This window comes from Stegodyphus dumicola, chromosome X2 (assembly GCF_044657685.1).
Source record: "Stegodyphus dumicola isolate Sdum_Otavi_A_Nest chromosome X2, ASM4465768v1".
NCBI lineage: Eukaryota > Metazoa > Arthropoda > Arachnida > Araneae > Eresidae > Stegodyphus > Stegodyphus dumicola.
The window spans coordinates 193,092,215-193,318,142 of NC_140781.1; the positions used below are offsets into that span (position 1 = coordinate 193,092,215).

General features: G+C 33.0%; 1 protein-coding gene across 1 annotated transcript; it reads left to right on the forward strand.

The window, feature by feature from the left end:
- The first annotated feature begins 3,810 nt into the window (after positions 1 to 3,810).
- LOC118181527 (uncharacterized) lies at positions 3,811 to 222,645 on the forward strand. The gene is made up of 32 exons (XM_085809773.1): positions 3,811 to 4,212; positions 5,938 to 6,035; positions 20,388 to 20,462; positions 29,490 to 29,600; positions 41,318 to 41,532; positions 41,717 to 41,856; positions 42,239 to 42,330; positions 54,475 to 54,547; positions 56,677 to 56,835; positions 57,096 to 57,180; positions 60,938 to 61,072; positions 70,033 to 70,092; positions 80,964 to 81,028; positions 117,596 to 117,636; positions 119,502 to 119,551; positions 121,094 to 121,189; positions 121,353 to 121,425; positions 128,022 to 128,103; positions 129,768 to 130,244; positions 133,252 to 133,977; positions 149,939 to 149,990; positions 150,221 to 150,338; positions 152,252 to 152,343; positions 152,474 to 152,578; positions 160,676 to 160,896; positions 162,978 to 163,008; positions 163,113 to 163,253; positions 173,085 to 173,216; positions 181,100 to 181,312; positions 199,451 to 199,728; positions 209,631 to 209,714; positions 212,416 to 222,645. The coding sequence occupies exons 2-32, from the start codon at positions 5,981 to 5,983 to the stop codon at positions 212,546 to 212,548; spliced, it is 4,410 nt and encodes a 1,469-aa protein (XP_085665899.1). The 5' UTR covers positions 3,811 to 4,212; positions 5,938 to 5,980; the 3' UTR covers positions 212,549 to 222,645.
- Positions 222,646 to 225,928: the final 3,283 nt, after the last annotated feature.

Here is a 225,928-nt window from a genome sequence, read left to right on the forward strand (position 1 = left end):
ACTAAACTTGAATTGGAGAATGTTCTTTACTGTAATTTTGACTTCAAAATCCCGACAAATGAAGTAAAGGGAAACTGAAATATGTGCATTTATAAATAACTCCCATCCTTAATAAGTATTAAAAGTTATTAATTTATTCAGCTAGCTTGGTATTTCTGTCTTCGATATACTACTCGTATTTAAAAAAACGGTAAGACTTTAAACAGTAAAGCTTTCCAATTCTATTCTTGGTAGACGGTATTTTCATTTTAATTGACGGTTATTTAATTAAATTAAATTTTAAAGAAAAAAATATAAATATTGATTCCTTGATATGTGTTATGACTTATTATTATTTAAAATTAAATGAAGCAACAGTGTAACATGGATGACTAATGGCTGCATTCTGACTTTTTAGTTCAATCTCGTATTTGATACATTAGCAATTAGCATCAATGTAAAGCTTTAAAGACTCTGAAAATAGTTTTTTAAAGAAAAAAAAAAAAAAAAAAGATTTCTAAAACTGAACTTTGGAAGATTGATTCGAACTCATCTATCTCGGGAAAAGGAAATTATACATGAAAAGTAAGGATATATATAAAAGGTCGTTTAATTAATTAGTGTAAAGCATTCTAATAAGAATGAGAAAGTTACTCAAACGACTGAGTAGTAAAGTTAATAAAAATATTTTTCTAAGGGATAAAATCGACTTATCTTTGTACACATTTTGCAAAAGCAATGTTTCTAAAACTCAATTCCAGTTTATTAAAATTTTCACCATTAAGAAAATGCGAAGCTCTCGAATTAGCTGATTTGTATGGGAGTTTTCTTACTTTGCTGCATGCGTAACGTGAATGGGAGCCAGTTTGCCTTAAAAGAGCCCCCCCCCCATGGCATCATCCCTTTAGGCAAATACTGCTTTGCCATAAGCTGTTAAACAAACGAACTGAAAATACGAAAATTGTTGCGGTGTGGTGGAAAATTTTATAATTCATCAAAATTTGTTCCAGCAGTCTAGAGCGCTGCGTGCGGCTTGCTTTGTAATAAGTAGTAGTTTTATTTACGAAATTCAAAATTAAAATTGAATGAAAATATCTTCGCGCTAAGACGCTTGTTTATATGTACAGTAGCTTAATTTTTGATAACATTATTATGCACATAATAATTTCAAAATGCGTACAGCGTATGAAATTGTCGAAGTAATAAACAAAAGATAGAAAATTTTGTTTCTGGACTTTAGACAAATTATTTTTAGAATATACATTAACTATCGGTACAGCATAAAAGACATATACGTTAGGAATACATTCTAACAATGTATCTTATTTAATTAAATAGTTACAGATAACAGTGACCGAAACAAACTATATATGATAATGAAATTTTTTTGCGACCTAACCCTCTGCATTTTGGTCACCCTGTCGTTATTTTCTCCCTTTTTTCCTAATGCCTTGTGGCCTACTCGATGCGCCTTCGAGAGGTCCAGTGTTCGAGTACCGGAGAGAGAACTGCACATTTTTCACGTCTCCTGCTTGAAAAACCTTAATGACTCTACAAGCTAATAGCATTTTAAACGTATTTTCAGTAAGTAATTTGGAATTCACGCTGTCGTTGTCCCCTTGTTTTTATTCTTTCTCTAGAATTGAGTATGAATTGACAGTAGAACAAATTCTACTGTTTTACTTTTCAAAACACAGCAAAATTATTAACTTGAGCTAAAAGCCATTTTTGTTATAATAAAGATTATAACATCATTTTCTAAATTGCGTATACTAGTTTTAAAATCAGTTGTCAGTTATGCAATTATAAACAGATAAAAATGAGAATTCATTAAAAATACTTGATTTTCTAACTGAATAAAATATTTTCAGTGCAGAGTAGAACAGTTTAATTGTATAGCGTAGAAATGGACTTCTCTCATTGCGGGATAACAGCATTGAAAATGATTTATTTTTGTTTATAAAAAATAACATTAATTAATTAAAAAAAAACTAGGAAATCTTTGTCAGTTAATTTGAAATTTTTCTTTTTAACCACAAACTCTTATTTTACTTTTGAAATTCATCTAGTTGCGGCAATATACAATTATTTAACATTAAACGGTACAGTTCTTTGCTACAGAGAAATGACTGTGAGAAATTATTAAAGGCCAAAGAAACATCTGCAGATATTGATATTGAAATTTTTAGACAATAAGATGTGAATTACGATAAACGTGCATTTTTAAAAAATATTCATAATAAAGACATTTGAATTTATAAATTGTGTTTTATTTATTGAAAAACTGAAGAAAAAAAGATATATTTTTTTGGGGGGGGGAGAGGAATTTATTACCATTTTTTTTAATGCATTCATTTTTCAGTTAATCCAATTTCAAACAGTGTGAGATAATGGCGGAACTGGTTAGCCAGGCTATGCAAGGTATTGCTTGCTGTATCTCAGTTTTAAGTGAATCTGCGTGAAAGATCTTTGTTTTTAATCAGTCTTAAATACATGATTAAGTATAAATGATTAACAGTTTATTGTTAATCAGTCATAAATCCATGTGAATTTTTGCGCTACAATAGTTGGATAATTTCGTGCTTGAAAGAGTGTAACAAAACTAATTTGTATCTTTTATTTTAATTTTAAATTACAATTAATTCTAAACATGATTAAATTTATATGAACTGTATTTCACTGTTGTTCGATTGCTCTAACGAAGAAAGATGTGCTGTTTATTAATACGCCAAGTTTAATCATTAATACGTCATTTATTAATACGTCATTAATCGCCAGGTGTGAAACAAACTAAGGAAATCCAGGTTTATCTTACACACACGCACACATATATATATAATCCTTATATTTGAAACTGAAATACGATTTAACGCAAAAGAAATGAATTAGCAGAAAAGTAGGCGAAATGCAATGTCTCTTTCGTTTTCAAAATTCTTATGATATACCAAGTAGTAAGTTATCAAATGAAATGCTTTGATGTTAAATTTCTTTAAAAGGCAGTAAGGTGAAAAAGGTGCCCAGGGCCCAAAGAACTACAAAAATGATTTGGTTTATGTCATTACGGCAAAGCTTCGAGGGCTATCTGCCAAAGAGGAGGGATGCCTTCGTGGAGGACTCTCTAAGTGGAACTGGCTCGTGTCTACGTTATACATGGGGAAAACCACGAAACCGCCCATGCAGCCAGCCCATTCGCGGGATTCGAACCTCGCACCGAACTACCACCGTTCAACGACTTTTTACCGCTCGGCCGCTGGTGGGCCTCTAAAAATGACAGTAGTTTTTCTGGTTCTAAACATCGCATGAGTATGAAATGAAGACCCTTCCCTTTTACCAAGATAAAATTTTTTGGAAGTGTAAGAGTTGTTTCATATCTAGTTTTTGTAGCTTCTACTACAAGCATTCGGCTTTTTACAAAGCTAAGAGAAAGCTGTTGAGCTTTACGTTTAATGCTAGTTTAATAATTTATACCAGTACCGGAAATCAGTATATCAAAACTTTAAAACTGCCTCTATAAAACTATTTTTGTAATTTTTATTCATTTGAAGTTCTCAAAATTGCTCTTTTTTGTTAATAGACGGGTGACGTAGGGGGGGAGAGGGGTGCGCACGAGCACTCCCCGTGACTACGCGCTTGTTCCAAACTTGTTCCCCGCGAATCCAAAACCGAATAGCTTATTCTTCTCACCTCACGCCATCTACCTCAGCGCGCTTATTCCTGTCCGACTCGTTTTGTTTTGATGGCGCTTTTCAGGGGCTGTATACGCATTACAAATCAGGTAAGAGCTGGGCGAGAGACTTCCTGTACTAATGGATATAGTTCAGTCCAGTCTCCCTTTGTAAGTAATGGTCTATGAATTGCGAAATACAAAAGGAAAACCAGCTGTTGCCTTTCACCACGTTTCTAAACGATACTTGAAAGGATGCCAAACATCATGCCTAGAGGGCGGTAGTGGTAAATAGACACAATGTGTGTGAATAAAAAACGCGCAATGTTTGATTTGTTCAGTACTTGTGAAATTTACAAAAATATTCATTTTTGCCATGTTTACATTTGAAGTTATTTATTTTGCGTATATAACTGACCTTTTTATATCATTTATAGGGCGCCATTAACTGTTTCAATTTTATCGTTTTATATAATGAAGGATATATAATTCGTGATGTGTTGTATTACTAAGGAGGTTGTTTAATGAGTGACAGCAGCTTATTCTTTTATTATTGACGTCAGCAAACAGTAATTATTAGTTCCATGTTTTATTATTTAAGATAAATGTTTAGCATTAATTGTAATGAAATTTGCATTTTATTTATATCGTATGTGATTTCATTAATTTTGCTGAGAGAAATTTTAATTTCTTAGCTATTAATATAATGCATAATGTGATGCATAACGTGAATGTTTATCAACTGACAGTTTTCCGTAAAAGAAAAAATAATAAAATTGAAATAATGCCAGTCTTATGGCATGGTACTAATGGTTCACATACTCACATAATCAATGACTAGAGAAATAACAGCTAGGTCTCCTGTGCTACATCATAATCAAAATAACTTATCAATGTTAATTTTAAAAAAAACGCTCGAAAATCGCTCAAAATTGATGCACTTGGATAGGGTGCGAAAACTGAACATTTGTTAAATGGAGGAACACATATTAATTCTTCAAGGAAACTTTAGGAAAAATTGATTCCTTTTTCATTCTGTAATATATTGTTAGTTCATTAATCAGCTTTTATATAAATTTAGATGACTGATTGAATTTCAGTTTTCTAGTTGCAGTGTTTCTGAACTAGTATAACCTTGTAACAAAGTCAAGGCTTGAGAATCGAACACACCTGCAAGTTAATTTACAGAAAGACTGGATCTTGTGCTAATATACTGTGATTTATTTTAAAATCTTTATATTATGTATCTGCTGCTTTAAAATGTAATCATAAGCAGTATTTATATATCAGTAGTATATAATCATAAACACGTTTCTGAAGTATTAGATGCAAGAAACCTAGGGGAAAGTGCAGAATCGCCCACTGCTTGGCGCGTTTCTAAGAATTGCACATGCTCAGTATCCATGTACACATCAACCTATTTTCACTTAAAAAAAAATCCCAGAATTCTACAAAAATGGCATTGCGCACTCTCTTGACTTTATCCATGTACATATTGACCTATTTTCACTTAAAAAGGTCAAAGAAAATGTACAAAAATTCAATTCTTCTTACTCTTGTAAAAAGCGCCAAACACCAATGAAATAAGTGGCCGATTTTGCACTTTAGCCAAATCCTAAACCATAAAAATATATTTCTGTATATATTATGAAATGTAAATAAATTTTGGCAGTCCTCTCCAGTCTTTGTTTTACACATTAGACTTGCCAGCTTTCCATCTTTATTTAGATTGCTCTAAATAAAAAAGTATGTTCTATAAAGTAAATGAGAATAAAAATGAAAAATTCTTTGTGAAATGTATCTTGGATTTATCCTAAGTAATTTATGGTACTGTTCTGTTATCGGGACCAGATTCAGAAATGTATGAACGTATGTTTATATGTATACACACACATACATTTGTGCTTACATATGTATATGCATATATTTCTGAACCTGGTCATGATAACAGAACAGTACCTAATTTATTTCTAATACTAAAAAAACACAGGAAGTTTTATGATTTTCAAGGGTTAAACATTATTTTAGAACTTGAGGATTCCTAGCTGGGTTACATATACTTGAAAAAAAATATTGAAATTGGATATTAATTTATTTAAAAAAATGGGGTGTGCTAGTAATCATTTACTTTATTAATATTAAACTTTCTCAAAATTTATCTTGTATATTTTCAATTAATATTGTTGCAGTCTGATACTAATTCTCTTCCTCTTAAATGAATGAGTAATATCTGTTCATGTTGAAATGTATTACTGAGAAACATTTTGAATAATTTTCTGTGAATGTTTTCATAGATTAAATTACAGGACTTACAAGAATTGGAATCTTTCAAATAGCATGGAAAAGACAGAGACCAAGCCAGATCCAAAGATATCTTTGACACTAAAAGTTGGTAAGTGTTTTAGTATCATGAAGTAAATGCTTTATATATCTTATCTATATATATTTATGGATATTGTATGAAACAAATTATGTGAAATAATATTTTTTTAACTATCTTAGATGTTTCAGAGCCAAAGTATAAGCATAAGTTATTAATTAAAAAATATAAGAAATACCGGTGAATCTTCGGATTATGGTAACTTGGCGAAAATTTGGTGACCAACCCTGCTACAGCAACCAGCTAGTTTTTTTTTTTTTTTTTTTTTGATGCCATTTTGTTTTCATAAAGTAAAGGCATGTTTTTTTTTTTTTTTTTACTCAACATTTTTTCCAACACTCTGCTAGCCGAATTACGCTTACTCAAACGACTTTCAGCAAACCAGGTACTCTTCCTTTCACTCCATTTCACAAAATGTCCATTTTCACCAGATTTCTTGCACTGCCATTCAAACTTATCTGTAATATCCTTCCTTTCACACAATCTCATTTCATTCCCATGTGTTGGACATTCGTACTTATCTGCGATTAATCCTACACTCATACATCATTCAAGTAACTCTTTTGGATGATCACATAAATGCAATAAAAATTTGGAATTTACTTTAGAGAGGGCCATGGGATCCAAATATTAAGCAACATTGTTTCACACAAGATACAAGATGGAATGAAGCTGAACATACAAAATGGTATGAAGTACTGCAGATATTTTTGCAAATTTCCCCTCTTTTTGAATTAAAGAACTCTGATTTGTCCATAAATGTCACATGATCTCTCATTTCTCTGAGACAAAATAATCTGTGATTGGAACTGTGTACTTCTCAGATTATTGCTAAAGTCCTAGCTAGTAACCTTTATCGCCTTACCAAAATGTCGCCAAACTACCTGTTACCATATTCCAAAGATTAGCCGAAATACCTTTGAGGACTATATATGGTGTTCTTTGCTTGTAAATTATCAAAATTTTATATAATTCGGTTGAAATTTAATAATTCTGTTTTTGTATTTAGTGTGTATAAAAATTACAAAATGTAGCTGCCTGCATGAAAATTTATTCACCTTTATTTATTTTTAAAATTATGAGTATTCCTATTACTTATGAATAATGTTTAGTATGTTTAACTGCATTTTATTATCAAATATTTTAATAAATAATAAAATTAACGGAGGTTATACTTTTTAATCTAAAATATCTATATTTGGTACAACCCTGATATACGCTCTAATTTCACCAAATGTGGCGATATGTGTTCTGCGCTGGTTTTTGGCACGATTGCGTGTTGTATGTCAACCCTGTTGACATTGAAAAATCTTTCACTGGAGCTCGTTGGTTCGCGAAGATAGAGTGAAAAGATAAAATGATAGAAGTTGTTGAATTGAAGTTCGGCAAAAGGAAATATCATCGTGGCCATCCTGTTGAGGGGCAGTGGGTATTTGGAGGTGTGGAAAGAGGGTCTGGGAGATTATTTTTAGTGGCTGTGCATGATAGAAGTAGGGATTTGTGATTTTATTTATTTGTGAACCATAGTATGAATTTTCTGGATAGTATGCCTGGCTGTCATATAAATACGATAGTGATTACATGGCAGCATGTTAAAGGCGGTATGAAATTGGTATTTCTGTTGTTCAAAAAAGCATTAATTCATGGCAGGTGCATTTTGTTGAATAGTTCATAGATTTGTTCGTTGCCTAGATTGTGCATTCATAGATTTTTTGGAACTACTCTGATATGCGCCCTCAAGTCGCCAAATATTTTTGGCGAGAAACTTCACGCTGCCATATTACTATCTAAATTTTTTGTCTACATTTTGAACTTTTAGCCTAAAATGTCTCCAGAAACGCGGTTTTCGCGCATGCAAAAACTACGTTATTTAGCTAAAAATCTGAAACAAAAACAAAAAATTTAGATAGCAAAAACGTAAAGTTTCTAACCAAAAATATTTGACGAGAAACCATGTACGCAGCAACATGTTTTAACTTAAAAAAACATATGCGAATGGCATAATGTAGGCAACGAACGAATCTACAAACTACGCACACCTCGCTTTAATAAATTAACATAACAACAATAAATTTCAAAGAATACCATGTACACAGCATCCTGTTTAAACTTTAAAAAAATTCTACGAATTGCACAATTTAGGCAAGGAAGGAATCTACGATCTACGCACTCCTCGCTTTAATAAGATAACATAACAACAATAAATTTCAAATAATACCATGTACACAGTGTTCTGTTTCAACTTTAAAAAACATCTACGAATTGCACAGTCTAGATACTAAACAACAAAATAAACTAAAATAAATTTCAAACAATTAAAAAAAAAACAATAACGACAGAAATACATACTAAAGAACCGATGAACATAACATTCTACAAAATAAGAACAAGGATAAAATAAAATGCACTTACCATGAATTAATGCGTTTTCGAATACCAGAAATATAAATTTCATACCGCCTTTAACATGCCGCCACGTAATCACTATCGTATTTACATGACAGCCAGACACGCTATCCAGAAAATTTATACTATGGTTCACAAATAAATAAAATCACAAATCCCTACTTCTATCATGCACTGCCATTAAAAATAATCTCCCAGACCCTTTTTCCACACTTCCAAATACCCACTACCCCTCAACAGGATAGCCACAATGATACAGTCAAAAGTCGTTAATTCGGACACCCATAATCCGGACCTCAAAGCTACAAACTTTCTGCGCATGCGTCCCGTTGCGCGTAAGACTTTATGGCTGCGAATTTGCGTGTGCGCATGCGCGTAATACATTCACGCTTGCACGTTTAATGTATAACGGACGGTATAAGCTAAGCTAAAATTATCTAATTCAGTTAATGTTGCAGATTGCGTTGTTCCTTAATCTTCGAATTGGATTCGGCTTATTATTTTTTGCAGACTGCTAGAGCAATTTTGTAAAAGTAAGCTTGAACTTTCGATTATGTTAAATAGAATTTCCGAATATGTAAAGGATCTACAAAGCGAAAGTATGTTTAGAAGTCCATTAAACAAAAGTGGAATTGCTGCAAAAAATGGATAAAGGCATATCCTTCGTTTCTCAAACCATTCCGAAATCTGTTTATCAGTTTCACGCTGCTCTGCGGCCCAGGGGGGGGGAATGCCGAAACACCGCGGCGCGCAATGAATTGAAAGGTAATCTGTCAGCACTATCCTTATCTTCAGGACAGATGTTTTTATTTTATTTGCCTTATAATTCCTTACTAAATGTAGTATTTCATCTCGATGTACTCCATCTTTGATATGATTTAAATCAAATTCCTCGTCATTATAATTCGCTTCCGATAAAGTAAAGAGAAAGTATTATCACATAAAACGAAGCAACTTAAACAACTTGCATTGAAAGAAATGTTTAATAAAGTAAATAAATAAATATTAAGCTTTTTTTTTTTTTTTTTTTTTTTTTTGTAAATTTTGATACCCTTTATGTTTTTTCATAATTGTTCTTTATTTCATAAATTACGGTTTAATATTTTTAATTTTATAATTTCTGCATGCCATCTTACCAGATTTAAACTGATGATCTATACTCCGGAAAAATCGATAATCCGGAATCGCCGAAGTCCCGACGAATCCGGATTAACGACTTTTGACTGTATTTCCTTTTGCCGAACTTCAATTCAACAACTACCATTTTATCTTTCCCTCCCATCTTCTCAGACACAGAGGCGAACCAACGAGCTCCAGCGAAAGATTTTTCAACGTCAACAGGGTTGCCATAGAACACGCAATCGTGCCAAAAACCAGTGCATATCGCCACATTTGGTGAAATTAGGGTGTATAATAGAGTTGTACCGATTTTTTTTTTTTTTTAAGTTAAAACATATCGCTGTGTACATGGATTCGGGTAGAGTTGACTTTAAGGTACCCCTTGTATTATCGCGAAGTTGTTTCGTTTATCGCCAAGTTGTTGTTCTGTTTTTCACCAAGTTGTATCATTTATTGTAACCTCAGTAGTTGAACGTTATGGAAACCCTATTATGACGTAATCGTTTGCATTATTCTGGGGAAATTTTGAATCATGGGATGTTTTGCAAAGGCTTTTGTGGTGTGTGTTGCTTAGGAAGTACATTGCTTGTTTCATTGTTTAGACAGTACAATGGCTGAATGTAGTAGAATTAATTTGAAGTTTCTGTACGATTTGGGATGAAAGGGGAAAAGAATTGTGTAAATGAAGGTTTACTTAGTAGCCATAGTCTGGAACTACGTAGTATATTTTTTACTCTTATTTTTGTTAATTTCTGTGGCGACACAGATATACGGATTGTAGTTCAGATAATTTTAGGAAGTTTTTGGATGCTGTTAAGGAATTTTGTGTGCCACAGACTGAAGATGAACGAATTTCTAAATAAGGTAAGGGGATTTATGCTTTGTGTAGTGCTAAAATACATAACAGGTTTTTCCTTTTTTGTGTTATTTTATTCTTTGGTTTAAAATGTAGCTTATTGAGATTATGTATTTTTTGTTTGCCTCTACTGTAGAATTGGGTGCTCCTTTGACTTTTTAAGTGAAAATATATCGATGTGTACATGGACAAACTCAAAAGAGTGTGTAAAGCATAGTTTGTGGAATTCGGGTATTTTTTTAAGTGAAAATAGGTCGATGTGTACATGGATAAAGTCAAGGGAGTGCACAATGTTATTTTTGTGCAAGTTGGAGATTTTTTTTAAGTGGAAATAGGTTGATGAGTACATGGATACCGAGTTTGTGCACTTGTTATTTTGGCTTGCGTAGCGGCAATTTTTTCGCCAAAAATCGCCACTACATAGGCCAAAATAACAAGTCGAAGCATTGCACAAACTCGGTATCCATGTACCGCCAAAAATCGCCAAGTTTCGCCAAGGGGTACCCTAAAATATACTTTTACCCATGGATTCTTATCAAATATTTTTGGTTAGAAACATTACGTTTTTGCTATCTAAATTTTTTGTTCTTGTTTTAGATTTTTAGCTTAAAATGTATGTTCAAAATGTGTTTTTTGCATGTGCGAAAACCGCGTTTTTGGAGACATTTTAGGCTTAAAGTTCTAAATGTAGACAAAAAATTTAGATAGTAATATGGCAGCATGGAGTTTCTCACCGAAAATGTTTCGCGACTGGAGGGCGCATATCAGAGTAGTTCCGTATATTTTTCTAACCTTTTTTTACAAAGTACCAAATATATATATTTTAAAAGGGATCATTTTTCTGAAGCTACATTATTACAGCTGCTTATTAAATTAATTTAAATAAAAAATTAAATTATGAGGAATAAAAGATTACATAATAAGGGCATTTTATGAAATTAAGCATTATTTTATGTATAAAAAATGGAATTTTTTCCCGTTATCAGTTTCAAAATTGAAATTCAAAACATATTGAACAAATGTATACTTTTTGAAATTTTATTTGCTGAAAAATAAATAAATTCTATATAATTTGAATATTTTTATATACCTCGTGAACTTAGCTGTTCTCTTTTTATATCTTTACAACAGCAAGAATATTTTATAGAGTACAGCAAACTATATAATAATGTAAATATTTAGATATTACTTAGCAAATAGATTTTAAGTATTTGATCAAAAAGATGCTATCAGTTTTTTAATATACAATTTCAAAAGATGTTTTATAAATAAATATGTCATTATTATGGTAAATTTTTAGAATGTGCAAAACTATGTGATATATGTATTTTGTGACCTCAAAGTTTTGTCTTAAAATACTGAGATGCCTTGAACCTAAAATATTTGTGGATTATTTCACTGTACATAAACATAAATTCAAATTAAATTAAATTTCTGATGCATGAGGCTGGCTGTATTAGGTTTTATTTGTCATAATTGAAATTAGACCAAGCTATCTTAACTCTCCGAGCATTACGGGTTTAGCCCTGAAATTTCAAAGTTCCTCAAAATGTCATGAATAAGTGGTATTTTCTTGATTATAATTAATAAATGACTCTCTCATTTTTTACTTTGATTCCTTTCCTTACAATATACATCCAAACCGAAATCAGATACATTAAAAACTAGCAGAAATTTTCATCTATAATGAATATAGAAGGCAGCCTTCTATGCGGAATTTTTCGGCTGTAACGCTGGGAGGGTTAAAGTAATTTTTCCCAGATAAAATAGTTTAATGACCCAGATAGCCAGATAGGTTGCTTAACTCTTTCAGGGGCAGGAAAAGGCAATTAATGTTTTCAACAAAACTCTTGTTTTATTTACTATATCAGGTGTTACAATGAAATTATTTGCGACAATTACACATATTTCGTTGAAGACGCGGGGAAAAAATGACCAATTCTGGCGGTTAGTGTTGGTGATCACCACTCACAGAACAATCCCTGCAAATCAGTCTCTATAGTACTCATGGAAACAGTTTTTCTTTTCAAGCAGAGTACGACTTTGCATGTACTGCATCCCCACACTGTTCTTACAGGCTTTTTCTTGGTGCTGCGGAGTGCACATCATCGTGATGTTGTCTTTGATGGCCGATGCTTATTTTCTTAAAGACGAATTGCTACATCAACTACTTGCTTGTGTTTCTTGATTGCCATCTAGGGAGCTACAAGGGAACTTCAGAAACGGTTAGTTTTGAAAACCACTCGCACGAGTGAGTAAGATATTCAATAGAAAAGGTGGTCACTGTAGGTAACCACCACCTTTCAAAGAGTTAATGACAAGATAAGAAATACCTTGCTTATCTTACCATTAAGCTACCTATCTAATCTTCCATTAAGCCTACATTCATTAAGAATTTTTGCAAGAATTTCTAAGGCCAGAAGTGGTGGCCATTTTATTGTGGAGGCACCTAAATAGGCAGCCACTGCTATGTTCCTATGAAGGGACAGACAATTTTACATCCATGCCTTCTTCGGGATTTGAACCCAGACCCTTCAGTATCGCAGTCAGGCTACCCTAACCACTATACCATCTGGGAGATAACTTTTCGGAAATTGAATAGCTGCTTGCATATTTTTCTGGTTGGAAAGTTGTCACTTGATGTATTTGATAGAGATCCCATGAAACATGTGCCAATCTTTCTGCTGGGAGTGTAAAGGAACAAATCATTTTTTATTTAATTAGATAATCAACAAGTTCAAGTTACAAATGTAGCATATAGAAAACTTGAATAAATTTGAACTAAAGTTTTGAGATTATCTGACGAGTTATGAAAACTAGCACCAATCATTTTAGCAGTTTCAGTGGAGTTTAAAATAGGATCACAATTGTTATCTTTACGAATTTAGTCTCATAAATTCACTTGAATAGAAAATGAGGGTTTTGCTGTGCCTTTTATTGCACCGTGTTGTTGAATTCCACAGCGTTTAAATGTTTTGAGTGTGCTCCTCAGTATATGAATATAGGTAACCAGTTCCATAATATCAAAAGTACTCCTCTGTTTCTTGTTTATGTAGAAGGTAGGTTCCAAATTTGAAAAAAAAAATTTTTTTTTCAAAATGAAAATAGAGAAGTAGCAGTTAACTCTTATCCTTCTTTACAAAAACTGAGCTGGCTTATTGATAATCAAGGTTAAATGAAACCAAAGTGAAGATATTTTCTGTGTTGTGATGTCATGCTTATCCACTACTGGCACTAAATTGCCCTGTCTAATGATAGTTTTTATTTGCAGAAAACATTAAATGGCAAAATATGTAAATACCATTGGAAATTTTTATACAACACACTTCTACACTGCCTAATAGTAAGGCCTACCAATGGCCAAATAGATAAAGCCACTGAATACTAGTAGTTCAAATTCTGGTGAAAATGCTGGTTGCATAGGTTATTTTCTTGGCTTATTTCTCTATGAATGTATTCATAAGACAATCAGTTTTCCTTTAAAAGCCCTCCACAAAGGCATTCCTTCCATCACACAGATAACCCCGTGTGTGCTTTGATGTGCCTGTCTTTGCTTAATTGCCTGTGGGCATAAACGATTAAACAATATAAAAATAGCTGATTATGCCTAGCCTTTTTCGTATATGTATTATTATAGTTAATAATACCTATAAACTTATTTTAATGCAGGATTCCTAATTTTTGTATCTTATTTGGTAATTCCTTATTATCCTTATTTTTATTGACCATTGTCAGGAAAAACAAATTACTAAAATTGATATTTTACTCAATAGTTTTTTTATTCCTTTAACACTAAAGCCTTGCCTAGTTCCTTGTTATTTGCACATTTTTTTTGTGTTTCTTTGTATATATTTGTTTAACTTCACTTTAGAACACATGACAAGCTCTTGGGGACACTTTTGAGTGTAATGAGGCATGCCAATAACAAATGCAGGAGGCTACAGACCTCACTGTAACACCTAGTGTCGTCTCTAATTTGTGGAAATAGTTTCAGAACACTGGATCCATATAAAAAAAAAAATCTGGACAAGATTTGACCAAGATCACAGTGACAAATGAGGATCATTATTTGGCACTTTCAGCATGGCAGCACAGGGCTGTCATATGAGCTGTATGCTGGAAGTGGAACCGTAGTTTTATGGTCTACAGTTGCTCAAAGGCTTCATGTGCTAGAACTGTATGCTAGAAGACCCACTATTTGTGTCCCTCTCCCTGCAGCACATAAGACAGCATGTTTAGCATAGGGCAGACAACATGTGCCTTGGACCTGACTTTAGTGGAGCACAGTGCTTTTAAGAGATGGATCAAGATACAGCATAGACACTGGTTCTTTGATGTACCTGTTTCTGGATGGAGCCTGGAACACGATACTATTCATCTCTCAGCGGAGAAAAGTATTTTTATGGTGGTGGAGGTGTAATGGTTTGGGTAGGCATTATGTTGGATGGCTACATACCCCTGCATATGTTTGACAAAGGCTGCCAGCTGCTATGAGGGGCAGAGAGAAGATCTTAAAGCTCTGTGTTCGACTTTTCATGGGCACAGTTGGTTCTGGGTTCCTATTAATGGATGACAGCTCTCCTCCACATAGGGCTCAGTTGGTTGATGATTACTTGGAAGGGTGAGAATATACATCGCATGTATTGGCTACTAGATCTCCTTACCTTAACCCTAGAGAGCATGTCTGGGATGCTCATGGAAGGGCAATTTCTTCTTGGCATCACCCTCTGAGAACTATCCTGAAGTTTAAACTGCCTTGCTGCAGGAATGGGATTGACTGCTACAAAGACTCTTCAGCTACTTCCTGTGCAGTATGCTGTCATGCTGTTTGACACGTCAGGCTGTGAGAGGGGACCATACTCCATATTAGACCCGTTTTCAGCTTAGTATTAAAACATGGATTTTGGACATCTTGCACTATGAACTTTACAGATAATCATGCATACATAAAATGACTTTTGTTTGGTACATCTCTTTCTCTGTTATAAATGTATATTCGTAAAAAATTTCATTAAAATGTCTATTAGTTTTTCAAAAATTCAACATAATGAGCAAATTCTCTTAATTTTGCACATGAGTGTAGATATTTTCCCTCATAACCTGCAAAAGAATGGTTATAAATGTGATAAACAATCTCACTAAAAGACATGTCCATCACGAAAAAGCAGTTTGTGTGAATGTGAATCTGTGGTATACTAGCTGAATTTTATTGATTTTCAGTGAAATTTTTAAAACACAGTGCTCTGACCTCCCAGAAAATAATGAATACATTCTCCTAAAGTCAAATAGCATGCTCGTGTTATGAAAATTAAGTATCATTATAAATATACTGAAGTATTCTTTTCTTAAAGAAGGTGCATAATATTTAGTTTTTTTACTTCCAGATATTTGTTCATTTGATAAGTTTAACTAATATCATATTCAGAAGGCAGTCAAAAATTTCAGATATGTTGTGTGAGGATTATCAAATCAAAATTCAGAAACAGACAAATTTATTTTATATTATGTTTATTGATCAGCCAGATGCTAAAGTTTTAAAAAATCTTAAGACTATCAGATTTTTGCACAACTTATGCCACACTGTCGAATATGCTTAACACCAAAAATAGATGTGAACATTAAATCATTAATAAGAAATTTTGACAAACCCCACTATTCACATTGTCATCTAAAACCATTTTTAAAACTATATCATTGCAAATTATAGATTTAAGGTATGGTCTGATACATGAATATTATAATCGGCTAATAGCATCAATACTTTTAATACTGAATTTTAAAATAATTATGAAAACATTTATAAATCTTGCTCTCTGATTGATGGCCTTTATTGATTTATGGTTCTTGATCAGTGCTTTTTGACCATCACAGGACTTCAAACAGGAAGACCTCAAATAAAAATTCTGCAGTTAGAAATTGGTCACAGAATTGCATTTTCTGTAACTGAAGATCAAACCACTGCAACTTTTTTTGAAAAATATTTTTCAAATTAATTCAGGACAAGTCCTAATTATTACCTAGGCCAACAATGCTTGGATCAAGGGTCTCAGATTTTAAGGGTGATCCTGGATCTCTTTCTAGCCCTGTTCTTCTAACAAGATTAATGCAAGTTTTGAAAATTAACGCAAAATTTGAATTTGCCACAATTCGTGCAGTAAGGTGTTGGCAACCCTATTAGAAAAATCATTTGACAGCTGATAGTTTAGGGCTAATAGAAATGAAACGTTACATGATAGAATGGGTTTTCATTGTTGAATAATATTTAAAAAATAATGAAAGTCTGGTAGCCACAGTTCGAAATTTTCGTACAAAATATGGTCCAAATAGTGATTTAACTTCGTAAGCTATGAAGAAAGTAATTGAAAAATTCAGGCAGACTGGATCAGTTGGTGATCCTAAATACACTGGTCACTCAGAAACAAGCCATTCAAACGTCAGTATCGAAACATTGCGTGACAGTGTGGGCGAAAGTGCAGGAACATCAGTTCGGCGTCGTGGACAACAACTGCAAATTTCAGGAAGCTCTTTACAGTGTATACTCACTGAAGATCTATATCTCCATACTTACAAAGTTAAACTGACACAAGAACTGAAGTCTAAGGACAATGCGGAACGAAGTGAGCTCGTGGATGCCAATTTTTCAAACAAAATCATTTTCAGCAATGAAGCACATTTTCATTTTGATAGCTTTGTTAATTGTGAAAACTGTCGCATTTGGGATTCCAAAAACCTACCTGTGATTGTCGAAAAACAAATGCATCCTCAATGTGTTGCTGTTTGGTTCTTTGGGGCTGGAGGCATCATTGGACCGTACTTTTTCGAAAATGAAGCTGGTCAAGCAATATCGTGCTCAATATTGTGACATAATAACGAAATGGTTTCTGCCTAATTGGATGATATTGATCTGGATGACATGTGATTTCAACAAGATGATGCCACATGCCATAAAGCCCTTGAAACAATTCAATTACAGCATGAGACATTTCCTGGTCATGTACTCTCTCATTTTGGTGATGAGAATTGGCCCTCTAGATCAAGAATGGGTAAACTTTTTTGGTCGCGGGCCAAAAATTTAAAAAAAAAAAAGTTTGGCGGGCCAAGATAAGTTTTTCTAAAAATTTAAAAATTATATGCAAGTATTACAATTTAAATATATTAATGAGATGAATGAAATTGAGATTTCATTTTTAAAAGTTCCTTATATTGATGTTCCAAGTGAGATGAACTGATTCTAAGGAACAAGGCTAAATGCTCATCTGTCAGTCTACTTGTGAAATAATTCTTTCTAAAGTTAATATTTGAAAACACTTTAACACTGGTTTTCTGAGTGGGAGATATTAAATTTGGGAGACTTACTTTTGATAATAATTTTTAATTCTCTAACTTTGGCATATTTAGAAACAACTGCTTGAGATGATTGTTAGATTGCAACTCAATTAATTCAAGCTGCATGTCTGACCTCACTGCTTCACAATTTACATTGAAAGGCATGATAAAAATATCCAATTCAGTTTGAATGGCACTGAAATCTTGAAATCTCCATTCGAACTAAAAATGCAATTTTTTCGAGCCATCTTCATAATTCTTAAACTTCTCTTCATTTACTGAGAGTATTGAATTTAACCTTGGGAAATGAGACAAGTCGTTCTTAGCTAGCCACCCAGCTAACAGATTACTTTTTAGTTTAAAAGCTTTGAGATGGGCCAAGATATCATCGATAAATTAATTTTTCCCTTGCATCTTGACATTCAGGTTGCTCATATGACAAAGAATATCTGTGAAAAATGCAAAATCCGAAAGCTATTCTGTGTCTTCTAACATTTCGCACTGTACAGAACATGGAAGAACAACACAGTGTCGTCTTTCAGCTGCTAAACTGGCTCGAAAACACATCCTGCACCAAGCCACTTAATTTTGTGTAATACAGTACATCAAAGTATTCAGATTGCACTGACTGAAGAAAATATCGAAATTGCCTGTGAGTAAGCCCACAAGATTGAATAGTATTTACAAGCTTCACGACTGCAGCAAGCACGGGTTTCATATTTAATGCAGATTTACACAGAACATCTTGATGTAAAACACAATGTAGAAAAACATTGTTCCCGGGAAAGTTTTTATTAAAGCCTCCAAGAAATCCTGAATTTTTCCCCCTGTCGCATTTAGTGCTCCAGCAATCGTTCTAATAATGATGATGTGGAGGTTATTGCATTAATTTGCAAAGGTACTCCGTAACATAATGCCTTGGTCCAGCAATTGTAATATTGCATATATGTATTTGTTATAGGCACTTTCAAAGTTAAAAACCCTTCCTGAAATTCATGAAAAATATTGCGTCCCATTCTAGTTCCTTTCAAAGAACGCATGCATGCCACTTCCTTGGTAATTTCAAAGTTCTCATTAACACTCTTGTAAATAATACTAATTGAGCAGTATCATTTATATCAGTACTTTCATCCATAACTATGGAACAAAGTTTAAACAGGCTAGTCTTTGACTCTAATTGTAATGTCAAATTTTTATCGGTGTCTTCGATTCTTGAAGTCGCCGTTTTTTGAGATAAGCTTACAGTCTCAAAATTATTTTTCTTATCTGGACACAAAACATGAAATACTCGACAAGGACAGGAATATCAGGCCCTACACAGCATTTCTTCATGAAAGTCAGGAAATGCAGAGCCAAGACATCAGCAGCAGACAGCATTCTGCCAGCCCACATACTAGGAGTATTTCACTCAAATTTACTGTGTTGAAAAGCATACTCAGGACTTTACTAACTTTGACGTTTATGTAGCAGGATTCAAAAGACTATTTTCTCGCTTCTGATTGGACTTCAGCTCATAACACTCTCACCGCCAGTGAGTCTGCAGAGACAGTGTGCCTCATTTTATTATTCCCAAGTGTTCACATCTTTATGGTGAAACAATTATGAAGAGCCGTTATGTGTGAGGCCCCTTGTGGGATTCATGCTAAGCTCTGGTTAGAGCAGGATAAATTCCTGCTAAACGCCAGAATATGCAACTAAAGCATCAAAGGCTATAGAACATCACAAACTTGGAGCATGCATTGTTTAACGAACTCCCCATCATTGAGAGCTTTATTATTTTTAGCAATATTGTATGCTACAATGTAACTTGCATGTGTAGCTGCTTCTTGGATACTGTTTACCTCTTCGAAAAAATTTGTTGGCCTGGTATATTTTTAATAAATAATATTTAAACAAAGTAGAAAAGGAGATGGATACATAATATATAAATATATATTTCTTTTAATTTGCCTTCGGACCGGCAAATTAAAATTCTTACCTTGGGCCGGATAAAATCTTCTGGCGGGCCATAGTTTGACCATCCCTGCTCTAGATTGTGTGATTTAACACCATTGGATTTCTTTTTATGGGGTTATTTGAAGTCAAAGGTCTATGCCCACAAGCTTGCATACATTGAAGGAGGAAATTCAGTACTGCATCAAGGAAGTTTACTTGCATTTATGCAAAATGATCATGGAACATTTCGACAAAAAGTATGTATATGCCAGCAAAAACATGGAGGCCGTTTGACCGATGTGTTATTCCGTACATAACCCTAACATAACCCTATCCTGTGTACTTTATAATTCAATAAAAAAATAACAATTTAAAGAAAATAACTGTGTTTTTTATTTAATTCAAATCTTGCATTAATTTTAGGATATTTATAATAAATACAATAATAAATAATATATAAAATATAATAAAAACAAGGAAACTGAGCAATGATGGACAGAAAGAATGATGTGCAAACAACCCAAATCTATCTTAACTGGGTTTTAATTCAGAAGTTTTTCATTTACTTCATAATATAAGTTTACTGCTTCATATATTTTCTTTAAAATTTTATTAAAGGTAAATTTGCTGAGTTGCATTCTTTAACATTGCTTTCTTCTGCAGTGTCTGATGTATTGGATAATGGAGCTGTTTACATATATTTTTAAATTTTCTTTACATAGATATAAATTCTGAAGCTGAGTTCAATTCTTCGATATTACCAAGAAGAGCTGCAGAGGAATCTCATTCTTCAGAAGGTAATTTTAGTTATTTTGATGATGAAATCATAAAAATGTGTTAAGCAAGAAATGTTTCTAACTTTTTAATGATTTAAACTTTTTACAAAGTTCTTACTTCTGCATAATAATTGTACTCTTTCAAGATCTTGATCATGCCAAGTGCATTAGGAAGTGATCCATATTGAGAAGCATTTGGAACATAAGTTTCCTAAGCCTGTGAACTACGTGGTATTTGGCAGTTTGTTCTATTGTAGTCTCAGTATGAGATAAGCTCATTTCCATCCAACCAAAATATTTTTATCTGTTCCATAATCTAGCTTTGAAACTACATTTGAACTTTACTTCTCTTAGGCCTATAAATGAAATATTTAAAACTTATTGAACTGATTTTGTTTTGAATTGATAATTGCATATGGGGCAGGAGCCCAAAGACATTGGTTATTAACACAAGAATCAGTTACTTTAAATTGAATGGGTTTTCTATGTTAGATTCCATAATTATTCTTGAATGAAATATAAATGTTTGTACTTTCCTTTAGAAAATCAGTTATGAAAACATTTTTTCCGAATAGCCTAGTGTGCTTTGTCTTAAACAGATTGTCCCAGATCATTTTACTATGTATTAAGGAGGCTAAAATTTTTTTAAATAATTATTATCAACTCTTCTGTACATATTTAGTTTTAAAAATCATTTATTATAATCAGATGATTGTATATTCTGTTGTTCTGATGATTATTATATATCTGTTGAAACAAATACTGTATTCCTCAGCGCCCTGTGAGTAATATAGATCGACTCTCATACACTGTATTAGTCACCACTGAGTATAAGTGTTAGGTTTTGTTTTGAAGGTATGCTTATTTATAGCATTTAAGAAAATACTAGAAAACTTATAAATGAGCTTGTTTTGCTAATCCCCTTTTCATACTACTTGCACACAATGCTGAAACAATTTTTTTTTCTTATGGTAAGAATGTGTATTGTTTTTCATTAATATGCTTTCCTTCATTAATGCATAAATTGTAAATAGGTGTTTAAATTTGCTTGTTTTACGAGTATTAAAATGATATCATCTAGTTATTCAGTATTCTTCTACTGTATATATGCACTTTTATGTGAAATTCTTTTAAGATTTCTATTACACAGAATTTTCAATTTTTTATTTAATATTGTTATGGATTTTGTATTTAGTTAAATATTTTTAGTAGAATTATAATTAAAATAGTTTTATTTTCCCGTGCAATGCAGCGTGTGACGAGTTTTAAGCTACACCGAAAAGTAAAAATGCAGGAGCACGCACATTTAATAAATAGATGTCTCATAATTTATATTTAAACTAAATAAATGTAATTGACTACTGTGTTAGCTGTGACCGTAATTCTACCCTTTTGCTTTCTGGAAATCTCGAGAAAGAAATTACCAGAACATTCTCGTATTTTAAATAACTGGAGAGAAACATCTCAGTTCAGTTGTTTACTTAGTTATTGTTACTGATTGTAGCGAATTCGTGGTGAGATCGGATTAGCTTTTTCTGCACTTTGAATTGCATTCTATTTAACATTTTAGTAGTTTAAAATATAACTACAGTGTGATATTTTACGAATATCTCTGAGGAAAAATTTCAGCATTTTGTTTTATTTCTTTATAAGAATAAAGTATATGAACTTTTTATCAGTTTATGTGTTCAACTTTAAGACTAAATTATATTAATTTATTATGAACCGTATGCGTGCAACACTTTTCGGCCAATCACAAGAGCAATGGAAGAACAACTAAAGCAATTACTGGCAGCCTTTGCTGCATTCAAAGAACAGGTGAAAGCTGGCCAAAAATCTGTTAAAAAAGAGATGAAAACTGGCCAAGAATCTGTTCAAGAGGAAATAAAAGCTGGCCAAGTAACTTTTAAGGAAGAGATGGAAGTTGTTCAGGAATCTGTTTAAGTAGAGATGAAAGCTGTACAAGAAAAGATTGAAGCAGCTGAAGAGGAAATGAAAAGAGAAATTACCTGTGTAATAGAAAACAAATTCAAGGCTATGGAAGGCAGAATAGACTCGATCAAAAATAGGGTTGGAGAAATTGAAGAAAAAGTTTCTTCTGTCACAGATAGAAGGGAGTGTTACTTCTGTGGAGCAATGAATCAAAGGAAGGGTTTTTGTAGTCCAACATCAGATCGAACAACAAATTGATGAAAGGGTTTCTATGGCTGCCAAACAAATTGATACCGTAAGGAAATTTGTAGTGGTGGCAGGTAGCAATAGTGATGGTTTTAAATTTTTACACATGTTAAAAAGTATTTCTCCCGCCTTCTTGGTGTGCTATCGTGGTGGGGTAGTCTGCACACTGGACGCATATTCCAGAGGTCCGTGGTTCAATTCCCAGCAAAGGCGTTGCATATTTTTCATCTTTCCTGCTTCCAAAATTACCTAATGTCAGTGGCGCCAAAACTAAAAGGGTATTGGATGATGATTCTCCTCACCTAGGATTTTATCCCCTAAAATCCCCAGTCACCCTTTAAAAGCGGGAGTATATAAGGTATTTCTCTCACCTTCTTAGCAAGCCTTCATGGTGCAGTGGTCTGCACGCACAGCGCGTAATTAAGAGATCCGTGGTTTGATTCCTGGCAAAGTATCCCTAATTTTTCATCTTGCATGCTTCCGAAAGTAACTAATGTCTCTACAATGTCTACCAGTCCCTTTCTGAAATTAACCACGTATGAGGGTAAGACTTCCTGAAAAGTATATAAGGCATGATTTTCTATAGTGGTGGAAGCAAATGGATGGGATTCCCAAGCTAAGGCCTGTTATCTTGCCACTTCTCTAAGAGCAGATGCTGTGGATATCCTTCAGATTCTTCTGGAAAACCAAAGACTAGATTTCTAAGCTTTATCTGGTGCGTTGGAGCTGTGCTTTAGCGATAAATGTGTAAAAGATTACTACAGGCTTCAATTAAAATCCCATCAACAGAAGCCTGTGGAAGCACTCCAGGAACTTGTCACTGATGTCGAAAGGCTATCTCATCTCGCTTTTTGGGAATACCTACAGAAAGAAGAGAAATCCTGTCCCTGCAATACTTTATTGATGCCATACGGGATTCTGAAATACAGAAAGCTTTACAAATGATGGGCGTTAAAGATTTGAAAAGTGCTCTGTTGTATGCCGTGAAATTCAAGGCAGCTCAGCAAGCAACTTGTAGAGATAGCTACCCAATCAGAGCTGTGCGAGCCCACGAGCCAGTGGATCAATTGATGGCTCATTTAGATGATTTATTCAGACAAGTTGATGCTTTGGTATGGAGTAGGAGTGAGAACAAAGGGGCTCTAAGGTGTTGGAGATGTGGTAGTGAAGGTTACATAAGACAAAATTGCAGAACACCCCAGGGTATGGAAAATAAAATAGATGATTTTACCAGACAAGTCAGTGAACAGAAGTGAAAAGAAACCAGTTCTGAAGGGCTGAAACTACGGTGTGGAAGGCCACGTGTGAAGGAATTGCAGAATACCTCAGAGCACGGAAAATAAGGCAAACAATTTAAACAGACGATTAAATGTCATGAGACTGAAAAGGAGTGACAAGAAAGCAAAGTGCTAGAACTGTGGAGCTGAAGGCAATGTATGAAGGAACTGGAGAACACCACAGGGCACACAAAAAAAGACTATTTCACAGCAGTGACGCAGGAAACAAATTAATGATGATATCACGAAGTGAATTTTGAATGATAGTGAAAAATCCCATTTTAAAGCACTCAAGATTTCTGCAGTGAGTGGCAATAGTAATGGACTTTTTATCAATGGGCAAATCGATGAAGTTCCTTGCAATAGGATCATTGACACAGGAGCTAATGTTACCATTATTTGGAAAGATTTAGCTCAACATTTTAAAGGTAAACTGATTTGGATGCCATCCTGTATTAAGACTGCATCTGGTGATAAAATTGATAGATGGGAAGTTAAATGTGAACATCATGTTTGGAAGTGCCGCCTGCTATCATAGGGCATATGTGTCAGATATTACAAATCCTTGCATACTCGAATTGGACTTTTTAAGGAAGTTTAATTTTTCCTTGTACTCCAAAAACAACAAACTGCTTTCAGCATCAGAGGACACCACTAATCATCATCAGAAGGGATCCTCATCTGGAAACGCTGATGTCTTGTCGGAAAGACTCTGCTCAGAACGCTGCTGAAATCATACTAGGGTTGAAGAAAAACACCAGACTACCAGCTATTCCTCATCTCAGGTGCTCTTTGGTCGTCATCTTCGTCTGCCTTGTGATCTCTTGTTTGGTTGCCCTCCGGATGCGCCTTCATCGCTTGAGGAATACATCCAAGATCTTCAGGCCCGTTTTGAAGTGATGCACAATTTTGCACGAGAGCGAGTCAACTTGGCGACGGAAAAGATGAAGACCCAATACGACACAAGAGCTACTGGACATCGATTCAATGATGGAGACAAGGTGTGGTTGTGGAATCTGGCTCGACGGAAAGGACTCTGTCTTTAACTACACTCACCTTGGGGTGGTCCGTACACAGTCCTAAACAGGCTGAACGACGTTGTAGTTTGGATTCGTAAGTCGTTGAATTCTAAGCCCAAAGTCTTTCATTATGACAGCCTAACTCCTTACTATGGCCATAGTCCATAGTGTATATAATGTAAATAATATAAGACCATTCTCTTTTTTGTTTCTAAATTTGTATTTGATTAGTATTTAGTATTTGATTTGTTTTAAGTTACTTATTGCAATTATTGTTTAGGTTGTTTGTTGTTGTAATATAATGTTTATTATTGCAATTTTTTGCCTTCATTTGGCTTCCTGTCCAGGGATTTTACTGCCTGGGACGTGCACTTCATTGGACTTTGGGAAGGGAGCAGTGTTACGTATTTTGTATTTAGTTAGCTATTTTTAGTAGAATTATAATTAAAATTGTTTTATTTTCTGTGCTATGCCGTGCATGACGAGTTTTAAGAGAAAGCTATGAAGAAAAAATAAAAATACAGGAGTACGTGCATTTAAGAAATAAATATCTCATAATTTATATTTAAACTGAATAAATGTAATTGACTACTGTGTTAGCTGTAACTGTAATTCTACTCTTTTGCTTTCCAGAAATCTCGAGAAAACGGAAATTACCAGAACATTCTCGTGCCCGATTAAAAAGTTTTAAAAAACTGGAGAGAAACATACCAGTTCAATTATTTGCTTAGTTATTGTTACTGAATATAGAAAATTCACGGCGAGATAGGACTAGCTTTCTCTGCGCGTTGGATTGCATTCCATTTAACGCTTTAGTAGTTTAAAATATAACTAATGTGAGATATTGTACTAATATCTCTGAGGAGAAATTTCAGCATTTTATTTCTTTTGATAAGAATAAATTTTATTAACTTTTTATCAGACTTTTGTATTCAATCTATTATGAACCCATATGCACGTGACAATATCAATCATTTGACCCTTATATAAGTACATACACCCTTATCCCCTTCGAGCCGGGTAGCGCAAACGCGTGCTTATCGCGGAGGCCGGCAGTGTCTTACGCGAGCGTCTGGTCCAGGGCCGGGGGCTTTTTTGCTACTAAGCCTAAATCCATGAAATTTCCGAAGTATCAACGCATTGTTTAGTAATGCTCTATAGAGTATTTAAACGGCTTATGCTTTATAGATATTTTTATACTATATACTTTAATTACCTTATTTCTTGTTTAAATGCATATTTTACACATTTTATTTTCATTACTCACCATTTTATGACTTTTAACAGTATACATCTGAAAACTAAATATATTACTTAAAATTCTCTTTTCGTATGAAAAATTTGAAAACAGGGATCTACACACAGTCCTACGTTACATTCCTTGCACTCGTAATAACTCATTTGCTGTTTTGGAGGATTTTTCTGGGAATGTGAACAAACGAAGCATCGTCATCTCCTTTTTTTATCAGTCTCTTCTGAACAAAGTTTTGGAAAATGTCTTTCAGTTAATCTTTCAGAATCAATATCAGAACATCAGAATTTCAGAATCAATATCTGAAATATTTTGCATCATTTCTGCTATTTCATGCTCTGTTAAACATTTTCGATGCTTCGACATTGCAACGGTAGAAACAGAAAGAATTCACGTCTAACAAGATCTAATTATTTTCTAAAAACTGAACTGCAAACCGAAATACCCAACACTTTAGCGCAAATAAAACATATCTACTTGCAATAAACAACTACCACGTGCGAATAAAGTGCGATTTAAAGAGACGTCATAAATCACGCCATTCGGAAACATTTATTTCCCCTTTTGTTTATATAATCAAAAACACATGTATGCGAGTCATGCTTCTCTCATTTCGAGTAGAAGGTCTAATGTACATGTATTTGAAACCATATGGACATACAGCGCCATCTTGTGGCAGAAATTATAGTTTTTAAAATGTTCCAGGACACTGGCACAAATATGTGACAGTCGGTAGTGAACGGGAAAATGCTCTGGCACGCCTGCGTGTCGGCCGGGAAGTGAGTGTGTTCGTTGCTGGCACGTAGACGTGACAGTCGGCGCGAAGGGGTTAAACATTGTGAATCTGAACAAGGGAGCAAAACTTTAGGTGTTGATAGAAGGCAGCTATACTATATACAATATTTGTCATAGAATGTATGGTTGGAATGCAAACGGCAAGCTGCTAGGTGGCATTGTGAATAAATGGAATAAAAAGCGTCGATCCTCGCATTCAGCAGCATTTTCTACCATGGATTACCAAGAGGATTGCTGGTTTCATGAACCATGAAATTTTCAGACAATAGATTGGTCAAGGTGGCCCTATAGCTTGGCCACCAAGATAACCGGATCTCTCATGTTTGCACTTTTTCATGTGGGGCTATATAAAAAGCCTAATCTATGGGTGTCCCATTGAAAGCAATATGGATCTAGTCACCATGATTGCTGTTGTTGCTGCCAATATTCGGGAAATGCCTGGTGTCTTAGCAAATGTCTGTCATTCCTATCCTGAAGGTGTGAAGTGTGCATTACAGCTGGTGGAAGGTCTTTTGAGCAATTTCTATGAGCATGTTCTGTTAATAAAATGTTTTCTGAAATAGGTTTTCTCATTCTTGTGTTAATTCTTTAAATGTTACCGTGGAAAACCCTTTCTCGTCACTTGCGTTTTGACCATACATTCTGTGACGAATATTGCTTGTATAGCTGCCCAGTGTTGCCAGATCGTGCGGGTTTTTGTAAATTTGCGACTTATGATAAACTTGTGCTTGCGATTTTGCGACATCCATCATTTTCTTATGCTACTTTTTGTGACTTCAAAGATATTTTTAATATATCTTAAAATGCTTTCGTATTAAAAGATTTATATTAAAAAAAAAAGTTTATTTACAGTTAAATAGAAAATGGCATTTGGCAATCTTGCTGTACAGTGGGCTTTCCTTTCCAAGGCTGCACAGCCTGATGCTGTATAATGAGAAAGGTGAAGGAAGAAAAAAAACTGCTTTGAGACCTTTCACCCTCCTCTCCCTTTGTTCCCAGTGAATTTTGTTTTTATTCCCTGGAGTTCTGTGGTGATAACGAATCGAACAAAAGAACTTGCAGCTTGTGCGCTAGTTACCCAGATAAATAAAGAAATGAAATTCATTCTCTTTATTATAATATTACTGAGAACTAAGCAATGGAAATGACTTTAAAATCAAAGCAATGGCATGTTTCTAAAGAACAACTCGAATAAATTTAACAGTGAAAGACTAAGGCTTTCTTATGTAATCAGAATCTGAAATAAATCCACCACGCAAAACTGAAATCTCGCTGTAAAGCATTCCTCAATTAAAATGTTCACAATTAAGTAAAAAAAAAAAAATTTTTTTTAATTAACTGCAAACTCAAAAAATTTATTACAAAAGTGCCAACAGTCTAAACGTGAGGAATCTCGTAAGATTGGATATTCACAAATTAATTTTAATATGGAAACCTAAATTAAATTAGAACTAATTAAAGAAATTGTTATTTAAACAATTGAAAATGAGCAATATAGTTTTAAAATTTTCGTTAAAGCTAAGATAATTAACGCATTTGACTGCGGTGTGGGGTCACCGGTGGCCGGCACTCGACTTGGCTACAGCGCCTTGGGGGCCATCGGTTATGCGACCAACAGTAAAAATATATAATTAGAGTAAATATCGATAGAGATAAATTTTTAAATAATAACCTTGCTACTGTAATGTTTTGAAGAGTAATAGATCATAAAAATGGTCTGCAGCTCCTATGGGGTGAGCGGTGACTCCTCATCAGGAAAAATGCATTAAGCATGATTACATAACTCACCTTATCTTCTGTAGATAATATTTCAACATAGTATGCGTGGAATAATAAAAAATTCATGTTGGCGCCATGGGCAAATCACGTAAAATGCGCGTGCCATTCAACGGGTTAAAAAGACTAAGAACTGAATGCAGTCTGTAACTTACGGAACCAATAGACAGTAAATTTGTGATGACATCAGAAGTCATGTGAGCATGCATAGCCTTTTGCTCTTCTGTTTGCTGATAGAGTACAAATACCATGCAGTGCTTTTTCAAGTCTGTTAAACCTGTCTGTAGTGATTTGACAATTTCTGATACATAATTGCTTGCCTACTACAGCACTTTCAGATACTATGCTATCACTGTATTTAGCTGGAGATTAATCATCTTATATTGTTTGCATCAATTGTATGATGTAGCATCAAGAGATTGATCATCTGGCATCAAATGAAGTTATACACTTCTTTGTATCACTTTTGCTAGTATAGTGAAAATTACTAAAAGTTTTTTCGAATTTGTGATAATGTTAAAGATACCATAATAAAAAGTTTATCTGCTAAAACTCATAAATGTGGAAATCTTTTGTTTTGGGGTTTCCTAATCTGATGTCACTTACATGAAATTTTGTGCAGTATTACCCATAAAGATTGCCTAGATTTAATGACTTGTGTTAACTGAAATTATCTCCTGGTAGACCATTCCGAAAAATATTTAAATATTGTATAATAATATAGTACATTAACTGATATTCATTTGCTTAGGAAATTACATCTTTGGATTGGATAATTCTGTGATATGTCAGTTAACAACTGTGTTTTTGCCACGAGGTGGGCAAGAAGGTGATGCTGCAGAGGAATCACATTCTTCAGCAGGTAATTTTATATTAATGTTTTGATATTGTTCCCATAACTAAAAATTTCTTAGAGGTTCAGAGAGTAATATTTCATCTTACTGAACTGAGCTGACATATAGACTCATTGTAAACAAAACAAACAAAAACAAAAAAGCGCCGAATGATAAAACTCGAGAAATTTATTGTTATACAAACTGTAGATACTAAATTTGGGCATAGATTTTGTGCCTGTTCCAAATTCAGCTACTAGTTTTCCTGCCTTAATATATCCGATTGACTTTTTCCAAGAAATATTATTATTTTGTCAGTTTTGCTGGCAGCATTCATGCAGACTATTTCTTCTGGAATGATGGAGGCATATTTGGAATCAAGCTAGCCTATATGACCTACCTGTAATTCCAAACCATTGGTGTGAATGCTTGCAGTGGTGTTGCATTAGATTTATGTGTGAGGGAAAATGAGTGTTTTAGTATTCATCTGTATTCTGTCCCTATACTGCTGGTCAACAGTTCAAAGTAGATGACAGCTGAGCTGATCTTTATTCTGTTGTTCAATATCATACAACTCGTACATGATTTAAGATACCATCAGCATTAGCAGCTGATTACCTCTAATATGTCTATTGTGCACAGTTAGTGGTACCTTGGTTGTGTCATTAATCTGTTCCAGATTCTTAGACATATATCAAACTGGATGTGTACCAAACAAAATTTTCCAATCAGAAATAAAAGGAAAATAATTAAGCAGATCTTATAAAAGGGTCCTATTATTATTATTATTAAAACACTGTTTAATGCTAAGATACCAATATAGTGGTTGAAATATATACTGTACATAAATGTTTTTCTTTTATGCAGATCAAAAGCAATTTCACAACATGCTATAAAGCCCTCTGATCATTATTTGGTAATTGATTTGAGCCATTTTGCAATATTAGTGTCGATTAATTAGTATCTTTGTTTTTGACAGTCATATACAACTTTGTATACTTTGCTACAATCTCTTTTTTCACCTCCATGGTGATCCTAACAATTTGCTTTGTTTCCCAATTTTGATCATTAACTTTCTTAAAACTTATTGTTAATGAATTTTAAAAAAATTGCCCTCCTTCCCAAAATAGGTATAAAATCACTTGAAAATTCAGAGTTATAGCACAGGTTGTTTATCAAATAGTAACAGGCATACATACAGGCTCATGGGCAATTGTTATATTGTCTCAAAAGAGGTAAACAAAAGTAATGTGTGCAGTTGTGACTCAACTAAAGTGATATTCAATACAAATGTAGTATATGAAACAAAAACCGAGCTTTACCGAGTTTTACATGTTTCAAAGTGAATGCATTCTGAAGTAACACTGTACTTTCCTTCTGCTTTAGCTTTACAAAAATTTCCTTTACCTTTGAACTTTTATAGATTCTAGTGTTTACATATTAATGCAACCACCTTGATGCAATTTAGCGATTTTTTTACAAAATGAAAAGGTAAAAGTTACTTATCGAGTGGAAGTTGACAATTTTTGCAACTTTAAAAAGAAGATATTTATAAGTTGACAAACACTATCAACATATCAAAATACTTTAGCATACTTTATCAATTCAAAATATAAATTATAATTATTAAATGAGTATTATGTGAGATATTTAAAAATAAAACAGATTTTCATTGCACATGTAAAAGTGCAGATCGGTGAATGTTATAGGTAAAAGAGAAATCTTATTATCGAAGATGCTTTAAAAAATTGCATTATACTGACAAATGACCTTTTGTGGGGTAGCATGATAAGCAAACTTTTGCTTCGATGCTTTTATGAAAGTCAAGGATATTTGAAAAGAGGCTATTAAAAATCTCGTATATGCACTGTTTTTCTGTTTTCAGAGGTTTTGTTTCTGAAGTTATTTTCTGATGCTTCTTCATGTTATCATACATCACTGGCCCATTTTTTAAAAAATAAAATTAGAATGACGTAATTGTAAAACAATGAGAATTGTAAATTTCTGAATTTTTTCAGAGCTAACTTATATCAGTTTATAGAGAATTATTGTTTGTTGAAAAGATTTTTATGCAACATGGAGTATCATTTCATACTGTATAAGTTGTAAATGGCTTTACTTGCTACAAAAATTATAGGAACAGCTAAGAAAAAGTGCTTTATACTACTTTCATTAAGTGCAGTGAAAGGTGGTTGGTAGCTGAATGTCATTATTGTCACGTAGTCCTTTGGGATTTCAGTCTCTAGCATTGGAATTTAAAGCTATTATAAATAGTACATAGTCTGAAATCTGCATATATAGTATTGAGAACTATCTAATATCTGGACCTCTAGTACCAACATTTTTTTTTTACGGGGGGGGAGAATTTTTTATAAAGTCTATGAATGAAGAATATTATATAGAAAACAGGAAAAATATGCTGTAAAAGCGAATTTTTGATCAACTGAGATTCCTATACCTCACAAACATCTGCTGGATAGAGAATCATACTTTGCTTATGATAGTACAATGATTGCTGTTAGCCATGATCATGCTTTCAGCATTAAAGTGGTTATGGCAAGGGTAACATTTTCTATCTGACCTAAATGGTAAGTTAAACTTGAAAACATGTCTTTGGAGCACAATGTTGCTTATGTTTGTTTTCTTTTATTTGCATAGCTTCCAAGGAAGAAGGAATTAAATTCGGAAGAGCTTCAGTTAACGTAGCATTTACTCATACTGGTTATCTTTTGTTGACATGATAGTGGGGAAAACCTGCTTATTACATTCAGATTTCTGGAAAACAAAACATAACTGTACTAATCAGCAGAAAAAACACTTGAATTCATCTCCACCAGTTATAAAATTCAGATTGGTAAAAGCCTAATTTTTACCACCCAATTAATTTACGTATGCTCATCAAAGATGTTTATAATTCAGTCATTTCACTTTTGCAAACTGTTGGCTTATTTATTATTCAGGTTATGTGGTGCTACCTTCCCTGGTATTTGTCCTATGATACATTTTTAAACCTCTTTGTTTGCACTGGAGCTCAGAGAGGAAGCATTTCCTTATCTTATGATTAACAAATACAGTCCTCTAGAAGCATTGTAAATAAGTTAGTGTTCTTTCTTGAATAGCAGCTAATAAGAATTGCAACTTCTACATTCTACAATTTTTAAGTTTTACACATTCAAAATCTTCCTTTTGTGATACATACATTATGTTCACACAGAGTTCTCAAAAAAGTTCTTGAAATGCTTGCTAGCATTACCATACATTAACAGTTTTAAATGAAAAAAAAAAAGTAATAAAATCAGGCTGAAGGGGAAAACAAAGAAAGCTTTGGTCATGCCTGTAATTGTGAAGTGGCAGACCAACTTAACAGACAAAGTGCAGACTTTCTTCTAGTTAAAAATATGAGTTTTAAAATTCAGCTAATCACTGGAAGAAGCATTTTTAAAATTTGCTATGTGCTTAATTTGTAACATATTAAAAATGCCTAAGTGAAAAGACTTAAAGAAAAGGGTAAGTTATTAAAATACATCTTTTTGCAAAGTTCAGCCATAGAAAAATTGCATTTAAGCTGGGAATATCCCAAACAAGGAATTTACTAAAAGAATTATGATTGGTAAAGAAATACACACACGCACAAAAGGCAGAAAATCGAGAGATGTTCAAGCTACATTTTTCGAATGGTTTTGGACTGTGAAACTGAGAAGTGTTTCACTAACTTTCATTTTAGCTCTGGAATTTGCTAAAATGCTGGGAGAGAATTTTGTGTTAACTGAGAGATGGATCACTGATTGGAAAGAGTATTCCAACATTGTTCAGTGGAAACTGCATAGTGAGAAGGAAGACAGATAATCATGTAGGTGGTAACTGAATAAAAGACATTTAACCTGGGTTGCTAAATGAATACAAGCCACATGAAATTTATAATACATACAAAACTGGATTGTATTCAAAGCATTGTCAGAATACACATCAATATTTAAAAATGAAGCAAGAAATGGTTGAAGAAACTCAAAGAGTGAGTTACTTGTTAAGTTGTAATATGGACCCAGCAGTTAAGAAGGCAATACTGAAATGCAGAAAACCTTGATGTTTGGGAAAAAAAAAAAAAATCAAGAATTTGCCTCTAACTTAGCACAACAAAAACTTGTAGATGGCAAGTAGAATGTTTACTTTTTTTTCTTTTAAGTTGGACAGTGAACTGTAAAATTAGCTTTACTAATTAAATAATTCTTCAGTTCACACACCATTGACCTTTTTCTAAAAGACATTAGACAAGTAGAATGTTTACTTTTTTTTTAAGTTGGACAGTGAACTGTAAAATTAGCTTTAATAATTAAATAATTCTTCAGTTTGACCACCTTTGACCTTTTTCTAAAAGACATTAGTGTCTCTTCCTGCAAATACCGCCCACCAGCGGCCAAGCGGTAAAGTCGCTGAACACTGGTAGTTCGGTCCGAGGTTCGAATCCCACGAACGGGCTGGCTGCATGGGTGTTTTCGTGGTTTTCCCCCATGTGTGACGTGTATATGAGCTAGTTTCCCTTAGAAAGTCCTCCACGAAGGCATCCCCCCCTTAGGCAGATAGCCCTAGGGTGCTTTGTCATAATTAAATACACCACACCACACCACCTTCCTGCAAATACCACTTCTGACATTCGGATGTTAGACGAGAGCATTATAAAAGCTTATAAATATCATTGCAGGAAAGATATTCTGAGAATAATAGATGAGACTGAATCTTGTGTAAATGAATTGAAGAAAATATCATTCAATGGTGGTAACATTTCCAAATAGGTCGTGGCTTGGTAAAGAGAAAATTGTGCTTTTGTTGTAGAGCAGTTTATTCACAATGGTGAAGTTCCTATAGCAACACAGCTTGCCTTTTGCATCCACTTCACGTTCAGTCAACCTGATCCTGTTCTTGACTAAAAAAAATTATCTACCATTGGGTGTCCAATTTTAATAGCTTTGAAGGCAGTGATACAGAGGAAGTAGATACAATTATGCTCAAAATGACTCTCAAAATCTTGGACAACTATCGAGAAAGGCTCATTCAGTGCATAAGCCACCTCTTGAATGTTTTGTATTAAAAAAAAAATTGTTCTAAAATGGCATTATGTGTACTTTCAAGGAATAAAAATTAAATTTTCATATCTTATTTGATTCGTATTCTATTAGCTTCTTATAATGGGCAGTTTGTTTTGCCACACCCTGTAGAAGTTCAGAACTGCGAGCTATAGATGATGTTTCAGACAATCGATGAAAGTTATGAAGATTCTGTCAGAACTTAAGTCAATCTCTTATGACAAAACTCATTGTGAAATTGATAGAGAAAAAAATGATGACATGCCAATATGATTTTAATCTAGAAAAATGTGGCAAATTGCAAGAATAATCATTGAACTGAAGATGCTGATCAGAAAAACCTACCAGTTTTACGAAAGTGAGTCCAGTAGAAAAGCTATTGATGAACAATGTGCAAGAAACTCTCATAGAACATTCAGTTAAAAATTTCTTCAAGCACTTAATTATAAAAATAGTTTTATAAAAAATTTTAAAAATTAAACTTCAAATTTGCATAAATAGTTTAATTTAAGCATTAATTTGTAAAAATTGTTTTAAGATTAATTATTGGATTTAGACGTTAATTGCTATTTTACTAGAGAAGTTAAAAATGTTATTGCAATTTCCAATACACAAATCACCATCTATTAAAATCAGCCACTTAATGTACTCAAATATGTTTGGAAAAAAAAGTGATTTTAAAAAGTGCTGGGTACTATACTTAAGTTTGGTAAACATAGCAAACAGTACTTTTCCTTAGCTTCCTAATTTTGTTCATCTTGATATTTTTACAACTATCTTATCAAAATTAAATTCTTGATTTTTGATCATGTCAAAAATAGTTTTTAACTCTGGAGTTGTGGCAGAATCTGGAAATTGAAACATATTTGGTACTTGCCTTCTATGATGGCAGTGTCGAGAGAAAATGGCATTGCCACAATTTGAGCTTACGAAAGTTCGATTTTAAGATTAGAACAAAATTTAACCTTATTTTCATAGAACCTTCATAGATTTTGAATGCTGCAGAAGGCAAAATTTTCCAATTAATTAAAGAAAGAAGAAATGTGGAGAAATGGTGTAACAGAAGTTTTCCATTATAATGGCAATGTCCCAATCAGCAGTCAACTAATGGCCAGCGTATTCTGTACTAATCCAGAAACTATTGCACCCGATAGTCAAGAAAATGGCAAAGACGTTTCTGAGATTGCTAAGATTTCATTTAACAGATTAATAGGAATTCTGAACATGGCAATTACAGGAAATGGAATGTAATAAAACTTTGTAACTGAACAAGAAATCATGTCTGTATAAAATTAAAGTATTAACACAAAAAATGAAACAGCTTAAACAACTTACAATGAAAGAAATGTTTAACAATGAATACTAAGCTTTTTTTTGCAAGTTTTGATTTCCTTAAGACCATAAATGCTTCATTATTTCATAAATAACTATTTCATATTTTTAATTTTATAATTTCTATATGTCATCTTACTAGATTTAAACTGATGATCTAAAATCTGGAAATTTTCAAAATACGAATTTGCTGAAGCTCAGCGTTTCTAAATTTCAAACCTTATACTGCATTGTATTTAAGTGTCTATCCCTTCCTAGAGGTTTTTTATGCTTTTAAGCAGCCTGTGTTAAGACTTTCTCATTGTTTTATTAACCCTCTGAGCATTACAGGTTTAGCCCTGAAATTTCAAAGTTCCTCAAAATGTCATGAATAAGTGATATTTTCTTGATTTTAATTAAAAAATGACTCTTTCATTTTGTACCTTGATTCCTTTTCTTCCAATATACATCCAAACTGAAATCCGATACATTAAAAGCTAGCAGAAATTTTCATGTATAATGAATGTGGAAGGCAACCTTCTGTACGGAATTTTCCGGTCGTAACGCTGAGAGGGTTAATATTTATAATTTTAACCCTCTCAGCATTATAATCTCAGGGTTATAATTTTGTACCTTGATTCTTTTTCTTCCAATATACATCCAAACTGAAATCCGATACATTAATAAAAGATAGCAGAAATTTTCATGTATAATGAATGTGGAAGGCAACCTTCTGTATGGAATTTTCCGGTCGTAACGCTGAGAGAGTTAATATGAATGTATATCCTTCCAACTTTGGATTTTTATGCTAAATTACACAGGTGTATAAAATTAAGGCACCAGACGCACTGTATACCTAAGAGAGTACAGCATAAATGTGAATGAAACTTGGAAAAAATACACTTTATATCATAGATGAACATAACAGTATGAAATAGAAAACTGAGGTTTACGTGTCTGCTTGATGCAACTTTAGGAAAGGTATCAAAAGAAGACATAACATATCCTCCAAAAAGAGGAAGCTAATTGAGAGACCAGAGAGCCATATAATTCTCAACCCTTGTGCAAGTATTTGATTTTTCCACAAGAACAGTTTTTAACTCATGGACAGCCCAGAACTCTACTTATGTACTTCATAGAATTCTATGCTCTGTATGTTTGAGGTCCCAAAACTCAGATGGCTATGCCATTTGACCAATATTCATTTTACAAAAATCCTGGACGTTCTTTAAGTTGTAATGTTGTCATATATGAAAATGATGTGAATCCCAGTAACACCTCTGAAGAATTTTATGTTGGTTATATCATACAACGTTATCTATTAAAAAAGTGTAGAGGTGTATAACCATACATCCCACATGATACTATTCTATGCTAAGATGCCTGCTGTACTGTTTCCATTATCATAGAGAAATGAAAGCATGTCTCACATTCTGTATATGAAAAATCATCAGTTAGTTTATAGTATATTTCAATATATCAAGCAACACCACAGGGGCATTCTTTATTATATCAAGAAATAATGTGCATGGCACCATGAAAGACTGGCCGCTCTTTTAGAAAAGAAATACACTGTTGGTCATTGAGTATAGAGCCCTTTCTGTGCTGACCATCAACATTCAGTTTATCTGCATGTCATTATTTCAGCAATAATGTATCATTAGAACTCCACTTTTCTCTTGAGCATAGAGTTCAAGAGGCAGCTGTCTGGCTAATAGGTATGCAGCACGTAATATCAGTTAATGGTCTTTTTTAGAATATCGTTACCCTTGGGTGACCTAGGCTTGGATTAGCAATGTTACCAGTACAGTCACTTTGCTGATTATAAATTAACATGTTCACACCAGCATGCATCAACAGTAGGTCATGCTCAAATCTTCCATTAGGTGGTGTGCATCACTTGTGGAACATGCTCGAGTCTCCCATCAAATGGCATGCATTACCAGTGGGTCACGCTTGAATCTTGCATCAGGCATCATGCATCATTGCTGGATCCCTTATATATGAATATTCTATCAGACACTGTGTACCATTAGCAAAACCCTTGTCTTAAGAGATAGAGACTGTTCTTAATCTTGATGTATTTCTCTTGCTTTCATTTACAGATTTAGCAGACAAATCACTTATATCCGTATCCATGTTATCTCTATTTATACGGACAAAAATTAAAAAAGAAAAAAATGCTAACTACTTTTCCAGTTGCACTTACTGGAAGAAATGTGTAGTCAGGATGGAAAAAAGGGCATGAGTTATAACAATTTGCAAAGTAAGTGCATAAGCATTGTTTCCGGCAAAACATTTGCACATACAGCATCTGAATAAGTAACAGTACTGTGCTGCCAGCTCTATCACTCAGAAGTACTATGAGAAGCATGAATTCCAGTGCTACCTCATAGCAAAAAACATGAATATTGTTTCCGGCATGGATGGGCTAAGTGCAATAGTGTGGATGAGGTATACTGAAGAAGTGATAAAAACCATAACATACTTTACTCTAGCTACATGTGCCAAATTAAATAAAAAGTGCCAAGGTTCAGTTTGCATTCCAAATATGAATTAATTGCAGCAACAGTGTGCTAAGCAACCAATAAGCATTCTTTAACCTAAGTGAAGTATAAATAGTTTATAAGGTTCTGGTTTATAAGACTTCTAGATGAACTATCATCCCATTTTTACTTTATAATTTCAAAACAATAATTACGATATTATAAAGCATAAAAAATTTTGTTTTGTTCTTCATTGTGAAGATACAGAAACTAAAACTTATTAAAATTAACATTTGCTTCTTGCGGCTGGACACGCAACGATTTGCATTATTTATAAGTCAAAATTGAAATTTAAAGCTTAACAGTATGACTCAGCAGTCTCACAACTACAAAAGTAATTCATTTTATTTTAAGATAAATTCACCAGCTTGTAACAACAGCACTAAAGGCAAACATAATATAACAGTTTCACCACTGAGATTGTCAATCAATTTTTTAACTTGCCTCATTTGCATGTTCTGGTTCAGAGTAAAAGTGCAGGAAAAGTTCAGCATAAGAAATAACATATTTATAAAATTTTATAAATCTGGTGGCTTAATTTCAAAGTGTACGGTAGCTGTGTGTTGAATCATTAAGGAATCACCTTTGACAAAGCAATATTTGTAAAATTTAAAAAAATTTAAACTGGATGAATATAAATACAGTGCACAGAAAAACTGCAGCTGATTCTATTGATTTAAAAGTATGCATTGTTAAAAAATGGCTACAAAATCAGTGTTAATAGTTAAAAATATGTATAACTCTTTTTGATGATACGAGTGGTGACTTTACAAAATTTTGAAACGTCATATTTTGTCACATAGTTTACCTGTAATGAGCAAAACTTCATTATTGATATAGTTTTCTCTATTTTTCCATTGGTAATATATAGTTGTTGATGATGTTCATTTTGAATGTACAGTATCAACTGCATTTCTTTTTCAAGTCAGTGTTGACCTCAAGTTTTGACTTGGGAATTTTTGGTGATGTGTGACCCATGTTCCTCAGATGTTAGATGATCTCAGTCAAAGTTGATATTTGTTTGCACAAAATGAACATTTGAAAATGATAAACATTATAACTCAAAAACATTTTATAAAAGTAACAGTAATCTACAGTTTAAAGAATTCTGAAATTAGAAGAATATCTTCAAACTTATGCAGAAAAATTAATACTTGGGAAAAAGTCCCTTGTTATCTATAATAGAGCATGTTGTCTGCTTGGCATAGACTCAACAAGTGTGTTGGATCACATGAAAGATTTTTACATTTATTAAAAAGAATTCTGTTAAATTCATTTTTACCTCAAAACTTATACTGCCTCATTTTTTTATCTAAAGAGTGCACTCAAATCCTTTGTTGAGCTCAGATCAGGAGACTGGAGAGGTGTTTCTTAATCTATAAGGAACTTTTTACAACAAACATTCTTCAGCCACATTTACTGCATGCTTGTAGTTGTCTTTCTGGACTAAGACATCATTTTGTAGACTTGATTTTAATACACTGTCAAATTTCGTTACCTCTCAAAATGTCAACATATTTATGTGCATTCAGGGTGCCTTCAATGAAAGCGTATTTACCAGGTCCATTCCAAGACATGCATCACCTAATTGTAATACATCCTACTGCATGTTTTATGATCAGAACCACATTATGAGGAAGCTAAGCCTTTTTACTTTACCTAAAAAAGAACTTTTTTGCCATCAGATACAAATGCATTTATCATTGAATATTAGTTTTCTAAAACTCCCAAGTCTTTTTTTTTAAACACATATCTGCAAACTGCAGCCTTCTTTTTAATGTTTGCTTCACTAATGAAGGGCTTCTTCACTCCTGTCCTCCCATATAACTAAGACTTTGTGTACAAGTTCTTACGGTATGTGGTGTTACAAAAGCATTAGAGCATGATAAATGTGATCTGCAATTTCATTGCTACAAATAAATGAATTTCTTTTAACAGACCTTTCAGTGAGCCTATAGCTTCTTGCTGAAAGGAATTTATATTTACCAGATCGCTTGCACTTTTCCACCTGATTCGGGCTTCTTAACTACGTAGAACACAGTTGATATGCTTGAATAAAAATTTTTAGATATTTGTTTATGGGTTAATTTATTTCTCCTTAAGTTGACTATTTTGTCACAATCATGTAAAGACAATTCTTGTTTCTTTTCAGACACTGCATAAATCATCCAAGTATTTAACTGAGAATTTTTTTAAAAAATAAATGTACAAATCGCTTTCTTGCAACTTTCACTCGTTTATTTTAATGAACCAAATTTTAGTATATGTTGTCAGTGAATGTTGCGTTACTTTTTTCATCATCAAAATTTGCAATATCTCTGCTTTGAATACTGTAATAAATAGCTTGGTGGATTTTTTTTTTCATTTCTTATGTCAATTGAAGTGTTGCACCCCATCGACATTTATTTTTATGTAACTTATTAACAAAAGTTACCGCTTAATCAAGCTGTGTTCAGATACCTTTGTCTATAACTGTACATACATAAAGTGCACCTTTCCCCTACCTTACAGTATTCTCCATCATTTTCTTCAGTGCTTTGCTGATGTTATAAATGTCGCTTAGTATAAATGATTTTAAAGAAGTATATTACTAGTGAATATTTTTTTCAGTAAGTCTTGTGGGAGTACTTTTATCTGCACATAAATTAATGTGTGTTTTAAATGTTTACAGAAGTACATCTGCAGCAGTTTTTTTTTCTTTTTAAATTTGATTGAAATGAAACACTACTATCTAAAAATTATTTATATATAAATATATTATTTTAATACTCATAAGTTAGCTTTAGTATATTATGTATTTCATTTTAGATTTTTGGTGTGAATCTAGTGAGCAGTATGCTGGAATAGGTGAAGGAAGAGATATGTGTATTTCTGAGTCAACTAAATCGCTAGCTGCTTGTTTGAAAGCTGAAAGCAAGTTTTGTGATGCTGTTAAAGATATATTTTTAAGTAACAAATTTCAAAATTTGAATGGAGAAGAGATTTTCAACTATTTAATAATGAATGCAAGTCATGTATATGGAGTAAGCTGTACATGTTTATTACTTTATTTTTGGTATATTTATATCATTAATTTACACATATAAGTTAAAATCTTGATAATTACAATTTTTATTTAAATTTCTAAAATTGAATAAACTTTTTCCAATTCTTTTAAGCCAATGAAAATTGCCTAAGAATATTCATTTGCATGTTATCTTTTCTTAGAAAGATTTGTGGCAAATGTTTATAGATGCACTTGGAAGGAGACGAGCTGCTATTCCTCCAGATAAACGATTTATCAAAACAGAATGGCTTAAGGATCCTGTAGCTCGTTTGGTTCGATTCTTACTGCATTTGTCCCTGAAGTAAGTTTAAATTTTTATTACTGTATTATTACTTTTGTTACTGTATTATTACACCACTATGTCAAGTCACCTGTTTAATATGGAAACTTTCTGCTTAATTTGAACGCTTTCATGATTTTTTTTAGAAATGTCTTTATGGAACTAAATAATTTGTTTCAAAATAAAATACATATACTATCTTTTTATTAAATGAGATAATGTTCTTAACAATTAATTAATTTTCTTAACAATTTAAATAGAACTGCTATCAGTATTAAATTGCAGTACTATAAAGCAAATGATTGCTTTCCATCAATTCTGATAATATTTGAAGGAAGTTCGGAATGACAAAACAGCCTTTATGTTCATTTCTTGTTTTACATTGCATTTTTGTACTTTATAGACAGAAAGAAGGAAATTCTTTTGGCATTGAGTCATCAGATTCATTAAAAGATAGTTTAAGGACAGGCAGTATATCTTCAGATTCATCTTTAGGTATTATTTTATTTATTTTAATGTGTATTTTGGAGTATTAATTTAGTATTATTTGAGTTACAGATGAAGCATTTTATTTATATTAGTATCCATAATTTAAATAATGAGCACAGACTACATATCTTAAATTAAGCACAGAAATATGTAGAGTCATGATGGATCAGCATAGCCTTATAAAATTAAAACTAAAGTATTAATGTCTTGAAATATGCTCATTTCAGAAAAAGTCCATAATTAGATGTAAATAGATTAGATGTGTCCATAATTAGACCAGAAAGAGAAGGACAATACAACGTGAGTTATTCTTGAATAGCCATACAACCCAGAACAATTATTTGGGAAGTTGCTAAACTCTGTCTGTGGTGATAAACCTATTTTTTCACAAAAATGAATGGTTTGCAGAGGGTTGTTTTGTAGTAGCCTTCTTTAGAGGTATATATATGAGAATAATGCCAAGTAGCAGATATGGCCATAACTTTATCACAAAACAGTTTTTAGTCAATACTAGTCATCAAATAATCTGGTAAAAAAAATCTGTTCACCCATAAAAGAATTGAGCTAACCTCAGGGTGTATGGCATTTGAGTATATATGGAAATAATTATAATTTTGGAATAAAAACTTATTTTATTAAGAAATAAATTTAACATGAAAAATGAATTTTACGAAGAGGTAAATCCTTCCTTGTCAGCTAATATATGGTATGCGAGTTGAAATTTGGTACAGCATAGTGTTATTTATATTCTTTGCTGAAGGTTCTACCTGAAACTTTGTAATTATTTTAATTTACTAATATTCTCAGAAGGCTGCAGTTACATTCCCTAGATTTGTTATACTGATGATTGGCTCAAGACCATAGATGAATATTAAATCAATTTAAGTTATTGCTAAGGCTTTTTCTAGTGTGTAATCTAATCTTGTATGTGTCTGTAAGTGGCACCTAAGTACTTTGACAAGTAGTCATATTCAGAAGCTGTAATATTACTTATATGTTATTAGTAAGTGGATAATAAGGATTATGCAAGATCAGCTGGACAATGGTATTTTACGCTGATACTATTCTATACAATTATGGTTACATATATTATGTTACAATTATATATGTAATTTATCTTTTTAACAGAAATAAGTTTATATATACTCTTTTTAAACAATAAAGTTTATACATACTCATATAAATAATAACAGTCCTCCCAATTCTAGTGGCATAGTTATATCCATTTACAGAGTCTGGTGATTCCTATCTTAGAATCAAGAATCTGTGATGTATAGGAGAATTTACTGGCATTTCTCTTGAGATAGTCTTACTAATCTCAGGTTCATTCACATCTTCAGTTTCATTGCTTTCATTCCGATAATTATTTTGAGGTGTGAAATCTATCCAATTAGTTCCTCTAATGTTGTTTCTTCTGTTCCCTTCTATAATCTGCCATCTGTTTTTATAATCCTGTATGAATAATGTCTTTATGCTTCTCCTATGATTTCCTCCATTTTAGTTTTTCCCTTTCTCATTTATATATACTTGATGTCCCACCTTCAGTGTTTTTAATGGTCTTCCAAAAGTATAACTTTTTTTACAATGCTCTTCTGTTCAGTAAATGTTACTTTCCTTCTTCATTTTGTGTAGTTTGGATGAAATTGTCTTTTATACGCACCAGTTTATTTACTTTTCTTCCAAACATAAATTTTCAATGTCACTTAATTTCTATTTATCTATCAAAGTTAACGATATTCCAGTGACACTAAATATGGATCCTTATTGTCAACTGTGGCTTTTTCTAACATTCGCTTGACATTTGAATATGCCTTTTAACCATTCCATTTGATTGTGGATATTACGGAGTTAAAGATTTGCTTTCAAAATTCCATTTCTTTGCAAATTCTTTCAGATTTCTGGAATTATATTGTGGACAATTATCTGAATATTCTGCATCTGAATATATCTTGCAAAAAATGATTTCAACAGTTTTATGACTGCTATGTTTGAAAAAAACTTTCAAATGTTCAGTATAAACGTATTTGCTGGAGTAGTCTATAGTTAATAGGTAATCTCTTTCTTGAAAGTGAAAGAAATTATTTCCCAGTGCTTTCCATAGATCATTAGGTATTTCTATAAATATCATCAGTTCTTTACTATCAGCTTTGGAAACTCAAACATGCTGGACAATTTAGAAACAAATCTTCAGTTTCTTTTGACTTACTTCTGAATGACTGGTCAGTATATCTTTTCATAAACTTTGCAAGAGTACAACTATGAGTTAAAACTATGCAAGAATTTTTAAATATTAATATATTTAGTTCTGATAGTTCTTTAACCCTTTCTGTCACATCCAAAAAATTTCCTCTCCACATGCAGAAAAACTGAACGTAAACTGAACTGAACTGAACACCAGGGATAACTGAAACACCAGGACCAGACTAACTAAGTTTCACTGCAGTATTTTTTCCGTGAGCTCATTCGCAATAAAAAGTTGGGTGCACATCTGTGTTTCTTTTTTTGTTTTGTTGTTGTTTGTTTGTTTATTTTTTGTTTCTTATAGAAGAGGTTTGTTATCAACTAAGAAATTGTTGGGGTATTTTTCTGAAGGTAAGCGGTAATTATATTAGTTAGCTCTTTGATTCATTAGAGTAGTTCTCTTCACCAGAGACCTTGACAGATGTCGACAAAATATTTTACATTGCATTTGCCAGAAAAGACCTCTTTCATGAGCTTTATAAGTTTGTTTTAGAGATAAGGTTTTGCTGTTAATGAGTTTGAGGGATTCATCTGAAAATTGTTCATCTCAACAGTTTTTACCTGATACTTTTAACTGCATTATACAGAGGAATTTTACTATTTTTAGAACGATTTCAGGGCAATTTATGTTTAAAATTTAGAATCTATTTTTTTAATGTTCGATCTGGCCTTTTTTCTAGACTATAAGTCTGCAACCTATAAGTCTTCCATGATAGAAGGGCTTTTCATAAAGTTTCTAGGAGTACTGATTTCCATTCTTCTACTGCTTTCCAGAATCCATCAATCTTGATGAATCCTGTCCTGGTGCCTTTGCACTTATAAAGAGCTGTTTTCAAGAGACTAAAGGAGACTCCATAGGTGAAATGTTAGAGGGCTTCACAGGAATACATTGGAAAAGTTATATATGCAATACCTGTACAAATCTGCACTTTTTCGAGGAATGCAGTGATACTTTTTTGGAGTATGACTTGTTGCTTTGTCTTGATGCAATTTCTTTCTTTGAAAGTCACTGGGATAAAGAAATGGAATTTGTTCTGTAAATATTGGACATAAAACTTTCTATTGATTGTACGTTGAGTTGGATTTTAATATTTTTTCCCACTCTTAGCTTTAATTTCCCAATGTAAGAAAATCCTGTGACAATCGTAAACCCCTTACCGAAACATTCTTTACATTGAATTAACCAGATTTGTACATTTTTTCTTCTTCTTTTCGATAATAAATAGACTCTTTTTTGTTGCAGCCTTCAGGTAAATCCATGCTTCATTCAAGGGTCACGATGTATTTCCATTGCTGTCCTGCTAAATAATTTTCGTACAGAGTTCTTCAAAATGTTCTGCATTGAGCAACATGCCTTGATAAAAAAAGCTGATAAACATTATGTTAATGCTGCTGCTTATTTTTGCACTTTATAATTTAATTTTAATACCGTGCATTTCACAACATTTTTTAATTATGGAATACTAATATTTCTGTTCAGAAAACGGAAAAACATGCCCTTCAAACCACACTAGACCGTCAATCTCGGAACGCCTGCTATTGTTAGCTGGGCGAGTTCAATATACGCAGGTGAGAGGAATAGAAAGGAAAGGTGTTCCGCAATGGTTTCCAACGGAAATAATTAGATCGTGGAATGGCTTTCAGTGGGTACCAGGGGAAAAAGGTATATGCTCGCTGACTTATTCCCGAACCGTGGAAGGAGTTTCACTGCTTATTTTTATGCTCCATTTTTATTGAACATTTTGTTTAAAGACAGATTAATTTTTATCAATTTGTGAAACAAAGAAACAAAAAATTTCGTAGAGAAATACGTGTTTGCAATGTAAAATTGTATGCTTATTTAAAATTTGCTTAAAGGCATAACGTTTTGGCGAAATTACGCAATTTTGTTTATTCCAATGAAATTTAATATTTATTAGAACTCTTATGACGGTAAAGTAACAGATTATTACGTGAAGTTACAATACGTAAGTGTAAAGTTTTATTTACTTTAGCTATTGTAGAAAATTGTAACTGTGAAAAAAAGGGCAGACAATCAATAAGAATAATAAATAATGCACTTACTAATGAAACCCTAGCTACCCTCACAAAGCAGGAGCCCATTCATAGTAGGCGCTCAATCCTGGAACGACTGAAATTCCGTATACTCAAAATCCCTTTTCCTTTCTTCTCTTAGCTCATCCCTACTTTCACGTACCCTACCTACAAATCTTGGACTCTTCCAGCAAACAAGAGAATTCGTCCGGGATTGAGCGCCTACTTTCAAACCCCACCTTTTTTGTATGTGACAGTTTGAAAGAATAAGTTTAGAAGTAGCAGACTATATTTTACATTTCAAATAATAAGCTGTGGCCAGAAATTTTTATTCCAAAACATTTGCCCTTTTTTTTTTAATGTTTTATCAAAATCATTCAAAAAATGTGCAAACACCTTCTGTAACATAGTGATTTTTTAATTTAATTAGCCAACCTGTCAAAGTTGTGCATTCAGATTTTAAGTTCATTTTCTCTTGAAATATTTTGTCTTGAACCATGAATATTGGGCCTGTCAGTGGCATGTCCTCCCTGCAATGCTGATTCATGCATTCAATCATCCTTTTGAGGTGATTGCCAGTTTAGCATAATGAGTGATTTTTCTGTTATTCATTGGGAATGTCATGTCAGAACCAAAGAAGTTCCTTTTTTTAGTCATATACTGATGGCTTCCCAATGTCATACTTCTCACATAATTTTCAGGAAGTTATGCCTTGGCATATTTATTTTTTGCAACAATTCCATTTTTTGCTTTTTTGAAAATGAAATATGCTTTTGTTTAGCATATCCTGAATTCGAAAATCTTTTCAACATAATCAAAAATTCAGGCTTATTTTAGACTTACAATTTTTATAAGATAGTTGTAATAGTCTGCAAAGAATAATAAGCTGGATGAAATTAAAAAGTTCAGAAAGAGCGAAATTTGCTAGGTTAGCTGAATTTAAGTTCCTCAGAATCTCTCTTGCTTTGCTGCCAACAGAAGAAAACCAGTATGAACAACATCCTACTCCAAACAAATTGTATTGAAGCTTCACTTCTTGTTTAACTCATATAGAAACATCCTACAACCACTCAAGATCCAATAGTGTGGTTGTGTCTGATGTTAATACTATAGCAATCAATGTATTATCCTTGGCCATAGTGTGGTTTCCTAGCAAGCTGCTGTTAGAGAGTGATGTCCAGAAATCTCAGTTAGTCGGAAGAAAAATCACTTGTATAGCTCATCTGCTTTTTCTGGAGCATTATTTTTCTTATTCTTAAACTATAAAATATTTTTTTTTCTTTCTTTTTTGCTAGTGGTCCAAACATTATTTCTCTGGATATTTATTGGACATATGGATTTCAGACTTTGTACTGCATCATTTGAAATTTCAGTTGCAGTTATTCATGGGAGATTGTTCTCCAGATATAGGAGGAATTCCAGATTTGTGATGTGTAGACTTACTACCTTTCTCAAATTTTTTAGAACGAATATATTGTCCAGAGATTACAGCTAAAACTTTTAGATGTAATAAAGTTAAATGAAGGGCCAAACATCTTATTTGAGCAAATGACTTTGCTCATAGAAGTCGCTTAATATTATGCAGAAAAGTTTATTTTATTCCCTATTTTTACTATGCAAGTATAGAATATCAGCTGTTTTCTAAAAGCTGATATTTCGAAGTTTTATGCTGAAGTATTTAGGCTAAAAGAAGATAGAAAACTGAAATATATAGCATGGGCAAAACTGACTGAATCTGTTATAATTTGTCTCTGTGGACCTGTTATTGAAAGTTTACTTAATTATATGAATGAAGATATGTTTGAATGTAGAACATCCTTGAACACTGATAGCTTAGATCCTGCATAGATTGTAAAATATTTATTGCTTTCATACAAAAATGCCTGTGATGCTTTTTGGTCAGAAAAGTCTTCTGAAAGATTTTTTGATGAAAATTTTACGGATAATTTTTGAATAAGTGAATAGCTTACAAAAATTCTTTACATTCCATCAATTATTATCCTCCTCCTAGCAATTTCTCATCCCAAACACTTGTTAATTTGTATACTTAAAATTCTAATCTAGTCCTTGTAGAATTAAGCAAAAAGCCATTACCTACATCAAAGTTATTACTGATCGTACTGAACACGGATTTCTTAGTAAAGAAAAATATAAATGCAGCATTCCTGTCCCCTCTCTCCCCCCAAAAAAGCAAGTTAGCAATTATTTTTTAAAAGCTTAGGGAATTATAAATCTAGTCTACTGTGTGCAATGCTGTAGTAAAATATGAATTCATTTTTAATAAATTAAAAAAAATGCTAAGGAAATTGTTTGAAAATATGAGTATGTGTTTATTTCACATTAATATTCTGAATTATTTGAAAGTATGTCAGATTTTTACTCTGTGATAGTTTTCAAGATTTTTGGAATTGGCTGGCTGTTGAGGCATTTTTTTCTGTCTGATTTTAGACTTTGTACCTTAGAAGGTTCTAGCAGAATTTGAAGGCAAGATTTAAAGATCTATTGTTAATAGCTAAATATCCTGAAGGAAAAAAAAAGTGCTCATGGTATTAACACAGAATGAACATGTTTTGTGGGAAGATTGTGAGGAATTTCTCTTATCTTTTTCTTTCTTTCTTTTTCTTTTTTTTTAAAAGAAAAAACAATGAAACAAAGTTATTTAGTTATTTGAATATTCTGTTGGTGAACTCAGAAGTCTGTCTCTTAGCATGTTTATTTCTCTATCTTTTGTTTAGCACTTTTCACTATTCACAAGCATGAAAAACTGAAAAAGTGATTCTGATCTTGTCACATGGATCTGTAGAAAGGAAATTCTGTGTTAATTAAGATATTGAAAATCGACAGTTTAAAAAGGTACAGTCTTATGTATCTATCTCAGTGCACCACATATCATTTCATGAAAGTTTTTTTAGATGTATGCTCATTATTGATATTACTAAAGAAATACAATTATCAGTTTCTTCTGCACTTCCTAAATACATGCAATTTTTTAGAACTACAAGAATCTTTAAGTCAAAATTCAAAGATGAAGAGAAACTAACTGCAGAAGAAATTGATTATGTAAAGAGAAAGAATGGGATAGTGGAATAGTGTTAAAAATATTAAGAAATTAGCAGGTGAAGTAAATGCTTGCAAAATATTGATTTGCTTTTTAAAGTAAAACAACTTCAAAAAGATGCTAAAGGGAATAGAGTAAATAAAAATTAGTTAAAATATTCATAAAAATTTAATGTTAGCAAAATACATAAGTATTTTGTTGTTATGTATCTTTTCTAGTTTTTAATGTATAATTGTTTTGATAGCCATTTAAATTAGTGTAATAAATTATATGTATCTGTTATTTTAAATTGTAAAATTTCTTTAGATTGTCATTTTTAGTATAATAATTTTAATGCACATTAAAAAAAACTAAGAATATTTTAATAGTGACTATGTAAATCATATTTAAAATATGTGGCTATCATAAGCATAAAATATAAATGTTTCAGGAAATTTTCTAATTTACAACTATTTCCTTAATAATTTTTAGGAAATTGATTTTATTTTCGAATTATTTTTACAGTAATGTTAAATGTTGGACTATATTTACTAATAATGCATTCTGTGTGTACTTTTGTTTTATTCTTAAAATGATGTTACAAGAAAGAAGTCAATTGTATATAAGTAATTTATTCCATTTGCTGATAAATCTTTAATTCTTTTCGTTGATGGTTCTTAAAAGTACTTAATTTCCATGTACAAAAAATATGTACAAACCCTGTGTTAGCTTTAAAAACTTTCTGCTTGGTGCAGAGATGAGTTTTCCCCTCCAAGTGGAAAAGTTTTTATGACTGAGCATCACTTCATAACTTTCTTATGAAAAAGTTGTTAAAGCATTGAAAGATACCTTCCCAGATGTCTGTGAACCTAACAACGCAATACTTTTCTACTTAAAACTGATTTTGAGAAATTGGAAGGGTTCACCATTAGAAATGATTTCTGCATTCTCATATCATAAATTTGATTGCGGTGCGAGTTTTCTCACATTCTTTGTTGGTAACTACAATATTTTATTGCCGACTTTGTCCATTTTTTTCTGAACTCGGAAGAAAGAAGTGGCCTTTTTGATTCTTATATTATAAGGAAATCTAAGAGATTTCTAATTATATATTAATGGTAGAATATAACTTTTTACGACTTATTCCACCAAATAGTAAATATGTTTTTCAAACACTATGAATATTAACGTCATTAAAGATCGTTATAACCAAAGGAAAGGTAATTTCTAACTTTCACCAGTTTTTCTTATCCAAATCTAAAATTGGCCAGCCAGATTCCGAAGTAATGGTAAATTGTATAACAGCTTTAAATGCCAGACTTGGCCAGTTTTGCACTTTGGTTGTAGCAAATACTGTGTCTCCCCCAAAAAATATTTATATATAAATGTTAAGATAAACGAGCTGTAACATCATCTTCACATGTTTGAAAAATCTGTATGTCACATTTTGAGAATATAGAAATACCATTCTTTCACCCTGGCCACTTAACAATGGGCAAATCCTCATTATCATTATCTTCATTATTTTTTCCTAATCCTCCACTCCAAAAACTAATCAAATTTTTCAATGAGTAAAAGTTATCAAGTCTTGACTTTTCCCTATAGTACCAGTTACAGATTCAAATAAAATGTATTTCCAGCAGTTATCAGTTTTGCTACATCCATCATATAGTTTTCAAATAATGCCCACCTTATCTTCAGTGCAGGATGCATTTTGTTTACAACTCTTTATGCCGTGCTGATGAATTTTTGACTATAAAAGTTTCACCAATACCGAATTAAAAGAGTTCAGTCTATGAATTTGTGAAGTTTTGTCCTTCTGGGAAAGATTTTTTTTAAAAAAGATTATTTTATTACTAATCTGCCTTATTCAATGTCTACTAAGAACACATTCATTTCCCCCAAAATATTTATTGTTGCATAGCAGAGGTGCAGTAGCTTTTATAAAGAATATCACAAATCTTGGAAAAGATTTAAGGAATGCAAAACCCTCCCATTCAAAAGAGAGAAGCTGAAAAGTGTTTCTAGAACAGAAATAAAACAAACTGGTAAGGATAAAAAATTTCCATACCTAATAGGTGAATTACATGTATAGAGCAAAGCTCATAAGAATTTATTCACTACTTACTCATTTTTTAGTTGTGAAAAATTTCCATTGTTTCTTAAGCTTTGAACAGAGCTCTGTCTGACCAGTTACAAAACTTGAAGGGAATTAGAGAACCCATTCAAGTTTATTGTCTCAGTTGTCATGTACAGAATTATCCAAATTAAACTTCCCAAACTCAGAGGCCTGTGCAGAGTGTTGTATGGGTCATAATGTGATGAAATTTTAAAAACAGACACTTCAGATCATGCGCTCGAGATTTATTACACAAAAAAATTAGTACAAGAAGTTGCCGATAGTTGGCGCTGTAACACTAGTAATGTGCATATTGCAGCAACGTGATTTGCAGAAATAAAGCTTCTGCGCAACGTATCCAGAAGATGAGCCCTACAAAAGTGGAAGACAGGCCTTGCACAGGCAGTTGTTTCCAGCTTGCTGATGCACAATGACGACTTTGAAAGACAAAGCTCTGTTAGTGAAACTTTTCTACCAGAATGACGAGAACTCCTATGCTGCGATAAGAGCATTCCGTCAGCTGAAGATCTTACGCCGAGGACCAATGACACCACGTGCTCTACGAGACATGATGAAGAAGTTCAAAAGAACGGGACAGCTGGAAATTTTACCAGGTAGAGGACGACAGGTTGTGGAATCTGCACGCGTAGAAGACGTTGCTTTGGTGGTCGTGGACCCCACTAGCCAATCGCCACATGGTGTCAGTGTGCCAACTGTTTCTCGTGCTGTTGATATGCCATCTGGCGTGTGATGCATCGAATCCTCGGTTATTTTCCTTACAAAATCCATAGTCATCATCAGCTGTCCGATGGGGATCCTGTAGTTCGGGAAACATTTGTGTTGCAGTTCCTTGCCAGAATGGAAGTCGATGCTGCTTGGCCGTGGAACATCCTTTGAACGGATGAGGCCCATTTTCACCTGAATAGTCAAGTGAATACGCACAACTGTTGCATATGGGCAAGTGAAAACCCACGGGCAATCCATCGGATTGCCTTGAAGGGCCCATTAACCCTCCAAAGGTTACTGTATCGTGCGGTTTCACTGCAACATTCGTCATTGGGTCTTATTTTTTTGAAGAGGTGACTCCAACAGGGTTCAAAACCTGCTCTGTGACAGGAAAACTGTATCAGGACATGTTGACAATGTTTTTGATCCCTGAACTGCAACAACGTGGCCGCCTCCAGGACACGATATTTATGCAGGATGGTGCACCTACCCATATTCTTCGTGGCGTTCAACAGGTGTTATGGGCAACTTTTACCAATGCACGTGTGATCAGCCGCTGTTTCCCTACAGCTTGGCCTCCCTGCTCGCCTGATCTCACGCCATGCGACTTTTGGTTATGGGGATTCTTAAAGGATCGGGTCTACCGAGAACACCCAGCAACCTTGGCACATCCTGAAAGACGCAATTATTCAACATGTTCATGGAATTAATGTGGACTTGCTGCGTTCCGCTGTGGAACACACTGCTTTGCGAATGGAAAGAGTTGTGGAGAACCACGGCACACATATAGAACATCTGTAGAATGTCTTGTTGATCTGCAATGCCACCTATCGGCAACTTGTTGTACTAATTTTTCTTGTTTAATAAATCTCGAGCGCATGATCTCAAGTATCTGTTTTTAAAATTTCATCACATTATGACCCATACAACACTCTGCACAGGCCTCTGAGTTGGGGAAGTTTAATTTGGATAACCCTGTACATCATATGGTGCCCTAAGATGTAGTTATTATGTGCCCTGGTTCTTCAAGAATTGTGTGTTATACCTGACTCATATAGTCTTTGATTAGAAAACAGAAAGTGGGAGTGAGAGTAAAAAACAGTAATTTGAAGGTGGTTTCCATTGTCTTTTTTCTAACCACAGATTATTTTAAAGGTTTGTACTTTTTTAGTTAAAGCTTACCAAAATTCTGGAAAATTATGAAAATGCAAAAAAAGTTATGATTGATAATATCATAAAGTTATTTATATTTGATTTCCATACAACTATAGGTTTAGTACGACTGCATTAAATAACATTAATTATGTAGAAAACTGGACATTACTAAAACATTCATTCATTGTGTCCAGGGCTTTGTTAAATATGAAATTTGCTATAGCAAAGTTTAACTGTATTTTTATTTAACAAGGTATGATTTAAATGCAGCAAATGACCTTTAAAATAAGAAACTTAAATCTTAGAACACTTGCTCATTTAAAAATATACAGACGTACTGCTGTAATTTAACATATGTGCTATCGACATGTAAAAGGGCACCATCTTCCTCAGACTGATAATGTATTTCTGTATAATCATACCAATACTTATTTCAGTATGAGAATTTAGGGTTTTCTTAGTTAAAAATGTTTTCAATATTTTAACAATTTTAATATTATATATTAATTGTAATATTATTTAAACAAGTCATAACCTGAGACTATATGTCACAAATATTAGTAATAGCTTCTCATATACTACTTAATAGGAGTGAAGTTGCAATGGACTTGCACTATAAAGGGGCTATGCCTCTACCACTGTCCCACATACAAGTCTTTGGTCTGTTTGAGAAAACCACATGACTCATATATGAGCTGGTAGGTAGAGAACACGTAAGGCTTTTGTTGGCCATGAAAAGTTTGGTACAAGAATCAGTTATTTTCTTTTGGAAATGTAGTGAAATTTTGTAACCATTATTAACAAACTATTCATTACTTATATTAAGATTTTCTTTTAGGCTTTGCTGGTCCCTCAGATGCCACTAGTTTAAATACAAATGAAAGCATTGATGGATTTAGAGATGAAGCACAGTATGTGAACATTTTAATTTTTCATTATTTATTGTTCAGAAACTTACCTGGGACATTTTCTATCATGATACTTGTTTATATGATTTTAATTTTTATATGTTACTGAGGAACATTTTTGTAATTTTAACATTTTTTTAAACATATAAATATTTTTTTCATTTAGTTATATTACTAAAGATATAGCTGTTTTCTTTTAAGTTAAAATGTGCACATTTGTTAAAACAAAACTGATCAAAAGGAGAAATCAGTTTTTCTCTCCCTTTTAAGCATTTTATTGGTTACATGCATTGCTGTTCATTATTTGTGATAGAGATAAATAAATGCTGTATTTCATTAACTGGTTAAATTACTAGTATAAGAAGCTAATAAATAAGTTGAACCAAGAAAATAATTAATACTTTAAATAACAATGATAGTTATGCAAAATGTCCATAAACTGTCATTGCAATTTTAAAAATTCTCAAGAAATTAATTTTTTGAAGTATTTTAGTTTAGCGTACCGATAAATAAAAACAATAAAAATTTTGATCTAATTATTGTATTGTCTATGAAATGAAATAAAATGAAATTTGAAAACATGCTGAGTTTGGTTGGTTGCTCAAAATGTATGAAGTATTTATAAATCTAAATTTTGATAGTCCAATAATCTGCTATCATGTCACAGCTTGTGTATGCTAAATCAAAGCAAATCTGGCAACAAGTGTAACTAAGTAATTTTCTTGATGCAATTGGTAGCACTGTTTATGTTTAGAATTAAATTTGATTTTAAAGAATAAGTTTGTAATAAAAATTCTAAGGAGAATGTTGATTAGTATCCTATTCATTCTCAATAGTTGTTCTTAAATCTTATACTTAACTATTCATTGATTGCAAACTCAACTATTCATTGCTATTTTAAACATCAGTTTCTGTTATTTTTAAACCTTAAGGCAAATTAATGGACATGATGAATTCAAAGAAATAAAAGTAACTATAAAAGAGAAACATAATTTAAGTTAGACCATGTTTCACAATAAAGTATGTTTGTTTTGTTACTGTATTTAAAATAGAGGTTTCTTTCAAAAAAATAATGAATGTTAACATATTGTTTTAATTAATGATGCAAATCATATTGTCAAATAAAACTACACAAAAAAGATTTCCATTAAAAATTACAGTGCAAATTCAGTATTCATGAGATAGGTTCTGTATAATTACTTTACTGGACATTTGTAAAGTTTCATGCAAATAATATGTGAAAATGAAATAGAAAATTTTGTTTGTGTGTAAAACAAGAAACAAATTGTGGTGAATTTTTTAGTTCATTTGCTTTTTTCTGCCATTCCTCACATCATCAGGTGTATTATTTGTGTCTTACATTTCCACCTTCTCAACTGCCAGTGGAGTTATCAGTGCAAGTTTGTCCTCTTATTTTCCTAGGTTGCTCTCAGCAGTTGTGCATTTGATCAATATTACTTTCTTTTTAAATAAAGATAGTAGATTGTTTGCATTTGCTTTTTAGGAAATATACAATACACTGTTCTGTCTTCTAAATGCAATTTTAAAATAGCTAAGAAATGTGCGTGGGGGAGGGTAAAACCCTACACTATTAATAATAATCTAAAAACCCCGAAACTGAAAATATATGTTAGGACTTTCTCAAGAATTGAAACCTATCAGGTGCCTTTGTAAAAGACAAAGTTTATTTATTAGTGCAAATTAACATGTGGCTTAGGGTACATTAGGCGTCACTAACTTAAAATGAGAGGTAGACAAGGTTCAAATCCATGTTTTGAAAATGCCAACACTGATGTAAAAGTTAGAAAAAATGATGAAACCAGCAATACTGGAGCTTTTGACGCAGTGAAATGGGTTTTTGGAAACAGCAATGTTCAGGGTCTTTAAAATTTTCCTCCCCAGTGTTATTCCCAAAGTCATTATGAAGCTTTAGTTTTATTCACTTTAAAATCCTGATGCTTGATATTAAAATTTATTTATCATATCTTGAGATACCTTAATTGCTTTAAAACTCAGAGGTTTCTGAAATAAGTAAGAAGTTGGATATTTTTGCATTGATGCTCTTTTTATATATCTGCAGCTCTCTCTCATTTTGATGCATTTCTTTTTCAATTACACAATTTTATTTCTAGAAATACCAAAACACTGATGTCTGAAATTAAGCATCTTGAACATATTATAGCAATGCTAAGAGATCAAAATACTGGTCTTCAAAATATGCTATCAGATGCTGATGATGAACACAAAAAGCTGGTTGAAGAAAATAAAGTCTTGAAGGAGAACTTAAATAGGTAATAAACATGGCCATGAATATAATTTCATGGGTGTGAAATGTATTTATTATCTGCATATGCAATTTTAAGATTTAAGACTGCATGTTTTGAGAACTTACTAATATTCAATTTTGATTTCTTTCATAGACATGCATTTAGATGGATCCTCTACATTAACAAAACTGTATTTAAATATTAAACTTGTATAATTTTTCTTCTAAACTTTTAAATAAGTATTTTATCATAATATAAATTTATCTTTGAATTTTCCTACTTAGTATTCAATATGAGATTGAAGACACCAAATTAGAACTTCATAATTCTATGAAGCTGATGAAAAGGGTAGATATCATTAGTGAACAGGTAATACTTTTGTCTGATTGAACTTCTCTATTTTCCATTCCAAGCTTACTAATAGCTTTCTAGTTAAGAATGTTTACTGTTTCTTGATAACATTACTTACTTTTAATAACTTTACTTGTTTACTGTTAAACAATGTTACTGAACAGATACTGTTTTTTTATTGGATTTGTTTCCTCTGTAATACAAATGTATTACTTTGTTATGATTTTTGTGATATGTACTCTAAATCCATGCAAACTGGCATTAATTTTTAAATAGGGCAACTCTCTCCAACTCTTCAAGCAGATCTTTTATATTTACCCCATTCCCATTCACCTCCTATATTATGCTATGTGCTCATGATGTGCATATAAAATAACATTGTCCTTTTTATTATATTTTGGATAAAAACTCTTTTCCTTCCAAAATTTTATAATGTGTTATTATTTGTAAAACATTGCTTTATAGAGGACTGCCTTAAGCGGATGGAATATTTTTTTAACAAACTAAAGAGCAAGCCTATTTTGCTTGGTCTTAGGCCAGTCCCTAGGAACCAATGCAGCATTTAACATATGGAAATGTATTTAGTTGCTTTTAAATAATAAAAACAAGTTTAATGTTGCACACTTTTTTTTTCTTTTCCCCAGTTTAAACAATGCATACCTTTCACTGGTGATTTACCTATCACATCAGTGCTCTATCTTCATGAATTAATATAACGTTTTTAATGTAATGTTAAGATAGATTAAATGTCCTTGACACTCCCACATATATACAATTGATGTTCAATGGATTTGTTTCAGTTTAAAATTGCCACTGATAGCTAATCGGTTTTGCATGTAAGATAGTTATTATTGTTCACTGTAGCAGAAATGTTCTTTTTTTGCTGTAATTTATTATTGAGAACTGAAAATGCTGCTTTCATAAGCAAGCCAGGAACTTTTGAAATGCTGATCAGATGCTGTGCCAATGAATTACTATTGATTAACTAAGTATTGCTTAGTTAACACTCAATTTTCTGCCAACAAATTACTGCCTTCAATTTCATTAATATAATTAAGTGTGAATCTTATAAATGAAATAATGCTAAATGTTTCCATGAAGAAACAAACATGCACAAAAACTACAATGATAAATTATCTGAATAAAATAATGATGCAGAGAGGATTTAATAGAAAGTAAAAAGTATAAACAACAAAGACAAAATCATGGATTGAGAAACAGAAGAAAAATTGTAATAGTAAGAGTAATACTGATACATTAAAACAAAATGTAATGGAAATCTTTAGTATGTAAAATATTATAGATATTCTTTTACATTTGGTTTACTCAACGGGACTAAGTTCAAGATATCTAGATGATTAGTCTTGTTAGGATAGGGGAATGGTAGAGTAACAATGAGGTTATTGCTCTACCATCCTAATTTTATGGAGGGAGCGTTAGTGTCTTCTAAGAGAAATGACCTTTACTGCATTTGCAGGTCCACTAGAGGTGGCTAAGGGCATAGAATAATAATAATTTATTTGCATTTAACTGCTGTTGGTTAAGCATGCTGACTGCATATTTCTTTTCTTTTTTGGGGGGGGGGGTCTTGTATAAGATGCAATGTAAATAAATCCCATCTTCCCTTAGAAAATCTTACATATTGTCATCTGTTCCATAAACAAATACATGTTGAATGCTTTGCTGGGGAAAGGCGGAGGGGGGGAACAGCTCTTGCATGGAGGCAGATGTGAGCTTCCAGGATTTCATTCTGGTTTACACTGTATTCATGCTTTATATTTATTGTTTTCTTTTTTGTATGAAGCATGCATAGCTCTGTCTGTGTGTCAGAATTTATGTCCAGTTGAATTGCCTCATGAGCAAACATAGGTGCATAAGTGCAATTATTGGCCAAATGCCTGGGGCACCTGTGGGTAGCACAATGATTTTACAAAAATTTCTATTTCGGTTTTGATGAAAAATCCTGAAGAATGAAATCCGAGAACCCTCTCTTTCTACTATAGTCTATTTTAAAATAGGCACTTCAAGGATATTGGCAGCCATCCTCATTTGTGACTGTAATACATTTGATCATTACTGCACAGAACTTATTTTCTTCACTTCATTTGAGACTTATAGTTCAAGTCAGCTTTCATTCATGCACTTTTAAGGAAGCTAAATAGGTTAAATGAAAATGAAGTAGGGGGAAAATTAATGAAACAAATTGTCTGCTGCAGCTATCATTACTAGGCAAGCCAGGCAGGAGAAAATGAACTGGAATTCCTACTTTAAAATAACGGACTATGCCATTGTTTTGAGAGGACTTTCGAATAATCAGATTTTTATATATACCCATTTCATAAAGGCACTATTAAGCAATGCGTCACCAAGATGGTATAGTGGTTAGGGGAGCCTGACTGCAATACAGAAGAGCCTGGGTTTGAATCCTGGAGAAGGCATAGTTGTAACTGTCCATCCCTTCATAGCAGGCAATGGTGGGTCACCTATTAGGTGTCTCCATAATAAAGAGACCACCACATCTGGTCTTAGTATAGATTAATGGACTCTGTTACAAAAACTGTGACTGTTCACAATCTGCCATTGAAAAAAAAAACTATTAAGCAATGCGAACATATTTATAAACACTAGATTTCGACCACCTTTTAGTTCAAGTTGCCCATTCAACCAGTCATTTGTTTGCAAGGGATTGAGAGGTAGAAATGCTGTAGATATCTGATAAAGATCTTTATTAAGTTTCCTGTGCATTGGGAAAACTTGATACCGATAGGCCTGCAACTGCATAAGGAGTAAATCTTAGCTACTTCAAAGGCCCACCAGTAACTGCACCCTGATAGAGTGAATACCAGCAAACAGGCTAGCTGTATAGTTTTTCCATGGCTTTTCACACATGTACCATAAATACAAACCAGTTTTTCTTGGAACGTCCTCCACATATACATCCTCTCAATTTCGCAAATAGCTCTCATGTTACATTGTCATTTTTAATTACATAAACTAAACTAGTTTGTAATATCTACAGGTTTCACTACATAAATAATTTAAGATACCTTTTTTTCTTCATGTAATTCTTACTCTTTCTTCATTGCAAGCTGGTTTATTGTTTGAAGGTTAAGTACTGGTTCAGGGTTTGTGAAACACAGTGTCTCATGTTGAATCATCTAATTAGTTTTATTTCACTTTGGCTAAATTTTAATTCTCATTAATCTTGTACTCAGTTATCAAACCACTTCTTGCAGCTGTATTATGCAATTTCTGTGCATTAAAATGACTTTCACACAATTCATTTCAAATCTTATAACAATGTTTTGAGGACTGCTTTTGTAATGAAGTTATTTATTTGCATGTATGAAAGTGTATCTTAGATATGGTATGGCTTCACTAGAAGCTGAGCAGCTAAAGATTAATGAATACTTGTAGTTTGTCCAGGGTTCAAACTCAGATGAATGAGTTGGGTGCTTGTTTGGTTTTCCCTGTGTGTAAAGTGAATATGAGCCAGTTACCTTAGAAAAGTCCTCCAAGAAGGCATACCTTAGAGAGGTTGTCTTCGTGTGCTTTGCCATACTCAAATAAATAACTTACTTGCATATGGTATACACATTTTGAAGTTTCCCCTTCTTTTTTTCCTTCAAGTTTATGAAAATTAATTTCATTTAACCAGACAATTTTAGGTTTCCTATTTGCTCTAAATATTTTAAAACTAGATTTAATTATGAATATAAAGAGAAGCTTGAATTTTTTTTAATATTTTAATTCATATTTCTATGTTCTTGAAAAGGTGGCGTTTGCTGATATCCAAATGGATAATGCCATAAAAAAGCAGTTTGACTTAATGATGTCAGTTAATAGCCTGAGGGAGAAAGTTAAATTAATTAAAGAAGATGAAATACATATTCAGTCTGAGATCAAAAAGGTAAAAAGATATTTTTATTTCTTAGATTTATTTCCTTATGCATATATATTTTTGTTGCTTTATATTGTTTTCAGTAAAAACCTGCCTTCAAGCATGGTATGAATTGTTCGAAAGTTTTTCAATAATAATTTTTTCAGTACCATGTTCTCTTTTGAATATTTCTTACATGCTACCGATTTTCTCAAGAAATTTGCTAAATAATTGTAGCAACAACTAATTTAGCAACTTTAAGATGGAAAACTAACTATTAATAAATAAACTTTCAGTTGTTTTGTGTGGGAATTTTGAACTTTCCGAGATAATTATTTTAATAATCATAATTGTTAAAAGCTGTTGTTTATCTCTTATGTATTGGACCATATGAAAAGATCTGCAGTTTTTTAAATTTCACATTTTCTTCTAATTATCTTGTTGCTGATGATAGGTGTGACCTCGATTGAAGTGATCTTTAAATACAGTTTTTTTCTGCTCGCACTGGGGTATTCTACTATGTTATGTCATACTCTTTGTTTCTGTGCATTGCTAAGAATGGGAAATGCAAAGGTTCATTGTTCTTTCTTTTTGAAGCCAAAAAACATTTGTTATCAAACCAGTCCTTCCTTTTCATTCTCTTAACCTTTTCCGCAACTAGGTTACTTGTTTCAATAACTTTGCGCCATTTAGAGTTAATACTTTCTTTATCATATGAATCATTAACCTTTTCAAGTTAATTTTCTATTTATTTCTGGAATTTTAACTTAGTCATAGTAACTAATGGTAGTCGGACTGCTCATAACATATGCGCTATATGTGAACAAAGTGCTATTTCTGATGATAGAGTCTGAAGGTGGATTGAGAAGTTTAAGCATCGAAATCTAAGCCCCAAAGATGGTGTAGGCTCTGCATAGCCATCCTTTGTAAACAAGGACCTATTAATAGAAACATTTGCTGAAAATCCACATTGTACAGTTCAGGAACTATCAGAAAGACTAAATATTCCAAAAAGTACAGTATACAGTCATCTGAAGAAGCCTGAGTATGCAAGTGTCAATGAGGTATGGACATTCCTTATTTTAACACAGCAGAATATACTTGCCAGAATTCGTATCATTTCAGCTTTTACTGTCAAGATATAAACATCTTTTTGGAAATGGTTTTAGTAACATTTGAGAGGAGACTAAAATGCCAAAAAAGCAATGTTTTGTGTATGATGGGACTACAAAATAATTGTATGTTGTGAATTGTTACCACCAAATTGGATAATAACTGTTTCCAAGAAACAGTTTTAAAAGATTAAATTGAAGCAAAGTGCCTAAACTCACTAATCATGGAGCTATTGTCATCTATCATGACTGTGCTAAGACCCATATTTTGATGAATATCAGACAAACACTTGTTGACTACAACTGGCATGTTTTCTGTCACTCCCCTTATTCACTAGAAATTGCCCTCTTTATATTTTCATCTGTTCAGATCACTTCAAATTTTTGTGATTGACCTGTAGTTCGCTTCTTTGGAAACTGTCAAACAGCACCTCGGTAGTTTCTTCTTGAAGGACCTATTGATTTTCTCAAAAAAGAAATTTTCCAGCTACCAGAGGAATGGCAAAAAGTCATAGAACAAAATGGCACTTATGTTATTTAGTTATATTTCTTATGTTGCTGTAGTGCTTCATTTGTGTTTATCTTAAAAAACCCACAGAACTTTCTGGATGACCTAATATGTTACCTTCGACTGGTATGCCTCCACATCCCTAGCACTTGAACATCCTATTTCACCTAATGATGTTTTTGTTTACTTGAGGAATTATCATACATTTCAGCAATTTTGTCATCTTAAATAAAAATATTGGAAGTATTTTACCTTAAAATGAAGTCTAATCAATTATTTTATTAGCTGACTTTGCATTTGAAAGTTTGCAGAATATATCATTTTTGTGTGTCTGTATAATCTGTTTGTGCTGGTTATATGCTTGTTTGACAGCGTATGGTTTATTGTTTAAATATCTGTGTATGATAACTGTAGTTTTTATACATACAGTATAATATCATTTATACCAGTGTTTCTTAAACTGTGGGTCACTACTCCAATTGGTGTCGCGGAACCTGCAGTAGGTCAGTTCACCAAAAATTTTAGCAATTTTGATATTTCTTTAACTTATTATAATAATTTTACAATTACCAAATACTTTTACGTAATATATCTGAAAATAGATAAAGATAAGAAAATACAGACAAAGAAAAAACAAAAACGTTTTGATGCATTTTTTTATAATAAAAACGTTCATTTTACTTTAAAAATTAAAGTTAATGACCTAAAACTGCTGTACTATATTACAGTACAAGTGAAAAAATGGATAGTTTCACTCATGCGTGCCAGATTTGCGCTATGCTTATGGGGGGGGCCTCAAAATTTTTGTAAATTATGGGACCCGTACACCAAAAAGCTTAAGGAACACTGATTTACACTACTTGCTCTATATTATCTCTACTATACATTTTCCACAGATATACATAAGTTATCAAACCACCAAAATGCTTCAGTTGAAAATAATAATAATGCTTAAATTTAAGAATGCTCACCATTTCTGTTTTAGAAAGTAAGTTGTTTGTCTTTGAGCTTAGATGATCATTATATATGAAGAAACCCCCCCCCCCCCCACTTAACAGTTATAGAAATATAGTTATAACTTAACAGTTATAGAAAGTATCTTTTAAGAACACAAAAATGGAGTTCAGTGGAAGTTACAAAACTTTCCATGCCTGAATTGTTCCTCAAACTAAGGTCAAGTTTGGCTTTAGAAAAATCTGTCAAGGTGTTCTTTTGAAGTTGTCAAATTCTTCTGTTTTACTCCTTATTCTGTGGACACTCTTTTAAATCCTGAATCTGATCAAGCAAGTTCTTGTAATTATATGTCATAAAAATTGCAACTCTGTATTATTGAGTATTTGTGGGACATGCTTCTATTGGTTTTAAGGCATATATGAAGTAAGTACAAAGCAAGCTGATTCCTCTGTTGTTAGAACGTTCAAAATATTGGAATCTCCTATCTTGTGTATTACATAAGTTATACTCAATTTTCATAACTCATCTATCATTTCCTGATCCCATCTATTATTAACCATATAATTTTTAGTAACTTCTATTCCACCATTTTACAGTAACTCAGCCAGAATATCATCAAGACCAGGGGCCTTATTATTTTTTAACTTGTTAATTTCTTCAACAACTTCCTTCAGTGATGGTCGAGGAACCTCTTCTTGGCTGTAGATTAGTGAGCTTTCTGTAAGAGCCTCATACTCTCCATTATCACTTCAGCAAGCCATGGAAATGTTCATCCCATCTCTTCAGCACCTCCATTCTATCTCTCAAAATAATTCTCTCCTTATTGCTACATGAGAAGGTTCTTGGTTTGAATTCTGTACATCCGAGTTTAATTTCTCGAAAGAAAGCTCTGCTTTCATTGGATCCCCTCAAATGTTCATCATTTTTAAAAAGATCTTTGAAGAAATTCCTCTTTTTCATCCTGTGAATCCTTTTCCCCTCTCTCCTAGCATCTTTATATGCAATCACAGCATTCCTTGAATGCCCCTTGCTCAGAATTTTGCAATATGCTTTGTTCTTTCTTTTTGAAGTCAAAAACATTCGTTATCAAACCAGTCCTTCCTTTTCATTCTCTTAACCTTTTCGCAACTTGGTTACTTGTTTCAATAATAACTTCCCACCATTTAGAGTTAATACTTTCTTTATGGTATGAATCATTAACCTTTTCAAGTTTATTTTCTATCTGTTTCTTCAATTTTAACTTATTCGTCTCGCATTTGAGCTGATTGATTACAAGTGTATTTGTCCAGACATACTCCAAGAATTTTGTAAAAGTTTGAAATTCGTGCTCTAACCTTTGCCATGACCAAAAATGATCGGAATCCAGATTGGCGCCATGATATGTTCTCACGTCTAGTATATCTGACATATACCTTGACTGAATAAAAAAATGATCTATTTAATTGGAAATGCCTCCCTCAGGAGAGCTTTATGTCATTTTATGCATCTTTTTGTGTTAGAACATAAAACTTATTTTCATATTATGATCTGCCGCAAAATTAACAAGTCACTTGCCATTGTCGTTTAAAAAATCGTGGAGACTAATTTTACCGATTATAGGTAAATTTACTCTAAAAGGTCTATAAATTTACCGATTATAGTACATTTAATCTATAATTAAGTTTATTTGAAATCCTCTTTACCGATTTTTGCATTTGCATCGTCCAATAAAATTTTTGTATCATTTCCTGTATAGGAAACGTAATGCTTGCAAATCATCACAGAAAAGCTCCTTCTCCATGCAGTGTTTGTCCTTTGTTGGGCCATGAAAATTAATGAAACTGCAATTTAAAAAGGATCCTTTTATTCTTATTTTACAAGGTGTAGGTGACTTTATTTTACAAAGTGTAGGTGACTTGGTCACAAAATCAATTAATAATGGTCTAACTAGCTTACTCACTATAAAACCGGTACCAAACATGTGGTTCTATTTATCTCAGCTACAATTCATTGTATGATTCTTCTTTTAAATTAATCCTCCTATCCCTCTAACTTCCTTGTATAGCTACAATATCGATTCTATAATCATCAAACTGTTCAATAAGCATTTGTAGTCCTTTATTTCTATACATTCACATCACTATGGCTTGATTTTATCCAACTCAGGCATCAGTTTCTCGGAAGAATAATCGACACTTCTTCCTCTGTCAAACTCAAGAACTTGCTCGAATGACTACACCTCCTTTTTTTTTTTTTTTTTTTTTTTTTTTTTTTTTTTTTTTTTCTTTTTGGAAAATGCATGTTGAAGCTTCCCATAGAAAAGAATGGTAGGAAATGCAAAATTCCATTATTTAAAATAGCTTACCATATTAAATGCTTCCAGGTGGCATTACTGGTAGACATGAAATTGCATATGTACTATAATGCTAAACATTTGCATGTCATATCAAGGTCTGTACATGGTGCAAATTTCAAGTTTATTGCTTCATTCATTGTGTTACATTTTTTATTTGCCATCAGTGTGTTATTTTAGGTAAGGGAAAAAATTACACTTAATTGCAATTAAAAGCTGTTTTTCATTTCAGGATTTTTGTCAAATGCTGCATTTTTTCAAGCCTGTCTTTTTTTTTGGGGGGGGGGGGTTCTTCATTTTCCAACTTTTGCGTAATTGAAAGGAAAATATGTGTATTAAATGTATAGCTAAGTAGTTAAGCAGATTGAAGTAAGAATAATGACTGTATAATATAGTTTATAATGCCTACTCAAGGTACACTGCGAAAAAAAAAGGGACAGTTCTATATCTCCCGTTCTACTTGGCCAATTGACAAAATTCAAATTGTGTTTTTGATGTCTCGAAAGTGCAACTTAAGTTATATATTAGATTTATATATAGCACTATTCTAACATAGGTAACATAGGTATTTTGACACAAAACCAGACTTTTTCTGAAATAACATACCAATTGTTTTACATATTTCGATTCTACGACTCAAATTATGCCAGACTGCCACGTTTTGTAAAAATCGTACGAGTAGTTTTTAAAAAATTAGCTCTAAAAATTTTAGCTCCTCAATGTTAATTGAATTTGGCATATATTGATTAATATCTCTTTTTATTAAACTGTTTTGATTTTTTTCATTTCACATTTCAAAGTTTAGGTTCATTCCAGATAAAATTCACTGTTTTTTGTGTTTTATTTTTTAAATTTCTATTTTTAAATAATTTTTATAAATTTTTCGAAAAAGTTTTGAATTATAACCTATAAAATTATTACCATCATCTTAAAGTAGGTGGTGTAGTTCTAAGCATACCTGCAAAAAAATTTTTCTATTCGAAATTTTCTAAGATCTACACGAGTTTACATATTTTCGCGTTTTGAAATTTGGCATCTTTTTTTTAGCAATAATAACGCCAAATGTGGTTTATGGATTTTTGTTAGCGAATTGCCACAGCTATTTTTAACCTTAAATTTCAAATAAGTTGTTAGGGAGAATTATGTGAAATTTTTCCCTCAATGATGCATAATAAATATTTATTAATACTATATGAAAAGTTATTTTTTAAATTATAGATGATATTATTCAATTTGTAAACTTTTTTTAAAATTTCTTTTTTTTTTCTTCCTTTAAAAAAAAAAGAATATTTGTAAGAGTAAATTTTTACCTTCGCCGTGTTATTGTCTGCTACTTTACTTTGACTGCATTTAAACTGAATTGTCTAAAACTGAGAAAATTTGATGTTTATTTTCACAATGTTTTTAAGCAAACAGGACATTGATAGTTTGGGTCATGTCCCAGCTTTAAAAATTATATATATTAGTATAAATTTTTACATTAATCCTCTTTGAAAGAATGTTTTAAGTAGCTAATTTTATCTCATGTCATAGATTGTCATAAAAACATAATCTTTAATATGATTTAGATTGTTTGTAGCCGATATAATAATCAGGTCACTCAGTGGTACAGAGTAAACATTGCTGGACTGTTTTATTTCTTTGTCATTTAACAAAAAACCTTTAATTAAAATATTTATCCTTTGGACTTTGCTTTAAACTTTATTTATAGTTAAAATGCCTAGAAAATGAAAAGCTGTCTTTAACTGAAATGCAATTGATATTTAAAAAAAAATGACAAGAATGCAAAATTTATTGAAGTGTAACAATCGAAAAATCTTAATTTTCTTGTGGTGAGCACTGAAAATAAATGTAGAATGAAAGAAGAAAATTAGGGAGAAAAGTAAGGAAAAATTTGAAGGGGAATTTGGCTGTCAGAAATACCAAGGTGTTTCGAAAAGTTGGATGCTTTTGAATATACTTTCAGAATACTTCAAGGAATTTGGGTGTTCAAAGAGAAAACACTAGACGTGTACACCAGCAAATACCATCAATTGAGCTTCTGCTAACAGAAAAGACAAAAACGTTATCATTGCAGATTAAAGTGAAGAGTGACTGGTTTTCGACTATATGTTTGTATAAATTTAAATTACGTTATAGAACATCATATCATCATAAACGGAGATTTCTTAGTCAAATTATTTAAATATTCAGGAATTTATCCAGTGATGAATGTGGATGTCACTTAAAGACATTTTCCCTCTTGATGAAACCAGTCTTTGCTTTCATCTCATGCCTTAAAATGCTTAGCCTCTAAAGACTGATAAAGGCTCAGACCAAGTACTGATGAAATGGACTGAATTGGATTGTTAAGTTACGGCAAGGCAGGGCTATCTACCCTAAAAGGAGGGATGCCTTCATGAAGAACTTTCTAAGGGAAACCAGTTGGCATACACATTACAATGAGAAAAAACACGAAAACACCCATGCAACCAGCCTGTTTGCCGGGATTCATACCCCGGAGCGAACTACCAGTATTCAGCGACTTTACCGCTCGGCCATTTGTGGGCCTTTATGAAATGAAAGGTGATAACTTTATTTAAAATGAATGTCAGAAATATCAAGATGTTTCAAAAGGTTGGATGCTTTTTAATATACTTGCAGAATGCCTGAAGAAAAAGAGCAAGCCATTAAGAAGAAAAAAATAAATTTTTACATAAAATTTAGTAATTTTTTTAAATTTAAAACATATTAATCTTATGATATTTGATTCTTGCAATTTCAAAAATAAAGTATTTGACTAAGATATTAATAGCATTTAAAGAAACTAAATGTAGGATGATAAAATTGTATAAAGCAATGAGCTCAATGTTGAAGCTATTTAAAGCCATTTATCCCAAGTTAAAATATCAGTTATACACCCTTCTCATTTATATATCTTTTCTGAATGGAACATTGAAAGTCGTGTTAACTGTCCTTTACTGTATTTTCTCTTCTAATATATTCAGTTTTCAGATGCATCGTAGTCTGGGAGACAAAATATTCTTCCGAAAGAAATGCAATTCAAATAAATAAAATAAAATCCTGGAAAATTTATGTTAATAAATATATTTAAAATGCTCAGTTCGAATAAATAAACAGAAAATTTGAAGTGACAATGCAACACAAACAATTAAAAATAAAAGTCTAAAAATTTAAATATTACCTAAAATAATAATTGTGACAAAAAAAATTATAAAGAAAACTATTTGAAAAAAATAAACAATGCACGTTATATTTAAACTACGCAGTTTGAATGGGTAAATAGAAATTTTTAAAACAGTTATTTGAAAAAAACCATGCAACTTAAACAATTAAAATGAAGTTCAAAAAAGAAAAAAAAATAAATAATAACATAAAAATATAATATAAAGAACATTATTTGAAAGAAAGAACATTGTGATTTTTTTCCACTCATGGGAAAGAAAAATTATTTTTCATATATTAAGAAGTTTGTAAGAAGCTTTGCAAGTGGCCAAGTTCACAAGTTATCAAATCCTTCGTGCAAACTGAAAAAATGTGGCAACATAAATTTGTGAATTTCTCCATAAATTTCGCACCAAATTTTACAAAATTTCATATTTGGACATAATTTGAGTTGTAGAATCGAAATATGGAAAAAAATTGGTATGTTATTTCAGAAAAGTCTGATTTTGTGTCAAAATAACTATGTTAGAATAGTGCTATATATAAATCTGATATATATCCTAAATCTTGCTTTCGAGACATGAAGAATGCAATATGAATTTCGTCAATCGGTTCAGTAGAATGGGAGATATAAAGATGTCCCATTTTGGGGGGGGGGGGCGCAGTGTACATGAAATTTTTGGAATTAGTATTTCTTATTTATACTGTTCCAGAATGCTAAGCAAAATATGGGCTAAAAGTATTTATCCCTTCGCTTAGCTGTATTTTATTGAATGAGAGCTGGTGATTGGAACTGTTATTTTTTCAAAATATTATTTATTTTGTTTATGTCTAGCCTGATATTTATATCCCATTTATGTGTTATAGTTACTATTTTTTAATACTATGAGAATAAGGTTTGGTAAAATTGAATTTGCAGGTTTTGTTGCAGAATGAGGATCTTCAAAATTTTTGTGTGGAACTTGTCAAAACCAATGATGTAAGTTTTCTTACTGCTTTATTTTCAACAATAATGCTTCCATTATTTCGAAAATATTTCGTAATTATGAAAATATTTATTGTAAATATTAAGTTTACCTGGTGTAACTAGGTGTAAAACCTGTATATGTATCTTGTGTTTCTTGTAGATGTTCTTAATCAGTTTTTTAGTTTTCCATGAAAACCTTAATTCTGAACAAGACTACATTTTGAAAGATTGGTATTTGGTATATTAGATTACGGCAAAGCACTCGAGGGCTATCTGCCTTAAGGGAGGGATGCCTTCATGGAGGACTTTTTAAGGGAAACTGGCTCATATACACGTTACACATCATTTTGAAAGAAATGGTCAAGTTCATTGTTATAATATGAAAGCTGACTTTTGTGATATTAATTAGAAGTGCATTGAGTTATTTTTCATAGAAGTTTAAATAATGCAGAATAATTTATTTATGGTTCTGAATATACATAATGCATATTATATGAGAAAAAGTATCCAGACACTTTGACATGTTTGTTTTTGCTGTAAATAAATAAATAAGAAAATAATGTGGTGCAGGCTGACATTTTGCTACATTAAGAGCTGCTAATTTATCAAGAGAACTATTCACTAATTTGGAATCTTACAATTGGAATTAAATGCTTTTCTTGGAGAAGAGTAGTGGTCAGCTCTCCCATCACTCTGAGTTGGTGTTGCTTAGCTCAAAAGTGGCATCTCTTTACTAGTGGCCTAATGGTTAAACTGCTAAACACTAGTACTTTGACCTAAAACCATGTGAGTATGAGCGACTTTTCCCTTGTAAGTGCTCCATGAAGGCATCCTTCTCTTTTGGCAGATAAAACTGTAATATCAACTAGACTGACAAATGAGGATAATATAATAGACATTTTTACAGGAAGAATGCTAAAAGTCTATACATATTATAATTGTTTCTGAATTAAGCACTGTTTGAGAAATGTATGGTTGTATTATGGGTTATCTACTTGGAATTTTTTAACAGACTTGTGTATAGTTCCTTTCAAATATTCAAAGAATTCCTTTATATATGCTGGGCCCCATTTTGGATAATTGTTTATTTACCATAATTTCTGGAAGAAAGGCCGCATCAGCGTAAACGTTGCACTTGAGAAAAATGGCGGGGGAAAAATTAAAATTACACAGAAACGCCGCAATAGATTAGATTGTGCGTGACATCGTCATGGGCCGTATAGATGCAAAATCTCAACCTATGTCCTGATATATGACATATCAGTTAAGAGAAATGCATGAAATGAAACCATAACTCAAAAATAAATTAAAGGTAAGAAATGTTGAAAATATATTTACATTCACGAATATACTTATATTTACCCACTAAAGAAGTCCATATTTGTAATACTCAGACTATATTAAAAAATGTTGCAACAACGAAATATTAAATTTGGATTACAAAAGGAAATTTTAAATTTTACTTACAAAAGGAATTACAGCAAACTATATATCATATGAAGCCATCAAAATCTGATTCTTCACTTTCTGAATTAAAAAGATTTAGTAAATCCTGATCTAAGTCCAAGTCTTCCAGATCGTCACATTCATCCTCTTTTTTAACAGTCTCTTTATCTACAGATATAATTTCAGCTTCTTTGAATCCTGCTATTATTGACAATGTTTTTACCGATTTCCATGCACTTCCTACCCATATTGCAACTTCTTCATAAGATGCTCTACGAATTTTACCGCTTTTGATATATGTATGCAATCCTTCACTCATCCAACACTCCCACCGCTTTCGGACTTCAGCTTTGAAGGATTTATTATCTGACAAATCTAATGGTTGTAAGATTTTTGTCAAACCACCAGGAATTATTGCTACGGTCGTAGACAATTTTTGACATCTAGTTTTCACTGACTCAAGTAAATGAGCATGCATGGAATCCATTATCAATAACCCTTTTGGTTGGAAAAAAGATCCCTTACGACACTGCCAAACTTTTTGTAGCCACTCATGCATGATTGTTTCCCACATCCAGTCGTTCTCGTTTGCACAAATAATTATGTCATTAGGAAAATCTCCCTTCGGAATAGTTTTCCGTTTAAAAATGATCAGCGGCTTTAGCTTGTCACCGTTTGCGGCACAATTTAACACACATGTAAATGATGTTCCTTCATGCCCCGTCGTAAGCACAGATACAGTTTTTGCACCAGTTTCATCAACAGTTCTGTTTGCAGGAGAGTCGAAAGCTAACAGCGGAGCAACTGAACTGGGAACAACTGAGTGGTCTATGTACAATGACAAGGCCATCCAAACTATGTAGAATGACAAAGTTATTCAAACTATGTACAGTGACAAAATTATTCAAACTATGCACAGTGACTATCAAAGGAAATATTTTATTTTTAGTGCACCTAAACGCTGCACCTGCTAAAAATGTAAGTTTTAAACACGTAAATGCCACAGCGTTTCTTCCGGAAATTACGGTATTTATTTATCTGTTTTTCTTTTTTGGCACATATACTGGCATTAATTACACCCACGTAAAATTAAGAGAATTTGAAAATTATGCACGATTTCACAAAAAGTATTGAACCAAAGGTACTAATTATGCACCCAAAGAATTATGCAGATATTCAGAGTCGAATATGTAAGCATACACATGCATCTCTACAGAGCTGTGATTGTGGACGTATTGGCGCATGAGGAATTTCCACTGATTGTACTCCTTTACTATGTTCGCCAAGTTTCTCGCAGGAGTTAAGTAAATTTTTTAAGGTGGCAGGTAAAATGAGTAACCATGGATGTATAGATGACAGAATGAGGTGGAGAATTGTCAGTAGATTGGAGGCAGGCCAGTCACAAGCACAGGCAGTTACAGAGCTCAGTGTAATGTGCAGTGTCATCTGCAGTTTTTAGAACAGTTTCATATTGCAGGATCCATATTGAGAAAACTTGGAGAATGTCAACCAAGATCCACAATGACAAATGAGGATCATTATTTGGCACTTTCATCATGGCCACATAGGACTGCTACAACTTCACAACTCTCACATGAGCTGTATACTACCACTGGAACCCGATGGCTTCACGAGATAGGGCTGTATGCTAAAAGATCCCTCACTGTAGCCCATAAGAGAGTGTGTTTAGCAGCATGTGCCTTAGACTACACTTCAGTGGAGCATCGTGCATTTTACAGATGAGTATAGATTCCTCATAGATACTGATTTTCAGTGTATCTGTATCTGTATCTGTATAGTCTGGAATATACCATCCCTTCCTAATCTGGGAAAAGGATCATTACAGCAGTGGAGATGTAATGCTTTGGGCAGGCATTACATTGGATAGCCGAACACCTCTGCATATATTTGACAAAAGCACCCTGACTGCTTTTGAGGTATAAAGAGTAAATCTTAGAGCCATATGTTTGACTTTTCTGTTGTGCAGTTGGTTCTGAGTTCCTGTTAATGGAAGACAACATTTGTCCATTTAGGTCTCGGCTGGTTGGCAATTGCCTTGAATGTGATGATATATGCTGCATGGTTTTGCCAGTCAGATCTGATCTTAACCCTATATACAACATGTCTAGGACGTACCCTGTATCAGCATATCTAGCACTTAGGAAGCCCTGTATCAGCATGTCTAGCATGTAAGAAGGCAGTTTTTTCTCGCCATCCCCCTCTGAGAACCATCCCAAAGTTTAAAACTGTGTTGCTGCAGCAACAGAATCGTGTGCCATTGGGACTCCTCAAGTGCCTCCTGTCCAGTTTGCTGTCACACTGTGTGATCTGTCTGGCACTGAGAAAGGACCATATTCCATATTAGATTCAGTTTCAGTTTTATATCACAAGGTGGATTTTGGACATCCTTGGGATATGAACTTTACTGATACTCATGTGTATATAAAATGACTTTTGAATGATACATATCTTTCTCTGTTATAGATGTATATTCATACCAAATTACAATTAAAATCTGCATAATAGTTCTTCAGAAATTTGATATAATGTATGAATTTTCACAGTTTTCCACAGAATTGGAGCTGTAACACTCAGAGTTTAGTTTGTACTTTTCTATAAAAGGTCTCACAATGGTGTCTTAATCTAGGTCAGTGTTAAACTTTAGTAAAGCAGATTTCATGATGTCAACAACATTGTGTAAATGAGAATTTTGTTTGTTAACATGATGATTCTTAATCTGATAACTTTATTAAATAGAGGGTGAAATAAAATCACAAGACACAATCAGTTGCCTTTTATATCATTTTCAGACAGTGCCATTGTGTAACATTTGATACATGGGTGTGTTTTCATACAAAGTGATACTGTGGCTATTAATATTAGACTGTGGTTTAGAGGACATCCCTTAGTATTTATTTTTTTTTTAATTACTGTCTTTAGCCAACAGTATTTTTTAAAGTGTTAAAAGTATTTTTAATATACTGTCATGGATATCATCTCTTGTATGCACTCTTGCTTTGCAGATAATAAAGTTATTTCTATTCGGGAAGAAATATCAGCAAGTGTTGTGCCCTCAATCTACACATTTAGAATCCATGGTTTCATTTTTCTGTGATTTATTAAAAATTTGCCACTTAAATTTCAGAGTTGAAGCCAAGAGAGAACAAGACATTACATTTTGAAATATAGCAACTCGGAATGCTCTCTCCATAGCAGTTGTGACCACGAGCAAGTGAAATTCAACTAATGTAAGCAAATAGCGAAGATGGGATTGGTCTATGTGTAACACTGAGGATCTTCTCATGTTACAGTTCATCCTTTAAATGTTTTTCTTAGTTCACAAATATGCTGAATGTTAAAAGATATAAATGTGATGACAAGAGGCCATGGGCCATAGTTATCCATTGTCAGAAAGCATTAGACTGTTCTGTCTTTACTTGTACAGGCATGTATGTTAAGAGAAGAATGGTTTTTAATTTATTATTTCTTGAAACAGTGCACTATACAGAACAGATACTACATTTCTTTACTGCTCTTTTGCATTTTAAGAATTAGGCCACAGTATAAAAATAACTCATCTCCAAATATGTAAGGAAGAGTCTAAACATAAAATCTGTATGAATTAGATATTGTAAACTGGCTAATGAATGTAAAGGCGAAAGATTTCATAAAGTAACTTCACAGCCCCAATACTTTTTGTAATCTTATATGCTGTAATTATTTGAATTATTTAAAAAAAATTAAATAAATTTCCGTGCCCAAGAATTTTAAAATGGCCTAAACATAGTCATCTGGCATATTCATAAAAGAATATATGAATAAATTTTATAAAATGATACGCAAAATCACATTCTTTTTCAGCTACTTTGGTAATATTGTTACGAATTGTACAGGCATGGGGAGATAGCTTCTCTGCAAAGCAGTTTTAGGGTTGCCATAAAATGGCAAGGGAATGCAGGGTTGCCATATTTGGTGAGAAATCGTCCATTTGGCGACAAAATTGGCAATATGCCATGGACGGATGGAGAACCTTCTGGAACGAATTCTTACCGGTTTAGCCCAGAATATTTTTGAACATCATTCAAAAGCTGATATGCAAAGAGTTATATCCTGCTGGTATGCGGAGAGTTAGTATCGATTTGGTGTCTCATCTAGCGAGTCAATCCGTGCGGAGTCGATCGAGTTGACAGCCGGGCAGAGAGTGCCGAGTGGGTCATTGAGTGCACTGAAAGAGTTTCTTAATGTATCGCGGTTAGTGCATCATCAAGAGAGCGTGTTGAGCTCTGGGAATGACTGAACCGAAGAGTCGGGAGCCGTGCTCTGTGTGTCGTCGAGTGCATTGCGAGTTGTGGCATGGAGAGTTTTAAGAGTACGTGGAGTTTTGAGAACGACCAAGCAGAGTCAGGAGCTGTACTCTGGTGCTTTGACGTGAAGCTGTTTCCACTGTGATAGCCTGATAACCTGGAGGCTGTGTCACTGAACGTGTCAGCGTGCTTATAGTAGTTCATCGACAACTGTAAAAACGTGTTTTGGAGCTGTCCTGATAATATTGGCCAATAAAGTGTGTTTCGATACTTCATTAAATGTCATCGTTATTCACTCCAAATCTATGAACCCCGTACGAACATGAAGGAAGAAAATAACGCAACAACTGGTGTCAGAAGAATAAAAAAATGCAACAATATAGAATGGCTGGTGTGGTTATTAAAAACAGCTTTTTCATGATACTTCTAGAATCATAATCCAATGCAGTGCAAGTGCAATGATTTGCTTTGATGGGTATTGTGATTTTATTTCATCCTCTGCTTATATATTAATGAAATTAGCAAAGTGATCCCCTATTTTTGTAATGATTTAGGCATGTTTTTATGAAGGTTGCTGATTCCTGTTTAAATACTGACCTTCATGGAAATTCTAGCACTGAAAGAGGCTCCCCATGAAAAAAATCTTTGATAGTAATTTTATGTCTCCAAACCTGAACTTGGGTGTTGAAATACCTACATTTTCCAGGTGTTGTTCCTGGTGGTAGTGTTTTTCCACTTAGCTGCTACTTTTTATTGTTAAGAATGATGATTTAACAAATATTTTTTCATTTACAAAATCCATTAATATCATTATTTAACTCATTCTTGAATCTGTCATCTCTCTTCCTTTTCCTCAACTTCAGCATGCAGTTTATCAAAAAAATATTGTTTTACCTGTTTTCTAATGTGAAATCTTATTTTTCTCTTAGCAAGGGTAGCTCTTACATTTTTTGTGCATTTTATATTTGTTCTTCATAATCTCTTACTGTGAATTTAATTATTTAAGAGGTTTTGTTACTGACAAAAATCTTTCTCCTTTTTTATAGGTAAACCTTTTGAAATAATTTTTCCATCTCATTTTCATCGAGTTTTCTCTTCTAATAGTTACAAATTTTACTCTTTGCTTCATAAGCCCAATTTTCAAATTATTTTGCCTTCTGTTTTAAAAATTTGAATTTCATTTGTTAAATAGTATATATGTCTTTTAATCCATGTGTAAATTTTAACTTTCCTTTTTAGAATGATTCATTGTATATCACTGAAGAATCGGAACATTTTGAAATTTCGCATTAAGAAAATAAACTTTGAAATGGGAGAAATTAATAATTTTTTCTTCCCTAATGATTGTCATTATTTCAGTTATTCTTTCAGTTTTACTTCTGCTAAAATTTTAGAAACATTGAAAGGATGACTTGCATTTCTCTGAAGTCTTCAACAGTCATCACAATCTGTGAAGTTTAATTAGGACTTTTGGTTCTGATTTTAACTTTTCATGAGTGTTTAGATTGCTTCTGTCTTGACCTGTTTTGGCTATTCTTTAAATATTCACTAAGTGTCTGTGTTATGTGTGTTTTAAATTGATTGGCTTAAATTACTGTAGTGATCTTGAGAACAACTCAGTGCTTGCACATTCAAAAGAATTGGAATTCTTGAACCTGGTGCATGGGAGCTCTTTTGCGCTAGTGGTAGAGAATTTGACTCGCATTAAACAGAACCAGGATCAAATCCCAAGGTCATTACCATCTTCAAGACATGTGGAACTCGTGCATTGCAGCACTTCTTACTGGTGTTAATAGCTGGCAACACAAGCAAAGCAACTACTCACTCGAAACCTCTGAGGTCTTTCGCACCATGCGATCACTACATTCTATTTGCAATTAACCATAAAATTAGTTTATTAATAAAAGCAATCCATAGATGAAAAAAATTTGGTTTGCTTATGTATATATATTATATTTTATTGTAGATATGTAATAGCAATGTCTCTCTGAAGACAGTTATAATTTAGTTGAACTTCTGTAATGATAGAACTACCTATGAATAAGCTCATAATTTTTGTTGAACAGCATTTTCAATAGACTATCAGTTTGTGATTTTCTTAAGATATTCAGTGGAAGCAGCCATTGTCAGGGTGAGTTTTCATTGTGAGGTAGAGTATTTTACTTAAAACTGAGCTGGAAATTCATTTATAGAATTGAATAATTGTACAAGTTACTGCATTGTGAGTTGCTAATGCTTCATGGCATTCAAGGTATTCAGTACTTTGTGTAATGATATTTTATTAATTGTATTAAATATTTCCATAAGGTTAGAACTGCACCACCTTGTTGATACTTACAAAAACTTTTACTCATCTTCTCTGATGTTTTTGTCTGTTGTGTTGCTTGCAGTCAAACAAGCCAAAGTAAAATTTCTCTCCATTGCTTCAAAGAACTTTATCCTGTTAGAGTCAGTGATATGTGATAGTTTGTCTAATGTAATACTTTTTTTTTTTTTTTTTTTTTTGTTGGGGAAGAGGCGATAAGTGATAATGGCATTTTATTTCCTGATTTTTCATGTATTTATAGCCTTTCAATATGTAAGGAGCTATAAATTTTTTGTCTTAAGTGTGTGTGTTTATGGCAAAGCCTCGAATGCTATCTGCCTAAGGGGAGGGATGCCTTCATGGAGGACTTTCTAAGGGGAACTGGCTCGTATACATGTTACACATGGGGAAAACCACAAAAATGCCCATGCCGCCAGCCCGTTCGCGGGTTTCTAACCTCGGACTAAACTACCAGTGTTCAGCAACTTTACCACTCGGTCGCTGGTGGGCCCTTTTTTGTCTGAAGAAGCTGCATCTTGATTAGTACACTGGCCATAAAAATTAAAGAATAATGAGAAACAATACGCTCGCCAAGTTAATGTAGCAGCTGATGCCTAATTCTGTAATTATTTATATTAATTAAATGCAATTGAACAGAAAATTGCACTTCTGCACAGCACCAGAAACATGCAAATTCGGTGATTGACAATGTAGTGCTCAGTGGATGTGTGTTAGAATTCTGGTTAGTAGTACTGTTTAAAGTGAATGTGGTTGCTCAGTAATCAGTATTCAGTAGTTATGGCTCAAAGGCATCATTTAAGTGAAGGTCAAAAGTGCCAAATAAATTTGTTGAATTGATGGAGGTGTAATATAAATGGAGGTTGCCAAAGATTTGAATATCCCTCAGAGTGCCGTATCAAGAGTTTGGAGCCTCTTTTTTAGCATCAGATCAGTTGATAGACAGCCTGGTCAAAGGGGACATTTGCATCAGAAGACCGTTTTCTGTCATTGCCGGCTCAAAGAACCTGAAAGCAACTACAAGAGATTTTATTTTAGACCTTCAGGCTGCCATAGGAACTTGAATTAGCCATTTTACTGCTACACGAAGGCTTAACAAGGTTGAAATGTAGGGAAAAAAAAAAAAAACAATAGTTTGTGTCCCACTCACTCCGGCTTCCAAAGGCGCGCCTTTAAACTGGTGATGTCTTCATGTTCAATGGAGCCAAGACGGCTGGGCCCAAATATTGTTTAGAGATATAGTCTTAACAGTTATTCTAGACCTGTTTTGATCTTGAATAGAAGAAGGAACATACAACTTACCTTCCCTTGTCCATGAAATATCCTGTTTCCATGACTGCGGTTTTAAGGTTTAGGGAGGAATCCTGACAAATGGTCTTATCAAGCAACATACTTTTCTAGGAGCTTCTGTAATGACTCGGAGATATGTATCCGAGGTATTGAAACCCCATGTTAGACTCTTTAGGGGTGCTATTGGCCCAGAGTTTTTGCTAATGGACAACAGTGCTTGACCTTATCAAGCACATGTGGTATCAGTATACTTGCTAACAGAAAATATAACTCAAATGGGTTGCCCACCTTATTCACCTAACTTAAATCTGAATGAACATGTGTGGTTATACCTCCGAATTTCAGTGCACCAAATTTCTTCCCAAACCCTCCAGGACTTAAGAGTACACTTTTAGAAGAATTGCTTGCTGTTCCACCAGACTTGATCAACACTTTCTTAAAGTCTATGAAATCAGTATGTGAGGTAAGCATATTCTACCAAGATAGCTACACGCCTTATTAAAGAAAAATTGTTTCCATAAGAAGTGACTTAATTTTTCCATTATTTTCTATTTTCCCATAAATAGAGTTTTAATTTCAATATTTTGAGAATAATCAACTGATAAACATTTAGTTTATGTTAACTAAAGCTTCTGTACTAATTTCTATTAATAATTTTTCATGAAGTACCACAGATGTTTTATTTCTGTCATTATCCTTTAATTTTGATAACCAGTATATTTGCAGAAGAGTTGCTTATGAGGAGTAGAATTTCTCTCCTTCATGGTAAAATCAGCTTCAAAATCAGTATGTTTGTCATGAGTATTGCTGTATGACAATTAAAATTTAAGTCGTTAGACACAGCACGGTTGAAATGATTCAGAAACTGTGAAATGCCTTAAACTAAACTGTTATATTTCTATACTTCCCTCAGTTATTTGTTGTTGCTATGTTCACTAAACTTTTTCCAGATCCCATATTGGTAAAAATATGAATTCACATTTACATGTATGCAGTCACAATTTAGCAAAACAAGGTACTTTGTTCAGTTTAGTCTTTTACGGGAAATTAGGAACTCCAAGTACAGATGATACAGTAAATTTTGTAAAGTATGAGCATAATGCTGAAGATGTCCTAACATTTTCCAGAGCATGTTGTACTCAATTTTTTTTAAAGATGTTATTTTCATTCAATTTCAAATTTATTCAAAATATTTATATGAAATGCTCTAGAACCAATCTAGAAGTTATTTGAATTTCATATTTCTTTATTAGAAATTTTAATCTGAAAGCTAATTTTAGAACTGCTTTATAATTTTTGCGTGCATCTTTCATTTAAGGGAATGCAATGAATTTTCAGATGCATACTATCTTTTCATTTGAAATTCGGAATTTGGCTTTTTTCCAATTATACGGCAATGGTTTAACAATTAACAAATTCTTCTTTACTTACAAACTCACTTAGGGTGCAAAATTGCGTTTTTAATTTTGAAATCAATGTTATGAAATAATTGAATTACTAAATTTGGGCTTTCAATTTAGATTCTGAGAGCAGACAATTTGGATTTGATGAAAACAGTAAGAGAAGCAAGTGCTGAACTATCCAGGTAGATTTTACCTATTTCTATTTGCTTTGAATATTTTCGTAATCCATTTGTCAATCACATCTACTGCATTTTATGTTTCTGTAGAATGTTTGATGAACCGAGTTAAGCTATATTAGGGTACTTTGCATTTGAAATTGTAAATGGCAATATTATTTGGTTTCTTCTTAGTTTAATTAAATGTAATACTGAAAAAGTCATTTTAAGAATAAGATACTGGGTTTTATTTAACTTCATTTTTTACTAAATATGTGTAATTTACTGAAGGAAGCTAAGTGAAAATTTTTTATTTAATGAGAGAAATTTTGTTTGTTGGTATGACACATGAGTATATTTTTATATGCTAAATAGCTTGGTGTACTATGTTGTTCCCCAACTAGAGATTCCACTAAAATTTGCTTGGATAATTCCATCTTCAATGCTAGTTCTATATGATGTCAATAAATATTTTATTATGTAGATCTAACAGAAACGGATTTTGGCACTTCTGATTAGACTGTTCTAATTCAAACAAGACTCCTAACAATAGTATTTCCCTGATGAATAGACCAAATAAACCTAAATTTTCTGACAGGCTCAATGTTTTGATGAAAAACTTACAATATAGCTCAAATTTTCTACTGTCTTTGCTAACCTGTATGAAGTATTTAATGAAGTCAAGGAATTATTCAATGATTTTTTCTATTTTGGATGTTATACAAACCATTACAAGTAGACTAGATGAAACTGAAAAAATTCCCACCCTAAATTCTGCTGCCCAGTGTTGCTTCTAAATTGTAAAGTTTTGTTGCCTACTGTACCAGATCTGTTGTAGGCTGTACCAGATCTGTTGGTGGGTTACTATTCTTCTATCTGACTTAAACAATAAATAAAACAACAATGTTGCCATGTCTTCATGTCATCTTACTAGATTTAAAATGTTAATCTGAATTTCAGAAATCCTCGATCTTTGAAGTTTGGGCGTTTTCTTTGAAGTTTACATTCAAAGCAAATAATTGACTTTGTACTAAGAAACTGATGCTATTTTAAAATTGCATAAAATTAAAAGTTGAGACTACACCTATTTGAGTCATTAATCTTGTGATGTATTTTCTTAGCAAATGAAATTTAATTTCATTAAAAAGCCATTAAGTTCATGCACGATTCTTGAGCTGTAACATTCTGCTACTGTAAACGAGCCTTTAACGTAGGAAAGGACATTACAAATTCAGTCTTAAAAAATAAAGGTTCAATGCAGTTGAAATTCACAACTTCAGAATTAGAAACACATTAAATTACAATGGATTCCATTGGAAGTTGGTAAAATCATAAGTTATAATAAAGCCAAAATAATAAGATGACTGAGTTATTTAAATAAAAACTTATAGAATCAGCCCCCTATTTATGTTGTTGCACAAAGATGGCCAGCAATGAGAATGAATATTTGGAAAAACCAGTCTTAAGTCCTTGAAAGTGTGTTTCTAGAAATTTTGAAATTAACCAGAAATTTCAAAATGTCACCATAATCTGACAGACTTTAACAGCCTGTATTCAATTTCCTGAATACTTTTAAATAGTTGCAAAGTGATCATCTACAGATACTATAATAATAACAATTTACAAATTACTAAAATAATAACAATTAATTAAAAAATAATAACAATTTAATTAGACACATAAAACTTAAATTAAGCATCTATAAATTAGAAGTTGTATACACTGTAAGCAAAACAGTACAGGTAGAAACTAAGCCAGCACGTCAGTACTATCACAGGTTATTGAGGTATTCCTGAGCTTAGATAACTATTAAACTCCCACCTCAGTTTTGACGGAGAATGACCCAGGGGGGTGGTCAGTGTCTCCCAACTCTCTTTTCCTATCACCAAACTCTCAAGAAAGCTTTCGGCTTGCCATATATTTTGAGTCTCCCCTTGCTTCGTAGACACTACATGCATACAAACATTCATGCCATCCCGTCATCAGAAACCATGCAACAGCATGTTTCTTTATTAATTTAATTTCTTAATTTGCTTTATGTGTGCAATAATTTAATCGATTTCAAACTGTCCTTTGCTCTCTAATCATCAGAGTAAGTAACACAGTAGCAAATAATTCTGTTTCTCTGAATTACTCTAATGATCTTGTAATTTTTAGAGCATGTAATAGCCATCAGGACAGCACAGAAAATGCAGACGTGATTTAAGAAATAAAGCATTCTAATTGTTTCTCTTCTCTCTGGTTATATTTTGTTTCAAGCATGTTCTCCATGTAGTCTTCTGTCTCAGAAGATTTGTTATTCCTTGCAAGATATTAGTTTTTCTCAGGTCCTGAAATGCCTTCCATAATCACTGAAAAAACCTCTTTCAGGAAGAAACATGCAGTCTACTCTTGAGTTCTTTCAAACTGGGTAAGTATTTCAGGTCTGGTGGACTCTGTACCTGAGACCACCAGATCTCAAATACTTAGAATGATGAGGTAAAATATCTCACTCATACTTGATCAGAAGATCTGTCGTAACCTTCAATGTGCCCATTTTTCCCTCATATCCATGTGCATTAACATTCAGAATATCCATGATTGTCCTTGTTGAAATTTTTCGGGTCATAGGACTCCTTCATTGGATTGACTGCGATTTCAGCTGTAGTTCAAAGTTTCTATTTCTCATTGAAGACTGGCATGTTTTGTGCATTATCACAGCGACGTACCATTGGGTAAATTTTTTGACACTACTTTCACCAGTGGAGTGTGCCCAGGCACTGTGTCATGAATTTGTGAACCAGTTGGATCATAAAGAGCTGACACAAAGGCACCAGCAAGATGGGGCAACATGCCACACATCTATAGAGAGTATCACTGCTATGGAATCATTTTTCCAGACTTGACCCCCTTTGACTTTTTTCCGTGGGGTCGCTATAGAGGTAGCGTCCAAGCACAAACCACGAACCGTTGATGTATTACGTCAGAATATCTGCAATGAAATCCAGGCAGTGATGCCTAATAAATACTCTGGCAACAGCTTATGCGAACATGCAGTGCTGTTTTGAACTGTAAACTGAGAAATTATCCTATCTCAAATACAGGTGGAAGAAGAATCACTTCCAGCACTTCTTCTAATGCATTTTCATTTCTCAAACATAAAGATGTGTAATTAAAATTTTGGTTTCATTTCCTCTTGTTGTAGAGATTTTTTATTACACTTTCCCCGGCCCCCTTTCAAGTAGAACACCCTGTATTTAGTTATATTAGACACTCTTTTTTCTTGTTTAGTCTGCACTTAAAGTTATTTTAGGATAATTTCTCAGTATGTTTTTAAAAAGAAGAATGAGGGAGAATGCCCCAGGGGAGGTGGTTAGAGTGTCTCCCACCTCTCTTTTCCAACCACCAACCTCTCGAGAAGGCTTTCAGTTCATCATGTATTTTGAATCTCCCCTTCCTGCACAAACACTACATGCATATAAACATCCATGCTTTCTCTGGGATTTGAATCTGGCCTCATCGGTACAACAGTCAGCGTCACTAACCACTATGCCATTTGGGCGACACTAATAAACAGCAGTATAGGGCTTTCAAAAGTGTCTCCCACCTCTCTTTTCATATCACCAAACTCTCAAGAAAGCTTTCCGCTTGCCATATATTTTGAGTCAAGTCTATATATGATTCTGATATGGATTCCAGAATAATATTAGTAAATCTCTCTGATTTTACAACACGAACATAAAAATGCTTATATTATGATATATATTAATGTTAAATTTTCCATAATATATTGGACGATGTCCTTCATTAGTGAAAGCTCAGTTCAGGTGTATTAATAAGTACAGTACAAAGTCAGAGATCTGGACACCCAATATCCGGAATGATCTAAAATCCGGACCTCAAAGCCAACAACAACTTTTTTTTGTATGCTTTATGCATGTGCATTTCATTTTTTCCCTCCTATAATAAAACGTGGAGTTCCAATTCTTAATTTCACATTCGCACTAAGTAAAATAATTCATTATTGAAGAAACAATCATTTTCGCATAAATTTGCGAGATCAATAATTGGGCTCCGTAGCTGCATATCTGCTTGGCATACATCTTAAACTGAAATATTCTACATAGGAACATCATTGATTTTACACGTGCTAGTATTTTATACACCTGATGCCAAGCTGTTGAATTATTATTTATTATATTTTGCTTTCATCACCACATGATTATCCAATACATGAGAACTTGAGTAATGACTCATGCCGCTATGTCTAAACAATTTTTTTATATTAGTAATTGAATAACAAATAGTATGGTAACCTTTCCTTGTGACATTAGGCTTGGCGATGACTACAGATCTAAGTTAAATACGCTAAGAAATGTTGACGAGGAAAAAGTTAACAAGTTCTCTTCTCTGGTAATCCCCTATCTTTTTTACAGAAAATTTGGTTTCTTGTGCAAAAGTGAGATGTTCAAATACCCTCAGTGATAAGTGATTCTTCGTGTAGTAAATATCTACAAGCAGAAAGCTGGGCTATGTGTAAATTAGTAATTATGGGGGTATTGGATGGCAGGGATCAGGGATTCTAGAGAGCGGAGGTTACTGAAGCGCTTAGCGGAAGGTGCCATTACTGCATTCTCAAGGACACGTTACAGCCTGTTTCCTCCTTTTCATGACATCACCCTGGATGATGAAATTCAAATTTCGTTTTTCATGTCTCGAAAGCGCGACTTAGGATATATATCAGATTTATATATACCACTGTTATAATATAGGTATTTTGACACAATTTCGGTTTTTTTCTGAAATTACATGCCAATTTTTTTTCATATTTCGATTCTACGACTAAAATTATAACCAAATATTAAATTTTGTAAAATTTGGCACGAAAATTATGGAGAAATTAAAAAACAATTACGTTGGCACATTTCTTTCAGTTTGCACCAAGAATAATTCTTAAATTATAGCAACCTATTTTCCTTTCCTTTTTTTTCATTGTAAACGAGCGGAAAAAAAGTGATCGTCCATTATTTCAAATTAATCTTAACAAAGTGCGTAAACCACATTTGGCGTTGTTATCGCTTATAACAAATATACCAAATTTCAACACGATTTCATGGATCTTGTAGATTTCTCTCGTCCGATTCTTTTCGTACCGTTTTATCAAGAAGCATTTTTAATTTTTCAACATGCATTCTATCTCCCACTTTGAACTTTAGTTGAAATTTAGGTAGGTCTTTATGTAATTGATTCTATATTTGTTTTTCATTGTGTTTATTGACATTCACTAATTCAGTTTGAATGGAGTGGTTCCAGGTGAATTATTTAATTTTTTTACTTCAGCGTAATGACACTTTTTTATTTCACTGAAATACCTCCACATTTTGATATTGAGTGCATAAGGTATTTTCTCCCTCTTTCCAGCATGACTTCGTTGTGCAACGGTAGCACACACGGCTTGTATTCGAGAGCTCCATGTTATGTCTCTAGGTTCAAAATAACCTAATGACTCGAATGTGGCGCACGAGCTAAAAGGTGGTGATAGTAATTCATCACCACCAGGGTTTGGCGATTAGATCCCCTAATCCCCTGTGACCCTTTAAAAGGGGGGAGTATATAAGGTATTTTTTCCTCTTTCCTTCGTGGTGTAACGGTAGCACATTCGGCGCATATTCGAGAGGTCCAGGCAAAGAAAGTCTATGTAAAGAAGGAAAGGCTCCATAGACGTAATGTAAACCAGTTTGTCTTCTATGCCGCTAGAAAGAAGAGGGACAATTCGCCAAGGGATTTGGTGACGGAACGTGTTGGTGAGAATTTCCCCTTTATGTGATCTATCTGGCCGAGATTTATCTTCGCCACGTGTACAGGAAATTGAGGAAGACGGGTTAACATGAATCGTTCTTTGACTTTTCACGATAATTTAAACTCGAATTTTCGTGTTTTTTTGCTTTACTAGTAGAACTTGTATTATCCATATCGCAGTTTGATGTCTGATTTTATATCTGTCAATATGTAGGGGAAAAAAAATTGAGTCACACAGCTTTAAACTCTTGATAAACGTGACCGTCGAACCTGTTCGAACTTCGACATCAGCTTCCAGCTTTGGCACTTTTTGGCAACAGATATTTCACGCATGTGCAGCTGTGTCCCTTTCTGTTCTTAGGTAGCCACTCCTGCTGCTGCGAAGCTTTCCTTCTTAACAATACATATTCTTTGGTCCAGGTTCTAGCCCCGTAAGAGCATTGCATGTTTTTCACTTTTTCTTCGGCAAAAATTTTCTAATGGTTCTATAAGGGTTTTGTTAAATCACTCGATGATGCTTGCCTTCATTGTGCTGCTCTTGAATTGTGAAAAAAAGAACTTTTCCTCCTTAAGATAGTTTTGAACGGTTTTATTCTTACATTCTTTTCTTTTGTCGATTTGTAATGCATGTGGTTTCATCGAAAAGTATGTTCTGGAGCTGATTTGACACTCTGACCTATTTTGTCTTCAAGTCGAATGGCCCCAAGCATATTTCAAAACACATCAGTACGTGTTAGTAAATATTTATGTAGATCATTGTGCTTGGCAAGAGACTGCATATCTGCCAAGTAAGACTGAAACTGAGCAGATATTCTGACGCGGACGTAATTGCAGCGAAACTTTCGTTGAGTAGGCTTGTGTAAAGTATATGATTCTTTGCTTTCTTGATTGCTTTTTAAAGCACGATGCAAAGCACTCACTCCACCCAAACTGGTGGGAAGTGCTGGATCGCGATACATCTGAGTCAGATTCATGATGTGTACAGCAGTGATTTTTACTAACAGAAATGTGAGCGTTCATCGCTATTTATAGTGTTGTCCTTAAATTTAGGATGACTACATCCTTGTCATTGACAGAAAGCAAATATGTATAAGTATTTATAGTGTTTCCTTAATTTTTAACTTTATAAAAACAATAAAGAGACCATTATTAGCAAGTGTTCTTTACTTTCTAAACATTCATAGTATTCAATACCATAAGCACCATATTTTTCCTAATTGATAGAACAAAATGTTTCTTTCACTTCATTGAGTACATGTTTACGATAAACAGGTTTTGAAATGTCTTGTGATATAATGAGTAGGTTAACTCATCAGCACTTTCCCCTGAGCGCCTCAGTAGGCTGCGCCCTCTGGGATTCCTGTAATCCGAAATCCTCCTCCCTTCCAAAAAAAAAAATTCTGCTACTTAAAGGATATTGTCAAGTATTTATTCATATCTCTGTACTATAATTTTCTGCTTGGGACCTTAATGATGCATGTGATGTTTCCAACTTTCAGTTTCATAAGATGATGGCAAATGAAAAGTAACAAAGAAGATTTAAAATATTTTTCAATGCTTTTCTTGCTAAATATCATCTCGTTTTTGGTAAACAAGTTTAAATCACATTATAACGCTTTTAGTTTGTCCTTCACTCTCAATTAACTCTTTGCTGCATACAAATAATCTAGAAGTTAAATGAAAATGTTTGTATTTTTTCTAGTTAAAATAACCTTAGTAATAACAAAAAAAATAATTTTATTCAAATTTCGTTTTAAATAATTGCTACAGTTTGTTCACTACAGTGGACAGCATGCATATACGTACATGCATACAAATCTCTTCCCAACGATTTACGGTCATTGCATTTGAAATCATTTCCTGCCTTGTTTGCAGTGATCATTACCATCTTCTAAATGGTAAATCTACAACTGACATGTACATGCAGGTCCCCCAAAATACCTTCATTTCGTCAATTGTGATTGAATTCATTTTGCTACGATTTTGTAACCTGTACCTATTGGATTCAAATGCCAAATGTTCTAGAAATTCCTTGCCAAACATTAACATTTCCAGTAGTGTTTTGGCTTGATAAGCAGTACATTTGGGTTTCAATTCACTCTTTTCGGTAGATCTTTATCTACCACTCCACAATTTTCTCAAACTGACATTTAAAATATAATGCTTAAAATTACTAACTATGAATAAAAAATGGCAATATTATATAATGTTTACTATGAGAAATTGAACTAACTTGGAAACAGAATTAGCAGCCATTTTCCAAATAGTAATGCTCTACTTAGTGATGCTATACAGCCATGTATGATCGATAGTTGAAAGTTCTAATATTAAAGTATGAATAAACGCAGGAATGGAATATATTAAGGCATTCACAGAAGAATAAACAAATTTAAACTTTTGTCTACTGGAGTGGACATAATGCAAAAGTGTTAATGAGGTAACTTGCAAAAGTGCCTCTATCTAATTTGATTAAATCCAAATGCATTAAGCTGGTTTGACATTATACCAGGTCATCCACAAGTAATGTCATTTTTTAAATAGGTTTTGAAGAATTAAAAAAAAATAGCATACTAATTTAATTACCTATGTATTCTCCATGTGAATCAGTAATATTCTTCCTTTTCTTTGATAGGTTTTAATGCCTTTCCTAAACAAATAACTTGCTTACTGGAGTAAAACTCCTGAAGGTCTATTTCAAGTACCTTTTGGGGATTGTATTTATTTCCACCAATAAAACTTCACAAGCTTCGAAACACTAGTTACCTTTCATTACCAGTCCCATGACGGTTCAAAAAAGGAGAATTTTTTTCCACGTGGGAAAGGGGTGCACAGATTTTCACACGTTCTCTTAGATTAGCGTCAGTAGGCTCATGTAGAACTTACCTGCCAAACTTACACACGGCGATGGACAGTTGAATGATGATTTAACCTTTTCTACCAATTCTTCAGCAGTTGCATTTGGGTATCTTTTCGGTGGCAGCTTTCAACATATCGTTATTAAAAGCGACAGGATGCTCGCAGCGGCTGTCGTAAGCTAAGGCCGCCTTGTCTAAATTTTTAGAATCATTGCTGACACTGGCGAATATTTAAAATACCTCACCCATATACTTCATTCACACTTTGTACAGCATTTGCTGTACTGTTACTCTTTTACACTCCTAGACATTTCTGATGTATTCTTCTGTGACCGCAATCTTCATGAGCCATCATCATTCGTTGCTTTAATAAAAGCAATGAATTAGTAGCTACATGTTTGCAAGTCAGAATTTATTCGAATGAAGCTCCAACTGATCGCCGAGAGTAACGTGCGATTCGCACATCGTTTTCGTGGTGTTATAAAGTAAAGTGCTTCTAAGGCGCATTAAGTAGACTAATGCAGAACAGATTCGTAGGTTGCAGTAGACCACGAGGCACGGGTTCCTGGGCGTGAGCCCTATCCTAGACTATGAAAAATATTAAAAGGCCTATCATATAAATACAGCATTGCAGTAAATCCATAACGAAGAGCAATTTAGAAGTGATGAAATGTAATATAGCAAATCAATAAGTCCAAAAATTGGTATAAGGCGCAACAGGAGTATTGATTGTAAGGCTATCGAATTGGCCCAGTATGACAGTCAAGGCTCAAATGAGTGAGGCAGTGTAACTGACTGACTGACTGACAGGTTATTGCCGGCAATGCAGTCCTGTGAACTGCGTATAAGGCTCTATCAAACTAGCCACAATGGCGACATCACGATAAATCAATCGTCACGTAAATAGGAAGTGGCAAAAAGAGCGGACCGGCATCATTCGGTCAGGAGAGCCAAGGATCATGGACAGAGGTGGAGACGTTGTCATATAATGCAATACAAACTATCTACAAATATATACGAAATTATCAAGTGGGGAAGTTTGAGTTACAGAGGTGGGTCGCGAATAGACGTAGGTCTTTATCCTCCATTAATATGACGTAGTTGAAAGTCGGGAAAATATTCATGTGATCACACTTAAGTGCCTTATCATAAAAGTGCCTATTAAGTTTGCGCATGTGCTCCTCAAGTGTATCCAGCCGCAAGTCATGGTGAAGAGTTAAGTTACTAACATACATATGTGTGTTAATAATAGTACGAAGCACTCTATTCTGTATTAGTTGCATCATTTTAATATCATTTTTACGTATCGTCGACCAAGCAAGCGATGCAAATGTGATGACTGGCCTAATAGTAGTGAGGTAAATTAAACGCTTTCTTCTTAGGTCAAGACTTGAAAATTTCCCTAGAAGGGGCTTTAAGGTATTAATAACATGGAACGCCTTTTTGCAAACATGGGTGATGTGGTCTTTCCAGGTAAGTTGTTCATTAATTACTATACCAAGATAGGTGGCTTTTCGAACTTTTGGGACTACTTCATTAAATAATGTAGTATTCTCCTCTACAGGCGTCTTGGTGTGTTTTTGTCGTACTATAAGCAAGTCAGATTTTGGGTGTTTCTGGATATTCTCCAATTTGTGCACCAGTTCTCAATGCTAGGCATGATGTTCTGCAGCTTACGAATAGCAAAATTTGCATTTGCGGACTTAACGGCCAAGGCCGTGTCGTCCGCGTAACGTCCCAGGAAGAAATTGGTATCTAGCTGCGACCTAGGAAAATCTAGTACAAACAGTAGATACAAAACTGGACCTAAAATGGATCCCTGAGGGACCCCTACATTATTTGAACTGACGCTGGAGTGATCTTTTTCAATAGCCACCGTAAAAGTTCTATCTTGGATGAAGGACGCAATGAGCTGAATTAGCTCACTCTCTATATTATAATGGATTAATTTGTAGATAACAACAACAATTTAGGCTTCCCTGCCCTGTGAACTAAATCACACTACAGGTCTACTCCCCCTTTGGGCACGTCGTGGAGGTTCAACCTCCACTATTACCCTCCAGAGGAGCAGCGCATCACCTGGAATTCACTAGGCAGCACCGGTCGTCTAATGCTCCTACCAGTCGCATGGGCGAGCCCGTCGCAGTGCGCCGTTACCCAGCAAACTGGGGGGAAACAAGCCCTCCGGCTACGGTTCCACACCGCTCAGGAATTTGTAGATAAGTCCCTCATGCCAGACGCGGTCGAAAGCTTTCGCCACTTCTAGCATGAGGATTGCCACATTCTGTTTGTTATGAAGTGTGTCTCCGCAAAACTCTGTAAGCCTTATTAACTTGCTTCGAAACTCGAAATGCTCTGGGGGAAGGACGTTTAAATAAGGCTTTAATCTGTTAAATATAACTCTTTCGTAAATCTTACCGCGCCCACCAGCGGCCGAGCGGTAAAGTCGCTGAACACTGGTAGTTCGGTCCGAGGTTCGAATCACGCGAGTGGGCTGGCTGCATGGGCGTTTTCGTGGTTTTCCCCATGTGTAACGTGTATACGAGCCAGATTCCCTTAGAAAGTCCTCCCCTTAGGTAGATAGCCCTCGTGTGCTTTGCCATAATTAAATACACTAACACTCACGTAAATCTTACCGAAGCCTGAAAACTAACTGACAGGCCTGTATCCATCAGGTTTTGTTTTATCTTTGCCGGGCTTTGGAAGAAATATGACCTTCGCATGCTTCCATTTGACGGGAAAGTAACTTAAATTTAAACTTGCATTTATGATGCTAGTATACATCGTGATGCAATTGACAGACAGATTTCTAATAGCCGTGTTACTAATCGTGTCATAGCCAGGTGCCTTTGGTCTCTTTAATTTCTTAATAATATCCTGTACCTCAGAGGGCGATGCAAATTTTGAGAGATTTCTGACTGTCGGCGCGTTTAGCCAGTCGCGTAGATAATAGCAAACTTCGTAGGTAAAATCAATATTACGTGGGATGCGGTTTGGCATACACTGCTGTTCTAGGTGCTCCGCCAGTACATGTGCTTTCGCGTTGATAGTAGTGGCAATGTTGTTGTCAGTATAAATGGGCCTGTTACAAGTAGCAGTACTTTGAAGGTTTTTAATAAACTTCCATAGCGAACCGTCCTCTGGGTTTAAATTCAAGATCCTTTCTTCTCAAACCTCATTTCTATGCTCGGTAATTTTCTTTTTAATGAGCCTGTTTAATTGATTTAACTCTCTCTTAACCAGAGGACTCCAAGTCAAATTCCATCTTTTCCTTAGTCGGTTTCTATCTTTAATTAAGTCCCTAATGCTCTTCAGCAGCTTACCGGCAAATTGCTCCTTATTAACCTGACGAGAGGCGTTATTAACTGTAGTGTTTATGCTGTCTGTCAAAATATCAATGGCTAAATCTATATCATTTCTGGTCCTTAGACTTCCAATATTCGATTGGTTCACCTGCAAAATGTCTTTGAAAAGGTTCCAATCAGTAAGATTAATTTTCTCGCAGCTTCTTTCTTTGGACACCAACACAGTTCTTTCTTTAGACACACAACTGACCGCAACTCCCCCCCCCTCTGTGACTCAGCCTGTCACAATGATATGCACGAAAATTGTTGATCTTTATGTTTCTACACGGAGTAGCGTAGGTCTCCGTAATCAGAGCGATGTCAACTTCATGATCAAATAGAAAATTGTCTAGTTCCGTTAATTTATTTTGAATGCTGTACGCATTCCAATACACTAATCTGATGGGCGCTTTAGTAATGGTGTTATTGGGCATTATGTTCGCCGGATTTGGGAGTTTCATCAATTAAATTTTTGGCCTGTTGTAATTGTTTTGAAAGTAAGAAGCCGGAGCTTTTAATGACACTTACTAATTCCGCTAAATCCTCGAAAACCTTTTCTGCTTCTTTGATAGTGTCCGTATAGAGGCCAGCGGATAAAGCCTGCGCAAATATTTTATTTTCGATTACAGTAAGATCCCGCTTAACGCTGTTTCGTTTAGCGCTGTTTCGGTTTAGCGCTCTTTTATTTCAACCCGGGGATTCCACGAAATCGCTCGCAGCAACGGGTATTCCCCGAAATATTATGCAGCGATAGGTTTCAAATACATATCCGAAAGAGTGTACTTGTATTTCTTGTTTGGTGCGGTATTGTACAGACATATTTTGAAGGGGTAAATGTGGAAGATGTCAAAGAAATAATTCAAGAAGCAGCGGCTAGTCTTTCTAATGATGAGCTCGAGGAATTAACTGAACAAGAAGAAAACAAATATGTTGACAGCTGTGATTCAGAAGAAGAGCAAAAAGAACTTTCGATGGCGTTTGTAAAGAGGAGTTTGTCTACCATAACTGAAATAATGGATCAATTCATTGAAAATGATCCGAATTTTGACAGGAGCTCAAAAGTAAGGCGTGGTGTTAGAGATGCTCTATCCGTTTATGAAGAACTTTTAAGACAACAACGCAAAAGAAAAAGGCAAACGACATTAGATGCTTTTGTCACAAGAATTGAATGTGTTAATCTGCTCATTAGCAGCGGAGGAAGTGTCCATTATTTCGTTATCAGCTGTCTTTGCATTTCCTGCATTCTCTTCAATATCAAAATTTTTAGCGTTATTCATTTTATCTTCGTCATTATTGGTCACCTTAGAAGGAGATTTAGTCATTTTTATTTTTACTCATACCCTTTGTGTTGCTTTTAGCGGGTGCAATATCGGGTTTAGTTAAGGGAAATAAATTACTTATATCAAGTGCTTTGTGATCTTGTTTTGATTTTTTCACCGTCGCCTTAACACTACGACTACGTACAGTTTGATCGCCTCGCCTTTTCCTATAATATTCCTCATCGGAGCTTACATCTTGATCTAATGTTATTTCATGATCCGAATTAACCGGAGAGTTTTCATTCATCTTTATAGGGCTACGGGAACGATCGTTGTCACTGTGTGTAGCATTCATGTCATCTTTATGTGCATCAGTGTTATGTGTAGTAACGCTATCTGATCATGCAATGTAATTATCAATACATGCTAGCATTTGTTGATAAAATTTATAATCGCGTTCCTTATCGCTCGCAAGCGTACCAGCAACGCTGCGCACCTCATCCAATTCAGCTAAAAGCTGCTGAAAAACTAGCCTTACTCTGTTCATGATCCAAACGAAAAAGAAGATTGCAGCACCCAGAAACGCTCATAAAAACCCGCGCCCGCTCGACGGCGTCCCGGCAGACAGATGGGCAGGCGGAAAACTCACTAGGCTCCTGACTAACGCGTGACTGTGATAATTACATTGCATGGTAGGGAGTAAAAAAGTGAGCAAAATCCAGCAAAAATCAAATAAAACAAATCAATGCTAAACCAACATCGATAAGCAATCAGGCGTTTTAGAGCAAACGACGTGATAAAGCAATCCTATGGCATTGAGTCGAACCGAACATCCACTAAGCCTAGCTCGTGGCTTTGCTTATCAAAGTGTGAAATCGTCGCAGGGACCGGATTACTATACTGAGGGTAACTATTCTGCAAGTAACTATTTATTCTCTTACCGACTACGGGACTGGGTCAACTCAAAACAAAGTAGCACTGCTTATCCAAAGAGCGACCTTCACCCTCGCTGTCACAGCTCAGAATTGCAGTTTAGTTGTGATAGAGAAGCTGTTTTGGCGGGGTCACTTGGTGTTTCGGAGTCAGGAGATCTTGCGATTGGCTGTAAGAAAGGTCAGCATCAGGGCAAATAAAACCACAGGCTTTGTTCCAATAATACAAAAAATTTAATAAATGTATCGAAGTTTCGATAAATGGGTGCACTTATGCGACCAATCCACAAGTGACAGAATAAAATAGTACAACCAAATACCTTCAAATCATGATAATAAAATGTATAATTACAGCATAATTCAAGTTACGTGAATGAGAAGACAAAAATGATATGTAGGAAGGGAAAGACTCAGTTCAGAGGATCATTCTTTTAGAAGGCATTAGGCCAAAAATGTAAGGAAGGGGGCACTAGTATTAAGTACATTAAGATACAATCAGTTCAGATCTCTAAGTACGGCATCTGGCCGTCGTGTGTTATGTACGTAATCTGGATCCTGATTTAAAGCAGGTCATGAACTATTTCTTACTAAAGCAATTTTTAAAAAAATTTTTGCCATACATACAGTGATCGATTTCACACATGAGTTCTTCGTGGATTTATACATTTCGATAGAATCTTTGTGCTCGAGAAATCTGTCTCAAAGTCACGTTTCGACTGTTTTGCAGTTTATTTAATGTTGTTTTGCAAACAAATCCCCAGACGGGGCAGGCGTAAGTAACAATGGGACGTATCATGGTCTTATAGATGAGTAACTTGTTCTCTAATAATCGAACAGAGTTTCGACGAATTAAAGAATAGCTTTACACTTCTGGAACTTGGAGATAACGTGTGTAGTTTAGTGCTTCCATGTTAGTTTTCCGTTTAGAACCGTAGATCCCAAACTTACAATGCCAGCGGATCCCTTTCTTTAATAAAAACCTGACCATGAACCCCCAAGTGAAATAACGGTATATAAGTGCATAATAGAAAAATTAAAAATTTAACTTTGGTGTCTTGAATGATAAATGGTGACTTCAAAATATCAATAAAAAAGTTTGATATTTAAAGTAGTATTTATTGAAATTACAAGTTTTATTTTAAAATACAAAATATATTTTTTCCTACTCATATGGGTGAACTTTATGTGATGATATTGTTGCGTACGTACGGGTTCGTTATGAAATAAATGCACAAGTCCGATGAAAAATGAACAAAAATTTATTATTATCACAACAAAAATGCTTAAATTTTCTCAAATTATCATGCAGTATTACAATATCTCACAGTAGTTATCTTTTAACTACTCAAATGTCCAATAGAACGTAATTCAAAACAGCTAAAGAACGCTGATCCGCGAATTCGCTACAATCAACAAGAGCAGTTCTCTAAACAACAAACTAAGTAGCAACTAACTACAAACTGAGATGTTTTCCTCCTTTTATAAGATTTTAAAATCACGCGCTAGAATTTTCCAGTACTTTCTCGAAATCAAAAAGAGATATTTATTTATTTAATGCACGCGCTCTTGTATTTTCAATTTTCCGGCTTAGCTTTCTTTTAATATTCGTCACGCGCTGCACTGCGCGAGAAATAAAACAATTTAATTTATAATTGAACTAACATTAGCTTTTTAAATACCAAATTCGTAACACTGCCCCCTTCCCAAGGACTGCACGTCCCGGGCAGTACAATCCCTGGACAGGAAGCTAAACTTACAACTGTGGCATAAATGCAACTGAGGCATAAACATTACATCACAATATCAAACAACATGAACAATAAATGCAATAACTAACTTAAACAAATCAAATGTTATCAAATACTAAATACAAAACAAATACTAAATACAAATCAAATCAAATACACATTTAAAAACATAAAGGACCATGGTCTGATACTATTTACAATTATTTACATTACGTACTATGGCCATAGTAATGAGCTAACCTGTCGTAATGAACCACTTTAGGTTTAGAGTTCGCAGACTTACGAATCCGAACCACGACGTCATTCAGCCTGTTTAGAACTGTGTACGGGCCATCCCAAGGTGACTGTAATTTCGGACAAAGTCCTTTCCGTCGAGTCGGATTCCACAACCACACCTTGTCTCCTTCGTGGAATTGATGTTCAGTAGCTCTTGTGTCGTATCGAGTCTTCATCTTCTCCGTCGCTAAGTTGACTCGCTCTCGTGCAAAGTTGTGCATCACTTCAAACCGGGCCCGGAGATCTTGAATATATTCAGACGATGAAGGAGCATCTGGAGGGCGGCCAAACAATAGATCACAAGGCAGACGAAGGTCACGACCAAAGAGCATCTGTGATGGAGAATAGCCGGTAGTCTCGTGGACAGCACTGCGGTAAGCCAGTAAAAACAGCGATAATTTCTTGTCCCAGTCCTGCTGGTTTCTGGAAACCACTAATGAGAGGTTATTAAGGATGGTTCGATTGAACCTCTCTACCATGCCGTCCGACTGGGGATGTAATGGCGTCGTTTGGGTCTTGTCAATGCCGAGTAGTTTGCATAGTTCTTTGATTACTACCGAGGTAAAATTCCTTCCCTGATCGGAATGTAACTGAAGAGGCACTCCGAACCTGGAAATCCAGTGCTGTATCATCACCTCAGCTACTGTAACAGCCTCTTGATCAGGAATAGGATACGCTTCAGGCCACTTGGTGAAGTAATCAACGACAACGAGTATGTATTTGTTGCCATCAGCAGTTCGTGGCAGACGTCCCAGGATGTCAAAGGCGATACGTTGAGAAGGCGCCCCTACGTTGTAACGTTGCAGCTTGCCTCGGCTGCGTCTCTTCGGTCCTTTCCGACCTGCACAGGCATCGCAAGATCGGCACCACTTTTGCATGTCATCCTTTGCATTATTCCAATAAAAGTGCTCACGAACTCTCTATAAGGTCTTCATTATTCCAAAGTGACCTCCCGTAGGGCTGTTATGTACTTCTTTAAGGACATCAGGAATGCGGGATCTTGGAGGTATCAGCTGATATCGGAACGTCTTCCCATCATCCGATTCGAATTTCCGGTATAAGACGCCGTTTCGAATGTGAAGTGAATCCCAGAGTGCCCAATATTGTTTGGTTGTAGGACTACAGATAGAAATGTCCTGCCAGGTAGGTTTTCTGTTTGACGACTCCATTACATCAATTATGGGTTTAATGTCGCGGTCTTCCAGCTGGTCTTTCCTGACTTCATCATCACTCCACGGTTCTCGATCAGCCGATGTTGATGTAATTTGTCTTGCGACCGGAGTCAGCAGTTAGTATTTCGCTTCCACCCTGGAACGATATCGGCAGTTTTCTTGGCAAGATCTTCTAGACAGGACGTCGGCGTTTCCGTGTGATGATCCCTTACGATGACGGATAGTGATGTCATATTCTTGGAGTCTCTGTATCCACCTGGCTATTTGACCCTCAGGATTCTTGAAATTTAAAAGCCAGGTCAATGATGCATGATCGGTGCGGAGCAGGAATTTTCTGCCGTATAGATAGTGATGGAACTGTTCTACAGCTTTGACTATGGCGAGCAACTCTTTCCTGGTGACACAATAATTCCTCTCCGGTTTAGACAGGCACTTGCTCCAGTACGCCACTACACGTTCTTGGCCGTCTATTTCTTGGGACAAAACAGCACCGACACTTTCATTGCTCGCGTCGGTGTCGAGAATAAATGGTCGGTCGTGCTGAGGATACGTCAGGATTGGAGCAGATGTTAAAGCCTCCTTTAAGTTGTTAAATGCATCGTCGCATTATTTTGTTGAAGAACTTTTGGTTGCTCTCTGTCAGCTTGTGAAGGGGTCTTGCGATGGAAGAAAAGTCCTTCACGAATCTCCTATAGTAGGTGCAAAGCCCTAGGAAGCTTCTCAGCTGATGGACATTTTCGGGACGTTTCCAGGATTTAACCGCTGATACCTTTTCAGGATCCGTGCGCACACCTTCTGCGGAGATGACATGTCCCAGGTAAGTCACTTCCTTTCGGAACAATTTGCATTTAGCAGGGCTCAGCTTCAGATTGGCTTCTTTCAGTTTCTGAAGCACCTTCCTAAGATTTTCTAAATGTTCTTCAAAACTCTTTCCGACGATGATGATGTCGTCCAGGTATATCAGGCAGGCTTCGTAGGAAAGGCCTTTCAAAACAGTCTCCATAAGACGTTCGAATGTTGCCGGCGCATTACACAGTCCAAACGGCATTACTTTGAATTGCCACAGCCCTTGTCCCGTAGTAAATGCCGTCTTTTCTCGGTCTTCAGGCTGTATTTCTACCTGCCAATACCCACTCTTTAAATCAAGTGTTGAGAACCACTTGCTTCCAGAAAGAGTGTCTAGAATGTCGTCAATTCTAGGAAGAGGGTAACTGTCTTTCTTCGTGACCTCATTCAAGCGGCGATAGTCAACGTAAAATCTTGTTGAGCCGTCTTTCTTTCTGACTAGGACGATGGGAGATGCCCATGGACTTACTGAAGGCTCGATGACATCGCCTTCTTCCATATCTTTTAACAGTGTTCGCACCTCTTCCTGTTTAGCAAACGGTAGACGTCTTGGATGTTGCTTGATCGGGGGATGATCGCCGGTATCGATTCTATGTTGTGTCAAACTGGTTCGACCCACGTCAGAAGACGAGCGGGAGAAAACAACTTGAAGATCTTTAATGACGCGATCGGCAGCATTCTTATCTTCATCGTTTAATTGCGCATTCTGAAGTAACTCTGATGTAATGTTTTCAGAAGACACGGATTCTTGGATGTTACTCTTTCTTTCAACGGTGGTTACTGGAGTACATGCTGCAACCACTTCACCTTTCTTAATAATTCTCACCTTCTCAGTTACATTGGCGACTCTCACCGGGATAACCGTTCTGGATAGGTCGACGAGTGTTGAGGCTACTAGTACTCCTTTTGGGCTATTACAGTTATTGGGATATTCTATGATGCCGTAGCGGAAATTTCTGTTTTCGGCTATGGATCCACGAAGTAAAATTTCTGTTCTTGCCGGTATTGTGATAATGTCTTGTGCTATGATTTTATGGACAGATTTAACTTCTTCATCATTAACTTCAAATAACGCTATGTCCTCAGATCTAGAATGCAATTCGTTATTTTTAAAGTCCAAGGAAAAATTGTATTTCCTTAGAAAGTCCAATCCGAGTATGCAAGAATCAGTGATCTCTGCTACATATGCCATGTGATAGTAAGCGGCACTTCCAAACGTGATGTTAACATTTACTTTTCCGTCGATGTCGATCTTCTCACTGGACACAGTCTGGAGGGTAACGCAGGGCGGCGTCCAGATAAGTTTGTTTCCCAGCTGTTGAGCCAAATCTTTTCGGATGATGGTAACGTTGGCTCCTGTATCTATCGTTATATTGCAGGGAACTCCATTAATATGTCCTATTATGAAAAGTCCATTACTGCCGCCTCTCACTGCAGAAATCTGAAACGCTTTAAACTGGGGCTTTTCATTATCTGGCAACCTCCGCCCCGCGAGATGGCCACTAATTAGTTTCCTTGCTGTTTGTTAGGAGCGGTTTTAACATCTGTACCCTGGGGTGTTCTGCAGTTTCGTCGTATGTGTCCTTCAGCACCGCAGTTCCAGCACTTTACGGTCGGTTTCTTGTCACCAATATTCCGTCTCAAGGTGTTCAGTTGTCTAATTAAATCGTCTAGACGAGCGGTGACTTGATCCCCTGGCTCTTGGACTTGAGCAGCTCTGACTGGGTGGCGGTCTCGACGAGTGGCTTGCTGGGCTGCCTCGAATTTCATGGCGTACACTAAAGCGCTTTTCAAATCTTTAACATCCGCAGCGACAGAATTTCCCTCGTTTCTCTCGGGCACTCCGTAAAGGCGAGGTGGGACAGCCTTTCAACATCCGTGGCGAGTTCCTGGAGTGATTCGGTGGGCTTCTGTTGACGGGATTTTAATTGCAGCCTGCTGTAGTCTTTTAAACATTTCTCGCCAAAGCGCAGTTCCAATGCGCCGGATAGAGCTTCGAAGTCAAGTCTTTGGTTTTCGGGAAGCGTCTGCAGTATATCCGCTGCATCTGCTCGCAGAGAAGCGGCAAGATGACAGGCCTTAGCTTGGGAATCCCATCCATTCGCATCCGCAACTATAGAAAATTGGGTCTTATACACTTGCGAGGACGTCTTCTCATCATATGTGGATAGCTTCAGGGGTGGACGAGCAGGCATCGGTAAGAATTTAAAATCATCACTCCTGCTCCCTGCCGTCGCTACGAATTTCTTTAAAGTATCGACTTCTTTCGCAACGGCTGAAACCCTATCATCAATTTGTTGCCCGACGGCAGAAACTCGCTCTTCTATATGTTCTTTTACAGAAGAAACTCTTTCTTCTATTTCTTCTTTCACCGAAGAAACTCTTTCTTCAATTTGAACTTTTACGGAAGAAAATTTTTCTTCAATTTGTCCAACTTTATTTTCAACTGTGTCAATTCTGCCTTCCATAGCTTCAAATTTATTTTCTATTATGCAGGTAATTTCTCTTTTCATATCTTCTTGACCAGCTTGAACGGCTTTCATTTCGTCCTTAACGGATTCCTGGCCCAATTTCATTTCCTCCCTAACAGATCTCATCTCTCCTTTAACGGAATCTTCCATCTTCTCCTGACCAGCATCCATCTTTTCTTTCATTTCTTCTTTAAATGCAGCTTGGCCAGCTTCCATCTTTTCTTGGAACGCAGCAAAAGCACTGATGAGCTGCTTCAATTGCTCCTCCATCGCTCTTGTTATTGGCATTCAAATCCCGCTTCTGACACCAAAAATTGTTGCGTGCGTACGGGATCGTTATGAAATAAATGCACAAGTCTGAGGAAAAATGAACAAAAATTTATTATTATGACAACAAAATGCTTAAATTTTCTCAAATTATCATGCAGTATTACAATATCTCACAGTAGTTATCTTTTAACTACTCAAATGTCCAATAGAACGTAATTCAAAACAGCTAAAGAACGCTAATCCGCGAATTCGCTACAATCAACAAGAGCAGTTCTCTAAACAACAACAAACTAAGCAGCAACTAACTGCAAACTGAGATGTTTTCCTCCTTTTATAAGATTTTAAAATCACGCGCTAGAATTTTCCAGTACTTTCTCGAAATCAAAAAGAGATATTTATTTATTTAATGCACGCGCTCTTGTATTTTCAATTTTCCGGCTTAGCTTTCTTTTAATATTCGTCACGCGCTGCACTGCGCGAGAAATAAAACCATTTAATTTATAATTGAACTAACATTAGCTTTTTAAATACCAAATTCGTAACAATATAAAATTATTTATGTTCAGCTCCATGTTTATGAGTAACATTTGTAAGTTTCCGTGACTAACAGTGTTGTGTTGGGAGCGCGGGGTGTGTCGTTCAGATAAAGTAAAAATGAGATTAGTCCAATTATTGACGCCTATGGTACACCAATTTTAAGGCCTCATTCAATTGAAACACGGATGATCATCCATTTATCGACCGTTACATCCAGCATTAGCGATCATTTTTCAAAACGAGTGATTTGTCATATTCGATTAAAACACTTCCCTACCAGACGAACTCGTAAGGCTTGCCAGAAGTTATTTGATGCGCGATGCTGTTTATCACGCGGCCGTAAAGAGCTTTGTTTTCGAAGTAATTAATGAGAGAGCTCATAGATATGCAGGCTGACCTGTTCTTTAGGGTGGCAATTCAGGGTTGGTGTGCCCTGTTTGGCTTTTCAGCGCTTTTGTTTCAAAGTTTTATCTATGAAAAGTCTTCAAAGGGTATCATTATATTTTAATTCCATAATAGAAATAGCTAACCTAAAAGACACATTCCATTCACATAAATCACATTAACATGTGAAAAACTATAGGCCAAGTAAGTTTTGTATGCACACTGGAAAAAAAAAAAAAAAAAAAAAAAAAATCAAAAGACGTTTTAAAGCAAAAGAAAAGAAAAATGTACAATATAGCTCTATTAACAACTCAATGTAATGTATATAAAATGTAATATAATCTAAAAAATATAATGTAATGTATTCTAAAAGGAAAATTATATAATGAATAATGATATAATAAATATATATAATAAATACATAAAACTCTATAATGAATAATGTTCATAACTATATAATAAATCCCAACACATATCACATCATGGTACATAACATTGCTGTGGAAGGAGGGTTGTTTGATTAGAAATATACCTTTTATATTTATTTGATAACATAGAAGACTAAAAGCATAAAGATGACAAGAAGTTATGAAAACAAGTTGTGCAACTTAAGAAACGATAAGAAGCCCTTTTAAGTTATTGCAATATTATAAGACACTGATTACCAAGTAAATATCATTTTTTCATTCTTTTATATCAGTAATAAGTTTTTCATTAAAAAATTTAGCAGTGAATGGCAAAACAGATTTATTATTGGCGCCTATGATGCAAAGTCGCACAAAAATAAACTTGATTTAGCAAATTTCTAAAAACATTAAAATCAAAAGTATTAAACTACAGTAACGTATATTATTAAATTATTATAATTACACATTAAGAAATCAATTGATAAATTTTAATTCTGATATGAAAACTAAATTAAGAATGAGTGACTAAGCTTGTACAGCACTTTAAAACATATTTCATACATTGGGAATAAATTGACAGGAATTGCAGTTAAATGAAAGAGCTGGAAATATAGTCTACATGATGCATAAAATATAGTCAAAATTATTCGTTAAATACTTAAATTCATGCTTACCTTCTTCAAACTGAATATAAATACGACATATTTATGTTACGTTAAAGGAAACATTATTTAATGCATAATTTTAATCATAATAACATACGATTTTAAACCATGAATCCTGCATTAAAATTTAAATAAAAAGCGCACTTTATAATTATAATCACCCACAAAAAATGAAATCGAATGTAAAATATAATTCTTTAAACTTTATCTCGTCGCGATAATAACAAGAAAAATAAATCAAATCGGCATCGACTTATCGACTCAATAAGTCGGTATCTGTGTGTTGACTATACAGGCGCATTCTGCAATCCATTTTTAACATGTAAATAAATTTGTCATTAATTAGCAATACTTAAATGAAAATACGCATTTTGCTGACACATGAACACTTATTTTTTTTTTTTAACAATTATGAAAACGTACGCAGCTGAACTTACTCCAAAAGCGCACGCTCCTGTGCTCGGAATCCATTCCAGTCGACGAGAATTAAATAGCGATTTTCTTCGTACTTCTTCATTTCTAGGGAAACAGAACATACTAAAGCTTTTTCTACAACTATGTGAATGATTTGATGCAGCGCATGCACCCATATTTCTCGGAATTAGGTCGCAATCCATCCATACAAATTTAAACAACACAATGCTAAATCAGTGTTCACTAGCAACAAGTGTGCTTCATTTCGATACAACACAGGTGATGAGTCAGCTTGGACTTGGATGCTGGTATTTAAGCTGGCATACAGCTGTAAGTTAGCTCCTTCCAGCTCCGTAAAGATTCCCAGGAAGGGCACGACGAAATTGGAGAACCTGAGTGAAGATTTTTTGAAGAAAAGAGGCAACATTATCCTCTGTGGAAAGCAACATCTGGTAAGTACTGGAAAGCAGACGGAAGAGGTGGCGTTATCTAATGGTCAGAGAGGTGGCGAAAATTTTTGAGCTGGTGGGAGGAAACATATCCAGGGCAGGATAACTAAATAAGTCAGCAAATATGTACAAGAAGCAAAATTCCAAAATAAGGTTGTGTAAAAAATATACAAGTTCCTATCTAAGGCAAAGTAAATAAAGTAAGTTCATACTGGTGAAAATACAACACAAGCAGTGCAGTAGGTCAGAGGCAGTTAAAAATACGCAGAAAATTAAAATGCACTACTAAAAATTTAAGAAGCAAAATTTGTCCAAATACTGTACAAGTAGAAAGCAGCCTATTTCAGTAGAACAGCGGGAAAAGTAATTTACGAAAATCGTCTGAGTCAGCTCGCCATGCTAGGATCCTTATACGCCCTATACTTTGATATAAATTGCTGATTATCCATAGATCTAAAGGATTGCCCTTAAATTCTAAATACCTTAGCGCGCTTGAATTCTGTCTTCGTGATAGCACAAGCACAGGGCCATTCCTAGGCCATTGGCTGCCCGCGTACTTTCCTAAGATTGCCGCCCCAAATTTAAAAAAAAAAAAAAAAAAAAAAAAAAAAAAATGCTTAAATATTAATAACATTTTTATTCCATGCTCACTAAGTGCTTACATATGACAAATTCAATAAAAAGAACTTACATATGACAAGCACTTATAATGAATTTAAAATATATAGGCGAGAGTCTGGCCGCCCCTCATTTTGGCTGCCCGCGTACTTTTACGCGTTGCACTCCCGCTAGGAACGGCCCTACACAAGCAACACAACTGCCATATTGATTCGATCATTTTCGCCGCGGAGTGATGGGTTTCAGAGTAATCTCTGCGAGAACAATCGATAGCGAGCTCAGAGTGATCGTTGTGTTTCAAATGAATACCAAAACAGCAAAATCAATCGCAACTGATGACGTGCCAGGACTAACGATCATTAAATGTTTCAATTGAATGAGCCCACTTGTGGACGATGTATTTTTTAAGCGAACGACAAAGTGTCGGTCTGAAAAATAAGAATTAATTGCGTGTGTAATGCACTCTGGGAATGCGAGGGTAATTAAGTTTGTAAATGATTCCCTCCAGCCAAACACGATCGAAGGCCTTTGAAATATCGAGAAAGAATCCATCAGTAGATTCATGGTTTAGCAGTCCCTGCAAAATGTTTTCAATGACACGCAGAAGTTGATGCACACTTAAGGCCCGTCCACACGAGTACGCTCGAAACGTAGCTGACGAACGCGCTTTTACGTTACCAGCGTAAAAGCGTCCAAACGAGTACGCTTGCGAAGAGTGCGTTTAACCAATAGAATTATTTTGCGCAAAAATCACGTGACGCTGTAATATAGCGTCAACAGAGCTGTATCTTATTACTTCGCGTGCTTCTGTATGTTTGCGGCAAGTTGTCCGAATCAGATGATTTTTTTAATAGCTGAAATTTTACTATTAAGTGCAATTATTAAGCAGAGGCAAAACCGCAAAAAATGGCAAGAATGGGTCCGAAAGATTTATTTATGTTCAAAGAGATTTTAGATTTTATTTTTTACTGCCTCGTTTACGAAAGGAATATCCGGAATTATTAAATTCCTACTATTATCTCACACTCTCCCTATATCTTGTTCAAATTTTCAGTACATAAAATGCTTTTTATTCATCAAGTTCAAATACAATTTTTTAAACTTGTAGTGAATGACACTTGATGTTAATACAGCTTTTTCACATATTAAAATTTTTTAAATTTTTAATTTTAAAAAATTCTGTTTGTATTTTTACTTATTAGTCCAAAGGGATTTGAATCCCGAAGGACTATTAGTTTCGTTTTGGCATTTTGCGTCGGACTCATAAATGTCGGTTCACTTTTCAAACTGTTGCCACAAAATGTTAGAGTCCTGCATTATATTTGAAGAAATTAAATAATGAAAAATCTGCATAAATGTATGTATATTTCTCGTATTGTGATAAAACAACGGTACATAGAGTCATCGAATTTTGAATAACGTAATCCTCCAACGAATATGAGCATGTGGAAGACCAAATTTGAAATTTGATATTTGTTTTATGATCGATTTCCTATTTTTTAAAACTTTGACGAATTTTTGATTAACAAACTCAAGGATTTCAAAGCGAGCAATGGCAACGTTGTGCAGAAAAAAACATTTTTATCTCCAGCGCGTGAGTCTCTGTATCGGAAATTCTAAAGATATGCTCGTTTTAAAACTATTTTGCGATATTGCTGTTGCACTGGATCTTATGGTTTAAGTGCGAGGAACATGATATTTAATAAAGAAAGGTAACACACAAAATGTTAAAAAAACGCCCCTTTGGACGTAATTTAAAATCTGAAACATTTCAGATTTTTTTTTTTTATTTATTTATTTGTATTTTTTAAATTTTTCTTTGTGGACCTAAGTAGGAATTAACTTATTTTGTTTTTTTAATATTACTTGTTTTTTAATTACTTCAGGATGAGTATCGACCAGTTTGACAGACTTGCAGATTCTATATTATATGAAAATTAGGATATATAAAATTGGTTTGGAATACAGTATATAAAGAGAATTAAATTACTTAATTCTCTTTATATACACCATCCACCATATAATAAAACCAACTTCATATTTTTTTAACTCCCCCTCGATTGGACTTTTGTTTTTCTTTTTATTTATTTTTGAATTTAGAATGAGGTTCAAACTTTGTACAGTTTATGAGAAATTATGTGCATGATAAAATATGCAGTAAAGTAAAAATAAAGAGAATTTATAGATGATATATGATAAAGAGATGCAGATATATTATTATATAAGGATTTCTATTTGAAATGCTCATTTTTAAACTAAATTAAAAACAATAATAATAATGAATAAAATAAGAAATGAAAACAATAATAATAGGTAAAATAAGAATATAATGATTCATGATTAAATATGAGAAACACGTTTCAAAATGAGAAAATCTACTGTATTTATGTATTGGCTACGGGTGAGGTTCGAACTCGCAACCTTTCGCTCCGCAAAGCAGCGCGCTGACCACTCAGCTATCTGTGATAGCAGTCTTTGTTAAAAATAATGTAACAAGTAGAAGTCGCTGCAAAGGTAATTTAATTAAATTTCAATAAATGATTGCTGTATGACACAAGTTCTAACTTTCCTCCAAAATTTCGTAATTGTATTTTATTGAATACTCTTTCAGAGTCAACTGCTTTATTTTAGAAGATGTTATATTGCTGAAGTTAGTTTTTGGTGTATTTAATATTGGGATATTTATAGAGCTTTTTATTACACATGATATAGCCAATATTTATAATAATTAAGGATAATTTTGTAAGGCAGAAACTTTGATTTCGTAGAAACTGTAATTTATTTAGGTTCCTATTACTTACGGTGTTATAAATAGGTGAAGCATATAGTGGTCGGATCATTGCTTTATAAATATACAGTTTTCCCCTTTAATGAGAATTTTAAATTTATACCAATATATACGGTTTGAGAAATCTGAAGATGGAGTGATTATTTTATTGCTGTATACACATTTCTAAGCAAAAACTCATCTCTGTGTGGTTCTGACGCCATATTGAAACGGGTAAGCAAGAAGGTTTTCTGATTATGACACGTGATAAGAACTCGGTCGGCTATTGGACGAACGCGCGCGTCGCGGGCGAAAAAGCTGAACAGGAGCGTACTCAGTTTTACGTCTTCTGCGTCATGCGAATTTACGCCGGCGTCAAAAAAGTTGCGTCAACTACGTCGGGAGCGTCCTCGTGTGGACGGGCCTTTAGTGGCGATTTCGAAATCCGTGCTGCTATGGGATTATGATGTTATCTGCAAAGAAGTGCAGAATACGTTTGTGAGTAACATATTCCATGATTTTGCACATTCTAGGCAAGAAGCTGATTGGCCGATACGAGGCTGGGTCGTCCAATGGCTTTCCTTGCTTCGGAATGGGAGAAATAACTGCCGTTTTCCAGACTTGGGAAATCAAGCTGTTTCGAAGTTTAAGGTTATGATATTCGTGAATTCAGAGATCATGATTGCACCCATATTTTTGATAATTTTATTACTTGTGCGATTAATGCCAAGACTCCTTGTTCTTTCTCTTCTCGACATAACTCAGAACCTACGAGCTCGGAGAGATGCTGCCTGATTTTGTAGGATCATATACAGTTGAAAGTTTAGAAAAATTGCAAAAGTAATTTGGAACGCAGTTCATGGTGAGATTATGTAGGGAAGTTTTGGCTTTTGCTGAGAAGAAAAGCAGTATAAGGTCGCAGATATCAGTCTTCATTCAGGATCTCATAGTGAAGTAGGTTGAAATAGCTCGTGTGCTCACAATCTTGCACATTATTGAAGAATTTTTCATTAGTTTTTGGAGCAAATTTTTCATGGGATCAGTTTTTAGATCTTCATGCAGTAGTTTATTACGTACAAAGTAGTGAGCACTCGAGGTGATGCGAAGAAATCTACTTTGCACCCCTTGAAGTTTTTCAAGTCCGTTTTAGTGGCGGCAGCCCAGACTGGAGAGGCATATGTCAGAACTGGATATATGTTAGATAGGTAAATCAGTCTCTTTTCGAAAGGTCTGGTTTGGAGTATTTCCCAATAACTGGGAAAATGCACTTCATGGCTGAGCGCTTTATATCTCACATGTTCGATGTTGTGAATCCACGTGAGTTTGTTTTTTAGGGTGATACTTAAATACTTCTCAAGGTTCTATCGGTACAGACTCATTAAAAATTTGCAAACTTTTCCTGATGTTCATTGTGTGTTTCTTCTGTCTAATGATCAGGAGCTGTGATTTCAGTGCATTTTTACCACTTTCAAATTTTCGCACCACTGCAATGAATGAAATATTGTTTTGTAGTTTTTTGATGTTGTGGGTTACAATAGCGGATTTCACTGCCAAAGCAGTATCGTCTGCGTAACATGCTAAGATTGAACTACTGTTAAAATGTACCTTTGGGAAGCAGCAACATAAGTTAGGTTGAGTACAAGCCCAATTACTAAACCCTGTGGTACACCAGCTGGCATTGTTCTTGTTGTGGATTAGGCATCTCCCACAGGTACTTTGAATGTCCTGTTTGCGATGAATGACCAGATCAGCAAAATTAATTGTTATTCAAAGTTGAAATCAGTAAGTTTGGAAATGAGTCCTTGCCAGATACGGTCAGATGCTTTCGCCACATCTAGCATGAAGATAGCAACATTTAATTTACAGTGTATTGCCGCATCCGCAAATTCAGTAATTCGTACAAGTTGTTTTGTTGTGAAAAGATTTTCACGGAAAACCAAATTGCACAGGGGGAGCATGTTCATATAACGTTTCATTCTAGTTAGCATAATCCTTTCATAAAATTCCCCTAGTACAGGCAAAGCACTGATCGGCTGTATCCATCTGGCTGGGAGTGGTTTGTTCCTGATTTTGTGATCAGGAAGACTTTAGCAGTTTTCCATTTGTTTAGGAAGTAAGAGATAGAAAGGCAGGCTTTAATAATGAATGATTTTACGCATGGTATTTTGGGGGAGATTCTTAGTGGCATTGTTTGAAATCCCATCAATACCTGGTGCTTTTTCAGCTTGAGCTTTTGAATGATTTCAGAAACTCACGAACTCGTAGGAGTGTCGTCAGTTCAAAATCGCAAGCAACTGGCCCGTCATTTAGCGTGAATAGGGATTCAAAATAAGATGCAGTCCTGAATAGATGTAGCAACTTGATTATTAAAGCAGAGAAGACGGTTACTAGAAAAGGAAAATTCCATATTTCATATTCCAGTGCAGAAAGAATCGTCTCAAGTATCCAAATTAAGCATTTTGTCACGTGGTAATTCCCCCCCCCTTTTTTTTTTCTCCCTTTCGTGTTTGTGTTTCTTAACTAGTTTCTTAATCTCCTTGTTGATTCGGTTAGTTTCCCCTTGGTAGCGGGGGTGTGATAGCATCCTATATACTACAGGTGAGTGAATAAACTGCAGAGTCGATTCCATTCACTGACTTTAAATTGTGGAAATTAAGATTTCAATCTTTCATTAGGTTTTCAAACAGCCTCCATTTTGTAATAGTTTTGGTTATGTTTGCAATACGTTTGAGGATTCCAAGGGTAGCAGTTGAGGTAGGTGATCGGAAATCATTTCATGCACAAGTTAGTGCGTTAAAAATAGTTGTAGAAAGAGCAATATCAAGAATGTCCGAGTGGCTCTAATCTGTCTGGGCGGTGCATGTACTCTTTCGCGGCATGAATCACAACTGGGTGCCTGAGAATATAATGATGTAAAATTTTTCTGTTTGCGTTGTTGCGCTGACAATTTCAAGCAACATGCTTGACATTTAAATTCCCAACTACGATAGTTGGAGTGTCCGGTGGAAGGTATGCTCACTAAGTCTGTTTTGTGGAGGATTGTAGAAACCACTGAAGTGAGTGGGAGGTATTATACACGCAGTAACGAGTTCACAATTACGATCTTTGCTTTTCTTGATGAAGTGAGAATGAAAGTTCCGTTTAACATATATCATTTCCGTTTAACATATATCTCTTCCTTCACGGTGGCTTGTATTATTACAGCTATATGATGGATAATTTAGAATTTTGAGTTTATGACACGGTTGAACATGCGTTTCAGTTATTAGTTACATATCGATATCGTGTTCAGTGAAAACATTTTTCAACTCATGGGTTCTGCTATGGAAACCTTTGGCATTCCAGACTGTTAAACGGATTGGAGTGCATGTCTAGATATAATTATCCATTAACAAGAGTGTTAGATATGAAGTCTTGAGATGAAGTATTGCTTTCTGCACTTATTTGCTTGAGCAGAAGAGGTATGCCTAATTCTTTGATAATTAGTTCACCAGTGGCCGAGCGGTAAAATCTCTGAACACTCGTAGTTCGGTCCGTTCGAATCCCTGCGAACGGATGGGCTATATGGGCGTTTTCGTGTTTTTCCCCATATGTAACATGTATACGAGCCAGTTTCCCTCGGAAAGTTCTCCACGGACGAATCCCTCCCTTTAGACATACAGCCCTCGAGCACTTTGCCAAATAATCTTTGATAACAGTGAAGAACATTTTAAGCTCAGTTAATACTTGTTTTGCTTCTCAGAGATTCAAAAGCTAAACCATTGGACAGTGCTTGTGAATAGGATTTCTTCGTCACAAATCTGTCAGCATAGGTTTTCGGTTGCGGAATGGTCTGTTTTGGGACCTCTTCACAAACTGTAAAATTGACTGTGTCGTCTGACAGTTAGTGCATTTCGGGGACTCATTCTTATCTTCTCATATCTATCATCTCATCTATTATTGAGCTTCACCACAGCGAGCGCAAGGATGTTCATGATGACTGATGGTTAGTGAGTGGTGGAACCCTGGGCAACGATAACATTGCAAGAGTCCTACTTGCCCTTTGTATCTTTCCACTTGAATTTGCATACTAAGTATCTTGCCATAATCTCCTTACTGGTTTCCTTTCTGGCTAAGGTTACTAGAAGCAGCGGGAGGTTGAAAATTTCACCTATTCTGCGTATTGCGAGTTGGTTGACTCTTAGAACCGTATATCCTTTTGCTACAAGCTCCTCAGCACTTTCATCTGTCTTCATATACGTAAGCAGACTTTGATGTTCCTTTTTGAAGAAGTGATCGAGGATACCTCGGTCATTAAGCATTGTGGTGATCTGTTTGTAAATGGTGGATAGTTTTGCTTGGATTTTAATTCCATTCTTCATAATGCCCGTAATAGTCCTGAAGCGAGAAACTGTGTCTCTTTAACAGAACTTTAATTTTATTCGAATTATTTCTAGGGTCCTTGATCATGGAGGTGTTTTACGTCCTTTAACACTTTAAGTAGTTATGTTTAAAGGCTGTTCAACATCCTTAGGTAGGGTAATGTCCATATTTTCAATTTCATTCAGAACTGAAGTTGGTGGATTATCCAGTTTTTCTGTCGACGAATCAGCACTGTTAGTCACTTTCAGCGGAACGCGCTTCCTGATTGGCTTACGAGTTCTCCTCATGACATCACTCTTTCGGCCGCTATCCGAGTCAGAATTTTCATCGAGAACTTTATATTTAGTAATATTCTCATTAGATTTGTCTGTGCTTTGTCCTAGCTGAGCATTAGCTTTGGTAGGTGGAAGGAGTGGGATTAATCATGATTTTCACTGTTTGAAGATGCAGTATTGCCTTGAGAAGTACACTGTTTGTCAGCATTAATTCGGAGAAATTCCTGACCAGTAAAAATTTTGAAACATCGGAAAAACATAAAGTCGCAGGATTCCTGTTTAGTCAGGTAGCCCTTTTCTTCTCTGGCTTTTTCCAGGTTTGTAATTTCGGATTCCAAAAAATTAAGCAACCGATCCCTGATGAGTTCGTGGAATTAGTCTAAAACCGAAAATAGCGAGAGCACTCATAGTTTAAAGAGTACGACACGCTTCCCAGACTGCTTCTAAGCATGCTGCACCTGAAGTTTAAGTACCGACGTTTTATGAGCGCGGGATCGCAGAAAAATCAAAGTGTAAAATAGAGTTTCAAAATAGCAAGAACGAGAGGACACCTACATGCTCCGTGTCGCCTGAGTCTCTCCTGTCTGAATGAAGCTGTCTTTGCTCAGTGATATTTATACATCCATGCAAATTACTTGTTTAAACGTGTAAGAACATGTTTTAATGAGCCTTATCTGAAAAACGATATTGCTTGTGGGAGGACCTTGATATCTCTCGTATTTAAAATTACTTCTACTTGTACTCTTTTGGCTTCTTTCAGGATTGCAGTTAATGCTGTATACTTTTTGTAAGGATCTTCTTGTATATTTGTCACCCCATGTAAATATCTCATTTAGTAGTTATTTCTAAATTTCTTTTGCACGGTAATTTTATTGAAAAAGCTTTTGATTTTGACTTCTGTTTAAAAAAAAAAAAAAAAACATTCTTGGAATAAAAACGACTTCTTCGTCAAGATTTGGCAGCTATTCATTGAAAATGACCCGAGATAAACTATTTTGTTCGATTTGGTAAATAATGCACAAATATCTCCAGATTTGCAGTTTCAGTTATATACTGTTTACTGCGGTCGAGTAAAAATCGCAAAATGACGTTAAAAAAGTTTATGAGTTTCAAAATATGAAACAAATGAAAATGGACTGTATCATGAAAAGACAGAGCAGCTTCCAATTCATCCAGCATCGCTTCCTAAATACGGCCATTCCAACCATGAGTAGAAATACGCGAGCCTTATTGTCTGACGTTTCTTTGCTTATTCAGTAATTTAATAGAACACATTAATTTTTCTGTTATTCCTGATACCGTACATGTACTATTTTACAGATACATTATTTTGTCATTCATCTTAAGGACTAGGCGAAAACAATATAATTCTTATTTTTTTATTAACGCAAGGTAATATATAATGTAGATATTAGAATGTAGAAGGTAATATATAATGTAGATAGCAGTGTAGTGTACACTGCGAGGAAAAAATTTTGAAACAAGAACATTTCTATATCTCCCGTTCTACTGGTCCAATTGACGAAATTCAAATTGCGTTTTCCATGTCTCGAAAGCGCGACTTGGGATATGTATTAGATTTATATATAGCATTGGTCTAATATACTTATTTTGACACAAAATCGGACTTTTTCTGAAATAACATGACAATGTTTTTTCCATATTTCGGTTCTACGACTCAAATTATGCTAAACTGCCAAATTTTGTAAAAATCGGACGAGTAGTTTTTAAAAAATTTGCCCTCAAAATTGTAGCTCCTCAGTGTTAATTGAATTTGTTATATATTTGTTAATATCTCTTTTTTTATTAAACTTATTTTATTCTTCTTTTCACATTTCGAAATTTAGGTACATTCCAAATAAAATTCGCCCTTTTTTTGTAGTAGGTGTATTGCCATGCGCACCTGCAAAAAATTAAAGTTTTTTTATTCAAAATTTTCTAAGATATACAAGAATTTATATATTTGCGCGTTTTGAAATTTGTTATAAGAGATAATAACGCCAAATGTGGTTCACGCTCTTTAGTAAAATTATTTGAAAGTATGAACGATGATTTTTTTCCCTCTCGTCATCAATAAAAAAAGGAAAGGGAAAATAGGTTGCTATATATTAAGAAGTTCGCTAAGTAAATTATTCTTGGCGCATTCTTTTCAGTCTGCGCCAAGATAAATTTTTGAATTTCTCCTTAAATTTCGCGCCAGTTTTTACAAAATTTCATATTTAGGCTTAATCCGAGTCGCAGAATCAAAATATGGAAAAACTTTGGCATGTCATTTCAGAAAAGGTCCAATTTTGTGTCAAAATACCTGTATTAGAACAATGCTAAATATAAATCTGATATTTATCCTAAGTCGCACTTTCGAGACATGAAAAACGCAATTTGAATTTCGTCAATGAGCCCAGTAAACCGGGAGATATAGAACTCCCCCCCCCCGCAGTGTACATTGCACTGTTACTATCTTATTTAATGCTGGAAATGGCCTATCTTATGTAATTTATTAATTCAACGGTGCTTTTTTTGTATATATTATATAAGTATAGTTTTATGTATAGCTTTTGCCAGAACGCGCGATAACCGCAGTTGGTGTTCGAAAGTGTTACTTGTGTATGTTGGAGCATCATTGCAATACTTATTAAATAATTACAGTGTCACTTCTATATGCTGTTCTTCCTCTCAATTCTTTTATTTCCTTCAGTTGCGGGGACAATTTACGCATGGCCGTTTATAATACTTGCAAAACAAAAAATTTTTTGTAGTTCCCAATTAGTTTTCATATACTAATTCAGAAGTCAAACAACAAAAATCAGCGTTATATTTTCAAAATGTTGAACAAAATTTCAAAAATTTGAAAATATAACGCTGATTTTTGTTGTTTGACTTCTGAATTAGTATTTGTTCGGCGTGTTATTGTGTCTTAGTTTTCATATCTTTAACAAAGCTTTAAACAGATTTACGAACGTTAACTTAGTTTACTTATTAGTTACTGAAGTTAGTTTACTTACTTAGTTACTAATGTTAATTATTACTTTATGTGTAATATTTATGTAACTTTATGTGATTAATTTATGTATAAAGTGATAAAAACCTTATATTTATTGAACATCAAACTGTCGCTATTCCTTGTTGGCTGTCCGAACTGGATCATCTGTTAATTGTTTTTAACTTTATATATATATGTATATGCTGTTTATTGCTTAATTTGCCAAAATATTTTGAAATTAAGTTTTACTGTTGCTAATTTATTCTCTTTTTTAATACACGCGCTCAAGCAACATCAGATTTGGACGCGTCCCCTGTTACATAGCATCTCTCTTCTCGCATCTCGGGAGATCGGTTAATGATATCGATTTTCGGGATGCGGATGCTAGCGACTGTGATGCTGCGTTCAACGAGAACCAGTTTTATCTTAAAAAATACTCTTTAAGTATATATCGGAAAATTTATTCGAGAAATGAATATTATTGTTCCTCTTCATAGTGATCCTAGGCGCCCTTACTATTGATTCATGGCTGTGGATTGTTTACGTCGATCCTTATTGTCATTCAACCGCTGGATATCGCCTTGGTCGTAAATGCATAGTATTTTTATTACGCTGAAAAATTCCTTTCCTAATAATTTGTAATATTTATTTTAGTATTTCTGAATACTGTTATTTCCTCTAAAATTTACTTTTACAATTCCTCCCAGCTATAAAACGGTACGTGTTTGATCAAGAATAATTTTTAATAATGGATTGCGAAGTTGTTTATATGGTCGCGTAATCAGTCTTCGGGTACATCTTGTTGTTAATTATTCGAATTAAGAATTCATTTGCGGTGCAATTTGCTTAAGTAGCTCTATTCCTATGTGTCTATTTAAAGGAATCCTATATTTTTTCTAAAACCAAAATATGTTATAATATATTCACGTTTTTAATGAAACTTCGTTGTATATGAAATACATTAGGGTTTAAAAGTAATTCCTCAGTGTGCTAAGTCTCTACACATAAGTTGCATGAAAATTTCTTGGGAGAAATTGCAGTGTAGAAAAATGCAATATGATTCTAGAATTCCGGATAAGATTGTCATAGATGTTACTAAGTTGTTATTGTGTCAAAAGAAGAATCCTAAGTATAGTTTGCAGAACAAAAAAATGAAGCTAATTTTGCAATTTTACTGCATGTGATAATTATTTTATAGATAGCACCAACAACTTTTAAATGGTGCTGTCTAATGTAGGATAGTTATGAATCCCTGTCAGAACTTCAGCATTCCAAATCAGTTTTGGATACCTTAGCGTGAAGCTAAAAATAGTTTATTCATGCAGCTTTATAAGTATACGGAAATCCGTTTTAACAAGTGAAGCAAAAGTCTGATTTTCAAAACTTAATTTAGGCAAATTTTTTATTGCCTATAAAAAGTACTTCAAAATTCAGTTATTTATTTAAAAATGGGAAGCTGTGTTTCGCGGTGTTCTCGTCAAGATGTTGTTCATCAACAAACTGGAAGGTTAGAAAAAAATTTTTTTAATTGAATAATTATTTTAAGTTAATATCCTAAATTTATTTTGCCATGTTGAAAGCAATATTTAAATTCTATTCAATGTAAATTTTAGGATTTGTTTGCTATTAATCTTAGCTAAAAAAAATTTAATTTCCTTTTCCCGTTATTGATTTTATTTCCTTTGATAATTGAGGGAAATGGTTCATATAATTTCCTTTTCTTGTTCCTGAATTTTTATTTTTTAATATGGCTCATTTGACATAATTAATTTTTTTCCTTTTTAGTATTGTTTTAGATGCTCAGAAATCTATTGAAGTTAATCAGGGTAAGTTTTGTGTTTGTAATTCATGTCTAGGATATTTAATTGTGTTTTCTAAAGTGACTATAATCTTTCAGCTTCAGTATTTCTCAGCAGATAAACATGTTAAAAATGTGTGCAATTTGATATGCTAGTAAATTAAATTATACACTGATTCCTTTATTATTAAAGCTTTGAATTTAAGCATATATTGTAAATATCTATATTATTTGAAATATATATTAAAGCTTAGAATTAATTTAGTTAATATGAGTTTTGATTAAAATGGGACTCAATCTGTGTGCACTCATTTTAATAACCTGTTTAAATTCTAAAATTAAACCTATGTTTTATAATGTAATTATTTTGTGTTATCAGCCAAATATGATTAATATACCTGTGATTAAAAGTAAGTGTATGTAAATGCTTTTTATCATTTTGTTTAACATTTTTGTAAGTAGAGATATAAAAGCAGATAATTTGTTTATATTTTATGTGTGTTTTCATTAATTCTAGTAAACTTTTAAAGCACATTACAGAAGTTACAGCAGTTTTGACATTACTAATCATTGGATCCATATTTCTAATTACTTTCTGGGTATGTCCCAAATTAAAAATCCTCCTGTTTTGGGAATATGTTTTGAGTAACATTTGTAATAAAATTTTGTTTCTAAAAAAAGTATAAAATCCCAATTTTTAGTAAAACGTGTTCTCTCTAATAAAATTTCTTAAATTTAGAGAGCAGTACATTGAAAATGAATACATAGATACATAAGCTTTACATTTATGTAAATGGCTGAATCATAATAGCACATTATCTAACTTAATGGATATAAATAAAAAAATATTGCATGATTAATGTATTAATTAAGGAGATTTATTTATTAGACACCAAAAGCTTTTTTGCAAATTTTGTGGAAGTATGTAAAGTTATTCTTTGTCTTTACCGTATACTACCTTCATTGTGTATGGAGAAGCATGATTAGCTGGCTTTCAAAGGTCCAGAGTTTGATTCCCATCTAGAGCATTAATCATTTTTCCTGCTTTGAAATACGCTTAATAGCCTTTACAAGTCCATCAAACCATCAGAGTTTTTTCAAGTGTTTCCCAGTATTACCAAAAATAATTCCTTAGCTTATACTTCCAAATTATGTACATATTTTACTGTATAATATCTGATCATATACTTAAGAAGGAATTCTTGTGTCTTCTATGTTCAGAAAATACAAGTTAGGTTTTTCAGTTTTTCTCACCTGATTCTTTTCTTCTAAAAGGCAAGCATTATGTACCTAGAAAATTTCTTCCTCGTTACTTGTATTTTTGATTCAGTTACAACTCTGAAGACTGATTTTATGAGGAGCTGAAACAATTGTACTAGTAAACAGTTGTGCTTTATGTACTACTTCTCGCTCACAGCAGTACTTTCTAATAATTTCCCTCATTTTTTCAGTTAATATTAACCGTCTGATATGCAAAATGAAGAATCAATAATGAATTATTGCATTTGTATATAATTTATTATTTTAATTTGTCATTGCCTTTGCTTTTTATTCGCATAACCTCTAAATTCTTATGAATGATATTTAGGTCATTAATGAGTGTAAGCAAAGTGTTTTAATGAAAATGAGGAATTCATTATAAAATTTTTTTAAAAAATTATGACAGGATTAAAGAAACCATACCACTTAACTAAAATAGATTGTAATTTTTCTTGCAATATATATGATCTTTTCAATGTTAGAGATTTTTCTGTTGTTTTTAAATTTTATGATTTAATTATGCTTAGAAAAATCAATATTTTAGTGCATGTATTTAAAAAAATTTTTAACTGAGGTAGTGAATTTATTCTTAAATATCTTTAATCATAAATTCCTTCTTACCATTGTTTTCAGGTTCATCACGCCTTCACAAGAGTCTTATAGATGTAAATGTTGAATGTGAGGTAATTATTTGAATTATGTAATACTGTTTTCTCATACTATAATTATTCAGATGTTGAAATACTAGTTTACATCTAACATATCCACATTTGATTTAGTCATTTTCAATGATTAATTTTATTGTTCTTCAGATCTTTATATATTGTTACTATATAATTTCATTAAGTATTTATTTATTTTTATTGAGAATGAACACACTAATGAGCAAAAGAAATCTCCGCAGCTGTTAAATATATTTTAATGCCTATGTAATAAAAAAAAAACCCTTAGAAAAGCTTTGTGTATTAAATTTAATTTTTTATGAATAATATCATCTGGAAAAATTTTCGGTACCTTTCTATTATAAACCCGCCATTCATTTTAGTGGGTAATTTAATTATAAAAATATTTCTAGGTATAAGAATAGTTTAAAGCTATATAATTATAGACAGCACAATAGCCCAGATGGTGCTATCATTGAGTCTCGGTATGTGCTTGGCTTCTCTTTCACAGGTGCCAAAATGCATGGCAGATGCATAACAGAAAAGTACCGAATTTTCTTTTATGAAATTTTACATAATGTAAAATTACTAACAAAAACGGAAAGTAAGTACCGAGTGATCAAAAAGTCAGTATAAATTTGAAAACTTAATAAATCACGGAATAATGTAGATAGAGAGGTAAAAATTGACACGCATACTTAGAATGACATGGGGTTTTATTAGAATCAAAAAAAAGTTTTAAAAAAGTACTGTTATCGGGCCTTTTTTCTTCGAGGAAATGCGTGATTCTGGTTTTGTAACTGCTACCGTGACGGGTGAGAGATACGCCGATATGTTACAGAATCACATTGCCCTCAGCCTGGCTGATAAACACCTGCTGGAATGTACGATTTTTATGCAGGATGGTGCTCCACCCCACATTGCTAGACGCGTGAAAGATCTCTTGCGCGCGTCGTTTGGTGATGATCGTGTGCTCAGCCGCCACTTTCGTCATGCTTGGCCTCCCAGGTCCCCAGACCTCAGTCCGTGCGATTAGATTATTGTCTTTGGGGTTACCTGAAGTCGCAAGTGTATCGTGATCGACCGACATCTCTAGGGATGCTGAAAGACAACATCCGACGCCAATGCCTCACCATAACTCCGGACATGCTATACATTGCTGTTCACATTATTCCTTGACTATAGCTATTGTTGAGGAATGATGGTGAACATATTGAGCATTTCCTGTAAAGAAGATCATCTTTGCTTTGTCTTAATTTGTTATGCTAATTATTGCTTTTCTGATTATATTATTGCTTTTCTAATAAAACCCCATGTCATTCTAAGTATGTGTGTCAATTTTTACCTCTCTATCTACATTATTCCGTGATTTATTAAGTTTTCAAATTTATACTGACTTTTTGATCACCCAGTATATTTAACTTCAGTAAAGTAGCTGCTATATTGAGCATGGATTAGGAACATTTTATATATTGTTATAATAAACTCTGAAGTTGTTAGTGCTGATTTATTTGGCATATATTTTGCAGTGAAAAACTTTCTAACATTTGTTATAAATTCTAGCTACCTGAATCTAGGGCAGTTACAGAACAAATTAATGCAGAAATTAGAGCATTGCGTGAGCAGTTGGTACGAAGTCAAGTTTTATTTACATATTTGGTGAGCCTTTTTTTCTTTAAATCTAAATTGAACCTTTCTTTCTAAGTATCAGACAGTGAAAATTAGTTTGGAAATAGACCTAATTTTATTATTTGATAGTTCTTGTTCAATATACCATTGAAATATCTTACAGTTTCTGTGAAAATATATTTTCCTTTTTTAGTTAAAAGATGGAAGTTCAGAACATACGCCAAAAAGCTCTGATGGTAAAAATGAACTTCGTACTTTATTGGAAGGTAAGATTCATTGTAAATTCTTTATAATAGTAAGATGATACTAGTTTTTCTTTTCCTGTAATTATCTTTTGCTAAGTCAAATTTGTTCCAAGTAATTTACCTAGCTCTTTCCCAATATACAGATAATTGCTTATTTTGAATCCGGTGCTTACTTTAAGAGAATTTACATCATAGTAAATTGCACTACCTGAGAATATATGCAGCTTCATCTAAAAGCCCAACAATACAAAGCTTAAAGGCATTCTGAGTAAATGGTTCCAGTTATTGTTAATTCTGAAATTTTTATTAAACAAAATTGATGCTTTGTTTCCCTTTCTCATGAATACATGCATTACATTTCAAATATATTTAGTATGGTAGATGCTGCTTATCAGAACGAATGGCAGTGATGACTTATAGAAAATCAAATATACATGAACATGTTACAGATTTATCTTATTTACTGACTTTTTAACTGTACTTATTTTTATTCACAAATAATTAAAGCATATATTCAGGGCAGAAAGAAGAAAGTAGAAAGGAAAGAAAAAAACCTGTGAAAGGTTCCCACATAATACATAATAATCAATATGTAATTGTGGAGGCATTTTAATTGAATATTCATCTCTTGTTTAATATTATGATGATAAATATTTTGTAATAAAGAAACAATTTTTATTTCATAAATTACTTCCAGTCATTCTTATGTATTAATGTGTTATGTAATTATTATGTATTATGTATACAATTTATTGTTTTTCTTGCTACCACCTAAAATTATTGTGCAAATAATCTGTCATATTGCACCAGAATATCAGGCAATGTACGAGGGCCATCCAGGAAGTAGATTACGTTTCCGTCTGTGTCCGCTAGGGGCGGGGCTAGCGCGGCCATCTTGGGGTCAGAGCGTTGCGCAGCTCAGTCTGCATCTAGCCGTGCTAGTGAGAGGTTCGTGCTGTGCTCCGTTCAGATACTGTGACGGTTTGAAATGTCTGCGTTAATTGAAAATCCCGCGAGCTGCGCTCAGTAATAAGGTTTCTGACTGCAAAAAACTGTAAACCGATAGAAATCTATCGGTAGCTTCGTGAAGTGTATGGGGACAACATTATCACTGAAGGTGGAGTGCGTCAGTGGGTCATAAGATTTCAAAATGGCCGAACCAATGTTCACGACGAAGATCGAAGTGGGAGACCCAGCATAGTGACCGCCGAACTTCTCGAAAAAGTCGATGCTAAAGTCCGTGAAAATCGAAATTTCACAATAACGGAACTTTCTTTGAGTTTTCCACAAATTTCGCGAAGTTTGTTGCACGAAATCATCAGCGAAAAGCTTGGTTACCACAAGTTTTGTGCAAGATGGAAGGCAAGAAGAGGTAACAAAGTGGTTGAAGGTGCAGGCGGCCGAATTTTTCGACGAAGGAATTTCCAAGCTCGTACATCGCTACGATAAATGCCTTAATTTGTATGGTGACTATGTAGAAAAGTAGTATTTGAGTGTGGCTTTCATCTGTATATAATAAAATTTGTTTCCTATACTTTGTTTATTTTTTTATTCCAAAACGTAATCTACTTTCTGGATAGCCCTCGTACCAAGCCTCAAATTATTATCTTCTGTTATTTTAGCATTATATAAAGTGTGATTTTAAGTGAAAGGTTATGGCTGAAAAGGAGAAAAACTTACTTAGAAATGATCCTTTAAAGTAAGGAAAATGTATGTTGGGATCATGAGAAAGCAGTGTGCTCAGGGCCATACAGTATCTTAGTGGTGAGTAACTGGGAGGAGGACTGGCAACAATTGCCAGTGTTTCTCAAGCAAACATGTTTCATCACCAACACATTGTATAGTAATTAATATATTCAGTTTTCTGTAACGTTCTGTCAGTTTTTGATGATAAATGCTAATCAACAAGTGCAAAAACTTAAGAAAATTCATTGAATCACATAAGCACCATTTTATTTTATAACTTTTTGCTATCTCTCTGGCAGCTGGAAAATTCTTATTTTCCAGAACCTGTGAAAGAGAAGCCAAGCACACACCAAGACTCAATGATAGCACCATCTGGCCTATTGTGCTATGTCTATGATTATATATCTTTAAACTATTCTTATGACCAAAAATATTTTTACATTTAAATTACCCACCAAAATGCATGGCAGATTTATAACAGAAAGGTGCCGAAAATTTACAGGATGATAATATTCATAAAAAATTTAATTTAATACACAAAGCTTTTCTAAGGTTTTTTTTAAATTTATAAGCATTAAAATATTTTAACACAGCTGTTTAGATTTCTTTTGCTCATTAGTGTGTTCATTCTGAATAAAAATAAATAAATAAATACTTAATGAATTATAAAAGTAAATAAATACTTAATTTCATTATGCTTTATTCATAAAAAGTCATTGATATGCTGTTTGACAGTCTCCAAAGAAACGACCTCCAGACCAATTTCAAAGTCCCCTTAATAGATGTAAATGTGAGAAGGCAAGGTCTAGTGAATATGGGGAAGGGATGAAACAAAAATCTCAGCCGAATTGAATAAGTCTTTGTCTAACATTCATCGAAATGTAGGGCTGAGAGTTGTCATGATGATGATGACGATATAAAACCTCAATGCTTGATCAGTTCTGGGTGCTTTGCTTTGAATTTCATTCTTCAGGCTGTCATTTGAGAACAGTATTTTTCCAAATTTATTGCCTGATTTAGTGGCAATGATTCTTAGTATACAATTCATTTCTAGTCCCACCCTACACAAGGTATCACTTTTCTGGGATACAGCCACTCTGTTACTAAAGGATGTTCTTTTGGAGCAGTGCAGGATCTTTTTCTTGTGACATTATTGTATAGTATAAACTTCTGATCTCCAGTAAAGAGCCATTACAAAAAAGAAGTTTCTTTACATCCTTTCTGTACAGAATACCATACCAAAAACATAGAAAGCATATTCTGCTTTGTTGCAGCATTAAGCACCTATACCTCTTAGCAGTTTACATCCCAGTGTTCTCCAAATGATCATGGGCTATATATATTTTTTTTTTTTTTTTTTAATGTTTAGTCTGATAGTTCTTCTATTTAACGTGGATTTTCAACAGTAGCTTCATTTAACAGGTCATTGTTTACAAAGGTAGGTTTTCCAAGGCAGGCATCATCTTTGAAGATGAAATTTCCGCATTTAAACCTCTCGAACCACCTTTAAACTGTGCCATTAAAAACATAACTTTGTATTTATACTGCACAAATTTTGTGAGTAGTCTTTATAGCAGGTTCCCCTTTTTCTAAATAATAAAATATAATATGATAAAATGAACTTTTGAGGTCCTCATTTTTAGCATGGCGTGTAATAACAAATTATGCTACAACACATGCTAGAATTATGCAACTTGAGCAGAAAAGACCGTATTTACCCATCTGCTTCAGTCAAGATCGCTACTTAACAGCAGTAACAAAATAAAAAGAAAGCGCATCTCAGTTCCAAAAACTTTAAATCTTTCCAGATGACCAATATAATTATATACTAGCTGCTTGGAATGCCCAGATGCCTAAAATTGATTTTGTAAAAAAGGAAAAAATGTGTAACGATTTTAATGAGTGCGACTTGAGTAATTTCATAAAAATATGTAATATTTTAATTAGATATATCACGAATTAAATGTAGTTTTATTTATATTAATCAGATTAAAAAATATTAAGAACTGCATTTATTGCTCTTAAATCACTCCGTTTATTCATCAGTAACTGATATTTTGCCAAATAGCCAAACACTGGCACGTGGAAGTTAAAAATATATTGTCTTCGACTGTAGCAATGCATTTCCTTTGTACCACTGAGTTTATTGATTTAATTTCAAAGAGCTTATGCTTAGCTAGTAGAGTTATTGAGTAGTAACACATTTCTTTTAAATTGCTAAGTTTGCTGGTTAAATTTGAAAGACCCTAGCCCTTTTGCTTAGTCAAAATTCAAATATTTAAATATTCACTTAACTTCAATTAATCAAATATTCACTGAATTCATTCAAAATATGAAACAAATCAAAACCAAATTTGAAATTCAAAATTAGTTTATAAAGGTGTATATGCATAAGGACTATGAGTGTTCACGATTTTGCTGTTTTAAGTGCTGCCATTTTTTCATAGTGTGAGGAACATGCATACATACAGATTCTTTGTTATTTAATAAATAGAGATTAATTGTAAAATTTCGTGCACTACTTAATTGGGAATAAATTATGTCTAGATTAATCATGTGTAGACTAACAGCAGGAATAAGCTGGTCAATTAATGATCCTAGAATTGAATATCATACATAAGCCATAAATTACAACTGTCATGCATACCACCTACAAATACAACTGGACAAACAGCAGGAATGTGTGGACAAACAGCAGGAATAAGCTGGTCAATCAATTAATGATCCTAGAAATAAATATCATACATAGTTACATGACTAAGCCATAAAGTACAATTGTCATGCCTATCATCTACAAATACAACTGGGGTGAAATTTTCTTTTCAGTGCCCACAGCTTTTATCTTGTATCACGCAACTTTCACAGCCGAACATCAACAATGCTATCTAAAATGTTTATGTATTTCAAACTCTTCACATGGGTAAGAACTATCAGCTATCAAATTATAAGTTATTTTCTCCCTCCTTTCTGCATGCCATCATGGTGTAACGGCAGCACACTCGGTGCATTTTTCGAAAGGTCCAGGTTCAAGTACCAATGAGGGCATTGCTCATTTTTCGTGTTTCCTAACTTAAAAATTTTAATGACTCTACAGTCGCACCCAAACTAAAAAATTTGGTGGATGATGATTGCTCACTAGCAAGATTTGACAACTGGGTCCTCCAATTGCCCTTTAAAAGAGGGGTATACAAGGTATTTTCTCCTTCCTTTCTGCATGGGCCCACCAGTGGCCGAGCGGTAAAGACGCTGAACACTGGTAGTTCGGTCCGAGGTTCTAATCCCCGAATGGGCTGGCTGCATGGGCGTTTTCGTGGTTTTCCCCATGTGTAACGTGTATACGAGCCAGTTTCCCTTAGAAAGTCCTCCACGAAGGCATCCCTCCCTTTAGGCAGATAGCGCTCGTGTGCTTTGCCATAATTAAATAATGCAATGCAATGCATTGCCTTTCTGCATGCTTTCATGGTGTAATGATAGTACACTCGACGCATATTCGAGAGGTCCAGGCTCGAGCCCAGCAGGGGCATTGCACATTTTTCATGTTTGCTGCTTTAAAAGTAACCTAATGACTCTACAAACTCTAAAAACATAGAAGGACATTTATAGTGTAAATGGTATCAATCTTCTTGGATTTGCTGTATGACTTGTAAAATAGATGGTGTAATCAGAAAAGACTTTACCTTGTCATTAATGCTAAAATGATGTCTGAGCTGGCCATCTCAATCTATACTTATTAGAAGTCTCTTAATCTCAGTACACTCTTTTAAAAGGCCCACATGTTATTATCAGATTTATATGCTAAAATGGGTGGAGGAATGGAATAACAAATTTACCATTTTCCTCTGAGCCCCTCTCTATATCAACTGAACATTTATGAACTGGCTTGAATGAATCAAGACCTGCTGTTGTCTTTTCATTCTATTCTAACCTTGTCTTCAAATTGTGCTTGAACTGAACATGTATCTTATTATATATACAGGAAGTTTAAGAACTTGCAAAACTGTTTTCATGAGTCTGAGAAAGTTTGTGAACTCATTAGTACTGCCTGCTAGTACAAAGCCAACTCAGTGTGTTTTTGCATTGTAAAATATGTACTTATGTCTTTTTGTGTGTGTGTGTGTTAAATTAAAAATATTATATTCTATATTAATCTTTAGTTTTATGGGCTTTGCCTTTGTGTCCTCTTTTAAATAATTGGAATGTAGTTCAAATGATCAGTGAAGTAACTAAACTGCAGCTTAGATTTTTTTCCCCATTCAGGCTGGATATTTGAACTGAATTATTTTTTGATGTTCTAAGGAGCATTATTCTACATCTCTATTTCAGCGGAGTGTTTCAGAAAAAGGCATTTATGATATGTTAATGTATGTCAATAATAAATGCTTTTTACATAATGTTGCCTCTATAAGTAGCAAGTTTTTTGCCTTCCTTGTTTAAGTGCAACTACGTTAATATTATAGTATTTATTTATACTTTGAGGACTGTTTTGTTTACTTAATCCAAAATATCTCTTTTAAAAACATCCGGAACATTTGAGCTATTCTTCCCTGATTTTCTTTTCTTTTTAAGGGTGGTAGTCATGTATTTTACAGTGACACTTCTTACACATTTTTATTGAATGTGTATCCTGTAACTAAAACTTATGTATTATTATTTAGGGTTGGAATTCCATTATATTTTCTATCAAATGCTTTCTACCACTGCCTTACACTAGCAAGGAATTTGAAATTCACTTGTTATAAGATTTAGCGTATATTTTGAGGCAATATTTCCCTGAAAAACACTCATTTCCTTCATTTAACTTTCTTCATTACTTATTTACATATAAAATGTAGCACAAATATTTTTTATTTATTTAATAAGAAGTGAGAAACATACCATTTATATATTTTTGTAGTAATTTTTCACTTCACCTGCATGTATTTTCATTTCAGAAGAGAATTTGGGGGATGCAATGTTCCAGTGTAAAAGTTTTGATGGACAAGTTCCTGCTCGTTTGTATAATCGTTCCAATAGGTAAGTTTTAAAAAAATCTTATGTATGCTATGAAATTTAAATCAAAGATCTCTTTTTAAGCTATTAGAAATCTAAGTGTGAAAAAATGCTGTATAATGTTGCATGTTCATTAGGTATTAGTATATGGGGTGTACCAAAAGTAAAACCTTTAACAGTTTATACTGTAAAAGGTTTTTTATATATAATTTACAATTGATAATATATCAAGTAAATTAATTATTTACTGCATTCTGTCATGGATGCCTTATTTTTCTGTTTGATCACCATGATAATGGTGCAGTTCAGGATGATGACATCTGATGCATTTTGTCAACACTTCAGTTTTTCATCATAAGCAGCTGCCTTATTGTTTCTCCCCTTAGCTAGAAGTCTGCCTGTAATATGCCTTTCTGGTTCTAAAACACAGACATAATCTGTTTCCCAACAGATGGTTATTGTCCTGACCTGCTGATAACAGGAGTGTCATTGCCTTGCGATATAATTTAATAACTGTTACTATATTAAGTAGACTGCTGATAATAATAAATGTAAATGAAATAAATTTTCCTCTTCAAGTAATATCCCTTTGTAAACTTAACTTTTGAGATGCCCTTCAAATATGCTGATAGTCTGTATGCTTTCTTCAGTGGTTCCACTCGGAAAATCTCAGAATGTATGAAAATAAAAAATTATCAGGAAAAGTCTGTGAAATTACAAAATTTTTTTTAGAAAACTCAGGGAAAATCTGTTCCAAAAACTCCAAGAAATTAGGAGAAAATTAGCATACAGATCATCTTAAGTAATAAAAAATACATATTTTAAATAAAACAAATAAGGAGTTATAGTAATCTTTGCTGTTCTTGCCCAAAGTATTTTTCTGTATTCATATCAGAAGCAATTTTATGAACCTGTAGCTCCCTTCTTCACCAGCTGGTAAGCTGTCATTCATTTTTCTCTATGGAAATATATTTGCTCTATTGCCCCCACTCTTTAAAAATGTAATTGAAATGAATATTGAAATATAGAAGTCATTATGAATAGATATGTGTTATAATCAATAGCTCTATTAATTAAACACAATTTTCAATCCAGTATAATTCTCTTTAATTTTCAGATGCCACAGCAATAATATTTATTACAAATGATATACTATTGTTACATTTTTTTTTTTTTTTTTTTTTTTCTGTTTGATATTTGAATTAGATATTTCTGTACAAAAACACTACCTACTTTCTGAAATGGAAAACATTATTTCTGTGTTTTTCTCTTTAGATTCATATTTTCCAAACATATTTCTCTCATTTCCATTACAATTATAAATAAGATAAACGAAACTTTTGTAATAATCTTAGTTATTTCCTTATACTTTGTTGTGAACACATGGAAATATTCACTGGCTCATTCTTAATTTGATAATTAGTGTATTATATTTGGCTAAGGAAATAGTTCCATTTAGGTTTGGGAAGTCATAAAATGAATGGGAATTCTGTTATTTCATTCATTTAGAGCTTAGTTTCAAGGTTGTATTTTATAGTATTCAAAGTATTAGAATTATTGTTTACTTATTGAAAATTTTAAATCAGTTACATGTTTTAGGTTGAATTTGTTTCTGCTACTTTTTATGTCATTTTATTTCATTACATGTTTATATGAGATAGATCTAATATAATATGATAATTTTCTAGAAGCAGTAGCTCATATGCAAGTCGCAGATCGACACCAATGCATTGTGGATATACTTCACTTTCTTGTCCAACCCTTCCAGTTGAATCTCCTGTTGTCACAAAATCAACTCAGACTGAGCCATTGTCTGGTGTTTCATTTTATATTGGCCATGATGACATTAGTACTTTTCCAAGTGAATTAAATCATTCTTCAAGCAAAGGAGCATCTTTAATGTTTTCTCCTGTATCATCTCCTTGTGGATTTATTTCAGATATCTGTGAAGTTCATAGAGACCCTGATGACCATTCTTATCCTCGTCATCGGACAAATAGCTTTTTAAGGGCTGTTAAAGATGGAAACCCAAAGTTAATAGATGCTACTGAAAGCAATGAAAATACAGTTCAAGAAACTTGTCTTGAAGAAAAAGCGAAAGATATCAAGCTGCAAAGTTATACACTTGAAAACATTGAGGAATGCACAAATAGTGAAGAAAACAAGTAATTATTCACTTCATTATAAAGTTTTATATTAAGTATCATAAACGAGACAAGTTCTCTATACTTTTTTGTAATAATTTGGGATACTCTTAATATTATGTTGGATTAGTTAATTTTGAAAGTTAATTTCAAGTTAATTTTGAAGGAAAATTATATGAAAAATAAATATTAACTTATGCTTAACTTCAGTTATATATCTGAATTCAGTTTTTGTATACATTTTAAATTTGTTGGATTTATTAAGTTCCATTAAATTTAAAACTTTAAATTATTAATATCACCTTACTTAGAAATTTTCAATAAATTGTAATGAGAATTGTATGCTATAAAAATTCAGATTGTTTGCTTTCATACATGTATAACATAATCATAAAGCCTTGTTAGAATAAATATTCTTAAAAATTAGAAGAAAGTCTTGTATTCTGGTCATGAAGGCATAAATTTATTTGTTAAATCTGTTGCTGTATGTTACTTATCTAGCAAAACTAGTTAATTATAACTTTTAATTTACTGAACAGGTAAAAGAGGCTGTTTTAATCACTTTTTCCTCTTGCTTTAGTAAATAAGTCAAATATTAACTGCTTAAAAATACAAATATGGTACGAATTTTATGAAATCATTGTTAAATCTCATCTGGAAGTCCTTTTAGGTGCCAGCTGTTAGATCCCTTTTCCGACTTTATGTAATTTCTTACATATTCACTATAAATTTTTGAGATGAAAACCAGTAACATTTACATTTGAAGAAAAGAGAATCTTTCTTGGATTGGTTTTAATAGATTAAGCTGTGTTTTTCCTAAAAATGGGCACTTGCATATTTTTCTGTTGCTCATTTTTGATAAACAATAATTGTCAGCAAGTAGCGCAATTTAGCATCAGTCGTGGATAAGCATGACACCTCAAAACACTGGCTCAAAATATTTTAACTTTGGTTTTTACATACCTGCGATCAGCTGAATTATGCAAAGAAACATGTAAGTTAAAGCATTATTTCTGTGTTTTTCTCTTTCATTTGGAAGAAAAAAAAATGGATAAACTTTTGGCTCTACTTTTTTTTAGAACAGCTAGAGTGAAATATTTACAAAATTAAGTGTCTGGTTATAAAAGTGTATGCATATTCAAAACATTGAAACTGACTGTGAGCATAGGCAAAATTGGGCAGTAAAGAAATGTTGGAAACCATATGACCTTACTTAAATTCGTATTTAAAGAAACGTATAATATGCATAGTGCATAAAGAAGATGATTATCTTGTTGCTATTTTATATGCCATTAGAGAATTTCAGCCACCAGAATGATTCATGTATGTTTTAGTGAATTTGTTTGTCATATAACTTCAAAGCAAGAACTCATATTTATGTAAGTTGATATATCTATAATTTTTATCTATTGACTATCTTGTAGGTATATTTTAATTTTATAATGGTTATTTTAAGTTTGTGCCACTTTCCTATCTCTTCTAGCTTCAGCTTACAATTCCTTACGAGAATAAGTTTTCTGAATCAGGTTAAATGCAGATGAGAAGTAGAATAGTATTTAAGTCAAGTTCCACTCACTTTGCCAGACAAAGTTAGGATTCCTGAATAGCATGCGTTTACCTTTTGGCTACGTCTCTCTAAACTGTTATTATGCTCTGCCACATTACGTGCCCTTTGATAGCTGCACTAGCTAATTTAATATTATGGGGCAACTAGTTTAGAATTGTGTTAGCTTCAGCTAAATATCTTTAGTCGAGGTTTTGCTGTACACCCTGAGAAAGAAACCCATTTTATATCTTTATTTGGAGCAAATAAAGGGTAATTAACCCTTCTTGAGTTTACGCTTTTTTTTTTTTTTTTTTTTTTTGTTTTGTTCATGGACTTAACCGATTATTCGCTTAGCTGTTCACTGAGTTCTTCAACACTTAGTTTAATAGAATAAAAGGAAGGAACCTTACAATCTATTAATCAATTATTAACCCTATAATATAATTAAATAAATTGAGATCTGTTATTATCTACCTAAAGAAATGGCCTTCTGCCAGAGTGACTGGCATTAGTTTGCCAAGTTCCATAGTTGATAGGAAAATATTTACATACCAAAAAATATAAAATTATTCCATAAGTTATGAAAATTTTTTGTTTGTTCACTTAACTAAAGCATAGCTTTAATGATAAAGTGAAAAGGAAAACATTTTCATGATTATAAATAATAAAATTTTGCAGCTATTGTAGTAACTTCAAAGTAAAAACAGTTAGATGTATAAACTTCTATTTAGCGAAAATAATCAAGTATAATTGATTCATTAGATTTTTAGGAGCTGCGTCTTTTTGCTTTTGAAATAAGTGTACATTTATTTAATTTCAATAGCATTTACAAATTGTATATCTTTTATCCAATATAGATGTAATGTACTGAACGTGGTTTTTTTTATTTAACTTTGAAGTAAAATCAATAATTTATTGTTTTTCATGAATAATATGTATTTATGTACATAATTTTAAAATGTGAAATAATATAATGTTCTTATAATGTGTGTAATAATATTATGTTTATGAGGGAATTTATGCAAGAACTATTTCTGTTTGGAATGCATATTTCTTTTTAAGCCCCTGCAAATTCTGTTTTTGAAATTCAATTTTGTTTAGTTGTTTCTTTCATTCTCTTTCTTTAATTTTGCTTCATTAAGAGAAAAGCCATGATTTATAATATCACTATGATTTTAACATGGTATTAATTATTGAAGCTTTTTAAATATGTGCTTGTATGAAGTTTTTTTTGACTATAGTTAAATATCTGAATGAAATTTAATAAGCCTCTCATCCACATTTTGATAACCTTTTGGCATTTTTAGTTCTTTTAGTTATCATGCAGGTTTTGTTTTCTTCTCCTTTTAATTATTTCTTCATACAACATGAAATAAGGCAAATTCACCGTCTTCCTGCTTTGGCGAGTGGGTATATTTTGAATTTTTTTATGTGAATATTTGTTATTTATCTTAAATTACAGCTTAATTCCATTCTGTTTAGAGAATGCATCTTTCCTCGAAAACTGTCCATTCTGTTGGAAGAAGACTGTGAAGATGCATCTGGAAATTACTTTTCTGTTTGTAGCTCTCAGCCACTTTTGAACAGAAAAAGAAAAACTTCTGATTCATGTAATGTAAAAACTCAAACTGATTTGTCTTTTACCATTGATTCCATTTCTACACATTCTAAACAATATTCTACTAAGAAACAGTGTGATAACATACCTGTTTCTGAATTTGGCCTTCCAAAATGTGGTTATACTCTTGTAACACAAGCAGTGCAAAAAAGAACTGTTTACTCAGAGGAACTGCCTCGAAAACTTGTGCTAAGGTATCCACCTCCATATACAAAGAAAGGATCTCGGCCAAGTAGCTATTTGTCATTTGGTAATAATTATTTCAGGGAACTTGCTGTGAAACCTAAAACTCATATTTACAAATGGCCAACAGTAGCTGAATCACTTCCAAGTAAAAGTGAATGTCCACATAAAATGAATCCTAAATCTCAAACTGATTCCAGTCTTCAAACTAGACATCTTTCTTTAGAAAAACAAGAGTCAGTTTCTTCTTATGATCACAGTCTATACCCTGATAGCCGATTATCTTCAGTGACAGATTGCTCAGGCTGGATGACAAAGTCAGATGTTGAACTTAATCTAAGACCTGAACCTCCAAGCTACCAACAATCAGTATTAGTTTCTCATCGGAATCAATCTGCCCAAAATAGGTGGGCTTGGAAATATGTAACACTTGTTATATTTATATAAATATTGATACATATAGATGTTTTCAGATGTATCAACATTATTTGCATGATATTTTCTTCTTGCTCTGTTTTACTGAACTCTTTTGAATGGGGTTAAATGTGATTTGTTTAATTCATAAATGTTTTATTCTTTTTAAATCCAGCATTATTTATATGTGCATGGTTTATAATGTAAATTGATTCTAATTAGTGATTAAATTCTGTAATTCTGGATATTACTTTTTCCTACTCCTGAATATTTTGAGCTTCTGGGGGACCAAACATGCAAGGTATATCTTTTTTGATTTCCAGCATGTTTTATCTTATTTGCATGCTATAAATAAGTTGCCATGCATCAATTAATTCATATTAATAATTTGTGTGATATTAGAATATCTGAAAAACCCATTGGTGTATGAGTTTTCATGGTTTTCATGCTTCAGTGATATTTCACCCAAAAAATATTTGTTTCATCTGTTTATAATTTTTATATGTATATAGCTCTTCCAGATAGACATTTTTAAATGTGCTGACATCTTTCCTGCATTTATTAGGCAAAATACTGTTAATTAGTTAAAGTGATGGTAATAATACTATGTAATACACTGGCGAGTGAGAGTTGGGCTAGGCCAGTGCTTTTCATTTGATATTCAATCCAAGTAAACAAATAATTTGATTATTTTTAATTTGCTGCATACCTGAAAACTTCAAATGATATTTGTTGTACCATCATTAGGTATGCCATCTGTGTATTAGTGCTATGCAGCCGACTGTTTTATTTTCTTGCTAATGCACTATCCTACATAATGGAGTACTATAATAAGGTTTCTTTTTAAATCTTTCATAAATGACAACAACTTAATACTACGTTTTAACAACTGTATATGCTGTTATTTCTGATGGGAAAATTCAAACATTTTTGTAATTTAGACTATTGCAGTAAAAGTTGAATGTAGCATTATCATTTCTCAAAGGACTTATTTTATACTGAAGTATTGTATGATTGATGTTTCACATTCATTACTTTGAAATGTTTACTTGGCTGCAACATAAACTTCATTAAACTTACATAATTTCTTCTTTGATATAGTGTAACGTTTTAAAGTTTTCTACCATTTTTATTCTATCAGTTTAGATAAAATAAAAATTAACTGATCATTGCCAATTTTTCCAATATCTTTAGTTTAAAAGACTCAACAAAGTGAAAAATTTTGAATTTCAACTAATAAATCAGTTATTGCAAAAAATATAAAGTTTCCAAGAACAATAGCAGCTCTATCCATTCTGAGTCAGACATAAATGATGTGAATGGGGGTACAGAAAAAATATTGTATTAGAAATAATCTTTGTGAGATACAGTCTATTGAAAAAACTCTTGGCAATAGTGTTAAATGTAACAGTGTTATAATTTAGTATTAAATTTAATATCATATTAAAGAATAATCTCTATGAGATTATACAATTTATTGCAAAAATTCCTGTCAGTTCTTGTTTACTGATAAATTTAATAGCTATGAAAAAATGTTGCAAGCTTATTATAAGTGTTCTTTTAAATTATTGAAAGCTGAAATAAATGATTTAATATTTGTGAAATGATAATAGATTTAAGGTATGGAAAAGATATTTGAATATTGGAAAATATAAGAATTTAAAAATTTTGATGGTTAATTTTTCTAGTGGATAAAATTCAAATGAATGTTCTACATGATTGATAGAATCTGTAGTCGAAGCTCCTGTACATATTGCTGCAGATTTCCCCAATTCTGCACTTTGCAAATAATGATAATTTATGAATAGTTATGTAAATAATATGTACAACAAATAAAATATTGTGTGTAATTTTTAGTAATTAAAGCTTTTATGGGGATTAATAGTAAAATTAGTCATTGAATTTTCAATGTATGCTCAACTGGATTTCAGAAATTTTTAAAAAAGGATATGGTATATTAGAAATTATGACCATTACATTTAGAATAGTGTACTGAGTATTGTTTAGAACGTTTGATATGGCTGAACATAATAAAAGCTGTTTATGTGGTGTATTATAGCCCCCTTTTCTGAAATGGTGTAATGTATGTAAAAAAGGTTTTTAGATGTGCTAAATGTTACTGGCTCTTTAGCCATAACGTAGGCTTTCATGTGACAACAGTAAACAATAATGCATTGGCAAGCACTGAATTATGTGCAAGTGTAGAATTTAAATTACAAATATTTTAAATCATGTACAAGGTATGTAATGAAGCTATTTGATAAGTAATGTACTTTATTTCTTGCAGTATTTTATGTATTATAATCGAAATATACTGAGTGTTTCGAATTTGACCATCAAATTCAGAGGGATAATAGTGGGTATAAAAAGTATGAAAAATTACCATATAACATTGGGTCACAAACCACATTTAGTGGGTCAAAATTTCAAAAATAGAATATCGAGAGGACAGCCTGACAAAGAGAGTGGCCAACACTTCATTAGTGGGCATCGCAGAATTCTCGGGTGTTGAACTTCATTCAGAAGCAGCATGTCAGATTTCACGAATGAAGAATATTTGGATATACATCTGATTTACAGCCAAGCAGGTGGCAATGGACTCCTAGCATAGAGGATGTACCAAGAGTAATATCTAAGGAGGTGTTATCTGCACCTTACCACTTTTACAAATCAATCGATGGCTGTGGAAGATGGAATCCTTCCAAATAACAACACATAATGCAGGGCTAGAGCACAGTGTACTCATACCTGAAACAGAAAACCGAGTATTTTAACAGTGTGCTGTTTCCCCTGTAACCAGTATATGATCTGTTGCAGCTAAACTGGATGTTTGTCATAAAATGACTTGGAAGGTTCTATTTTCCTTACTCTTACTTACTCGCGTAATTACTTTTATGTGCGAAAAACATGCACCCCTTCCACATGCAGGTCAAACTCCTAGGCAATGCTGACAACTCCCCTTAGTGTTCATATGTTGATGCCACACAGAATGATTCAAAGTTTCCCACCACTTTTATTCTTAGATGAAGCCTACTTTACAAGAGAAGTCATGATCAACAAGCACAATGCTCATATGTGATCATCCAAAAATACCCACAGCACTGTCTTGTTGAAAGTGCAGCACAAGTTCGGTATTACATCTGGGCAGGGATTCTCGGAGATTATCTGTTGGGACCATACCTTTTCCCCAAATGCCTCAGTGGTGTAAATTACGTTGTTTTCCTACAGCGCATCTTCTCAGATTTGATGCAGGGAATACCAGCCACTGTGCACCAAAATATATGGTTTGTGCATGATGGTGCATGAGCACATTTTTGCAATTTTGATGCATAACCACCTCAATGCTACATATGCCAAGGAGTGGACTGGTCATGGCTGGCCTGTTGCTTGGGCTCCATGGTTCTCAGACCTCAATCCCTTGGATTTTTTCTTCTGAGGCCACCTGAAATTGATTGTTTATCAGATGCTTGTGGATACACTAGAGTATCTGACAGCATGGATCGTCGTCACTAAGGCAGACATCGCCAGCACACCGGATATGTTTGAACACATCCAGCAATCCTTTGTCTGTTGGTGTCGGCTGTACAATAACCTTAGCTGCCACAATTTTGAACAGTTTGTATAAAATTATCTCATCATCTCCTTTCTGATTTTGAACTGTGATGCACTGTAATCCTACTTTACATGGAAAAAAAAATGTTTTCTTCCTTGTTATTAACCCATTTTCTTCCATTTGACATCACACCATTCATAACTATTTTTGCAATTTTCTCCCATTAAATGTGGTTTGCAACCCCATGTTCTATGTCAGTTTTTCTTATTCTTTGTGCCTAATATCACCGCTCTGAATTTGTCGGTCAAATTCGGAAACACCCTGTATAAGTGCTTTTGCAAAGCATATATTAAATTTTCTCAAATATTGTAAAACTAAAAAATTTACAGTGCAAAATTTACAATGTTGCCCAATACATTTTTTCAAAAATTTAATGCTTCTTTTAGAAGTTTTTCATATTTCTTTCAAATTAATCATATTTATATTGTGTAAGTTCGAATTTGTCTTTCTGTAAGTACTTTGAATATTTACCTGTTTTCTCACTTTAGACTAAATCTTCATCACTGCTTAACTTTTTAATATTGGGGACATGATAACTTGTATTATCACATATTTCTTTACTCTAAGAAAATTTTAATAGGGTAAGAAAGAAATATCAGTTTTGCAGAATTTAACATCTAAATAACTTCTGATAGTAAGAAAGGCAATACTTTGGAGAAAAATTCCTGTCTGCTTGCATAAGCCTTTGGTGTCTTTCATTACAATAAAAAGGAAGTTTCATTTAAGTATTTATCTGTAGTGTTCCCTTCCTGTTCACTGTACATATTCAGTTGCAAGGCTTACTTACTTAATTATATTGTATATAATATAATAAAAACAGAAAAGTTTTTGTTTCATATTATAACAAATATTATTCACATTACAGTAAGTGGTTCCTCTTTTTATATGTATATTTTCAATCTGCATAAATCTGATATATCAACTCAAATGGTATATGAAAATATAAAAACATAATTTTGTACTTTTTTAACTGTTGGTGCACAGAATTTTAAGGTAGTTTCTTTATTTTTGCTGCTACATACAATTTTAAGGTAGTTTATTATTTCCCATGAACTGCTTTTGTCAGATTTGTTTTTCTGGGTTCAATTTGCATTTTAAGCAAACAGTTTCAGAAATTAATATGTGGTCTCTTACATGTGTCAATTAACCTTCTTCATGAAATTGTTAATCGCTTTTATACTGGTTTTTCAAGGATTTATATCTTGAAAATAAATTCTGCTATTTTATGCATTATTATGCTGTTGTGTGGTGCTTCAGTTGGAAGTTACCAGAGCATGATTAATCATCAATATATACAAATAGAAAGGACTCCAGTACCTTCAGCTGGCTACAAATAGAAAAGACACTACTTTCTCATATATTCACTCTATCATTAAAAGGCTATTTTTTTAGAGTTTGAAGAGATTAAAATTAACTTTTATCCAAAAGAAAAGTACTTTGTGTAAATTATTTTACTCATATTAATGTAAGTAAATCACTGAGTAACAGTTCATGCTTCAAAAACTTATTTCACAATTTCATATCATTCAAAATAATTAAAAGTAATTTTTTTAAAAACTACTTTTAACAAAATGTTATTTAAAGTAAGTTATGTGCTGCAATTTCATTTAAAAATACAATTTAAAATCAGTTATTTACATGGATGACTCGTATGTGTATAAATAGAACCTTAAATCTATTATTGCAAACTTATTATAGTAGTATAGACATGCATAAGCATGGCAGATGACAAGTTAATATATTTCTTACATTCCTGTGAAACATTCCTGCTGGCTAACATCTTCTCATGAGAACTATAAAGTACCTATACCTTCCTTTTCACTGTATTATGAATTCAGCAGCTGCATTGAATGACAGCTTTTCAGATAACATGTTAATATGTTTTTTGTTATGAAATATGCTTGCAATGTTATAAAAGATTATAGTAAGCCTCCCTGCCACTTCTTTCCAGTTAAGTGCATCTAGTCATTTAACAGATATTTTTTTTTTAATCTTATGAAGTAGATTAAAATTAAATTTTGTTGCATTGAGATTTGAGCAAAGTAAGATGTTTTTCTAATCTGTTAAAAATAAAAAAATACACTAGTTAAGTAAACTTTGTATTTAAATATCCTTAAATCTGTTTCCTTTCTTAACTATTAAAAAACATTGACATTTTTCTGGGTGAGATTGTTATATTTTTATATTCTTTATAATTACATATATTGGTGGATTTCCATTGAACTCCTGGTTACCTGTACTAATTAATGCATGGATAACTGGAAATGATTTGATATCATATAATTTTTTATAAGACCATTTTTGTACTATGCATGATAGTACAAAAACGGTGTTATAAAGTTATAGTTAATCCATAGGTGCTGTATAATAGGACGTCTTCTAATGTGTTACAGTAATGATATATGCTTAAATATGGAACCTATCAAAATAATAATTATGAAATTTACATATACTTTCCGTTTTTCTTCTAGAAAATGTTTCTTTTTTGAGAGTAATATTAATATGTCATACAGTGTGGCAGAAATTCTGCAAAATTAAGATGTCATTAAATCCTGTTTATGTACAAATAAATTCTAACAGTACATCTGTACATAAATGGCCACACTTTGTATTTGGTCTTCATTTTCATAATTTTTCCTAGCTTTACCATAGGCTGTTCTTCAGTTTTCTCCATCAAGAACGTTTTGCTGTCATAAAATACTATAGCCTTCAGCATTTTGACTTTCTGCAGCTGCAATATCTATCTTCTCTCTCCCATTTAAATTTTATTTTTTAAACCTTTGAACATCAAAATTAATTTTAGCAAGGTCGGGTACTATTACTTCATCATTGGCTGAATTTTTCTACTTTACATTATCAAAGTTCAATTTTTTACAATGATGAATTAGTACTAAAATGTTAACTATATTCCAGGCCTTATTCTGCCCATTGGTGGTGAGTGGATAAGACAATTGAACACTGGTAGCTCAACCAGGGCTCGAATCTTGGCGAACAGCTGGTTTCATGGGAGTTTTCATGGTTTTCCTTTTGAGTAGCACAAATATAGACCACTCTTCTTTAAAAAGTCCTCCATGAAGGTAGCCTGAGTTAGCTTTTGAATGCTTTGCCAGAATCAGTTTCACCAGACTTTACATAATTCGTTTTGTCAGTTATTGTGTGTTCTTTCTGAAAAAGGAACAAATTTTCATTTTCAAATATCAATTTGGAAATATATTTGGAGGACGATGAATGCACAACACCCACATGGATAACTTGCAGCTCACTGTATTGCTATAACTAGTATTTGCTTGGTCATCTAATACAGTAACTCTTTCTAAGGTAATGTGTGATAAATTAAATAATGAATGTAAGAATCATTTGTGGGAAAAAAGAATTTAAAAAATAAATCAAGAATTTTCTGATGGTTTTAAGTCTGAGTGAGTCATAAGTATTTGAAATTTGAATAATAGTTTTTGTATTGATATACAATGAAAACAGTCTTCTGTAGTTGGTATGGAGTCAACCATTCTGCCATGCCTAAAAGCTGGGCAAATATTAGAGAGTCTGTAATAATCTACAAGTATTAGTTTTAGTGATTAATGAATTGTTTGAATTCAACAATAAAGTAACTGAAGCATACTGTTTGCTTCTTGGCCAAAAATTAAGTTTATTAATTTAAAATATTTTGAAGCAGTATTTATTCCATTACTGACATAAATTTTGAAAGCAAATATCAAATCTTAGTCTCTAACTTAAATCAGATCGTTGAATCTTTTCTTAGAGACCTAACAGCAACATGAAAATATAAGTATTGATGAGTTTTATCTTTGCAGTTATTTACCTGCTAATTTCAAAATAAAAATTACCTTAGATAAAATCAAATTGTAAGATTAACAAAATAAAAATTTGTTAAATTTTAAACTTTATTTACAAAATATTTGCCAAAATATACATGAATAATATTAATAATGGCATTATAATAATAATGTCAAAATATGCATAAACAATAATAACATAAGTAAAAATTCAAATTTATACACATTTTCTGTCCCGAATCTAAAAATGTGAAAGAAATTTATGTTGGTTACACTTTGTAATTCAAACAAATTCACAGCTAAATATTAAATTTTTGTTATGACATTTATTTCAAATAATTCTAATGTATTAAGTAAACTGCTAAAAATACTCAATCTTAAACTAAAAATAAGCAAACTGAAAAAACTTCCCAGGTAGGACAAAATTTGAGAACAATTAATAACAGTTGACTGTCTTTTATTTATTAAAATTTCTTACTACATATTTCAACTACAACTCCTTATGCTTTTTTGATTTTGATAAATTTCATAATCTTCGAGAAAAATTACTAGAAATTATTCTTCATCACCAATTTAGATTCTGATCTGTCATTTGGGCTCATTTCTTAGACTTACTGGTTCTCAGCTGTGGGAAGCAAAACTGTTCACATATTAATTGTACTCGCAAATAAAGCGATTATTCTTATTGCAAAAATTCTTAACTGAGGATACTTATCTTACAACATTTATGAATAAAATTAAGTCAAATCTGCATCTTTGAATCTGAATATTTGTATGACAATGTAAATTAATTAGCTCTATTTATAAGTTTTCTATGGGCTACTCACATTCATTTTTAGCTTTGAAAACGATGTAAAATTCAGTTCCAATTCGTTAAAATCTTGAGACTTTTTCTTCAGATTTCTGCTGCGATAATTAATATCATATTAATGTTAACTGATTTATGGGAATGCATTCGTGGGCTGTGTAAAATTGCTTCGGGGGCCCTTAGTGTAAGACCACTGGTTTATGGTACAGCTAAAATTTAGCATGAAACTGATTGCTTCTGGAAAGAACTGATAGTTAGTTTATAATTAATTTAGATCGGCCGAAACTTAAGGAACGATTTTTCCGTGACTATTAATTGGCCTACGGTTCTAACATTTCTTTCTACAAAATCAGCTATCAAACATAAATGTGCCATTTATCACCTAAGGGCTTCTTAAGTAATCAGCTAAAATGGAAGCCAGCTCTGGTTAATTGAACACAGTATGATTTCGAGGTTTTTCGAGTTTTCTTTCGAGGAAAAATGTTATTGTTCGAAATTTTTTAATTTCATTTTGTTTCATCAAACAAAAACAAAAAAAAATTGTATTAAAAAAGTAAAATAATTCGTCATTTTAACTATCTAGGGGGACAAATATGCCAGAATACAGACATCATGGAAATCATGTGTAAGGTTTCTTAATTTAGTAAATCCCATTTAATCAGAATATATGTATGTGATTTTTTTAATTTATATACATATATTCTGATTATATGGGAATGAATCTGATCTATTTCAGATTTAAAGAAGATCTGAAACTGTTGAATAACTATATTGTGAATATGTATTATATTTCATATAATTAAATTTGAATATCAGATAGACTTCTTCTGTCTTGTGGCTTAACAATTAAGTAGGCTTCATGTCATTATTGTACTCGACAGTGGAACCATTTCGAGCCTCTTGATCTTTTCTAAGATATGAATTAAAGCATTTCCAAAAACTAGTTCTATAAGTCTGTAAATATTCCTTCCCTTTCTGTTCTTTCGTTTTCACAAATTTTCAGATCTTTAGTAATTATTTTAATAAACCTCATAATAAGTTGTTGAAGTTGAAATGGCCAATTTTAAAGTTTTGCTTCTGGTGTTTTGTATTGAAGATTCAGTATGCCATATTTGCAAATTTCATATGTCATGTAAATGTAGAACCGCAGTTGAGTATCAGTAATTGTCATCCGCTTACTGACAGTAGAGAAAATTCGAAGACCGAAGTCAGTCACAAAATCAACTCAGATGAACGCGATTTTCATGCACGGTTAATTTGGTTGGTTAAATGATTACGCCAAAGAGTTCGAGAATTGTCTACCTTAGGAAAGATGTCTTCGTGAAGAACTTTGCCGAGGAAAACCGGCAATTATTCACGTTATACATGGGAAAGGAAATGTGAAACAACAAAAGGCCCGACTGTTTGCCTTGAACTGCGCCCGGGATGAACTACAAGTATTTAGAGGTCTTTTTCTCTCACCCACTAGTGGGCCTTCATGTATTTGTTTTAAGTGGACATTTAGTGAGGCAATGAAAAACACGGAAATGGTATTTGAGATGGGTATTGTATAGGTATATTGGAAATAGACCATATGGCAATTGCTAGCAGAAGTCCTAATCAGGTGATAGTTTTAACAGTAACGTGATACTTCTGGTCACCAGTTTTTCTTCGATTAATCCATTTCAGTCTTGGGACAATATCAAGTCACATTTCATGCAGAAATATACAGAAGAGAATTAGTGAATGTCCAGTTTTTAACTGGCTCGTGAATCTAGTCGCTACTTGTAAAATAAAGGATACTTGATCAGTAGATGTTCCGTGAACCAAAGTGAAGAATGAAAGAGACGTTTGTTTTCAAGTACCTTCGGTTTGTTACAAGCAAAAGTAGAGATGAATTCTGGAACTTATTGTAGGTACTGATGATAAGTAGTTTCTGTGGGTATTCGCAGGTAATGAACCCAATAGTTGCATGCCTGTCAACCACTGGACACCTGAACAAAACAAGGCATGTACGCAAAGGAAGTAGTAATTTCTATGAAGTTATATATGCAGAATCGCCCATCATTCTTTGTTCACATTTGGCCATACTGTAATAAAAGGATACTACTGTAAAACTGTGCATAAAACAGCATTCGTCAATAAACGTAGCATTCTCTTGCTTTAATGTTGCCCGGTCACGTCTATCATGACATGCGTGCAAACAATTTTTCAGTTACAATATAATAAATAGCATTCAACAATAAATATTTTGTTTCTCGGCACATAGAATGTTTTCTATTGGAAAGAAGCTTAAATGACGATTCAATCTGCTTGTTTGTTTAGTTGGACAGGCCAAAAGATCTCGAAGGCTGTCTTTCTGAGAGAAGCGATACTTTTGCACTGGACTTTCCAGGCGAAACTGGATCTTATTTATTTACGTTACACATGGGAGAAAACCTCATGCAGCCAACTCATTATTAAAGATTCGAGCCCAGGTCGAAATGTTCGATAATCTTCAACCATCTTATGTGCTACTCTACTGCTGGGCCAACAATGATTCAGATTTTATCATATTATTGAAAGCATAGATCCTGTACAAATTCCCGAAACTTTTCAAAGTTGAACAGAACACATTATAGTAACTATTATAACACATTGTAACTTATTTCGATAGGAACAATGTGGATTAATCAGATACATATACCGCTTCTTTCGTACTTTTCCAGGCCGTTAAAGCTATAACAACGTGATAAACTGCTGCATTTAATATTTACTTGTTATAACTGGATAATTGATTGTAATAAGTTCTTCAAGTAAGGCGTCTAAATCGTTCTCACATCATCATAAATAACGGAAATGGAGTGGTACGAAATTAAGATTTCCTTTTTTCAGTTTTCCTGCCCTCCCACTTGTTATTGTTACTATAGTCATGAGAGACGGATTAACGTTCAGAAATACTTTCCAGGACCTATTAGATATTTTCAGTGCTACTGAAATGATAATTGGTTAGGGCAAAGCACAGGAGGACTGTCTGCCGAAGAAAAAAGGTGACTTTTTGGAGAACTTTCTAGGACAAAATCGCTGATATTTACTCTTATTTGAAATGTTCCAGTTTTAAAGAAGAAGTCATATGATTAGCAGATTTGTACCGTAAATAGTAGAAGGTTGTTCTAGTTGTTCAACGATAGTTTCTATATTTTGGATTGTCTAGAAAAGTGTTTTCCTTGATTTCCAGTAAAAATGACAAATTTGCTAAAGAGATAAATCTAAAATTTCGTTTTGGGGGGAAAACGAAAAAGCGTCTTAACTCTGTCTCTTCATTTTCTGAATATAAATTACAAGAGATTTATATTCCAATGAAACTTGAATACAAAGCCTTTTAACTGTCATTCTTGTAACTAATACGTTACCAAAGAAAAGTGATAGGTTTTCTCCCCTTCATCAACATGATGAAGACTAACGAGAATATTTTATTGTATAAGAAACATAATCTAGGCTGAAAATTGTGTCCAAAAACTACAAATAAGCGTATGCGAATTCTTAGATTTTATGCTAAAAATAGCAGTTAAATGTCTGTGCTTCATAATCAACGATTTTAGTAGAAATTATTAGTCAGTTCATAATTTCTTCATGAAATTTGTGTTTATGTCATGTATTAGAAAAAATTTTACACAAATTTTAATTTATAAGAATTACTGTTGCTTGTTATTCCTTTCGGAAGATGAGAAACTCCTTTACTAAGGTTTTACAGGTCTATCCATTAACTCTCGTCTAAAATTTTTTATGGATGGTTTTCCCGGTTGTAAGCTGAATATGAGCTTATTTTCATAAGAAATTATTTTATATAAGCATCCTTCCTTTAAGCAAATAGCTCCCGTGTCTTATGTCATCACCGATTAAATAAACAAGCCGGCTGAATTAGACCAATTCACGTAGTTTTGAATGTTTTCCATATTTCATTTTTTGTTCACCGTTGGATATTCACAATCATTATTTGTGGTTTTATAGCTAAACACAATTGCTATATGAAAGTTTCTAGAAAACGCCAGACTTAGTATTTAGCTTAATTAAAGAGTCAGTAATAAAAAAATAATGTAATGACACAAAATCCTATTGAAAAATAAATTCAGAGCTCTTACTGCCTTAGTCAGGCCCACCAGCGGCCGAGCGGCAAAGTAGCCGAACACTTGGTGATTTGACCTAGCTTCGATTCCAAGCGAACGGCTGGTTGCATGGGCGTATTCGTCGTTCTCCGTATGTATTACATGGATACGAGCCCGTTTCTCTTAGAAAGTCCTTCACGAAAGCATCCCTTCCCTTAGATAGCTTTCTCATGGTTTACCGTAATCAAATAACATTAACATGACCTCGGTGTTCAACCACTGCCGTTACCTACTTGTAAACTAGTGAATTTGATTAAAAGAAAAAAGAGCGGATTCCCTCCCCCTTTTGTCAGTCCACTACTAACCAAATGGATGAGTCCGCTGAAAACTGATAGTTCGACTTAAGTTCCAGTCCTGGCCAAACGGGCTATCTGCATGAGTATTTTAGTAGTTTTCCTCATGTGTAACGGGAATAAAAAGTGTACCTCTTCTGAAGAAGAAAGCTGTTGGGTGCTTTACCATACTATTGATGAGTAGCTTCATTACCTGCCAGAAAGTATTGCTTAGCTGTAAACTCCTAAGCTATATAATGCTGTTATTATAGTTGGCTGTGAAATGTTTCCCAGAACAGTGCTTTTGTTTCTGTTAGACATTTGTTAGCATTCCAGAATATCGCTTTTATTTGAGTATTATAGAGGTAGTGATGTTTTAATTTAGTTTTCATAATAGATTTTTTAAAGTAGATCAATTTTTGTTCCATACAGACATAAGTTTTCTATATTTATATAACTCATTTGTAAATGTAATTAAACTAAGTTGCGAAAATGTTTTGTGTAAATTTCGTGATTCTGCGAAAATCTTTTGCTAAATTAGCAAGCAATTTTTAATTTGTTACTACGTGCTCTTTAAGGATGAAAAGAAAAGTATTTAAAGATTAATAGATATTTTCATTCAGCATTCACTTACTTGTTTCACTAATAAATACAAACAAATTTATGATTGCTAAATTATTTGTAATAAAATTCAGTAAATATTCTTAATGAAACTTACTACTTCTTGGTAAGAACAAAATTTGTTTTCAAACTAAAATATGACTCTGATGCAGCTTTTATCATAATTACTTTCTGCAGCATAATGGCTAACGCCACCTCTCAGTTTATATTTTTTGCTTAATAAGAACTTTTTTTCCACTACTCTGTATACAAACTGCGGATTAAATAAGTGTTTTACCATATATTGGTAGATCATGGTAAAACACGTAGAAGATCTTAATCATCGGTTCAAGGCTTTCTATCATTCTTTTGAAATACATTTCCTTTTCTTTGTATTAAAATTTTCCTTTCCCTTCCCGGAGGAGAGATCAAATTTAAGATAACTTTCATGATCAAACTCAGTTTTTGCATTAGTTAACTATGGATCTCTTCTAACTTGTAGTAAGTCATTTTCTTTCATCTGATTAATTTCTGCTGAGGTGGATCATTTTAGAGAATCCTGGAACTCAAGACTGCTTCAGGTTTCGCCGCCAAATATGATGTTCTTTATTTTCCATGAAATAAGGGATTTTTTTTTTTTCTTTGAATTTAGTAGCGAATATAATTAAAAGGTTTTTATAAATTTTCGTTAAAAATTTACCATAAAGTTTGTATTTCTGCTCTTGCCTATAAAACTCTGCGATAACTATTAACATTAGCTTTTCAATATGTGTAATGTGTTTGGCGTTTCGAATTTTATATTGCTGGAAAGAGAAGTAAAACAAACATTCATGCATTACTATCTGATTATCTTCCATTAATACAGTGTTTTAATTTTCTCTTTCTTTGAATTAAAGAGAAAAATTTTTTCCTAGTAATTATGGCGTGTTTATAAGCTATATGAAATATATTTATTACGAAACATTATGAACATCAGGCAGTATGATCCAACAGTACATATTAGCAAGTATAACTGTTGTGAATTTCAAGCTTACTTCGCATGAATTTTCTGACTATATAAGTACACTGCTGGCCATTGAAACTGCTACACCATGAAGAAAAGCGCTCAACAAACCACAATGTAAGGTAGAAATTTCCAAAATATGCAAATGATTAGCATTTCATAAGTATGCGCACATTACAAACGAGCAATAACACCTCGAAGGAATACAAAAAGTCGGATTGAAATGCTGAATTTTTTGCTCGGAAGCCTCGTTTACTCGTTGGTTTTTGTGTTGGGAGGTCGTGTTCTTCGTCTCGTAAGAAGGAACTTATACCAGTACATCTCAAGATTCGATCAAGGAAGAATCAGAGCGTACTAGAACTGCGGATTTTCGTACCTCACTATTGCTCGTCTCCTGTGTTGTTGAGATCCAATGAGTTTTATAAGAATTTGCTGTCTATGATTTTAAGAGGGTCACCATAACAATGTTCGGAATCTCAACATCTCCCACTCACCAGTGTCTGAGGTTGCAGACATCTTGTTCGCATCATAGTGCTACATCACATACCCTGGGTTAGAAAAAAGTGGATGCTTTCAAGTTGTCAAACATCTGCAATGCCTCGGATTGTCAGCAAGGCGACAATTATTTCGCTTTCCTTGACGCTTCGTACAAAAATGCATCTGAAATAATAGTTTCAGTGATGCACAGAGATGTCCTTTCTTGCGAATCCTGAATTTGCTTACAGCAGCATGATAACTAACTTATTTGTAGAAGCACTGAGGAAAACAAACATTAGAAGCTTGTTTTCTTGATCTTCAAACCAGCATAGCACCTGGATTGATGGTGTAGGGTATACATTGGATATACATTCGATCACCCATGCCCATTATTGAGATTGTAACTCTCATGGTTGTACCGTTATTTTCAAGGCCTCTATCTCCCTACTTTTCACTAGGACATGTTGCCTTTGCTGTTCTATGTTTCCTTAATGCACTGGGTGTATGACACCTTTTTTGATTAGTGCGTTCTCCAGATTTCTTGCCACATGAAAACATCAGCGGTTGCAGAGAGAGTGCCCGTCAGCCAATGCCACAGATGAAATCTGGCATAGAACTGAAGACACATAGACCGCAATACTCCGTAACTGCCTTGCTGTATAAGTGTTGCTATTGTTGCCAGAGACGGGTGCGTGCGGTATGGATTTCTGCATGTTCGCTATCTGAACATAAACTAATATTTTATTCATTTCATCCTTCCGTTATAATGTATATTTTAAATAAATATGATTCTGTTAACTGTTAACTTCATGGGGTAGCAATTTTAACGACCAGCAGTGTATGTGGCATGTCTTAGGCTATGACTTAATCTTATTTAGTACGTAACACTTCATGCATGTTCATTTTGCTTATTATATAGGTTCTTTTTTTAATGCTTTAAAATTTGCTTTAACTAGCCTAAAAGCAGACCTAGAAAATGAGATCCTAATTCCCATACGTATTGTTGTTCGTTTATAAATTACTTACATTTATTTTAGTGGTTTGCGCTTAACCACGCTTGTGAAATGCATGGTACAAAGCCGAAATGGGAAAAAATTTTGATCTCCTATTTGAATTACTTCTATCTTGTATGCTGTTTTGAGAATAGTCTTTTTTTAATTTTTTAGCCGTATCACCGTGATGTTTTGGTTATTTTTCAGAGTTTTCCCTCCATAGTTATCATTTCTTTAACTCTTAAATTTACTGAATTTGACCATTTTGCAGGTTAAAGAATGCTGGAGAGGAGAAAAAAGATCTGGAAAGAAGTTCGATTCCTGTATGTGTTTACTACTTTCTATATCTTTCTGTGTCGTAAATAGTATTATGTTATTAATGCATAGCATACAGTTTAACTGATTAATACACTTAATAGGATAAAGCTTTTTAGATATATATATATATATATATATATATATATATATATATATATATATACTGAACTGGAATATGTTCTGAAATTTATAATTTCGCTTGAAATCCTTTAACAGTTTTTATTCTCTTCGTTAGGCCCTAAATATTGATAGGACTAAAAATGACAGCGAGTCACGGATGGCTGATGATAAAAATGGAAGTAAAGAAAATTTTAAAATTTCGCAACGAAGTATGCGAAGAGGTTCTGGTGCAGGTAAATGGAAAATTTATTGTCCAGTCAATAAATCGTAATATGGGTTTCATTTACACAGCGCTGCATGAACTGTCATACCGTTTTGTTTTGTTTATCACACATTTGTTTATCACACATTTGTTTATCTTCGTATAAAATATTTCTCTCGCCTTCTTAGTATGCCTTCGTGGTGTAATGGCGCGTATTCGAGAGGTCCGACGTTCGAGTCCCGTCCAGGGCATTTCGCATTTTTCATATCTTCATCATAAAAAAAAATCTTAATGTCTACAGCGGCGCGCGAACTAAGAAAATGGTAGTGGATGATGATTCTCCACCATCAGGCGATTGGAGATTGGGTCACCCAATCCCCAGTCGCCTTTTAAAAGGAAGAGTACATAAGGTATTTCTCCCGCCATCTTAGCATGCTTTCATGGTGTAATGGCCAACCCACTCGGCGCGTATTCGAGAGTCCTGGCGAGAGCATTGCTCACTTTTCATGTCTCCTGCTTCGAAATAACCTACAATTGAAATATTACAAAATAAACGCATAGTTAAATGTCTGAGCACAGAAACTGAGTTTAGTTTAAAATGTCTCCAACATTTCATTTCACAACTTCTTGCTGGCAAACTTTTACATGTGTCACAAACTTCCGGCGCACGTGTTCCGAAATTACACGACCCATCTGTTATATAAGAGCCTTGAGATTCGCTACATTTGCAAGCTTTGTTATGATGTTTTTTATCTCCCTCCTTGACACATGCTTTTCTGGTGTAATTAGAAAGCTCATCCAGCTAGCCTAGTAAAATCCGTAATTGGAATCATTGCGAGGGTATAATACATTTTGCATGTTTTCTGCTTCAAAATTCTGGTGACTCAACAGTAGCACCTGAATTTTTTTTAAAAAAAGTGGTGGATGGTAGTTTGTGACCACCAGTATTTTGCGATTAAGCCCCTTCTTCCTCAGTCGCCCTTTAAGTGGAAGACAACGTAAGGTATTTTCTACTTCCATACCGTGTGGTTTATGATGTAATTGGGAGCATATCCAGTTAGCAATCAGAAAGTCCAGAGCAGAGTTTGAATCCTGGCTAGGGCACTTCGCATTTTTCGTGTCCTGTTCAGAAATAAAATGTCTAGTTGTCTCTACATCCTTGCACATACTTTTTCTTTGGAAAAAAAATCCCATTAAAAAGTCACTTGGATTGTTATGCAGGAACCACTATCTCTCAGCATCGTAAAGTTTAGCAAACCAGTGTGACATTGCATGCACATTAAACATCTCACACAAGAAATCGAGTATAACATTTGCAATTATGGGGATGAGCTTCATCTTGCATGAACCGTTGAATGTGTAAAGAAAGACCTGTTGTTATTTTCAGGTGGACATGTGATGAATGCCACTAATTATTCTTGAATACAGAAGCAGTAGTTTACATTTGCTGACACAATCTGTGAATGGTCCATTTACAAGCAATCTATTTTGTACAAAAGTGTGCATGAAGATATCTTTGTTCCGACACTAAACACTTTATTTTTTCAAAAAAACTTTGCAACTTTCACCTTCTGTGCAACACTCAGCTGACCTTTATCTGCCATTTTGCAAGCTGCTGTGTTGCAGTAAATTAGAGTCCGACACTGATTTCTGGCATCTACCAGATTTTTTCATGGACAGAAATACTCATTTTTAACTTTCAATATATAATATTAAAATGTTATCTGGTGACTGAATGGTATGACATTTTGTGCACAAACTTTCAGAAATTTTTTGGTAATAGAATTTTAGATATTTTGTATTAATATTTTTCATCATCTATATATTTTCATTTTGGGGTAGGTTTTGAATTATTTACATGATTACAATATGATTAAACAATTTCAAGAAAGTTTTCAAACATCTCAGTCTCTTGTTAGTTTGTTAAAATATTTTTTCTTATAGGCTCACCAAATTCTCAGTTAAGTATCCCTCGGTACCCTGCATTCGATTTTGATGAGCAGGAAGATGTGCACTCCTTTCTTCCATCACCATCTGTAAGTAAAAATTTTATTCAACCAATTTTAATTTTATGACCTTTTTTTCTTGGTAATTACTTATTATATGTTTTTAATAAGTAATAGTTAATATATACCATGTATATAATCTTTTCCTTACATTATAAAGGAGCCTGAAGCAAATCATAATCTAAAGGCTGAGAATCTTCAAGGCAAGAAAGGAGCTGAAACTGCTAGAGATAATGATTCAAGTCACAGCTCACATTTGAAAGAGGTAAGCTTAAATATATTTTCTTAGTTAACTTTATTTTATGTGAGATGGGTAATAATAAATGAAAACCTGATGCAATTATGTTTAAATAATTCCATAAGTAATCTAGCAATTTATTATTAACAGCCAATGTGCTTCAGTGATTATACAAGTTGAGCATAAAGTCTTTTCCTGATTACAAGAGTTTATTGCCTGAAAATTATTATAATTAGGCTTATATAAGTTTTGTTTGTTTTTTCCTTTGAAAATGGAAACTTCATTATTTTATTTTATGACCAATCTCTTAATGTCAGTAATTGAAATCTCTCTTCTACAAAATTTTTCACTGAAGTATATTGTTTTTTCACTTTCGTTTTCAATTTTTTTCATTTTTGTTTTCAATTCTTTTAAAAAGAAAAAGAATTCTTTTTTTTTTTTTTTTTTTTTTTTTTTTTAAGATTATTCTAATTTTTTTAATTAGAATTTATGTTCTTTTCGCTTGGTTTAGGAAAGAGCCAGAATTTTTGGGTGAACTCTTATAATTAAAATACATTGAAATGATTCATTGGCTAATTCTGGATACAGAAAAGCAAGGATTTCTGTAGAAGAGAGATTTCATTTAATTTCAAAGTTCCTCTTCCCCCCCCCCCCCCGGATGAAGCGACATTGAGGTTGATTGAATTCCTCTTCTGTTTTTCTTCATTTTTCATTAAATTTCAAAAGTTTTTTGGAGTGGGATTTTGCTTCTTTGAAATGTTATTTTTTTAACACTTTAAAATTCTTTGGTGCATTTATATGACTATTTGAAATTTATTAATTATGAAATTCAATTTCTGGTCTTTGTGAAATATTAGTTCTAAATTTCTTACTTTATGTCTTTAATTATATATCTATATACATATGTATTATTTTACCTTATTTTTATTTATTATTATTTTGAGTAACATCAAATTGTTAAGTTCTTAATTTAGGTTCTTAAAGTATTAAGAACCTAAATTACAGTCTGGTTTATATTTAACAATACTGCACTTTTTAAAAATTGTCTTGCTTTCTTTTTACAGGATTTGCATTTTCAGCTTAATTGAAAACAGTGCTTAGACACATTTTCTGATTTTTTTTTTTTTTTTAAGAAAGCTTTATGTAGCATTTAAAAATTTTTTGAGTAGTAATCTATGAAAACTTGCTTACCATCTGAGTGTAAGAAATATGAATAAATGTAAGTGTATAAAGCAGAAATTCTTATTCAGTGTAAGATTGACACCACTGATCATTCTCAATCTAGAAAACACATATTTTATGTTATTCAGATTTACTTTGATGATGCTTTTCTTCAGCTCATTTTTCTCAACAAAATTTAATAGATTGCTATATTAAATATTTTAATTTAAAAGTAATATGGAATTAATATTTTTTAAATTAGAATTGTGTTTAAAAATGCAAAAGATTTTAAGAATTTGATAATTGAATTAATTTGAAAGAAATTTTTATTTATATTTGGTAACTGCAAAAGGGTCTTTATACTATATGTCTAACTTTTAAGATATACAGTATGAAATATTTAACCCTCTGTGTGCCATGACCACCTTTATCCAGTCATGAGATTTTTTGTCTCATGTTATATATAAGCTTATAATTTCAAATAATTTGCTTTCTTACTTTCATTAATAATATAAATGACATCTTGATGAATGCAAGTTTAGGAAAACAGAGACTAAAATATTGAAATATACATATTTAGCTAATAAAAGCTCTTTAAATTCGGGTCTTCATGACAGATCCAAAAAGCCAGGATGCTCAGAGGGTTAATATATTTTTTAATAAAAAAATATTGGTATTAAAATGCAGAATTAGTAAAGCCATGCTTTAAATTTCTAAAATACTTGTCATGTTATCATTAAAGAATTTTAAGAAACTCTCATTAACAGGAAATTTTATCAAGCTCAATTATTCTAAATGCCAAGTAGAAAGCTAGCGACAAACTTTGAATGCTAATAACTAAAATTAATATTTAAAGTAATTTAATTGCATAATTTATGATGTTTGAGTCTTTTTCAGCTGCCCTTGAGGGGGTCATTTAAAAAATAAATTATGATATTTCAAGGTTTCCCCCTTAATCTCATTCAGTGTTATTCCTTTGTGATTTGCATGTGTGTAACTTTCTGAAATTCATAAATTTTACAAAAAAATTAGTATTTGATGTGCAGAAATGAACTGCATGAAACAAAATCAGCATGTTATTTAATAAAAGTGTGAATTTGTGTCAGAAAACACATGTTAATGAATGTAAGAATCTAATGCACACCATGTCCATAAAAAGATATATTCTAATAAGAAAAATGTTTTAAGTGATGCAAATATTAGGAAATCTAAGTTTATATACAATCTCTTAGTCAAAAGTTTGTACTCATTTTGCAAAAAAAAGAAAATGTTTGATTATCATACAATAAAAATTGACAGATATTTAATTGTAAAATTTCTGGTTTTCGACATCTTTCAGCTTCCCTTAAAAAAAAAAAAAAAAATTGGAATAGTTCAAGGTTGTTTTCCCTGCTTTGTCATTCAGTGATATTATTTTGTGATTTATTTATGTATAACATTCTTAAATTCAGAATTCTGTTACATGTAGTATGCCAGAAGAATTTTGACACATTTAATTTCTAAAATCCCAGAAATATATTAGGTCATATAAAAAGTTTCTGTACTTTTTTGTACATTTTTGAACAAAAATTTTCTTTATTGAAAATAAATTTTAATCAAATACCTATTGATGATTATTATCCATGATCTATTGCCATTTTTCGGGTTTTTCGGGTAGTTTCGTAATTCCTTGGGTGTAGAATTTCCGTGGTTTATCGTCAAAAAACTTGGGCGACAACATACTTAACACTTCTCAGTGCAGTTATCTTAACACTTTATCGACCGCTAGTGATTCAACAGCATACGCACATCCGACCGGCCGCTCAGCTGCAGATTCTCCCTGTTCTGAATAACTGTCAGGACAGTTTGATAAATCATTTAAATTAAACTCTCCAGAGCCATTTTTTCGCTCATCGTGAACGGTGAATTTTTAAAAAATGGTTTGAAAATGTGGGAGTTTACAAAGCCACGAATTTAATGCAAGTGAACAATATACCTCAATACTAATAATAAAATGCAGATGATATAGCAAATGGCATTTGTTTATTGCAATGGCTACCGATTGATAGGCTATTTTTAGGTAGCCCTGAGAAAAAAAGCTGTTAATAGGCTATTTTTTGGTAGCCCCGAGAAAAAAAGCGGTTAGTAGGCATTGATGAAAAGAAGCCGTTTAATAGGCTATCGGTCGGTAGGCGTTGGCGAAAAAAGCCGATTAATAAGGCTATCGGTCGGTAGGCATTGGCGATAAAAAGCCAATTAATAGGCAATCGGTGGGTAAAGTGTTAAGTTTGTAATCGTAGCCAAGTATAATGTCAGCTTAAAAGGTTACCATGCTGTTTTGTATGTAATTGCTGATATTTAAAACAAAAATTGATGTAGACACTGCTGCACAAGTCATTTCTCAAGCTGCCATAGGCTAATAGTAATGTGGTGAGGAAAGCAAAAACTAATAATAAATTATTTACCAGGTTTGCATAAGGGTTATATGATATTCATTAAATGCAAAATCAGCAACAAACTTTGATAGAATTTTTGGTTTGAGATGTATTTATACTTCTTGTAGCTTGTGATGTATTTGTGTATGGAGATGTTTTATTTAGTATCAAAGTGAAATTAAGAAATCAGGACCGTTCACATGCTATGTTATAAAAAATTGTTTACTACACATGTGTGAAGCATTTTACCAAGCACTGCTCTTGAAATCTGTACTGTCTGTGTCCCTTTTAGCAAAAAATTTCTTTTAAAAAATAGCTGATGGTTGGGAAGTCTGAACATTAGATCATTCCAGATATTGGATGTCTGGATTTCAAACTTTGTACTAATGCAGGGATTGACAGATGATTTTCTTTGAAAGAGCCGAATTGTAAAAGTTGTAGGCTCAATTGGCTAAAAACAGGGCAGGGAGGTTAAAAAAATTTTAGAAAGAATTATTTTTACGTAATATTTATACACATTTTGACTCTTACACAAAAATAAAAGACAAATAATTTTTTTTTTTTTTTTTTTTTGCTAATAAATATGGCAAGTTAAATTTTGTGCTAATGCTATGAATGTAATTTTTCGTCCTGAGATAGTATTTCATCATATGGAAGTTCGAAATCAGTACTTCTTATTATTAAAGTTCTTTGCAAATGGTCATCTGTTAATAATGATCTGTATTGCAACTTTTCATACTTCATTTTCGAAAAGGACCTTTCACCTGTTAAGTACTCTCAAATACAGATATAAATCTCTGTGCATATAATTTGAACTTATTGTATTAAATCTTCCAAAAGATAATAATAGAACTCAGTTTGATCCATTTTTTATAATGCTGTTTTTAGCATCATATCATTTGGCAGATTAATGACTTCTTACTGAAGGCTGATGGAAACTCCTCACTTGTACAGTCAAATAGATTTTAAAATATGGAAATGTCTTTTGTACTTGCATCAAAATCCAAAAAACGCTGTTGTAACTGTAATTTAAGTTCAGAAAATTTATCCAGCATGAATTTTTGGGGGGAATTGGGTTATGCTAATATTTGAAAGCAAATGCTAATTTTTGTAGACATTCCGTAGTGTTCAATAATAGTGGTTGTGGGCAGTTTTTCTCATTAGAAACATTTCCATTACTTTTCCAAGTTTAAAAACCTCAATAAAACTTTTCAGTTGCTGACCCTTCAAAGTACTGTTTGGTAGGGAAGGTCAGGATAATCAGCTTCAATCTCTAATAGAAAATCACAAAACTGACAGTGTATTAGATCCACGAAAGTGAATAAAGTTAACTGCAGACACAAATGGTTCAATAATACATGACATAGTGAGGTGTTTGTGGCAAGAAGCTTGCTAATGAATAAAGCAAAGAATTACCAGAAGTTTTGAACATTAAGCTCCTTCACAAGCTTTAAAAATCTGTCCAACTAATCGTTTCCATGTTAAACATATATTTTTATGACCATCAATTAGTTGTGGCACATCTCAAATGATTCCATTGCAAATATAGCACTTTATCAATTTCCTTGAAAATATCTTCATCTGTAGTTATTCCATGCCTACTATTCATAGAACCTAATTCTTCAGTCACCTCAAACTGAGTACTGAGCCTTTGAATAAATGTTGTTTACAATTCGGTAGGAGGAGAAATATTTGTTGACTTACGAACAGACAATGAAAACCAATTTATTTTTTCCCCTTGTCTTTTAGTTAACTCTTCTCCTCAACTCTTTTAACAATTGTTCTAACTTAAAGACTAACAGATTGAAACAAGTTCATTTTCTCTAAGTTCTTTGGCTACCAGAAGCAAATTTTATTTAATTATTTCGCCATCAGTATAGGGTTTCCCTTTTGTAGCTAATAAATACCAATTCATAAATTTATTTTAGTTACTTGCTTCATTATCACTTTATACTTAATAAGGCTATCTGTCGGTAGGCATCACAGTGTATTCATCACAGTGCAGGTTTAAACAAACTGCACTGTGATGAAGCACTACATTTTAAACTTTCCAGTTTTAGTGATATTTCATTTTCTGTTATTTTTGGGGTATTGTGTTGAGTACTTACTTTGGTAATGAGGTATATTTTGCTCTTTTGCACAGCTATTATGTAATTACATAATAAGTAGAGTTCTTACATGATAATTTAATTCATTAAATAATAAACATAATACAATACTTAATAACTCAATATGAGTAACATATGTAACACAATACAAGTATTATAATACAATACATAATAATTTAACATGATACTCAATATGTATTGCATTAAGTTTGTATTGTTGTCATTTAATTCTGTGACAAAATAAACACATTCCATTCTACTTTAAAAACATAATATTTAAAGTCCACTTTTCTCTTCTTATCTCGTTCTGAGATTGTCATGGCAATGGCTGGTAATAAACAACATGAAAAGATAAAAATATCATGGAGTGTTGATAGTCAGTAAGTGCCAACTTGACTATGGACATTTGCATTGGACTGGAATTTGATGTACTTAAAATTTTTTAATGTAAAAAAGATATTAAGCTGCAGGTCTTATTAAAATAGATGGTAGGCTACAGTTTGCTGATCCCTGCAATAGTGTATGATAAATTCACATTAATAAAAAGTATTTCGAAACAAAAGAGAAAATATGGGAAGTCAGATGCAATTAAAAATTGAAATTTGGCTTGTTCTCTTTTCTTGGGTCAATCAACATATGAGATTTTATGGGTTTAATTACTGTAATTCTTTATATGCTAATATTTTCTTATTGGTAAAATAGCAGTTGTTTTTGTTCTCTATAAATCAGAATATAAATAAATCTCTATAAATCATAAATCTCTATAAACAGGTGTCAGAATCCATTGCATATTTCTTTGTTAACATGACAAATATTAAAATCCTAATTTCCTTTTTAGAAGGGTTGTTGTCATGTGTGTTCTAATATTCTTTGGTACAACCCTCTATTGATACAGCAGCCTAAAATCTTGTAGCTGCTAATAACTTGAGGCATTTTTAGTATATTTCACATTTATAAATACATTTTTAATACCTCTAAAAAGTGGTATTGTTTTCAGTTGCTAAAATCTTATCCTTGAGAGCATATTGTTACTAATCGGTGATGCATTAGGTTACTATGTAAATCCTTTTTCCTATCAACTAAAAAAAAATTAACCTCCCTTTCATACTATACTTTTTAGAGATCAAGACTTACCAAACATTTCATAGTTTTACTGTGCTTGTCTAGTCCTCAGTAATCATCTGCACTCCCATGAAATGGAAAGTCGTAGCCATGCAAACGGAGCTATATATTTCATAGATATTTTTTTATGGTGCTCACAAATTAATTTAACACTGTTGACTTGCTAATTCTTAGTATTAGTTTTAGAATCAGCAATCTGTTTTATTGAGAATCAGCAATCTGTTTTATTGAGATAAAGAGTCACCTTTTATAGAGCACTTTTTATTTGATGTCTTCCAGTCCATAATTTCTGAATCGGAATGACATTTGCTGTTTCTTAAAGTACATAAAGTGTGCCATACTATTTTAAAAAAACTGTCGTTTTATATAAAATAAATTTTCTCACCTCTTTGTCTTAAGTATTCATTACTTGTTCAGCCCAGATTTTACTTTGTTTGAAAGTTAAATTAAATAATCATATGAGATACATTTACAATTTTCCATGTTAGATGCATGCAATGTAAAATTAGCATTTCTGTTCCTAAAATTTAGTCTGTTTTGTACAGAAAAATGATTTCATACCTGTATTTTCAGCTTTTATTCATATGTTATTCAAGTACATTTTTGACTGGGCATATGTACATTTTAGATTAGATATTGCGGTCTGTTGTTAATTTTATATTTTATTTTAATGTGGTGAATTCAAAATGATATGCCAGAAAATTCTTCATCACAAGTTCTGGGCATTTCATGCATTTGAATCATTTGAACACATCATCACTAAAAAGAATTAAAACCAATCGTTCAAATAATTAGCCATTGTTAGTTGTCTGCAGTTATGCAAGTTACAGTTAATAGTATCAGTTTCCAAGCGGAAAGTCAACGACAGATGTGATGCATGAACATTAAGAATTCTGCCATTTGAATCTTTTAAGGTCATCTGTACAGCTGTTGAGTAGAGTAAAACCTTCCAGAATTTACTGATCATTTTGTAGGAAAATGCTGTGTTTGATACCAAAAATAATAATGCAGATTACCTTTGTACATTTTAACAAATCATACTTTTTTTAAACTTATCACTATATGATAATCCTTACCTGCTTATGTAGTATAGTCTTTGAGAAATAATTTAAATTCCTGAGTAATACCTTTTAATGATGCTTCGTACCTATGTTTAATAAATCTGAGTAATATCTGATCTATGTTCATTTCATATGAAGCAAAATTTTTTAATGAAATTTTGTAATGATCTTATTTATTAATTTCACAAAAATGTTTAATAAATAAAATTGGTAAACTGTATTTCTGTTAATATAATAAAAAAATGTTATTTTTATCAGACTAGTCAAAAGAAACAAGATGCAAGTAAATCAAAGACTTTAATGCCTGAAATAATGGAAAATTCAGAAACTGAGTCTGCTAAAGGTAGTTTTGAATATGAAGCACCTGATTTACCTCTGTCCGTGGATGTTCCTTTTGTTTCTGTGTCTGATGTAGCATTTCCAAGCTTGCCAAACACATTTTTAGCTAAGCTAGGCGTCCATAAAGATAGTCCCTTATCGTAAGTATTTTCTTTGTACTATGCTTCATTGTGTGTAAATGGTATCAACTAAATAGATATGCATGGTGTTGAAATACATGGATGTTTACTTATGTATGAGTCACATTGTTTTGTATGCAGATTGTACCTTTTTAAACATAAATAATGCATTGCGAAAAGATGATGTTTATTAACTTCGCTAATTAATTATGAGTATATCACACTGCTTATGCAATACTCATTTATGCCACTTGCTTATTTTGCGCCTTCTCTCAGACTTTAGTGAAATTTTGACTGTATTTTAAGGTAATTACTTAATTTATTTGCATTGCATTCATTTAATTTCATCCACTTTTAAATTTTTTTCTTACATCATTTGTAAATTGGGTTATCAACAAAAGACTCTATTTATACTTTTATTTACAAGATGTTAAAATATGTCTTTTAGAAATTTATTAATATTTATGAATTAACATATCACCTTTATCCAAATGGGAAGCATTTAATGGTGTTCTTTCAATAACTGTCAATACCTACCAAAAAAAAATCCTTATCAGACAGCAAGGTAAGCTTGGAAGTAAGATAGATAAATGAGTATGATTTAAAGCTAAACTTTTACTGTAATTTCAATTCTGCAGTCTCAGGAAATATGTGTGAAATTTCAAAATGGTGTTCTTAAATTGTGAAAATAAATAGGTACTTTACTGATTTTTGCTAAAAATATATGTTAATTTCTCATTAAAATCAGTTAAAGACATTAATATTATTCCCAATTTAATCTTCATTGTGTTAGAATTTTTTACAACCGTGAATGGAGCATAAATATGAAATCTCTGATATAAATTTAGTAAACGAACAAACATATAAAAGGAAATAACTCATGCTTTATGATGCATGGATAAAGTATAAAGTATTTAGCTATGATTGTAGCATTTAAAGACCTAGAATTGTTTAGTTTGTTTTGTAAAGAAAGGAAAATGCTGAAATAATTGATTTTTTGTTGTTGTTGTTGTTGTTATAGAATTTAAACTTAATCGTATCAAAGACTGAGCATTGATCGTATCAAAGACTGAGACTGAGCATACATGATATGCTGTAATAGATGCATATACAGGGTGAATCTGAACAAGTGAGCAAAATTTTAGGGGGGATTGAAGGCAGCTACACGAGCAATATTCATCATAAAATGTATGGTCGTAATGCAAACGGCGAGCCACTGGGTGGCATTGTAAATAAATGGTATAAAAAGGGTCGAAACTCGCACCTAATGGCATTTTCTACCATGGATTGCTGAGAGAATTGCTGGTTATACAAACCACGAAATTTCCAGGTCAGTGGTTTGGTCGAGGTGGTTCCATAGCTTGCCCACCAAGATCACTGGATCTCTTGTGTTTGGACTTTTTCCTATGGAGCCATATGAAAAGCCTAATCTACAAGTGCCTCATTGAAACCAATATGGATCTAGTTGCCAGGATCTACGTTGTTACCAGTGTTATTAAGGAAATGCCTAGGGTCTTCACAAATGTGCATCAGTCCCTATCCCGCAGATGTGAAGCCAGCATTACAGCAGGCGGAAGATCTTTTGAGCAATTTCTATGAATTATTCTGTTAATAAAATGTTTTCTGAAGTGTCTCCTCTCATTCTAGTATTAATTCTTTAAATGTGACAGTTGAAAACTACCCTTTAACTTTTCACCACCTGCGTTCCGACCATACATTCTATCATGGATATTACTTGTATAGCTGTTTTCTATCAGGCCCTAAAATTTTGCCGACTTGTTTAGATTTACCCAATATAAGTATATAATTAAGCTTCAGAGCATTTAATGCTTTGTACTTTTAATATTACTGCACCATATGATCTTAAAATTCTTAGATGTGGAAATAGACATGTGTTTAAACATATTTTTGTCCAGCTTGAGAGAAAGAATTCAGTTTAATTGCCTTGATCTAAATATTCTAAATTTTGCATGTGCCTTCAGCAGTCTGATATTTTAAGACTGCAAATTAGTTGTAATGTAACTATAGATTTTCATTTAATATGCATATAATAATATTTAGAAACATTTTAATATGAAATTTAACTTAAAAATCTTATTTAGGGTTGAAGCATTTGATGAGCAAGAACTTGAAGTAAGTTTAATGAGTGCATTATTTCCTATTTAAACATGTAAATATATTGTGATCAACTTTATTATTTACATTAATTCCAACTAAATTTTTCCTTTTATTTTCAGAGTAAGTTTATTGCACTGTCCCTGGCTTTCAAAACTGATCGTACAACTCTGAATAAAAGAATTGATGTAAATAAACGTCAACGAGATATAGCTGAGAAAAATGTAGAAAATGAATTTCAGGCTATGCGAGATCATTTAAATGTAAGTGTATTCATGCAATGAAATATTTAATTACTCTTTTATAATGAGGATTTGCTGTTTAAAATTATGACCATTCTAGTGACTTTTTTTAAAAATTTCATCATCTTATATGTCAGACTAGAATTATTTTTTTAAAAATTTAAGAAATCTACTGCATTTCAGTTTAATGTATATTTGTTTATATAACATGATTCTTTTGGTATTAGACCCAAGTTAATAGCAATATCTCAAAGAATATTTTTCAAATTTTAACATGCATATATGATTACAAATTTTTCTCTATATGACAGCAGATGCTGGAAGTCGATTTAAGAGCAAATGCTGGGAATGCTCACTTAATGATGAGGATTTCCAGTATTTTAATGGGGATGAGCTGGGCATGACCTAAGGAGACACTTCGTGTTTGTGAAAATAGCTGATCATTACTAATCTTTGCAATTTTGCATGAAATGTTGTTTCTGAGTTCCTGTAATTATGCAATGCTTGTTAGCATGAATTTTCCTTTTAAAGCACCCTACAGAAAATAATCAAATGGACTTAAGTCCAGAGACACTGGGTGCCATCAGCCTGTTCAAGTAATGTGGGCATTAAGGAAGCTTTTGATTTCACGCATGCTGTCATTCGATGTGTGGCCAGGGAGGGGTCCATCTTCTGAAAGTAAACATTTTGGAGCTCATCCTCATCAAAATGATTCCCAAAATCATTTAAAATTTTCAAGAAGCAAGCAGTATTCAATAGAAGAATGTTGGATTGATTTTAAGTCACACAGAGATTGCACACTAGTCATTTCTAAATTGAGCAACACTTCATGCATTACATGAGGGTGCTCTTTTGGCTATATGTTGAAGTAATGTGGGCATTAAGGAAGCTTTTGATTTCACGCATGCTGTCATTTGATGTGTGGCCAGGGAGGGGCCCAGCTTCTGAAAGTAACCATTTTGGAGCTCATCCTCATCAAAATGATTCCCAAAATCATTTAAAATTTTCAAGAAGCAAGCAGTATTCAATAGAAGAATGTTGGATTGATTTTAAGTCACACAGAGATTGCACACTAGTCATTTCTAAATTGAGCAACACTTCATGCATTACATGAGGGTGCTCTTTTGGCTATATGTTGAAGTAATGTGGGCATTAAGGAAGCTTTTGATTTCACGCATGCTGTCATTTGATGTGTGGCCAGGGAGGGGCCCAGCTTCTGAAAGTAACCATTTTGGAGCTCATCCTCATCAAAATGATTCCCAAAATCATTTAAAATTTTCAAGAAGCAAGCAGTATTCAATAGAAGAATGTTGGATTGATTTTAAGTCACACAGAGATTGCACACTAGTCATTTCTAAATTGAGCAACACTTCATGCATTACATGAGGGTGCTCTTTTGGCTATATGTTGAAGTAATGTGGGCATTAAGGAAGCTTTTGATTTCACGCATGCTGTCATTTGATGTGTGGCCAGGGAGGGGCCCAGCTTCTGAAAGTAACCATTTTGGAGCTCATCCTCATCAAAATGATTCCCAAAATCATTTAAAATTTTCAAGAAGCAAGCAGTATTCAATAGAAGAATGTTGGATTGATTTTAAGTCACACAGAGATTGCACACTAGTCATTTCTAAATTGAGCAACACTTCATGCATTACGTGAGGGTGCTCTTTTGGCTATATGTTTGTATTTTAAAAATTTATCTAATCACTTAAATGAAGGCAAGCTTCATTTGAATGTCACATTATACCCAGCAGTTCATCATCATCTCCAAAAACATTCATGCACTCAATGTTGCTCTAAAAATTAAAATGTCATCACTTCTAAGAAACATGAGAAAATTAATTTCTTCTTACCTACTGCTGTGGGTTAAAAATACTTAAGTGCTGATAGGAACAGGTGAAAAAACTAGCTAGTCCATTCTCATGTAGATGGTTAAGTAAATTTATCTGAATATGGCAAAGTACATGAGGGTTATCTGCCTAAGGGATGGATGCCTTTGCAGATGATTTTCTAACATTCTCATATAGAATCAACATATTGAGTCATGTAAAAAATCTGAATACACTTTTCGAGGGCACATTTTTCAAAAGAAGTAAAATTCCATTCCTTTTAAGAAATTTAAATATTGGGAGAAAAATTAAGTTGAGTGTTTTGTTACCAAAACTCGTAAGTGATTAAGCTAGCCCTGTTAGTCTACTAATGGCATGGCTCTGCTTATCTTCTTTTAAAACTGTTAATAATTTCAAAGAAGAGGATTTCACTAAATGTGACTATAATGATGTAATATGTATACAGGTCATCTAGAAAATAAAGAATGTTTAAGTGTTGCTGAATTAAAATAAATTATATATCACAAGACTTTGTGCACATTAACAATGGATCAAACTCTATTTTTCAAAATAGCTGTCATTGTTATCAATGCACCTATCATTTTGTGGCACAAGTTCCTCAATACCCCTGTTGTACTCATCTATCATCAATGACCATAATCACGCCATCACTGGTTTTTTGAGATCTTTATCGCTTTTAAGTGTTTTCTGACAAATACACCTTCATTTTCAGAAAAAAATGGAAGTCACTTGGCTCCAAGTCGGGTCTATTAGGATGCTGCTGGAAAACACCCTACTTGAATTGCTGTGTTTCTTGTTTTGATTAAACCATGCGAGATTGAGCATTGTCATGAATCATCGTGATCCTGACAGATAAAAATCCACACCTTTTGTTTTGGATGGTGCATAGAATTCTTTGAAAAGTCTCAGAGTAGGCTGTTGATGTTATTGTATCCTATCTTGACACGACTTCAGCGAGCAGTAAGCCCTTCTGGTCCCAAAATGCAATTGCCATCATTTTCCCTATAATTAGGTATGCCTAGATTAGATATGGGATTTTTTATTATCAAGGCCAGTCTGAAAAGTATTCTAGCAATGTAAACATTACTATACAGAAATGAAATCTAACGTAGATTGAGTTAGTGGTTTGCTGTAAGTGTGGCAGGTGGTTGTGCATGAACATGTTGCATGATTGTTCTTTACTTTCTGAATAACCCTTATAATTCTACATAAACTCATCTTTTAATTTGGACTATGTATAGGTAGGCATAACTACATAGGATAAAATTTGCTCTAGAATCTTGATATAAAAATGGATTAGAATTTGATCTCAGAATATGGAATAGAAAACAAATGCTCAACACATAATGTATAGGTATTTGATAAAGGTATCATGAACTCGATTCTAGATGTATACTTCCAGTGAGCATTTAATAAAATACAGGCAATCTGATGAACAGAACAGGTTTCTGAATATGTGTGTATATATATATCTAGGGAGATTCTAAATTGCTTTTAGAAATTAAGAGGGGTAATAGAACCCATCCAGATGAACAGTAATTAGCATAGAACATAGGGTTATGTTCCACTCTGAGAGGCAGAAAAGAGGAATATTAGAATTACAATCTGAACTTAGAACAGTGTTGGGAAAGCGAATGAATGAGACCAAAAGATGTGCAGTCAGATTTATTGTTTAGTAATAAACTCACAGAAAGGGCTCAAAATGTCGATCACGTGTGTCGTTGCGCAGTTGACGTCAGCAAAGGATCTACAGGCACACCCTCTCGAAGATTGATGTCACGTTAATGTTGTCTGCGGCAACAACGATCCTCACCACAAGATCCTCAGCTGAGTCCATAGGTGTCTCGTACACTACAGATTTCATGTGCCCCAAGAAGAAAAAGTCCAGTGGGTTGAGGTCCAGTGAGCAATGAGGCCAAGCGACAGGTCCATCATGCGGGATATGTGGCATTAAAAAAGCTACAGAACCTGACGGGAAAATGTGCTGCGGCTCCATCGTGCATAAACCACATGTCTTTCTGGATGGGGAGTGGAACAGCCTGCAATAAAATGGGAAGCACTTATTCCAAGAAGATACGGTATGTTAGGTGTGTCAAACGGTCTGGCATGATGTAAGGGCCTACAAGGTAATCACCTAGGATACCTGCCCAGACGTTCACGGAAAATTTCTGGTGGTGTTTTATGAGAGGTAGTGCAGTGGGGGATTGCTGTCAGACCAAAAGTGTTGATTGTGCACTTTGAAAAGGCCTTCTGTACTGAATGTTACCTCATCATAAATAATATTAATGCACGAATTCGTGAATTGTTATTCCTTATTCCAAGCATCCACTGCATAAAGTCTGCTCCACAGAGATAATCACCTGTGTCCAAAAATTTCACTTTTTGCATGTGGTAAGGGTGCATGCATTCCTTGTATAAAATACGCCACACCACTGGCTGAGAAACACCCATTTTGCAAGCCACCGCTCGTGTACTTGTGGAAAGAACTGCTTCAAATCTAGTTAAAATTCACTCGTCCATTTTTGGGACTCGTGCATTTCACGAACATCCTGCATTGCATTTTGAGATGGCAAAAGAACCGGCTTCTCGCAGACTTCGATCAACACTGAGAAAGGCTAGATGACTTGGAATCCAATGAGTTGGAAACCACTGTTCGTACAATCTTCATGCTTTGCATCCATTACCTTTGGCTTCATCATATGTGAGTGAATATTTGCCAATTCCTTATATGTGTACTCTGCCATAGCATTCACCATGTTTCCACCATGCCATAGAATTCTCCAAGTTTCGGACCATGTTAGCAAGGTAATGTTTGAAGCGATGATGTTGTGCTGTTTTCAAGGACACCGTTTGCTCTGATTGGCTTTCTTCGGTTCCAACTAAGGGCAAAATGCTGCTTCTTCTCTGTGCAAATTTGCATACAGATAATTCTTGATAGTCGCCTTCTTTGTCGATGCGTTCTACTTTCCCCTTTTTTGCCTCTTAGAGTGGAGTGCGACCCTATGTTCTATGGTAATTGTTGCTTGTCTGGATGGGTACTATCACCCCTCTTAATTTTGGTAAAACAATTTATAATCACCCTGTATATAATATATACAAAATATAAGTATCAAGCCTATATATATATATATATATAGGCTTATATATATATATATATATATATATATATATAGGCTTGATACTTATATTTTGTAAATGACTGACTAGAGGCTAATAATAAACTAGTCTAGTTGATAGGTAACTTGAATATTTATTGAAGATATTAACAATTCATACATACTATGAAAATGGTGGACAGGAACATGAATATTTGCAAGGGAAACTGTCACAACAAAGATAAAAGTCCCTTCATCTTTTCAACGCATGCATCTTTTCTTTCATCAGTTATATCTCTTCCTTCGTCATAGCAGTCTCATCTGCATTTTTTTACAAAAAATATTTCTTTTGGACAACTTGTGGCACCAAATAACTATTTTTAACCAAAATAACTATTTTTATATCCTATATATATATGTGTGTTGTAAAACATTTTTATAACCTCGAAATTTCACAATAAATTAAGTAGAGTGTAAATTATTTCTTTTTACCGTGTATCCAGCTCAGTTTCAAGCGAGATAATAGCTAATTAACTTGTAATTCAAAAAAGGTTGTAGACAGAAATTGTAAGTGAAACATATACTTTATCAATACATAAAAGTATATTAAGATTCATTAGTATTCAAACATATATATATATATCGAAAGGGAGTTATATAATAAAGAGTGTCATATCAATGTCGTTTCTTGAAGGAGTGAGAATTGTAAAAGTAAAGAATAAGCGAGTTACCCAGTTAACTCCTTTGCAGGATTTCCAGTTCATAATGTTTATCGTGCTATTGGCGACAGTCCATCACTATTTGCTTGCCAACAATATGCACATATGCACTCTATAATTTTTAAAGTGATGCACCGAGAAGGAGTTATCTGAATGGGAGCAAATTGCTTATGTTCATACCTTATGGTAGAATATACAAACGATTAAGCTTTAGAGACCAATAGCTAACTAACTGGAGCTCCAGTGCACTGCAGCAGAGCATCCAGACAGTGTATAAAATAGAGGACATTCCATTGCTAAGGCATAAGTTATCAGAAGAGAGAATTCAGAGGGGAACTGGCAAATATGAAGGTTGTATTGTCTGTTGCTCCTGTTATATATCAAGTTACAATCATCTGCAATTGATTTATTTTCCACTGCTTTCTGATTGGCTGACAATACTGTCAATGCCACTCGCCTCTTATAACATTTTGTGCTTCTTTTAAATCATACTGAGCACTCTTCCATTTAAGTTGACCAATCGTATACAATCCTGCTTAATTTGGGTTACCATGGAGGTGAAGATGTGATTTTTCATGTTCTTCAAAATATTGAGGAATTGCAATTAAAATCTTGGAAACCAGTTCAAGCAAATTTATGCACAGCAAAATGGAATTTATCACTTTGATGGATTAAGATCTTTCTCGTGAACAATTCAGAGGCATTATTTAGCCCAATTAATAATGAAAACTTGCCCTTTAATTTGTAGAGTCATTGGGTTATTTTGGACCTGGACATCTTGAATATGCACAAAGTGTACTAACAGTTACATCATGAAGGCATGCTGGAAGGAGGGAGAAAATGCTATATATACTCCAGGCATGGCCTGGTTATGACCATAAGACTAACTTGTTTGGTTATGTGGGTTGGGCTGTGCCCACTGTTGGTGTATACTGCCACTTTTAAAGGGCGACTGGGAATTAGGAGGCCCAGTCACCAAATCCTGGTGGTAAAGAATCATAATTCACCACCTTTTAGTTTGAGCGCTGCTGTAGAGGCATTAGGTTATTTTGATTCCGAAGATGTGAAAATTATGCAATGCCTTTGTCGGGACTCGAATCTAGACCTCTTGAATACACACTGAGTGTGCTAACTGTTACACCACAAAGGCATGCTGGAAGGAGGGAGAAAAAACCTTAAGTTTTTGAAGTCAACTCTAGCAGAAAAAAAAAGTCACTGCTACATTTACCTGCCGTAAAGATGATTCAAAGTATGCCAACTGCAGACAAAACAGAAAATGATGGAAAAGAAAATTCCAGAGTTGTTAAGATGATTACTGCACGGACATCAACTGATGATCAGTTTGATGCTCTTCTGCTTCTGTTTCTGATGATTAAAAAATGGACGATCAAAGTGATGAAACTTGATTAATGACAGCTTGGTCATTGCTGCTGACACCATGCCTATTCTAGCAAAAGAAAGGCTGCCTCTGATAATTTGCTTTAGGCTGGAGGTAAAGTAGAAAGAAATAAGAGGACTACTGTATACGAAACATAATTACACAGGAACTCTGACCGGAGCAAGATTACTATTATTTTTACTCTGCCCCAGATCGTGATTACACCCACACTATTTTCATGAAGAATGAAATGCAGTTCAGCACATTTAGACTGAAAGAAGACACTCCATTAAAAGTTTCAATAAGTTGGTTAACTAGGTACATAACTGCGGACGAAGTTAAAGCCAAACTTTGCGAAGAAGGCTAAAATTAAAGTCTGACAATTTATAGTTAAATCTGAAGGTATTGAGTTGAAATGTCCTATATTTTTTGTTTCTCTGAAGAGACAAATACAAGTTTGAGGCATGTATAAGAAGAAACAATTCTTACTATTAGAAGGTATAGAAGCAACTGGAGCACTATGTATTTTTGTTGTCAAAGATATGGTAATGGGCAAATGTTCTGCAATAACACACCAAGGTGTCTCAAGTGTAGACAAAAATCATTTGACTTTTACTTGTAGTTTGCCAAAATTTGCTGCACATTCACAGACTTTTCCCCTGAAAGTGAAAATCGGCCTGAAGAAACAGCCAGAGTTTAATTCCCACATGGACGCTTGTCAGTAAGTTCACTGAATTTGCTGAGAGAGGTAAGATCAGGCCTGCATAGGAAAAAGTTCTGCTTGCCCTTGGCATTGTATAAATGATGGTTAAAACAAAATTTTGATATTCTGAGGTCCTGCAAAGATGAATTTCTGGAAGATTAATTTTCTAGTAAAGATAGTGGTGTGCAATGGATGATGCCACCTTACAGTCAGATACATCCTTTCTTCTATTTTAGGACTCAAATAGACTAGTCATGCTCGTGATATACTGGGCCCCTCTTTTCTCTCCTGTTATTGCCTCAACACATATTTATTGTACAGTCAAAAGTCTTTAATCCGGACTCATCGGGACTTCGGCAATTCCGGATTATAGGTCATCAGTTTAAATCTGGTAAGATGGCATGCAGAAATTATAAAATTAAAAATATGAAACCATAATTTATGAAATAAAGAGCAATTATGATATAAAGGGTATCAAAATTTACAAAAAAAAAAAGCTTAATATTTATTTGTTTACTTTATTAAACATTTCTTTCAACACGCGCATGCGTAAAGCATACATTACGCATAGTAGAAAATTGCAACCAGAAAACTATTTGATTTGTATTTGTGATATTTATAACGACGAGGGATTCGATTTAAATCATATCAAAGATGGAGTACATCAAGATGAAAGACTACATTTAGTAAAGAATTATAAGCTGAATAAAATAAAAACATCTGCCGTGACGATAAGGATAGTGCTGACAGATCAACTTCCAGTTCATTGTGCGCCGCGGCGTCCCCCCCCCCTCTGCGCAGAGCAGGCTGAAATTGATAAACAGATTTCGAAATGGTTAGAGAAACAAAGGAGCCTTTATCCATTTTTTTGCAGCAATTCCACTTTTTGTTTGATGGGGCATGTAGATCCTTTGGCAGCTCCAGCATTGGAAATTCTATTTGACATAATCGAAAGTTCAAGCTTATTTTTATAAAATTGCTCTAAGAGTCTGCAAAAAATAATAAGCCGGATCCACTTCGAAGATTAAGGAACAACGCAATCTGCAACATTAACTGAAATAGATAATTATAACTTAGCTTATACTGTCCATTATACATTAAACGCGCATGCATAAACGTATTAGGCGCATGCATCAACGCATAATGCATTGACGCATGCATAGAAAGCTTGGAGGTCCGGATTAAAGACTTTTGACTGTATTAGGATTTTCTAAATTCTGCACATTATTCCTGATTTCATCATTACTTATGCCTTTCTTTCAGTTTTCAAAACTAGGGGAAACCTTCCAACCATTATTAGTTTTCTCTTTTGGGAATTTGGTTGAATTATTTTCTCACATGAAGTGTCTACAAGGCACCATTTGATTCAGCCGGACACATGACAAATTTCGCGATATTGCGGCGTCAATTTGCTTTTGCGATATTGCGGCTAATTTGTTCGATTCACTAAGGCATAACTTAAATGAAAATGTGGGTCTGTCAACCTACGTTGGCTGTACCAATGTCTCACAAACTTCGTGAGCTTGATTTTAGATGTCTGTTTTCTTGGGTTCTAATTCACCTATTTTTATTTTCACTATTTTTCTATTCAATGTGTTAATCCTTGAACTCTTACTACATTGTTTTACAGCGCCATTTTTGTCTCAGTGCTTATTGCATTTACCTTATTCTATTTTTTTTATTCTGTCTTTCCATGTAATAAAATTTCAAAAAAATATATGGTTTAAACATGACATATACATAATATGTATAATTTATAAAATACTTTGTCATCTGGGAGTATTATAATTTGCCATCATAATCTTTAAAAATGTAATTTGTCTTATATCTGCATATTTATTTTTAAAAACCCTGACAAACTTTCAGCAATGTGGAAATGTAATTCAGAGTTTTTAGTGTTCAGATCATTTTTGCTCCATATTGCCATTTGTTTAATATATTGTTTACTGTTTATTTTTACTTTATAAAATGGATATGAATTTAACGCTTTTAATTTTTTCATTAAAGAGAACTGCATTTTTAACATCTGTTAAAAACTTTAAATAATATTTTTAAATTTTTAGTTCATATTTACAAAATGTTATTTAAAAAATATTACATTCTTACAGACACTTAATCTTAAAGCTACTAGTCCTGATGTTAGAGATCTGATTTCAAAAATTCAGAATCATATTGATATTGCTCAGCAAGCAACAGCTAGAATGTCAAGTCGTTCTGAAACCTATGGTTCTGTTCAGCAGGTAAGAAATAATTGATAATTATGCATTTATGTACTTTCTACCCTTAGCTTTAATCAAATTAAAATTTCACATGTTATCTACTACAAAAGCATTTTTTCTATTATATTTTACTGTTCCTTTTACTTATTATTTAAATTTTCATACAACAGCCAGCTATTAGGCTCTTATATGTTCCTTAGGCAATGAATAATAATAATTATATCTGTTGCCTTTGATTTTATATGCATAAAAGCTACAGTATAAGTCTCCTGAATGCTAATTTTTAGAAGTATTAGTGGGCCTTTTGTTTGACAAATCGTGGGGTTTAACCACGATTTGTCAAACAAAAGGTTGTGTGTTTAACCACTAAAAGTTGCCATTTTTTTTTTAAATTTTAACTTCAGTTTAAATGCTGTCAGCATTTAAATTTAATTTTTATAAGGGTAGTTCTAAAAATTTTATTACTTAAGATTAACATGTTGCTCTTAACACTAGGATTATATAAATAATAATTATATACTTTTTTATATTTTTGTATATAATAATTATAGTATTATTTATTAACATTAGAGCAGCATGAAATTTTATTCCCAAAACTTTCCCCATATATAGTGATCATGTTTCAAAGGATAGCTTTAGCCATCTCTTAACAAATGTGAACTAATAAGAAATAAAAATACAAGCAAAACATTAATAGTTCACATAAATTCTAGTCCGTACACTGTGCAAGCAAATCAAATGAGTCCTGGAAGTGATGCACATGCTGAGCACGGGCAAACCAGTTAAAGGTTAAAGGAATAGTACTTTTCAAGAACGAGGCTAGGGAAAAGTGAAATCTTATTTTGTCTGTGTGCAACTTCTGAGTGGAACTAATTTTGAATTCCTGTAGCTGTCTACACTGATGTGCAAAAATTAAGGACGAAGTCGAAAAATTAGCGTATCAGCTGAACGAAGAGGCAGAGTGGACAGAAAGACAAATCAGGAGATTAAGTAAGGTGATGTACGGTAGCTCATGTGCAGATATGCAGGTAGACGTAATGGGGGAGTGTCTGAGTAGTATAAAGCATGTTGTCGGTGTAAGATCAGAATTTCTGGCAAAGAGATTGCACGCCGTATAGCAGTTAAAATCACACCGAGTTGCTGCCTCAGCGAGAAATGGCAAATAATCAATCTGTTAGATGACATCTGGATGCTTTTACCTGAGGTCGAATCATTGGGAAGTTGGAGGAAGGCTGCAGTGTGACAAGTGTGGCTGCAGAGTTCGGAATTGCTCACAGCATCGTTTCACGACTTTGGAGACAATTTCAAACTACAGGATCAGCTATCCGGGGGTTTAGTAGTGTCGTCCACGAGGAACCACACCCGCAGATGACTGGTATATTGCCTTACAGGCCAGAAGAAACAGGCGGCAGACAGCGGGAGAAAACGCTAGACACACGACACAGGCGACTGGACGACCGATATCGCGTTTTACCGTGGCCAGAAGACTGCACGGTGGTGGTCTGTTTGCACGACACCCTGTACGGTGTGTACCTCTAACGCCTGCCCATCGGAGAAGGCGTTCTCTGTGGTGCCTGGAACACCAGAATTGTAGAGAATGAATGAGGACGAGTACTCTTTACAGATGAGAGCAGATTCAGTCTGAGTAGCGATTCTCATCGCATACTCATCTGGAGAGAGCGGGGAAGCCGCAATCATCCCTCGAACATCATTGAAAGGACAGGTATGGAGGCATCATGCTTGGTAGTCATACAGACCTTCACATCTTCGACGCAGGTTCAGTCAACGGGACCTGTTATTGTAACAAGATTCTTCTTCCATATGTGCGTCCTTTTAGAGAAGCTATGGGTCCGCAGTTCCTTTTCATGGACGACAATGCACCATGTCATCGCACAGTAGCTGCCGAACAGCTCTTAGAGAGTGAGGATATTGAACGTATGGATTGGCTGGCATGATCTCCGGATCTCAATCCCATCGAGCATGTATGGGATTTTCTAGGCAGACGCTTGGCAGCTCGTACCTTACCACCAGTAACAATTTCGGAGCTTCGATTGGTGCTGCAAGACGAATGGGCAGCAATGCCTCAACAACTCATTGACACCCTCATTCTCAGCATGGGCAGACGCTGTGAAACCTGCCTAGCAGTCAGGGGAGATCATATCCCCTATTAAAGACCGGATGTTTCTTGCTGGACACCCATCACAGGGATGTTTCGGCCTTCAGTCGCATTGCGCTCCATGCTACTTTTTCAATAAAGCTTCTTTTTATCCCTCTGATTTCTCTTTTAGTAAGTGTTGCTTACACTACTCATGTCCTTACGTATTGGGGATCTTACGGTATTAAATGTGTTGATTTGGAAAGCTTTTGTACAAAGTTATATTGAAAAAACCGTCTCGTCCTTAATTTTTGCACACCAGTGTACTGTAACGATATTAGGATCTTTATTAAAAGCTCTCATAATTGTTATTAAAAATAGAACAGAAGTAATATTTCAGCATCGAATATAAAATTCAGTACTTAATCATGTTGTCACAAATGTGCTTAACTCATCATATGGTGGAAAAATATAATTCTAATGAAGAAATGCATGTACCTGTCTGGTAGGAAATCTTAACATTTAGAGAAAGGTAATACTGTTCTAGCCATGTAAATGAAGAGCTGGGGTTTATATCAAGTTCAACAACAAGTTATTGAAACATTTATATCATCAGACTTAACAACACTTTGATGTTTCATTGTGACCATATACAAATTAAAATATATCATTTTAATGAATTATTAGTATGTCTACATATATATGACGGTGGAAAAATACTGGCATTTCTTTCATACTGCAAATGAGCGGAATTAAATTTTTATTAAAAGTCTTCCAGATTTGCAAGGAATTACGTGGAATTAAATCAGATTAGTTTATAAAAAAATATGACATAATTTTGGAGAAGCAACATTTTATTTTGATTGCAATCAAGATTGATGCCACATTTTCAGATTTCCTGTGTTTTGTTATTTTAGCAAAGTTTCATTTTGTTCATGTTTAATTATATCCTATTTGCTTTTATTCTAATTTATGTGAGTTCAATCTTTAACTCATATGGTAAGAAAATTGTGCTTAATTAGTATTATTTTGAATCCCGGACTCCTAAATAAAATTCTTTCCTGTATGCACACCTCAAGTATATCTTCATTTAATCATGTAAGTGATTAATAATTTTTGTTTGAGATAAAATTCACTTGATATTTCTTCTGAAAATGATGAATGCACTGATAAGCATATATTTCCTACATAGGCTGATATGAATACCCTTCCTAGGAAAAGGCTTTAAATGAAAAATGATATACTCTAATGGTTGCGATGTGTGCCATACCAGTTGAAAGTTAAATGCTAATCAATAAATTTCTGGATTCAAGTGCCAAACACTGTTCAGAGTTGAAATTAACTAACATGTAATAAATGGATGTCATATAAATATCAATTATCTGATTTTTTTAACGTTTTCAAATGCTTTCTCTTTGAATCATTCACAAATTTAAGCTCAAACTTCTCAAAAATTAATTGGAATGAAGTTAACCAATGCCTTTTGTTCTTCATTGTTGTTTTATAGATATCTGAATGTCTCTAGATGTAGTTTTTATAATATTTCTAAGTGATTTTTTAATGGGTAATCAGATTCAGTATTATCCTTTATGTTATCCATTTTATTTACTTGTAATTCATCCCATGATATTGATTATATTATGAATGCATGCTTTCTATCCATTTTCCTTATTGTTATGTACCATAATCTTATTTTTATTACATCCTGGTTTTATTATCCAGAAGAATACTGAATAAAAATTCTGGGATTTACATTTAAATTTATACTTTTTTTATTATCTGAAAAGGTTTTAGAAAATATATTTATTCCAATGTATCATAAACTGTAATTAATTATTACATTTATCTTCGAAATTAGCTAAACATTAACTTTTAAAAGCTTTCGGGGATAGTCTAGTAGTCTGCATGCCCTTTTATGGAGGGATAAAGGGCGAATTTTAAATAGACTTAGACTAAATTGGCTGAAAAGTAAAACTAAAAATATTATTTTAATAGATACGTATGAAATAAGAATTGTTCTTCTAATACCTTTGATGACGAATTTCAAAATACAGTTGTAATAATTGGTTGTTTATAAAACAGTAAATGAAATTTTTAAATATAATAATTTACATTACTGAAATTAAATGGTTAAGTTTCCTATCATCACAATCAATTTTAAATATTCACCGTTCTATACTGATGTCCAAAACAAGATTTTATGTTCTTTGTGTTTCATAATGTCTCTTCAATGAGGTATACATCCTGCTGAAATTGTTCAATTTTATTCCTACAACTCATGTACTGTCAATAAATTCATTTTATAAACCAGAAAGGTAAAACAGCATGTATTTCTCTAACTTACATGTTCTTAAATCTTGCTCTGTTAGCTACTTGGTGGAATTCCATTATTTGATTAATTTATTTGTATTTATGTTAAATGAAATGTAAACAGTATTATATTTTCTTATTCTCAGGTTATATAGAATTATGTTTGGCTACAGTGTATAACTATCTTCATCTTAACATGAAAAATAAATGATTTTCCTCTTAGACCAAATATGAAAATAAATTGTTGCTCAACATGAGAAACTAAAGCTGAAAATGTTTTTTAGCATAAATAATCTGGCTCAGCAGAAAATGAACAGACAAGTCCACCTAGTAGCTCAATTTTGATTTGAATTTGGGCCACTGCACATGTGGTTTCATAGTTTTCCCTTCATGTAACACGAATATTATCCAGTTCCTGTTTGAAAATTCTGAATGAAGCCATCTGTCCTGTTAGACATGTAGTCATTTGAACAAATACACATGAATAATCTGGATATGCTGCAAATGCAATAAATTGCATTGTTTCTGCAGTAGCATAACTAACAAACGCACTGAATCAAAACTGGAAATCTGGGAAATGATAAGATCATATCATATTACTATTTTTAAATTAATTATAGTAACTATTAAGTCACACAGGCATATCATAATGGTTTGTTAAATATATCTTTTGCTCATAATTGCCATATTTCCCAGCCTATAAGATGTACCAATGCATAAGGTGCACTGTGAAAATGTAAGAAAAGTGCTTGGATTGGACAGAAAGGATCAAAGTACCTATCTTGATGATAACACTTTATACAATGGAAACGGAACTGTTACATTAAAAAATTAGCAAATATATCAGCGTTTATTCACTGAAGAATCCCATAAATTCATGATTTCTGCTGCTAAAATCGTATGTACATTTATTTTCTCTTTGACTCTCACTGTCACTGGATTTGTTAGTTTCGTCATGCACAATGTCATCTTCACATTCATTTAGCATAATGCTAATTCTACTGCTTTTAAAAGACTTTTATGATAGTCTCACTTTTAACTTTCTGCCAGGACCCTTTTTAACCCATCCACAAACACTAGAAATTAACAGCAGTTTCATTCATCCTGTCATGAGTTAACGCCTCATTCCAGTTTGCCTGTTTACCTCTGTTAGACATCAGGCGTCCCTGTCCTCTGTCACCAACCAACCAACTCCTAGAGATTGGGTCATTTATCAACAAAAGATTCAGAACTTGCTGAAGAAATTTTTCCACTAATTCCCTCATCATGTTATGATTTAATTACAAATTAGAAAATTGACATCATTATATTACCCTGTGATAGCATGAAATGTGAAAGCTCAGATCTTGTGATTAAATTCACCTGGGTCATCCAGAGGAAGTGATAAGAGAATACACCAAGAATCATAGCAAGATGCATCTTCAGCTCAGTAGCAAGGAGTTTTGCTGGTTCTATTATATGAGCCTTAAAGTGATCGCACACTAATGAAGGCTATTTCTTTTGAAGTCCTCCTGGATGCCTGTACCACACCTTTTGTAACCACAGCTTGATATGCTCTCCATGCATCCTTTGGATGATCATGAATATAAATTCCATGTGATATTGTGCATTTAGGCAGTGTTTTGTTGTTTAATGATTACCAAAGGAGTTTTAATCCATCAGCACACATGCAAAAACAGCAGTATAGCACATATTCTCATTATCAGAAGTCTTTACCATTACAGTCTTAGCACTTTTAACATCCACTGTTTTGGGAGAAAAAGTATGTTTTCGAGTAAAAAAAAGGAAGTATCCTTTTAGAGTAAAAGAAAGTATGCCAGGAAATATGGTAAAAGCTATCATTCAAGTTCCAATTAATGGTACTTGATTTGCACTTATTTATAATCAAATGCTTATGTGAGTGACAGCATAGAAAGATGAAAATGTTTGATGGGTTTGAAAGCAAAATTCCTCTGTATGCTCAGGCGATTGGTTGTTGCGGTATGTAATGCATTTTGTCACTGGTGTGATGTGATTTCAAGTGAGAAATATTGCTATTTATTTTATTAAGTTACTTTTAATGTGCACATGTAATGTCTAATAATGTTTATGAGCTTAAATGGTCATAACTTTAAGAAGTAATAGAACATGGCAAAAGTAAGAGTTTTTGTAATACAATGTGTGATTATAAACCAAGTGGTGTGCTGCAAGAAGGTGGAGTGATTTGCATAACACAGTCAAATTTCAGTTAGTAGCGTCTAGCCCTAGCATGGTTTATGCTTCACGCATGCGCAATGATAAGTTTCGTTGGCGTTATTGGCTGGCATCCGTTATACAGAATTGGTGATGCATCATGAGATTGGCAACTAAAGACATGTTATTCCACTAAATTTCGTCATGTTGCAGAAGTTAAGCCTGATAAGAAGCTTGAAGCTTTGAAGAAGTTAAGCTGCTACTGATTTCTTACTATATTTAGCATGATTAGTATGAAAGATAATTTTGTATGTTTGGAATGTTCGAAGACCTATTTTTGATTACCTTTTGGATTACCACTATAATGTAATCAAGAATACGAAAAGAAAGAACCAGAGTATGTTATTTTGCTGAATGCCTGTTAAAAGATGAGCTTTTATGATAACTGTAAATATGAAATAAAAAACAAATTTGTAAAATGAGGTTAAATCAATTGATTATGTTAAGCTCTTAAGAATTATTTGCATAGGATGAGTCATGCCTTTGTGGAAGGCATGAATTTGAAAGGAAATTTTATGATAACAGTAAATATAAGATGTAATATCAAACAAAAATACGTTTGGAATTAAATGTAAAATACGGTTAATTGATTATTGCACATTACAAAAACCTGCAGCATTAATTTAAACAGCTCATAAACAACACAAGTTAAAAAAGAATAAAGTCTATTTCCTCATATGCTTTTTTAAGTTCCTAGTAAATAAATTCTTGCATATTTGAGCACAAATCTTACCCCATGCTCTTTTTTAAGTCCCCAGTATATAATTGCTCGCATAACTGGGCACAAAGTGAACAAATTTCACACATTCCGCAGCACTTCACTTACGCATCGCTGAAGTCTGAATTGTGAATTCATTGCCAACCTTAAACATACATAGATGTTCTTTGGCCAAACAATGAAGTTTAACATGCTGAAAATATGTTTATTGCACATACGTGGAGCATAAACCATGCTAGGGCAAGACGCTACTATTTCATCTACTTCATTATTATCATGATCCATGCATTGTAGCTGACAATCATTCATTTGAACACATCTTTTAAGTATCAAACATTATTTCTTGTAATTAACCATTATTAAATGACTTTTCATGTTTTTCATGCCTGCTGTCTTTCTACATTCCATTATATATTGTATTACAAGAACTGTTACTTTTCCCATATTCTACCACCTTCTAAAATTCTTACCATCTTTCTTCTTACACCATGATATATTATTCAGTTATATTTAAATTTCTAAAATGGGAGTGCACATTTTTGCATTTAGGAGGAACGTGTTAGCCGTGCTTTTGAAGTTTTGGTGTTATATGTTGATCATCTGAAGCGCTTGTTTGATAAAGAGCACAAAGAGCTAGAAGAAACAAGGCGCTTGCTGACAGACACTAAAATGTTCAAGAAAGATGTTTCAGCAGATAGCGTTTCTGACAATCAAAAGAAATGTGTAAGGACATTTGGTTTACCAGCTGGCTCTATCAAATCGGTAATTGTTTTTTCTTTGTACTGTAATTCAGTTTAAAATAGTACATTCACCCAAACAAGTTGCTAATGAATGAAATGAAATCAGATGAGTGTTTTACGAATCAAACAGAAAAAGGATTTGCAAGGTTAGTTTTTACAATATTTTTTTAATTACTAACTGGAAAATTGATGTGAACAACTTGCAAAAGAAATTATTTGCTTATAACTTGAAGAAAAATCAGAACCATTCTTACAAGTTTGAAAATCTGTACCACATTCAACATCAGTTTCCTTTCATATATATATTATTTATATTTTACGTCATATGAGTTTTCGCTTGAGTTTTTTTTTATAAGACTTCTAAATTTTTAGAAGTGTTTGCTACATTTGTTGTGTTTTAAAATACAATGAAATATTACTTTGTTTTCACAATTTTCCAACTGTTTGTCTAAAACAAGTGACATATGTTTACTGGTAATGTGATACTACTACTACTACTAAATGTTTACTGGTGGTGTGTTTACTAGTATGTGATAATGGATTTAAATTCCATATTTTTGCATAGTTGGTGTTTCAAATTTAAATGGCTCTTTGTTATATCAAAATTAAATTTCATGTTTGTCTTAATTTTATAGATGTAATTAATTTGAATTTCTCTCGTAAATTTTTTGTTGTGTGGTTTGTTCATCTGCATAATATCTGTTCTGTGAAATAATATCTTCTTTATACGTACATGGTCTCATAACTTAATGACAGTGGTGGTGGCAAATTATACTCTGAATAAATTTGTTATAAGACTTGGGTTCAGAATCTTGCATCATTTGTATTGCTTCATCCTGGTATATATAAAATACAGTTCAGAAGTTTTTATTTAATTTTAGCTTCTAAAATGCTTTAAAATTTTGTATTATCTTTTGTCTTTATAATCCTTCATTAAGATCTGGATTTGCAAAGGTATGTAATATTTTGTTTCTATATGCTTTGTAGCTCTGTTGTGATGCTTATAATTAGAAATATGCGTGATGGAAAACAGCAACTATCTTATTTAGTTATCTATTTTTACAATTGCATGTAATATTAAATTTTTCACTTTTAAAAGTATAATTTAAAAAAAAACACTTGAATATGTTAATTAAACAGGAAAAAATTAGAACTTAACATCAGTAATGATACTCAAAACACTATCCTAGAATTTCTCCAAATTAAAGTATATATTTTCAATAATCCTGCAGTAAAATGAAAAAAATTCAATTCTATCCTTTCCCACCAAGGAAATGCATTTTCGTAAAATTAACTCATTTTCTGGAAATTTTATTCTGTACAAATATTCGCGTTAAAAAACATTTTACTGCTTCTTGAATTGTGTACCTTTATAGGTTACACTGATTAAAATAGCTACTTGCTATTTTACTAATTAATGTCTGCAGAAAAAAATATTGCATTATCTTAACTCCAAACAAATTCTAATCTGAATTTTGCTAGCAGTAACGTAAAATGTTAGCATGGGAATTTCTTTGTAATCTCCCTACCATGCTTGTGCTTGCAGTATTAAGTGAATGTTTGATATATTTCATGAGACTTCTGAAATTTTCAGTGAAAATATGCATGTGTGTCTGTGGCGTGCCAGCAGTGGGAGTAGGCTGATCCTTTGACATTTTGTGCATTAATGCTTACAATTACATTCTTATTTAACATTTAAAAGCATTAAAAGGAACATAATTTTACCTCTTGTGAAACTGTGCATTATTTGTGTGCAGTCAGGTTTTTGTGCAAATAGGAGCAGCTGAAGTTGCATTGGCTCAATGCATCGAAGGACTAGCTGATTTTTACCTATTCCCGTAATTGCCATAAACATGCTATTGACTGCTGGCAATAGGTAACAAGAAATTTTAATTTTATCGGTAATTATATAAACGAAATTAACTTTTTAACTTTTAACACTATGTTTAAGTTTACTTTCATGAAGGCATGCATACTTACGTTTAAGTGAAAGAATTCAAAGTGGTATATTGATGCAATAATTCGAGGATTAAACTATGGAGAGGGAAGTGGTATGAAAAGCTAGTTCTTGCACAAGAGATCTTATGGTGCATGCACAAGCAACCTCTGAAGCTGTTTTATGACTAAGTATTTATCAACTGTCAGGGTCACAACCCTATGGTCTCAGTCTCTTGTCTAGCATTTATTTTGGGGCAATATATTTTTAAAAGACACAAAAATAATGGCCAAAGTTAGATATGTTACACATTGGGAACATTATACAAATCATCTCAAAGTGAAATATTGTATAAGTTCAGAATAATTAATGATATGCAAATAAGAAATCGTTTTGTTGGCCTTATGCTCTTTTTGAGATGAAATATTTTTGACTGATTGTTTCTTTTTATGACATCCAGCAGATTAAAATTTTATTTATTCATTACGGTATGATCACTTTGACCTCCCCACTTGATCCAGTTTTCAGAAATTTATCAAAGCATGTTAATTATTATTGTATTCATAGTCTTTGCAATGTTATAAACCCTGTTATAACAAGCACTTCTGGAAGCAACAGGTATTTCTGAGAGCATAAATAAACACTAGGGCTGAATGTCACCTCTGTAAGATGACCACCATTGTCTGTGTATGGGCCATTTTAAAGAGAATTACAATTTTCCTTTATACGTAGTCCCCCTTTGATAGAAACCATGGCATGCCACTGATCTGTGTGTAAGATATCCTTAAATTTTGCATCTTCCGGAGAACCTGCTATAATTTATCATGAGAATTTATGGGCTTGGAGAAGTTACAATTGTGAGAAACCACAAGTTTCATGTGGTCTCAAATTTAGCCTAATTAAAATATGTATATATATATATATCAAACAAACTCTGCACCTAAAGATAAGTGGCCTCCAAATGTTCAGGTGAGGTGAGCCATGTACTTCAAAGCTCTGGCACAGAATGGCTTGTTTTCATTACTTTCAGCTAAAATACTTCTTGGGTAAAACTATGAATTTCTTTTATTTGTATATAGAAATATCACTCAGCTGCCACACTTTGGTGGTTGAAGAGCTGATTGCATGTTAAGCGAAGATTTAGAAATATGTTGAAGATAGCTATCGAATTTTTTACTGTGCTCTGTTTGTTTTCTTAGCAATTAAAACTTATCTCATTTTTCTTGAATTTGAGGCATGAAGGTAGATTCTTATATGCACTTCAAGGCAGAAGATGAAATTGCTCCTGTTTTATTTATGACTTTTAGATTTTAAATTAATAAAATAAGCCTCCTCTTTCTTCCCCACATCAGTGACAGATATTTAATCTATTCTTGCTTCAGCTCAAAGCTCAAATATTCAAATCTTGAAGTGCAGACTGAAATATAGGTAGAGCTAAGCAGCAATATTTATTGTTCTGTTGTCTTCTTTTAAGAGTAACTAAAGCTTATCTCATTTTTGTTGATTTCTGGGCATAAAGGTAGATTAGTGGTTATATGCACTTCAGGGCAGAAGATAATTTTTTTTCCTATTTTATTTAATAATTTCTGTTTTTAATTTAATTTAATAGTCCTATTATTTCTTCCACACACCAATAACAGATATTTAATCTGTTCTTGGTTCACATATGCAATTGTTAAAAGGTTCTCAAATATGGAATTGCTAAAATGTAGGAAAAGTAAGCAGCAATATAGACATTTGAATTTTTTTGAATGCCTTATCTTTTGCTTCTCTTTTCTGAAATTTCCTTTCCGTATTTTATTTGAAAATGAGAAACTATCCATTAAATTGACTTGTAGTATGCATCTAAGTTGTTCACATATTCCTTTTTAAAATGTGAGCAGTAAAATGACATAAAAGCCACGTTACTTATGCAAGTTAAATATCATCAGGATATAAGATGTTAAATTCTGCCCCTTGTCCCAATAAAATTAGGACTGTAAATTTCACTTGCAATGGTCAAGTATTAGAGCAGTTCATATGTATATATATTTTTAAAATTTAATCAAGTTAGGTTTCTTTGACATGCTGTTTTCAATGAAAGTAAAAATATCAAATAGAAAATAGTTCATAATAAAAACTGCATATGTTTGCTTAATTTATTTCATGTATGAATTTGCTAACAAATTAGACACTGTTATATTTTTGAGTGCAATAAATTATATTGTGTAATTTTGTTTTCATCATAACCATTATGTATGTTTTATTTATTAATTATATTAGAGCCAAAATTTCTTGTATTTTATGAACTAATTAGTTTGTAATAATTTTGCTGTGTTTTATTTTTTAAAGCAAATTTTCTTTGTATATCAAATGAAAGGTGTAGAGGGTTTCATCTAAGCATCTGCTAATTTCTAGAAAGACCATTTTGCGCGAAGAAAAATCAAAATTATATGGCAGTGTAGGATTGGAAATGCCATTTTCATGCATTTGTCATCACTTAAAGTGCATTCGGACATCACTACATTGGGCATGGTAGTTTGTACATTGGGCATTTCCTGCAAGATCACAACACTAACATGCATTGATTTCTTCTGGGATTATAAAAGCTGGTATATGACATACCTTTTGAACATGATGAGGGCTTTGTAGCATACATCTATATAGCTACTTCAGAAGTCCGAAGACACACCCAAAATTTTCCAAAATATATTTGTACAAGCATGAGTTGTAGCTCATGGTTTCAACTTTGAACATCTTCTCTAACCTCAATGTATTTTGTAAATGTAATGAAAAGCATTTTGTTCTCTTACTTGCTGTTCTTGAGTTTCTCATCATGTGTGTACAGTACTACATTATGATGACATTTCTGGCGCTGTTCTGTTATTTGGTGCAAGTTTGTCTTCGTACTACCTAGTCCTCCCAGAAATTTGCATTCATTTAGCTAAATCACCATGCATATCTAATGCAGTCAAATACCAAAAATCCGACTCCTGAAATCCGCGTTGCCTCTCAAAATATAAACATTCAGTTTATGGGTTCCAGAAACCGCAACATGGAGTATAAAATATCGAAGAAAAATACTTATCAAATAATGTCATCATAATTACTGAATAATAATGAGTCATAACGGAAATACCAAATTATTGACATCATGATAAAAGTTTTTTTCCCTCTAATCTGCATCGAGTTAAAAAAGCAGACGATTCACTCAACTCTTCTTTCAAGTTCACGATTCACGTTGTTGTATTTTCTGAGCTTTGTTATTTCACGAGATTGTTTAGTGCTGCCGTTTATTTTTTTTAATCTGGATATTTTGTGGATAAATGAAGAATATTTTAAATTAAAAAACACAATGACAGATAAGAAACGCACTCATGATTTTACTGCTTGCAACATTGAAAAATGTAAACACACTGCATTGACGGTAATGCATAAAGTGCAAATTCTGCAAAAGATGGGGGCAGGTGCTACTCCTCAGTTTACAGCAGAATCATACGGAATTGCAACACGATTGTGTATGATATACGGAAAAATAAAGAAAAGCTGTTGAAATTTTACAGCAACAATGATTCTAACGCTGGAATCCGAAACGGGAAATCTTTGCAAGAGGCGAAATCTGCAAACCTGGATGCTGTGTACATATAATACAATGAATAATATAATCAATTTATATATGTAATAATAATTTAATGCAGATAATAAATTATTGCAATAATGTATATAATAATTTAATTAAATGTATTTAATATGCCTTATTTATTTTGCACTTTTAGTCTGAATATTATGATTTATCTTTTCTGTCCTGAAATCCGCAAAATCCTAAAATCCGCACAACCTGTGGTCCCAAGGTTTGCGGATTTCTGGACTTTTACTGTAGTAATGTATTATATGTCATTTTCTTGTATGAAATTAATTTTAATTGTCATTTGAATGTCTTGAAATCCATGTGATTTAGGCTGCTGTTTATGCATTATTTTATGTGCTTATGTATTTATCTAGATTTTTTCAAAGTGCAGCATGTTTCAAAATGATTAACCCAATTAAAGATGACTCCATTTCTGATATTTATGAATACAAAGAGATAAGTAATGCATTAAATAAAAGAAAAGCTGTTCAAGTTATATTTACAGTTTGTTTTATGACGTATAATTGTACAGTGATCAAAAGGGTGCTAATATTCTCGCCGTTTTTGCTGTGACTTATCTTTTATTGTTGCAGTAACAGCAGTGAGAATTATGCTATGTCCATGGACGGTTTTAGCAAAGAACAATGGAACTTCTTAATTGTATCCTTAAAGGAACCGGATTCACATGATGGGAAATTCAGTGCATATCTCAATAGATATGATGGCTATACAGAGTTAGTCATCGTATCTATTGAGGTTTATTCAATGCAGCATGAAAACTTGTTAACAGAACATAATCAACATTTTTACGACATAAAATTCTGCGATTTCTTTTCTTATTTGATGCTTGTCAAATAAATAACATAATTAACAGGTACAAAATTTAGTCCATTTGAATTTGAGTCAGTCATCCTTATTCATCCTGTGCTTTTAAAAGTAGTAGTTCTGTCTCTTTCTAAATAAGGTGGCTTTTTCTGCATGATTTCTGCAGTGTATTAGCTTACATGGCTTACCTCCTTATAACTTAATAGTTTAGATTAAAATAACACGCCGAATAAGGCTTGTTGGAGAAATCAAACAAAAGGAATCAGCGTAAGGTTTGTAAATTTTTGCAGGACTAGTTTCGATGGTTTAAATACAGAACCATTGAAACTAGTCCTGCAAAAATTTACAAATCTTATTCTGATTTTTGTTGTTTGACTTCAGCAATAACTTAACAGGTGTTGCACTTCTTTATTTATTTTTATGCATGTTTGCATGAGTCAAGCAGATTTTATTAATAATTTAGCATACATTTATTTTTTATTTAATATGATTATATTTATTTGCATGACATATTTTAATTTTCTTCAGGTTTTTAATATATCATCATTGTTTTCTGCTTTTTGGCTGTCATTTAAGGTAGTATTAAGATTTATTCCATATTTTTTGTTTATGCTAAAAGTCATTGTTTTTCTAAAATATATATTTTATTCTTTTGTTAGTTATCTCTTCTTTATATTTTACACGCCTTATAACATGTTTCAGGTATTTAAATCTGGTTTATATCATTTAAAAAAATTCTTCTTTTTTAACTTCTCAATGCCTACATTAGCTAATCTAAAATTTACTTATGCCAATATACATTAAGGAAATTAATTAAATATTTTCATGGACAATTTTTCGAATTTATTGTAATAATCTGCCAATAATGTCTGGCTAATATTTACTTGTTTGAAGGCTGCAAATATGCATTTATTTAGTGAATTTTGTTTTTAAGTCATCTTAGCTTTGTTTTTAATATGGTTTTCATTTTCCTTCCATTTTATTCTGCTTAGGTTATTATTTTTTTATGCCCGAAGAGGACTTAAGTTTCTACAATGCATGCTTGAAGTAATCTTTATACTGTCTTTTGAGGGGAGGAAGAATTAAACATTGAATTTAAAGGCTTCTTTTGTTAATAAGAACCTCCTTCAGCAAATATTTTATAGCCATGTATTTCAAATTGATAAAGTTTTGAACAGCTAATTCTCTTAAATTTGAGCCTTTGAAAATAGGTAAAACAAATTTTCCTCCCAATTAAAACTTGATTGGTATATGTTTCGCATAAAATTATATCGACTTCGAGCAAAATTATTGTAGGCCCTTCTTCATGAATAAAAACTTCTTTTTGCCCTTGAAGAAGGGAGACCTGTATTAGTTGCTCTTAAAATTGGTAGAGATTTATATAAAATCAACACCTAACCAATATTTATTTTTTGTATAATTTTGCATTATACATTGACACGTCTTCAACATATAATTGAAAATATGCCACTCATGAATTACTTGGCTGATTTAAAATTTGGCATTAAGAGATAGTCTGTTAAATTTTATTTTTTAATTGCAGGTTTTGCTATAGAATGTTATGTTCCAATATAAGTATGGTACATGTTAAATTTCTGGAGTGTGAGATATCTCTATTTGTCAGTATGGTGACATATTTAAAATTGGGCAAAAACCAACTTTAATTTCGCATAGATTTTGAATAAGACTATCGATTTGGATTGGAGGGCAATCAGACAAATTCTCTTCTTTTTCATAAGTTTTTTTTCCCCTTCCTTCAAGAAGAAGAGAGACCTGTGTTTGATTGCCCTCAAATTCTAGTTTTATTCAGAATCTATGTCAACCTAAGGCTGCTTTTTTGCCCAATTTTAAATTTTACTTTGGCATGTTCCTTTTTCGATCTGATGGTGACATATTGTTTCATCTGGCCAGAGCTGCTATACTGTAATTTTATAGTAATTCTAGCCATTCAGATATTCTCTCTATTCATAAATGCAGCCTTATATAAGGTGGAAATAAATACACTGGCTTCCAAAAGTTAAGCATGCGACGGTAAAATCAACAAAAATGGAAGAATAAAGTTTTGTTAACACCAAATTGCACATGAAGGTAGCAAATGTGTTTATGCATGAATGAAAGCAAGCATTGTATACAGAGATGAAAATAATTTTTGCAAATTGTGTGATAACCAATTGGTGTTTACAGTGAAAAACAAACAAAAATCAATAAATACGTGACCGTCTTGGACATTCACATGAATTGTATTGTGATTGCTTTCATTCAGGAGTGGCTTTAAGCTATTGATAGCACCAAAGGTCTTTCTCCTTACATTCGTAACATAGTGTCTCCATGTTAGCTTTTCATTAAGAGTTACTCCCAAGTATATAGCCTTTCTAACCTGAGGCACTTCTTCAAACAGAGTGGGATTCCTTTTAAGTGGTGTCTGAGTATGTTTCCTCCTTATAATCAATAATTGGGACTTCGTACTGTTAATTGAAATGTGCCAGCTTATGTACCATTCTCCAATACTTGGGGTGAGATCCTGAAGCTTTTTCATTGTGTGGTTGGCATTTGTAGGCATTACAGCTAATGCTGTATCATCTGCATAACAGCCTAAAAAATGGTTTCTGTCGAGATACGATCTGGGAAAATCCGTGAAATATAGCAAGTACAATATGGGTCCCAGATGGAGCCCTGAGAGGGGACCCAGCATTCATAATTCTGGTTCTTGAATTATCGCACCCAATAGATACTGTGAATGTCCTAATGAAAGATACGATAAGGTGGATGATCTCTCTGTCCAGATTGAAATTTATTACTTTGTATATAAGCCCCTAATGCCAGATGCGGTCGAAGGCTTCTGCCACATCCAGCATGAGCATGGCAACAGTTTGATGATTATGCAGTGCTTTGCCACAGAACTCAACTAATCTGGCTAATTGCTTCGTTGTAGATAATTTGCTTCGAAAGCCAAACTTTTCTGGCGGTAGCACATTCAGGAATAGCTTGAGTCTGTTTAATATGATCCTTTCATAAATTTTACCAAGAGTAGAAATATAGGTCTATACCTCTCAGGTCTGATTGCATCTTTACCTGGTTTTGGGAGTAATATTACTTTTGCATGCTTCCAAATTTTTGGAAAATAGCTGACATTTAGGCATGCGTTGATGATACTGGTGTATTTCGTAATAACATTCGTAGGAAGTTTCTTTATTGCTACATTATTTACTGAGTCACAACCCAGTGCTTTTTTGGCCTTTTAATTAACTCCTTTACTTTCACTGGGTAATTTCCGTACTGTCAGTCCATTAAGCCAATCTCTGATACACAAATCGTATACAAAACTAATATTTCTTGAGGCTCTGTTGGGGGTAAATTGTTATTCTAAATGGTCCACAAGGACCTGAGCTTTGTCTTTGTGATGGAAAGACTGTTATCAGTGAAGATTGGTCTGCTGCTGCTGGGTTTCCACTTCAAGTTTTTTATGAAAGTCCGTAGTGAGCCGTGTGCAGGATCTAAACTTAGTATTTTCTCCTCCCAAATTTCGTTGTGGTATTGATCAATTTTCTTCTTAATTTGTCTACTCAGACTATTTAATTCTATTTTTATCTGAGGGCTCCATGTTAGGTGCCAACGCTTTCTCTATCTGTTTCTTTGTTTTATGAGCTCATGAATACTATTTGGCAGTTTACCTGCATATTGCTCCTTTGTGATATATCTTGAAGCACTGTTTATTGCATTATTTATCTCCTTGGTAAGTTCTTCAATAGCATTATCTATGTCATTTCTCAAGTTCAAACTACCAACGACGGGAGGGTTTGCTTGCAGTAAATCATGAAATAGATTCCAAATTGTGATTTTGACTTTTACACTGTTATTAACCTTGAAAGTACCCAGTGTAACTGGGACAGGAATATGGTCCGAGGACAACACATGGGATGTACGTATTAGTAAGTAAAATATTCGCTCTTTGAAGGTTGGTGGACCTGTAGTATACTCGGCATTGCAACAGGGTGCTGCACTAAGAAGTCATAGAGAATCTTCTTTTTTTTGTTTGTGCATCTGCAGCCTCATTCCTCATTTTTGGAGTAAGTCTCCTGCTACAATAAATTGTTTATCATCTGGGCGGAAATTGCTGAGTATTCTCTCACTGAGTTGTATACTGAGCAGATTGTAAAACTGTGCCAAAATATACGGTGCCATGAAGTGGGAGGTGAACTGCAACCCTAACAATTTCATGCTCGTTGCTTCAGTCTTTTCCGATGAGGCAGGATTGTAGTGCATTGTGAATATAAATTGCAACTCCCCTCCTCTGTGATTCCTCCTATCACACCTATACACTCTATAATTAACAATTTTAAATTCCAACACAGGGTCGCGAAGGTTTCTGAAGTGAACGCTATATCCATATCATAAATAATTAAGAAATTTTGAAGCTTGATGATTTTATTAAGCTACAAACATTTCAGACTACTACTTTTATAGGTGTCTTATTAATGTTGTGATTGGCCATTATTTGTTTCCAAATTAGGTTTGTCATTACTTATGTTTTGAGCTTGTCTTATTTGCTGGGAGAGTAGAAAGCTGAAGCTTTTAATTACTGAAACTAAACAGAGATTTGACATTTCAGCAAGGTCTTCAAACACTTTTTTTAGCTTCAGTTGTTGTGTGTGAATATAAACTGGTGGATAATGCCTGTGCATTTCACTTATTTTCCACAACTCGACTCTCATATATTCTTAGTTTATCCTTATTCTTCTTGGGGAATTTTTTACACCTCCTGAAATTGGAGGTGTGTTCTAAATTTCAATTGGCACAGCGTGGGGGCATGTCCTTGTTTTTGTTAGGGAAGTCATATGAGAAATAACTCTCCCCACATCTTACACATTTTGGCGTGTAGTTGATCACCGCTGCATTTTGAATAGAATTCATCGTCGGAACTAACATCCTTATCTAGGGTTAATTCCACCTCTGAACTAGATTGTGTAATTTCATTTATGTTAATGGGGCTTTTAGAGCACTCCTTGTCACTATTTGTCTCAGTTGTGCGAGTACGTGACTCAGTTTCATTTGCTGTCTGTTCATTTACGTGAGCATTAGGCTCAGCTGCAACCTGTGCTTTACCATTAATTTGAACAATTTCGTCTGAGTTTAAGTCATTTAGATTTGATTCTATACATCCTAACACTTGTTTAAAGAATTAGTATTCTTTAAATTTTTTGTCATCCAGTGTACCTAAACTCTGCTCATGTTCGCATTCCGCAATTAATTGCTGAAAAAATACCCTTACTTTGTTCATCGTCACAAATCAAATCCCAAATCCAGTGCCCAAATTCTCAATGCAACGTGCACTGCAGAACCGGGCCCACTCATTGGTTTCCCGGCAGACGGATGGGCAGGTGGATACCCACAAGGCCCCTGACTGTCACCTGACAATGGGAGTTTGTTGGTAACTATGTGGGTAGAGTGACTAATCCAAGGAACTAAAACACTTACTTAAAATGTAGCAATTATAATCTGAAAATATTAATAAGATAGCAGCAATTATAGGCAATTGGCATAGGCAGTGATAAGTAGTAATATATCATAGAGTGAAGCACGTGGCCTTACTCAGAATAGCACTTGGTCAAAACGGGATCTGGTGGTAGGTGCAATCTCTTATGGTGCCCTATACTCACAGCGTCCTCCCTCCGAATTGTGCTCTAATTCCATTTCATTTTTACCCTTTCAGGAATTTATGTTTTATTTTTCTTGTTTCATCAATAGATGGCAGCAGCTTAAATTCCTGTCCAACCATTCTTCTCTTTTCACTATATCTTATCCTATTCATTTGCACTTTGGCAGCTGAGGCTGATGGTTTGGTAAAGCTATTGAAACTAATTCTTTGAAAATTTGCAAATATAACTGATTTTTGTTGATTGATTTCTAAATTAATATTTTAAGTGTGTTATTTTAACCAAAATTGATGGTTGGAATTGTTCATTATTTGGGAAATTATGAATGATCAGAAAAGGGCAAAATTTTGGATTGACTGTCTTGAGAGCATACCAGTGCTCCATTCATCTTCTTTCAGCCTCAAAAACATAAATATCATCAAATATTATCATGAATAGAATCCTACAAAAGTTATAAATACTTCATATCAGCATTTAAATGAACTTCCTTAAGCCCTTCAAAACTGCAATATATACTTTATCAGTTATCATGATAATATTTATTTGCATAATTTAAAAGTAATAATATAAATTTTTGTATTGTTAGAGATTTTAAAAAGTATCATTTTTGATATAGGAGTTTTCTATTTGTTTATTTTTATTTTTCTGTGCTGAAGTAAGGTGTCTTTGAATTATAAACCTAAGACATCTGTAATGTTTGTCTGTAAGTTAATCCGGCAATACAAGGTTATTGATAAATCACCGATACATGTCACAACATAATACCAAATGGCCAGGAGTATTAACCAAGGTCACTTAGAGTCCATCCATCATGATAAGAGCTGTGAGCAGGCTACATGTTATTATTTTTCAATCAAAGTTTCTTTTTGTTTTTCAAAAAATTTCAACTGTTATTGATACATCAAAGAGTAAGGAAGATCTATAAGGCCACCTGCCATTTGACAACAGTAGGGGATATAACAGTAAGGAGGTACCAAAATTTTGCTACTACATATTTCCTAAAATGTAGCTCAAAATTAGAATATAATGAGTCATTCAAGGGATATTTGGTCATGCAAGCTATTAAATACCTTCTAATGCTATACTGGGGAATTTTTTTATTGTTTTTATTTCAAACTTGTGTGAAGAATATTTTAAAAGAGTGATAAGTTTTCTCTGATGCAATCATTTTACAAGTACAATTGGCAAGTAGTTTAAGTGCATAAATTGTGATTTTCAAGAGTTATATATAATTTTCTTATTAATGTATTAAAGTCAAGTAACTGCTTTGTTTTGCTTGAAAATATAGTTTATGATTCAATCTTTTTTTCCTTTAAGGCATGTAAGTTTTTTTAATGCATCAGTATTGTCTTGCTGTAATTTTGGTATCTAAAAAATAGCTTCCATTTTACATTTATGCTTGATTGGGGGGGTTGAGAATCTGGTATTTTCAAATTAGCAGCTTTACATTTTTGCTTATTTAGCCAACGTAATTTTTTAATGCTGATTCACATTATCAAAATTCTGTCAGGTATTATATGTAGCTGATTTTATTATTTTCTGAAGTATTATATGTAACAAAACTATAAAGCATGAATGCCTGCATATCCATTCTTTGCCTTTATTGCTGACCATACTTGGTCATTTCTGTTTTAATCATCATCTGAACAAAGTGATACTACTTCTTGAACAATTTCAGAAGTTACTGCTATTACCCACTACCACTGCCATTCACTAGTACATTATGAATTCAGTTTTTGTAGTACTTTATTAAAAAGCCTTTTTTCAGTGTTGTAATTATAATTTTTCTTTGTTATATAAAATACTGAATTATACTGATATCTTGCTTCATTGGTTTAGTGAAAATACATCATGACTACTAAATTAGCATAAATGGTTTATTTTGTTACAGCAAAATTTCTGTCTTGCTATCTTTGTGAAGTGGTCCACCACATTTAAATGTTATTCACCTTCTTCTTATTGTGGCATCCATTATAACCTGATTTTAGATATAAATTTCTGTATTTTATACAATCTATGATTTTGATGAGAAATTTATTTATGTTAAAAATACATCACTGAAATCATTATATGCTTATGCTCATCTAAAATATTACTAAAGTAAAAAAATTGATAAACTGTGGTGTAAATCTTATGTTAAATATAAAGGGGTATGAGAAATTTGGGTATAATAATCTTTATATTTCCTTGTTAACCAAATTACAATTCTAGTAGATAAATACAACCCGCTGACAAAGTGTTTGATTATCAATACTTTTTGGCTGACTACAGAATATTTGCATTTTTTTAAGATTTCATTTCCAACAGCTGACTGGGTGGGCTGCATGTGCTTGGAGTGTTTCCATGGTTTTCCATATGCTTAACTTGAATACAGACTAGTTTTTCCTAGAGAACCCTTCATAAAGTTGTAAATTCAAAGGATATTAAATGCCTTGCCATCATAATGTAAAGCTGAGTTTCATGAAAGTGCTCAGATATGCGTATTTGCACTAATAATACAATTTTTGGTTTTCTGCTTGTTTTTCTTGGTGAGTTATTTAAATCTATTTTTTGCCACAAGCTGAATTTCTTGAAATTTTTTGTACTTACATATTTAAGATGACAATATATGTCGAGAATTTTTGGAGCTTGTGAGTCTAAATTACATGGTTAGCTTATATACGGATCTGTTAAACTCACAAAGAACAGGTATCTTTCTGTTAGTCGAACTTGAGCAAAAAATTGCCAAATATAACACTTTTTTATTTCTTGAGTTTATGAAAAAAAAAAAATAACCTTAAACGACATGAGTTTTTTGTTTTATGAAAAGTCGTTTTATTTTCGAAATTGTGTATATTGCTGGTTCATTGCGTCATGGGTAGAGTGAAAAATTTAATTAAGACATGGAATTGAGCATAGATACCACAGTTTGTATAGGAGAAGCAAAAAACAGAAAAAATGACCTAGCTTTAGGTAAGGTTACCAGAGTTAAACTATCATTGTTGGTATCTGGTGTTGTGCTTTATAGCACATTAATTGGAAAATATTCTACCCATTTTACTTGCTTGACAGCATTTTCGCCCTGATGGTGACATGTTTCACTGTTACAGGAATTTTTTTCTGTTTGGCCTTATTAACGGGTTTTGAATTTTAGGTAAATTTTTGTTGAAAAATATACTCTCAGCTTATATACAGATCGGCTTGTATTCAGAAATATACGGGAATATTTCATCTTATAAATGCAATACAAAAAATATAACAAGCCCAATTAGAGGTAAACTTTATTTCATGAATGGAGGCACTGGTAAGCATTATTGTTGAACATTTGTTCTAATAATACACCAAAGCCTCAATGCTGGCATAGAAGAAATCAGTATCAAGTATTCAAAACCACATTAAAATGACTTGCCTAACATCCATATCAGTTATGAATCTCCCACTACTCAAATGTTTCATCAAAGGTCTGAAGAGATGTTAACTGGTTGCCAGATCCGTTGCAAACAAAGAATGTCATTTTCATTAAACCCACATCATAAGCATAAAAGACAATCTCAACTTCACTTTGTGATCATCTGTGAACTGCAAAGCACCCAGTGTGAGAATGCCTTTTTCAAGCCCAATTGTTCAGTAATGATGATGTGCACAGTGTCCTCAAAGATACTGTGTTTTTTGTTGATAAATCATATGCAGCAGTTATTTTGAATCAAGAGCTTTAAGAAGGTAAATATTGCTATCCATGGCAGGTTTGCTTGACAAACAGCTTTTTGCTCATGTTATAAGGTATTTCTTCCGCCTTCTTAGCATGCCTTCGTGGTGTAATGGTCAGCACACTCGGCACGTGTTTGTGAGGTGAATGATGATTCTCCACCACCAGGATTTGTCGATTGAGTCCCCCAATCCCCAGTCGCTTTTTAAAAAGGGAAGTATATAACATATTATTCCCACCTTCTTGGCATGCATTTTTACATGATATGACATTAGCATCATCATTTCAACGAGTTGACAATCAAGTTTTGTTGGTGTAGTTTAATTTAGATGCAGAAAAATCACACTTGGACTTCAACCACATTTCTGTTAGTGCAGCCTTCTTAAAACATATTTTGCCATGCTGACTCAATACCTGTGACATGTATTAGGGTCCAGTGCTATAGTAATTTTTGCTTCCCAGGCAGGAAATTCAAATAAATCAGAGTGTTGCTACATTCATGAAGAGCTCTTGGTATCTTTCTTTTTGAAGTGTCTTAATTTTTTGTCTGATTCCCTTTGGATTCTTATAATTACAGATAATTTCAGCAGTAGGGGTTCTGTGTAAAAATTTTAGTGATCAGCAATCAAAATCAATTGACCCCCAGTTCACCTTAAATTTTACATTGTCAGAAAGCTCAGAAATGTATGAAAAGGTCTTACTGTTCAGATTTTGTTTCTTCATTGTAAAATATTGAATGCTGTATGGCATGAAGGTAATTAAATATTCAAACAAAGAGAATGGAGTATGTTTATTTTTTATGTAACAAACTTTAATGAATTCACTATTCTTTTATAAAAACAAAACTGTTTGAAAAGTTATCTGATGAAGAATTGGATTTAAAATTACAAAGTTCTTAATATAAAACAAATAAAAAATGTATTTGAATCAACAAAATTTAAATATAGTAAAAAAAATTGTGTTATACAACTTCAGCAGAATGCATTAAAATGTAAAAGTAATTAGTTAACACAGCATTTCTGATAATGTTAATTAAAAAGTAAAATATTGAGCTGCCCATAAATAAATTTTCAAACAATGCAGTTATTTTATGGGCGCCCCATAATTTTACTTTTTTAATAACGTATGATGGAGAATATGATAGCTAAAGATTTTTTTACCCTTTAGGGCATCTTAAACCATGTAACTTAACTGTTTTTAGTTACATATTTTCATGTTACATACACATATGCAAATTTTGTACTAGACAAATTATTTTAGAAAGCTTTAAAAAAATAAATAGTTTCCTAATTTTTCATGACCCCTTTTTAAAAATGATTTACTTATTTCTAATAGCTTTTATTACTAACATTGTTGTGATAAACTTGTAAATTCTTAAAGAATATGTAAAATTGTCTTTAGTATTAATTATTTTCATATGGAAATACGATTGGAATTAAATCCTATTGATTTATACTATTTGTCATGTTGCTTAATATAACAAATACCTATTGTGGACTGACTTCTTTCATGTTAAATAATAAACAGCCGGAATGTAATTTGTACATTATGTTTCATAAAATATGCTAGTGAAAAGATAAATTATTTTATATATGTAGTCATTGATATAGGTAAAGATATAGCTGTAGATTAGCATAGGTAAAATAAAGCAATTTATTTTTCATGCTCTCAGTTGAGGAAACCAATTGTTCAGATATCAGAGAGCTGAGGTAAGAAAGACTTTGTGCTTTTGTAGTACACCAAAATTGTTACCTTTTCTTGTGTTTGTAATATATTCATCCATAATTATTGTTTAGATGTATATTTTAATTATTATTTGTTTTTAGTATTCTAGTTGCAACTCATTATTTTTTTTAATTTTATCTGAAATGTATTTTATATTGCAGTTATATAATATGGCCAATTCTGCATTTATATATACTTATCCATTAACTAATATTCATCTAAAAAGTTGTCATTTTTATGTATATATTATATACTAAAGAGATAATAATTAGATAAAAAGTAGATCATTAAAGGGTATCAGAAAATACGTAGATCAAACTGAGCAAAAATTATCCAATAAAATTTTTGTAACAAAAAATCAACGCAAAATATATACAAAAAATTTATAAAATAGTTGAAGATTCTTTGGTCTTTTTCAGGGAACACCCAAAAAATTCTCAACACATCCATGTTTCTGAATTATATCTCGATGGTTGTAAATTCTTGAAAGAATTGTAAAAAAGAATTAAAAGAGAGTGTCAATTAAGATTAATTTAATTTAATTTAAGTCCTCTAAAAGTGCAACAAAATAAAATTTTTTGTGAAATATTTTAATTTAATTGATTATCAAGCTATAATCTGCTCCAGTGTGACCCTATAAAAACATACACACACATATATATGTGTGTGTGTGTCTGTGTATGTACGCATGTATGTTCTATTTGATGCATATCTTTTCTTTTAAGCAGGATACATATCAAAAAATGCTGTGCCCATTTCCAACAACTAGTTGTGTAGGTCTGAGTAGCAGTAGCCTGCCTACTTCACCAGTTACCTCTGTACCCCATTCTAGAATAGGCACTGCAGGAACAAGTGCCAGTTGTTGCTCCTTACCTGCTGCCAGTCCTATGCGTCCAGATAATATGTTGCAGAGTCCCGAAGCAACATATACTGTTTCAACTCGAGAAATATTTCAATACCATTTCTATGCTGATAAACACCCTAAAAAGGGGAAGGACCAAAATATGTAAGTAATTGTGCTCCTTAATAAAAAACTTATTTTCATTTAACTCTTTCCCTGACTATGTTTTTAGTAATGTTATTTTAGTTATGGTTTTCAAGAATTATGATATGTTTAACAACCAAAATTCATATACATTTTCAAAATTTTTTTTAATTTTTTTGTTTTCAATAGTTACTTTGGTGAGAAGAAAATTTCTACTACCCATTCTCATACAGATTTGTTCATGCATATGTTTTTCTCAGGTATGGGAAATTCACAACAGTAAATGAATAAACAATATGAAACAGTAAATGAATGATGTTGAGTTTCTGAGCAAGCATCAATATCAAAGACTTTTGATATGATAACCACAGCCTTCTGTTTGCCATGAGACTTCTTGGGATAATCAATTATTTTGCAAGTCAAGGACAAAATTCAAGTTGGTTTTGTCACTGATATATATTCTGTTAACGATCGTTAACAAATAAGTGCTATGAAGGAAAGGCACCCACAGTTGAGCATATTAGTTGAAATTATTGCTCTGCACTCTTGTTGATATTTGAACAGTCTGTGATATTGACAGCCCATCAATCAAAAATTTAAATAAATGAGAACAAAATGTAAAATACAGTAAAAAATATTATTTAAAATATAAATGATTTGGACAAATGATTAGTTGTATTTTCAAATGAGCTGAGCTCTTTTAATTGTTCTTCACAATTGTTCTTTGAACTCCTTGCTAGTATTTCCCTGAAATTGCATTTAATTATAACCATTGCCTTCATGATATCAACATTCACCTTCGAATTTTCTGTTGTCCATGAATTATTTTTACTGAACACACCCTAATACTACTAGCTGCATTGATACCAGATAAACAAAGCACAAATTCTGAAATTCTGGAGCTTTTGTGAGCTGCAAACAAGGACTATGATTTTCATTGAAATAATTTGGTCAACACTTATTAGTCAGTGTGTCTTCATTATTCCATTGTTAAGGTTTTCAAACTTTACATATCTTTTCAAATGTGATATTTCAGTGAATACAATTTCCAGTGCAAAATATTTGTTTACAGGCAAATGTTTTTTCATGAAAACTATTATTTATTTTCTTAAGGTCAAATATATTTGACATTTTAAATTAATCCATTTAAAATGAGTTAACTTCCTTAATCTGTTTGTCCCATAATTCTAGATAAGAAGATATGGTCGCATAAAAATTTATAATGTTATAAGGTATTTCTCCTGCCTTCTTAGCGAGCCTTTGTGTTGTGGTGGTCCGCACGCTTAGCACATAATTGAGAGGTCCACGGTTCAATTCCCGGCGAAGGCGTTGCTAATTTTTCTATTTCTCCTGCTTCCAAAAATACCTAATGTCTCTACAATTTGATTAAGAAACCATTTTTGGCCTAGTACAAAGTCTGTAATCCGGACGTCCATTATCCGGAATGATCTATAATCCGGACCTCAAAGCCACAAACTTACGCATGCACGTAAAGCCAGTAAAGCGTTTACCCATGCGCGCTTCTGATAGTGAAGAAAGTAACAGAGAACGTTATTGAAAACGAAAAAATGTCGATTGACAAGTTAATCGGTATTCTCGACAGAGCAATAACAAGACTTGAACAGTGGAACCGAGCAAGAAATTATGTCTGTTTATAGAATTAAAGAGAAAGTATTAGCACAAAAAATGAAGCAACTTAAACAACTTACATTGATAGAAATGTTTACTAAAGTAAACAAATAAATATTAAGCTTTTTTTTTTTTTTTTTTTTTTTTTTTTTTTTTTTTTTTGTAACTTTTGATACCCTTTAGACAGTGATTGCTCTTGATTTCATAAATTACGGTTTCATATTTTTAATTGTATTATTTCTGCATGCCATCTTACCAGATTTAAATTGATGATCTATAATCCGAAATCGCCGAAGTCCCGTTGAGTCCCTGGATTTTCAATTGTATTGTTTGCTACAGTATTTAAATTTAGTTGTAAAGATGAAGAATGGATTCTTTCTTTAAAGTTAAAAATAAGATTGTTATTTTCCTCTGAAATTTCATTAACTGTTCTTTTCTGTGCTTCCATCTTTTTTTTTTTTTTTCTTTTTTAATTATGAAACACCGATGCACGTGTTTAGAGGAAATGAAGCCAAAGTTCGATTTGTGAATTTAAAACTATCGGACACTTATTAATTAAAAAAACATGACTTTAAACAATTATAACACTCTTCCAATTCAATCGCTTGTATTCTGCTTCCTCTGCATCAGCACCAAATTCCCGAATAGAATTTCTACCCGATTGTAAATATAAACGTGACTATAAATTTTGAGATTTATTTCTGCAATATCTACAGGAAGCAAATCTGATGCAGCTTGACCTGCACTATGGATTATGTGTGCTGCACAGCCTACTCTAATTATCAGGTGATTTAATTGATTATTCAATTGGGAAAACACGTTATTTGTTTCTTTTCTATTAACCCCTCCAAAATTCAAATTGATATTGTCATCACAATATTCCACCAATTTATTGGTCAAGTTATTTGAATCCAGCATATCAATAATGGACTTGGTGATTATTTCCGATATGTTTCTGGAAAGAGGGATTAAATCTAGAATTTTAACTTGAACACCTTTTTTGTGATCTGAATATCTAATGAAACAACTGCAAATCTTTGTAGTTTGATATACCTATGTAAATGTTTATTAAGCCAATGTTTTGTAAGTTGATTTTCAGAATGGATATTGTGAAGGGTTTTATTAAACTTTTGAATATTGCCTCAGTTTTTTGTACATGCACAACAAAATTTGTTTTCAAAAAATGCTATTAATTTTGCTGTACAGCCCATAGATCTAACATGACTGACTGTGTGCATCTGTGTGAAATGAAAATACTACTTCAATCGGTGCAAGCTTTCAGTATTTTTGCATATTGAAAAGGGTATTTTTTGTAAAGGTTAATTAGAAGAAAGCAATGTTTCTCAAATTGGGAACGCTTGTATTCTAATCTAATTTTTATCAGTGAAAAGAGCTCTTATCCAAAATTTTAATTTTTTTTTTTTTTTCCATAAACTCTTTTGTAAAGTGTGGTGCCTTATTCATGTGAAGGTTTTTCTATTCTTTTTGTACTCAGTCATGATATTCAGCAGATCTCATGTCTGTTGATCATTTCAGCATTGACAAGCTTACTTGTAAGCCCTCAAATTTACATAGGTGGCTGTTGTCTATAATGCTCAGTATGCTTGAGGGCTCAGATTGATTTAAAAATAGTCTTTTAAGATTTATAATTTTATATTAATGTTTTAGCACTTTCTTGACAATGACTTTAGTTTGTAAGGTTTTTCTACCTTATAATAAAGTCTCAAATTTATAGACTTTCTCTGTATATACATCATTTAAATAACTGTTAACAGATATCAAATACAAATGGCATATTTATGGGAGCAATAGCATTTAAACATGACAATTTCTACAAAATATGTACATTTTTGTATGGCTCAATTTTGTAATATTTGCATATCCTCCAAAAATTAACAGCATTATTTTATTGTTATTTTTGCGATAAGATTTTTATTTCTGCTTTCGAAAGATGCTGAAACTTTTCTCTACTTCTTTCATTCAGATTTATAAAATTGATCAGATGTATGCAAACTTTTGTGACTATGTATAAATGACAGTGCATAATTTAAAATAGCAATCTAAATAATTTTTTTGCATAATTAATATCATAAATAATAACCACTAGCAATATAGCAGTTATGGTTAGTTCAGTTATGATTCATAATTGCAGCAAATTCATTGAAAATGTGAAAGTTTTATGAAACTACACTTTAATCTTTCTTATCGATACTAATATAAAATGTTAAACTTTGTATTTGCATAATCTGTTAACTATAGCAGTAAAACAAAACAATAAACATATAATAAAACAATATCTTGGAAATACATCAATAAAAAAATTCTTTTGGCCCTTTTCTTATTCATTTGCAATCCAAGGTATCAGCTTAACAACAACAAATTTCTTTTAAATGCATGAAATAGTTTTCTTAATTTAATTATAGTTTCGAGTATGGCAATAAAATGTGGCCTCTTTTGTCAATTTTTGCATGCATTAATTAATATTTATGCATGTCATGCAATTTAACTTTGTTATTCATTTTAGATCTGCTGATATTGAGCCTGAAAGAGCATCTGGCTCTTTCAGTCAAGGCAGTATTTCTGAAAGTAGTTTTTCTTCATAGTATTCAGTAGGCATAAATCTGTTAATGTTGAAGATTGCCGTTATGTTCAAGTTTATTCTTTAAATAAAAAAGAATTTGAAACTGTTACTAAACACATATATATGCTTAGAAACTCTTGAAAAATTCTTCTAAAAAATTCTGATTTTCAACAGCACTTGAATTTGAAATAAGATAGCTATATTTTGGGTATATTATGTGTCTAATAATCTTATTTTTAGATTAAAGCTTCTGGTTTCTGTATTCCTTCTGGAATTTCTCAGTTCTCCAGAGGTTAGTATTCTGCCCCATTTTTGCATATGCCTCCAAAAGAGATAACACTATGCTTGACATCTTTAAATTGTTTTTTGTGTTGCTATGTATTTCTATAAAAATTCAGGCACAAAATAATCATAAAGAATAATTGAAAAATTGTGATTTTGATCTTATTTGCTTCGTGGACTCGTTAGGAATTTTTAAAAAGGGCCTGCACCTCTATTTGTGGGAATGACCCTGTGGAAGATGTTCTGTATTAGAAAATGCAGATGTACAAAATTTACCAGGTGTATGCAGACTATGAACTAAAAACCATACTAAACCATTGTTTTAAATAAATCAGTGCTAAAAATAATAAGAAAAGCACATTATTCATGCCAGAACTGTGTCACAATTGCTGAAATTTATGCACACTTTATGAAATATTGCTTTAGTATTTTCTCTAGGAATTAAAAATGAAATAGTAAACATCATATTTGTATAAACTGTTAACTACAGTACTACAACAAAAACAATAAACATCATATATATACCTAAATATTAATAACCACAATATTAAAACAAAAACAATGTACTGGTTATAAGACAATTTCTTGTATATCTTCGAATAAAAATGTGCTTGTTTTCCCTTCTCTTGTTAATGTTGTAATTCTCTTCTCCTTTGATTGTAATCAAAGATAGCAGCTGAGTAATAAGAAGTTATTCAAAATACCTAAAATAGTTTTATTAATTTAGTAATACAGTAGAATTCCTTTAATTCATATGCCTTGAATGCAAAGATTGTATGGATTTGTGAATGTTGCAGATTATAGGGTTTGGTTTTCTAATTATGGTTTACCTTTTGACCTTTCTAATATCAATATTACATTTGGATGTAAATAACTAAAATAATGCAATATATTAAGAATTATTTAATACAAAACTATTATATATTACAATATAATTAATTATATACATATATTAATGTTGAAAATTATAACTTTCATTATTTTTTGGAACAACATTTTTGTTGTGGCTTGTCTTAACACTTTTGGCTTCTTTTCCATTGTTTTTACCTCATGTGTATATATATTGTCTTATTTCTCGGTGTGTTATAATTTTTTTGTTCCTCAAAAGTTCAAATATTTTTGAAACCCTTATTGAAAGCTAGATTATCATTGAATGCTACACCCTGATTGAAAACAGTTTTTATTTCTTCATTATCAAATTCAACATCATAGTTTCATCAGCTGGGTTTAATGCACTGAAATCATTTCACCAGCAATCGGTTGTTATACAACAGGAGGACTTTCAACTTTGGAAGCCACTCAGTTTGAAACATGTTATTCTCTTAAGAATTCAGGCTAATCTGAAGCTGTATTTTCCAGGGGCGGGAGAATTTTGCTACTTTTGTATGTGATAACATAAAATCTGACAGTGCACAATGTCACTTTCAGTTTCAGTAAGGAGTTGTCAGTGGCCATAAAGTTAGTTAATGGTCATTTACAAGTCATTTCTTTATCCTTGAGAAATTCATTAATTATATTTTAGTTTAATTCATAAATTATATTTTAGTTTTAACAGGCATAAAATATTAAGCAAAAAATAAAGAAAAACATATTCACTTTTATTTACTAATGTATGAAGCTGGAATACAATTCAAAATCAAAATAAAGTACAGTTAGGTGCCACTTACTGTGATTATGTTTGTCCATGACTATTTCAATAACATTAACCAAATGACAGCATTAAATGATGAGAATGATATCCCTCAAAGTTTAATGGAATTTAAGTAATTTAATATAGAAAAGTACTGGAAACATATAAATACATACTTTCACAGCATTTTAATCAAGGCAAATTTCATTAATATTTGATTGCAGTTATTATGGAAAAGTTCATTTATGAAGTGTTTATATTCGTAATGTTTCTAGAAGTTATTTGACACATGTTGTGCCCCTAATTTTAATAATCATAGGGTATTCTTCATCTCAGCATTGGTATGAAATCTGCTTTCATGATCATCATCATTTTCAGAAAGTTTGTCACAGGATGTTCTTGAATTGGTTTCAAAAAGTGACTGACAGATATCTTTTTTGTCACAGATGTTGAAGTTTAGTTTTTTCATCAGTATCCACTGAAGGATAAAATTTCTCACAGTTAATTGAAGATATTACTTTTTATTCTCAAACTTCTTTTAGTTTATCATTCAATAAAATGCTTAAAACAGTTCTTTATTATCTTTCCTGAGATGCAGTTTCAAGACATGTTCAACAAATGCAGCATGTTAAGAAGCCTAATTTTAGTTTACCTTGCTAATTCATTTGCAAATATACAACTTGAATATGTTTTAAGAGTCACATTTATGTTATGTGTTAGGCACTTGTTGATAAGAAGAAAAATATCATTCTTCAGTTCATTATCCCACTTCAAATGCTGTTCATTAACAGCTACTGATATCAATCATGCCTTAGAATTACTTAGAATTATACTTATAGTAAGCTGGTAAACTCTTTACTCCTTTAAAGCATTAGTAAATTTTTTTCTTCTTTTGATTTTCTAAAGTGAAAGATAGTGATAAGTTTTTTTTTTTTTTTTTTTTTTTTTACCACACATACTGACGCAACTTAAAACTTTAATTCAATCTTTTGAATTTCAGTCTTGTACAGGTACTATGTTGAGGTAATGCATGATAGCATATACTTGTTTTGTCTATGTTCCTGCAGCAGGGAAATCAACATTTTTTTTTTTCCATCATGACTGTTTATAAACAATATTGTCTATTTTTTCCCATTCGCTAAATAAACCATTAATTGCTGCAAAATCACCTTTTCCAAGTTTTGTGGCTTAATTTTCTTTTTCTGCTGCATTAATGACCATCAACTGCCAGATCTTTTTCAGTATGTGTGGTAAAAAAACACCAAATCTTTGATTCTTTCTCCATAGTGTGATCTTTCCTGCTATGCATTAATTTCTACTTTAATTTGCTAATAGTTCTTTAAAATCCTTCCTAATGACTTAAATCAAGAACAAAATTCTGTTAACTCATTTTTGATAGTTCATGAGAGAATGGTTTAACAAGTCAACTTTATTGCTCAGATCAGCATACTTTTTGTTACAGCTCCATGATAAAATAAGCATTTCCTAGAACAGAACATACATAAAAATGTAAGGCTGAAAACAAACGGAAGAGATATTTTGTCACAAAAAGCAAGGTCATCTAGAAATCGACTTCGTTAAACTACACTGCTGGCCATCCAAATACATCCAAATGCAACGCCAAGAAAGACAAGAGATATCACAAGAAAATTTATTTAGTAGATAACATGTTGACCAAGTATCAAATGATTAAATTTATAGACTTCTATGGTGTCTGGTTCCTTCCAGAATCAGTAGCCAGAGTAGCCGCCATTGTTGGAGATCATCGCTGCCATGCGCCTCGGCATTGATTCAAAGAGACTTTGGATGTGTTCTTGGGGTACAGCAGACCAAGCAGCTTTTACACGTTGCCAAAGTTGATCTGGTGTGCCAGCTTGGGATGTAATCTGGATCAATTCTTCAGCAACCATGGACCACATGTTTTCTATCGGCGAAAGATCCGGAGAGCGAGCCAGCCAGGGAAGCAATTCAATCTGGCGATTGACAAAGAGCACTTTGACAATGTGTGCCACGTGTGGTCACACATTATCCTGTTGAAATATGGCCGTGGGCAAGCCCTGAATTTAAGGAAGGACAACTGGCTCCAACACCTCAGAGATGTAGCGCCTGGCTGTTTAAATTACTGCCAGTGTGTACTAGAGGAGTGCAAGAGTGATATCCAATACCGCCCCATACCATAATATCCATTGCAGGACCAGTGTGGTGGTGCATAACACAGCTGTTCAGCATCCTCTTTCCACGGTGTCTGCAGACTCGAATCCGACCATCGTGGTGTTGCAGACAGGAGTGTGATTCGTCAGTAAAGACAATTTCATTCCATTCTGCTGTCCACATCCTTCTTTCATCGCACCATTGGCGGCGGAGACGTCTGTGGTTCTGCGTCAAGGATAGGTGAAGCAATGAACGTCTTGCGGACAGGCCACTGAGCCGTAAACGGCGTCGAATGGTACACACAGATACTGGATGATCCGTTACAGACTGAATGTGCTGTGCTATGGTTCGTGATGTGACTGAACGATCCGTCACTGCCATGCGCACAATGTTCCTGTCATCACATGAAGTTGTGCACTGAGGTGGATGCAATCGAACTCATCAGTCCGTCGTACCCTCCTGCATCCAACGTTCACATATCCGCATGTACAGTTGTTTGGTTTCATTCAACACGACTACCGATTTCCCTGAAAGATAATCCACACTCTTGGTAGGCCACTATCCTTCCTCTCTCGAACTCGAATACTTGATCAAATGATGATCGCTATTTACTACGAGGCATAATTAATTGTTTTTTTTTTTTTTTTTTTTTTTTTTTTGAAAAAAACCACAAGAAAAACACAATTGCCGAGCTTGAAATCATCGAAAATGCCACCAACAAAATGAGTTTTAAAATAATTTTTTTTCTCTTCTTTTAAAGCAAAACTAAGTACCCATCTGCAAGGTTTTCGCAGAAATGAATCCTAATGCTGTTTTTGTCACTATGTTCAACACATATGTGGTATTAACAATTATAAATGCTACAATTGCATTTTTAGATACATGTGTATATATAGAGAGAGAGAGAGAGAATTTATATATACATATATACGTGTAGAGAGAAAATTTATATATACGTATATATATACATAAAGAGAGAATTTATTTATATATATACACCTATATATAGCCTTCAGTTTCCTTTTCTTTATCTTTTTCCTATTTTGCATGCCACGAAAATCTTAATGAATGCTATTCTTAAGCGTGTATTCCTATTCACATTGCGCCGATTGTAAACAGACCAGTTAAAACGAGGCTTATACATTTAAAGTTTGAACTGACGATCCCAAACAGAGAAGACACATAAATTCTTTATATATATATATTTGCCATGTATATTCAAAATTAATTTTATCAGATAGCAGAATATATAACCTAAAGTAGAGATTTATCCAAAATGAAATATTTGCTGAGATTCATGACCCGATGTGCGAGTAATTATAATAACAATTAAAATAAAAGGTGCTACTATTTATGCAAAGAAGTTATCTAACTTCATTAATAAATTTAATTCTCCTTTCCAACCAAAATATTATATTAATATAATGTGCTTTGTTAAAAGTTGCGAAGAATTTTGCCAACATGTTGAATTTTCATTTTGTTTGCTTCTGTTTGAAAATATGCATGGAGTAAGGAATTGCATATGAATCAAATTCTGCTCTAGTTCAAACATGAAAACATATGTGAGTTTTTCATCAGTGTTTGCACATATTAATTAACTCTTCTGTAATGTAATTTATTCTTTAACTTGTGTGATATTTATTTATTTAGAGCTGCTAATGTTGAGGCTGAAGCAAAATCTAATGCTGTGGATCAAGAGAGTGTCTCTGATGATAGTGCCCTTCACAATATTCGGTATGCATGAATCAAAATCTTTTTCTTTTCTCTTGTAGAAAAGTATGTCTTCAGTTTCAAGCTTATTCTTTCCATGAAAAAGCAGAGCATTGTGTTGTTGCTAAACACATATGTATGCTTAAAAACACTTGAAAAGGTTTTTTTTTTTTTTTTTTTTTTTTTTTTTTTTTTTTTTTTTTTTAATTTTATGGTCTACCATGGTATTTGAATTTAAAACATAGTGCTTTCCAAAAGTTAAGCATGCAATGAAAATTAGCAATTTTTGAAGCATAGTTGAATTTGAGTGGTTAAAACTGCTGCAGATGCAGATGGCAGTGTAAAAATATCATGATACAGTCAGTCAATCACAATTCATTGTCCATACATGTTAATTTGGTAGTTGTTGAAGATGCAAGGATTCTGATGCATTTGAAAGGGAGCTTCATTTAAATGCTGATACTAGGTATTTATAATTTTCATAGAATAATATTTGATGTCATTTATCTTTCCATGTCTGAAAGAAGATGAATGGCAGACAGTGAGTACTGGCATATTGTCAGATGCATTGAATTAGGACAGTCAAACAAAGATGATGCTCTTTTATTTGACACTAATCATGCATAATTTCTCAAATGTGGAATCATTTCCAAATAAGCCAAACAGTTATCTGAAGACAGACCAGCACCTGGTTGGAGTACCAAGTATTTGTGTTTCACTAACTGCCCATTCCAGAGGGGCCAAGACTAAACTGGTGTCATCATCCTATCAGTTGAACTGTCTCACATTGGTGCAATGTCCTGTTCATAGAGAATTACAGATTTATTCTTAAATCGCATGATAAGCATGCAGCATCCTTTGTCAAAGATTATACTGTACATCCTTTGTTAGAAACATTCCAGGACAGTAAAAATATAAAATTAAAAAATAGAAAATTGCATTTACCAAGTAATGATCCTAGCTGCTATCAAAGTAGTCCCCTTGACTATCTATACACAACTGCCAATGTTTCTAGGAGGTCTTGGAAACAAGCAGGGAAATCTTCAACTGCGATGCTTCCAATGTCATTCTTCACAGCCTGTTGGATGTTGATAAATTTGATGAAGCTTTCCTTTCAGTCACCATTTCATTCGCAGAAACAAGAAAAAATCACAATCATCTTTGATAGAAATGTGGGATCATGTCTGGCTCTGTCCAATAGTGTAGCAGAAATTCTTCATCTCTCCTCTTTCTCTTCATCTGTTAGTGAGTGAGGGACAATTCCTGCATTATGTTTCCATATCCCTAAATCTTTGCATAAAATATTATGACACACCACATCATGATTCAAATTCAGTTCTTCTAATATCATACTCACAGTTATACTTGCAATAACTGCCTTACACACTTCACATGTGCATCGGCATGTGCTGTGTATGGGCGACCAGCTTTGGGATCGTCTTGCACTGAATCTCTGCCTTCATGAAACCTTTTGTGCCACTCGAAAATACAACTTCTTGCCTTGTCTGCATATGCTTGCTTAATCCTGTTCCACGTTTCTCAAGGGGTTTTCCCGAGCTTAACGCAGAACTTAATGTTCACTCTTTGCTTACAATCAGCATCCATTGTGTCACCTTAACGAATGCGACAATATTCCAAAAAGTGTGTTGTTAAACACAGATATTCCACCTAGTATGTTTGTGTAGAAACATGGCCAAGGTCATGTCAAGTAAGAATAGGTACCATGTGACTTAAAAACAACATTTGTTCCTTTTTAGTACTGAAAACTCAGAAATAAAAAATATTGTCCTGGAACTTTTCTGACAAAGTATGTCTATTTCTAGATGATAATGCTAATTCCACATTGAACCAATATTGTTAATGTGTGCCTGGAGGGTAATAGCAGTTCTCATGCGAAGTGGTCTCCATATTCCCAACTTTAATCCCACTGAAAATCTTCGTGACGCACTTAGGCATGTTGATTGTGCATTTGACCTCCTCCAGCCAGTCTTAGATAGTTGAAAAATGCCAAAATGCAGGAATGGCAATTGCTAGCATCTTTGCCAGATGAAAGCATGGGTAGTCACTGTAAAGTTTATGTGAAGATCCTGAGTAGTCATATAGCTTATTAACGGAAAGTTTGTTTTTAACTTTAAACAACCGTTTGTTAATCTCCCAAATGTCATATCATCATCATGTAATTTATCATCATGTAATTTAGGAAACTGGTTTCATCTTTAACAAACATTGATTTCATCTTAGTGCACAATGCTTTGTTTTCTTTCAAACATAAACTCATTTGCTACCTTCATATTTAATTTGCCGTTGATCGAAGCTTTAATTTTCCATTTTTGTTGATTTCGCCATCGTGTGCTTAACTTTTGTAATTTAGTATACTTCACTGATCCTGGATTAAGCTCTGTATCTAATAATCTTATTTTTAGAGTAAAACTTCTAAGTGAATCTTTCATGTTTCCTAGGATTAATGTTCTTTTATATTTTTCGTCTACAACCAGAAGAAATAATATGGGATATTTTTTAATCTGCCTTTTGTGTTACTGTGAGTTTCTATAAAAACTCAGATATTGATTGATAATGAAGAGTAAATGAAAAGTAGTGATTTTTATCTTGTTTGAATTTTTTTAAAGAGCATGTAGCATTGTTTTACAGCAATATGCTTTTATATGTGACATTTTCTGCTGGCCATGTTAAATGCTTTTATTTATCTATTTATTTATTATTATAGGAGCTCTGTCAGCAAATGGTTCCACATCCAAAAATTGCATCGAATTTGCCATGCAAACAGAAGAACTCTAATGCAGTATTTTGCCACTGCATTAGTAATCTGTATTGCTCTTTACTTTTCCTTTTTTTTATAATTCATTACATTCAGTTTACTGTATAATAATCATTTGGTTGTGAAATTCCATATAAAATTAAAAGCGTATCATTAGATATATTGAAGCCATATTTTGAGTTTGTAAGCAAAATGTGTGAAGGTCTTCACTTAAAACCTGTGATTATATATCATTATGGACTGCCATGGGTGAAAACATTCCATTGCAAATAACTTTTTTATATTCTAAACAAATAAGCATATTCTTTTGCTATGATATTCATGTTTAGTAATGCATAGTATTTACTTGGATTTTATTTGTTGATTGTCAGAGTGACTATTCTTAATTTACATGTTGTGAGAGATTTTATATTTTTTGCCTGGGCAGCAACATATCATATTTACTTTGCAAATTCATGAAGTGTGAAAATATTTTTTACCATTAGAAGTTTTTTCTAACCTTCTGAAGTGGTATGATTGCCTTTATCTGGTCATAAGATTTTTGTCACTTGGCACTATTACCTTATAATTTAAGATTTTTTGCATTCTTACTTTCTTTAATAATGTAAATGTCATCTTATCAAATTTAAGTTGATGAAAATAGAGACTAAAATAAGTAATTATACAAATTTAACTGATAAATGCTGTTTAAAGGCAGGTCGTCATGATGGATATAAAATCCTGAGCTGCTTAGAGTGTTAAATGTATGCTAAGGAAATAGCATTATTTTAGTTAAATGTTTTAAATATTGTTATACTTAAAAGTTAATTTACTTCATATCTCTTTTTTATATCGTTCAATAAATTCACTTGCTTTTAGTATTCGGTTAACTGAAATGCAGAATAGTTTGCATATTTTTGTCTATTTATTTATTAATTAGAGTGAAGTTAAATGACTCGGAATTAATTTCTTTGTGTTAATGGATTCCACCATGATTGAAAATTGTAATTGTTTGCTATAACTCTTCGTTACTTCTTAAGGAAGAAGTGAAATTGTAGAAGTTGTTTTCACTGTTCTAATTTTTTTCAATAAAGCAATAATCTGTGAAGTTGACTATTAGAAGATTTTGTGTAGATTTCACTTTTCTTTCCATGCAAAAATATTCAAATTCCAGATTAATTGCTACCTTTCAAGAACTGTTAAAAATTGCAGAAAAATAACAATAAAAAATGCTGTAATAACATATTATAGGGGTATTGTTTTATAATAGTTTATTGGTACATTGGAATCAGGGGTATTGTTTTATAATAACTGTAATATGGAAAATATTTTATCCTGTTGTCACCTGTAAAATTGTTGTCTAATTCTTAAATTCAAGATGTATTCGAAATTAGAGCATACCATATTCTTGCACACGGCTGTTAAGAAAAAAATAATGATAAATCCATTTTGTATGAGAAAATCAAATTAGATGTTATTCTCTTATATCTAGAATGAAGTAATGTTAAATATCCCTTACAATGAAAAGCAGTTATTTTCTTTTAAATATGCTTTAACATTTGTGTTATGTAAATTGTCATCTTTCTATTAAGATTCTCCTCTTTTATTTTACTGTGCCAACTGTATATTAATCTTCAACCAAACAATATTTACCTTAGTTTATTACTTAGTCTCTTTCAGCTGAATGTATTTCATTGTATTGATCAATTCCACAATACATACCATATACTTTTATACATGATTATTATTAGACATACTTGCTTCAAACTAAGTTTATGGCACTAAAGTATTTTAATTTCATGCAGTGAAGCAAAAACTGATTTTATGATAACTAGTACCAATATTCATACTTTTTTAAATTTGACTCAACAAAAATTGTTGAGCATACATATTTTTAAGCATTCTATAATTTGCAAATGAAGATATTCAAATAGTACTTAGGGCATATTGGACCAAATATGGATAAAAAAAGCATGAAGGGGAGGTCTGTTTAATATACATGAACTTTTTTTTAGTCAGTTACGTATATTCATCAGCGGTGTTTTTAAACTTTAACTTTCTTCTTGATTAAGTTTGTTCTTTGTTTTCTGTTATCCAAATTCATTTTTCTCATCTCATTGATGTCACATAATTTTTAGAGTAATAAACTTTATTTTGTTATATCATGTAGTGTATATAAAAGCTTTAATCTTAGCTATGTTTAATTTTTCTAGAAAATAAAATAAAGGCTCATTATATGTAATTTCATATGGCTATGGTTACGTTAATGGCACTTTTTGATAAACTCAACTAATTTTTAATATCTTATTAAACATATTACTTTCTGCTTCTTATGCATCTTGATACAAAGTGCTGAAAAACTATTTGAATGTTTTCATTATCTTGTTACATCTCATAAAATGAGGTATGTAATGCAGATTCAGCTTGAACGTAAGTTTTAATGTGTTACCATTTCATGGTATTTCGTGCTTTCACTGTGTCATAACTTTTATTATATGCACATATTATCCTCAAAAATTTCATCTGTCCCATTTGTTTAATGTCATGATCAATGGTCACAAAATCATGTAAGCAATAGAATTGTTAAAATTGTAATATCATCAACATAAATCTGGACAGAAGATAAAATATTCTTTGTAACCATTCTGATGACAGTAGTAGATAGTATTTCTTAGATCAGTGGTCTCAAATTAAAATTGTATGCTGGCGGAATGCACAGTCTATAACAGGCTGCTACCTTTTTTTTTTTCCTATCTAAATTCCAAATTTTGGTGCTTGCAAGGGATTTCTTTTGGTTACACTATGCAGCTCAAATGCATTGACAGATTATGTTAAATTTTCAAACTGATGTTTATTTCATATAATTCTTTAATATATTGAAATAACCAGTAAATAACTTAAGCTAAAATAAATTTTATGAACGCTTTCCAGATATTCAAAGAAAACTTTCAAAATGTGTTAACATGAAAATAAATAATGGCAACCTTCTTTTTTTTTTTTTTTTTTTATTAGATTTTCTTCAACGCATGCTGAATAAAATAGGTTTATTTGTATATAAATTATTATAGACTTCTTAATTTCTTACTACAACTTGACACCTGATAGCATTTCAATTCTGATAAAATTTGTAGCCTTGGAAGGAAATAACTAGAAACTGTGTTAATTGTGGATTGTAGATGCTCATTCGTCAATCAGGTTCTTAATATTCAGATGCAAAAATCTGTCCACATACAAATGTACTCCCAAACCAAATGATAGTTCTTACTGCAAAAATTCATGACTAAGGGCTTTATCTTTTGACAAATCTGAAAAAGGTTAATTAAATCTGTGTATCTTCTAATTTTTAAATAAGATTTGTGTCTCACTGGTAAATTAATTAACACCATTTGTAGGTTTTAATGATAATGAAAATAATGTACAAATGGACTACAAATCATTAAAATCAATATATCATCCTTCAAATTTTTCTCATGATAATGCTATTTTTCTTGCATATTTTTGAGATTTTTCATTTGAAATATCAAGGTAAGATTTAAGATGTAGGAAATGCATAAAATATTTTGATTAATGTTGTATTCCCTGTAATTGCGTTTTAACTTTAAAAGTTATAATGCAAGCATAAATATCAGTGATAAGTTTATTCTTTCCTTGCAGCTGTTTATTGAAAAAATATAAATGTCAGAAAATACTTAATTTGTTATCCATGCTTCATTATATCTTCACTATATAGCTTGTTGATAGTTTTATTTACATACATTTGTGTCATGAAAATTTTGATTTCATTAGTTAAATTAAAAAACTGTTTTAATACAGCTCCTTGGCGTAGTTGCCTCACCTCGTTATACTAAATAATCTCTCTGTACTGCCTTTCAGTTTCTTCAAGCATTCTAACAAACTCGGTGATTCAGAGCTTGTTCACAGATAAAGTTTATTGCTTAGTTCTATTTCATTAATCTTATACATCTACATACTTTTGTCAGCGTATTTACAATAAATGCATAATTAAAATGTATTCTCAGGCTGCATAAATTTGCTTCAGGGCTGTATGCATCCTGTAGTCACCAGTTTGAGACCGCTGCCTTAGATCATTGTCATCTTCTCAGTTAGAAATGGTGCTGATTTCATTCATGCAGGTATTTTTAAGTCCTGCCATTTTAAATCTGAGCATCATATATCAAAATTTGTGATCAACAGCCTTAGGCAGATCATATTTGATAAGGCAGCATGTGTCAGGAATTGTTTTACATTTTTTCCCATTTTAGGACTTCAGTTTTTTGTCATATGGAAATTTACATTAAATCAGTCAATTATTTATCTTGTACTAAATGAAATTTATCTGTTTGTAGTCATTGAAATATCTGAAATTTTAATGCATTTAGATAGAAAACCAAACTTAGTCCCAAACATAGTCTAGAGATTTTAACCATGACTGTCTTAGCTGTGCCCATATTAAATGGCTTCTATTGTGTTAAGAAAGAGAAAGTGAATTACCCTGAATCAAAATCTTTGGTTTTATACCATGTAAAAATTTTATATCAAATTTTTATTTCCATATATATCTTGTTTTCTGCAAAGGGGAATTCTAGGAAACAAAATCTTATGTTTTATACCTTGTAAAAAATGTATTCCAAATTTTTATATACATATATATTTAATATACACTGCGGGGGGTGGAAAGGAACAGTTCTATATCTCCCGTTTCACTTGACCTATTGTCGAAATTCAACTTGCGTTTTTCATGTCTCGAAAGCGCGACTCCAGATATGTATTACATTTAAATAGCATTGTTTTAATATAGGTATTCTGACACAAAATCGCACCTTTTCTGAAATGTCATGCCAATTTGTTTCCCTATTTCGATTCTACGAGTCAAATTATGCCAGACTGCCAATGGTCAAATTATGCAAGACCACCAGCGGCCGAGCGGTAAAGTTGCTGAACACTGGTAGTTCAGTCTGAGGTTCGAATCCCGTGAACGGGCTGGCTGCATGGGCGTTTTCATGGTTTTCTTCATGTGTAACGTCTATACGAGTCAGTTGCCCTTAGAAAGTCCTCCACGAAGGCATCCCTCCCCTTAGGCAGATAGCCCTAGTGTGCTTTACCATAATTAAATATGAGTACACCACCAAAATGCCAAATTTTGTAAAAATAGCATGAGCAGTTCTTTAAAAATTAAGTCTGAAAATTTTAGCTCCTCAATATTAATTGAATTTGATATATATTTATTAATACAGTCAAAAGTCGTTAATCCGAACTCGTCGGGACTTCGGCGATTCCGTATTATCGATTTTTCCGGATTATAGATCATCACTTTAAATCTGGTAAGATGGCATGCAGAAATTATAAAATTAAAAATATGAAACCGTAATTTATGAAATAAAGAACAATTATGATCTAAAGGGTATCAAAATTTACAAAAAAAAAAAAATGCTTAATATTTATTTGTTTACTTTATTAAGCATTTCTTTCAATGTAAGTAGTTTAAGTTGCTTCGTTTTTTATGTGATAATACATTCTCTTTAATTCTATAAACAGACATAATTTCTTGTTCAGTTACAAAGTTCCGCTGTTCAAGTCCTATAATTGCTGTGTCGAGAATACCGACTAATTTGTCAATCTAAATTTTTTCGTTTTCAATAACCTCTGTTACTTTCTTCGCTATCGGAAGCGAATTATAATGATGAGGAATTTGATTTAAATCATATCAAAGACAGAGTACATCGAGATGAAATACTACATTTAGTAAGGAATTATAAGCCAAATAAAATAAAAACATCTGCCCTGAAGATAAGGATAGTGCTGATAAATCAACTTCCAATTCATTGCGCAGCGTGGCGTTAAAGATAAACAAAGTTTAGATAAACAAACGTTAAAGTTTAGATAAACAAAGTATATGCCTTTATCCATTTTTTGCAGCAATTCCACTTTTTGTTTAATGGACTTCGAAACATGCTTTTGCTTTAGAAATTCTATTTGACATAATCGAAAGTTCAAGCTTACTTTTATAAAATTCCTCTAACAGTCTGCAAAAAATAATAAGCCGAATCCAATTCGAAGATTAAGGAACAATGCAATCTGCAACATTAACTTAATTAGATAATTTTAGCTAACTGAATTAGATAATTTTAGCTTAGCTTATACCATCCGTTATACATTAAACGTGCATTCGTAAATGTATTTTGCGCACACACACACACATATTCGCAGTCGTAAAGGTCTTACGCGCATGCGTCAACATGCGACGCATGCGCAGAAAGTTTGTAGCTTTGAGGTCCGGATAATGGGTGTCCGAATTAACGACTTTTGACTGTATCTCTTTTTTTTATTAAACTTACTTGATTCCTTCTTCCAGAATTCGAAATTTAGGCTTAATGCAAACATAATTTGCACATTTTTTATTATTTATTTAAAAAATTTGTATTTAAAAATATATTTGTGTAAATTTTTAGAAAAATATTTTGAATTATAACCTATGAAATTTTTAACATTATCTTAAAGTAGATGTATTTCTAAGCATATCTAAAAAAAATTAGAGTTTTTTATTCAAAATTTCGTAAGATGTACGTGAATTTACATTTTGTCATCTTTTGAAATTTGGCATATTTAATATAAGCGATAATAACGAAAATGTGGTTTATGCAGTTTGTTAAAATTATTTAAAAGAATGAACCGTGGACCTGTTTTCCTCTCGTGCATCAATGAAAAATAAGGAAAGTAAATATGTTACTATAAATTAAGAATTCCGCCAAGATAAATTTTAAAATTTCTCACCGAAAATTACAAAATTTAATATCTAGGCATAATTTGAGTCGTAGAATCGAAAAGTGATATGTTATTTCAGAAAAAGTCAGATTTTGTGTCAAAATATGTATGTTGGAATAATGCTATATATAAATCTAATATATAACCTATGTTGCACTTTCGACAAATGAAAATGCAATTTAAATTTCGTCAATAGGCCTAGTAAAACGGGAGATACAGAACTGTCACCCCTTTTTTGTGCTGTGTACATTGATTTTACCATAAAAGTCTCTGTTATGGAGATTCTTAAGCAATACTGCTTTGTAGTTTTTACTATGTTCATCCTAATTTCTAGGTTAATTTATTACATATTATGGCCAGTAGCTGCTCCTATGTTAATCTAATTGCATACGTGTTTGGTATATTTTTCTGCCACAGGCCATACAGTTTCCTGTGAATATACACAAAGCATAGTGTGGCTGCTATTGAAATGCTATTTAATTTTTATAGCCTACTTACTTTTTGCATTCAATAGAAAAATGCTTTAAAGATATATGCATTAAATGAAATATGAATATGCTACAAATAATAAAATGTAACATATTAACCAAGGAATTAGTATTAATATTCAATCTGAGAAGAATTAATACGATTGTAAATTCCTCATTTCACCCGGTGTTTTTTTTTAAAATTAATATATTTATAAAAGTGAGCTGAATTTCTTCAAAAAGTGCTTTAAGTCTGTGATTATGAGATAATTTTTGCTTTGTGGACAGCTTTCAACTTACACTTTCTTATGTTAGCATTCTAATTAATAATGTATTTCTGCATTTATCAGTTATGTCATAATTTTTATATTGTGGAATATTATATGAAACAAGTGTACTGATGATATGTCAGCTTCTTTAACTTGTTTTCCTTACTTCATTTCAATAAAATTATTTTAAGAACTTATTATTCATAAACCATTCTAACATTTTCATTTGAAAACATGTTTCATGCTACTTACTTAAAATAGAAAGTTGTTTGTTAAACCATTGCCTCAAATGTCAACTTGAAAGTATGCTTTTTGGGAATCACTAGGAATCTGTATTAGCTATTAAAAGTTATTACCATACTTACATCTAAAACGAAAAGCTTATTGTGTTTTGTAATATCTTTTGTACATAGTATAGCTGAAAGGTTCCAAGAATAAATCAGAGAAAAGAATATGTTAAATGATTTGAAACCAAGCTTAGATCATTCCTTGAAGTCTGTCTAACTTGGAGAACTCATGTGTTACATTGAACTCTTGAATATGTGAAAAGGACATGCATCATCATTTGTTTGTGATTGTCTTGAGTTTTGGAAACATAAAAGTGCTTGCCAGGATTAGATCCAAGGAGTAAATGGAATGCCTGAGTGTCTATATTGTCTATATTGTCGTGAACAATGGGCCATTCTACACTTCCATATAGTTTCGATCTAACTCACCCAATACGTTTGAGATAATCTATCACTTCCTTATGGAATAAAGCATTTTCTATGTTTCCTTCAGATACAAATTCGAAATTGGTCATTCCAAGGAAGTCAAAGAAAAAATGAGCATCATTTATTTTTGAGTTCTTACAGCCCTAAGTTTCCTCCCTTTCCATAAACTGACCGCTCACTGATTTGTTTCAGAAGTGGATCAGATATATACCGTACCATGGTTCACAGCACCTCTTATTATCTTGCTGATAAATTCTGTATTTCCATTGCCCATGTTACATAAAGCTTTCTGCAGCCGTCAGTCATTTGTATTTTTTATTTTGAGGTTTGGAGTAAACCTCATAAACCTTTGTTGCATCATGCCCACTCTAGTAGACAAAAGTTTAAATCTGTTTATTCTTCTGTAAATGCCTTAACAGATTCCATTCCTGTGTTTATTCATTCTATAGTAGTACTTTCAACTGTTGATCATAGATGGCTGTATAGCATCACTAAGTAAAGCATTGCTATTTGGAAAATGGCTGATACTTCTGTTTCCAAGTTAGTACAATTTCTCATAGTAAACATTATATAATATTGCTTACATTTTCTTCTTATACTGCCATTTTTTATTCATAATTAGTAATTTTAGACATTTTATTTTAAATGCCAGTTTGAGAAAATTGTGGAGTGGGTAGATAAAGATTTATTGAAAATAGTGAATTGAAACCCAAATGTACTGCTTATCAAGCCAAGACACCACTGGAAATGTTTATGTTTGGCAAGGAATTTCTAGAACATTTGGCATTTGAATCCAATAGGTACAGGTTACAAAATCGTAGCAAAATGAATTCAGTCACAATCGACGAAATGAAGGTGTTTTGGAGGATCTGTATGTACATGTCAGTTGTAGATTTACCATTTAGAAGATGGTAATGATCACTGCAAACAAGACAGGAAATGATTTCAAATGCAATGACCATAAATCGTTAGGAAGAGATTTGTATGCATGTACGTATATGCATGCTGTCCACTGTAGTGAACAAACTGTAGCAATTATTTAAAACGAAATTTGAATAAAATAATTTTTTTTTATTATTACTAAGGTTATTTTAAGTAGAAAAAATTCAAACATTTTCATTTAACTTCTCTAGATTCTTTGTATGCAACAAAAGGTTAATTTAGACCTTTCTCTGGTAAAAATCATCATAGGAATTGCAGTGCATTGTCTTACTAATATTCAATAATTTTTCTACCATCTTGCATTTTAACAGAAGATCCTTAAGTAGAAATTTGTGAATGATTATACATATGCGTCAATGTTGATTGCTGAAGAGAGTCTCTTTTTTTCATCATACTATAATGATACTAACTGTATAAAAAATGTGAGTCACTTATATACTCTGTCCTGAGATTCATCAATATTCATTTGCTTGTTTTCATCAGTTTGTTTCTGACACTTTTTTGTTTTTCATCTGAAGCACAATTTGGTCTTTTGCTTCATCCTTAAAACTGTGACGAGGACAAAATTGTAGCCAGGAAACAGGACTTTGCTCACTGTGGCCTTAGTAGAGCTGAATGAAAGAGATGATATTCACTTACTGGGACTTCATCAGAATATCATATTTCATCCTATGAAATAGAATGAATAAAACTTCCAACTAAAAATCATTCTTGGAACTTTCCTGAGATACTGTGTACTTTTCAACCACAAAAACTGCATACATTGTAATATACTGTAAAATATACCTAATTTTATTTATGATACTTTTAGTCATTCCCGTGTAGTCATGAAAACTTCATGTGTGGATGCATCTTGCAATCCATATGAAGATTAAAGAGCTTTATAAATATATACATTCAGTCGTATTTATGTATGTATGTAGTTATATAGAGAGTTCATGTTCCTTTCACGTATTAAGTTTTGATGTTGTTGACAAATTTGGATGTTTTATGTAGCTGTTATGTGATGTTTCATTGTATATAAAATAAAGATTTGAATAACTTAAACTACTGTGTTTTCAGACTCTTCTCTGTAGCTGTATAATGAATAGTCGAAAAGAGGTTATGGAGACATATTTTGAGTATTTCTAATTTCAGGTATAAACATAAAATCGGTGTTCCTATTTCATGATTATTTCACTGACAACCTTCCTTAGAAAGGAAGTGAAAAGTTAGAAGAAGCTACATTAGTGTGCAAAACATTTCTGATTTTTGGCTGTAATTACTCAAAAAGTCAACTGGGAGACAGGAAATTCATACTAAAGAGGCACAATGTAGTACATAAAGGATGAGGAAAATATAGTAGCAAAACTTTGAATAGGACGCATGCAGTACGGAACGAATAGAAAAAAGGCTTTATTGACAGAATGGCGTTGGTACAAAAAAGAAACGTCTGAGTAAGATGGAGAAAAACCAAAGAGCCTCTGTAAGGGACCTTAGCCAAAGAGCTTAAAATTTAGAATATTGTTACTTATTTTCTATGTAAATTATTTTAGTGAAGTTATATTTAAAATTGTAGTATATTTTGTGTAACGTAACCCGAAAAGTCAAAGTGAGGTCCTGTGGGAAAAATAAGACTGTCTATTTAATATTGAGGTAAATGGGCTATCTCACAAATTTGGCGAGATATCGTCAAGCTAGTGATGGTTTCGGCGACTAATTTTTGTCGCTAAACTTGGCGACATTTTGGTCCGGTCCTTGTAAAACTGTAATTGACCCCTATATGTGACTGTAACTGTATCCGGCTCTTATATGTAACTAACTGTATATGCCTTCCAGTCATTTCGAGAAATTGAAGGTACTGTAGATTTCTCGGCTGCCGGTGGGGAACTATATAAGACCGGAAACATCATCATTTCCCAGTTTTTAATTCACAGTTGACTTTAATATGAAATTATGAATTATTGCTAGGAAAGATTATGAGACAACTTCGTTTACTTCTTACAAGGTTGCATTTAATGAAGGATCCATTTCGATGAACGAACCACTCTGAGGATCCTTAAAATATCGAACTTCAGTTTCAAGAATGCCATTCCTAGAATACTGAAAATTGATGAGCTTCGCTTTTAGATGCAAAGCTTTGTATTTAAAGGTTTTAGTAGTTTGAAGTAGTGACTACTGATGTTGCTTATTCTCACTTGTCTGACGTAGTCAGCCCAAGCCCACGAAATTCCCCTCGTGGCAAGGAGCGCTCGTTTACGCCTACCGTTGGCTACAGCTTTGAGCACCATTCTGGTGAAAGTGCTATTTAGCTCAGTTCCGCCCTCAATTCTGATGGAGAGCACCCCGATGGGACGGGTTCGAGGGTCTCCCACCCCTCTCCTCTTCCACCAAACCACACGAGAAGACTTTCGGCTCGCCGCATATTTAGAGTGCCACCATGCCGCACCGACACTATACATTTACAAACATTCATGCCTTCTCCGGAATTCGAACTCGGGCTGTTCGGGACGGCAGTCAGCTACGCTAACCACTATACCGGTTGGGCGGCTGAGTTGCAGTGGCGTAGCTAGCATAACTGGCGCCCGGGGCACGATACCTTTCTGGCGCCCCCCCCCGCCGAAAAACATATAGTAATGTAAAATATAGAATATACTCTTATTACGAGTATAAGACAAAAATAAAAGATTGCAGTACCTAGCTTAAAATATTCTATAATATATTATGAATAGTCACTGGAAGTACTCTTCTACAAAATACTGTTCTCTTTTTCGAGATATATAGGGACACAGGATCAGGTTAGGCTTTAAATTTGAGGCAAAAGAATCTTGTTAAAAAACCAAGACTGGAATTGGATTCGGAAGTCTGTCTGTCAGTAGAAAAATCGGACATACGATCATCTAGAATAAGTTAAAGACGTTATTTATTTAACATAATTAATTAAAAAAGTACAATTTTCAAGCAATTTAAAAGTTAAAATACATAAGGTCGCTATATTTAATAATAATATAATATAATATTATAATACAATTAATTATTATGTATATATTTTTCTTGCCTTTGATGAAGCAAATTTATCAATTACTTCATCAAAGTCAATCATTTAAAATTTTTCTCTTTCTACACTTAAAAATGCTAGGTCAATTAGGCGATCGTGTCCCATCAATCGTAGATATGTCAAAATTAATTTTAATTTGCTGAACGAATGTTCACAGCTGGCAATTGATACTGAAATAGTAAGGAGTATTTGTAGAGCGACTCTTAGTTTTGGAAAAACATCTCCATACGATATGATTAAAGGTAAGAAGCTGTAATGGAGTTTTAGGTTAACTTTTTCTACTGGCGAGTAATATCTTGCAGTCACATATTTCGACATAGAGTTCTGTTCCATTAAAATCCGTATTATGAAATTCACCCAAATTTTTACAATTCTTTTCAAGATCGTTATCAACATTACGTTTGTTTAATAAATTTTCAACGTCCAGTAAAAATCCAAATTTGAAGTTAAGATCACTTAGTCGTGTAAATCTCTTATTTATTTCCTGCTGCAGACGATCAAAAATGCTTTTCTAAAATTCATTTTAGGATCTTTTAACCTAAGCTGCACACGATCAATTCTCCTCAAGATTTTATGCCAGAAATGGACTAAAGTTATGAAACTAAAATTCAGCATATTTTGCAATAAAACGTGCAGCTTAACTTCTGGTGCCACTTGTGGTAATAGTATCTTCTAGTAATTTTTCTAATAATTCTACTAATTCTTCCAGTCCTCCAACAATAACAATAACCGCTGCTGCTTTGGCGCTCCATCGTGTTTCAGATTCATGTTTAACAGTTTCCTTTAAAGCATTTTTTAATAATTCCCATCGTAATGTTGAACGTGAGAAAAAGAGATATATACTTTCAATTATTCCAAAGCAGGTTATAACGATTGGATCTTGCTTAGCTACAGTGACTCCTACAAAATTTAATGAGTGGTTATCATAATTTACAAATAACGCTTTATTATTTTTTTCCATAATTCTTTGTTGAATGCCAAATATGTGACCTGACATCACGGCAGCATTATCATAACATTGTAATCTACAACTTGTTAATGAAACCTGATCGGAATTTAATTTTTCTAAAATTGTACTTTCAATTCAGGCTGCATCTTTGGCATGTATTTCAGTAAATCTTAAAAAAGATTCTTTGATGGAAACTTTTCTGTTGGTAAAATCAATATCTACATACCTAAAGACTTGCGGCATTTGTTCTCGATGAATAACATCAGAAGTCGAATCAAATAAAGTCCGTAATATTTATTTCTTTTGATGTCACTTATTAATTGATTTCGAACTATGGATGCCAA

What these genes read in the sequence shown, in the direction of transcription:
- LOC118181527 (XM_085809773.1), top strand. Translation starts at nt 5,981, where the DNA reads ATGGAAAAGACAGAGACCAAGCCAGATCCAAAGATATCTTTGACACTA. An exon ending in TTCAGTCTGAGATCAAAAAG is followed by an intron (nt 61,073 to 70,032) that starts GTAAAAAGATAT and finishes TTGAATTTGCAG; the next exon opens with GTTTTGTTGCAGAATGAGGA. An exon ending in ACAGCTCACATTTGAAAGAG is followed by an intron (nt 152,579 to 160,675) that starts GTAAGCTTAAAT and finishes TATTTTTATCAG; the next exon opens with ACTAGTCAAAAGAAACAAGA.